A 288,358-nucleotide genomic window follows, 5' to 3' on the forward strand; every position below is an offset into this window, starting at 1 on the left:
ATCAGCTCTCCTATGCAGCCGAAACAACCAAGAGATTTATTGGTACAGCAATGGACAATTTTCAGCAAATAACACCTACGTTACGCATCAGTAGGATGAATGCACCAGTTACCGACCATTAACCAGTTACCGACCATTTGGAAAATAATTTGTGATTTTAAGAGATTCTAATTGAAATTCGCATATTTTTAATTTTTTCCTATCTCTTTAGGGTTTTTAAAAGAATTTGAAAATGCCTCCCGAATTTTCCCACCAGTTTTGTAGCCGCAGAATGTTTTTGTAGTTGGTACTACTGGCAAGATGGCTACTGAGCGGTGAAAGGATTTAGGAGCGTGGAAGGTAAGCAGCTCTTTCATTCTACCATAAATCTGTTATTTCTAATAATTTTACGGCGTGGTAACGTTTTTACATTGAGAAAAACAAGGGCTTTCAATTGGCATTACAAGTTTCAATTTATTTGCATATTTAATGAAAAAAATGACATGGTCGGCTACTGGAACCATAATGTTGGGGGTTTGCCAGTTACCGACCAACTGGTCGGGTATTGGGTATGACTGTACTTCTTTCTCTGTTGCTGTTATTGTACTGTATTTGATATAGAAAACATATTGGTTCCATTATGGCTTTATTATATAGCTTGGTTCCAATATCCGACCACTGGTTGGTTATTGGTACAAGATGCTGGTCGGGTACTGGTTCATTCAATCTATTATCAAAATATTATTGTTTTCAGATGCCCAAAAAATATACTCGTGATGATGTTGCAAATGCCATCAATGAGATACGGAATGGTGCCAGAATTCGAGAGACAGAAAGAAAATATAACATACCCCACGCAACCATGATGGATAAATTGAAAGAAAGGAGTTCATTGGATGCTAGAGCATCCAGCTAGCAAGTAACTTTGGGGATCAAAACGCTTTACACCGCAAATTCGAGGCAAATAATAATTCAATACATGTAAAAATAGTTTGAATATTGATTTTAAAATCAAGAAACTAGAACAAAAGTTTTATAAAATAGCATTATAGTAACCTTTTTTTGAAAAGTTTTAAATATAAAATAACAAATTAAAACAACTAGTTTCGATGTTTCACATCATCTTCAGGTTTCAAAAATAAATTTCAAATAAACGTTTTAATAAAATATTTAAAAGAATGTGAATAAGACATGTTCAAAATAAACGTTTTTTTTTAATTGAAAATAAAAAAAAACTATTAGTAAAACGTTCATTTTTAAAGACCTAAAGATGATGTGGTTTCAAAACAAGATGTTTTAATTTGTTATTTTATATAAAAAAACTTTACAAAAAAGGGTACTATAATGTTATTTTATAAATAAAAATAAGTAGCCCTGAATACATACAGTTTCAGAATAAAAGTATAATTCAAAGGTTTGAAAAGGGCTCTGGGCGCAAAAAATTAAATTGACATATCATATTGGAATGAAATTGTAAAGTGTTGAAATATGCTGTAAATTAACATACAAAAGTGTGTAAATGGACATATCACAATATAGGAAAATACATAGTTCGTTTTGTTTTCTCATGATTAAAGAAAGTAGCATAAAAACAAAACCTAAGAATGGAATGAATGGAATGTTTAAAAATGCTTGTTTCCAAGAATTTGTACATCGCTTTGAGGGCTAGTTTGTTTGGAAACCGCCAACTAACAATCAGCCCCAAATCAGCTCTCCTATGCAGCCGAAACAACCAAGAGATTTATTGGTACAGCAATGGACAATTTTCAGCAAATAACACCTACGTTACGCATCAGTAGGCTACAATGTCAAGTGACGTAAATTCCAGCAACTCAGACATATCTCATGTAGATGGAAAGAGATTTTTCAAATTAATTTAGTTTCACTACTGATATCACATTCAACTATTGATTTAGTTTTATATACATTGAATTGCATCTTCGCACTATTAAAAATACACTGTGTTTTGTATCTTTAACTCTATCTGAGTTTTTCTGGAGTTCCTTAGTTACACATCCTACTTATTTTTAATATGACCTAGTAATAGCTATTATGGCTTTTTGAAATATACGGTATTATAACTTACCTGCTGTATTTATTTCCTAGTACTTATGCACCAATTTAAGACATCTAACCTCTTAAACATGTTAGAAGAATTATAGTACCCTATTGTTTTTATAATAATAATTAACATATATGTCTAAAATAATAATAAAAAATAAATTTATTTTTATAACCTGACGATGGTAAACTAGTAGTTACGTTACAATTTGTATTCTTGTTTTATTATTTTATTAATTTTAAAGGGTACTATAATTCTACGAGAAAGCAGTCCTGAATTCATACATTTTAAAAAGGTTTAAAGAAATTTTGAATAACTAGACTATGGCTTACCTTAATGTCAAAAGATGATATATTGCCTGACTCAGATGACATAATCCTTGTTTGTTCAAAGTTGGATGAAAGCTATTGCAATTTAATTGAAAAACTAAAATTCAACCCCACTCCAAGGAATTATGAAGTTTTGGCTAAAAGTGTAATAGCTCATATTATCATTCTGAACAGACATCGACCTGGTGAGGTGGTTCGAGCAAAAACCGCCCACTATGAGAAGATTTATGGTAATGAGTCAATGAAATCTTTGAGCAATGTTGTTCTCAGGACTGAAGAATGTGAGAGTGCCGGGCAGCTAATGCTGTTCCATGTGCCAGGAAAAAATTTAGAAACGTACCCTGCCTCATAACAAAGATAATGAAGAAAGCAATTGATTGTTTGCTGGAAAATAGAGGTAGGATTTGGTATCTCAGATACCGACTTCTTATTTCCAACTCATTCATTTTTCTCAAGAAATGGGACAACACCAACATTTGATGGAACAAAAATCATAGATGAAGTAAAGCATCGACATTACCTGAAAAACCCCAAAGATTTCACAGCAACAGGACTGAGACATCATTGTGCTTCAATGTCACAAATTTTGGGCGTAAATGATAGGTACGTAAACAATCTAGCAAATTTCATGGGGCATGATAGAAATATTCATGAATCGAACTATGCCATACCGCTACAAATTATCCAGAAAGGCCAGATAGGCCACAAACTGCTACAAATGACACAGACTACTTCCTATTCAAATGCTAGTTGTGGAAACAGTGAAAAAACAGATTCATTGATGAATGTGGAACCAGAAGCAGAATCATTAGAATCATTATAATGGGGGAAATTTCCCCCATTTCTAATGTAAGTTTTCAAGTGTTTTCAATCTATTTATATCGTGTCTCCGGTTTTAATTTATATAATATATATATACCGTCAAACGGGGTGACTTTGTGACTTACGGTTGAGATTGTGCCAGGATCTCCTTTTTCAACTTTTTCGAATCTACCGCCTTTACTGAGTAACAGACATCGTTGTTGGATACATGGTTGAAATCACCGGATGTATTAGTACTCTATTCGCCTTAGTCACCTTACTTCTGCTGGACTTCAACCAATCAGATGTTGTTTTTCCAAGTTGTTGCTTTCGTGAATTTTCAGGTTAGTTCGAAAACTTTGACTTGCACAGAATAAGCTGCTGAATTTGTGACAAATTTGGTAAGTTTTCCTAATACTATATAATGTTGTGATCATATTTATATAAATACATGTTAATTTTTTTTTAAATAAGTTGATACGAAATGTTGATTGTTTTTCGGCAACATCAGGGGGTGACTTTAGGACACTTTCTTGAGTGTCACAAACTCACCTCTTGAATGTATTTCATAGAACGTCGATATATTTTTGGCAATTTGTAAACTTGAATTGTATTAAAAATCTTGTAATCATAAGCGTAATATATTAATATAGTACTATTCATGTATTTCTAATTGAAATTAACTTGGTCTGCAATGTTATGTCATAAAATTATTATGACCAGTAAAATTTTAGAGGTTATAATCCTGAACTTATTTGTTCTTTTTACAGATACAACTCATCAGAGAAATGCCTTGGGTTTATGTACGAAAAAGAGGTGCTCGATCCTACATGAATTACACTGACGAAGTGTTGCAGACGGCCCTCAGCGAAATCAAGGACAAAAAAATAAGCATTCGAGGAGCAGCAGAAAAGTAAGTTCAGCTTTTCACATTTTTAGCTAGATAAACCTACGTTCCTATATTTCGACCTTTTCTACTGTGTTATGCCAGTACCTGGTTAAGAGTATTTGAGTTTATTAGCAAAAGTATTTTCTTACTCAGGTATTTTCTTTTTCAGGATGCCATACACAGAAACACTCTGCTGTCCAAGATCCATGACAAGCACAAGAAGAAACCTGGCGGTCAAACTGTGTTCACAAAGGAGGAGGAGCATTCGTTTGTGGCCCATATTATCGTCTTGTCTACATATGGCTTCCCAATTACAGGACTAGACTTAAGATATACAATAAAAAGTTACCTAGATAAACAAGGCAGGCGTGTAGAGAAATTCAAAAACAATGTTCCAGGCATTGAGTGGTGCAACTCATTTATCAGTAAGACATAAATCCATTTTAAGCAACAGGTATGCTAGGAATATAACCCATGCAAGGGCAAGCATTGATAAAGACATAGTAGATGGTTTTTTGAGAACATTGAGAGGGAGCTTAGGGGGGTACCAGCTTCTAACATTTGGAATTTCGATGAAAACAAATTTAGTGGACGATCCGGGGACAAAAAAAGTTTTGGTAAAGAGGGGTACAAAGTATCCAGAAAAAATTCGAAATTCAACTAAAGCCTGTACTTCAGTCATGCTATGTGGTAGTGCCGAAGGTATAATGGCTCCTATCTATGTGGTCTATAAGGCTGAAAATCTTTGGCACTCATGGACTGAAGGAGGGCCTGCAAATGCCAGATTCAATCGTACAAAATCAGGCTGGTTTGATGCACAATGTTTTGAGGATTGGTTTGCATATTTAATGCTACCAATATTAAAAAAAACAGGCAGGGAAAAAGATTTTGATAGGTGACAACTTGAGCTCTCATTTAAATTTAGAGGTTGTTCGCTTATGTAATGAGAATAATATTGCTTTCATTGCTCTTCCCCCAAACACAACACACTTATTGCAACCACTCGACGTTGCATACTTTAGGTCCATGAAAAGAGAGTGGCGGAAAGTGCTAGACCAGTGCAAAGATACTCCTTATGGGAGTAAATGTAGTTCAATCCCCAAAGATCAATTTCCAAGACTCATAAAAACACTTCTAGACAATTTAGCTGAGAATGATTGTAACAACTTGAAAGCAGGATTTAGGAAATGTGGTCTGGTGCCATTGAACGGTACCATAGTTCATGAACGCTTATGTGACAATGTAATGGATTCCATCATTGATAATAATGTTGGGATGGTAGATAGTATCAGTGACAACTTTCTACAAGAACTGAGAAATAAAAGACAAGACGAAGTTGGCTCCAAGAGACAAAGAAAGAGAAAAATAAACGTGACACCAGGTAGAGGAATCACTCAAGAAGATTTGCTGGAGAATCCAGAACTTCTCAACAGGAATACCACTAATTGTGAACCTGTACCAATAGCAGGAACAAGTAGTACCGGTACTAGTAAACATACTGGTAATAAAAAGAAACAAAGACAGACTGATATGAGTTAATCAGAGAGTGAGATTGAGATAGAGGAGAGCTTGGAAGAGTCTGTTGAAGGTAGTTTACATGTTAGCAATGATGATGAGAACCAAGAGGACAACCAACAAGGTCAAGTTGACAATTAGTTATTTGTATATCTAGAGTGAAAGGTACGACTTTTTCTACCCGTGGGAAAAAGGTTGAAGCCGGATGCAAAGCCGAGGGCAACAATTTTCCTGAGGGAGAAAAAGTATTTTTCGCTCGTGATGTACACAACATTTTTCCTCCATCTACTTTTTTCATAGAAACTGCAAATAAAATCATTTTAATAACTTACGTATTGGTGACAATGTTTCCTAACAACATAACCTAACATCTAAAACCTAAAAACCGGTCGGCTGATTGGCACTGCCGATTGCGCTATCTATCGGCTAAAGTTGTAACAATTATATCAGCTGAGCGGCTATCAAAAATGGCTGACTCCAGATACCGCGTTTCAGATTTGAATTGCAGATCAAAAATATTTGTTGGCTGGTATTTTGAATAGAATAAAATATTTGAAAAATTGTATAAATTTTTATCGTTTACTAATATTAAGAATATAAAATCATAGGCCTACAAACATATATTTCATGAGTTGATCAAATTTCTTGTTGTGGTATTGAATTCAGTTGACTCAATGACATACACCTCTATTATGCTTTCTCATCTGAGCTTAGACCTTCTAACCTATTGCAATGTGAGTTTTTGAAATAGAGATGCTTCCCATGTTATTTAAATGGAGTCAATTTTCCTCCCTAGGGAGTTTTTCTGTTTTTTACTACCGAGGGCGAAAAAGTGACACTTTAGTATCAGCCATCAGATATATATACGAGTATATATATTAAATGTTCAATAAAATGAAAAATAAATTTCATTCAAGTTCAATTCTACAATTACTTTCTCCAATTTCAGTCTAATTCTTTTTTGATTTCTAATTTTAAATCTTCTCTTTTCTATCAATTCATAAGCTACACCTTTCCTTATTCATTCATAACTCACTCAAATCTTAAATATCCCGTTTGTAACCGCCCCCTAAATACCCCATAATGTCCCCTGAATCGGTATCCTTTTTCTCTCCATCCGTCTGCACCGCGTGATCTGTGGTCTCTGCTGCTAAAATTGAGTCTCCGTGCGTACTCTGTGGATTCACACCGTTGGATTCAAAACTGCAGTCTGTGCTCGGTTGAGAAAGGAGACTCAGTCTCCGAAAATTTCCCCCATTTCTAATGTAAGTTTTCAAGTGTTTTCAATCTATTTATATCGTGTCCCTTGTTTTAATTTATATTACAAACTTTAAAGTGTCTTCTGTTATGTGCTATATATATATATATATATATATATAATATATATATATATTATATATATATATATATATTGTATGGATACAGTGGCATAGACAAACAATAATAGAAAGAGATGAAGACAATTAAACAATTCATTCAAGTATTTTCAAGTTTTTGAGCCAGAGTATGGCCTCGTCATCTGCTACATGCAATTTCTGTAGCCCTCCCTGGAAACTTGACAAAGAACACTCCGTAATGATGTGGTTCATGCTTTGTTCCTCACCACATTCACAGAGAGGGGTGTCTGATATGCCCCATCGATGCAAAAAGATTCCTCCTGTGGGTGGGGGTTCGAGTCAACAAGACGGACTCAAATCTTGAATGGAATTAATAACTAGAATGACACCCACAGTATCCCCTGCTTGATATCGTAAGAGGCGACTAAAAGGGGCACACCATAGCGGACAGGCAACAACATCAGCCATTCAGGACTTGAAGTCCTGAAAGTTGTTCATGCGGGGTAACAGTGAGGGTTGGATATTGGCAATGATCGGGCTGAATCTATTGGTAATTTGAACTGTGCAAGGTTTCAACAGGCAAAGCTGCTCGCGGTGTGTCTCTGACAAACGTGCTCTCTAATAGAAATGAGCAGCAATATGGTGCCGAACGCCGTTTTACGGCCTCCCGGCAGTAGCAGTGGCTACAGACAGAGAAAAAAAGATGTCAGGTATGATAACATTGGACACTGGCCACAATATCATCAGAAGCAGGGATGCTGCAGAGTTTGTCCAAATGGTTATGCACATGTGATGTGTGGTAAATGTAATGTGAGACTGTGCTTGACAAAAGAAGGGAATTGTTTCACATTTTTCCACACAAAACAGTAGGCTTATATTTTTCGTCGGTAGTCTACTTCATCATGTAAAAGTGTAAGTAATATTATAAGGATTAATCTACACACAAGTGGTTTACATAATATAATGCTTCAGCCTTTATTCCATTCATCCATATGTGTTAATATTCTACATATTATATCAGACCTACTGTATAAACAATCTGTTATTGAAAACTGAGGATTATATAATAATAGTAATAAGAAAACGGACACCATGAAAAGTAGAAGATTGTATCCATACACTACAAGCAACTACATCATCAAGGCACTACTAACAAGGACTATCAAGAACTAATGAATTATGTGAGTGACATTTTTTATTTCACATTATAATTTGTTAAGCTACATACCGATTATATAGATATTGATAACTAATATTTTTTATTATTTATTAAGCCTATTACTTATATCCTATCAGTAATTTGAGTAAATATTTGTATGCAAGCTACTAAATTGAAATTCTGGTATGAAAGGGTGGTGGTGTGTCATTTGGGTTGACAGTTTTTGGTGGTTTCATGTCTGCTTCATTTGTGGTGATACAAAGTCGTCTCTTTGATAAAGGTAAATACTTGAAAAGGTTAAGGTTGTAATAGACATAGTAATTATTATGACAGCAATGTTTCATTTCAATTTAGGAAATACATACTTTAACATATGCATGTACAACCAATTATTATTTAAAAACTATTCAAAATAAAAATATCCATCTGGCTACGTTGCCTGCTCAGTTATTGGTCCAATTCTCTTGACGTTATAAAGAGGTTTCATAATTTACCCACCTTGAATCAGAGTTTTTCACAATATTACTGATAGTTTGGCGGGACCTATAAATAAATGACATTATGCCCAAGAAATTATAACACCCAAGAACGCACAATCAAAATATTAAATGAAAACAACAATCATCTTCACAGAGAAATTCAAGACTTGGAAATTATGAAGAATTATGATAGAATAAACGATTTACTGAAGGAGATTGATTGATTGATTAAAAAATACTGTATTTAGTCTCAACACTCAGATCAAAGAAATGAATACAAACCCAAGCTTACGATTAATGAACTCTGACCATGGACGCTCTGTATCATATTTTTCCTCTAATAATTGAGACTCGATACTAGCAATACCCGGTATCATTAAAATATTATTCGCTGACAGCCACGGTAGAGGTATAGGAGAGAGTGTTTCCAATAAAGCTAATTGTTGCGTATTTAGTATTATCAAGCCAGGAGCTAACTTCGACACGGTTACATCACAATGTCTGAGTGAATGTGAAAATCTTTCTCGCAATGACATGGTGGTTTTGATGGGTGCTACTAATGACATTAACAAAATAATAATCTGTTGAGATCAATAGAAAAGCTATTAACGGAGCTGACTGGTGTTAGAGTGCTGTTATCAACTATTCTACATAGGTACGACCTTTCTACCAGATAACATATCAACAAAATTATAACAGAGACCAATTACAGGATCAAACAGATGACCAAACAATTCAACAATGTAGAAGTGTGGCAAATGGATAATTTAGGAAGAAGATTCCATACTCAGTACGGCCTACATCTGAACCAATAAGGAAGCGCGTTGTTGACCATAGAATCGTCGGTCATATTCGAAAACTCAAAAAATTACAGCAGCCTGGCGACGTCACTACTCAGCAACAGAACTGTTTAACCCAGCGGGCCCAGTGGACCCCAGCTAAAATGTTTTCTTTGTATCTCTGTTTGAGCGTGTGACAGGGAATTTTCTCGCCAATGTAAATTCAGTTGGCATCACTGTCAACATTCTTCTACACTGTCAAGGTCAGCTGACGTCTGACAATAGAGCAGTGAGTAACTTTGTAGCAGTTGGGGTCCGCTGAGCCCCATGAGTTCTGATTAAGTCGAAATTTCCACGATCGCAATGAGTTTAACACCAGCCGAAATAGTGAAATTACTTCATGAGGACAGTAGTGATGGTGATGATTATTCTTAGACGACAATGATGATCATGACTATGAAGCTGAAGTGGAATCAGAAGTATCTGACACCAACGATGTAGCTGAAGAAGATGTGCAAGAAGAACAAGTTCACAATCAATATAATGTACAACAAATGGGTAGTGAGTTGGATGATAATCAGAGACCTACAAGAGTAAGACCTACCTCATTACTAAGAGGGAAAAATGGGTATATATGTAGTACAAAAGAGACGAGGACGACCGCAAAGAAGGAATTTCATTACCCATATGCCAGGACCAAAGGGAGCAGCAACAGATATTAGAACACCAATTGAAAGCTGGAAATTGTTGTTTCATGGTATAATTTTAGAAGAAATAACCAAACGAACAAATTAAGAAATACTTAGAAAGAGAATTGAAGAAGAAACACTGAATGTTGAAATAAAGTTTTACCATTGCGAAACTACTATTGAAGAAATTTCAGCATTCATAGAATTGTTGTTCATGGCTGGAGTTTTGAAGAATGGGGTTAGAAAATATTGAAGAACTTTGGTCAGTTTATATTGGTAATTCATTCATCAGAGCTACAATGTATATCAATCGATTCAAATTTTTGATGTGTTGTTGTCGTTTTGATGATAAAGTAGCTAGGGAAGAGAGAAGACTAAATGACAAGTTAGCACCTATCACATTTATATGAGACAAATTCATAGATAACTGCAAAAACAGGTACACTTCTTTTGTAGTAAGTAGTACTACCTATACTTACTATTAAAAAAATGTATGATCTATATATCTTGTGGTGTAGCGAAACCAAGAGCCTCCTGTGAAAGAGAAAAAGTACTACAACGTATTCTCGACGAATTTCAATCTGCATTTCAAACCCCCACTCAAAGATACCTGTCAGAAGTGTGACAGTTTCCAAAATAGACTTTTGGTGGCAAACAATTAAGATAGGAAAGAAATAGAAACAGAGAAGGAGCTCCATCTAAGAAAAGCTCAAAGGGCTAGAGAAAGTATAAAAGAAGACCAAGGTAGATGTTCTGATGATTTCTATGTGTTAACTTTCGATCTCCAGAAAGCATTGGCTTTCCCAAAGTTGTCAACATCCATAGCCTATTACAAACGTAATTTATATGTTTATAATTTAGGTGTTCACGTTTTCAACAACACTAATGCTTGCATGTACGTTTGGCCTGAAACAGAAGGTTCAAGAGGCACCCAAGAAATCAGCTCTTGTCTAATAAAACAATTGACTGACCATGGAAATAATGCAAATCACATTGTTATGTTCTCCAATTCATGTGGTGGCCAGAACCGCAACATCAAAATTGTTCTCTCTCTTATGAAATACCTACAAAATAAGAATGGGAGAACCGAGACTATCGACTTGCAGTACCTTGTACCAGGACACAGCTACCTCCCAAACACTCAAATTTCTCCTTCATTGAAAAAAAATCAGAGACTAGTAGCAATATCTTTTCTCCAAGAGACTGGTACGATATCATTCTATATTTGCTCACAGAAATGAGGCACGAAGACTTCTTCCTTCGAAAGAGAACTTGGAAAAATCTATTACTAACATAAAGAAAAACGTCCAAGGTGAACCAATTAACTGGCTAACAATGAGATGGATCAGAATTGATAAGACTGAACCGTTTGCAATCAAATACAAAACTACTTTCGCATCAGACATAGGCCTACTTTTTGCAAAAATTAATATCCGAAAGAAGAATTAAAACAGACGCCCTTAGGAAAGCCTTGCCAATCTATAGTTTGTTATAATAGCATAAGTTTGTGTTTCTTCAATGGTTCCAAAATTCCTTAAATAACTAATTATTATTCGTTACAAGTGGTAATTGAGTGGAATATTTATATAATTTATTAATTCAAGCCATCTAAATTCAAAATTTCTAGTTTTCATGTTTATTTTGGACTAAAATTCTTTAAAAATTGTACGCGTGAAATTCTAACCTTATCTTAGACTTTGTCACCTATAAATTTGGAAGAAAAATAGCACAAGGACTACCTTATTATTTTATCTACCAATGTTATTACATTAGTGTCAATTGCATTGTAAATAAATAAAATAAATAAATAAAACAAGATCCTTTCTTTCGACATATGTCGAAAAAAGGAATCGTGCTAAGGAGGCAGTGAAGAAGGCCAAAGCTGAAACATGGGAGGAATTTGGCAAGGAATTGGAAGAAAACTTTCGGTACAATAACAGGATATTTTGGAGTACTATTAGAGGGTTGAGACGAAAAGCTGGGAAAAAGATACGGAATATTGCTAATGAAGAAGGAAGGATAATATCTGATCCTCAGGAAATACTAGCAACATGGAGACGTCACTATGAGGAGAAATTTGGAGGTGGAGAGGAAGAGGACATGGAGGGACTGGCTGAGAGGAAGAGCAAAGCGCATTCAGAAGGGATAGGCAGACTCAAGACCACATTTGTGCCGTGAGAAGGGTGATAGAAATGTATTTCTAAATGCAAATGTAAATGTCAAATGGGACGTCCATGTTAACTTCCTATGTAAGAGACTAAAATACCTATCTTATAAATTTTATAAATTGAAAAATGTGCTATCTTTCTCAGAATGCAAACAGGTATATACGGCACTAGTAGAATCCCTAATGCGATATGGTTTAATAGTTTGGGGTGGGACTTTCGATACCCATATTAAAAACCTTTTTCTAATACAAAAATTCATCATAAAGACAATTTTAAAGAAACCTAGAACTTATGATAGTAAGATTTTGTTCAGTGAATTTGATGTTAAAACTATACGACAGTTATATCTTAGTTGCATAACAAATTACAGTTTTAAATACGAGCATAATTTCCCTCTAGCCGATGACATAAATTATAATCTTAGACCTAATACAATAAGAAAATATGAAATATATAACACCGACTCAGCTCTTCTTAGAAGGCAACTTTACTACATTAGCAGTAAATTCATAAATATACTAGAAAGTGAATTTCCACTTAATAATTTCCGAAATAATAAACACAGAAAAAGAGCCATAGAGGCATGGCTAAACTTGAATTATTTCCAATCGTTGACTTTTATACAATAATCAACTTCATATTATAAATTATATTTTCGAACACTTCATACGCTAGATTCAAGTTTATATATTACATCTCTGATTAAGCTGATTTACGACTCACACTGGCGCACAAGGAATCTTCCTTTTGCTGGTGTTTTTGCCTCACCTACTGTACTTATGCATGTGATCATAAATTGAATCTTCATTTTAAAACTATTGTTTGTAATGTAAAGGATATCATTTCGTTATTATATCTAATTAAATAAATGTATGTATCTTGGTTTAAGTGCAGTAGCATATACTTATATTTATTTTTTGTAAAGCTTTTTTGTATTTTGTTTTTGGCAAATAAAATTCATTCATTCATTTGGAAGAAGGAAAAGAATTGTATTCGGCATTTATTGACCTCAAGGCCGCATTCGACTCAGTGCCCAGGAAAGAAATATGGAGTGCCATGAGGGAGATGGAAGTGAGTGATAGACTGATTCAAGCTGTACAGGCACTATATAAAAAGACCGTTGGAGTAGTAAGGCTAGATGGAGACCTTTATCAAGAGTTCAATATGAAGAAAGGGATGAAACAAGGGGATAGCCTGAGCCCACTGCTTTTCATAATATTTATGAATAGCATTCTCAAATATTGTAAAAGAAACACTCCAAAAATGAAGGTTGGATATAAAAACCTCAGACCAGTGTATGTGCAGGCCTTGGTATTTGCGGACGACATCGTGCTAATGGAGGATAGTGAGAGTAAACTTCAAAAGGCAGTGGATGTATGGGAGAAGGTTATGGCAAGAAGAGGTATGGAGGTCAATGCAGGGAAGAGCAAGGTTATGAAGATAGCGGGGGGTCAAAGAAATACTCTGGCAATTACATGTAGAGGACAGGCCCTAGAAGAGGTTGATCAATATGAATATCTTGGTACAGTGATCAGCAATGATGGGAAACTGGACAAAGAAATCAGAAACAGAGTGAAGAAAGCCATGCATGTATACTTACAACTAAACAACACATTAGTAGGAAAAAGAGAGCTGTCTATGGAGACAAAGAAAAGAGTCTTCAATTGTGTATTTGCTCCTACTCTCATGTATGGAAGTAAGAGCTGGGTTACCCTCAAAAGCCATTGGAGTAGGATAACTGCCACCGAAATGAGATTCTTGAGAAAATTGGTGGGCAAAACGAGAAGAGATAGATGGAGAAATGAAAGGGTAAGACAAGAGGTAGGGAGGAAGGCGCTAAGTGAGGACGTAAAAGAAAAGCAGCTCAAATGGTTTGGACATGTCACCAGGATGGAGGAATGTAGAGGAGTAAAGCAAGTGGTGGAGGCCAGCAGAGAGGGAAAAAGAAGGAAAGGTAGACCGAGAATGAATTGGGAGAGTTATCTTGAAAGTCTGGGTCGCGAGAGAGGGAGTTCCATGAGGGAAATGAGGAGAATGGCTGAGGACCGGGAGGTGTGGAAGAGGTGGACCGAGGCTGGGACCCCTACGCTGTAGCGGCAGAAGGGGAAAAGAAAAAGAAGAAGAAGTGTGGCTTCTGAACGCCTCACAGTTACAATACTTTAAATCGTCCGAATGCAAATTTGAATAGTCTCACAAATGAATAAAGTCTCAAATTCTGCAGAAGTATTGCAATACATTGAATTTCAGAAAAATCATCGAAGATTTGAATTGTATTTTTAAAAGAATTGCAGAATATTTATCTATATCACGTGGCTAATTAAAATATCTCACATTGTAATCAAATCGCGTCGAAAAATGCTTCCAAGGTGGCTTTGTCAAAATGTTGAAATAATGAATGTAATAAGTGAGGGGTCAGAGGAAAGAGAAATAGAACAAAAACAAATCAATCAAGAGTGTAAATTTAAACATTAAAACCCTACTAACCTTCATTACTTGGTCGCAATACTACTCATTGCTCTAAACTCGGGACATGGCTTGTTTTAACGCTTGTAAACAGCACAATATTTTAGCTTATATCAATAGCTACAAGATGGTATTAAAATCCAGTTTTTGAAAATTTGTGACATTCCTTTTTTCCAATTATTACCCCTCAAATACAAAAAATAGATTGAATGAAATAGTTATTAGTGCAACTAGTATTAAACATGGATTTTTTCCTACAGTTACCATGTAATATGAAAAGTGACTAATTAGAGGTAAGAATGTCCAGAGATTCGCAAAATTTTGTCTATAATTTTTCAATTAATAATTAAGTTTAAATCAATTTAAAATTTATAATCAACAATTTATTCTGATTAATGATGTAATTACTGTAATTCAATAAATGTGAAAATTTTATTGATTTGAATTTCTAAATAATTTATTAACCAATTAATTGATCAATCTAAAAAAATTATTCATTAATCAATAATTCAACTAATCAATGTTTATTGATTTATAGTAACCATTAAATAATTTTAAATATCTATTTTATCATAATTACATGGATAATAATCTTAATTATTATCAGAAGTTGAAAAGTCTCAGCAAAAAAGAAGACTATGGATGGAATCGAACCCCCAACAACGTCAACCTTATCAAACTTGCGTTTACTAGTCCAGTAGGCTTCCAACTGAGCTACTGAGCCACTCTTCGATGATAGGATGTTTGATGGAGATTTTATCTTGTGTAAACATTGGAATGATTATTACAGTCAGTATTGTCACGTAATTTCGGGTTTCCCGCACTGATCCTCAACCTATTAACTATTTTGTGTTGTCATGTTGCAAATCTGGAGCACGCAAAGCAGCACTTTGCGCACTAGTGCGGAAAAGTGATTCTTTGCGTTCTGTAATCAGTGCAGGAATGGTCACTTTTCGAGGTAACTGTAGGAAAAGGTTATAACGTGTGACATGACTGATTCAATCATGAATCTATGTGTTACATCATTATACAATTTTCAACTTTCGGAAATTAATCTAGATAGTAGATCCCAGAAAATGATAATTTTCTCTGCAACATCCTGATGTAGAACATGTTGTAAGATAGATGTTACCGTTTAGAAGCCATCCTTTCCATGTCGAGTAGTTTTCACAGTAGTGTGAAGTGTTGAAGAAACTTTCTTCTTACTTTTCAGTGTATCTGTGATGTCACCGAAAGATGTATCCTCTGATGTCATCAACCAAATGGATCCATGACGTCACTTGAAGATGGTTCGTATGAAGTAATGAATCTAAATTCAATGAAGCCACCAATCCACTGGCAGTTACATCTCTGCAAGAAATAAACAATATTTCATCTTTCATCATGAAATATTATAAGAAATACATTGAACTTAACAGAGAACGGGAATACTATCAGTAGAAAACCTTACAAGTGACAAAATTTTAACTTTTACCGGAGATGAGAAATATTTTGACATTCATAAGTTGCATTATTACAATGTAGGCCTATATGACTTATGGGTGACAAATACTTTTCATTTTTGTAAACGTTGTAGAATAATTATTTTTTCAATTTTATAGTAGGTTACGTAAGTAGTTCAAATGGTTTTTGGAACTTGTGCTGTCTCATATTATTATATAACTAAATTGTAACATGGAATATTTTCAAATAGTTTTTCCCCATTTTCACACTTAGCTTAAATTCATGCAAAAAATTAAAGCGTCAATATAATAAGTAGATAAAATATTAGAAATAAAATAAAGTATAATATGTACATAGATTGATATTTACACATAGCTTAGACTTAATTTTTGCATAGTCAAAGATTTTATTGACAGTGAAATACAGAGTGTTTCTAAACTCCCTACCAATATTCTAGGGCATTGTTCCTGGGCACGAAACATATTCGAATATCATTTTTGAACGTTCTTAGCTACTCACACAGCCGCCATTTAGTTTTTTTCATTTACTATTTTTTTACTCAACAATGACTATAAGACAGAGCTACAAAAAAAATGACAATTTTTCAAATTCATAAAACAAAATGGCAGCCGTTAAAAATGTTATTTATTTATGACTATAAGACAGAGCTACAAAAAAATTATGACAATTTTTCAAATTCATAAAACAGCCGAGAAAATATTTCTTGAACAACCAAAAACCTGTTGATTTTACAAAAAAATCACCTGGACATGGGGATCCAACATGGATGAATTTGGCATCCAGCATCCGATGAAGGAAACCATCAATGCCATTCAACAATTGCATCGTTCTTCTTTTGTGCGACTTCACTCACGTCACCCTCCCACACATGAATTATGTGGTACTAGCATTTCGAGATCGCCTCCTCTGGTAATCACTGGAAGTGAACATTTTCATAACTATCATCTGAAGAGTATAGCAGAAAATAACAACTTTATCCGCTTTAGTAGATATTCCTATTGAATGCTTAATATTCACATTTCCAGAAAGTTGTGATGATTCTTTTCAAACTATAGCATGAAATGAGATGTGAATCTTGAAGCAGAGATTAGTGCACACAATTCCATTTTGTGCAATGACTTGGCTAGGAAACTGTCATTGAAATCGCCAACTTTGATGGTCCTTTTGAATTATTGTTGAAATACAGGGACTGTAAGGAGGATGTGGCAACGTTACCCTCTACTGTTTGGCCAACTGCTCGGTGACGAGCAGGCAGTTGTGCGACGGAGCATTGTCGTGATGGAGGATCCACGAATCGGCAATCCCCGGACGGACTCGATGAACCCGGGCGGTTAGTCGACGGAGCACCTCTCTGTAGTAGTAGACAGTAGTTAACTGTACTCGTTTACAGTTTGGCCGGATGGCACAAACTCTCTGTGAACGGCCAGTACTACAGAGAGGTGCTCCGTCGACTAACCGCCCGGGTTCATCGAGTCCGTCCGGGGATTGCCGATTCGTGGATCCTCCATCACGACAATGCTCCGTCGCACAACTGCCTGCTCGTCACCGAGCAGTTGGCCAAACAGTCGGGAGTAACGTTGCGACATCCTCCTTACAGCCCGGATACGGCACCACCGGACTTCTTTTTGTTCCCCAAGATCAAGAGACAACTTAAGGGGACGCGGTTCGGGACTCTGGAAAACGTTCAACGTGCTACGACGAGGGCTCCAGACAGCATAGAGGTTGCCGACTTCCAGGGAGCGTTCATGGATTGGAAAATCCAGTATCAGCGTGTTATCGACTCCAATGGGGACTATATTGTAGATTTCTAAAGAAAAATTGTACATATTTTGCCAATAAAAAATTTCCTGAGGTCAGTCCGGTTACTTACTATACAGACCCTGTAGGTTAACGTATCTTTCTAAATCAGTGAGAAACTGAATAAGATATCCTCCGAGTGGTTTGTTGACACAGAGGGTTTAAAAAGAATTTATTTTTATTTTTCAATCGAGATATCATGGAATTCAGCAGTAAATTGATTCTATATATTACAAATAAGTCATTATTGCATATCGATATCGTTACAGCTAATGCTAGTAAGTAAAATGTAGTATTCTTATCAACGTGACATTGCAAATGAAAATTAAAATGCAAAACCATGAATACAACATAGAACAGATGTAGATGATACCACTCTGCTTAGCTCCAATATAACTCCTAATATTAATTCCATAATAATGAACTATATGAGAGAAAGATCTGATATCTGGTTCTCTGCAAACCAGTTCAATGAGAGCACAACTGAAACCATAACGTGTAGCTCTAGTGTGAAGTGTCAACTAAAGTCTGTTAAACTTCTGGGAATAAACCTTGATTCGAAACTTACTTCGAAAAGTCATACTGATGGACTTTGTACTCGATTATCCAGAGGTGTATTTCTATTAAGGAAGTTTAAATCTTGTACTAGCATTAGTCTCACCCTAAACGCATATTTCGCACAGTTCCACTCTCACCTTCAATATGATACATTGCTGTGGGAAAATTCTAGTGGCGCAAAAGAGGTGTTTCTGTGTCAAAAAAGAGCTATGTGTGCTATATTTAATCTTGGCATGAGGGAGTCCTGTAAGCTTTTTTTCTTAGACAGTGGTATATTGCCACTTACATGTATTTACATTATGGATTGTTTTATATTTGTAAAGCAAAACTCTAATCTTTTCAATTCGAGGGGAAGCATTCATGAGCATAACACTCGGTCAGGTAGTCAGATTGATCTGGGGCGTGCTAGGCTTACCAATGTACTGCTATTATAGGAGTGAAAATTTTCAACAGGTTATCACTGGAAGTATGGAATTATGATCTTGATAGTTTTAAGAGAGCAATAAAAGGATGGTTGAAGAATAAAGCATTTTATTCAATCAAGGAGATGCTGGTCTGTAACTGTTATCCATAGATAAAATATTCAAGTAGCCTATTTTTATTTCAATTTGTAATATTATAATATATAACGTGTACTTGTATACAAAGTAACAATGTTACTGTATCCTTATGAAGTGACTTTTGTCAATGCAATTATTCTGTTTGTAACAATAAAACATTCTTTTCTAACATTCTAACATAAGAGATTTTTTCTACTCAAACACAAGCAATCGGCGACTGAGCAATCCACTCCATAATCGAATTTCAATCAATCAAACCAAAGCTTACCACTAGATAGCACCACAATAAAGAGTATCATACACCGGGAATAAACCATAGATTCGAACAACAAATGGCCACAACTACTTAATTTAATATAATTCGTATGCAAGTAGGAGAAAATACAAACTGATAATATTGTATGTATAATCAAGCGAATGGATAATTGCAATATCTATTTATTGAAAAACACAGTTTTATTTTTGTCACATCCACATTTATTGGAGTTGTATACAGAACTGCATTTTCGTGTTGATACCAACACATCTTCAGCTGTAGTGATGTGTAGTACAGCTGAAGGTGTGTTGGTTTCAACGCAAAACTGCAGTCAAATAAATGTGCATGTGACAAAAATAAAACTGTGTTTTTTCAATTATGGGAAAATTGCACAATATCAGTTCTCATTCAACAAATTTTATATTTATTTATATTTTAATCCACGTACCAAATACAACAAAAATAAGTCTACGCACATTAGCATTGGAAATAGTATTGAAATAGATGAAATAATGTATTAATGAATGAATTTTATGAAATAAAAGTATAAAACAATACAGAGGAAAAAAACAGAAAGATGAAGAGAAAATAAATTGCAGAGCTGTATTGAATGTGGATTGGCCATACAAGAGGAGCATCCAGTGAGCCATTTACTGACACTACAATGCAAACTTATTCATGTATTTTAAGAACAAGAATATTTAATTTTGAATAAGAGAAGAATTACATGGTTGTAATGGAGATGAAATACTAACCTTCGCACATAGCAAGTTCTTCATAATTAACATAATTTTTGTTCTTCTCCTTCTCCTTGATTACTTCATGCAATTCTACTTTTTCTTCTTCATGTTCCTCTTTCATAATTGCTTCAATAATGAGGTCTGATTCACCGTACATCTAACAATATGAAATATACTGTATTTAGAATTGGAAACAAACCACTCTTCACTCTCAATCTGCTGCAAGACAAACAGAATGTGAATGATTGATAATAATGGAATATCAGAATAAATTTAATTTGCATATTTATTCAGTAATTTCTGACCAATTATCATCTTACAAGGTTTCAACTTTAGACTTTTAGAATAAATAAATGAGCTGAATTTTGAATCATCAGCGCTCAATTGGATGCTGACTGACAACTAACAGATTAGTTTCTGCTTTAAATAAAGAAATAAATGAGCTGAATGTTGAATCATCAGCACTCAATTATATGTTGACAGGCAACTAAGAGATTAGTTTCTGCTTTTAATCACTGGTTCGAACGTCACTTGAAGTTGAATACTATGTCTCTGCAGCATTCATTGATAAATATCGTACAAACATCAATTCAATTGCATAGATTTCAAATGCAATGATTCTTAACCTTAAAGATTTATTAAAATACTATACAAATTGAAAAAAAATTGGTACAAGTGCTGAAGTTCACAAGACAATTCCAATGTAAAAACAAAATTCAGCATATTATTACCGAGTCAAGAACAACTATGAGGTGTGAAGGCCTGAGTATAATTCTATCATAAGAAAGATAACCTCAAAATTTGGAATCCATTACGATTCACGGTCATGTGTACTAGGTAATGATATAACGCTGATCACGTTGTGTACTGGAAATTCAAAATAAACATAAGAAAAACGAAGAAACATTAATGGTGTAATATGAGCTAACATTACAATAAATTGTATTTACATTAGTTGTTCAAATTATAATCGTTTCAAACAACATTTCATTGTTCGCCAGAATATAAAACTCATTTACCACTCATAGAACCTAATTGGCTGGCCGCTTTCTCTAAAATCAAGAAGAATTAGAGTATCTAATTCTTTCCTCATTTATGTAAAAAATAATCATTCACTTCAAAGAACGTCATCGAAGTAGCTTGATGACCATTCAAGTTACTAACTCAAATAAAAAAACATGCTCAATTGTTTTGGTTAAGCTCAAGTTGGCTTAAATATCATATATTTGAATATACTAAATATCTGTCACAGAGGTTCATCAATGTCAATTCAATCTTGATGTTATTCTACTATGTCACAAATTATATTGATCCGTTTATTTTCCTATTGAAAAATAATAATAAGAATCTGAAACGTGAAATCATTCACTCCACGTTGATGACTTTTTAATAGAAAATACACGGATCAATGTCAACTTCATAGGCCTACAGCACAATTGAATTCAAGGAACTTAATTCAGCACTGTATTCAACACAATGTTGAATCACAATAATCACCAAGTAATTCAAACAACATCCCAATCAAATAAAGCATTGCTAAAAAACAATTTGATAAAATCAACATCGAATTCACTGTCAATTATTCAAAACTATGAGATTTCAATACTGACAATTGTAAACATAGTGTTACAAGTGGGCCTCGTTCATAGAATAGAATAAAATTTACACTATCTGAGATTTCTGAGATACTCATTTATATATTACCTGTTGTAAGAGCAGTTGACCATGTTGAAGGGTGATTACAATATCATTATAGTATGGAAGAAAGACTGAAATTATTATACAGAGTTTGTCCCCAAGAGAATCATTTTTATAGCCTTTCAGTCGCAGGCTGCATACTTAATAATTGGAGTAATAAAATCGTCACACTTTAAACTGAAAATGAAAAAAAAATGAATAGAAACAAAGAGGGATGCAGACTATACATTACAGACAACTATACACAGTTGATAACTTTCAAAATTTGGTGCAATGAATTCGACAAACTATTCCGACTAAAGCCATAAAAACTTGAACAGCAATAACAATTATCTATTAAAGTTGACAAACCGCACTTCATTGTTGCTGGATTTTTATCAAATTCACAATAACTTGACTAGTGAGTCCCTGGCTGGAGATCTCGCTCTAAATGCATTTGATGTTCTGTGAGTTGATCTATTAAAATTTAGTTTATCTACTAAAAGCTGTGGTAACTAAGTCAAGAAAAGTTGTATTGAGTTATTAATTGCAAGCAATTGATAATCCAGCTGACAGCTCATTTCCGATTTGTAATGATATTCTTCTTATGTTATCCTGCTACTTCCTAAAAAAAAACAAAGTAGTCAGTCGACTTTTTAGGCCAAAGAACTCAATCTGTATAATGATTCAAATATTATGTGATGAAAATTCAAAGTTGATTTGTAAAAGGAATCAAAATTTATCGTCGATCTTACAAACTAACAAACCCAAAGACGGATAGACTCGAACCTCCAGATAAAAGTAGGAGCTTGCTAAACTCGTTCAGTAAATGCACTTTTGCAAAATTGAACTACAAATGACAGCAAAATCAAATTCATTTTGCAAACGCGACTGAAAAGATTCATGATGTATAGTTATTATTAAACGAAAATCCTAATTAAATGCTGTAAATCACCGCGAAGAATTCTGCTACTGCAAATATTGACAACAGGGTTAACAGCTAGCTAGATGGAAATTCGATGACAGCCACTGTCCAAAAACTATTTGCCAGTCCGGGAATCGAAACCGGTACTCGGTTTGAGCAAATGCAATTTCTAATCTATTTTCATCTGTATTCATGATGTACCGGTACGAGTTCATCACTTGATTTACAGATGATAAACATCTATAAACTGCTATTCCGTAGCGACGACGACTTTAGCCGCACGGCTGGGGCACAATTAACCTCGCGCACTGTCGTGGTTGGAATCAATTGACAATATTTCATATATGCCTCTGGTATCTGGTATTTTTTTTCTATTGAGTCTATCGATAGCATACACAATACATATTATGAGCATATAATAATTTTTGTCTGAACAAGGACGAATGAGTTAGTGGATTTTGATGTCAAACGAACATTATCGTTCTTCGAAAAAGGTTCGAAGAATAGGCTATATGTTCAAAATTGAAAGCTGATTGATCGAATCGTTTAAAAGTTATTATAAAATTTACAAACCAACAAACAGACAAAAGTAAGAACTCGCTAACACTCGTTTAATAAAGTTTCAGCGAAATTTGAATCTAATCGTCAGTCCGACTATCCTAAAATAAGAAATCCAGAATCAAATAGAATAAGAATCGGTAACACTGTTCTCCTACCTTTCTCCAGTGACATTATAACGTGGACTCCACTATATAACCAAAATAAATTCATTAAATATATGAAGAGTGAAAGTAATAAAGTAGCCAACACTTTCAGTTCATCTGCCACCATAACTTATATACATTATACAGCATAAAAAAACAATGGATTTGTAGGTTATGTCATCTAGCCGAAAGGTGACTCGTTTCGTTCAACTGAACGAAATACTTTTATTGGAATTGATTATTCTATTAACTCGAATAATTTACGAATGTTGATCAAATCAATGTAATTCAAGACGCCGACTCAAACCTATCTAAACAGGCAAAGGTAGGCACACTGTAACCTGTTGCAGACCGATAAAATGTTTTGAAAGTTTGAACACTGTCATGTAATGTTTTTAGAAACAGAATAAAAAAATTGTAATTGAGAATTATATAATATTAAATTTTAACTGGATAATTATTCATGGAAAACAAGAGCTGTAAAAATATTATCAGAAGTTATTGTAGTCTAGAAGAGTCATAAAGGACAAAAATTTAAGGACTTCTTCAAAAGCTGAATTTTTGCTAGGCTAATACGGTTACAACTACCATAAGAATTAATATTGAACAATAACGAAAATTGAGACTCACCAGTAGAACTAATTTGTTCTTTATGGAATAACGCCGGGAACAATAAAATAATAAAGGCGAGCAAGACAAGAAAACGCTTCTCAAGCTCAAGACATGAGATAGAAATGAGACATAGACAATAAGAGTATGAGACCCGGGCCACAGAATAGATACAGAGTGGAAACTTGTAATCAAACGCCTATCTTACCAATGTTTTTTACATGGCCACATTACTAAACACGTCACGTGACCTTGGAAAGTTCCAATCCTGGTATCTGATTGGCTCGTGGCAGTGAACGAGATCAATTGATCCGGATCATTGAAGTGATCCGAACCTACCATCAATACTATTACCATTGATATATATAGTATTGATATTCTCTATATCAATGACTATTACAATGCGGCGCTTCCTAACAAGATGGCGGATTTTGGCGTCAGGGTATAGCCAAGTTTCCGTACTGTATGTATACTGTGCCCGGGCCGGGTTTGCACGTTTGCGGGTTACCCGGCCTCAGATTTTGTTAGTTGCTCTTAATTCTCAAAAAACAAAAGTCATATCATGCTTTATCAAAAATTAACTGTTGTGAAGTATACTTTTGTGTGGAATAGACATTTTTTGAATGATTTATGAAACATGAAATTATTCGATTTAATAATTTGTTAGGAGCTTCCCTCAATGCATTGTAACTAGACGCAACTCGAGTAACTGAAAAATTCTCAGTCTTTGAATTCGACTGTTTTATAATGTTTTTGAAAGTACATATTTACAGAGCTATTTAGACAAGTAATATATCAACTAGAGAAAGTAAGTGCCGGGTTGATAGTTCGAATCCCGCCAGAGGCATAGTCATTGAATCATATCATCCAATAACCAAGATTTGCAAACCACAATAAACATAATTATTCCATGACAAAACCTTTCCTGATTTTAAAATTTGTCTTTGATTTTGTAGGTTAAGTTGAGTTTGAAAGGTTGAGGGTTCAGTAAAGGTTTGTGAAGTGGGAGTTTCTTGTCAATATTTGAAAGATTGGCACCTGAAGATAGGTTTTAACGTTATGGTTAGGTCAGGTTGAATTTTAAAGGTTGGAGTTCAGGGCAAATTAGGGTTGAGTTGAGTCAAAGTTAGGGTAAGCCAATTATTGGAATTGCTTTCAGGATGAAGTTTGTAAAATTTCAGTTGGAGATTTGTCAGTGGAAATGACATGCAAAGCATGCGCCATTCAAATACCGGAATTGAATATTTTTGATGTATCTGTTTATAGGCCATGTAGTGTTTTAACGAGCAATTTTAGAAAATTCCTAGAGGTGCTTATAATGAAATTTTGAGTTATTTGTTCAATTTTATTTGCAATGTTATATTAGGAGCTGATTTTAATGTAGATTTTAATGTTGAATCAGAAAGCAGAGACGAACTATGTACTGTTGGCTAGTTTTAATATGTCTATTACAACTAAGGAAATAACCAGACCAAATATTATTAATATTAATTCTCATGGATAGTGTATGAACAACATTGCCACTGATATACATTTCAGCCGATGGGAGACTAAAGTATTGCATACTATTTTCTCGGATCATTATGACTTGAGTCTATATGAAACAATATAAAATAGCAATAAAAAAAGCCAAGCTTGAATATAACAGTAAACTAATTTCAGATAGTAAAAACAAAACTACAGCGGCTTGGGAAATAGTTAACAGACATGTTTGTAAGAATAGTAAATCTTCAAAAATTGAAAGTAATATGCCAATTTAATTGATGACAAAAATAGATTTTTTATAGATAGAGTAGACAAGCATATGAAAACTATTTCCAAGAGCAATTTTGATTCCAGGTATTATGTCAAGAAAATACCAAAACCAGTTACAAAGTTTAGCTTCAATCATGTTAAGGTTGAAGAGGTATTTGCTACTATAAATGGAATGAAAAACAGTAACTGCTTAGATGTCTATGGCTTAAACTCTTTTATTTTGAAATTAGCTGCTACTAAGGTCTCTGAAGAACTGACACATATATTTAATAGATGTATAAACTTGGGTATATTCCCTGATGACCTCAAAAAAGTTAAGATGATACCTGCCCATAAGAAAGGTGACAAGTCAGAAATAGAAAACTACAGACCCATTTGTATTGTACAGATATTTTCCAATATTTTTGAAAAGCTCCTCCACAAGTAACTAGCTGAATACTTCGAAAATAACGAATTACGGTACTATCGAGAGATCAGTACAGATTTGGAAAAGACTTTAGTACATGTGACAATGTGTTAAATGTAGTTCAGGATATTATAAGCTGCTTGGAACAGAAGAGAAAAGTTAATCTAAGGTCCTTCGATCTGTCACTAGCATTTGATACAGTGGAGCATGTAAAACTATATGTGATAAATTATCATTTTATGGTCTTCACAAGGCAGCAGTGAATCTCATTGGCTCTTACCTCAGCAACAGGGAACAGGTTACAATATGTAATTGAAAATGGTAAAGTAATAAGTTTTGGGGTTCCATAGGGATCAATACTGGGGCCACTTCTATTTATAAATAATGACTTGCCAAATTTCATCAATGAATGCTGCAAAGATAGTCAACAATACCTTTTTGCAGATGACTTAGGATTAAGAATTAGTGGCGGTATTGATGAAAGTTTTATTGACACTAGGCTACAACTGAGAGTTGTACAAAAGAGATTGAAGATTGGTGTGCTGCCAACACTCTTTGCCTGAACAAGCTTAAAACTAAAGACCTACAATTCACTTTTAACAGAAAATCAGAAAAATTCAGTTCCTTTAAATTTCTAGGGCTAACACTTGACAACAATCTTAAATGGAATGCTCATATCCTTGATGTATGTGGCAAGCTTGTCAAGGGTATTTTTATGTTACATAGGCTAAGAAATAATATTGTTGAGCATGAGGTGATAATAAATGTTATTCTCATATTTATAGTTATTTAGCGTACGGTATTCAATTAATAATAATAATAATAATTTCTCTGGATGTTGGACGACACATCCAGAGGAGTTTATTCATAAATTCATACATACATTACATTATATTACATATTTTTTAATATAACAATATTCAGGGTTTAGAAAATGATACCTCACTATATAATATATGTGTCGAGGTTATCATCAAATTAATACTAATTTATGCTACAACAGATAATACAAAAAATCTAAAACTATATCTATTACCCTAAGCATCACCTAGTACAAAGATACTAAACCGAGGTACTATTTTCTACCTATAAATTACCTTATTTAAAAAGAATACTACTTAAATCTAAATCCTACTTACTATTAGTTCCTCACTACTTTGTATCCCAATACTGAATAACCAATGTCTAATTTTTCTTTTGAAGCTATTTAAATTTTCCTCTCCTTTGATTTCTAATGGTATTCTATTAGATATTGTAGGCCCTAAATATCCTAGTGATCTTTGCCCAAATGCTGTATTCATCCTTGGTACTTCTTGGCTGTAACGTTCTCTTATTCTAGTATTATGGCTATGATTTATGATATGGTTCCTATTTTGATATTTTTTCATATACCCTAATAACAACAATATATATAATTGCCTAACGCTGAGTACTCTATTTTCTATAAATAATTCTACAGTTGGAACCCGGATTTCCCTGTTTCCCATTATTTTCAAGATGCGTTTTTGAGTTTTAAATAATGGATCTATAAAACTGAAGTTAGCTATTAACTGAATTGTGGGGTAATTGTAGTGGCTCAATGTCACCTACACTCTTCAAGCTTCAGAAGAAAGCAGTAAGAATGATTTGTCATGCACCACCACTGGCAACTTCTGAGCCACTCTTCTTGAACTTGAAACTATTGACTCTTCCTTCTCTCTACATATTTACATGTTCGTTATATATGAGGAAGCACGCGCACAAATGTACTCTTACTGCCAACATTCACGATTGGTGAAAGCTCCTGTACACTACCTATTTGTGTAATTGTTTATTTTTATTATTTGTATCCTATTATTAATTATGCTCTGTTGTAATTTTTCAGCTACTGACGTTGTTATAACATTGTTCAATGTTTTCGGCAATAAAGATTTTGATTTGAAAATTTTTGATAGCCTACACTGAGCTGTCAGAAAAACCAGTTTCTTAACATTCTTCCTATTGTCATCTTGTCGGTGATTATCGTATAATATGATATGTTATATTTCTTATTCGACAACCTGAGCTTTTTACAATCCGCAATTGGTTGAGGGACTTGTAAACATGTGAAACCAACAAAAGAACTCAATCTAATTGTTTAACAAACATTAATACAATACTCTTTTGATGGTAAACTTTCATTTACACAGTACTGAGTAGTTTCAAGTATTCAATAGTTATGTTCAAGAAGTATAAACTCTCTTTTGTATAAATAGCATAGTTTGAAGTTTAATACTTTATATTATTCAGTATTCACCAATATTCAACTGGTTATAATATTATTGTGAAAGAAAGTATAATATATACAATACATTTTTTATAAGTTTCCCAGGTTTTTTTAACTCCGATTATCTGATTATCGGAATAGGGTCTGGTCCCAATTGATTACAATAATATTGGAGTTATACTATTGAATTGAATTTATTTATTTGCCAAAAACAAAATACAAAAAAGCTTTACAAAAAAAAATAAATATAAGCTACTGCACTTAACTAAAATACATACATACAAATTGAGGAACTGTTAATTTACTCAATTAATTATTATTATTAGAAATAATAAAGAAATGATATCCTTATTCATAATATTATAGATAATCAAGCTATTCCTTATCCAATGCCAATCCTCTATTTGCATTCTTTTAAACTTCCCTTCATGACAACCTCCCTTCATGGAGGATAGAACACAAACCATTACCATTAATAATAAAACCGATACACGGGGCTTGACTAAGTTAGGTTTACTTCAAGGAACAGTCCTTTCTCCCTTATTATTTCTGATATATTTTAAGATCTTTTAAAATTGAATATGCCAAATCACACAAAAATAACATTTGCTGATGATACCGCATTGATTTTCACAGGATTGTCATGGAGGGAAGTTTATAATAATGCAAATAGAGGATTGGCATTGGCTAAGGAATGGTTTGATGAGCATATGCTCACTTTAAGTCTCAACTCTCACTTACGAGAATCAGGTCGAGAAGAGACTCGACTCTAGTCGAGAGCATGTGTTTCCAAATGGTGACAGTCGCGGAGACTAGAATCGACTGGTCTGAGTGACACAATCTGGAAACACATGCTCTCGACTAGATTCGAATCTCTTCTCGACCGCGTAAGTGTGAGTTGAGTTTTAATCTGATTAAAACTTAATACATTGCTCTTTCTTCAACAAGGACGGGTGAGCCACCATCTGATCTGAACATAACGATGCATATTCAGACTCCCTTACATGCACAGATATGTGCCAAGCAATAGAAAAAGTAGAATCTATAAAATACTTGGGGATATTAGTTGATAGCCACTTGAAATGGAATTTTCATGTGGACTACCTAATATGAAAATTAAAATACCTACCACTTGTATTTATAAGATAAATTCAATAAATGACATAAATATCATAAGAACAATCTATCATGCTTATGCACATTCTCTATTCCAGTATGGTATAGAAATTTGGGGAGGCACTTTTGACATTCACTTCAATAGAATATTTGTTTTGCAAAAGCATATAATCAGGGCAGCCCTTGGGAGACCTAGATTGTATCCCAGAAGGAATTTGTTTATTGAGTTTGGAGTATTAACAATATGGCAAGAGTTTGTCAAGAGCATAATTTTTCATATCAATAAAAATAGAGAAAGCCTTACTTTTAATACTAACCCACACAATTTACGCCCAACAGTTAACAACTTATATAATAGATTATTTTTTATATTGACATTCAATAAACATCAGCTTCAGTATTTTCTGGAATTCTTTGCAAATAAAATCCCAATTAATTTTATTACCAGTCCTTTCTAAAAAAAAACTGAAAAATGAAATGAGTGTGTATGGGCCAAGCCATTTGAATCGACCGCGCTCACCCACGGCCATCTAGCGTGCCACTGCCATCAGCCGCTCTAAGATCGCTTAGTTCTATATGTAGTTGGCACTGTTCTCCCTGTTTTCCCCCGCCTTTTTTGCTTACCAGCTCTCTTCCGATTTGTAACTGCTTGAGGAAGCTTGGTGCCCTGACGCTTCACGGTTGTTTCTCTTTTTAAAGAAGTCATAAATGTATTACCGCTTCGCTTGTTTGAATTTAAACTACTACCGTGACTAGTTAGGGAAAGTTATTGTTAGAGTACTCCACTAAATATCTAGATTTGGATCTTCTTTGTGTAATCTCTTCACTGCGACATGGGCCCATGTATTCATCATCGCCAGTGCAAGTGAATCCTGATTATCTGAACGTGTTACTGCCTACCAGAACGAGGAGACCGCTCTTACAGTCCACTGTGAACCTGCCATACCCGAACGAGACGCCTTTAAAGGTAACAATTTTATTTTCTGAGCTACTAAGTAACATGTTTAGAAGTCCACCTCATTGGCTCTAACACGAAACCTGGTCCACCGCGGCCACATATTGGAGGAAAAGCGACCTATGAACAGTGAAAACGCTCATTTCAATTTATTCTGAGATTTCTTTGTGAGTTTTCTTGGAAAATTGTAAATTTTCGATTTGGACGCTTTCGACCACCATCTTGTATCGAAATCTGAAAACATCGATTAGTGACTTATGATATCGACTATCGAGCTGTTAACTATCAAACTTTTACACCCGGTTCGACATAACCTAAAAAGTTTTGTTTTGATTTTGAACTTCAGTGCCTAACAGTCAGCTACAAACTTTTACCGCTAACGGTGTGTTTTCTTACCACTAAACGTAGTGAATTACCGCCTATCTTTTTTTAATTGTGAATAATGATCTACAAACTATTGATTTTGAACATTTATCTTGAACTATTTCTTGTTAAATATGAACTTTTTCGGCCATTAACTTAAACTGTTCTGACCGCTAATCTGAACTTTTTCGATTGTAAATTTCAATCTGGTAACCTATTTTTCTATTTCTGTATGACTATTCATAACAACCATGGCGTCGAATTTTCCATTATTGAACAAGCTAAGAAGATTGCACCAATCGATATCTTCTCTAGCTGATAAGTACAATGAACAAGTACCTATGACTTGTAGTGAATTTTATTTAGGTCTGGATAAAAAATTTGATAAATTAATATGTGAATATGAGGCAACAGATAAAGAGTCACTATCTGAGGAAGTTATCTTGGAGTTTGCTGAACTGCAAATCCAATTCCAAACCAGATTTGATAGTATCAAGCTGGTTGATACCATTCCTAAACCTGCTGTTACCGCTAATGAACTGCCAATTAATAATTTTGTGAAACCTCAGTTGCAGATACCTACATTTTCAGGCGAACCTCATGAATGGAATGTTTTCAAAAATGTTTTTGATGCTGCTGTTCACACCAGTAAAGACTATTCCAGTGAGGCCAAATACCATCTTCTAACTTCATATTTAAGTGGTGATGCTTTGACCTTGGTTCAAAATTACGCCAACACCGCTGAATGCTACAAAGCTGCCTATGACAGCTTGCACAAACAATACAACAATATCCGGTATCAAGCATATAGTTTATATAATAAATTCGATACCTTTGTTCCTTCTACTACTCTGGCTGAAACTTTGAAAAAATTTTCTATCGAGCTCAACTCAGCCAAACGATTGCTATTTAACATGAACCTGAACCAAGCTGATTTTTTGATTACCATGATGTGCATTCGCAAATTACCGCTTTCTGTCCGCACCAAATTTGAAGAATCTATACCAGATGATCAAGTTCCCACCTTTGACCGTTTATTGAGTTTTGTGGCTAGTCAAGAAAAATCTCTGGAAGTGACCACACTAACCCGCAAATATGAACAAGTAATTAGCGCCAGCATTGAATATGTAGATCCCGTTTCTGTTAAAGCTGAACCTAGCACAAGTAATTATCAACAGAGAAAGCAGCCCTTCTCTTCAACTAAAACTGGGTATCCAATCAGTGGTGGTATTTGTGTTCTTTGTTCAGAAGGACATCAATTGTATAGATGCGACATTTTCAAAAGAGAATCAGTATCCAAACGCAATCAAATTGTAAAGCAACACAAAAGGTGCTTTGTTTGCCTAGGGTCTCACCTGAAAGCAAATTGCAACTCAAAGATTTGCTGCAAGAACTGTCGCTCTAATCACCATCATACGCTTCTGTGCAATAATGCTAACAATCTTCAATCATTACTTTTTAAAGAACAACACTCTGAACATCGGTTTGCTGAGCTGCACCAAGCACCAAATCAATATGGATGCCCGCATACCGGTACTAGCCAAAACGCAGCACACCATGCACCTCCTCCTGGTTTCAGCCCACTACCTGCGCCAACTTTTGCCACTGCCCCACCGCAACCGCCAGTAAGCTCTTATCATGTACCTTCTAGCAGCGCACCAAACCTGGCTATCAGCTCTAATCTGCCTCCTAGTTCGCCGACAGTCAACAGTTGTGCATCTCCACCCATAAGTTCAAGCCCTGCCTCCAGTGCACAATATGTAACAAACAGTTCTCTATCCTCTATACCACACACTTTTAGTGGCTGCACTCAGGTGAAGGCCGTACATGCTTCTGCTTTACTTGGAACTGCTGTCGTTACAGTCTTGAACCAATACAATCAACCCTTCTTGTTGCATGCTGTGTTGGACTCTGGTTCCATGCGCTCCATTATCACCACTTGAGCCGCCACCGCAATGGGTTTAGTTGTTGTGCCCGCTCAAATCAAACTGAATGGAATCTCTGAAAAAAGGACATCTGTCAAAGGCATCGTGCAGTTAAGAATATTGTCCGAACCTCAATTTGATATTGCTCTTTCTACCGAAGCTCTTGTATTAGATCAAATTGCTGGCAATCTTCCTGTCTTTCCGCTTCACCCCACACTAAAGAATTCGTTTGCGCATCTGAACCTTGCTGATCCTAATTTTGATGAGCCTGATGAAATCGACCTACTGATTGGTGCCGATTTATACTCCAACATCTTTATATCCGCAGAAAATTCCATTATTCCTGGTAACCCTGCCGCCTTTGCCACAATCTTTGGTTACGTTTTAAGTGGTAGATTGAATATTGAGGACTTGCCCGCACTGCTCAACGAAATGCAGCTCATTTGCACTATGTTTGCACAGGAAGCACAGCTCAACACCATCATGAACAAATTTTGGGAAACCGAAGAGGCCATCCCCGTTCGAAAAGAGACATCGCCCGAAGACGAGTTGTGTGAGAAACTGTACCAATCCACTACTTATCACACCTCTGAAGGAAGGTATGTTGTGGCACTGCCTTTCAAACCTGGCGCTCCCGCTCTGTGCAATAACCGCAGTAAGGCATACCGCAATCAGTTAGGACTACTGAAAAAACTGAGTCAATCTGATGAACTTGAAACCAAATACTCTGACTTCATGCATGAGTATCGTGACTTAGGTCACTTGAAAATCGCTGATTCCGCTGTAGATTACATCATCCCACATCACGCAATATTCAAGAAAAACGACAACACTCAAAAAATTCGAGTTGTTTTCAACGCATCTAGCAAAGACGCCAATGGGCTCTCACTTAACGATGTGTTGCTGCCTGGAGCTAAACTTCAAACAAACATAGTCCAAGTGTTAACCCGCTTTCGTTCATACCGCTTTGTCATCCTTGCAGACTGCAAACAAATGTACAGACAAATCTTGCTGAGACCTGAAGACCGCCAGCATCAACATATATTTTGGAAACCCACCCACCAAGAAAAAATTCAAGAATTTGAACTGTTAACAGTGACTTATGGAGTATCTTCTAGCGCGTATCTTGCTCAGCGTACTCTGCAACAATTAGTGGAGGACGAAGGTGAAGCTTTCCCACTCGCCAGTCAAGTACTGAAGTCGCAAACTTATGTCGACGACATACTTGGCAGAAGCAATGACCTGAATACCGCACATTCACTTATCAAAGAACTCAATGAGTTATTGTCACTCGCCTCCTTTGAATTGAGGAAATGGAATTCCAACACACCTGAGTTGATTGAGCATATGTCACCCGAATATTTGAGCAATCAGGAATGCCTGTTTGATGATACTGCAACCGCCAAAGTCCTTGGTATTGTGTATAGTCCGCTTGCCGATGATTTCTGATATTTCATCTCTGCCTTTTCTGAAAAAAGCACGAAAAGAACAATACTCGCCTTCATTGCATGAATTTATGACCCACTGGGATGGCTATCACCGCTTATTCTACTGTTTAAGTTATTCATGTGCACTCTGTGGTCTGAACGCCTTGGATGGGATGATGAAATTCCTGCACCACTATTAACTCATTGGAAATCCTTGGTTACCGCTATCAACCAGTTACACCAGATTCGCATACCAAGACTGTTAGCTAGCTCCCATTCCTCAATTAGACTGTTGGGATTTGCCAATGCTTCAGAGAAAGGATATGCCGCCTGCTTGTACCTTCATGAAGAAGTTGAAAACCGCTTTATTGATTGTCGTTTTATTGCCACCAAGAGTCATGTTGCGCCCCTCAAAACCCTAACAATCCCTCAATTGGAATTGAAAGGCTGTCTCTTGTTAGCACAACTTGTATCTGTCATTTTACCAACTCTATCAGAATACAACCTGCTGGAAATTCGTCTCTACACTGATTCCAAAACCGCCTTGGACTGGATCAATACACCTACTTACAAACTGCAGATTTTTGTTGCTAATCGTGTACAACAAATCACTCAATTAGTGAAACCCGAACTATTCAATCATGTGTCCTCGCTTAACAACTGTGCTGATATTGCTTCTCGTGGACTACTGCCAACCGAACTCGTTTCCTGCCATACTTGGTGGCATGCTTCTGCCGCATTTCAATGCCTCGCTGTTGATTTTCCTGTGTCTAATCACATTGTCAGTGAAACAATACCTGAGATGAAGTCAAACCCGCTGTATATTCTTGCAACCACCCAAGATGAACCACTAGCAAACCCGCTATACGCCGCTTGTGAACGTGTATCCAAATTTGGAAAATTATGCCGAATTTTTGTGTATATACTACACTTCATCAACAGAATCAAGATCGCCCGCCGTGACTATAGTAACAAATTAATTCAAAAATTTTGTGACTGTGAACCGCATCCTGCTACTATTGATGTTGTTGCCTCTGAAACGGAGATTGCTAGAAGGCTCATTATACAAGTCGTGCAAAAGGTCAAATTTCAGAAGGAAATAAATGAGTTAAACTCGGGAAAATGCCCCAAACATTTATTGACTCTGCAGCCTTATATTGATCATGAGAATTTGATCCGCCTATCTGGTCGTCTGGAGAATGCGCCTATTTCCAGTGAAACTAAAAATCTGTTATTGTTACCAAAAAATGAACATGTTTCTACTCTCATTATTAGACAACAGCATCTCATGAGCTGTCATGCTGGTCCCCGCACCACCCAATCCGCAGTATGCCAACAATATTGGATATTATCAGCTCGTAATCAGGTACGTCGTGTCATACACCAATGCATCATCTGCAACCGATTTCGCCGCTCAAATTTGCAACAACACATGGCCCCGCTACCAGCCGAACAGGTCACCATCAACAAACCATTCAATGTGACTGGCTTGGACTTTGCTGGACCTTTTATTTGCAAGACATCTCTGCTAAAACGTGCGCAAACTACAAAAGGATATTTGTGCATATTTGTGTGTTTTGCCACAAAAGCCACTCATCTTGAATTTCTGTCTTCTATGTCGGTCAACCACTTTATCGCCGCACTACAACGATTCATTGCCCGACGAGGTACGCCTCATACGCTATGCTCTGACAATGCCAAAACTTTTGTATCCGCCGCTAGAAAAATGCATGAATTGGCCAAGCTTTTGGAATCACTACCCTCTGATGTCACTTGTTTTCTGTCCAACCATGGCATAAATTGGAAATTCATCCCTCCTTACGCACCCCACCATGGAGGCCTGTGGGAAGCTGCCGTCAAATCCGCTAAAACACTGTTGTATCGCTGTATTGGAGACAAGGCTCTCACATATGAAGAATTTGACACAATATTCACCCGCATAGAAAGCATTTTGAACAGCCGACCAGTAACTGAACTGTCTTCACAGCCCGCAGAAGCCGCTTCTGTTCTAACACCTGGCAATTTCCTAGTAGGTGGACCCCTGACCGCACCACCACAACCGATAGAGACTAAAGAAATACTATCAACTCGCCGTTGGAGACATTGCAACCAAACGATGCAATTCTTCTGGAGCCAATGGTCAAAAGAATATCTATGCACACTAATGAACCGCACAAAATGGAAGGTTACTGAAAGAAACTTACAGATTGACGATTTGGTTGTAGTCAAATCAATCAACACCTCGCCGCTAAGCTGGCCGCTAGGCAGAATTGTAGTGCTGCACCCTGGCAAAGATGGACTTGTCAGAATAGCGACAATCAAATGCACCTCTGGTAATATTGTGAGAGACCTAAGTAAAATTCACTGCCTCATTTAGAACAATCTCTAACTATGTTATTGTAAATAGTTTGGTTTTACCCGCACAACCTGTGACTGTCTGCGTCGCTTCGTTATCGCCGCCTTGTGTTATCCACTCTGCCGCAACATCCTGATGACCGCACCGCTGTTTGCTGCTTTGCTCCACTTAGCTGTTTTGATGACCGCACCTCTGTTGACGCTTCGCTCCATCTCTATGACCGCAGCACAGTTCATGTCTACGCGCATTCCACAACTTGTGCTGTGCCGCCCCGCTTGTCTTCACATCACACTCCCGTGTTCACACCACATCGCTCTGGACTTCTCCGCTCACTGTATTCAAGACCGCAGACCCATCGCCATCTAGTTACTGCCACAATGTACAGTGTTTGTTGCTGCTTCACCCGATTTAAAAACTGTTCGTTTTTGGGGGGGAGTATGTATGGGCCAAGCCATTTGAATCGACCACACTCACCCACGGCCATCTAGCGTGCCACTGCCATCAGCCGCTCTAAGATCGCTTAGTTCTATATGTAGTTGGCACTGTTCTCCCTGTTTTCCCCCGCCTTTTTCGCTTACCAGCTCTCTTCCGATTTGTAACTGCTTGAGGAAGCTTGGTGCCCTGACGCTTCACGGTTGTTTCTCTTTTTAAAGAAGTCATAAATGTGTTACCGCTTTGCTTGTTTGAATTTAAACTACTACCGCGACTAGTTAGGGAAAGTTATTGTTAGAGTACTCCGCTAAATATCTAGATTTGGATCTTCTTTGTGTAATCTCTTTGCTGCGACATGGGCCCATGTATTCATCATCGCCAGTGCAAGTGAATCCTGATTATCTGAACGTGTTACCGCCTACCAGAACGAGGAGACCGCTCTTACAGTCCACTGTGAACCCGCCATACCCGATCAAGACGCCTTTAAAGGTAACAATTTTATTTTCTGAGCTACTAAATAACGTGTTTAGAAGTCCACCTCATTGGCTCTAACAGAGTGAGAGCAAATATCTATTTCAATATAACTTGATTAGGTACTTTGTTGTCTTTCTATTCTTCAATTTTTATTCTATTTTTGTTAATTTTGTTTAATAACTACTCAACTCTTTCAACTTGTACTCTTTTTCTTGTACTTGTACATAATATTATAAAATTACTTTTTAATTGAACTCACTACAGGCGCTCAAGTGTTACTTTTGCCAGTACAACCAAAATTTTATTATTACTTTGCTTAATATTACCACATAATCTTGTTAATTATATTATACTGTATACCTCTGAAATTATGTACTTTTGTCAACTTTATTACTTATGTCCGTAAAATTATTTGGCAAATAAAAAATGAAGTGGCAATCCCCTCATTAAGATTTTATATGTTAATACAAGAGTGGCTGTAAGAACTTTTACCTACTAACTAGGCCTACTTTCGTTCCATAATACCACTTCATATGTACCATGTATATGGATATTCTATTTTTAAAAGCTGTACTTCATTTCTATTCAATAAACAAAATATTAAAAGTGAAAAATTCACAGAAGGCACAGAGACAAGGAAATTCAAAACTCGTCACCAGTTGAGACCTGTGTACTCAGGGCTATCTAGCCGCCAGTTCTGGAACTATCAGCAGCTTTCTTCAAAATTGACTTATCAAATCTGGAAACACTAGTTATTTCTATAATTTCAATACTATTCAACAATTTTCTAATATTTTTATCAGAAAACTTGTCGATGAAATACAGGTTTCATCATTTGGAACAATTCAAATTTATATAAATATTGAGGTTTTGATGAAATTCGGGTTCATTTTCGAGTGATTTTGTAAACACTCGTTCGGGTTTGGTGTGTTTCAGAATGATAGTAGCTTCTATCTCATACTTCAAGTATATATAAGAACACATATAGAAGAAGACTTGAATTTATTGTTATCATCAATTTTATTTTCTTATTACTATTCGTCGTCTTTATTTGTTCTTAAATAATTTTAAAGCTATTCGACTTTTCTTCTGTATGTGTTCTTATATGTCTAAAAATATTTCATCATAGGCACTGCGGTGCCGACTCCAGAAGGCCTGGATGGGCTCTGGGCTTTTGGATGTCTAGCCCAAATCTGGGCACTTGGTTACTCAGTCTCAGAGCCCATCATAATATTAGGGCTGGAGCTCACCGTGAGTAAATTTAAGTTGTACGGAGCCTACCCAAAATTTTTTTCATCCAAAGTTTATCTAATCCGACACGTTTTTTACTTGGCTGATTTCATAACAAGTCTCTTACTTGAACTTTGAGCAAAAAAGGTCGAGAACCTCTACTATAAAGTATAAATCATACCAATACTTATAGTTAAACCGATATTGTAACAATATAACTTATAATGAGAGATTGTTGCCCTTGAAGTCGATCAATTCAATAATTACTCTTATGGTTAAAACCAATATTTTCACAATTTGAAAAAAAATTAATTATTTATTAAAAGTTAAATTCATATAGGCCTAGAAGTTTGTCAATAATAAGAGGCTAATTGGAACTCCTAATTCAATTGCGATTTCCATCTCTTTGACTGTACGACATGAATATCGGCTAGCGCACTTTTTTTTTTAATTATGCTAGTTGAGTCACTATACAGTGGGAAAAAATGTATTTTACTTTTGCAAATATGTAATCTATATAATAAGAGAGAGTAGGGTTGTGTTTGTTCATTTGTTTGCATCAAAACATGTCAACTTGTGGATTGCATACCAGAAAAACGGAAATGATTTAGATCTCCAAATTTTGCACATAGATTCTAAAAATATCAATCTCATGCACCTGGAAGCCCATATTTCGATTTTCCTTCTAGATTTTTCAGAATTAATGTTCAAATTTCATTAATGGTACATACCATTTCATAACAAAATAAAAAAATCAACCATAAAAAATTGTCGAAATTAAAAAAGAAACATCTCTTTCTGATGTCATGAACCACAAGGTTTGACATACCCCCAAACATCAGTTCCTTCTTTGAGAAGAGAAATAATTTTTTTCCAACTTTAAAAACTAAAAGCTGATCAGACAGTTTTGGCTGACAGACTAAAAACGCTGAGGAGAGGTAGAAGTGGGGCTAGCACAAGGCGAATAGAGAAAGGTTCTCTATTTAAAGGTTCTTTCTCTATTCGCCTTGGGGCTAGCATTCTAGTCTCCCCTCCAGCTAGCTAGTGGAAAAAGCTTTCCATTTTCCATCTGAATAATTTCACACACTTTTTGATCGCCTACCTCCTGAGACAGACCGAGCTGCCCCGTGGCTGGACATCCCCATGGCAACTTAGGATGGACATCAACTGTATAACGGTATCGTTCCACATTCAATTTATTTTTTCTATATTGTTTTGATTTTAGAAATTCCAAATTAATTATAAATGAATAATGTTTTTTGAACTGTCAAATAACTTGTTTAAATAAAAAACACAATAATCTGTCCAACACAATTCTGTCTAACGTTTTGAAAAATCATTGGCAACAAGTTAATGTTTAATTTTTTTTAAATTGATTAAATGCTCAAAATTTCATAACCCTCCTTAATTGTTCTGTATTAGAATAGTTGTAGCATAACTAATTTTATAAAACCAAAATATGTTAAAATTCACCTTTAAATCAAACAGAAATTTCTTCTTTTAAATAAAATAAATCTGACTCCTGAAAAAAAATGTTTTTCTTTCAAATTCCAAAAAACATCTAGTTGATAAAAAAAACCAACTGCTTTTGCTCTACCATCAAATGCTACGCAACAACAATTTACAGTGTTCCCGTCTGGGAACTGGTGGATCGCCCCCTTTTATTACTCTTACCAAACAGGTCACCAATCATTTATTACAAATGATGGATACCACTGTTCAATCAATTTAATGTTACAAATTGGTTCCCCGGCGGGGAATCGAACCCCGGTCTCCCGCGTGACATTAAATTCTTTTTGAATTTTTGAAAATTTGAAATTTTTTTTCAGAAAGTCCAGTTTCTGTCGCGTATTCAGTTTACACGGAAAAAGATATTAGAATACAGCCTGCCGAATCATATCCTATTCCCTTGCTATTGTCTAATTTTCCAACAGACAATGAATTTAGGATTTTCAATCCTCAGCATAAAACCTTGTGCAAAGATAGCGACGTTTGTTTCCAAGTAAGAACAATCGCGAAGCAAGATCATCAAATTGACGTTTTCAACACGCCAGGTAAAACTTTGATTTTTTCCAGTGGGCATTCACTCGGCACTCTCAGCGAGACAGCTTATACAGCGCAATTTTCGCCCATTGTTATTTGTTAAATGTTAATAATAATTATTCTTTTTATTCCATGAGAATAGCTGAAAAGTCCAAACACATCACAGCCTTTAATACACCTCTAGGACTTTTTAGTTTCGAATGTGCTCCTATGGGGTTGAATTTATCCCCAAACTCATTCATGAGAGGAATGACACACTTATTTTCAGACATATTGTACAAATCCGTTCTTATTTACATTGACGATATCTATATCATGTCTTCTACACTTGATGACCACAAGAAACATCTGGAAGAAGTTTTTAGAAGACTGAGAGCAGCAAATCTGAAATTAAACCCCGAAAAATCCAAAATTTGCTATAAATCGTTGAAAATTCTTGGGCACATGGTATCAGACCAGGGAATTTCGCCACTTCCGGAAAATGTAGAGGCTATAAAAAATATGCCCAAACCTACCAATGTAACTGAAGTTAAAAGATTTCTTGGAGCTACATCGTTTTATAGGAAATTCTTTCCCTGTCTCTCCAAAAGAGCATACCCTCTTACACAATTGACTCATAAAGACGCCAAATTTGAATGGCACGAGAGCCACCAAAAAGCGTTTGATGACTTGAAAAATTGTTTAATGACACAGCCAATGCTATCCCACTTATGTGATAACAAAGATACGTATGCTATTACGGATGCATGTTCCATAGGGATTGCTGCCTGCTTAGCACAGAAAGATACGGATGGTATAATAAAACCAGTAGCTTACGTATCTCACAGACTTACTAACAATGAACAAAACTGGCCGCCACTCAAAAACAGGATCCTTTCCTGAGTAAGATTTACAATGCTCAATTTGATCTAGATAAAGCAGATAAAATAATTGCGCAAAAATCACGCAACTATACCCTACGCGATGATATTCTCTTTTATAAAGAGCAAACTAAAACAGGGCTGCAATACCTCTTGGCAGTACCAGGTAGTGCTATTCAGAAAATACTAAAGCAATATCATGATGATATAAATTATGGTTCTCACCTTGGGATTGATAAGACCTTGTCGAAAATAAAATACAAGTACTACTGGCCATCCATGCGCCAAGATGTAATAGACTATGTTAATCTTGCCCAACTTGTCAAATCTCCAAAACGAGCAGAGAAAAGCCAGTAGGGCTACTCCCAATAGCAATCACGGATCAACCCCTAAGCACCGTCTGTATTGATGCGGTAGGGCCCTTATCGCTATCGGGTGGCAGATATAAATATATTTTTGTGGCACTAGACCGCACAACACGGTTTGCGTATTGCGAACCAACTACTGCGATAGACGCTAAACATACAGTAACTTTCATTTTGAATTTCGCCTCTTTGTATGGTCTACCCAGAACTATTCATACCGACAATGGTACAAATTTCAAAGCCGAACTTATCAAAGAGATGTGTTTATCACTTGGAGTTTCCCAAAAATTGGATCAAGTTACATGCCCACAACTCAGGGAGTAACAGAACGTTATAATGCCACGCTTGTTACAATGCTTAGGTGTTATTCGAACATTAAACAAAATAACTGGCATTCCAATATTCGTCACGTCTGTTTTGCTTATAATATTTCAAAGCAAAGTTCTCTGGGTTATTCTCCTTTCTAGCTACTCCACGGTTTCCATCCACTAAGCCCATTAGACATAGCCTTCCTGCCGAGTGCAATCAAGCAAGACAGGATGCATGTCCTCAATGAGCTAGTGGCAATCAGAAAAAGTTTGCCTGAAATTATGAGTAAGGTTCAGGAGAAACAGAAAGAAACCCATGACAAGAAATACAGAGACTTGAGTATCCAACCAGGAACAAATGTTCTAGTTGCCTACCCTCAAGCACAACCAGACTCCTGTAAAAAATTGAATCACCCTTACCGTGGACCTTTCAAAGTCACCAAAAGATTGTCTCCTCAGAACTTCGAAATAATTAACTCGAGGCTCGAGGCGTGGACAACCGTTCCACGAAATTGTACATATCAACAGGTTGAAGCCCTACTATGAGAGAGACAACTTTGATAGAAATGAAGATTAAAATGTTTAATAATTATGTGATATTCCGTTGTACATTTTATTGAAGAATAAAATTAGATCTAAATAATAATATATTGTAAATTTCGTCAACAGATTAAGAACTTTTCTACTAAGCAGTAACGGGGCGCCAACCTGCTGCAACAGATAAGCGACTACACTGCGCCTCCTTCCCAAACTGCAGATCGAGTAGGACTTGGATTACGAGACCAAGCCACTACAGAATCACGGATCGGCGACTACGTGAACGACAAGTCGCCAGAGAGCCGGCGATCGAGTAGCACTTGGACTACGAAACTAAGCGACTTCAAAAATCACACGGATCAGCGACTACGTGAACGACGACGAATCGCCTGAGCTGACGAACGAATAGGACTTGGACAGTGAAACCAAGCTACTCCAAACCCGAGAGACCCATGCGATCAGCGACTATGCGAACGACGAGCCGGTGAACGAGCGGTCAACGCAACAATCACACAAGTAAATTTAGTATAAGTATGTTTAAGTATTAATTTATTTCATTTTTATCTTTTTTTAGTTTTATCTTAGCCTAATATTGTAAGTTAATTTTATTAAGTTATATTTAATTGTTTTAAACATTGAATGGTATATTCATGATATTCATAGTATAGTATATTCATGATTATTTTGTATATCATAATATATATATATATATATATATATATATATATATATATATATATTGGTCTGGCCAGAGAATTGGAACTGTAGCGCCAAAATCCCAGACTGCAGTTCTGCCAATAGCAGGCTTGTGTTTGCGCCAGCGCAGACCGTCCAGCTGTTTTGGCCTTGTTGATGTTAAAGCCCAGTCTGTCTTGTCTCGTTCCCGTCTTGTTGCAAGACCAAATTTGTATTTTGTCATGTAATTTTGATCGGAAATTTCTTGTAAATAATTGTTTGAGTGTCGTGTGTGTGAATTATGAATATAACAGCGTAAATAGTGTTGAATTGAATTATTTTTGAATCAGATTTGAATTTATAAAGAATCCAGTTTGAGCTTTGCTCGAAACACAGTGCATAGCCTGCAAGTTGAACGCAAAAAGACAGCCCGGAAACCAGAACCTGTCTTATTCCCAGATTTCATCCCACCCTGAACCTGATCAAAACACCTAATAAAGGCTTCGAAGGGCAAGTAATCAAGATTGGATTAAATCTGGTGAGTTTTTGCTCTTTTTTATTGTTCATTAATGCAGAGTTTAACTGTACAAATAACCTGGCTCAAATTGAAAATTAAATTTTGCCCCTTGTTTGTATTGATTATTCAAATAGTAAATTACAGTCCTCTGGTAGCTCTAGCCTGAGCTTTGTTCAGAACATATATATATATATAATATATATATTATATATATATATATATTATATATATATATATATATATGCATATGCATACATAGGCCAAAATTAGAAGAAAAACATAATTTTACACTTAATATTTCAAATACCAATAGAATTTAGAATGTTCTGGAGCCACTGACACGCATCTTCTCCAGCATCATGGAGGGCCGACAGCCCTCCATGATAGGAGTGTTGTGGACACTCAGATATTAGGTGGTTCATTGATTGGATTTGTCCACATTGGCACAGAGGATCAGATGAGTATCCCCATGCTGTCATCAGCTCAGCACACCTTCCCACCTGCGTCCTGAACCGGTTAAGGCCACACCACTCTCTACGTCTCAGCTGGGTGCCAGAAACAATGTCATTAGGGTCATCCACAAGGCCTTTGTTTCTGACCTCTCTCTGCAACCATCTCAGTCTCCATAACTCCCTTGCACTTCTAAAATTTCCTCCTGCTCGTCAAGTCTCAAGTATCTTCTTGACTTGAGGCGCCTTGGTGGAGGGTTAGCCAAATCTCTAGAGACTGGGAGATCCTCATGAATGTGCTGCAACTGGGAAATTAGGTAACTTGTTCTTCTTCTCCAACCTTCTGAAATCTGGAGGCATGATGTTACTAAGCACAGGCAACCACTCAGTCTCTGTTGGTCTCAATGTCCCACTAATATTCCTCATAGTTTCATTGAAAACTGTATCAATTTTCTCAACATGTCTGCTGCGAGCCCAGACATAAGAGCAGTACTCTCCTGTACTGTACAGAAGTGCAAGACTTGATGTTCGAAGGGCATTCCCAGGTTGTTCCCGCAAGTTTGCTGATGATATTTAGCCTTGTCTTCAGTTTATCTCTCAACCCCTGCAGATGTTGTCGATATGTGATGGATCTATCAAGTCTGACTCCTAGGTAACGGGGAGCTTCCTGATGAGATATTATATAAATATTCTTCTTATTATTATTATATTATATAAATATTCTTTTGCCACATAACCTGAGATCAATTGTCTTTTTTGCATGCTGGTTACTGAGATGGAATATTGTTGAGACAGTTTTGGACGGGTTTGGCTTCAAGAACCACTGCTGGAAGTATTCTGCCATTAACTCTAAGTCCTCATTCAACACAATTTGGAGCTGATCAAAATTTCGACCTTGAGTAACAAGCCCAATGTCATCGGCATAAATAAACTTGCGTGATTGAGTAACAGGCAGGTCTGCAGTGTAAACATTGAACAAAATTGGTGAAAGAACCGATCCTTGAGGTAAACCATTTTGTAATCTTCTTATAGTGCTGAGTTTACCATAAAGAGACACTCTGCATGTACGGTCTCTCAAAATAGCTCCAAAGAGATTGACGGTTGCCTTGCATTTCAGGATCCTTGCTAACTTCAGAAGAAGACCAGATCTCCACACTGTGTCATATGCTGCACTAAGGTCCAGAAGTACGGCTCCTGATTTGAGGTTTTTCTCAAACCCATGCTCAATGTAAGTTGTGAGCCCCATACTTGTTCCTCACAACTCCTACCCTCCTGAAACCAGCCTGCTCCTCTGGCAAACACTCATCCATTCTGCTCCCGACTCTTGTCAGCAGGACTCGTTCAAAAAGTTTGTACACAACTGACAACAGGGCTATTGGTCTATAGCTTTTTGGGTCTTTTTGATCTTTTCCCGGCTTCAATACTGCTATGACCTTTGTTTGTTTCCAGGATTTGGGGAGCTCAGCTCTAGCCATTACTTCAGAAAAATACTTTGAGAGCCACATTATAGCTTTTGGTCCCAAATTCTTGATAAACTCAGGCAGAACTGAGTTAATATCATAATTATTATTATTTATGCAAGTAATAATGAGTGAATAATCATTAATATATGAATGTATTGATGAGTGATAGTGAATTTCACTATTGGAATTAGCTAGCGTATGTTACATTAGAATCTTTCCAGGAAGAAATTAATTTTAGAAACCCAACAAATAGGACAAATTTTAAATTAGAAAAAAAAATATTATGGCTGTATATATGTTTCAAATTACAGTGGCGAATCTTCAATAACAATAATACATTAATTAAATTGAATTAAAAATAAATAGTAATTCTAGATGCAGAACAAATAATCAATATAAACTTATCATAAACAGCTTATTATCAACTTTGAGAAGCCAGACCCTATCGCTCAGTCATGTTTCCTCATAGCCTTTCCCTAATGTCTTTGATAATATTGTTCATGGAAACGGCAGCTGTCAAGGTGTTTTCAGGAGTTATTCTCCAACCAATCCCTCATGTACACGTTTATCAAGCTACTGTGCCACTCAGCTACAAAATTAACTTTCCAACGGCGCAGATGACTCTACTTCAAGCGGATAAAGTCTTTCTACCGAAATGTTTATACGCTGATTGCTCTATCGCAAATATTATAGAGCAATTATATATAATTCAACAAATGACATCATCAAACATGAGCACCTGGACTACACTCTCTACACCAATAAACCACAGACATTATCAACTACACAATCTAATCGTTCTACAAGGTCCATTGATGCAATAGGAAACTTCTTGCACTTTTGCTGCGGTACCGCAACAGACGGGGAGCTTCATGGACTTGAATTCAACGAACAGCACCTGACAGACCACCTCAACGCATTCAAAAGTATTGTGAAAGAGGACCACCAAGATTTAATCAAAGTGACGGCGGAATTGAACTCCTTCACTAAAGACATCTCCAACCAGTTCCACACAGCATATCTTCAACTCCAAAACAAAATGAGTTCCAAATTAGAAGCAGATGAATCACTCTGCAATCTAATAATCGGCTGCCCTTTCCACTTCTACTCCGAATTATATATCCTGACTCGAAGAAATTTCATCACATCAATTAAAGAGAGGTGTCAACAGAAATTACTCCCTTCAAACGTCATCAAACCTGAATTGTTGAAGAAAGACCTCTTACAATTACAAAGGAATATGGATTCAACAAATCAACGTATAGCAGTTAACATAGAAGATTATCATCAGTTCTACCACCTACCAATAACGACATGTAAAATAACAGAGGAGGATGTGACAATCACACTGAAAGTTCCATTCATCACAAAAACATCTAACTTCACATTATTTAAATACATTCCAACCCCGCTATTCTGGAAAAATCAATCATGTTGGCTACCCAGAGATGAAATGATAATAGCGAAAAGCGAAGACACAATTCAAGTTCTAACTGGGAAGCAATTGGAGCTTTGTCCAGTACAAACAACAACGCTCTGCTATCTACCTAGACAACAACATTCGGGAAAATTATCATCAAAGTGTACAGAACATTTAGTAGCGTCATCAACTCTTCAGCAGCTACAACAGTTTTGTGTGTTCTCCTGCACAAGCAGCACAGATGTGAGATTACAGAAGTATCGCCGCCGGAGTTCTATGTAACAAACAACCAGCCAGGAACCACAATCAAATGTGAAGAAGGGGAAGATCACATATTATCTACAAATCTTCCAGGAACTCTACATTATATCCATCCCGTGCAGCTGTGAGCTACAGTACAAAAATAAGACATTAATTAGAACAACCTTTCCTTGTGACTCCCGTGCACCAATCATTCCAAAATCCAACATTTTTTACCTCTTCACTGGCTAAATATTAAATCACTAAAAATAGATTCCTTCCAGTCCCATAACAATCCGCATTTTGATAATTTCTCAGATATTTTAAAAGATGACTGGAATGTTACTGTACCAATTCTGTTTATTCATAATAATATATAGCTCCAGATTTATTCGAAAAAGTAACACTACCAAACAGTTGGCATGCTATTTTTAATTCCACTTCCATGGCATTCTATTTTATTTATGCTTGCTTAGGAATAATCACTTTGGCATTATTATACTTGTTACTGAAGATTCACATGCTACTGATTATCCAAAAATCTCAACAGAAGCCCGCCATTCAAATGGTGGAGTTGAAGGATTGAAATTATGTATAGTTTTCACAATCAACACCACAAGATTGATTAATTAAAATAAAATCGCTTTTTTCATTTTAATAAAAATTGGAAGGATTTTTGTCTCATTTTATTTGATTGATTTATTACATAATTATTCGTACTAGGCTATAAATGTGTACTTATATCTATATTAGACTATTCTTGTTTTTTTATGTACACACAATACATTGCCATGTTTATTTATACGTATTTCTCTACAAAGAGGATTCCTTTCAATCAAGAATAAATATTTTTTAGGAACATTTATTATATAATTATGTAATGAAGTTTAATTTAAAGTTGTATTATCGAATATTATTCTATACATAATTGATCAAATATCATTTACTGACACATATTTTTCATTTTTTATCATAAAATGTATTTACTCAATAATTATCTGATAGGAAGATTGTAATTAAGGATAAATATTTCGTGTAAAATATGATTGAATTTCCATTATTAATATAGTTGAATTATTATCAATCGATATTATTGATTACTATATTATAATTAAAAAAGTATTATTATTGAATTATAATAATTAATGAAACTTATTAGTATATTATCAACACTGCATTAATCATGAATTCTAATTGAATTTATTAGTACCTATAGAATCATTTTTCAATTTATTATTGTAAATAACCAAAGATTAGATATGTAATCTTTTCGACTACCAAGATGAATATGGAAATTAAATTCTCTTTATCATGTAGTCAATTGTTATTACAAGAACTATTACTACATAGGTTATGGGAAATGTATAATAAGTTTACTCAATTGGTATCAATGTTATATATTTTAGGAAGTTCTACTCTGAATATTTAATAATTATCTTTTATTACTGAAAATGTCGATTGTTGCATACAACGTCATTTATTAAAAATAAGTGACTTTATGTTACAGTTTTAATAAGGGTAAATGGATAAAATGATTTCATAGGGGAATTGAGTAGATAGACCTATTAGGGGAACTTAAAGAAAGGTTAGAGTTTTGGGATTACTAGACAAATTTTCTTGGATTAATAGGAGATTAAAAAAGTTCTGGATACTTAAAAATATTATTGTATGATTCTTGACTATGTGTCACTTATCAGAGCTATTAGACTTAGGGATCATGGAAATTTGTTTTTAATCATTTAATATATTATAAAATGAATTACACTGTATAAGGTTAACATAATTATGTGTTTAAGGATATTTCTACTATATATACTGTATATTATAGGAAATAATTTTAAACCATACTTGATAATTATTGTCTTTGTCACAGTTCCTGAAGGAAACCTCAAAGAGTTTGATAATTATTTTTTAAAGTAAAAACATTTTGTAGCAAGCCCATTGAGTTAAGAATGGACAGCCAGGGTCTGCTGTCACAGTGGAGGAGGGGGAGATGTCATGAACCACAAGGTTTGACATACCCCCAAACATCAGTTCCTTCTTTAAGAAGAGAAATAATTTTTTTCCAACTTTAAAAACTAAAAGCTGATCAGACAGTTTTGGCTGACAGAGTAAAAACGCTAAGGAGAGGTAGAAGTGGGGCTAGCATTCTAGTCTCCCCTCCAGCCAGCTAGTGGAAAAAGCTTTCCACTTTTCATCTGAATAATTTCACACACTTTTTGATCGCCTACCTCCTGAGACAGACCGAGCTGCCCCGTGGCTGGACATCCCCATGGCAACTTAGGATGGACATCAACTGTATAACGGTATCGTTCCACATTCAATTTATTTTTTCTATATTGTTTTGATTTTAGAAATTCCAAATTAATTGTAAATGAATAATGTTTTTTGAACTGTCAAATAACTTGTTTAAATAAAAAACACAATAATCTTTCCAACACAATTCTGCCTAACGTTTTGAAAAATCATTGGCAACAAGTTAATTTTCAATTTTTTTTAAATTGATTAAATGCTCAAAATTTCATAACCCTCCTTAATTGTTCTGTATTAGAATAGTTGTAGCATAACTAATTTTATAAAACCAAAATATGTTAAAATTCACCTTTAAATCAAACAGATATTTCTTATTTTAAATAAAATAAATCTGACTCCTGAAAAAAAATGTTTTTCTTTCAAATTCCAAAGAACATCTAGTTGATAATATAAAAAAACCAACTGCTTTTGTTCCACCATCAAATGCTACGCGGCAACAATTTACAGTGTTCCCTTCTGGGAACTTGTGGATCACCCCCTTTTATTACTCTTAAAAACAGGTCACCAATCATTTATTACAAATGATGGATACCACGTACTGTTCAATAAATTTAATGTTACACTATTATTGCTTTCTACCTGATACCACTTAACCTCAATAATATTGTTTTGATATTTGATAAATATTTATAATAATAATGATAATATTTTTATTATAGATATAATAATAGTATTGTTTTGATAATTAATAAATATTTTCATTTCCACAAACTCTGTATAATAATGTGGTGAATGTGAAGTGAAACAGCTACATCAAAGAAATTATCTCAAAAACTATGTTTAGGAAAACATAGTTTTGAAACTTCGTTTTCCTGATGCAATGTTTAGGCCTACGTGTGGGATGGATTATTAATTTTTCAGCTAGAACAGTTTTTTGAGACAAAGCGCTAAATAAACGTCTACAGTTTCATCAATGCTGTATCGGCAATATAAAAACGCATGCAGTTAATATGTCTTTGAATAGAGGTGTTGTTATTTACATAAGGAAATTATTCTTTTCCATTTTTATTTAATTAAAATTTCAAAATTATTCGAGCCCTGATAGAATGACTGACTCACTGTACAGTCAGACGAAAATTTTAGCCTAATATTAGAATGAGGGGTATTTTGGCAAGCCGAGCAAAAAATAAGGTCATATGCACCTTTTCGTTATATCTTCAAATGAAAAATGAGTTTTGTGGGTTGTCAAAACTCCCTCTGAAAGGGAAACTATTCAACTTATTGTATCTTTTAGTAAAATAACAATGATCATTCAATTATTTGTCATGTTTCCAGTTGTTGTATGGAAACAGCAGAACATTTCTCTTAAAAGGGAGATTAGAAGATTGGGGAACCTTTTCGATAGTAAGTAAGCAGGAGAACATTTCTCTTAAAAGGGAAATTAGAAGATAGGTATTAGATTGGGGATCCTTTTCGAATGATAAAAACAGGTTTTCCGTCGCACCCAAATTTTTTCCGCCATTTTGAATCCAACTTCTTTTTTTTAATTGAAAGGTGGTCATATGATACATGATTCCGATTCAGGATTTCCAGAGAAAAGGTATTGTGAAAACCGCACATCGATATCTAAAACCTTTCAAAATTTATTCTCATTAATTTCCTTTATTATAGTGTAGAAGATGATAGATAGATGGATATATCATCCATATATCTATCATATTCTATGGTGTAATAAAGGAAAGAACTTGCTTAAACACGTATACACGTGTAAAGGATAGGAAAATTGTGTTTGACGCATCATCACGTCTGAAACTCCTGGACTGATTTACTTGAAATGCTGCATATAAATTCTTAATCAACCGAGGATTCTCATAGACCTATTTTCAATTCTTCTAGATTTCATTACGTCAAGTTTTCAGTTTGTCAAGTTATAAAATAGACCCTTGCGAAGCACGGGTTTACCTGCTAGTTGTATAATATACAATCATTTCAATCTAAAAGTTGAGTATTTCCAGGAGCAATGAAATTGATTATTGGTAGAGGCAATTTTGTGACTTTGGATTTCATGACCTGATCTCAAGCTGGCTAACCTGACATTTCTCAACACCTGCCTTGCATTTTATCCTATAAGCTATGATCTAAAATATTTGTGAGATAATAACTTAAATGTACTAATGTCCTAGGGAAATAATACTAATACAATTGTTCAGTATGATTGATTTATTCCAATTGAAAAATATACTTTACAACTAACAATGAGCTATTGCTTCACATATTATCACAGCAGCATTGAATAGATAACTAATGTTCAAAATACAGTGCGTCATATTTTGCACTTTTGTTGACTGCATTAGTATTCTCTTTCATTGTTATTGGCTGCGGATTCTCACTGCTGAAGTTTGACATATTTATTAATTTTTCGAACTGATTCAAGAGTCAGCGGTATTGAATAGATAACTAATGTTCAAAATACGGTACAATATATAATTTAACATAAGACATCTATTGAAATATCTATTGTATTGAGGAATACTATACGGTAAATTTAAACTTTATATACTAATTAATACAAAACTACCAATACATTTGAACATCAAAATAATACGCTAAATCATGACAACATATACACATTTTTAGTTTGTGTTAGTAGCAAACGAAGCAATTATAAAATAACAAACAGGATTTCATATTATTTGAAACACCCAATCAAATTTTTACTTCACATAGAATACATTTTCAATATGGGAATTAAAAATTGAATGTCAATGGAATCATTGAATTTGAGTCAATATATTTTATTAAAATTTTAGATGGAAACTAGAAACCAAAGGATAAAAACACTAATTTCACGGATTTCTTCCAAGTTTTTGTGAAACTGCACAGACTTCTCAAAGATTGAGTTTTATTCGAATTTTAGGGGGGAACTAGGAAGTCCCAAAGGTTGAAAACACTAATTTCACGGATTTCTACCAAGTTTTTGTGAAACTATACAGATTTCTAAAAGAAAACGTATGAAAAACTCAATCTTCAATAAGTCTGAACAGTTTCACAAGAACTTGGAAAATATCCGTTAGTTTAGTGTTTTCAAAGATGATAATGATTGCTCAACTACCTCATAGCTGTACTAAGCTTAGCTCAACTGTTTGGTATAAGTTACACAGAGAATTTCAATATTTTTTCAGAGTGCAATTGATATGAACATTTAAAATGAGAAAACTGCAGTATCCACCCTGTTCCGGTCGAGAAACGCCTTAATCAAATTAACTATCAATTATTTGACGAGGATGATACTCCCCTTATGCAATCAATGCAAATATTAGTAATACCAAAAAATTCTCAATCGATCGCATTTATTTAGAGAATCGAACTATAAAATGTATAGTACTACCACAATTTAATTTATAGTAACTTGAATACTTTCATTTTTCAAAAAATTGAATTTGAAGTTTGTGAAAATATTTTTTATGAATACGAACTATTCATTATTACGTTCTAAATAATCATATGAGACTAGATATTCAATACCACCTTATATATTTATAATCTTAGTGAAACTCAGTAAATCTCAGTGAAACTGATCAGACAAATTTGTATGTTGAAGAGAGAAGAGAATTGCAAAGTGATTGTATTCCCAAATGGATCATCAGTTTATAATGGTACAGGAAATGATTCTTGGATAATTGTTGATAATGATGAAGAAGAACTACAAACTTTTCTAAACTTAAATCCTTTTTTCAAAAAATTAAATTTGAAGTTTGTGAAAATATATTTTTATGAATACCAACTATTCATTATTACGTTCTAAATAATCATATGAGACTAGATCAATCGTATTGCTCTATATTTCTAAATTAAATTTTGTAATGAATACTGTTAAGAACTTTTCTACTTGAACAAAAACGATTAAACATTATATTTTGAGATCTATTAAATATCCTATTCATTTTTTTCAAATATAAACAATCTTAAATTTAATTAATTCTATTCCGTTGAAACAGATTGATTGATACCAAATTCACCAGACGAAGAAGCTCTCGGTGCGCAGATATGTCACTCGTCGGGTTTCTTATAATTCAGCTCATTTCTTATCAATCCACACCTTTTTCACAAGCCACGATTTACCACACGGACAGCGACTTCTATGGATGGAAAAAATAAAAAATGAAAATGTCAATAGAATTTAAAAAATAAATCAATTAGAAATGATAGTGAGATCATGAAATAAAAATTAAAAATAAGGAAAAAAGAGTACTTATGATGATTGCCTTATAAGAGAATAAGAGTTATGGGATTGTACAATATTAGAAATAATAAATAGTGTCAGATTTTTCAGGTCGCAATTGGATCAATTTCAGGGCCTCTGACATGACCTAACTGCTTTTCAGGCAGCCGGGACCGACTGCTTAACGTGTCCATCCAAAACACGGTAGTGGCCCGACATAAATCAATGTAAAACGTAAGAAGTCCAAATGTATAGTCTATCTAATGAAACACTTGGAGGTGCTATCTGCTCTTATTGGCTATTTAGCTAATCTGTTAAAATACAGGTCCTGAGTTGGCTTTTTGCCTAATTATTGTAATTGATTGACTATCATTCTATTAATTCAGAATAAGTAAGTTTTCGAGTGGAGTTTTAATTAATAGTAATTTGCTTTGAAGTTACTTGAGCTACATCCCCTGCAAGTGTTCCTGTTAGGTTGGAAACATAGTGGAACGGTGAAGGTAGAGTTTATCAGAAAAGGTAGATGAGAGTGTTCAAGTAATGTATGTGTATCTAAATGTCTCATCTTCCTCCCACTTTCTACTCCACAGTCGCCACTCCACTATGTTCGGACACATTTGAATACATGCATTATTTCCAACTCTCCCAGCTACCTTCTCTGATACACTGCACTTTGTTTTGACCCTCATGAATTCTTTGGTTTAATGAGGTAATATGAAACAATCAATGCATCTTCAAAGTTATTTATTTATTCATTTATTTATCATTTTCAATCAACTTAAGGACAAAGAAACAGACTACAGTCCAAAACTTCTTTTCATCCCAATTTCATCAAATTAAATTGTCCAAATAAAGGTTATGTGCGACTTTCCAGAAATGAAAAAAATCTTTATTATCTTTGCATCTTTAAAGTTATGAATAAGATAAGATTGTTATCTATGATAGAGATGATGCAGGTGAGATAGAAGAGGAGAAATATTTTCTGGATGAAGAAGAGAACTCGTAAAAATATGAAGGATGTGAACTATAACAGAACTCAGGACTAGAATCTACTAACAGGGACAGACACAAATAGCAATTTAATTAAATGAAGAAAAAAATAATCGAATCTGTAAACGATTCATCAGCTGGACAAAATTGTGATTCACTTGCTTAGAGCTGAGGAAGAAGCTATAAAAGCAAAGATCACACTACGATACATATTTTTAATATGTCTGTTGATGACATAATATGGCTATTCTCCATCATTCATCTGATCTCTTCCCAAGCAGAGTAATCTTTCCAGAATCAAAAATACTTACTTTAAGGCAAACTTACATTAAAAGTATCCTCTATATCCTCTACATCAATAAGAATAAAACTCCAATTACCACTCATACGAGTTCCTACAATATACGATCACATCATACAAATAGATACAACGTAGAGCTCACTACATGCTGGCATCAATTCCTATACTTCTGTAATGATTTCATCAATAGAATCCCAACCAATTTCGTAACAAAGTTATAGGTACTTGACACAAATTGTTCGAAGAATGGAATGATTGTAATTTTCATTTCATATTAAATTTATTTCAAAATAATATATTATGCACGTTGTATTATTATAGACTACTTTTGATATTTTGTTATATATTATTGACGTATATGGAGGAGACCTTAAATTGAGGTATCCAATAGCATTGTTTGTATGCACTCAAGGAATAAAAATCATTCTTATTGACCTAACATAATTAAATTGTAATTTTATTTTACGTACTCTTGCAAATATCATTATAACAAGATTAGTAACTCAATAGTCCCGTCTCCGAAATTGTTGCACTGCTGAGTACCGTTGGTTTGTATGTTTTTGGACGATCTATCCCCATTGCTGCTTTCTGAGTTTTGTTTACATTGAACAGTGCTGTTTTCATTTTGGAGGTTTCCTTTCTTTGTTGCTGTCTGTATTTTGAAACCAGGGTTCATATTGTGAGAAGAGAGTGTTATCCTGCGACTTACAGCCAACGCACAAGGCAGAGCACTTATGCTGGCAGAGCAGGAGGAAAATCAATTTATTCGTTTTATATGTATTTTTTCCTACAGCATTTCTACTTTTATAATTTTGTATCTTACAATTTATTTTATTTACACTGTGTTAATGATACTAACTGTAAATTGTTTTCTTTTGCAATAAATGAATTTCAATTTCTTGTCACCGGTTCACCCTTGCCTCACCCAATCACAATCTCTCCTCTATCTCTGATGTCAAAGTTGTGCTATATCATACACTAAAGTTTTGTTCGACAAGCATAATTCTATAATATATGCAACTTTTACTATCAAGTACATCGTTTTGCGGTTTATTAGAAGGTATCAAAAGCAATCAGAATCACTTGAATTATTTAGTTGTGCGATTTTTAATTTCCTTGCACTCTAAGTAAAATGCAGGAAAGAACCATTTCAGGTACGATACCTAGTACGTAATATGTGCTTTTTGGGGTAACTTTGGGGGAATTATACTGATTTATTTTTCAATATAAGTTTTCATTGAAGCTGTATAAAAAGTTTTTACCCATCAAAAGTTATGCTTTCTGAAATTCTCTTATTGTAACTTAAATTTTAAAATGTCTTGGGGAAATGAAATAATTCTATTGTATGATTAACTTTATTTCATTTTTTTACAAAACGATACAAATATTAATATACCATCGATTCGTACATTATCACAACGGCAGTAGATAGATAACTAATGCCCAAAATAATGTAAGAGAACTACAATATATCATTCAACGTAATACACATATATAGGTAGTAGTTTGGGAACATCGATTATAATGAGAAATACTATCTATACATTTAAACTATAAAATATACTAACTCATGATAAAATGCAAAACGTATAACATTTAGTTTGTAGCAAACAAAACAAGTATAAAATAATACTCAAGATTTCAACATGCAATATTTGAAAACCCCAATAATATTTTGTACTTATACAGAAATTCTAGGGCCTCTATTAATTTCAATATGGAAGTTAACGATTCTTTAATAATTGACTAGTAGTCAATAGTTTTGATCAGAATTTTCATCAAAGATAAAAATTAAATACATAGCTACTGTTCAGAGCTAACTAAGAAACTATAATGAAGTAATTCGAGACCTTTATTAATTTCTGTTTGCTATTTCAATTTTAAGTCACTATAATCTGATGTTCAAGAAGATAAATAATTTTTCCATTGATAATTTAGCTTTATTTCATGTTAGTGAAATGCATGAATGGGTTGTTTACAAAATAAAAAAAAACAAATTAGGATTTGGATATGGAGACAAAAAACCTAGGAATAAACAAAAAAGCTTGAAAAATACATTCTCTGATTAATAAGAAAATATGTATTTGTTATTATTAATTAAGAGGAAAAATATGTATACTTTTGAACTTCAAAAATAGAATACTAGTCGTTTAATAAAATATATAACTTATATTTTGAAAATAACTAGTAAAGATTGTAAATGAATACAATTACCAAGCTCATTCAAAGCGTTTTGCTATTGTTTGATGAAAATCAGAATTATTAAAATTGAATCAGAAGTCAGATTGAGTTAATTTCATATAGCATAACATTACTAATAGAAATGTTGAATGTTTAGTTGAAATTGAAATCAACCGTTGAAAATTTAAGATAATCAATCTATTGTAAAAATTGAGAATAATTCAGTACTCTAAAGGAAGTACTTCGTGAAAATCAATATTTCGTTGATTGTAATGGTTTTAAAAATACCATTATTATTGATTTCATAAACATTAGGCCTTTACGGGTAATTAACATGATTTTATGATATTTTGTATAGAATTTCAAGTTTCATCAAACAGGAATTAACGACGTTCTCGAATTAAAAAATGTGATTTTTCAAATAACTGAGCAATGCAAAACTAATTTGGATAAATCAGATAAAAATATAAAATCAAATAATATTCCGCTACAAATGTGAACCAAATATGGATTACTCATTAGTACGAAGAAAATATTGATAATCTCCTCTTACTCAATCACATTTTGCACATGCCGTACAATTATTAATTTTTCATTCAAACATAGTTGAAGCAACAACAAACGATCATATATATTTATAATTCAATATTTTCTTAAGATGTAGATATCACACATTTTGAATGGTATTTACACATTTTGTTGTATTAATTTTCAAGATGGGACATATGAATTCATCATTCAAAATTATTTCAAACTTCCAAACATGAATGTTCATCAAGTATGTAGGATGAGCAGAAAAATTACTTCAACTTGTTTTGTTTTACAGTTCAAAAAGAGCTGGAATAACTACACCACTCACACATGCACACATTTATTTATTTTCATAGATATATATACTGTATGTAGTAAATGGCTGGGGAAAAATTAAAATATAAAGATGTAGATTTCATATATTGATTGGTTCACACACACTGAATAAATGTTGGAAGCAGAATAATATATAAACAAAGAATATGCTATATCGCCTTCATAGGTCTAAATACTATAACTTCCAAATACTAAACATGATAGACGATGTAATCAATGAAACGGGTAGAAATGAAGAACAATTAATTGAACGGTAGTTCAAGTCAATTGGATATTCTAAAAAATAAGCATCAAAAGCTTCATTTAGAAGACTGTTTCACTAAACAGATGGGCAACTATAAGATACTTATTTCAAATATACACAAAATTGTTTGAAAAAGTAAAATGAAACAAAAGACGATCAGTCTTGAATGAATCTGAAGACGTTTTCTGGAAAACATCAAATTCCATAAATCATCGGTGTTTCACGATTAATTATCAATTACCAATGCATGATATATTATTAATAACATCAACGCTTATATAAATATTTTATACAAAATCTTCAGAATAGATTAAGATGATAATTAGTTTTGCGAATTTGTCAGGCATCAAGAAAGCTGGCTGCAAATAAAGCAGTATGGGCGTCGAAGGCACATCAATGGACAACTGAGCACGGGGCAAAGCTAGACAATTCTAACACCAATTAAGTGAATTCTCTATTCTAATATGAACCAAGTCTTGACTTTAGCTTGGCCCTGAGTTTAGTTGCCAGATCCATTGACGTGTATTCACCCACAGCATCAACTTTCGAAGGCAATATTGCTTTGCATCAACATCCTTGATACCTTGCAGAGTAAAACACATTACATTAATTATACATTCACAATCTATACCATCAACATTTTCAAGCAATAGGAATTGTCTTGAAAATCATCTATAGGCTAAATTTTATATTATAATGAACAAACATAATTGATTAAAATGAAAATTCCAATCATTTCTTTCAGAATAGATATAATAATCAAAACAAGAAGCAAAAAACTGACAATATTAAAATAAAGAATATTCATAAAGCCAACCGGCATGATATTAAAGAAATATTTTACATACTTTTCTTACACATGAATCAGTCCCCGTTGAAATAATAAAAAAATGATTTTGAATTGTAACATGCGATCATAAATTTAACTGTTACATTTTTTTTTGAGCACAACTCTTGAACCAATCTTTCAATACAGACGAACCTCTATGTAAGGAACCTCTGAATAACGAAATCCTCTACATAACGAGTTTTGTCACATAATATTTAATGGTTTTTCATATCTATTCAACGAGTACCTCTCAACAACGATTTGTTTCTCAGGATAATCAATCAACTGCTTTACACAGAGGTTCAACTGTAATAACAATATGGTACAGTTGTTATAAAATAGTTTGATCATAAATTAATTTGAAAACGTGTTTTCACATAATTTTATATGATACTGGATAATTGACATGTATTTTTCCTACAGATACCTTGAAAAGTGACCATTTCTGTACTGATTGCAGGCCGCAAAGAATCACTTTTCCGCACTAGTGCGCACTTTGCGTAATCCAGATTTGCAGCATGGCAATGAAAAATACGAGTAGTTATTAGGTTATATAGAGGACCAGTGCAGGAAAATCGAAATTAAGTTGGTAACACTGACTGTGGTATTCAACTCAATGCTTACATACGATAAACCCCCTTCAAGCTTTCAATCATCTGAGAGTGGCACAGTAGATATATATAATATTGAAAAGGATGATGAGATTGGGGGTTCGAATCCATTCACAGTCTCCATTTTTGGCTGAGAATTTTCAACTTCAATGGTAAATTATCCATGTAATTTTGACAAAATCAATATTTAAAACTAATTAATAAAATAATAAAAATTTTTAAATTTAAGATTTAAATATTGAAAACTAAAACTTCAAAAATTTGGTAATTAAAAAATTTGAAACAAAAATTTGAAAATTCTAAAATTTGAAAATAAAAAAATACTAAAATATGAAAATCAAAAAATTGAAAATTTTAAGATATAAAGAATTTTTTATTTAGAAATAAAACATTTTTTATTAAATTATCAATTTTACAATTAATTAAATTTGTTATTAATTACAAAATCATACAGACAAACATTTGATGGATTTCCAGACATTCTACCCATAATTACTCACTTTTCATATTTAATGGTAACTGCAGGAAAAATTTAATGTGAAATAGGTGCTTAAAGTTCCTTTGCTGAACTCAAGAAACCATTCAGCTTTCTTTCGTAAACGTTTCTTTCAGTGCAGCAAAGTGTCACTTTGCGCACTAGTTGCACAAATTACTATTTTTAATTGAATCAAGCTAAAAAATTGATTATAACTATCACGAAAGTTGTGAATAAGAAAATTTTCACATTATATGAAATCATTATGTCTTCGCCAATTCCTTTGATTCTTGCTTGTTCAACTATCTTTTAATATAACTGAGCATATTTAAAATTCATTCTCAATTTAATCAAAGGAGATTCAGAAAAAATAACCAAATTACGGCCTGCAGAGTAAGTTCATTAATTTTTGGCAATTTTCATTTCAAATTTGAAATGAATGGAAATTATCAAAGATCGGTGATACTGCGTATTCGAAAAGTGTAAACTAGAGAACAAAATGGGTTATAACAAAACCACAACAAAATGGTTTATAAATTAGAGTAGAAGTATTTCGTTCTCTAACAAACCAGATCTTCTCTTGGACTTGGTAACAATAAATTTAAATTTTATAAAACTCTCAGCCAATTTTCTCTAGCGTGTGATCCACCGCATCACATTCACATAATAAAAAATAATGAGATCGTGAAAAATATTCTCATTCATTTTTCTGCAGATAATTAGAAATGACCAGTAAAAACAGCTCTATAAATTTATATACATACTATACTTGCAAATAAGACATCCATTCTCACACGCGCATTCACTTTAACCTCAGGTGCGAGTTCCATGTTGATAAAATACGTTTGGCTAACCAATCGAATATAATTTTGAAATGTTAAGCATTCATTCATCAAAGAACTCGTGGAAATAATAATTTCCATCCTTCAACTTTCTAATTGAGACATATTATAAAAATGATGGTAAAGCAATATAATTAGGAGGAATTTAAATATTCTTAGTAATAAATGGGTAATATTGGTATAGACTCACCAATAAGATCAAAACATTGGGCTTACGACTCAAAGAAAAACGATAGTAATTAAAATAAAAATCAATCACCCCATCAAGCATTAAAACCAGTTTGGCACTTGGAAAAATCGTAACAAAAACGTTATCGAGTGAATAACTTCTTCACTCAGGGACCAGAATCAATTAAAATTATTTCTATTCTACTAACTACGCTATCATTAATAACATAATAATTATAACAGAAAATCAATAATGAAACAATCACTCAGTAAAATCTTGACCCCAATTGAAGCAAACCAAGAAATTGAGTAACTGAATCAACATATAAAACAGAATGCTCGTGAAAATAGCCTCAATAATCCGAGTATAAATATATGAAATGAATATAATCTTTGTTCGAAAAGAGGAGTTACTGATATAGGAATAATTAGCTATACCAGGCAGTATTAGCGAGTGCTGGTAGCAATATCTATGGACATCGAGATTCATAAATTTATTGTCCACCTGACAATATTTCAAAATGGCAGATAATTATGCATTGGCCTTGAGTTCAATGAAAGAGATCACCAGATTACACCTGGCAACTAAGATGGGTTTCATGTCTAAGCCTGAACTGCATAACAACCTGCATGCTGAGCCAAAGTACAATATTGTTTTTCATCTCCTTGCATAATAGGAGTGATAGGATTCAGTAACAAATTGATGTAATTAAAAATGATACAGAAGAGATCACATTGACACACAATGATTGGATTATATGGTCTTATCATTTACCAAGAATAGCGTTGTAACATTACATCTAATTAAATTACTGATTTATATCGTTCCTCAATTAGACCAACCGCAAAGCAATTTCTTTCCGATTAAAATAGTATTTTAATAACTATTATACTCATGCATTCCTAAATCTTGTACAAAAGGTGCAGATTCTATTCAAATAGAAACATACAAATTGATCCAGATATTTTATAAAGTCAAATAACAATTATTCAAACTATTCTATTTGTATTGTAAACGTTGATTCCTACTATATGGTGCTCTATGCTTAAATAATTAACTTTACAACAGACACTGAAAATAGAAAATTAAAAATCGACACCAAATAACGGCAATTGTATGAATATAATATTATATATATAATACTATTATAAATATATAATTATATAGATTGATGTTCAATTATATAACTATATATAATATTATATATAAAATAAATTGAAGTAAGAAATATGACATCTAGAAGTAATTGATAATACACATACAGTATTTATTTTTTTCGTTTCATCATACACTGAATAAGAAACATCTTTTCTATTCCCTACAATAGAAAATGTACCACTATAACACTGCAACGAAATCATTTTTCAACTTCATACTTCGATGATTGGAAACTTGTCTAATACATCAATGATTAGTGAAGTTATAAAAAGGTCTACACTGACTGCACATTGACAAGGGGTGGTGAATATTCAGCTGCAATCATTTTCTTATCAAATTTCAAGAATTATTACATATAGATTATATAGATTTAGATGTTTAAAAAACTTCATTTCTGAATATTTTCATCATATAAATTACGTTGAAAAATAAAAAATAACTTCCAATAATTGAAAACATGTATAGATTGAAAACAGGTCAATCAAATAAAATATCCTGACGAATTAGAAATATTTGTAATTTGAGGTGATATCTTCAATACTTGCCTTGTAAATGAAGACACAATGCAACTGTCCAATATTCAATATTGGCGTTTGAGATGCAAATTTAATTAAAACTAAATATTCACCAGTACCAGACTGTTCATTCTGTTTTGTAAATAAAGCTTTTATAAGCATCTACTTTCGCCTGATTTTTTTCTCAAATCGATAGAGAAAAGAAAAAATACATAAGAAATAACACTTGCCATATTATTTTGGCTAACGTAAAATTAAAAAAATGAAGTTTCTCAAACTCTTCTCAGAAATTTAAAACAAAAAAAAAACTTGGTAGTAGGAAACACCCACGCTTACCCAAGTTATAAAATATTTCATCTACAAATAATAAAACAAAAAATATGCATTACATATGCGTGACGACTGCTTGTAAACGAACAAACGTATACAACAGACCAAGAGCATATGAAACCTTAAAGCTTACGTCCATCGAGAAAATAATCTTTTATCATTCCGCAACCAATATCACAGTAAACAAGTCTCTGACAAACTCATCAATTCCAACTCCATAACATGTTTCAATTTGCTTCAGTTTGACTGTATCACTAGTCACTAGTAGTGAGTGTTGTTGATGTTGCCATCACTAGTAATTGATGTTGCCATCACTGGTAGTTGATGTTGCCATCACTAGTAGTGAGTGTTGTTGATGTTGCCCAGGTTGATGTAGCCGAGCAGGGGAGGGACGGTGACGCTGTTGTTGTTGCTGTTGTCATTTTGGTCGGTGGAGGTTGAGATTGGATTGGGAGGTGCGAACACCGGAAATGCCAAGTTTGTGGTCAACGAGTCATTGTGCTCCTCCAGAGAGTTCTGCGCGTAATGGATGACCAGAGCTTTGAGCGACTCGTATATGTTGTAAGGCTCTGCAAACCCGTAACCGCGCTTTGTTTTGTAGATGATGCAGTGATTTGTAATTCCATTGCATCTGTGAAAACCATAACAGGTTTAAATTTTTGTTCAACACTAGCGGGCAGATTATTTACACTCGACAACAGTGGCATACAGTAAGTAAATCATGACAACACTGAACAAGAAGTCATAAACACTTGACAAAAGAGGCGGAGGAGATCACATTGTAGGTGATAGGTTTCGGAAAGAGGAGAGGAACGCCGACAACAATGAAGATATGACATCAGGATATAAAACGATGAATCTGATATGAATAAATAACAAAATCAGTGCCAAATCAGAGTGGGGTTTGAGGAGACGAAGGAAGCCAATGACTGGATAACTTATAAAGATTACAGGGATATGTAAAGCTTTGTGCAGACTTACGCACCACCAAAAACACCGTCAGCTTATAAATCTGTAGGTATTTTATGTATCTGTATAAAGTAGCATACAGATATAATAAGCATAGCATCAGCTGATGAAAAGCGTAAGGTGTTTTCGTGGCGCGTAAATCTGTACACAGCTCAACATTTGAGATAGGTAAAAACCAAATCAGTCAATTTGAGGAACGGAAGACCATCACTAAGGAAGCCAATAGTTGGATAATTCATAAAAATGGTGGGGATAGGTAACGCATGAGAATAGGGTGTTCAGTCTGTGCTAAGGTTTGGAGAGAGATTTTGAGAAAGGGAAAACAAACATTGAGGAAGTTATAAGATCTGTGTCTTGTGGTAATGAACAACAAATTATTAGGTATAGGGATTGCCAAGTGGAACACAAGGATTATGAACAAAGCGCAGATAAAAACGATCAAGAACCCTGGAAACTGAAATCAATTCACACAAGAATTAGTTAATCTGTAACTGTTGATAAATATATTTTTCTCTAATGAATAAAATTGATAAGAATTAAATTCATAGTAGAAAAAACACTCACATTTGTAAGCAAGTTTTGAACTGTCAAGGGTACATTATCGAGACTGAACACATGAGTAGATAATGTGCACATAAAAGAATGAAACAATATGTCGCCTACCAATATTTCAGGGTTATTTTGAACTTTGAAGTTATTTTAATCCATTGGATATAGCATAAAGTGCTTGCTCATCATATTATGCTTTCAGTAGCTTTAATCTTCAAAGTTTGTTCTAATCCATCGGATACATCGAACATTATTACCAGGTTATTCAGTCTGGACTTGGACAGGTTTATCACTAGCCTGAAGATAAGTTATATTCATTAATTATAAAAAAACCAATATTCTAATAGCTCTTATTGTTGGTGAAACTCTCTACGAGAAACAATATGATTTAGTATCATTATTTCAGTTTACAACTTCAGTAATGGTATTATTATTACAGTTTATTAGTAATGGTTTTTGGTATTATTATTATCATTCATATATATAAATAGATATATTATACTTATTATTATTTTATTATAGGCTACTTCTTGTACTGTTACTCATTCCCCACACACAGATCCGTCTATGTGGGGAAAATATTCACAAATTTGTTTTTAGATATGTTGTCTATGTAAATGTATCTTGTGCTTTGTATTGTGAATTGTGAATTCAATTTGGTTTGTAAAAAAATCTAAATTAGATGAGTAATGAAAACTGTAATGGCGGATTCCCACATATCAGTATCAGAGTCAGTGACTGGTACAGTGGTCAGTGAGTATATAATTGCCATGACTGTTCTGGCCGAGCTAGTATGAATAGTGCCATTAGAACTTATGGGAATAATATTCTCACTGTACATGACACGTTCTCTGATGCTGATATGTGTGAATTAGCCTCTACATTAGACATTTAAATACATATTAAAATACCTATTCATGACCCATTATCTCAAAAACCATTCCGTATAACTCAGTCAAATTTTACAGTTATTCCCATAACTACGTAACTGATCCTTGGTAGTGAAATTATTGTCATAATTATATACTGTATATCAATTATTTCCTGAAATAGGAAATTTCTTAGTTAAGTGAGCCAATTTATTTTGATTCTAGTTTTTCCCAGTTTTTATTCCAAAAACTATCTGAGGTATTTAGTTCATTTCATTAAAGGAGCTGCATAAGTATAATATGAATGTGCTGCAAAAATTGTAACAATATCTATAACTTGATAATACGTTTTTTTTAAAAAGTTGGTTATTTGTAAGAAAATTACGTTTGTAGTAAACACCACTCAAAGTTTTTGGTAGGAGCACCAAAGTTCTTGTTGATATATTTTCTAAAAATCATAGAAAACCTAATATTCCATATACAAGAACAAAGTTTTTTTACCATAAAAATCAGAAAATATTAAAAAATACATGTGTACCAAAATTCAAATTTTATTAAATTTTCCAGTCACAGGTAAAGTGACTGGGCAAATCAAAGATTGAAGGAGAGGAGATTTACTCACGCAATAGACAGAGCATATTGGCCCGAACTGCTGGGACGAACAAGGAACGTTCCATCTTTTTTACCAGCCAGGTACTGCTCAGCATCAGTGCGGGAACACTCGTTGAGGAGCCAAGTGAGTTCATCCTGATGAGGCAAGTCCTCTACCCCCAGCACCAGAGCCCTTACACCGCCGCCGGACTGGAGCAACTGCATGAGTCGGTTCTGCTTGACACCGCGAGACACCAACCAGGCCACATGCTTCTCCTTCTGGCGGAACAACTGAATCACCTCTGGTTTCAGAGCTTGCATCTCCCGTTCAATGGCACGACTGAACGCCACCTGCTGATTCAAGCTGTCTTCCAACGTTTTTCTGCTTTCGTTCATTGATTTCAGGCGCAATTTCAGGATCTCAGAGTTCTCCATCAGACTGAAAACGCAACGAGACCATGAATTTACATTTTCCACGTTGAATTCTTTACAGATATTAAACCTATTCAAATGTTAATGAGAAAATACAATAATTATCAATAAAATGAAAATCCAAATTGATCAAAATAATAATCCTAACTCGGATAGAGGCTCTCATCGTAATTCCTACTAGCTGTTTATTTATTCATTTGATACAAACATAGGAAGGCTCACAGGCTAAATTCAGTACGAGCCTTAATGAAATATTTGATAGCACAACACTACAATGAATAGGGAAAAACAAAAGAACTTTCTATTTCGCACTTTATTAAATATCTACAATGATTCAGCATAACTGATAAGATTAAAAGAAACGATATCAGGGTTAGATTCAGGAAAGTTAATGTAGGGGAACAGTAAGAAAATATATTTAAAAATCAAGAGGAAGACAACAATGGAAATATCACCCCATTCTGCCTGTTGTTAATATTATTATTTGCAATACCAGTCTTCGGGGTAGTTGATAGCAATAATTGATTTGGATTTTTGTTCAATAATAATTATTATATTTTCCATGTAATATTCTTTACTCAACACAACTAACTAAACTCGAGTTGGTTTTTGTTTCTATTTTATTATATTTATACTACTAATAATTTATGAGGAAGCGTTTGGCTTCTTTGTTGCTCAAATAAGGCACTTGCTACCTTTGTTGGATGGGTTATCACTACTTGAGGAGCCGACATCGATAGAAATAATTTATGAAGGTAGAAATGAATAGACTGACGTGGAATAAGGCTGGAATGGATAAAATAATGAATATACAGGCGTGGAATGTGATTTTTTCATTTTCACCCCTACATGGTGAAGTTTCGCAATATATTGGTTTGAACTGTAGAAATAATTAATAAGTTTAAAGAACATAGCTTTCCGGAATCCATCTCCAGTTGGAGGTCAACTCATCTTATCCCATCCTCTTCATTACCCACAGACAAGCCTAGAGGTTTAGAGGTTATATGTGCATGATCATCAGAAAATTAAAAACAAATATCACAATTAAAATTAAATAGTTGGTTCCCTTTCAAGAATCAGCGAAAATTATTTCACCGGAATTGTCCAAGTATTGACAAAATAAATTGGATCAAGTTCAGAAATAAAATTCAAGAACGTTCTAAAGCTTGGAGCTTGATTGAATCACCACTAACCTTTTAACCTCATGAGGTTGAGCTTCCTTCTGGAAGCGCTCCTGCAGTTTGATTTGATCTTCGAACATGATGACGGTTTCAATGAACGCATCCAGAGCTTGACGCTTCAAATTGATCTCTTTGTTGATGTTCTCGAATTCTTCGGAGTACTCATCATACTGCTTGGTTTTGGCCACATAGGTATCATGTATCTCCAACAGTTTTGTAGCAACCTTTTCGATGTCACTGGAGCTGGCAATTTCTTCCTCCTAAAAATATAAAATTATTCATACGTTGTTGATAAAAATGTAAAAGTTGGATGAATTACAAAAGTTTTGACATTACTGCAGTTTTTCTCATTTTGTGAAAAGTTTTAGTTTTTATGTTTTTTTCGAAAAATAAATTAGAAAGCACAAGGGTGACTACAAGCATGATGAGATACAATGCATAATATAGTTTGATATAATAAAATTATTGTAATTTATTTTCAACTCATCAATGGGAAAATATTGACTATTCGTTTCCATCGGAAAATATGTCAGTAGAGGCGGTGAGATATATCATGAACCTTAGACTCCACCGCATGGGACTCTACTCTGATTATTTATTAAGGTGGGGGTAAAAGTTTGGTCATTTTGTTCTCGGCAGCCGGTATCCTCACTTCCAAGAATCTGTACACTGGCTTTATGAATGCAGAGTAAGAGGGGGAGATGCTTGAGAGAGAAATTCTCATCCCTACATCACTACCACGCCAGCTACTCTCCACCGTTTGAGGGGTTGCGGCTCATGCTATAACTCATGGCCTATAATAATGTTAGGTTCCTCATTAAAGCAGTGCTGTAAAACAGTAGTTAAAGTAAAGTCATCAAATTCATAATAATCTAACTCACCTGTTGAAAACGTGACACAGGATACAGCAGCTTGATGTCAAGCGTGGCGTTGTATTGCGCCAGCGATACATTCCGATAGAAATTGACTAGTTCAACAACTGTGTTGAACTTGAATGGCTCAGAAAATCCGTACTTGCCACTGCGATGAGAAATTTTGATCAATTTGTTTGAGCCACCTTTGCGCAGGGTGAGAGTGTATTCCCCAGATTTGGTTGATGCGTTTCGTACGAGGAAAGTACCGTCTGGAGTATCCATCAACTTTTCATTCACTTCATCACTGTACAAAAGCAATATAATGGATGCATGTTAACTAACATTGCTAAATAGCTCGAATGATAAAAATATAATTCTAACAATGCGACTGGAGCTGAAACTTGTTTAAAAAATTTCAAATATTAATACATGAAAAAAATTAAATTTGAAAGTGAAAATCTCCAACAAATTAATCCACTTTGTTGTCAATTTTATCAACTCCAGAAAAAACCCACTGAACACTTTAATGTCTGCAAGAAAATTATTTAAAGAAAGTGTCTGAAACAGTGAAATACCTTGTGAGTTCTTTCGTTATTTCAGAAAGATATTAAAGATACTGAATGATGAAATTTTCAGACAGTTGCCGGGCTCTAATCAAAAAAAAAAAAAAAAAATAAATAAATAAAAAAAATATGATCTAATTATTCAATGTCAAGATTTAATTAAATTATGTAGAACAGTAAGCCTATAACATTCACTGTTGAAACAAACTAGTCAAGTTAACCCAAGCTTAAATTTTTTTTACTTATTTTACTTACAAAACTAGGCTTTACCCTTCAACTAACTTCTCCCTAATCCCGAACTATAGTTGAACCTTCCGACTTGGAGAGATATGCAGAGCAGAGAAAAGCAGGGATAAAGAGGCGGCGATGTTGCCGTGCTAGAGCGGAAGGCATTCTGTAGTCTTTAGTGAGTGATCAACACCTCATGATACGCGAACCTAGTTTCCTCTATGAAAGCACTACATCTACCGAGAGTAAAACTTGGAAACAGCGTTTGTCTCTAAGACTGTTCATAACAATTGACTGAACAGGTTCCATCTCTCTACTCAGCATATCCTTCAAAGTCGGAAGTTGATTTTAATTGAATTGAGATTTTAATCAAACTATGATGTGCAACGGTGTACTTGAGTGCAACGGAAACTTATTAATTTATTTTTTCTTATGGCTTTTATCGGCAGAGAGATCCTTTTGGATGCTTTGTCTTGCCGCATTAGCCAATGTCATTTCCTATTAACAATCAAGTTTATAGGTTATGTATTGGGTTCTTCATGTTTTCTCACTAAAACATTGCACTTTGACTTCCTGAGTTTTCATTTTATAAAGTTTAAAATCCAGAAAACTTATTTCCAAACACATAATCACATTTAAAAAGCAAACAAATATAAAATGTTGATAATATTGAACTGAAAATTTCACATTAACGTAAACTTGATGCCGTAAAACTCAATGACTCAACTTCCAATTTCTTTCAGCATAGACTGTTTAAATAGGTACTTCACGGAATGATTTACTATCTTAGAAATGTATCTTTGCAATCAGGTAGTGGAAATACATTATTATACTCCTCCAAAACAATCAAATACATAAATATTAAACGTACCGAGTGATATCGCCCCAGTACCACTCGGCATCGCTCAGTTTGTTGCTGTGCATCTCGTCGGGTGCAGGGGGGTCCATTTCAGTGAGCATCTGAATGGCGCAGGCCGGAGCGAGACGCGACAACTTTCGAGGGGGCAGCGCAGGTGCGGATGCAAATTCGGGTAACTTCTCGCCCCAGTCGCCATGAAGCAGCAGCAACTCCATGATTCTGATGTGTGATTCGGTGTTGTACACCACTTGGCTGCAACACAAAACATTCATCATTATAGACCATTATTTAGTTCAAATAAGTGGTGAGTATCTAAGTATATGAGTTAAGTTAATTTTCAATAACTTAACAGTATTATTATTATTAATTAGCGTATAGCACATATAGACGCACACAAATACATAGGTAGTCAAAGAAAAATCTGGTCATGGGGCCGTTGTAAGGTTAATAAAATACTGTAAAAATATTAAATGTTGATGTCGAGAAGCTTAACAGTATCTATAGTGAGGTCTATGTTATAATGGCAGTGGAAAAAGATAGGAGAACAACGTTGCCGATTCCCTGCCTTGCCACTTTTGTGATTTATTACTTTTTTCAAACAAAGTGATCATTCACTTTCTCAATATAGGGCTACTGAAATTATTGAAACTCAATAATCTGGCTTGCCACTGCCTTATACAGAAGATAACTGATACCGGTATATTTGATGTAATATAACCTGTTCATTCTTGTTAAAAATAATAAATTATATTTTATTTGAAAAGAACATATATTTTTCAATGATTTAAAAATAAATTTTCATAATTGAGATTAAATATTTTGTTAATTAGATATATTTCTACATTGTTGAAAAACGATCTGGTAACATTAAGGAGCAAGAGAATAATAGACAAGGATAGCAATACCAATGTTAATCAAATACTAACATTAAAACGTGGACCTCATTATAGTAATAAGTGAATTTTCTTGGAACAAGATCGGCAAGTTACAAATTTCTAGGTCCTTCACAGTTGTTTGCAGTAGATAGAAATTTGTTTTATTCAATATTTTCAATATTATTCTGTATTCGGGGGAGTTGAATCTCACTAGGCGTCAAATCTGTAAAACCGTAGAAACCAATCAGAAAAAAAACTAAATAATATACATGATCGAATGCTAAATACATAAGGGCGAGACCACATTAGGCGTTTTTAGATGAGTCGACAAGGCAGGAAGCTCTCAGTTTGGATGATTTTCAGCTGATTCCCGAAAGCCAACCTAATTAGCCAATCGGAGAGCTTCATGTCCTGCCTCCTCGTCTGAAAACGCCTGAAAACCCCTTAATGTTGTCTCGACTTTATTTTTGCTGTATTGATACAAATTAAGAACCTCCAATTATTTCCAATTACATCTGTAGATAGCCTGTCTGTTCCTACCATACCAATCCACTTATGTAAGATTATTCAAGACACCTAAGACATATGCATCAAAGGTAAGCAATATTTAATCAACTTCCACTAGGAATAAGACATTTGCATATAAAACGCTCTAGCCAGTAATCAATAATTGGTTAAGAAAGTCCCATTCAAGCCTTCTCCAATACATCAAGAGTTCATAGACTGTGAAATTACTACTCTATAGTTTGTGAAAACATTAGATTACTGCATTGCTCTTATGGGGTACAGTGCTGCCAGATTTCAAATCCAGAAATCCTGTGAGTTAATTGTAAGAGAGAAAGAGCGGAAAAGAGAGCGTAGGTCATTGTGATAGGATTAGCATAACAACTATAATATCGTAAGAAATCGTATTCTTTCAAGAAATAACTCAAGCCATAAGGCCTTGTACTGCAAGGTTTGAACGGACTATAGCATTGTAACTTGAAATTAATTTAATGTTTGCCATTGAGTTAATTGACGAAACATATAATCTATAGAGGAGGTCGATGATGAGCTAAGTTTCAATGATAATATCAGTTGAACATGTGCCCATCACCAACGAAATAACATTTATAAAAATGATTGAATGATAAAGTCAAGTTATAGTGAAAAGATAGGGCGAATATGTGACCATCATCTCTAACAAATCACTATTTATAAAAATGATCAAATAATTCAAAATCACTCACATGATTCTTTCCCAAGGAGGCCGCAAGAAAATATGGCAGAGAACTTGAATGAGGATTGTGGGCGCTTCCTTGATTCCGCGACTGTACTGCATCTGACAAATGCGGCAAAGATGAGCCATCAGGTAGGTGAGAGTTGATTTGTGCTGTTCAGGCAGTTCTTGGACTAGTTGCATCAGGCACACACTGCACTGCTCATCATCATTGCAAACTCCTGTAGAAGGCATTAATATTACACAAGTGAAATACAGACAATGGGATTCTGGGTATTGATGGAGGTAATATCCATATTATGTACAGTAGAGCACCGATTATCCGGACGTCCGACGGCTGATATAAAAAAATTGAAATCCCTAAAAACTTAACCTATTTTGTATTTCAAGCGGCTAATTGGTCCGCCGCAATCAAGGTGGAGTATAATATTTTATTTATATTCAATAAAAGATTGGAGTTACTGTACCTTATTAAATAACACAAGTGTTGTCTATTTTGACTAGAATGTGAATGAAAGATAAGTGTATCAAGATATATTATGTACAAGTGATATTACATACGACACATACTACCAAGTATGTACTATAGGCCAGAATTTGAAGTTTAATTACGTCTACACTCAAGAGCTCGGGTAAAATCGAGTTGAAATCGATTATCCGGATTATCAGTTATCTGGACACAGTCAGGATGCATCATGGAATCGCTGCTCTACTGTATATCAATATTAAATGATAAAACTAAATTTTGTATGTTGTGATATAAACTAATGGTGATTGATGTAAATACATATTACTAAAATACATACTACATACATTACTAAATACATATTGTTATATATATTCAGATTGAATGAAAAGATTTAAAATTATTAGAAGTTAATCTATTGAAGAAGTTTATACCACTATATTCCATGCAGAAAATAGTTATCTAGCTTTAATTGAAAAAGTGATGACAATGTAATCGTACAAAATATTATTAACGGAAATTGTGACAATTTACTCACTTGAAGCCTCTAGGAATCTGTCATACCACTGCACAGGAATGACAGGATCAGGAAGTTCTCTGAGATATTTGTTGAGGATGTTGGTGATGCAGTTAGGCTCGTATGCTGACAGATCTAACGCAGTAATATCTATGGAAAAAAATTTCACAATAGTTTAAAAATACAGCATTCAAATAATCCGAATAATCCGATTATAATAAGTCGATCATTTCTCAAATCATAGCAAATAGCATTAATACAAATCGCACTTAATTATAATCACCATTATTAACGAATTGCACATTTTATTATTGAATTATTTTTTCAAATAAAAAAAATCCTGTTAGGATTTAGGAATTAAAACTTTATTTTGTAGGCTAATTGTAATTGAAATCAATTTCATTGTTTTTGAGAACAGCTTTTGTCAATTATCATTTTTAAGAGAATGATGTGGAGTATAATACAGGCATTGCTACTCGTTAAATTCTCTTCATTATAACTTCTTTAGATTCTCCCATTTTCTTTGCCGATGGAAAATCCTTTTGTCGATTATTATTGGAACCTGAAGAATACCACAATTGTTACACGTAACATTTTATCACTTACACCATTCTACCTATTTTTGTCTTCTAAATAAATTAATAGAACGTTTTAAAATAATCATTTAAAAGCGAAAGAAAGAGGCTCATTAAATTTGCCTTCATCATACTTTCGGACATTCTCTCAAGTTATAGACCAGTATTTGTGAATAAATTCTTGTTTTGAAACAAATTTTCTATATATTAAATATATTCCATACATATTTTTCAATATATTAATTACCTTCAGCCTCGTTGAATTTGGTGCGGAGTTCATCAACTTTATCGGGGGGTGGTGATGAGCGATACATCTTGTAGAGGTCGAGACTGGGAAGTGACTTGGCTCTGGCCTCGATTTCTTCAGCACAGCGGATCACAAGGTAGGGAGCCGGCTGATCTTTGGTGTTGAATTGGCCGCACAGACCCAGGCCAAATACTAAACACAATAACATCAATTATATTAAAATTGAATTTCAATTATTTCAGCAGCACTGATACAATCAATCAATGACTACTACTACCACCAATGAAATGTTGTATACTGGACAACTCACTATTGCCACACATTTCAAATTCATCTAGCATATTGAGCTGAATGTAAAGTTATTCAGAATATCTATTGAAACTATACATATCACGTTGGTCTTTGAATGGGTTTTTCAGAGTTACAAATAAGTGATGTGAACTACCATTCATGTGGACACTTGTTTGCGAACAGTATAATAACCTCGATATTTTTTACACAAATTTACATTCTCATTTGTTTCATCTAAGCAATATTGACTATGGTGAGTTTCAATTCATGTGAATTTATCTAAATTTATGTATATTTTCATATATGAATAATATCATGTTCAAATAACTTTTGTCGATGTAATCAATGTTTATGACAATGATAAAAATTTGATTTGATTTCAATTCATGTTTCATTTACAACAAATGAATGAATTGGAATGATTGTTTATAAGCTGGAGTTAGGTCTACAGTCTTTTCTACCACTCAACCTCCAAATCAAATACATTATTTCTCTTTAATTCATTAAAAGTAAATAATTTATACAGCATGACAAAAAATAACATTCCCAATTAAAATGGTAGCAACAATTTATGCCATTTTACCATTAATGGTAGCAACAATGGTGGGAACCATTTTTCCAGTATACCATTTTACTATTACTAGTACTATTACCATTTTACAGTTTTACTATTATTTTATTACTATACCATTTTACCATTACTATTATTTATCAGCAGACATCAAAACTTCTACTATACAATCTGCATACTATTGGCACGTCAAAGAGGCAGATTCGCCTTCTCAACAATGTTCAAATGAATACCTTGTCAAATGTGCAATTTTTGTATCGCCCCCAGAACCACAGCAAATTCTTTCACACTTTCATTTATTTCATATTTTTTTCAGAATACGATACAGCAGGTGGGAAATGTATTTCCTGCGGTAGTCTACTCAGCACAAAACAAGAGATATGGAAAAAATTGTAGAATCAAAACATTGGAATTGAAATGAAGGTTAGTGGCTTACCGGAACAGAATGGGCTTCTAGCATGGCGCTCAGCTCCAATGCCAGGAGGCAAGCAAGATGGCAGTCCAGTTGCCGAGCAAGTGCGGTGAGCCACTAGTCCGCAATCTGACAAAAATAAACGAATATTCCACGCTATAATAATATATAATCAAATATTTCACAATAACAATGAATACTTCTACATAAAAAATACTTCATGATACAGTTAATGAATAATAATAATAATAATACTATTTTAGGATAATAAACCGATCAAGACTTTAAATGAATATATTATGCCATTTTGCCATTAATTGAATTGAATTGAATTGAATGACTGCCTTTATTTTCGTAGAGAGCGAAGTTAGGGCCAGCGAAGTTAATGGTAGCAACAATGGTGGGAACCATTTTTCCAGTATACCATTTTACTATTACTAGTACTATTACCATTTTACAGTTTTATTATTATTTTATTACTATACCATTTTACCATTACTATTATTCAGTTTATATAGTAATTTAGTGAGAAGATATACAATTATTTACAAGGAGGAATATTTAGCGATATAATCATAAAAAAAATTTGACCATTTTATAAATATTGGGATACTGATTTTGGATCAATGCCTATTGTATCTTTCCTTATTGTAACCATATTTGTATGATATGAATACAAATGGGAATATCATATGATACATAAAATAAATGTCTGTCTACAAAGCGTGGATTGCATAATTCAAAATAATTCAATTGCTTGCTAAATACTTTTTTCGAAATGGATTCATTCTCCTTAATGGAGCTAAGGCTTGTTTGTTTTATTATATTAGGTTTTGATGTCATTTTACATTGATTAAGCAACTACAGAAATTTACTTCAAACTTATTAACAAAAATTACTTTACACTCTAGATGCAGTAGGAAGTACAGCAAAAACACTACAGTTTTTAGTTAGCTGACTGTTTTAAAAACTGAAATGCAACAGTGATAATTTATGCAGTTATAAAAATGTGAACTTACACTTGGAAACGAGAATAAATTTCCAACCAAACTGTTAGTTTCATTTGTTTTTGGCGGTACAGGAGTTCTTACAGCTCACAATAAGAGATTTAATCTTAAATTATTAAACATGAGTGAATTATTATGGTTTATTGTTAATTATTAAATGAGCATTAGTATTGTTTATTATTGTGGTTTATATTATTTCATGAAATACATGGAATCATAGTTGAAATTAAATTTATCATGAAACAACCTCAACTTCAAGTATAAAATATTTGAGTTCACTAGACCAATAATACTATGGTTGTGTGGTTTCAGCGACACCAACTCAGGTCTGAAAACCCAGACTGAGCTTCACAGGAGAATGCACATTATATTGCTGATCAAGCACTAAGCTCAGACATTCCAACAGATAACGAGCAAGCGAGAAACGGAGAAACAATAATTAATTCACCTTGACAGATGTAACCCTGATGTGATAAACCTCTCAGGTATTTGTGGCACTTGTCACAGCGTTCCAGAGTCGAGAAACTATGCTTTCTGAGGTAATGATCAGATGCGGCTGCGCTGTTTTCCATGCTAGACTCATTCTGCATGTCACTTCCTTTGCGGCATAACTCGTCAATGCACACCAGAATGGCTTTCAGATGAAACTCATCTTTGATGCCCATGTTCTGCAAAAAATAAAATAATAAATTAAATCAAATAATCAAGTGCAGAAAAACAAAACAAACTGAGTTCATCAACTACAGAAATTTACTATTAAAATAATTTTACATTGATTAAGCAACTACAGAAATTTACTTCAAACTTATTAACAAAAATTACTTTACACTCTAGATGCTATTATGAATGATAATATTTTATCTTATTAAAGAGAAATAAGAAAATTGCAGAAGAAACAAAACAAATCTAGTCGAACATAAAATTTAGTTTGTGGACTGATAGGATTATTTCAATATGTTCTTTTAGGATTGATTGATTGATTGATTGATTGAGTACTTTATTTATGTAGATTACAATATATACTGGCTTATACACTTATATACAATAGCTTACAATACAGCAAAATTATAGATGAATTTACATAATATAGACTAAGAAAATAATTATTGAACTGTATATGATATGAAAAAGCAGTTTGTAATATAATAACTATAGATAATAATCATATTGTTATGCATCTACATAAATTGGCGGAGCTTTGGACATATCAATGTCCATTCTTCGGAAAGAATATTAAAAATATCCTCCCCACTAACTCTCTACCAAAATAAGGGTAAAAATAGGATAAGATAGAACATAATCTGTAGGAACATATCTGCTCAGTTTGAGAATGTGATGAAAACATGAAGCATTTAATTAAAGTAAAAATTAGATAGTATACATGAGGGGTGGCCAACTTGTTTCGCATCTGTTGTTTTAAATGAGGGCAAGTGTCGCGCAACTAATTCCAGGAAATACACTTCATATGGATCAGTAAAGTTATAGCAAAACACCGTGATTTTAGTGAAATGATAAGATAACTATGGTTTAAAAACAAACAAAAAAATCAATTTTATACACATTGATTCTGAGACACGCACTATGAATTCAAGAACTGAGCAATGAAATAGTATACGTTAATAATTTATAGTAGTATGCAGAATATTAAACAAGAATACTGCCACTTCATGAACCAGGTATAATGACCCTCAAGTTATGTAAAATTCAATTATTGAATTTCAGTGATCACGGCTGTAAAATAAATGATTAATTACATTATTTCTTGAGACAAATCTGTTCTAAGCATTCAAGTTGAACAGCATCAATTTGAAAATATATAAAACTCAAGATATAGTGGAAGGATTTCAAATAGAATTTTAAAAATATGTACTTTGATACATTCTGATTTGAGAACTCAATAATGATTTACCAGTTATTAACCCAAGAATCAATAAAATTGAAATTATCCAATTTTCAGCATAGCATTGGAGTACATTTAATTTTTTTGAAATGTGATACTATAATGTATGATTAAATTTACCATGTTCAATGTTATTCCATGTATACTAATTCTTCAATGATAACGGATCATAAGTTTCAATATTGATATACTGGCCCACATTCGATTTATATTTTCACATTTCAATTCAGTGCAATTTATCTGTTGCATTTTATAATTAAAATTCAATGAAGAGGTTTGTTTTGTTTATAGGGTGATAATTTAATGAGGATACATGGAGATGTGACGAAACATGTGACAGGAAACTTATTAGAAGTCAAACAGGAACTAAGTTTGGTTGAAGTGAGGACAAACATAGAAACATGGTGTGATCAGTTTCACTTAACACTAGGAATAATTTTGGTTACCCTGACCTAATTCTGTCATCTGAGGAGTAGGGCGTAGGGGCTTGACCCCTCCCTTCCCCATAACAGTCCTCATTTAGAAAATGTTACCAGCGATGGTTTTTATAATCGAATACTTTAATGCGAGTCCGATCATTTGGATTCGTCCAAAACTGCTAAACGCACATTTTAAAACTCTTCAGCTTTTGAATCAATGCTTGTAATTCATTAGCCGTCTAAAACAGTAGACCCACTTGACATTCCAATCACCCAATGCTTTAAGATTCAATTCACGATACGTCTCTATAGAGACGGAATACTAATATGCCTACTGACATCTGAACTACCAATGGCGGGCGTAGAAAGAAGCCATGTCAATTTGATCACAAACACTCCACCAACGTTTGATTGGAAATTTACAACGTTTTCGCATGTGAACAGGGAACAACTCGGAACAAAAGATACAGCTATTGTTGATCTAGAATAGAATGCATTTTAAAATTTTCAAAAGTTTTGATACATTCAAACAATTTGGGCATCATGATTTTTTGGTTGATCAAGACGCCTGTTTTAATCAATAATATACATGATAAGTAAGTTTTGAAATTAAGTATTCTATGCATCCAGTGAGTATATTTCTTCGTTTAGCTGAGTAACTTATCTGCAATATATATATATAATATATATATATATATATATATATAAATATCCGAAGGGCATGGTAGAAATTATGAGCAAATTTCAAAGATTTCTCTATGAGAAAAGGGAGAAGTTGGACCTATTCAAGAACTATGAACATTTTTTGAGATAACTATAATAATAGGAAATTGAATGAAAACTACTTGATATTCTCAAACCAGTGTTTCATTAAAACAATTTGAGATACTATTTTCGGTTGTTACACCATTATCAATCTCTCATGCGAACCGCATGGCCATATTTGGAATACTTGGGCGTGGCTAGTCTAGGCCAATGACAGTAGACCTTCATTGGTCAACAGTTAATGAATAATTGTCGGGCTTTACACACACTATTATACTGTGTAGCTCAGTTCTGAGTTTATTAGAGATATTGATAATGATGTAACAACCGAAAATAGTATCTCAAATTGTTTTATGAAAACTAGTAAAATGTTTTCATATTCGTCACATTTTGCGAAGACATGGTAGATTAAATTAATTTAAACAATATGAAGCCCATACCAATAACAATTATTGACAATCAAATAGTACCAAGCATATACTAATGATGTCTAGTACATCACTTGAAATTAAATTTGCATTGGAACGTCCATGTCAGGGGCAAGAGCTTGTATTCAAATAAAAGAGAATTTTCCGACTGTTTTCGAAGAAATTCAACCCTTTTAATCCCAAACAAAGAAATCCTGTAAAAACAGTTACCAGAACCAGTATTGACAAATGGTATAAAGCTTTAGGCAATGTCTTCTTTTAGGGCCACTTTTGAATAAAAATAAAAATATGAATCTGAGTACCCTTTTTAAAATTATTCAATCACATGTTTCGGCTATATAGCTTTAATGAAGACATGTTTCGGCTATATTGCCGACTTGATAATGACATTATGCAGCCGAAACATGTCGTGATTAAATGAAATTTTAAAAAGGGTACTCAGATTTATATTTTTATTTATAACTTTAGGCATATCTGGCATCCATAGCTGTTATGTAAGATGAAATTGAGATAACATAACCTTATCAGAAATACTATTATTAATAATAATTAGTAATTATTACTCTAATGAAAACTATCTAGGTCAGAGTATGATAGTATGCTCACTAGTCTCAAGACTATCTAGACTATTAAGTCTATCGTTATTAAAGAGTTTCCACCACATTTTTTAATTATTATTGATTTAAAAATCCAGAAATCATACATTGATATGATGATGCAGAGAACATTCCAACTCTTATCGAGTACTAAGATATTGAAAACTACAATAAAAAATTGAAGTTCGTGATTTTAACTCATTTAATTTTCAAGTTTCGAAAAATACATTCAATCTCAAAGCATCTCTATAGTTGTATTGTTTCTATATGCATGATAAGAGAAACTTGACAAAATAGCTAATAGGATACTTTTATCAATGAATTAATGAAACGAGAAATTAAATTACCCTGTTTCCAAACTGCAACATTTAAAAATATTCGAATATAGAATAACCTGTACAGTAGTATTAATTCTAAATAATATGCAATTCTTAAGAATAAGGTAACAGTTCATCCGATCCAATTCGGTAATCCAATAACAAAAATATGGAAATTTCCATCACCTTGAAAAATTATTCACTGCGATCAGTAATTAAATCAAAATTCACTTTTTTACTGTAGTTTTTTCATTGCTGTGAACAGGTTTGAGTGTTTATTAATAGTAGAAGAACTAAAATTGGAAATTGCAATACAAAATGCAGCTGAGAGGTTGAGAAGCCAAAATGATGAGGCATACTAAAGTTGAACTGAAGGAAAATGAGCAAAGCTTGCCAGTAGTGGCGGTCACTCAACCCACGACAGAAGGTAGCAAGTAGCAAGTAGCAAGCAATATGCGTTTCAGCTTCAGTCGCAATCCGTCACTAATCCTCCGTCTCAACTTCTATTTCTATTTTATTTGCACTCTGAATACCTCAATATATTTGCACGTTGTATATCTCTGCCGGCTGTATAATATTTACAGTGATTTCATCCATCGACAATACATGGTCACACATGGAGGAAAACGAGACAAGAAAGATATCTGCAGCCTGCAGCAATATCACAGAGACAGTTTGATCGATAATATGTGCTGACAAGATGAACGATATCGTGTTGGTACATAAGACATAGGCGAAATTTCCAACGCCATCTTTGCTTCATTTCGATTTGTCAACGTATAAATTTGAAAAGCGATTTCAATAGTAAAAACGTTTCGCTAGTGACGCACTCGCTTCTTTTTGTTCGGTTTTTGAAGATAAAAATCGTGGGGAGTGACACTCGACAAATTCATGCAGTGAGTTGGAGTAGAAAATCTGCATTTTCGTAGAATAAAAGACGAAATGATAAAATACTACCGATCAAAAATACAATGGAATCGTATGGGATCAATTTTTTATCTGCTTGAGTTTACGCAATGAAAAGCTCACTGAGTCACTAAGGTTGGATTTTCTTCTCGAAATAGTTACTGGGAATTGTTATCATACCAAATGAATTGTTTGCTATTGAGATCGAACTACTGCTACATATGGTAGAAATGGAACAGGAAAAACATGTAGCATTTAAAACAATCGTATTCAGTAACAAATTGTATGAATACTTCTATAATCAGACTTATAAAAATGACTTAATGACAGATTTTTAGAAAATCTAAATGTTATATTTCATGCATAATATATAATGATTGCCATAACCTGCTGAAGGAACAAAAGGACACTTTGTGGCTCCTAACTGTGGCTGCTAACCACCAATCGATTCAATAATTGTAAGTTTTCACAATTTAAAAACATTGAAACTTGAAAGGTACCAACATTTTGTTCAAATCAAGAAAAACTATAACTCTTGTTATTTCATAAATAATGATGAGGTGCCATAGCCAGAAGGAGCGCAATTATATAAAATACTTCCACGAAAAGTTCACATTTGTTAGATGATAAGGCAAGCAAAACGGCTGGTGTTATCAGCTATTTAATTAGAAATAAAATTTTCCTTTCCTCGGCGTTATTGTCTAGACTTTCAAGGAGAACGAAGTGAGCCTGCTACTCTGTCATATTTGTTAAAATTGAAACAAAAATCAATAAAACGAAAAACAGCTTTGCATTTCCTGTTATTAGATGTGACATTGCTTGCAAAACATAAGACGTGTTATTGTGATTGTTCACGTTCAGTCTGTTGTCTAGACATTTTTATCTTCAGATAAGTTGACATATTATTAGAAGTGATAAAGTCATGTTGTCATCGAGATTAAATTAAAAAAAATAAGGATACAAGTGAACTCATTTTGATATATTAAACCATGTTCCTAGAATTATTGCAATATTATTAAATAAACGCAAATAGAGTGATTCACTCATTCATCATTGAATCTAAAAATTTACCGAACCAAATACTTATATTGAAATTTGATGGTCACATTCAGTTGGTTCTCTAGACGCGTGAACAGTTTTCAATACTTTTCGAATTAAAAAGCATATGCCCTAAATCAAGCGATTTCCTTGCAAACATGTGTGCATTTTTTCATGAGATTTGGCCTTTCCTAGATATTTTGAGAGAATTTAGTACTCAGGTTCAGTTAGTCTATAGAGAATGCACAGAAATTTCATAGTACTCAATTTACAACCATAGCCCAAGTTTTTATTCATTTTTCGAGGCTTTTATAAGCTTTCTCAGATTTTCAAGAACGACCCTGTCAATTAAGTTTCAATTTAATGAATCAGTTCAACCAGAGTATCAGTTTGACTGACACTCCTAAATCAGTTGGACTGAGGGAGGTATTTTGAGTTTTATAATAACCGGAATTTACCCGAGTGTCCGGAATTTACCTATACATGAGGGTCCAATGCGTTTTTCTGGCTCTTATATGAATGTATTTTTGTCAAAAGTGTAGAAATTTGGTTCACAATTCTAAATTTCACACGATAATATATTAGGACGATGAACCAATGATTGGACATAGTATGCACTGGATATTAAATTTACATCATCTATTATAATATATGCATTACTATGAATTTGGAAAGAATTTGAGAGAGAAGAAGAGATAAACTTCTTAGGAAGCCTACAAAAACCAAATAACATCAGTTTTTACTTGAATCGAAATCCACTTTGAGGCACAGAAAACGCCATCACATTATTCTCTCGCAGAGAGAACTGATTTTTTTGGAATAATTCATGAAATTTTGAATTTTCAAACTAGAATTTGATATTTAGATTGACTCACCATCAGTTTGTCACGGTCCAAATTCAGAAGATCTGATCCTTTGATGTCTTTGGATTTGAATACATCCGCGTAGCGGTATAGGTTGAGAGCGGCCATCCACTCAACCACATTGGCAGATGTCCACTCTGTTATCGGCTAGAAAAAACACAAAAATTCAATTTATTTTAAAATGTTCACATTGATTAAAATTTTAATATTGAAGTCAACATTAAATACAGTCAAAATAACATTACATCGTAAAAAAGCATCCAGATTGAGTTGGGGGTTGTATTAGAGAGAGGTGAACTTTATACCGATATATAAGTGTTATAATATTATATTCATTCATTTGTATCTGTTAATTACATAACAATTTTATATTTGAAAAATTTGCGATAACGACGATTATTATATTTTTTAAATAATGTAATGATGAATACGGATTAAGCGTTGTTAAGCATGTAAAGTCCATCACCAGATTCAATAAATAGATTTAACGAAAAACGTCCCATGATTAAGATTTTTGGAAAAACAACAGCTTACGTCTCATAATATTGCTTTTAGAACTCCTCAAACGATCCAAGTGTCGAGAGCCTGAAAAGATTCTATCGTAGGTTGATTGCATTTACGGGGAAATAAAAACCTAGAATATATAGACTATCCTATATACTATCCTTGAATAAAAACTACAAAAAAGATCACTTGCCGAAACGTTTAGTGTTGAACTTCCATGAAGATTTAAAATGGTTGACTCACAAATTACTATCATGAACTATAATGGACGGAGTTCGTGCTAATAGCCGATATTCAATTACTCAAGTTGAACTTCCGTTTCAGACCTTCCTCAACACATAGTAAAATCAACTTTACGCAAGTTTTAATTGATTTCCTAGTTCAATGCACCGCAGACCGTACCGTATCAAGAATAGATTGTCGTAAATTTAGTTTGAAGTGACTAAATGTAGGTTCGGTTAAATTTATCGATTACAAAACTGATAGCTACAAATAGGAAATTGAACTGTATAAAATTGCAAATAAATACCAGTATTATTAACGAATTTCAAGATAAATGAACATTTAAAGTTCATGAATAGGCATCTAGTTATAACAATGAGGGTCACTACCTTGATAATTGAGAAGATTATTCATATTTTAATGAAATAGCGTCTTTTAAAGTTTTTAATGAACAATTCATAAAGAACGAACACGAAAGATGCAACTTCTTTGCAAAGGAATTTGAAGGATAAAATTCAGATTACAAAACTATTGTAGTTAATCCAGAACCACAATAATTCCAGAAGGGATTATTCAGAGAAGGGGAATCCACAAGAAGCAGAAAGGAGTTGGGCTATTGAGACTGGAACTATTGAGACTTCAATATTAGAATCAATCATAAATGGAGATTTTGAATGCACTATTAATAGTTTGTGGAAGGTGGATATTGAAAAACCTATAGCTTATTGTTGGGCAAATTATTACTGGGTAATAGAATAACACAAGGCTTAAAACAATAATTGTTGTCGAAGAAAGGTTTCTATAATCAGTTACTCCCTATTTTAAATGACGACAGAAGTGATAACCGATAAGAACGGTAACAATGAGTAATGAGTTAGAGTGAATCGAAGTAAGAGTGAAACAAACCACCAATAATAATTAATCACTTATCATAAATGCCGTTGTGTTGAAACAAAGATAAAATTCGTATAAAAAGCACATAAAATGCGTTGATAACTGGTGCTCAACCCAAAGTTACTGAATTGTTAAAATATCGACGTTTTAAGATAAAGTTGAGTTGATCTGAGTTCCAACTTGATATGTTAAAAAACCAAGATCTCCAGGCCCCCCCCCCCCCCGATAACCTAGCAGTTTTTGAAACCCTGAACTGATCTTAACATCTGACTACGGTATCGTTTCTTGGTCCGTAACAATGAATTCATAAAGTCAACCTATCAATTCTTATTTCCCGTAACAAAGAAAACAAAGCTTCAACACTATTCCTAAAAAAATCCGAAGTTTAATAACAATTATCAAAATGTTTATACCCCAGTAGCTGTTGAATTGCAAATATTATAAATGACGAGAAGATTGTCGTAAATAGTTTGATTGATTGATTGATTGATTGATTGAGTACTTTATTTATGTAGATTACAATATATACTGGCTTATACACTTATATACAATAGCTTACAATACAGCAAAATTATAGATGAATTTACATAATATAGACTAAGAAAATAATTATTGAACTGTATATGATATGAAAAAGTAATTTGTAATATAATAACTATAGATAATTATATTGTTATGAATCTACATAAATTGGCGGAGCTTTGGACATATCAATATCCATTCTTCGGAAAGAATATTAAAAATATCCTCCCCACTAACTCTCTACCAAAAGTTAGAGAGATTATTTGTTTATTATCAAAATGATAGTCATCATTATGAACCTATTCAGCTGGAACTACCAACTTCTATAATTTCATGAAGACTTCATACTTATTTCAATTACATAAGATTTCCAAAGAAGTATACAAAAACTGATCGAAAAAAAGTCAAGAAGGTGCAAATAAATGTCATGATGATAGAGACCGCACAAAAAATTAGCTGTATTGTCAGAAATACATTTTAGGGTAATTGGTCCAATAATTTACTATTTTTTTGGTAAAGTTCAGAAAACTCTTATATTTATTTAAAAAACAATAGCAATATTTCAATTTGAAAAACATTATATTTTGGAAGTATCCTGTTTGGAAAGTATAGACTATTAAATTGAAAATACAAAAAGTATTTGACTGTACAGTTTCAAACAAATAAATTGAAGTTTACAATATAACGAACTATATTAATAGTAAAAAACTGTTAGTGAAGAAGAACCGTTCAGTGAAGAGTTTACTGAGGTCAACGTAAATTGGAAACAACAATGCACTAAGAAGGACTTCAAAGATGGGTTGAAATTTCGCGCCTTTATTGGAGATTAAAAAAAGAGAAAGAGAGAAAAAAATAGAGAACAATAACTATAAGAATAAAGGAGATGAAAAAGATGGATTCAAAAAGTTTGAGGGCGAAAGAGAGAGAGAGAAAATTATGGCCCTATTAATTGTAGAAACGCAATTAGGCCCCGGTTGTGAAGGACATGAGGCATGAGCTAGAACCAAAGGGCTGCTATGCCCAATCGATAAGGTTTTGGCAAACGGTCGCTAGGTGGCAGCACCAATTCTGCTCCCGGGTTTGCTCAAACCTGCTCACACTCCTCACATTCTCTCGCACATGTCTCTCCGCGTTCACTTACTCACTCACACACATTTTATCACTCAATCACTCTCTCTCTCTCACTCACTCACTCTCTGCCGCCACAATCTAAAATCCACTTCTACATCAACTTTCATATTCTTAATTTTCGAATTCAAGTGGGAAGAAAGTACTGTAACTTCCTGATAATTGATAATGCATAATGAAAATACAAATTTGTAATTATCGAAGAAAATGCATTACTACACAATTAAGTAAATTCAAGTCTGTATATAAATTCAAAGTAAAGAAGTAGTTGAATTGAAAAAATAGTGAATTTCATGATTTGAAAGTGTAAAAAACACTGAAGCTATTTATTTTTAAATTGTTCAACTCACTGGAAAGCCAGAATTTTCAAAAGTCTCAGATATTTCAATTTTTTTTTTATATTTTGGATTGAATGGCTCGTAGAATAGAACATCTGTAGTAATGGAAGAATCTCGATTATTCTAGAGTATTAGAATTTAATATTTTTTACATCATAACTTCAAACAAAATTCAAATATTTAGCAATGAGCATTATATTTTTAGTTGATTTTATAGACCTACTATCCTTAGTATTTACTCACTGAGAGATTCAAATAAATATTTTTTCTACTGGCTTTCCGAGAATTTAATTTTTATGAATACTATTAATTCAAAATCCAATATTGCATTTTTTCTGAGAGATTGGAAGATCACAATAATGCTAAATTGAGAAATATGGAACAATGCTGAAAACTGTGATTCATTGCTTTGATTCGATAATGTTTGTTGAAAAAATAGGGCAAAAACCTAGAACAATCATCGACAAATCTTCAGTTTGTGTCACTTGACACTTAAGCATAATGATGTCATTGAATCGAATGAAATTTAACATTTTTCGAACGTTCCCACGAGAAGTCGAATCTTAGCAATGATCAAATTGGAACGTTGAAACAAAGCTTCAAGAAAAGGCGGACAGTGAGAAGTTAATGGTGTAACATTTTAAAAGAAGTGAGCGTATGGAAGGAAACTAATATCATAAGTGTTAACTTAACAAGTGGATGAAGTCCATTAAGTTGAATATAGATTGAATTATAGGTAGTTGAAATGTATGTTGGTATAAGTAGCACACTTACATGATGTAATCATCATGCAGAAAAGGTTTCTCAGAGTAAATAGTTCAATGACCTAGTCAAACGCGACCTCAGAATCTATTTAGGAGGGAGGGACAGTCCCCAAAAAGCCTCACAGCTATAATTTCTTGTGTGCATGGTACAACGCAAGGAGGGGGAACATAATCACCTTCATGTCTTTGACTACACTACACCCTAGTAACTGATCTGAATGCGATTGGAGTTTGATATTGCAATCATGCTGACTGATTTTTCATAATCAGTATCATAATTTATATAGTTTATAATATATTACTATAGTAAAAACACTTCAATTCACATGAGCTACTTTTTTAATTAATAAAAACAATATAAAAAGCTTGGAGCACCCTTTATTTTAAAAAAATAGTTCAACTTTAAAATATTTCAACAACTAGTTTCGGTGATCACACCATCGTCAGGTTATAAAATAAAATAAATTTCAAATAAATATTTACTAATAGTTTTACTAACTTTTTATTAATTACTATAGTAATTAATAGTAATTAATATAATAATTATTAATAATAATAGTAATTAATATAGTTACTATAGTAGTACATTAGAGATAAGAATGTTGTTGGTCGATTTGAGTAGGTAAAAGTAATGAAGAAAATACCTCAACACAAAAAAGTAATAGACTGCTCTTGTGATTGAGTAGGGCGCAACTACCGGAAGGTTAGATTATCTTGCATGACAAGGACTGATTACCGAAAAATCTCGGATGAACTGTAAGACTACACTTTAATAATTTGATGAGAAATGGAGAGATGATACCTTCAAAGAACTTCTATCACCGAATAATTTTTGATGATTTTATTACCATCTAATCAATTGAATATAATAGAACACATACAGTGATAAATAATAAATCTTACACTGAAATATTATGGAAAAATCTCGGATTATGATAATAATATTTCAATTTGAGAACTTTTATGGCAAATACAGGGTTGATGAACTTCTTTATAATCACCAAATATGTACAAAATAACCTAAATACCACCTAATAATTGAAATAATGTAACTGATTACGGGAACATTTTGAATAGACGTTGACTACTTGATTTTTTAAGAATGTAATAAATGTTGAGTTGATCGAGTTGAATGTTAATTGAGGTTATTGCTAACAAACTCTAATGATTGACCTTCTAATCAATGGTACTGTGTTGAACTGTTATCAGTAGCAATCAAGTTTGATTGATTGGCATGCACCCGAAATGAAACAACATGAAAATGAGTCATACATTGTACAGTTCAACAGTTGACTACTCAATTGCTTTCTGTGGAGTTTATGTAAACAGCAGTTTTCGGATCTAGGCTGACTGGGCTAGTCAATGGTATTCTAATGTAATGGTCTTTTAATGTAAACACAGTTTCAAGCACGGAAGTATAGGCAATTAATGAACAGTACTTGAGTCACTATGTTGGCAACGTTGTTTCAAGTGTGAATCAAGAACAGAAATGTTTATGCTATGCCATCCAGATCGCAACGTTCTTTTAGTGAATGAGTGAAAAGAACTAGGTTTACCATTATCAACACTTTGTTTTCAATAAATTCGACATTTCCCACGATAACCATCGTTGCCTTGATCATTCATTTTATTTACACAAGAACACTTGGGCTAAAAACACGGATGTTTCTACTATTATTATATGTTCTAAAAGCTTGAGAATCCTCAACATAGTGAAACCAAATGTGTAAAACCATTTGACACTGACCAAAATTAACAGTACATCAATCTTAGATAACTCCCCTACTGCCCTATCATATATCTCTCCAGTATCATTACATCGGAAATGAATTTACCGATCAAATAATTTACTAATGGTGACATTGATGTGTTTAATTATAATGCAATTGGGTAAGCACTATCAATACTACACTAAAAGCAGGGATAATTTTGAAACGTAGGAATTGTACTACAAATAAATGGACAGTACAACGATTGAAGATGTTCCTGCTTAAACCAGTGGAGTTTTAAGAATTTTTATTCAAATTGCCGATTGCTGATTTTCGGTTGATGAGGGTGATGCTCACATAAGCTCAAGGCTTGGATAGGATGATGAAGAAAACCAACGATTATATGAGAACTTGGTTTCGAATCAACGACCAGGAAGCGTTTTTGATACTTATGAATAAAATTCAAAGATTTTACAAACTTGATTCTCTGTAATTCAATTGCATGTAATATTAATTGTAAAACCATCAACAGCTGTATTAGTTCTGATTAATACTGTATTTAGGCAGATGTGTTAAGCAATAAAGTGTTGCTTCGATAGTCTTGTCACCTTTATAAACTATAACTATGCAATGAGTTTCATTTAATACGTAATTGATAGATGATAGGTATTATAGGCCCATCCCCCAACTGGTCTAGTTCAGATCTACAAATAAACTCTCGATAGATGAATAAATCTCTAAAATGAATGACGGACAGGCTCCCAACGTTTGAAAATACCTGAAGCAAAATATTGGTATGGATACATTTTCCAGTTGCAAAATTAACATTGAATATTCCTGATTGAATTTCATGAACATCCCAGATTTAAAACTCATTTAACGCAAAAACGTATACAGTAAAGTCTCGCTAGTCCGGACTCGACAGGAAAGGAACCCCTGAAGGATCATGAAATTCATAACATTTCAGGTTTCAAGAGGGGAAAATTATTGGAATTAGCACTTTGGTAATCCAACAGAAAGCGGTAAATAAAAGCATACAACGTATTTCTCAACCTATTTAGCAAGAAGTGATTGTGGCTGAGCTGGTTCAAGAATAAATATTAAAACACCTCTGTTTCATCAATAAATTTGAGACACTGGAATGATGAGTGAAGATGGTCACACTTTGAATTTTATAAAAAACAATCTTATACGGCAAAGTTTAATGGAATCATTTCCAATCATATTTGCAGTAGCAGAAGTCTACGGGGTGAATTACAGCATTTAATTTTGATTTTCATTTAATAATAGTTATTAATTCATTAGCATTTGAATAATTTCAATATCTCAGTAATTTCCATCTCTAGACTGGAATCGTTTCCATTGGCTTAACAATTGGGTTTAAATATTTTCAAACCACCAAAGGATTTTTAGTATCCCAGTTCAAATAGAACTCAGTTTCTGTAACAACCCATTCATTTCGTAACATGCGCCGCCGCATAATCTTCTCGACAAACTGTTCCTAAACTCGAAAAGAAGCTAATAAAAGACGAACCGCGACAGGCTGCATAAGAAATAAGTTGTAATGGAAACGGGGTTAGAGTACTAAAAACCACGATTCTAGAATGAGTTCAAAAATGAAGAGAAATATACAGAGTGAGGTAGTGCGAAGTGGAGTGAGAAAGTGAACGTTAAAATGACAGAGATATGCAATTTGAAATGTCCCTAAATGAGAGAGCAAGAAAGAGGAAAGATGGAAAGAATATTTATTGAAATTTTTACAGCAAGAGCGAAAACGACAAGATGACAGAAGACGTATCTGAGCGAGAGAGAAGCAGAAAGAGTGAGTGGTATAGAGAGGGAGAGACAGAGAAAGAGAGTGGAATAAATTGTTTAAAAATGAAAGAAATATTAATATTTTTGAACAGCAAGAGAGAAAACCTTACATGAGAGAAGATATTCGACTTTATATTTATTTTCTACACCGAGAGAGAGAGATATCCTGTTTTGAAAAGTGAGAGATATGTTAGAGAGAGATGAAGCGAGAAAAAGAAACTAGAAAAAAAGAGAGAGAAACTTGAGGAGAGCTATTCGTGAGTATGAGAGGTAGACTGTGAGAGTGATCAAGAGGAGAACAGAAAGGGAGAAACAGAGAAATAGCAAGATAACGTTGAATGAGAAAGAGCCAGTCCAAAAACGATAGAAAAATGGAAGAGAAATCAAAAGTGAGTAGGCGACGTCGCGGTTGCTGAAATTCGGCGTTTTTTCAACAACTCGCTCAAACACATGGTTAGAAACGAACCAACGAACAAACGCCGTCTGATAAAACGCGGCTCTAGAGGAGCGAGTTCAACTTCAACTCAGCATGCAAGAAGTAGGTGGAAAAGAGGAGGCGCAAATAAATGAAGATGAAGAGAGAAAAAAGAGCAAGTGAAGCAGCAACCGGCAACACATGAGGTGAGAGAGAGAAAGGGTGGGGGCATCCATGTGTCTATGTGCCTTGGCGCGGCGCGGCGGGCTCTATAGGTCAAATGTACCGCAATGTTGCCAGTTCAGTCCGCGGCCCAAGGACACTACGCTCTGCTGCTAGGCCTTTATTACAATAGTAACCATCATCATCATCACCGAAATCAATTAGAGCCTCACTTTTAAATCTCCAATTTACAACGTGCTCAGTATCCACCACAAAAGAGTTACTTAAAAAATTAGTCAACTGTCTATTAATTTGTCACATAGGTGATAATAAGGCAGCATTTCGATTCCTCATCTCTGGGGAACTGCGAATGAGTTGAGGAAGTACTCCAAAATGAACCGCAGTTATTCGTTAACTTGATTTATTCAATGAACTCAAAAAACAAGTCTATTACAACTATCCAAAGCAAAAATGAAAGCTCGCTTTCAAAATTCAACTAAAGGGTCTTCTAGTCGAAAATTGCAAAATCATAACATTGTTATATTCTGAAGAAACCTATCGCCTCTCAAATTTTTCAGTAATACTCCCAAATCAAGTAAAGCATTTGCAATTACCGTACAGTATTAATTTCTAATTTTTAGAGTGAATACGTATTTAATTTCTCCAAGGATTAATTCTCCAGGACAAGGATTAATGCATTATGATATGACATTACCAAGAAAAAAAAAACAAACACCAAAAAGTACTGTCTTCAGTGTTCAAGTGGAAAGTGGGATCAAATCAAAATTTACTTCTCAAGTACTATACAACATTATTATTATTTTCTATCGTGGACTGGTATGAGTGAAATATTTCAGACCAAACGATCAGTTCAGTTAGTTGACGCAGAATGTGCTGGACTCGCAGAATGTAAATCATGAATAACAACATAATATGTTTATTATCTATAATATGATAAAGAGAGGAGCTGGCTTATACATGTAGGGGATAGGAAATACACTAATGACCATGACGCATCATCACCTCTCAATTGATCAACTCGAAATTTCGCATATATGTTCTTAATTAACCGAGGATGGTTATAGGCCTATTTTCAGTTCTTCAAGATCTCAGTATGTCAAGTTTTCAATTGGTCATACTTCCAGTTTGTTATACTTTGCTTGAGAGTGGTCATATATCGGTTTTCTATTGTAAATTATTACAGTTGTTAATACTTTCAATATCAGAAAGGAACTATAAAACTAAACTCAATTTACTTGTGCTCCAAACAGACCCTTGCGGAGCACGGGTCACCTGATAGTACGGAATATGAAATATTATTAGATCACATCAGAGCTACATCATACAATTTTTAAATCAAAATAGCATGTTGCATAGCGAATTCACTAATTGCAATTACATCCACAGAATAAAACTGTAATTGAAAAATAATAACCTCAACGAATTATTCTATGATAAAATAAAGAAACATGAGTAGGTTTTATGAAGTGAATCGCCAGCAGAAATTGATCGAGATCAAGCATTGCAATAATATTAAATCGAACCAATGCATTAGTACGTGGATCAGCAGCATTATTTCCAAGGAATTCCCGCTCAAGAATAATATTTACTGCGTAGTACTTGATTATTAATAAGAATCTTGACCAATGCTGAGTAGACTGAGCTATCTTCATTGCAATAATTATTTCTATTATAGCAATAATAGTTGGCTCAGCAACACTAGTCTACGTGATACACTACATATGGTGTCATGGTGTAGGTTATTACTGCCATACTTTCAAGTGCACAACGGCTTCAATTTCAACAAGTTGCAGCTGCTCACTATTCTGACAGCACAATATTAATTGGTTTTGAGATTCATCTTCATTTTTATTGCAGCTCTATACTAACGAATCTGCTGCATTTCTAACTGTAGAACATTTATGACAACGATATAAATTTTAATTTAGTAGATTTGGAGCAGTTCAACGGTCCGCAGAATAGTGTGTGTGTAGCAGAAAGATAACAGGTGAACCGCGATACCTTCAAAATGAAGATATAAATAGTGGAGGTCAGTTTATTTAGTTTCAAATTCATAATACTACGGCAAAAGCCGTATGCGTAATGCATACATACGTAATAATACATCACTACATAGTAGAAATAGTTTTCGTTATCAAGTGCTCAATCAATAACCCACAATACCTACTACCATACTCATCGAAACTATTATTGATAATAAAAAAATTGAAAGTAGAAAAATACAAGGTAAAGATGAATGGGGAATAGAGAAGCAAGCGAAGAATGAAATAGTCTACTATTATATTATTACTTTTTCTCTCAAACAAAATTTCTCAGATGTTCAGATTGTAAAATCATTCAAACTCGTCCCATTCATTTCCACCCACTCATTTTCTCTTCTACTTTTTTCAGCAATACTTTTGCCTTTCAGGACACAAATTTCTGAGATCGACAATGCCTTATCATTTTCTTTGGAGTATTGACTTTTCAATTCCTTCACATTCAACGGTTAAAATATTCAGTTGTAGGATCCAACTTGATTTTCTAGGGCTACTCATGAAATGGTAGTAGTTGATTTGTTTGAAAATAAAGGTGATATAAATACAGTGTATTTGGTCTCTGATAGGGATTTTGATGATGATTTTTATGTATTACAAGATTTCCATATCTTTTGCTAGAACTCTTAAATAGCTTACACAGGAGGCTAAGCATGTATCAAATTAATATTCCTATAATGTTTATCAAGTTTCACTGTTCACTGTAATATGAAAAGATCAGCTCGATACCTGAGCTTTGATTAGATTAGATACCTATAAAAAAATATAAACTCAGTCATATTTGTATTTACTCAGCTAAACTCTCCTCTAATATAACCTCATTTCATTTCAACCTTTATCGCTCGATAAGGTTGAGCTTGTGAGGAAATCATGGTCTAATCTGGCGAGAAGTATACGAAATCCAATATAGAAACGCTGACATGGTACTAAATGAAAATACAAGTGAAATAAACAACATTCCCACATAATATCAAGTTCTATGATAGACCCTCGACATAATCATGATTCAACATAACAGGCAGTGAGAATATTGATAAGTATAATATGAGTAGAACATTCATTGTCTATGTCAATGAAGAGAGGGAAAACATTTTTTTTTCGAGAATGGGAATTGAACCAAGGAAATCAATTGTACAATGATTATTTCTTCATGAAATCACTACAAAATTGAATGACATCCCAAACGATTATTAACATACATAGCTTTTCTGTACAATAATAATTGAACGAGCGTTAGCGAGCCCTGACTTTTGACTCGAGGCGAAATCGTTGCCTGTCTGTGTGTATGTTCTGCAATACCTTTGAAGGATTTGATCAATCAGCTTCAAATTTTGAGCACACATTGTTCAACCTTTTTACAGATCAAGTTCGTTAAACAGCAAACTTTAGCGACACCTTCGTCCTTTCTCAGACAAAAAAAGGATAGGCCCCCAATATAATTACTATGCATAAGGTACGAGAGGAAAAATCATTGAAAAGTATTATGGAATATTGTGAATCGATTTCAATAGAACAACTGATAGAATATCAGCGGCATCTCAGATAATGATTATGCCAGATTTCCTCAGACAAGAAAATAATAACTTTTCATGAAAAACCTGATAAAAGGCGGCAATTTTCATCTTTTTGAGAACTTAACGTCCATTGGTTATCAACGTACTATTGACCAATCGAAGGGACCCATACTATATACATTCTACTGCTTCTTGAAGCCTTCAGTTTACTACTAGAGATTGATAATGGTGTAAGATCCGAAACTAGAATCTCAAATTGTTTTAATAAAATAGTGGCTTCGACAATATCAAGATGTTTTCATCTAATAAAATTATCTCTGAGTAATTAATGGAAACTGAAAATGTTTGGTCAAGATAACAGACTTCAAAACACTACTGTCAAAAATGAAGTTCTAACTAAACTAAATGAAGCTGAAAAACTAAAACAAAAGTAGTTACATGAAGTTCAATCGGTAATCTAAGATTATCTACAAAGTGAAGATTAAAGAACTGAAGAAGTGACACCACAATTATTATGAGGATCTCCGAACTGTAGATTAAGCAACCGAAAAACTGACACTACAGTAGTGTGCATTTCAATAGATAATCTAAGGATAACTTCAAACTGAAGATTGATGAACTAAGGTTACTGTTATTTATTTATTTGATACAGCAAACAATTCAATAGTCGGAAAAGAAAAAACAGGCTATTGCCTAAAACGCATCCTATTTCCTAATTTTTTTGTAATGTGAAGTTCATAGGATAATCTAAGGATATCTTCAAACGGAAGATTAAAGAACTAACACTAGTTATGTAGAGAGTTCAATTTCTGATATTAGGAAATTTTTGCATAAACTTCAAACTGAAGAGTAAAGAACACAGGAACTGATTTTTTATGAACTGAGTCATCAAGTAAAACACGGTACTAGAATTGCAGACTAGATTCACGACACTACAGTTATGTGGAGTTGAATGCAACAATGCAGCTGCATATCCGTAACAAGGGCCTGGCCACTTCCTTCATGAGACGACCGACGGACCGACCTTTTTGAACTTAGCACGAGATATCGGTCAGGGGTGGGGAAGGGTAAGTAGGAGGAGGCGGAGGAGGAGGAGGAATGGTTGTTAGAATTTGGAAACTGCGCAGCGCAGTTGAGGAGGAGTTGTGAGGAGGTGAGGAGACTGGATGAACAAACCGGTAGGCAAGGTTTTCTAGGTCGGTTTCACAGTGAAATTCTTCTGATTTAGAGGAAACACTGGAACAGTATATATGCAACTCAGATCACACATCGTATAGTATAGTCTATGAATCGTCGAGTAATAGTACAGAAGTATAATAATAGTCTAACCAATGTAACATCTATCAATTTACTAAGAGAAAATGTTATTAATCCATGAAATTTCTAAATTATATATTATGTATTGATTATTTATTTATTGATGCATGCATTCATGTTTAGTGAATCCGATGTAATTTGCATCAAATAACAAAGAGAAAGAAAATGTTATTATTCTTCAAGACCTGCTTCTCAATGAATCTCAGCTCTGCAGGTCATAAAGAGAATAAAGTGGATTTTTTGACAATTTCTGAAGTCTCTTCAGTAAAGAGATTACTCAGTGGATGTTATGGGAGTTTTCATAGATTGGCAGAATCAAAATGTTTGAACAATCCAATAAGAACCAATGGTAATCAATTTCTATTCAGAAGAGCAGACATGATGCCAGGAGCATCGAAACTCAAGTTTTGTGAAAATGAAACTATTCTAGTTGAAAAGTTTGTTTCCATTTCATTATGGAACAACTTCTATCATTTCTTAATTTTTAAGAATGAGAAATGTAAATTCATTTTTCAAGTCTCTTATATTGAGTATTATGTGGGAGTACGTTCAAGGGAATCTGGAATTCAGAATGAATACGTTATAACGAGGTAAGCGTCACATTGAGGTTCTCTAGCAACAGAGTTGGAGTAGGCAAGATCAAACATTATTTTTATTTACTGATTTTCAGTGAATAAATAAATCATCAGTCCGAATCGAAAAACTATTTAATAATCTTGGGTCTGTATTGTAAAGTGAAACAATCTGAGATGTTAGAGATGATATTATTTTAGCCAACTATTTTGCAACCCTTTTTTTCAACTTGTTTTGTAACCGTTTTCAAACTGAATTCATTTACTTATAATAAGGGATAGAAAAGTGAGTACTGGTACCGGGCTGAATTTAAGACCTCTGAATGATAATTCTAAACAATAATTAATTATACATCCATCGACTGTTGTAAGCACGCAAGAGCTCGCAGCGTAATTTTAACGAAAAAAAAAAACACGAAACTCTTGAAACCTCAACACAGGGTGGGGCTTGTGTAGTTTTCGTGTGGAAGATTAAGAAAATTTTGGGCATTAAATAGGAGGAAAATTAGGGCTCTAGCACTGAAAGCTCCAAGTAGCTACAAATGCAATCCTCATTTCAGGAATAACCGTAACAGTCATAATAATTGCTTTTCAATGCTAGATTATTGAGAGCGAATTTGAAGTCTCCCTATTTCTAATCTATACAAATGTAGTTATTCCATTGATAAGTAGTGAATAGATGTTCAGTACTCCTGAGAATTAGCTACTAAAATGGTTGCTGGAAAATTATATTGTAATTTTATATTTAACTTATACAATATTATATTGTCAACTATTCATAATACAATTTCTAGCAAAATTATTAAGCTTCGAAATTTATTTCCTGAAGTTCTGAAATTATTCGACTGTTACTGAAGAATAACTGGTAGTTCAGTACTTCCCAAAATAGAAATCATGAAATTTGGGTACGGTACCTCAATTTTTTTGGAAACAATTGACTACTCCAAGGAAAGAAATATTATTAAATGATGTAAAAAAATAACCGACTTTCTGGTACCTCAATTTTTTTGGAAACAATTGACTACTCCAAGGAAAGAAATATTATTAAATGATGTAAAAAAATAACCGACTTTCTATTATAAGTACTAGCAAAATTTAACTACAAAATTTAAATTCTGAATGTTATAACTAAAAATTACTAATAGGTAATGGTGTTGAACTGCTGAAAAAAGCAGCTATTCATATCATAAGTGCTAACAAAATAATTGAGCTCCAAAATTAATTTCCTAAAAATAATGAATGTTACTGAAGAATAACTAAACTATTCATGTTATCAGTACCAACTAGCTATAGCCGAAGTCGCAAGTCTCTGCTCTGCTGACTGGATGGACCGGTTCGACTCCTTCGACCTTGGCTATTTCTCCCCCTCCTACCCCCCAACCATCCACTTGCCAATCAACCATCCCCACCCCACCGCTCCAAGCCTTCATTTACAATCTCAACGTCACTAACATACAGCCATAGACACAACCTGCAACGTTTCCGTGTAAAATTATCGGCTAGGAGCATGCGACAGATCGGAAGTAAAGTGATTAATTACCCAAGCAATAAATGAAAACAGGGGAATAATGTGTCGATTCATGTGTTTGAGGAAGGAATCTCCCTCCACCATCATCATGATGTGTAAACTAGCTAGTGAAGAGATGATTATTAAATCAGTGTAGAATATAATGATAGTCTGGAACACATGGTGTGCTGAACCATAAAGCATTTTTAAAAATATTGATAGTTGTTCAACAACAAATTAGTGATTACTCTCCAATTGTATAGTTGATATTATGGTAGATCCCAAATTTTCATCAAATAGGATTGTTTGGTAGATACTGAACCCTATTGATTATAATGATTAAAATCCATAACGAATACCTAATCCTTTATATACACCAAGAGAAAAATATTAATTTAGTTACCTTCAGCACTAATACTATTTAGATCAATTATTGACAAAATTATGAATTGGATATTTGTTAATGGGATGAATAGCCGAAATCGGTCTATACATAAGGTATCAACTACCAATTATATAAAGTGATTCAAGTATATAATAGTGAGTCGATTATTTAATGAAACTATCTAGTACCTCTACAGAAGTAAATGGAAAGTTGACTACAGTATTTCATCGTTACAAGATTGAAAGTTGAACTGCGTCTAATTTTTAATCAACTGATAATTTTGTAGATAAATCAGCAATTAGGGCGGACTGAGAAATTGATAAAGATTAGTGAAGGAACCATCAAAATTAAAACTGAATTCACCTTCTACAAGACGGATTATTAATTTCAGGTGGTGACTGGATGATTGGCAGAAGCCTGAATCTTATTGCTACATTATAATATCAGGAACAAAATGCTGATGGAAAAATATATCTCTGTGATCCTACTTGAATGTGGAGAAGTTTGAATGGAAAACGACTGAAAGGAATAAAATGAGGGACTAAAATGGAAAGGGGAATAAATCACTTGAGAATCGTTCTTAAATAGATGATGATGATAATTATTTCATTGAAACTGAATTGAGTAGAGAACGGCATAGAATCGGCTGTGTTCAGAATGAGAAATCAAGAAACAGGTTCCATGAAAAATCGAAGACGCAGTGCATAAGAGGGAAAACTATGGTCATCATTGATTTTTCAATTAAATCACGATCCACTGTTTTTGAAAAGATGGTTTATGATTTCCCAAGAAAATCAAGGAACGGTAAATAGTTTAAATATAAAAATCGTGTTTGGCTTCTTATTCGAAAGCATACAAACGATCAAGGAAAGGTTGAAGAAAAATTACATATGTAGTATTTTATAATATGGACTTGTTACCCATTCCACAAACAAGTTATCCCAGAGTGCTTTATTATTGAATGACTAGTTATTATTGTTATTAGATAGAATACTACGATGTTGAGTTTTCTTACTACCAGAGAGTGTAGAATGTATACATTATATATACTCTCTTATTACAACAGATTTGTATTTAAATATTCTATTCATAGATCACATTCATATCCAATATATACTAAATGGCGTATGTGTTTCATGTTCTAAAAACATAATTCAACCTTGTCTATAGTAAACTGGAAAGATGAAAAGAATAAATATTACTTCTTCAATTGCCTGAATGTTGAACGCTATTCATATGCCGTGCTTATCGAGGTGAGATTAAATTGCTTAGCGAACTAGTTTCATTGTTTCAAAATTATGGCACATTTCCAAAAATGTTTACGTCTACACAGATAAACTTTTCCTATAATGAACAACACTGTAACATTGAATTGTTCTTGTGCAGTTTCTAATCAGGTCGAATCACATATGGTTCCTAAGTCCAATGAAATGTATTCATCAGTTTCCCGGTGTTCCACAGAGTTATGTTGGTGCGTTTCAAAAGACTTGACCGCTGCAGGTCAGTAGAAAATCGCAATTTTATAACTGATCACGTGAAAAAGATACATAGAATTTCTTCAATGGTTATTGTACGTATGATACTCTAAAATCGAGTACTTCTTAACATAAAAAATAGGATTCGGCCTGTTAGAAGTTTACAAGACTCATTTAGACTTAGTATGCATAATTGTAATCAAATACCGGAGCACATCACTGTAATTTTAGTGAATACCAAATAAACAGAAGAAAATGAACTAATCCAAGAAGAGTATAATAATAATAATGGTTAGTATGATAGCATTAACAATATCAATTCAAGTAGAGAAGCATCAAGAAACAAATAGGGACAGACAGATAGGTCAAATTAATAAGATGAAAATGAAGTTAAAATCAACTAATACTCTATTTGATTAATAAAAAAAGATCATCACAAATGAATTTGAATTAGGTTTCTTTTTATAAATTCAGTAAGAATGTTACGTTCGTGATCAAGTCCAATTCGATTTACGAAATTAGTATAAGTAAAATAATGCGCATATAATAATCAATTAATATAGAATCAAAATATAGCTGATTCGAATTCAATACAAGTTTGTAATAAGAGGGAAGGAATTGTTTATATTCCTAACAATAAAATCGATGCTGAAAGTGTAGCATGTGTGCTGTATTATTGATGGGTTTTGAACAGACAAAAAGCAATACTGAAACAATGACCAATTACTGTTACCTTGAAAAGTACGTAGGCCAGTTCCAGCTGTAGCTGTTGTAGCGAAAAACTAATAGGAGGCGACATTTTTGATTAGCATGAAAAAGAATAAATTTTGAGTTGAGACTGAATGAGTCGACACAAGCGTCTCGGAGAAGCACTATGACCGGACTGAACGACTGACTGGCGAAATAGAGAGGGCAAAACGAAAAGTTATTCAGATAACGCAGGCTATCAACACGAAATTACTACGATTGTTACAGAAAAAGTGTACTATCTAATCTGCGGCTATCATTAAAATTTCACAAGTCAATTAGAATGAAACCAGGATTCATCTCCAATTAGCTAGTAGCGACTATGGCACAAGCTAACGACAATTTATCTTTCTTCAGACGGTCGAATTATTTCTAGTTTCATTCTTGATTCAAATCGTACAAAACCATATTTTTCACAGTAGATTTGCATCCGTATACAGAAAGAAATTACTGCCATTTCACAATGAATAACTATATCGCTTCAAATACTGACCTATAGTCTATTCATCGAAAGAGAGACAAAAGATAAAGTTTGCGCTTCTGTAGGTCTAGTTTAACACACATACCGTTCCTTACGATGATTTATAAAAAAATATGAGATTAGTTCTTTCATTTCAATTCAAGGTATTTGTTCAAAAGGTTCTTCGGAAATAAAATCTGAATTAGGATTCCCTTCCTTCTGAATGAATATGTTTCAAACTAGACTCAGTAAGGCTTAAATGAAGGAAGCTTGCTCGTACACGCTTGAAAGCGAAGAGAACTCGGTGGTTTGCGGCCTGTTTCCTATAATCGCTAATGCACTCTCAAGTTGAGTGGAGTGAAAACTCAAGTTTCAAAGCTACTTTTCTAAAACTGAATTTAATTTTTGAAGTGATGCCGCTTCTAAAAGCCAGAATGGGGAACATTAAACAAATTATAATCCCTAACTTGTAACAACCCTCGCCAACCCTTGCCTTGAGAGCGGTGGGCTCCATCTCGAAAATAATACTCGTTCAAGGTTTGTTTAGGCCACACTGAATAAGCCAAAGTACCTGCTCACCAGTCTGCTATTAACAATGACGAATAAAGATAGAGTGTTTGCAACAACATTCAGATTTTGCATTAACGTTTTAAATAATATTCTCGGTATGTGTCACTGTCGTTTAATTAGGCACAGTATTTAAAAATGGTCAAGTTTTCAGTGCAGTACGAAAAGTGAATGGAATTATTTATTTTCCCAAACAGGTAATATACCTTTGGGCGTTATTGTTTCTGGAGGATAATATAATTATTTTGTAAATTTTTCATGTTATGTAAACTTATGGGACAATAAAGAAGTTTCAAAATCAAATTCAATCAACTTGATTACCTACTAATGTCGATTTGTCAGTCACAACTCATAATTCATGGGGATGGATTAATTTTACAGTACAGTACAAGTATATAAAATTTATCGAGTTTTAGGAATTTATCTTCTAAATTTTTCCAACACAATAAAGTATGTGGATTGACTAATCAATAACAAATGATTATTTCTAAGAAAAATATTGAACTTCTATTAAAAAATCAAAAGAAAAGTTGTGCATCGAACATCTATCATCTATCTGCTACTACTGGTTATAACTGAATCACTTGTTTTTCATCGAAATTATTAATCGACGATATCTTATAAATTCCTCATAGGAAATTGAAACTAAAAATACTTTAGAGTAGTTATTTATCTGTACATTACAATTAAAATCTCTTTGCTAAATCTCAGCACAGGAATGAGAAAATGAGAGTAAAATTAGTTTGGGGGCATGTAAAAGAAATACAGTATAATATATCATTTCGATCAAGGTGGTTCTTATGATTGAATGAAGTACATTAAACATGATGGAAGGCTTTTAAAGAATACATTGAATGCAGTAGAGAAACGTGAACTAAAGCTAATCTAAAAATGGAGAGTTGTTATAATATACTGTAATTTGGTTACTAGGCATCTAGTACAGATTGTGTCTGTACTGCATGGCGTATGATGATGGCATCTAGTACATCTGTACTTTCTGTAGAGATATGATAGTGGTATGCTAATGAAATGCTGTATATAATTTTTGAATTAATATAACCTTATTAAGATAGAAATATGATGTACCTGTTGAAACTTCTTGACCGATGCGTCCATAAAACGTCATTAGTTCACGGTATTGCAATTCAATTTCTACGATAATTTTACGCCATCTTAGAAGGACCTTGTCCAAGTCATCAATAGTCAATAAGAATGAAAACAGCAAAACAGAAAACTAGAGAGTCCAACGTTTCAGCCAAGTAACTACTGAGCTAAGAAAACCAGCTAGCAGACGCTATAAATGTCACGGAGTACGACAATAATGTTGCGCCTATATTCACTTCTTAAAATCATCACACATGAGCAGCCAAGCCAAAGTACTCCAAGAGTATTTCCGCATCATAACCAGAGCTTGCTCATCGACAATACTGCAAATGGTCATGACAATCACTATTTAAAACTATACAAGCTACTACGTGAATCTAAAATAGGTACTGTTTTTATAGTCCAGTCAATATAGACATAAAAAAGGGGGTGTGCTTGCAATTTATATAGTTCTGATTTTTTAATATATTATTTGGGTACATAAGCAAAGTCCAGAACCAATTTCTTCATGCAAAATTTCCTTGTGCTAGATACAGAGTGGCCCAAAACCTCGTATTTTCGACTCATTTTCCAGTTTTCAGCTATTTCGTAATCAAGCCAAATCTCGTAATCGGACAGAAAAGTTTGCTCACGCCTTCTTTCTAGAATATAAAATTCTGAATAAAATGAGATCATTCGGAACTCTCCATCTCCAATGATTACTGAGTTATGATTTTTCAAAAATGAGTGAAATTTGAAGAAAAATCAATTTTGATTAATTTTAGTTTTAAATCAACAATATTTTCCGATTGTTACCATTTAGATGTATAATTCAGAATCCCTCTGGGCGTATTTTTGTGCTCCACAATCTGAGATCAGGTAGAGCGCTCTATCTCATATAGATTTCCAGGTACACCTGACAACAATGCTCCTTGTATTGTGAAAAACACCTAATTTTCAGCTTCAACCATCATCACCAACTACATAGTCTTCACATTGATAATTCGCACAATGAGATAAGTTCATAAGATTATGTTCTATAAGAATCATCCGATAAATGCACTTCATTTCAGTATTTCCTAGGGGAGAGGCGCGCTTATGGACACCTCAAGGATCAAAATTTCAAACACTTATAACTTGTGACACAATTTTCAGATTCCATCGTGCTACACTTCATTCTTCTCGGCTCGTCAAGGCGGTCCAAAATCATTCATCATAAGTCAAATACGGTCGAAAAGTGGAAAATTTATTATTGCGTGTACTCAAGACCATATTCCAATACAGCACAAAAAAATGACCAATTTCTATATTCAAAGCTATGTATCTCCGTAACCCCTTATTATAAGAATTATTACTTGATCTTGAAATGTACAATATAATTTCCTCTTTCACCTGCTGTAAACGATTCATGGAAAAATATTTCCGTAGTGAGATTTGATTGTTGAAAAAAATCCGGAAATTGTAGATATTTTTATCATATTAACGGTTTTGGCAGTACTATGATAGGGAAAAGTGATTCAAGATGGATTTTAGACAACTGAGCTCTTAGAGGATGAATTTATCTACAAATTGGAATCAATCGAGAGTTTCTATGATGTTTTGTCTAAGAGTTTCATACTCGTTTTAGAAACTCTTGATCAACAGTGAAATCACGAAAAAAATGAAAACTGAAATCGCCATTCTTAAAATCTTCTGTAACTTTCGAATGGTATTATTTATTGGAGTGGGTAGAGGGGGACAATTCCCACATCCTCACTAGATTTGGAAATTTTTTCAGAAGTATTTCAAAAGACATGCAGCTTTGAATATAGAAATTGGGCTCAAGTACACTCAACAATAAATCTTCCACTTTTCGACCGAATATGACTTATGATGCATGATTTTGGACCGCCTTGACGAGCCCAAGAATGAAGTGTAGTACGATGAAATCTGAACATTGTGTCAAAAGTTATAAGTGTTTGAAATTTTGATCCTTGAGGTGTCCTTAAGCGCGCCTCACCATTAGGAAGAAATACTGAAATGAAGTGCATCTAACGGGTGATTCTCATAGAACATAATATCATGAACTTATGTCATTGTGCGAAATATCAATGTGAGGACAATGTAGTTGGTGATGATGGTTGAAGCTGAAAATTAGGTGTTTTTCACAATACAAGGAGCATTGTTGTCAGGTGTACCTGGAAATCTATATGAGATAGAGGGCTCTACCTGATCTCAGATTGTAGAGCACAATCGCCCAGAGGGATTTTGAATCATACATCTAAATGGTAACAATCGGAAGATATTGTTGATTTAAAACTAAAATTAATCAAAATTGATTTTTTCTTCAAATTTCACTCATTTTTGAAAAATCATAACTCAGTACTCATTGGAGATACAGAGTTCCGAACGATCTCATTTTATTCATAAATTTATCATCTAAAAAAAGGCAAGAGCAAATTTTTCTGAAGTGGTAAAATCGTTTGTGTATACATCGTAGTTCGGAATGGTTCTATAATTCATAATATTTTTATAACTTGACACCGTATTTATAACTTGACACCGTTAGTTTTAATTTAGGTGTTTTTTTCCTATAGCCATCTCTGTAATAAAGCACTCCTTTTGTTTATTATTTATTTTTATTTCCTTTTTATTTTTTTCAATATTGATATATCGATTAAATGGTTTATTAATTTTGTAAGTTAAGATTTCTAAGATTGATACTCGTTGCAGCACACAAACCTCTCGTTTTGCTGGCAACGCCGATAAGCTAATTTTGAGAATAATTATTATTTATTTCATGTTAATGTTTAAATTAAGTTTTAATGGTGTTTTTGTTTTGAAAAAATTGTATTGTATTATGGCAAATAAAGAATTTTAATTTGAATAAGTTGAACATTTCCCATTAAAAAGGACTTATCTTATTTATTACTATGATTCTAAAAAAAACATAGAATCATAATAGTGGAACTGTGAAACAGTCACGGTTCTTTCTTAAAAATATACTATATTCATATTCATGTTCTAGAGATCTAGAGAGCATTTTCGCGAATGGATATAGGTCTATATGGAGCGAATCATCTATTTCCCTATACATACACACAAAACCGGAACACTATGAAGCCTAATGAAATCCTGATAATTGACGCAGAAAAGTCTCTTAAAAAATATAAAAAATTATATTTTACGGTCTGCCTTTTGCAATAACATGAAAAACTCAGATCAGAAAATGAAATGGAAATATTAAAACCCCCAAAAAATAGAACTATGAATCTCACATTCACACCAGTAATCCTTTATATTTCACTCGCTTTTTACGATCTTTTCCCTCAGATTTCAGGTATCATGGAAAATATTAATCTGATTGTCAGCTCTGATTCCTCCTGCTGTTACTTGTATTGTAACACGCGCCACGTATGAGTGAGCCTTTTTACATGCATGTCGATAGAGAATGAACAATCAACAGCCCAATTTCCAATTCGGTTCAATAGTCATGAAAACTCAAATCGGATTTTGTTATAATATTTTGCAATAAGCCTACAGCTCTTTTTAAGGCTGGAATATGTTCGATTATTTTACGCTAGAAGTGTCCCTCAAAGTTCAAATGTTAAAAGGTCATTCTTATGCAATGAAAGGCTTTTCCAAAACTGATGGATGGAAGTCACTTGGACCATAATATTGGGTCGTAAAAAAAATGTGGTTTCCATCAAATCAAAGTTAGAGTTTCTATTTGTGTAGGTATTGAGAAAGCATAATATAGAAAGCTTACGCTAGCACTCCTGTAATGCTTATTCTACGAAATTATGTATTTTCAAAAAAAGCACATTGATTGGGTGAAGAGTAAAATCAGTGGGGAAGTGGGAAGGCATCTCTTGGCGTTTTGACAGAACAGCTTGGGCCAAAGTGCTACATAAAGTATTAAAAGGCTTTATTAAAAATTTAAACAAAGCATGCGGTGCTTTGCGCTATACGGATAGAGCTTAGTATATTATATCAAAACAACTTAGCGCACGCAGTGGATCTATATGCTCATGTGGATGAAAATTTTACGTGATAAGGTTGATTTTCCATTAGCCTTTATTCTTCTATTGAAATCATTTGTCCTAAATAATATTCTACCAATCAATTGAACAATTAAACAGTCGAAACATAAAGAAGACTGGTTTTCCGGTACAGCTTTCTTATTTGATTCATTAATGCATTAATTTCCTTCTATTTTTCCTCCCTCTCAGATTTTAGTTCATAGTTCAGGAACGTGCATGTATCAAGTCAAGCAAACATTGCAAGTACTGTGTGAAAGCTAAAAGAGTCTAATTGATGCACAGTCCAATGATAAAGACCAATTTAATAAAATATTTTCAGATTAAATCACAGAATAAACCAATAATGGGCAGCAGTAATAATAGCGCAGCAGTGGAAATATGTGCAAAGTTGGTGATTCATTTCATTGCGATTGCTCCGATAACGAACGGCAGACAAATTATCAATCTCAATCACTTTTCGTATAATTGGAATTAATTTCTGTTATGATAACAAACATCGGGAGTAATCAATTCCATTACAAGCCAATTTCAATTTCCTCTCAAAAGGACAACATGCAAGGAAAATCGCAAAGTTTACATTGCAATTGAGTTTAATTTCCTTGCAACGGCTTCTAAAATCAACATCAATCGTTTGATTTACGCCAATTTTGCAATTTCCCCAGCAAACACCTTAAATACACATTAATATTGGTCCTTCACTGTATTACAGGAAAAATCGCTGCCGATGTGAATAGGAGAGAAACATGTTTGTGTGTGTGTGTGACTTGACGCTCGTCTATCGCAAATCACACTTTGCTTCTCTGCTGTTATTATTAAACATCAAACATCAAGTGAAGTTTACACGGTAAAATTACTTAGAAATAAAATTGAAACTTATGATATACAATGAATAGTTCTATAAAAGATTTCACCTTATTGAGCTTCACCTATTCATTCACCCGTGAATTCTATTTAAAAAAATGTTCTTCTCTTCCACAATTGGCTGAAGGGGATATTAAACAAAAGTTTAAAGGAGTCCAGGTGAAGGATAAAAATATTTATTACTCTAGCACAGAGAATCAACGAGAATGTTATTTAAGGTTAAGAGAGATGTGATGGAGCGCGAATATCAAGTCTTCAAGAGTATTTTAACTATCTCTGGTTCACTTCAAATGGTTTTATTAGTACTGTAAATGAATAACGATTAGCATATCGATGGAAAAATTGTGAATTGAAAAAAAAGTAATTATAATATATGAGAAGATGTAAAGTTTATGAAACTAAATTTTCTTCAAGCAGAAGGAGAAGGTAAGTAGATAGAATAGAATAAGATACTTGAAAAAATAATGATTAAAAAATGAAATTAAGATGAATGAATTTCTCGAGACAAGCTTGGTCTAAAAATATAATGATCCAAGCCTGTCAACAAGAGAGGTGGTGAATGAAGAATAAAGAAAGGGATAAAATAATTGCGGGAAAATGGATAAGTTCAAGTTGGATTTTATACAAAGGAACATCGGAACAGATTAGATCGTTGGTAAAGGCAAAATTAAAGAAAATTAAGCTGATAGTAGGATGAATTTATCGATGGAAAATATAAGAATATGAAAAGTTGTAAAAATTGTTTCGTATGAATAATGATTACGAAAGAGAGTTAGGGAATGAAAATCACGGTAGATTAGCAATTTTCTATAGATTGGAACTATTTAGAAAAAGTTAATAAGTAAAAAAACGTTGAATTTAGTTCAAAGGTGTTTACAATAATTCAAGAATTCATCTATTGAATTGAATCCCTATTCAATTGATTGACAAATAGCTAATCCCAAAGATTGTATCCAGTAATATTTCAATATACAGTACTGTATTTAGAACACGATTTCGTTATTTTCTGTACACGTGGAACTCGATCACATCTGTTAATTAAACCACTATTCAAGTCGGGAGCAGTAATTAGCCAAATTACCTAGGGTAAGAGACGAGTCGGGTTACCATCCTGAGATCAATTAGCGGAAAATCTAGAACCTCAACTTAATTGGGGTGAATGGTACCTGATACTCCATTTAGTGCAAGTGGAGGGTATTTGATACTTCAAACAATGGCTCTACCAAGAACTCTGGCTTAATTTAACCATTTATCCCTTGTAATCTTATCCAGAACGCACTCTCTATTCCCAAGTATATCACATAAAGTAACCCTATATTTCCCGAAAACATTTCCATCCATAGCAAAACCAAAGGCCATTATTTAATTATGCTTATTTTAAAAATAGTCAACATCACTTACAATACCAATAAATAATCAACGTTCAAATAGAAAGTATGATCAAGTACAAAAAAGATCATCAGTGAAGCAATAAATTGATCTACAACATGCATATCTATGGTTAAATGACGATTATGAATAAAGAACACATGAACATGCGTACCAACATCCAAAGCAGTAAGCAAGCAAAACGGAAAAACCAGCTCAAAATATTCATTGATCATTTTCAAGCTATGAAAATCCTTTTTATTACTAAAATATCAGTGATCTACTCGTTTATAATCTTCAGTTGTGTAAGGTATTTATTTTCTCTTGTTAAATACCCAAGAAGAATTGAAATTGGAAAATGCAATCATAATCAATAGCATTTCAATTAATAGTAAATGCAGCTGTACCAAAGATAGCGTCTCTCATGGATGATTATGATCATAGTAAGTTCAGTTTTGTCATAGTTCTAAGAGATTGAACGCAACTTATTTCCTCAAGAGGATTATTGAATTGAAATTGAAAACGTACATGAACACTAGATGACAATCAAGTTCAGTTTCTATGTTATAAATCGTAGAACCAGAATTCCCCCAATCAAACACAGTATTGTGATTGAGATCGATTTCCCTATATCAATGGATATCATATCAAAATGGGAAATCGTGGACTAGGAAATCTTCTTTCAATTGAAAATGAGAATGAAGGCAACTAGGAAGTTTCATGTTTATCCAAAATTTGATTTCCAATTTCTTCAATCAACCCCAGTATTATGATTGAAATAGATTTTACTATATCAATTGATTCGAATAGGAATCCTATTTATAAGAAAATACATCATAAGGTTTTCAATAATATCGGGAGACATAGTGAATATTTTCTTCAGAAAAATGATACATGAGAAAATAACTAGAAAATGCTGCCTCTCGGTAAAGTGTTTTTGATCTTGTTTACGATATGAATCAGACGACATGTGGAGTTGCATGAATGGTTACACAGATTTGCAGTCATGGAAACGAGTCGCTAAGCAACCAATAATTCAATAAGGAGCATTGGAAAAGCAACAGGGAAACTCGTGGTGAAAAGAAAATAAGCAACCTCATCAATAGAAGTTACAAGCAACTTGTTCGTCAGCTCTAGCTCTGCCTCCTCATCAATAGGTTACGACCTATACGACCCACGCTGGCTTATCGTCTATCGTCTGAGGCTTTCAGCTTTTAATAATATTCATAACGATTAATAGTTTTAAATAGCGCAGTAAATATGCGTCCAATCGATATCTTCGATGATTAATGAACGCTACATTGTAAGCTATCTATGCTTTTGAATATCATTCACGAAGACAAGACATTTGCACGATCATTTTTCAATTTCATTGAGTCTCTTTAGTGTGATGTCGCTTGTAAATGGTGCCACTTGAAGTAGATAGCAAATATGATTTCTGTGCATCCAGGTACTAAGGTGCATATCTTTAAAACAATTTTCCTGAGGAAGGAAAGGTACCTACTTCAGTTCCACAATGCCAAATATTTTCAACTATGCCAAGTATTAATGCCAGTTCTAAGTATTTTTCATGTTTTTAAACTTCATTATCAAGTTTTTCCAATGTTAAAAAGACTATGTGTGTGATTTCCGATTTCATCTTGAATGGTTTATGAGTTTCGAAGATGAATAATCATTATTTACATAACAATTTACTGAATATTATTTCATTCAGTTAATTACACGAGGCCTAATGAAGGATAACAATTAGAATGAAATATCGAAGTGCGCAGTTTATTTTTACGTAAAAAAAATATAAATATTGCGTAAAGAGAAGTACATTTTTACATCTATAAAACTTCATTCAATCTTCATCGATAATGACTATGGCAAATAGGCTAAAAGCATCTAAATTGAAAGAATAAGAAAAATAGTAAGACTTTTAATTAATATTTTCAGGGTCTTCGTTCTGAACCAACTAGCAGACTCTTCGAAAGAGGGCACTAAGTCCATCTGGTTTGTCTTACTTGAAACTAAATAGAATTGAGAAATACAAAGTTGAAAAATTGAGAAATAAAAAGTTGAGAAATACAAATCGATGCAATCCGCGCACAATATGACTGGGCGAATTTGAACCAAGAATAAGACTAAATCTAAATAGTTTAAAAAGTAACGATTGTTGGTCACAATTGCGTTCAGATTGCACCGATATCTGGCAACTTCGTATTTCTCAAATCTATTTAGATTAAAGTGACAAATGCACCCTTCCCATTCAAGTGGGCATCAATTGAAAGATAGATATAGCTCTTAACCTATTGAACGGCATCTGACTATCTAAAAAGTCATGAATTGTCAATCGGAGCAGGCATCTGCGATTGATTGAGATCTCTGAAAAGTTAATTATTTCGGTTTCGCCATCCGGGCATGAACTTTTGTTTATGATTGCACATCACCGTACCGAACTCAATAGTCTTCTAAAAATGAATTGAGCGATTTTTCAATCAAGTGGCCTACTGTATTTCATCAACATTCTCTCCAATAAAAAAATGAGAAACTGCAATCTATCTCAAATTGACGTTGAACTTGAAACAAGAGTAGGCTGACTTATTCATTTTTTAAAAACCTGCAATCTATAAAAATTAACTAATGAATAGTGAGTAGATTTTTTATTTTGTATTCAAATTTTTCAAATAAGTGCAATATTTCTTGAGTTTATAATTGATAGTGATTCATTTAGAGTATAAAATCAACCTTAAAAATTTAAAATTTCCAAATCATTATTCCTGGACCGAAAATCAAGTGACGAAAGAGTATTTGATTACATAACCTTGACTTTTGGACAACATTAACATTTTATCAAAAATTTTGGAGAGAAATAGTACTACAGGCTCAGCTTAGTTTTTCCTCCAATGTCATAATTATATTATGATTACAGTGTTTTATACAATAAATAAATGAATTATCGTCTCATAATACTGGTTAAATTCCATTTTTGTAGACTTTATTCATATATTGAGTACATCATTATATTGAGTGAAAATGTATATATATTTTTGTGGGACTTACAGGAGCAATATGTGTGCTAGAAGTCCATTGATGAGAAACTAAATTTAATCAAGACATGAATCAAAATTTTCCGAACTAGATTATTGTAATATAAATAGAAATAGATACATTTGAAAATAAGAGAAAAGTGTATGATTAACAGGAAGAGTGGAGATGACTACAAATAGTAGTTTTATCCACGTATATGGAGTGAGGGATGCAGAAATAGAGGATTATTTATAAATTCTCAGAATAAAAACTATCTAATACGTTTTACAGAGATATGAATTTCAGAGGTAGGGTGATCACGTAGCCGGTCCCTGAGAGTGAAATACGAGATGATAGAAAAGTAAACAAAGTCCTATAAAAGTAAATAGAGGTTTTTAAAAGCGATTATTGAATCCTCCATTCAATTACATCAAATATCCTATCACAAAGTAAGTAACCGTTAATTGTGCAATTATTCAATTGGGAGGAATAAGAAAATTACAGTGTTCAGTACAATGAGAGGTTGCGGCAACAATCCATAATTTATTGAGTATTCAAGTAAGAAACCGAACCTAGTCAACCTTGTAACACAGTTCACAGTACTTCGGTTTTAGGCCATTGAACTTTCATTCCATAAACCATTACAGTAATTTATAATTTACTGTACTAGTATTTATTTTAGAATGATAATTCATGATGAGTGTATTTCTACATTTATTCAAGATTACGATTAATAAATACACTGTACTGCACGTTTTACTGAAATTTGAATTTTAGAAATTGCCAAATTCTCTCAGTGACAATTTCTGAGACACATTCAGTTTGAAGACTTTGAATATTTTGGCATTTTAGCATAATAGATAAATACTAATTAAGGCTGTGCAAAGGCTATAAAAATAAACTTTTACTCATGATATTTGTCAAAGTTTTTTGATTTATATTACAAATATATAAAATGAAAAAGTTTTCTCAGGAAAAACATTTTTTTTCTGATCATTACTTTTTTAGATATGAGCGCCTAAAGTTTAAAGTTTTGGGACAAAACATTACAAATTCGGTAAGAGATAAATCCATGAGATTTAGAGGATAGATTGGTATTGTTGATCTAGTAAAACATAAATTTTCTAAAAATATTAACTTTTAGGATAGTTATTCAATTTACTAAAAATAACCAAAAATAACTTTTAGTTGAGTTATTTTTGGTAAATTGAATAGCTTTTCCAAAAATTGAAAATTTTTGTTTTACTCGATCAACATCATGAAGAACATCATCCTCTGAATCTCATGGATTTATATCGTACCGAATTTTAAATGTTCTGTCCCAAAAATTCAAACTTCAGTCACTCATATCTCAAAAAGTAATGATCGGAAAAAATGTTTTCCTGAGAAAACGTTTTCATATTGATAGCTTGATGATATACAAAGATGATATACAAGATGATATACAAATCGAAAAACTTGGAAAAATATCACGAGTAGAAAGTTTATTTTCAGCCTTTGTACAGCCTTAAGCAATCAGACCTTAGAATTTTAATATACTTCAGATTTATTGTGCATGGAGATGTCCAAGTAAGCCTTAAGCTTGTACAATGTACATGTGTAATTGGGAAGATTATGAAAATGGAAGGATAGACCAATAGTTTTAGGTAAGTTTCCAAAGTCACCGAGAAGTGTGGAAATGAAACTTATAGCACAACTGACTATATCAGCAGAACTGGCCTAACGAACCAACGATTAGGCTATACAGACTATAGGTTATCTAATCAGAGATAAGATAAATAGAAAGAGCACGCTAACCTCATGGGAAATCGCTTCCCCTAACTTCTAGAAATTTATTAATAAAAAGGAAGTATTTTGATGGAATGAAGTGGACAAAATTAACTCAAGGTAGTTTAATATTGTTAGGGTTAATGGGCACCTTTTTCTATCTAGCTCTATTAGTAGCAGCAACAGAAATATGCAAAACGAATAATTGGAGAAATCTGTATTTTTTTCCAAAACGATTTTCGGATGAAAAGAAATGATATAATTGGAAATATGAAATGAAATGGAGCAAAGATACATCATAATAAGCATGTCGATGATACATACCAAGTACATAAAAACTTTTAGTATTGTTTATTGTTCTAAACTGAAGCTGATTTGTTTAATTAGGCGAACAAGCAGAGCATTTACGGCGAGATTTATTACAGTCTCGACCTGAATATTCTAAAAGCGTTTTAAACGCGCACCATAATGATCAGAAATAGAAATATAAAAATGACAAATTGTCCCATAAAATCTAACTGAAGCTACTGGAGTCAACGCTAACAGCTAGAGCCTCAATAAAAACCATCAATCATGATTAACTTTCCAATTTAGATTTTAACGAACTCCAGACTCATGAATTTCTGCATCGTGCATCCTTCATCGATCGACAATCTGACGATTAGGGATTGCTAAACTATCAGTTCCTTCTTCCTTCAAGTAATCACCGTTTATCAAGTAGTAATCATGCATGATCATTAACAAGTGATGTATTGAGTGAACAAAATAAAGCACAAATGATTTACAGCGACTGGATTGATGGAGTAATAGCCCATTCTCTAAACAATAATTCTAGTCTCTCCTCTCGAGACCATAGATCCATATGACCACATCATAATAAGAATCAATATTTCCAATGCTAACTGAATGCTCGTTGTTAGCGCACAAACTTTGTTTTGCTGGCAAACGCCAATATTATATAATAGATTATTATTTAGTTTCAATGAAAGCTTTTGTAATTTGGTTAGTAAATTTCTAATGTATGAAACTGAATTTTGTTTTCCATGTATTTGTGAATTATTCATATGAATTTGGAAATTAATTTGATTTGAATCAATCTTCTCCACACATTTTCTCTATTACCACAATTGGAGTACATTACTAGAAACATGTTTAAAGTATAGAAAAACTACATTTTTAGGTCCACTCAATTTAATGAAATTCTCAACAAAATAAGTTAGATTCAAAAACTTAGAAAACGCTTCTTATAAAAATAGCATCACCATAAAACTTCATGAAATTTGGCAGTAGAGAAAAATAAGGAAGGATGTTGGATGTAAATATTGTAAGCGAGCAATTACCGTGAATACTATATACTCCCACAGAAATATAACTGAAGAATTATATGCGATTATACTGAAGATGAAAATGATATAAGAAAGAGGGGAAAACTTGAACACCTTGCAAGGGTAAAGTGAAGAAACGATGTTGGTGTTGAAAAATCTGAGAAAAGTTCCAAGTATAAATGTTAAGATTTTACCAAGAAGTTTTACTTAATTTGGATTATTTTTGGAATTAATGTACAGAAACTATGTTCTAAGTACATATTATAGAGAGTTTTTGTACAGCGAACAAGCAAATAGTACAAGTTGTCCAAGGTGATAGCAGTGTGATATACAGTGTGATAGCATGAGGAAATTAGAAAATTCTTATATGAAAAAAAAACAAATAGTTTTTCGAGAAAAAAGTTTCATAAGGTGAAAGTAAAACAATCAGTTGCGAAGAAAAGTTGAACAGAAGACAGCTACCAGAACTTTTCTATATCTTTGCGGGGCAATATTATAACTGAGCAGCAAATATAGCTTACACGGTATTGGTATTGAATATCGGTTCCTAGTCAAAGTTTACAGTTCTTGGCTGCTCTGGACTGCAATAAGGAGTGACATATTTCTCCACGAGCTTATCAGAAAGAACAACAGATTGAAATACGTGTTCAATAATTCGAAAATATTGATCTACAATTGATTAGTTCAATAATTAATTGATCCCCCTTCATGGATGATGTAAACCCTCATCAACCCCTCCCCAACCGGTCACAAAGTTATTGCGTAATGAGCACTACCAAAATCTCTATTCACACTTTTATCAATAGTTTAGGCCAAAAACGCAAGTTGTTATGGTTGTGAATATGAAAACCCTCGCCTCATGTAAAAGGCCAGAGCTTCGAAACATTGTACAACAATGCAGTCAACCAAAATAGATCCTACAATAAAATTCGAAAATAATAATAAACTTTGAAAAAAAACATAATCAGAAGAATAATAGAATAATATTACTACTATAATGAGGTCCACATTATAATGGCAGTGAAGAAAGATAGCAGAACAACGTTGCCGATTCTCTGTCTTGCCAATGCCTTCTATAGACGGTAGCTGATACAGGTTTATTGATGTAATATTAACTGTTCATTCTCGTTTAAAATAATTATATTTTATTAAGCAAGAAATTACATTTTTCAATAATTTCACAATGAATTTTCATAATTAAGATGAAATACTTTGTTAATTAATTATTAATTCTACATTGTTAAAAGACGATCTGGCAACAAAGCAAAGTGAGAAAGAGAATAGCGCTATCCGCTTTGTTAGATGATAGACAAGGATACCAATACCATTGCTAATTAAAAACTGCCAGAAAAAAACTTGGACCAGACTATATAACATTGAACTTCAATCAGATTGCATTCTGGAACCTATTTACTCAAATTTTAATAATGATGAGAACATCTTAAGTATCGGTTTTGAAAGCGAGGGAGAAATATGATCAGAGCAAATGAACTGATTCAATGAATGACGAGTAACTGAGATGTCCTCAATCTTTCAACCACCCCAACTGAGTACCCAGTAAACAGCGACGGAGCATTAAAAATAATGAGTGATTGAAACGAAACCAACAAATGCAAATTGAAGTTGAAAGCTTTTCAATTACCGTTCAGCATTTGCAGGTTTCATTTTATGAGTGAACTCTATTGGAGGACAGATCTCTTTAGTCTGGGGAGCCGCTTTTATGGTGGTGACACCCTACTCAATAGACCTTCACAAATTAATACTCCATTCTCAGTTTTCCTATTTACCGTGACATTATTCAATTGGTACGTTTATTTTGCAATGTCGTTCCCGGAAGGAATGAAAATAAAATCTGGATCAAAAAAGTTTGAACTAGAAACGGAAAATATAAATTCCATTGAGGAAAATAGTTGCCATTACCGGTAATTTAATTATCCTGCATAAATCGGTGGGAATGTGCAAGTTGTGTTGAAGCGGTTGCAATCTTCATCATAGAGTTAAAATCCAGTTGAAAAGCTTGAGTGAATAATAAATAAATTATTGAAGTGAACTTTCTGATTTGAAGTGATTCGAGGGTGATTCATCTGCATGTTGATAAAGCTCTATGAAATTTCAACTAAAAGAGAGGTTGAAGAAAAAGAGAGTGAAGGATTGAGGGAAGATATAACTATGTGAGCCATTAGAAATCAATGGAACTCTGAAGTAAAAGTTTCGATTGAACGTTCTTAGCAACCCTATAGGCAGAAATATCAATCAATGTACATGATTAGGCTAAAGAAACTAGAAAATACGATAGGGATTTTCTGGAAAATTGTCAAAATAACAAACAAAATATAAATTTTCACTTCAATGAGGTCCATGATCATTTTTTTTTTAAAGTAAAACACGTCGAGAAACATCAGGTATATTTGAGTAAATTTGATGAAACCGAGTTAAAACCGATCAAGCTTCAATAACCTTAAAAAAGCTTAACCAGAGAATTCAAACTGAAGTGTTGAGTTAGGTGAGACGTGAGCCTATGATTTGCTTGGAGAAGACAACAGAACAACTCTACTCAGCAAATCAAAATTACTATACAACAGTACAACAACACAGGAAACAATTAACTGGAATCCTCCTACAAGACTGTTCGCTTGCGAGTGAGGGTAAATGGGGGTCACTGTTTATAAAAGGTACACCAATAACTTGAAAAAGGGATGAAATTCCAACTTCACTTCATAATAAAAAAGCTTGGATAACAGTTTAAAAAACCTGAAAACTCTTTTACAACTACGATGTTGTATCTGGTACTGGATTAAAAGAATCTTTCAAATAGAAAGAAAATCAATCTAGAAGAATATTATGATCATAGATTTATTCAAATTCAACTTTAACTGCATGCTGTTAAAAAGTACAAATTAAAATAAAATCTTGACCTCAGATTGAACTAGATCGAAGAAAATGTGAAGAACTGTTATAAAAAAGTGAAGATATACTAAAGTTTTCATTATAAGTCCGAAAATATTTTATTACACGTTTAGTAATATCAGATTCAACCGAGAATTGAACGCATAATAGACCTACCATTTTCAATCGTGGAAGAGAATTGGTTTAAAAATGTTTGATCACAAGATTTTTAATCATAGAATAAGCCGTAGAAGTGAAGGCACAGTAGAATGTTCATAATATTTGGGAAAGAATTGTAAGCTTGAAAATATTGTATTATACTATCATAGAATCAACCGGAAATTGCAATTAGAATGTTGTAAACACAAACGGTTATGAACAAATTCCATAAATGAATCAGAACCGGAAATAGATAAACAAAATAAAATCAAAGTGGTTTTCTGATAATTTGAAGTTTTTAAGAAATAAAAAGTTATTAAACTTAAATTGGTATTTACTTGAAATATGATATTGATATTGAGTTGAATATATAATAAAAGTATTTAAACTCACTTTTTGATCCATTGCTGAGTGAAGTATGGCGGAAGGTGCTAACCAAATGACGGATGCAAAGGAACTGAATAAGTAGTAAGTACGGTATCGAGTATCGAGAGTAGTCGATTGCTTATAAGAGTGGGGGACACCTTACAGTACAAACCCTCCCAAACCCCCCCCCCACCAGACCTAACAAAAAAATTATTGCGCATCTCGAAAAATAGTTTCTTATCATAAGTGGCAATCTCCAATAGTTCGACGAACTATTCCATAAAGAAATAAAACAAATAGTCCTCCAACTTATCACAATGCAATCAATTAATTATTGGACATTTTTAACTTCGTTATCTACGTTTCAACACATAATGACACCATGTTATGATTATAGGTCCCTGAATAAATAGATAATAATATAGTAAAAACTGTTTTCCTGGAAGGTTTTCATGAATCAACATGCAAGCTCACTGGAATTTCTTTTGTTCTGTTAGGCCACCCAGCAAAATCGTTCCGTTTTTTTTTATTACATGTCTACTATAAATCCTCTGAATAAGTCAATTCTGTTTTGATTATTTCTATTTACATGGATTTTCATCAACAACAATCCTAATTTTTCTCCTCCTTTCTTTTCTCCTCCTTTCTTTTCTCTCTCCCAACATTCCACTATATTCTTCACGTTGGCATTACTGGACTATACGTTTTCTATTTCGAAAAAGGAAAACAGTTGCACTGTTTTTTATTCTCCAGATTGTTGGCTTAGCTATGTCATATTATCTCAATGGAGGAACATTCCAGCAAGACATGTACACAAAGCATTCTTTACCCTTCACAATTATTATCAAAAATTTCCACATTACTAAATAATACAATGATAGATAACAGCATATTACTTTCTTCAGTCTGAAACTGAAATCTGATACTCTACAAGAGAAAGGAAACGAATCGACAGAACAAAAATCAGTGTTCAGCAAAAAAAAAGTAAAACGGAAGCAATGTGAATTAATTATGATTCCACTCTAAATAGAAAGAATAAATTTTACACTGATGTCGATTGAAATTTATTGATTGAACCACTACAGTATGATGATGGCCTCTGAACAGTCTAGAAATGTTGGATGTCAACTCATCAAATTGGTGATTAGAGGGGAGGGTGAATGTCTGGTGGCATACTTTCGAATTCTTGGACCCTCGAAAAAATTTGGCAAACCTAATGTCTACCAGTAACGCTGATTACACTAAATTGACTCGAAACATTCGAGGGAACCAGGAATATTAACCCAGACAGTACTGAAGCAGCGAAAATAACTAACTCGCAGTTGAAACTCCGATCTATTTCAGTTTGAACTCTAGAAACTTGAACTTGCTGTAATGTAAGCCTACCTCAATGTATATATGACTATGCCTACGTCACCACCACGTCCACATAAATAAATTCAATAAAATGTCTCTAAATAATGCACATAGGAATGCATAACAAAAGACCATTACCCACGCATCAAGTCTCAGACCTCTGTGGTCATCACGTTAAAAATGAAAATATACCAATGCTTATTCTCCATTATTATTCCAATCTGAAGTTTAGTTGCTTATATTTCGTACAGAAATAACGCCAACGTTTTAAATATACTTGGGGAACCATTAAAAATAAGAATAGACCAAAGTATATTCTCCATTACAAATACTAATTTGAAGTTTAGTATCTAACTGAACAATTTTAAATCGTAAATATTCGCAGCAGAAAATGTATTTTATCAATTTCAAGGGGTTTTGTTATTGTACTGCGTACACTCCATTTACAAACAACTACACTAGTAACTCAAATATTATCCCTCTTAGACACAATAACATACACCTTAAATATAGATTGAAAGTTACAGTTCTAAACACACAAATCAATAAATGAAATGTACTTCAGATCAGATTTCACATGGTATTTGAAAACATAATTATATATAAATACTGTAGAACATGATTATATGATACAAAAATTCTCAAATTTTGACTTGCTCAAAATATACTGTAATATCTAGTGTTTGTTGTACTCCGTAGTGGTGTAAAGATCATCAAAATAATTTAAACCAACCAAAGCTAAGAATTGATATTTTTCTGATATTGAATGTATTTCAATTACACTAACTGTGGTTCCCACTGAGTCATGGACTTGTGCATGGGTAACGTTAAGGTTTAGATGATGATCATGATGAACATGGAAGAATCTATAGATTTTATTCGGTTCAATTCTTCTCTGTACTATTATCATTATTAAAAAAGTAATATTTTCATGTACAATTGGGGAGAAATCAAATGACTGGAGATATTGAATATCAAATTTCAACACTGTACTGCATACATTGTACGCACAATAGGATGGAATTTAATATCTTCGTGTACTGAGAAACTCAGAACGAAATAAAAATGAGGAAATGTTTTACGAGAAAAATTTAATATTTGTACCTTCAGTACTTTGTGATATTGAAAATATCGCAATATAACGAGATATCAATAATATGCACGATTTTCACGCACAATTGGACGGGAGTTACATTTTTGAATGGAGAAGCATCGTGTATAGACGATCAATAGAATAGGGAAAAGCAGGAGCAAATTCAACATTTTGAGTGAAGCAGCAGCAGCAAGCAGCAAATACCGGGCTCGAATAGAATAAGTTGTCATGACAATGGAGAGCTAAATCTGGGACATCGCTTGTGCTCTCGCACTTCAATTGCATTACAAATATGAACATAAATCTCGTTTCTTTTCTGGTCAAAATCACGTAGAAATTGTTGTCATAGTAACAGCAGACATCAATAGTCTGCACAATATCCACAGATTAGAGAGTACACATCAGATTCATTCTTTTATTTGGTACATTTATTATACCCACAACTGTGAGCTGTATTTTCCAATAATCCAATTGAATCCCAGGACATGATCTGAAATTGTTCTTAATCCAACGTCAAAAGCTATAAAAAGGATCGAATGTATCAAGTTTGATTGCGTTAATTCATATATTTAGCAAAGACAGAAGGGATAGAGCACAACTTGAAACAGTAGACTGGATCTAATACTCTAAATATTCATCATTTTTCTGATTACTCTAATAACAAAATGTACATATGTCAAATTAATTACATTTTTTCGTGTTCTTTTATTTAGCGATGAGTATAAGAGTAATGATTTGGAGCTAGATGATCAAATTAACTAAATTATCAACGAGCTAATGAACTCCGATCAAAAAGTAAGATCAATTTTTTGAGTTCCAATGCATTTATTTAGCAATAAGAAAACTAGCTGTTTTGAAACCCAAATCAAAAAACCCAAGGCACGATCTCAAATATTGATGATTTTGAATGCTATCCATCATGCTAAAAACTATGTATATTCAGATCAAATTTAGTTATTGTGATTGGATTATTATTTATAAGCACCAGCCGCATCGGAGGGACTGCCTCTAATCGCACAGCTCAAACTCAAATATTGCTCATTGTTGATACAGATTGATGCTCAATTGTTGCTCCAGACTTGATAAAAGATTAAAAGATTAAATGCAAACATGGATAAAAATTCATGAATATAGTCTACTGTCGTGGATTATTCCTACATACGATGCTGGAGATTGTCACGAACGATGAATATGTGTGATCATATTCTCCTATTCTATATAAATTCATACGCTTTTCCGGGACAATCGTTAAAATAATTGAGATAGGTCAATCACGAATAGGGGATCACCTATTCATGATTATTCAAAACACCTAGTGGGAAGTGAACCCAGCATATCCTCCTGACGAGAAAATCTTGTCTCAAATATGTAAGATGCTTCAAAATAACCTACTTTTTCAAGAATTCAATGAAAATTCGGGAAAGGAACGGGTTTGATCTGTATTGGTAGTTACTTTCCCAATAATTCCCTAATAAACCCACCTAAAACTGTACGTCTACTCATCTTATCATCCGTAATCATCCGCCTCAAACCCACGCCCGTGTGGGCTTCAGCTTCATAAAAACAACTTAATGATTTGTGTATTATTTATGATTTATTTAATGATTGTATGAATAATTCGAAGCGGTAATTTTCAGTTTTTGTAACGTTTCTAGAGAAACACAATCAACGAAGTTGAACTGAATTGAATAATACAGTATACGAGTACAATGAACCAACGAATCTTTATCCAACATTTTATAATCTCATGAAATTTCCACCCAGATCTCAACGAAGGAAATTTTCCTACGAAAAGCGTTACTGAAAAGATGAAGATGGTGGTTGAGTATTTTCCCACAGTCATTTATTTGATATTGATGAGCCAAACCAGATTGCACTAGTTCAACTTGAGCAGTCGCCCATTATCGTAAATAAACTCAATTGCTTTCACCTGCCCGGTATTATCTGATAAAATTAAAGCTCACTAAGTTTATACCGTTCAAAGTTAATCTGAGTGCGCTTGATGAGCCAAACAGAAATTATAACAAGTTAAAAATCTAACGTGATTGGAAAAGACTGAGCCTTCCAACAAAATGGTTGAATTTCATGTACATTGAAAATTAGTTACAGGGCTTCATTTTTTATCCATATCTAAATGAATGAATTAATTGACTATGCATAGCGAATGCAGTTTGATTAGAGTGTGGGGTTGATAAAAAATCTCCCTAATAGATTGTACTTATAATGAATGGAAAAATAATTAATTATGATAATTCCGAATTTTGTAGTAAATGGAATTATTCGGAACTTGATAAATATGATGAATTTATTCTGAGGAAAATAGTAAAATTTATATTTAGAACGAAATATTCATCATCAGCTTAATTGAACACTACTGTAAATTAATAACAATGTGTTTCATATTTTAGAGAAAGTTACCTGCAAGGACTAATCGGAACGATTTTATACAAATTAACGATAAACCTAACTGACCCCTAGTTGGAATTTTACGAATTTACGTGAAATGATCAAGAGCTCCTCAAATTTTAATGAGAAATATTGAGTGAAAATTAGACTATAGAGCGGAGGAAACCATCCAAAGTGTTAATTGTTCACATAAATATATATATTACATAAATGGTTCACATAAAGTCGCGCATAACGCTCTTAATACATAAATAGCTATTTCCTATTACCTCAGAAATGTATGACTTGCTGAAACGCTGAGTTTCCAGTAACAAGCTCTTAACATTTAGATCTGGAGAACATGTCCGATGTTGCTTTGACACCCATGTCATATTACTTTGACACCTCTCATGTCATACTATGCTTGGACATCCTTGCAAAAAAGTTGTCTGCAACTGTAACCGATACTAATGAAAAGGTATTGTGCTAGGACACAAAATGGACTTGCACAAAGACACTTGAAACAGTAGAACATATGACAGGTATCATGTGCTGCATCTATTAGATATTGGATGGAGGATGATAATAGGTTCTTTAACTTGCGGTTCAGGTAGCTTTTAGAAAGGGTCTACTTTCACCATTAATGTTGGGCTCGACTTCTGATAACAAGAACACAACTTGATGGAACAAGCTTTTACACGCTCATATCACCACAATAAGGAAAAATGTCAGAAAATTTCCTTGAAACGGAAAATTGTCAGGAAATCAGAGCAAGGAATGGATCTAGTTACATTACTTGGCTGATGTTAATTAAGGGTAAACTGGAGTCCTATTAAAAGTAGTTTTTACTTTTTTACACAGGTTTAGTCATCGAAGAGTCGAACAAAGTAAAATAAAAGTACATGATACTGAGATGAATAGGTCTTGTGAAAGAAAGTTTTTTAAGGTTAAATATATTTCACCGAAACATAATATCATACTAAAAATCATTGGGATCAAATTCAATGAAAATTGCAAATACTTTACAAATTATTATGAAGAAATATCTTACTCCATTATCTATAAGTACATGTTATTTGGAAATCTTCTCTATTCAAGTTTTGTGAAAAATGGTTTTAGATAAGTCAGGATTAACCCTCAATCTAAAACGTCACCTCAAGCTTCCACTTTAATTAATTGATGATCATCATTATCACAATACTAAAAAAGCCGAATGAACTCAAAATCGTATTTCAGGTACAATGTCCTATAAAAAACAGAGGAAGCAAAACTGTAGCCTTGTCCAAGTAAAACACTAAATAAACAGCTTTTATGTAGAATCGCTAATATAGGTATGTAGGATCGGTAATAGAAGAAATTGTAATTATGGGAAGGTAGCTGTGATAAATGACAATTTCTAACCAACTATAATTACGGTATATTTTCAGAAATTCAGATGAAAATATAGTTATAGTAATAATATGCTACTTCAGTTGCAAAGAACTGTTCTAACAAATTATTCGACAGTGCATGTAAGTTGATTTCCTGAGCTCCAGTTTAGTTTTTTCGAATCCGTAAATCCGCAACAAGGTTTTTTTTAAAAAACTTAAAAAAACATACTGGCATGTTTATTCTTAGAAAAATATATTTGCTGCTTTCAGTTTACAGCTTGACCGATGATTCATTTATATAAATGCTACGCTTCATTTATCATGTGAATGCTACGCTTCATTTAGCATGTGCCTCATGAATAGGTAATTACAGATAACACACAATAAGACTACGTTTGATAAGCAAGCTGTCTGTTAATTCTTATTATGGGATATTATCCGTCATGTTGACTGAGTTATTCATTCTAAACTAGAACTCATCAGAAAAAATACTAATTTCATCCCACTTCCTCAATTAAATGTTCTGGATATCGAAAAATTCCTTTCTAGGAACCGAGATCTATTTGTTTGTTGACTATGGAAACAAAATCGAGTTTAATATTTTTTACAAATGGATCATTCATTTTTTACATCGGTCATGCTATAAACTAAAAACAGCAATGATATTTTACTAAGATTAAACTGATAAAATAGACCTTTATAAATAGTTCTTTTAAGTAGGAAAAATACTAACAGAGAAACAAAAAATACATATTTTCGCTAAACATTTTTGTTACCTGGCATATCTGAGCTCGGCAAGCAATTTCCATTTACCAAGAGGTCAATTTGAAAACCCTACTATGAAATTATGGTGATTTATTTTACAATAAATGTTTGAAAAACCTTTGAAATATCATTTGAACTTTCGAGATTAAGTTGGTAACTAATAAAACATTTAATTATTAATCGCTGATTACATAGTATACGTCAGTGATTACATTCTTCAATGAACCACTGATTTTATTCTATTTATTCTGATCTCATTGTTTAATGTGATAGTAATATTTATTCAAGCCATTTTTGAATCGAATAAGAATGTCATAATATTCGTGACCGAATAATTCTATTCATTCCGGATTCCGCAAATTATAAATCGAAGCAAATAAATTTAAGGTTTTACTCAACCTATTCCAAACTTCAACAATCCGTATCTATTAGTAATACACGTTTTCCGTTTCCATTGAAAAAACTCAGCAAATGGAAAATTTACTCAATAATCTCTTTAGACTTTTGGCAATTTACAGCACTATTTTCATAGATCCATTTCAAAATCTAAAAATGTTGCAAAAACGACATTTTTATCATGACAACGATCGAAAGCACAGCTAGGTAGGTAGCTAGGTCAAAGTCCAGGACTCCCTATGAAAATACACATCAGGATGGGAATTGAGTATGAAATCATAATCCATTACTTTATATTATTTTAAAAATTCATTTATCAATTTGAGCTGTAACAGCTCACTTGGAAAATAGTGATAATCGTCTTGTGACCTGAATAACATCGGAAATCAAAATGAATTCAGCAGAGTTTCCCATTGAAACTGGAGAACCACTAGAAAATCACGTGACAATTCATCAAACCTGTTTTTATCTGTTCTCTGTAGGAGTACCGGGGTGTACACGTCTGTAGTATTCTTCCAATGAGAACTTATTCATCTGTGATTAGTAATCAAGTGAAATGTTTACCAACTCTTAGCTCAGATCTTAGGAAAATGGAAGGAAAAGATTCAAACTTGACCCTCGTTTCTACCCAGGCTGTCATAATTCAACAAAAAAAAAAAACAGTTAATTCTGCATTTATACCTGTGCCCCGTCTACATTCTTCGGTAAAAGAAAATTCAGAGCACAAGTTAACCATTAGTTCTGTATTTGGGCAGTTCAATTCATCTAGGTAGCGCGGAAACCCTGTGCTTTTCCTACTATCCTCTCCCAATGAAAACTCAGTTGTCTGTGCCACTGGGAGAGTGAGAGAGAAAGCGCGCACAGATCTGAAATTCAGATGCGACGCAAATAGCGATCACCTTATCGGTACTTTATGATAAAATCGATTAGAATTGGAGAGCAAAGTAAATGGTTTGAATGACTAGTAGCCGCCTCCGAACTTTGTGAAACTGTTCTGTAATAGAATAATTTTATGTGATGCGATAGGATGGACCGGGGCTCGGGGCATCATAGGCCTCGACTAGTAGAGTGGCGAGAGAGAGAGAGAGAGAACGGAGAGGAGTGAAGCCGAGTCCGGCAACCGTGCGATTGCGCTGTTGCCAAACTTCTATTGCCGAACGTGCACTGGCTAAGCGCTGCGCTAAGGCAGGCCAGGTAGCCCAATGCAATGCAATGGAAATGTCATCCGACTACCACCGCTACTCTTTAGACAAGCGCCCTCGTTTAGGCAAGGTAATTACCGCGAGCGCGAGAAAAACTTCAGGAAGCATAATCGATCGGCAAGCATTTGATTGAGTGTGTGTACTATACGCAAACACCATTACCCTGTCACACATCTCTCATGCAAACGATCGATGAACATTTTTGCAAAATTCATGGGGAAATTGGTGGAAATATTTTCGCTGTACAGGTTTGAATAAAAATGAGAAAACATTGAATTGTAATCATTGAATGAGAAACATTGAACAATGCCTATCTTCTCTACATAAAAAATGAAAAAATCTACACCAAAACAAGTTAAAACGAGAATAGATAAATGAATTATTATTAGCACTTTATAAGATTAAAAGTGACGTGGACGAAGTTGAGGGCAATAAAGAGCCCCTTTTCCACTAAACCCAAAATAGGTGTCTTTACTAAATGAAATGTTTGTCTTAGAAGAAGTTCGAATGAAAATCAGTACCTCTACTAGAAGTAAAATTTGATAAAAGTTTCCTCAGAAAAAATACAACTGGAAAAATTTATATTTTCTGAATGAGAAATGGGAAAATAGTAATTGTCTCGCAAGACAAGTTCAAATAATGGAAATCAGTATCTACTGCAAATTTTTCCCAGATCAGGTTCAAATGAAAATGAAAATCTTGAATGAGTTAAATATGTAAGAGAGATTTTCTCAGAACAAGCTCAAATGGAAATTGAATAAAGAATTTACGAAAAGTTTCTCGAACAAGGTTCACATGAAAGAAGAAGAAAATTAGCTCATCTTTACTACATGGAAAATAGAACATTTTTTGTCACAGAAACAAGTTCAAATTGAAATGAAATTGAGAATTTAATACAAACTTAACTCACAACAAGTTCGAATGAAAATGAGTTTCTATACAAGAGTGAAAATTTTCTACATATTTCTCTCGGAATATGATGGAATAGAAGTGGGAAAAAGTTTCGCTCAGAACAAGATGAAATCAAATTAAGTTTATGATACGTTCATGATCATGAAATTGCGGGACGAGTGAGATAGCTTTCTGTTTTCAAAAGACATGAGCATCAACTAAGAAGTGGAAAGGAACATTTTGCCTCATAGTCCAGTCAAATGGTCGTTTTTCAGGAAACAGCCCCGAAAGAATTTTTCTCGACGGGTTCTATATGTATTTTGGGGCGCTGAATTCGAATCTGAAATTTGCTGACACGCCAGAGGGCGGCTTCACCCCCAAAACCCCTAGATGAAAAACCACACATCACGTGAAAGAAGAATTCATTATGAACAGGATTCCTTAGGAATTTTGGAATTTAGTAGTGGGGGGAGGGGGAGTACACAAAAAAATAGAAAATCATGTCCTACAGCCAAAATACAAATTTGAGTTTCCTTGAGAAAACCTTGAATTTCTCAAGAAAAATCATTCACAACAAAATCAAAGAAAATAGAATTTCCAATAAATTAAATGGTCGCGCAGGACTCTACCGGTTTTGGTTCCGGAGCTACGAATTTTCAAAAAGGGGTATTTTTCAAGGGTTTTTCAAAATTATGCAAACTCACCACTTTCACCCTATACAACTTGGATATTTCACTAGTAATGATGAAAAAGCACACATCACGTGAAAGACCAATTAATACTGAACAGGATTACTTGGGAATTTTCAAATTTAGTAGTGGGGGGAGGGGGGACACCCAAAAATAGAAAACAAATCATTCAGTAAAAATACAAATTTTTCATTATAATACCTTACCAAGGCCTTTCTAACAAAAAAGACAGAAATCATTTAGTCGAAATATGTATTTTTTGTTAGGAAGGCCTTGAAAAGGTATTATAATGGAAATTTTGAATTTTGGCTGTAGGACATGATTTTCTATTTTTGGGCGTATTCCCCCTCCCCCCCACTACTAAATTCGTAAATTCCTAAGGAATCCTGTTCATAATGAATTGTTCTTTCACGTGATGTGTGGTTTTTTATCTATACTAGAAAAATATCCAAGTTGTATAGGGTAGTAGTGGTAGGTTTGCATAATTTTGAAAACCCCTCAAAAAATACCCCTTTTTCAAAATTCGTAGCTCCTGAACCAATAATGGTAGAATCCTGAACGACCACTTAATTTATTGGAAATTTTATTTTCTTTAATTTTGTCGAGAATGATTTTTCTTGAAAAACTCAAGGTTTACGAGATAAAATGGAACAATTGAAAAAAGTTCGAAATTTTGGGGGTTTTGGGGGTGAAGCCGCCCTCTGGCGTGTCAGCAAATTTCAGATTCGAATTCAACGCCCCAAAATACATATAGAACCGTCGAGAAAAATTCTTTCGGGGCTTTTTCCTGAAAAACGACCATTTGACTGGACTATCAGGATTAGTTCGATGTTTCCTCCCAAGAGAACTGTTATACTGAGAACTGAATACCTGATATCTCTAGTAAAATGTTGACAAGTTACATATAAACGGTTGGAAATCCGGGAAAACCCAATAAAATGTTGACAAGTTACATATAAACGGTTGGAAATCCAGGAAAACCCAATAGAATTAAAACTATATCTTGGAATGAGATGATCTCGTGGGAAAAGTACCATATAAAAAAGGGAGGAATGGGAAAAATCGTCCATAGATTGCGCGAATAATTTTCAAATGAAGTTACAGTATATAAAAAAAGGGTAAACTTGGAATCTTCAACAACTGAAGTATCTGAAAATGGAAATAGGGAAGTCAAATCAAATCAAATTTATTTCCTCAAAAAATACAAAAAAAATATCAGCATGTAAAATTGGTACATTATTAATTTAAAAATTTCACAAAATTATATTAAAATAAAACAAACCCTGTAATCAATTTGACTTAATAATATATAACTTAAAACAATGCTATGTTTATGAGTTGATAATAAGTTGATGTAATAATAAATTAATATAATAAAGGGAGAAGCTCACATAGGCAACATATTGCCTGTGCGTAAGCTAGAGTTGAGTTTATATTAAGAGACTTGTAGGAAAATACTTCCCAGAAAATACTTGTAGGAAGTATCCCATAAGAAAAGTGACAAACGAGAGAATGGAAAGCTAGGAAAAACCGGATTGTAAGCCCAGAATCCAGAATTCAAAAATATTGAGTGCAAAGATAAATGATTTTTCCCTTACTTTTCAGAAATTTCTTCTCACTACATTGATAAATTGATAATTTGTTCATTGGAAAGTGGGGAATAATTTGAGCTCTATAATTTCTATACTTTACAGCTCTTAGTCAAAAGCTCTACACTTTCAGAAGACAATAATTAAGTATCTAATTGAATGGTGAAGAAAGACTTTTGACGCTAAACAAATGGTATGGAATATCAAAATCATCTAAATTTTGAAATAGAATGTTAATGAATTAAGAGTGGAGATAATCTTAAAAAAGAAGCTACAAAAGGGAATTCCGATCTCTATAATCTAGAGAGAGAGTAGGGAGCTAGGGAAACTCATCTTCATATATTATCAAGATGAAAAGCGCTGGAAAAATATCTTCATAAAGAAAAACTTACTAAACTACAAAGAAATTGCATGACAGTTGTTTACATCTTTTAAATCAGTATTAGGAAATGAAGATAGAATATGGGAGAAATGATATGAATGACTTAGTATTCGAACATGTTTGGAAATTTGTTTACAGCTCAAAATCAATTTAAAAAAAAATCAGATTTTGACCAAACTTGCTTGTGGAGTTCGTTTCGGTTTGGCCTACCAGTTAATTACTATTGGGATGCGTAAATACTCTTATCACTCCAGTATTTACTCTGGCTTCGTCTCGATCCCAGCACAAGTTTATAATAAACGGTGATAATTATTGTCAAGTGACAAGGAGATCATAAAAGAATGACATTTAACGGTTAAAATGTTGACAAGAAACTGTTCATTTTACACGAGTAGCACTCATTAAAAAACTACGTCAATGTAACACAAACTGTCACAAAGTTTATTTACAAATCGGGTGATTTATTTCCATACTGACATTTTCTCGTAGATTCTAGTTTCTTCGTACTTCAAAGTATTGGAGTAAAGTACTGTAAATTATAACATACATATTATGGGATATTATGTCACATATATTATTATACTAGTCATATTGTGACTAATGAAATACATAACCCTACTAGATGCGAGATTTATTCCTGTGGATTTGCTGATTGCTAATCAATCACTGGATGTTCAGTATAATCAACAGTCAAACTCAACGTGAGAGGAGAGGAACAGGACCTGAAGATTTCCACTGACAAAAGAAAATAGAGAATACAAAATGTATGCACTTTCAACTCTGTGGCTACTCTATGGAGATTAGAAAACATCGATTTTCCGATCATTTCCCAGTTTTCTCTAATTTTTCAAACATAATATCTTTTTAAACTAGTAACACAGTTATTGATAACGGATAAAAGGTAATGCTGCATTCTTAATGGAGCAGGACTAGAATTATTACTCTGTGAACTTCATAAACTAAGATAATGGAGTTCAGAACTATTGAGGGATAATAATTCAAGAAAAATTCAATGATAAGAAAATTTCAAAAGCCTATTCTAATCGCAAAATGGCTTTTCCAAACCTGAAATCTTGAATTTACTTTCTCAATAGGTTGTATTAAAATTGAATACGATCGAGGAAATGTTCATCAATTTTTATTTCTGTTTGTGATTTCAATTATTTCCTTTATTTTATGGGCCAATTAATATTGGATGGTTTGTTACATACTGACGACACCTTACACTTCAGCCACGATACATAATTTACGTTTTAAATTACTGTGAAACTCTTATTCATTTTATGCATTTTTCCGGAGCGATTAATTTAGCTGAAGAATAATTCCAAATTTTGTGTTTCAGAGCTCACTGTGGTTTACACATGCACATACTGGATTACATAAATGCGGGTTCTGCAGTTGAAACCCTAAAATTGTGTTTACGAAATCTGTAACGTTGTAACCCTAGAATTATTCCCCGAATACAGTTTGATGATTTTGTGACACATTTGACTGATAATTAGTTTCAAAGTGATACATCTTTATATAAAAAGAAGCACTGAAAGAGTTGAGATGTTACCATGTTTGTGGCATTATATGAAATGATCTAAATATCTGGTTAGGATTTGAATGATTTTGATTTGTGGCATGCATTTCATGAACAAAAGAATAAAATTGTTGAGGTTTTGAATCAACTGTTCAACATTTCAATAGTCAATATTAGTAAGCTGATCAATTCAATTAATCATTTTTTTTCAGATTCATGGATCGATGGACATTAAACAGGTGAGGAGTCGAAAACAATAATAATAGTTGAATCGTTGCTTCAGCGTTTCCAACAATGAACGCTGAATTGACAGAAACACAAGTTGGACATTATCATAATGAAATTTTCTTGTAATACCGTTTTTGATCTTCAAGTGAATTTGAATGTAGATTGTAGAGTAAAACAATTTGGAAGATACTAATAAGATAATAGACACATTGAATTAATAAATTAATAAGTTTTAAACAAATTCAACAAAAATATCAACTTGAATAATATAGAATCCCGGTTGAACAAGTTCCTCGATACGACGTAATTATTATCGTATTCTTACTACTTTATACCTTATACTTATTACTTTATACCTCTTACTAATAAAAATACTCAATGTAAAAGCAATCCTGTTGTTGAGAGTACTATAATACAAGTATATTTTCTCTTGGTTCGTTACAAGATACGTTTCAGCAACTTCTTCAGTAATCCTACATAAAGTTAGAGAAAAACACGACATTTGATGATTGATAGATTTCAGTACAATAACTATTACAAGAAAAAGAAACGATTTTCCCTTAACTCAATTATTCTGAAGCGAAACCTACCACTGATACTTGGAATTTCCCTTCTGAAAGCAATTCAGAGAAATGGGGGAGCCGGCGAGTGGTTCATTCCACTCTTCCAAACGCACTATTGATAAAGTAGGTTAAGCTCAACAGCGAGATAACGAGAATATTGTTACAGAGCAGTAATAGGCCTATTCTTTTCCAACTCAATCACCAAGTCACAGCTTCTAGTAATTGAATCGTTAAATGCAAGAAAAAGTTGAATTCTCAAAGTCAATTTATCAGATTTCCAATGCAATACGGTTCGGAACATTCGTTGATTAGCAAAGCAACCGAATATAATAGCAGCTATCACAGCTGTCGTAATATATCTATAATTCTATCTTAAAAGGGCGAAATGATCATGTTGATAAGAATTAGTCACATTATAAAATATTGATCATCAGTTCATCACCAGGAATATTTCTTGTTTCTAGGTAGAGTTTATTCATACAAAATAGCATGCAAAGACAGTAAATACAACATGATCAAAATTTGCTCAATTGGAGAGACAGTTTGTGTCAATTGCTAAAAATATTCAATAGTTCAAAGAATAGTGATTGTAATTGAGCGATATTTGAGCTAATTATAAGCTACAACTTGAAAAAATACTAATTCAGCAGCACGAAGTTCAGTAACAGAAATGTGAATGTGAAAATATTAGAAAAGCTGCAAGCAAAATAGGTTATAGTGCGATTCAAACACGAATAATCGATCTTAGCCAAGGTAATATTAACCTCAGCGCAAAATGCAATCAAGTAACAGAAATCTCAATCCAAAATATGAATGAAAATAGATTCTAATGATATTCATGTGCGAATGATCAAGATGCGAATGTATTCTTGAAGATTTTTTGTACTCTTGAAGCTAATTTCTAACAAATTACAGAAGTTTCAATTTTCTAAAACTGTATGTCAATATCGCAAATTGATCTTATAATAATAAATCAATGTAAACTACCATAGTCAATCTGAAATAAGTGAAAAATATAATGAAAATCGGTTGTTGTTCGATTTCGTGATCAAGTTTTAGGTTAAATTAGGTCAAACTGATTTAAGCAAGCTAGCAGCATGGCACAAGAAAAATACAATAAATGGCAAATGGCACTAACCTTTTCCTTGGTGAGTGTGACTGGAGGCAGTAGGTGTGCGTTCCTCTGGCAGACGTGTTCGCCGGCGAACCGCACGCAGGTGGAGTGCAGACACGCGTGGCAATCTGCAGACAAGAGATAGTTACACATGCAGCAACAGGATGCAGTGCAAGTACAGAACAGGGTGTGAAAAGACAGGGCTCTGGCACAAGAGGGCACACGAGCCAGCGAGTTGACACTCTCGGTCACGCAGAACAGATCGAGGTCGGCGGCAGGCTGCAGTTTGGTCTCGCCGCCCCTCAGCATATAGTTGTCAGCGTCAATGTTGAGAGCCGGAGGCGGCAACAGAGAAGGCGGCATTTTGGATGATTCGTAGCCGATTTTCGGATCAGAGTCCGAGTCGAGGTTGCCGTTGTCCACAGCCACGTTGGAGGTGTCACCTTCCACTGCCACTGTCCCGACCACGGGGATGTTGCACACGGCTGCCCCCATTACTAAGCCTTGAACCGCCCCCGGCTGCTGCTTCACTCGCAGCATAACAGAGTTCACCGACACCTGCGTCGGCACCTGAACCAACTCCACATCACCGAGCTGCTCGACGTTCCTCCTAGCATACCACTCACACGCCACACCAGCTGCTCCCTGCTTCTAGTCCAGACTGTTCCTAACCTTATCGACACCAGACTGGCTACTGGCAAAAGCGGCCGGCTTTTGTTACAACCAACTACAAGCAGCGCGCATGCGCCGACAACGCAAAGGAAAGCTCCGAATCACCTCACGGTAGCTACTGTTCACTGGTATCACAAAGCTTTCCCGTGCGGTGAATTATCAAAAGAAATGTCATTTTTCTCCACTAATATGAACGAAAAAGAGAAGATTTTCTCCAATTCAGAATAAATGAGTGATTGCATTTTAATTTTCGTATAAAAATTTCCTTTGTTTTGGTAGATATTTAAATCGGAATTTTTAAAAAGTTGTTAAAAGTTCAACAGTGAATGAGAAAAACTGAGTATGAGATGGATTCCCAAGCAATATGTTACTACATTTTCTTAATTATAAGAACGGAAAACTATGTCACTTCTTGAATTATAGAAGGAAACTTTCCTTTCATTGGATTCCCAAAAAAGTTATCAAACAGAAATCTTTCTTACCGGTAGGGCAAACGAATTCCTAATATTCCTTATTTAATTTTAAAATTATTAGTATCGATAAACTGTTTTTCACTGATTAAACAAATGAAAAAGAAAATTATGCTCGAGGTGAATCTCCAAAATTTCCAAACAGACTGTATGAACTGTAAAAGCTGTAATGTTCGAAATCGATATCCTACATGAATCCATAGGACGAACAAATGAAGTTTTGACAGTTTCTTGAAGTTTTCAACACCATTTGAAATGAAAATACTGTTCTTCACTGTCCTGAATGAAATTTTATTTGTGATGGATTAACATGATTTCCAATAAATAACTGTTTATTGAAAAACTCTTCTTCACGCATATGAATCGAAACATAGGGAAACGAGAACTACTAAAATATGCCAAGAAAAAAGGAAGACATCAATAACCTTTTGTGACGATTATAGGACAGAACTGATGGAAACGTTTTCGATGAAAATATTCCTTGGACTAGAACTTCTACAAGATAATGATGACAATGATTGGAAATGATCGCTCACTGTCAACCTTCCGCAACTCAGTACATTAGAGAATGAAATATTGAATGAATTCAATCAGATAAAAATGGAGATATAGATAAGCCTAGATATAGATTGAACCATGCTTCCAGTAGAACAGATCATCTAGGATAGAACAACATAATTCCCAAAGATGAATTAGTTAATTGGAAGGATAAAAATGAACTGTGGAGAGAACTCTATTATGAAGTCAATCATTTATTGTTCAAGTGACAAATTGGAAACTACATTTTTCTCTAAATTACATGTTTTTATAACAGTATCTGTATGTTTATATCTGTACATTCTGTGAATACATTTCGAAGTGTAGAAGTAGTAGCATATGGTATATGAGACAAAAATATAGTAAAATTACGAACATCCATGATAAGATAAATCAATCACTTGTGATAAAATTATGGTTCTATGTACGGTTCTAAAAGTGACATTTATATACCAAATTTCATGTTCCATAGTAATAGATTGTTAATGTTCATATTAGGTACAGAATTGTTACTGTTTATACTAGGTACAGAACACAGGAGCCAACATATACAACTTGGAAGCCCATTAAGTTTTTTCAGTCCTGGTCACTATGGAATCTCTGGTGGATGAAGTCAGTAAACTTGAAGTAATAATTTATTGTCTTAATGTAAAACATATGTGACGTCTTCACCAATCAATATCGGAAATGCTACTATGATACAGATTCGAACACTTGAAACTCGTACTGACACATTTGATCAATGATAGAACAAAATTGATAAAAAGATAGAATAATGAATGAATGAGATCGTGGAAGAATGAAAAAGTTTTAGAATTCTAGATAATGGTAACAGATGCCGAGAGTATGCAAGTGAAGATACTACAATAATCAACTGAAATGATACAGTAATAAAAATTGATACAAATTAAATTTGGAAAAAAATGAATTTGACGTACCGTCATATCAACAAGATAATAACAATGACCGCGAGACGGTCGAAAATACTACAGTCAAAGATTTTGATTATTTACTTAAATATTTGACCATGTCGTGTGAAATACATAGAAAAAAGTGTGTTAATACATTGCAGCTCGTAATGGATCAAGAAACCATCACCAGGATAATAACATTATTTCTCTATACAGAACTTACATTAATTTATTCTCCAACTATCGTTAAGGAAGGTTCTGCTAATATTCTAATATAAATCAATTCAAATTGATTCATTTACTTCAGTCGATATTATTTTTCTAGATTGTCTTCTAAAAACAAAGGGTTTGTTTTCGTAAAAAGGATAACCAATTCACATAAAATAAATTGACCTGGAACGCATTTAATGAATTTGTAATACCCTGTTCAAGACCTTGGAAATTTGATTTTGAATTTGGTGATTCATCAAATATATGCTACATTATGAATATGGATTTTTATATTTATTAGGTCATAACAGTCAATTCTATAGAAGGAAGAAATGGACAACTAAAAACTTGCCTTCTTCCATTTGAAAGATTGTAAAAATAAAAGGTTTAAACAAGATCTTCACCCATCAAATATAATTAGTTGATAACTTTGAACATCATCAATTCGAAAATGGATAGAAATCCAAAAACTCGAAGAATGAAAAAGATTTGATAATATCAAACTCCACTTGGAAGTTTCCAGCCCGAAATTTTCCATTATCTATCAAACCTTTCCAAAATAAATTATAATTGAATTCATGGTTATATCGCATCTATTTATTAGATGAAGGAGTTAGAAACAATGAGTACTGCAAGATTAAAATTTAAGGATATGATCCAGTGAGCTAAATAAACTCATGAAGTTTATAAAAATTAGTAACAGTCAATCAATCATACAATTTTCATGTTTTACATTAAGTGGCTTGTAAATAATGAATTCAGGGATGATTCTCCTTCATCATGACCCGCAGTGCTCATAACTTCATTTGCATACGTATCGTGCAACAGATGCCGCTCGTGCAACAGTATCTCTGGGAGTTTCCTCAGAACAAGTATGACTAAAAGACAAAGAGTAAGCTGTATATGTGCGAAAGGGATCGATAACTTTTCATATAAAAAAAAGCAAAAACGTATCGCGAAGCATGTATGCAACCCTGATAAGGGTGAATCAGCTGTTTTCAGGAGGGTTGCACGAAAAAACGCCAAATTTTAGGAAAGTTGGCACTTATCAATTTTTGCAATTTTCCAAATTATAATATTCATGTCACGGAGTGACCCAACTGAACAAAGTTTGACACCAGTAGAGAAATTAAAAGTGTTTTTATAGAAGATGGTAAAATAATTGATTAGGGCCACTATAAAACACATAAATAAGTTTCTTTCCCTCCCCCTCAAAAATAACGTGATTAGCTACGAATACGGTATTCTAAAGTGATATCATTTGAAGAGAAAATTATTTTACACTCCAATATTCTTTGACAAACATTACTTGAAAGTTCTTAAGAGTACCTTAGTACTATTCAGTGTTAAAGAAATAATATATTATCATTTATTTATTTGTGGATACAATATTATTACAGCTCATATGAATATGATCGGGAACGAACAACAGGCTTGGCCCAAAACTATGATATTCCCAAATTTTTACAATGAATAACAAGTCCAAAAAAATAAGTTATGCTTGAAAGTTCGAATTCATGGTTCAGAAGTTAGAAGTAGGTTAATTCATTTCAATAAAAAACCTTTGATACAATATTATTATTACAATATGCTAAGGAATTTATAATATTGGTCAAATTTATCTCAGCACTACAAGTAGTATGAGTATGAATTGCCAAATAGTAGAATAACATTAACTGAATCTCTTTATAATGGTATCAGAGCTTTAATAATTATTACTGTACTCCTATTGGCTGGTTTCATTAAATTCCATGGGCTCAGCATGATACAGCAGGAACTGTATGGAAGTGTTTTCATGATAGATTCGATTTTTTAAATAAATTCTACATGAAAGATGAATAATAAATATGAGGTATGGAAAACCACTTATAAAATACGAAGATGACGAGGAAAAAAGAATTCCAGAAAATGGAGAAAATTGAAAAGAGGAGGAAGAAAAAATGGAATAATTTCAATGTGGTTTAGTGAATTCCACACATGTCATTGTTACAACATGACACTTCAACTTAATCGAGCAAAAACAGGCATGTGCTTAACTAATAAATTTGATTTTCCATCTGAGTTTGAACATTTCGTATAATGAATTCTATCATTTTAATCGAGAATAAGTGAGCTGCAAAAGAGCTCGTAGGTCTGTAGCAGGCATCCAGTTTCAATGATCCCTACTCTTGAGTTTATCCGTTGAGTTTTTAATCAACCTACCCTTGAGTTAAATCGCTTCCGCAGCTCCCCGTCACCTATTGTATAAGTGCACTATGTATATAATTGCGCTATATGTATATATAGGCGATTGCGGCCGTGAGTGACTCTTCAGACCTCAACAATTGAATGCATTTCGCTCGAAAGGGCGGGCGGCCTACTGCACACAGCAGCGAGGAGTGAGGTAGGTCGCTATCACTCCTGGTGAAATAATGATATCAGAGTTCCACTGATAGTGGAAGTGGCTCCATTGAAATGAGACTGGAGCTGAACACCAAGCCACCCTTCAGTATGGTCAATTATTGAGTAAGCAGCATGTGCAGTGCACTTCTATGCAACCCTCAAGTTCGATGTTGTTCCTTTGTTTGAAGAGACGTTTGCAAAACCTCAAGTTTTATTGATCTACTTCATATTAATTCAATGTTTTCTGTTTCTGGGAAGAAGAATGACTACAGATCGCAATGAAGCTGCATATCTATATCATACATAAGAGATTTTAACTCTACGGCACAGAAGATTGTATCTTGAAAGATTGAATGGCGGTAGAATGATATGAGAACCAATCAGAGAAACGGACGACGTCGTTAATCAGCAACCACAGTTAAAATTTAACAGACTTTTGTAAAACCAGGCCTATGACTTGAAAATTGCTGAATCAGTGGTTCCTAATCTTTCATTGTTATAAAGTGGGAACCAAAATTTGGATGTTCATTCATTTTCGCGACCCCCTCCGCAACCCATCTACTAGTCAATGCATGTACTAGCCCGGTGATTTGCTATGTATTCAATTTCAATCAACTTTACTGTTAATTAGTGATAGGGAACCAATAACCTTCATGGTATCTTACAGTTGTAAGACCTCTTTTCATTTCAGGCGTAACTTAAGGGCATTTGCAGAACCCTTCTAACATCACTCCCTCATACAGCTGAATCTGCATAATGAATTGAAAACAGTTTTTTGTAGAGACGTTCACGAGTCAAAGGAAGATAGATTGATAAAATATAAAACATTAATGGAATATAAAATTCACAAACAGAGCACAGAATTAGAATAAAGAGCATTAAAAAACGAACAATATTAAGATTGGAACCACGCCTTCAGCCCAACCCTCAATCTCCTACTGCACACTCCTGATTGGCCATAATTTTGTAGCTCCTCCTGCTCTTCTCTGATTGGTCGACAATTAATCGTCACGTAGTTTGAAATTCTACCACCAGATGGTAGCCGTTACTGGGTCGTGTACAACTGCACGTATCGTAAGTATGAGATTCCGTCTACATCCTCCTAATTGGCCAGAAAAATTATTCGAGAACTAGCTCCGACGTCTTGCCGGTAGATGTCAGTAATAACTGGGTTATAAACAATTTTACGAATTCACGCCTTCTTTCTCATGATTGGTCAAAAATTAATCACAACGAAGTTCGAAATTCTGCCACTACATGGCAGTAGTAGACTAACTGGGTTACTGGAAATAGCCAGTCACAAATTACTGGAAAAAGCCAATTTTTGGGAAGATTTAGGGATATTTTCAAACATCTCTGAACTAGGCTTAGCTGAATCTGTGAATCGAATTTGAAATTCTCTGTCTAGATCATTCTCGTAGAAGATTGAAAAAACTACGAAATTGTAGGATTTTATAATTTGTTATAACCTTTGATAGGATCATTCTGATAATTTGATAAGATAACAACCGATAACCTATTCCTAGTCCCTAACTGAATATACACACCGTATTTAAACATATTTGTGAGTCATTCACGGAAAATCTAACGAAACGCATTGATAACTGTAGGCATAGATGGAAACTTATTATATTTATGGAAAAATTTGGGAACATTTCAAAAATCTTACAAAATACGTCAATTGTAGACATAGTATTTGAGGATTTTAAATCAATTCTTAGAAAACGTCTAGAGGTAACTACACCTGAACGTGCCCGCAAATTCTAATATTTTTGGCTGATTCTAATATGTTTGGCTGATTTTTGGATCTGGCGATGAATGAATTGATGACACTTTAAGCCCTAATATCATAATAGATCCCTAATATTTTTCATAAATCATAATCGATTTGTATAATATGTATAGAAAAGCTGAAAAATAAAAATGGAAAAGAAGGAAATTGAATGGACCTGCAGTTCAAAACCACTGCGTAAGTAAACAAATAAAGATCATCCATTTTCAACCACCGGTCACCTATCCAACAGCAGAGCCAAATGCACGTGACTTGACCTATGGACCACTCTCACCGTGCGGCTAATCACACCCATAAAACGTAATAATTACTCCAGTCCCTAGGTACATAACCCCATTTAGATAACATGGAATAGTTAAAACCTCAATAGGAACATGAGAAATGCAGTTGCATTTTCAAATGTCATCTCTACCAATCTCAGGTCTACTCTGCACTACGGGGGCATGTCATATCTTTATAGCATGGAAACCTGTTATGTTAAGCGTATTTTCTTGGATTTAAAAATGAAATAAATGTACGCTGAAGTTAAATATAAATGTTGAAGGTATTAATATAGGTTGTGGGTGAAAAAAGAACGGTGCATGGATCACGGGACTGAACTACTATTTTTTCTCCCACAGGAAATTTGTCGCCTTTCAGTGCACGCATGCGATAACTAGTTCCACAAAAAGATGCAAAAACCCATACACTAGTCCCTACAAATTATTATTATGCGTACTCAATCCCATTCTTAAATAACGAAAATTTTTATGAAAACTCCGATAATGCGAGCGAGGAAAATGACTATTATTTGTAATATTCATATTCCACAACAATAAAAAGTTGCGAAACTGGAACTTTAATCTATTTTTTGGAATAGTTACCGTCAACTTATCGAATACTCTTTTACTACTGCTAGTAAAGCACTCCTTTACGTACTGAAACGTTTCTACTGTTGATCAAGTGAGAATAAAGTAAATATTTTCGAAAATTGTAATGTTTTCAACCTAACAAATGAATTAGAATGAATTGGAGGTTCAATGATTACGAATCATTCGAAGGTTTAGAAATCTTAGATCTTCAAAGCCTAACATAAAACAGGGAGCCACTGCATTAGATTTATCAATCAAGTGTGCGTAAATAATAATTATTATATAAGTTACTGTCATATGGAATGAACCAGAATTGGTGTAGAATCGTTGTATGTATTATTGAATGGGCTACAATGAAACAGGCCGAATTGATTCAGTAAGTGTGTGTGCTCAGTATCGACACTTCAACAAGTGAACTAATGAGCGGAACATAGCAGAGAACCAGGGAGCAGTTCATTGAATTCGTGTCAATCCTACGCAGCCAAGTCAACTAATCGGTTGTCGCCATTCGCCATACGCCGATGGATAGAAATCGAAATGGAAATAGGCTTGAAATTGAGTAGAAGCAGAGCTGAGTGCCGAACACTCACTACGCGCCTCTTTACAGCAGACTTCGGATAAAATTGGTTGCAACAGCACCGCTCTCAAAATATTTCAAGGACTTCGGCAAGAATAAAAAACCTCGCACACACAACAACTGCACTGTTATAAACAGAAAACACGCTGGCTCACACTGTCCTTAGGGCTGAATGGAAATTGAATCCACATTGCGGATCAGCTCTGTTGTTGAAACAAGATTGGCGTTCAATTTCGTTCACATTAATGATTCAACATGTGGATTAGTAACATTGTACTAACACAACACATCTCAAATATAGAAAAGACATTCAGCTAAGAGTTCAGCTGTGTTTGCATCAGGGCAGAGCCGATTGACGAGATTGGAAGGGTTATAAGTAATGAACTGTTCAACTTTCTAAAAATTCTTTAATGGTTTCAATTCAGTTTGAAATGTAGTTTTTATTGTTAATTTTTGAAAATTATATCAGTTAATTGGCGGCCGTCAGCAGCAATACACTGATGTAGCGTGTTTTTGAAGTTTTAAAACGCATTTTGGCACACTGCGATTGGTAAGGCCTGGGTCTCCTCTCTCTGATTCGCTCCATTAGTTCTTCCAAGGTGTGTGGGCGATGATTGAAAACTTAATTTTTGAATTAACCTCATAGAAAAATATCGCATAAGCTTAAATCGGGTGAGCGTGCTAGCCATAGTTCTTTGAGAATGGCAACATTACCGTCAATGTCACCTCCCAGCGTTATGTGACAACGTTACAAACATTTCTGCGTCCTAAATTGGAAGAACTTGCTGAGGAACATGACTTGGGAGAAATATGGTTTTAGCAGGATGAAGCTACAGCCCAGACAGGGTGCATTTCAATGAAAGTGTTAAGACAAATTTTCCAGGGCGGTTAATCTCGATTTAAGCATATGCGATTTTTTTCTATGGGTTTACCTTAAAAAAAGTTTTCAAAGATCGTTCACACACTTTGGAAGAACTAAAGGAGCGAATCAGAGAAGAGATCCAGGCCTTACCAATTGCAGTGTGCCAAAATGCGTTTTAAAACTTCAAAAATACGCTACATCAGTGTATTGCTACTGATGGCCGCCATCTTACTGATATAATTTTCAAAAATTAACAATAAAAACTACATTTCAAACTTAATTGAACCCATTAAAGAATTTTTAGAAAGTTGAACAGTTCATTACTTATAACCCTTCCAATCTCGTCAATCGGCTCTGCCCTGATGCAAACACAGCTGAACTCTTAGCTGAATGTCTTTTCTATATTTGAGATGTGTTGTGTTAGTACAATGTTACTAATCCACATGTTGAATCATTAATGTGAACGAAATTGAACGCCAATCTTGTTTCAACAACAGAGCTGATCCGCAAAAGTAATAGGGTTAAAGTAATACCCTACCAAACTCGTCAATCGGCTCTGCCCCACTATGTACTTCAGTTAGTTGCTTGCTGAGGATGATGTCCACATGAGCCCTAGGCTTTTACTTGGGTGATAGGTTATAAGGGACGATTGTAAGCCTTGTTTTGGACAATTTATGTAGCTTGATTCGGGATGATTCCTAACTAAATTAAGGTAACTATACTTTATGATTCATTTCTACCTCTAATAGAATCAAAAAGTTCAGTTATTTACCAATAGTTCAAGTTTCGATGAATAGCTTAAATGATACCTGTTTTCTCTTATCAGTTTGAAATCTTTGTTCCAAAAGAATGATGATGATTGAAGCTGGATTCCCACATTATCTTTTAAGATTTTATCTTTTTTTTATTTGGGAGCAATCTTTGGGATTTTCCCGTATGGGATGCTCCCATATTGTTGTAAATAAATGAATAAATATCGCACATTTAGTATGAAAAGTACCATTAGAACTCATGGAAAGAATATTTTTACTGAAACGGACACTGATATTGATAAGTGGGAATCCACCTTAATGGGCCTACAGTTTTAGGGTTCCGAGCTTTAGCAACGAGATTTAATAGCTCATAATAATTATGATTGTCGGTTATCGAAACTGGCCCCAAGCAGCCACGGGAGCACCGCGGGAGGAAAACCAACTTCCTAAGTTAGAGGGAATAATAATTTCTCTGAATGCCAATTATTTGCACCCTGAGGAGTTTTATTTACAAATATAGATTTACACAATTATAATGCACATATGAAATTCAATAGGTTGCTAATAATAATAATTTTAATCCTTATTATGATCATAATATTCTAATCTAAAACATGAACAAATGAACGATGAACATCATTATAAATTTATGAATCAAATTGATGTAGTGACTTAGCATTCTACGCATTGTTAGTCATTTTTGAGGGTTAAATTTCAGTTCGGTTCTAAACCATCCAGGGAGTGACCATAAAGCGGATTAGACATAATTGTATATTAATAATTATTATTAAACGAAAATCCCAATTGAATTCTGTAAATCACCCCGAAGACTTCTGCTACTGCAAATATTTATAATTTCATATAATATTTTATAATCAGTAATTTCCATATGTATAATTGTAATTCAAGATTCATGTTATTAACCATCAGGCTACAACAAGAGCAATAGGTAAGTCATAATTTTAAAAGTACACACAATTGGATAAAAAATCATACATGAAAAAGCATATTTACATTACATTCAAGTTAGGTATTCAGATATTCTTCAAGTGAGTAAAAGACAATATTTGTCAGATAACAGTATATAATGTGCATGTGAATTTGATTGTTAAAAAGTGACTGTTTTCGTTTTCGTTTAATTATCATTCCTAGAACTAAGCTTTTACCAAAGTTGGAGAAATGAATAGGTCCACTCATTACATTTGAATATTGCAATTTAGGTTGATTTATGTAAATTGCGGTGAACATAGTCATTCTGTGCTTCTAAAAATGTGTGCGTGATTCTGAACGGTGTAGGAAATATCTTAATAACATGAGAACTCCAAACAAAAATGGACTGAAAAACGCACACTACCATCTACCATCATGTTTATGACTGTGTGTACGTGTGACGAGTTCAGTTTTGGACATGAGTCTAACCAGACATTGAACATGTTCTTAAAAACCATCCGCACTTCAACCGATTCGATGGAAGTTTTGTATCCAGTAAAGCGTGTTTAATAGCAAGCTGCAATTTCGAAACAAAGTTGTCATCAATTCAGAGAATTCGTTGGGCAACAATGTTCGACGTGAAACAAAACTCATTTCCACGTCTCCACCCCAAACTCTCTCTTAGCAAATAAGTTGTTTGTGACTATTAGTCTAATTTTCCAGGAGTATAAAGCTCTCTAACTTGACGTGGCTGATTTTGGAGGAATAAAATTGACTAGACGTCTAGACCAGTAGTGTTCAGGGGTGGTTAACACCATCTGAATAGTTTCTTCATCTTCTATACGTGACAAAAGCTGGAATTTTTAAATTAAATGTTGTTTGTTCCGCGAAGTTGAAACTTACAGAAGTTGATTGGAAATTTCGACCAATTGATTTACGTATGACACGTGCTTGTTGTGCTATGACCTCGTGGAGTTACGACTTCCATTACTCTACTCAAATACGATTATAACTGTGACCTATTCTGTATTGTGTAATATACCCATTGAGTATTCTTCATTCTACACAACTAAACTGTGACAAGGATATCGAAAATTCAATAGAAAAGTCTGATTATCTTCTGAGTTTTATTTTATAGTCTTATATCCTCAACTTCAAGATCTTCAAAAGATTCGATTGACAGAAGATACGTATGATCGATCCATCAATCTATCTGCTTGGACATTATACTCAATCTATAAATAGAACACATGTATAAAAGTCCATTGAAATTCGACAGAATTATAAACTCAAATAAGTAGAAAATTGTTCAAAATGATAAAAAAAACCCTAAAACATATCGGTAAATACACAATACTCCAATAAGTGGGATTAGCCCCGCAGTTGATGTGCCCTCCAATATTTCAGATTAGATAAGCGACCGTTATTGTCAATCAATGAGCTCCACACAGATGCCCACTGCTGTCGGATGCCCTCGCAGGGCCTGATCTGCTAATCTTCGATAATCACTGAGGTTCAAAAAAATTTCTAGTGGTTCGGAGCCCACCTAAAACTGCAGATTCATTCATTTGCCTGTCTGATTTATTTTGACATTACTCACAGCAAAATAGCACGTCTATAGTGAGACTCACATTCAAAACTCAGCAGGAGATTAACATTGGTTTACTATCCTTGTCTGTCTGTATAGATAATTCCATCCTTTTCCAACTCCACAACGTTACTAGGAATTTTCGTAGACTATGTAGAAATATAATGAACTGCCAGAATATTTAATACCAATTATACATCGTGGAAATATAGTTTTTCTTAATGAATAATAGTAGTTTATACAACGTTTTTATAATAAGGGTCTTCAAAACACGAGTTAAGAGTGCTTTAAAGACCTCATAAAAATGTTGTATACACTATTTTATTTAAGAACGCTCAAGCAAAGTATCCCATTGCTTATTGTTGTAAGGTTAGAGATCAATCAACTATCCTGAATGGTAAAACGATTGAAATACCAATAGGTGAAAAGGTACTCAGTGAGAGTGAACAATAAACTGAAAACATGACGTACTGAAAACTTGATAAACTGGTAACTTGATGAACTGAAAACTTGACAAACTGAAAATTCGACAATTGAAAACATGACATACTGAAAACTTGATAATCTGGTAACTTGATGAACTGAAAACTTATAAATTGAAAATTTGACAAACTGTAAACTTGACAAAATGAGAACTGAACAGAGAACGGAGATCTTAACGAATTGATAACTCGACTTACTAAAAACTTCATAAACTTAAAAATTGACTAATTGAAAATTTGACGCTGGAAACTTGACCAATCGAAATTTTGTCTAACTGAATACTTGACTTTGTGAAAACTTGACCAATTGAAATTTTGTTAAACTGGATACTTGACATCGGAAACGGTGTTTTAATGTTGATGCCACCAGCATCGAAAACCATGTTAAAGACCCCAGTTATAGGATTGATTGTGATGCTGTAATGTTTACATTAACACGGTCGTAGATAAAATATATTTTATATGAATTTAAACACCATCAACAAGAATAAAAAATTAGGGCCGGTTTCCGAGCTCGGGATTTAGCTAAGTTCTAGACTTTAACTGGCTTTAAACTCTGGAGTCAGAAAATTGGCTTTCCGAGTCAGAGCGTTAACGTAGTCGAGGACTTTAATAGACTCTGGAGTTTAGAGATCACGTTAGACCCTGGAGTTTATAATTTCGCTTTCTGAGTGAAGGGCTTATGAGTCCAGGACTTCAATTAGATTCTCGCCTCTTTCCGAGTCGAGGATTCATCAAAAATCGTACAGTCCAGGACTTAAAAAAGCGTGATTTTAAGCCCTCGACTGGGGTAGGGTTTAAATTCAAGTTCTAGACTTGAACGAGCAAACACAATTCAGTTATTGTTTTGGAGTAGATGGATAGCCAAATAAATGTCATGGAATACCTAAATTATTCGAATTAGCCCATCTGAATTCATAATTTATAGTTTGCAAGTTTATTTTGGAATAAAGTTCTTCATAATATTATGCGTAAAAAAACTAACCTCATTTTATGACTGTGACATAACCTAGAAATGTTCAAGGATTCCTTGGAATTTTATCTCCCAATGTGAATATTATAAATCGATGTCATATTCAACATATTATTAATAATAATATAACAATAATAAATTATTATTATTACAGTTAAAAAAATACATTTTCAAACTCAATAGGTAGCATACTAAAATGTTTATTCCAAAATAAATGGCAAGGATCAATGATAAATAATAGCATAACGTAAAATGAAATGTTTATTTTTTTATTTCAAAAGGTTAGGTTTTGCTTTGAATTTATAGACCTACACCATACAAAGAAATCAAAACGTATTTTCACAAAATAATTGTTACAAAATAGTTTGGAGAGCATTTGAATTATCCCGCTGCAATCAGCTGTTCTCGTTTTGCTGTAATGCCAACAATACAACAGCAAAATATTGTGAATTTCCCTCATGTTTTCTACGTTTAAGTCCTGGACTTAAATAAGTCGAGAACTCAATAGACACCGGGGTTTAGAACATATACCAGTGACTCAGAAAGTTGATTTAGACCCGAGAGCTTATTTTAGTCCTGGACTCTGCAAGTCCAGAACTTATAGATCCCGAGCTCTGAAAACGGCCCTAAATATTGAATCAGATACACCGGGATGACTTGAATCACAACTATTTCTACTTGAGACCACCTTTATTTACTTTTTTACTTTCCTTGTCCTATTACCATAGGTAAGGAAAGTATTGCTTTCAAGGTACCCTAATTTCAAGTTGTCTATGCGTTTCAAGGTCCCCTGAGTGCAAAAACATGATTTTTGGATGTGGGTTTGTGTGTATGTCTGTGAACACGATTATTCCATTCCTAATTAACCGATTGACTTGAAATTTTTAACTTAAGGTCCTTATACCATGAGGACCCGATAAGAAATTCAATAAAATTCAAGATGGTGGAAAAGTGGCGGATAATTACTAAAAAAACCATGTTTTTCACAGTTTTATCGAAAACGGCTCTAACGATTTTCTTCAAATTTATACCATCGACATCTATAAGTCCCATCAACTGACATGAGTTTCATTTCTGGGAAAATTGCAGGAGCTCCGTAATATTCTCAAGATAAATGGCGGATAATTACTAAAACAACATGTTTTTCACGATTTTCTCAAAAATGACGACCGATTTTTTTCAAATTCATACCCTGTATAGTTATTTATCAGCTTTATCAACTGGCATGAGTCTCCTTCCTGGGAAACTAATGGGGGGTCCACCCCATCCTTGAGAAATGGACTTTGTAACCTCCTTCTCGTGCATGAGGGTAGGTAGGTAGAGCAGTTTATAAAAAGAACGATATATTTCATCTGTAGAACAGCTGTTTTGACGAATTTTAATATAGTCATCGAATTTCACAATTTACACAAAGGAAAAAGTACTCTGAAAACAATTATATATACACATATACAGTAGTCTGATAGTAGTTTCAAATATGTTGCCTTCAATTGTCATTACGTTACTCCCATAAATTACTCTCGAATGAGGCTTACAGTTCAATCAGCAAGGAAAGTTGTGTGAGTGTACCACACCAGATTTTTTATTATTTGAATTTAAATTTGGGAGGTACAAAAGGAACCATGACAACGGCCCTATGAAATCCACTTTTCAATTATCACCGAATACTTCTTACTAACTAGCACGTAACCCTTGCTTCGCAAGGGTCAGTTAAAAGCACATATAAATTGATTGAAAGTATCAACAACTGTAATAGTTTACAATAGAAAAACTATTTGATCTCACAAACTGAACTCTGTATTACAAACATTTGAACTTTGTATTAAAAATTGAGTTAATTTGTTCCAATTATTAAAATTATAATTAATTCATCAACAAAGATGTAAATAGGCCTATAACCATCCTCGGGAAATAAAGAATATTTATGCAAAATTTCATGTTCATCAGTTAATTGAAAAAATACAGTTTTGTTTTTGTCACATCCACATTTATTATACAGGAATTCAGTTTCGTGTTGAAACCAGTTTTCATTCAAAAATATCAGTTCAGTTTTCAGTAGTTCTGACTTGTATTTCGTATCCCGTACGATGTATGTTTAAGCCATTTTCTTCCTTTATAATATTATTAGTCCAGTCAAATGGTCGTTTTTCAGGAAACAGCCCCGAAAGAATTTTTCTCGAAGGTTCTATATGTATTTTGGGGCGCTGAATTCGAATCTGAAATTTGTTGACACGCCAGAGGGCGGCTTCACCCCAAAAACCCCCAAAATTTCGAACTTTTTTCAATTTTTCCACGTAAACCTCGAGTTTCTCAAGAAAAATCATTCTCGACAAAATTAAAGAAAATAAAATTTCTAATAAATTAAGTGGTCGCTCAGGATTCTACCATTTTTGGTTCCGGAGCTACGAATTTTCAAAAAAGGGGTATTTTTGAGGGGTTTTCAAAATTTCTACCCAAAATTTCACTTCTTCCCTATAGAACTTGGATATTTTTCTAGTATAGATAAAAAAACCACACATCACGTGAAAGAACAATTCATTATAAACAGGATTCCTTGGGAATTTTCGAATTTAGTAGTGGTGGGAGGGGGAATACACCCAAAAATAGAAAATCATGTCCTACAGCCAAAATACTAAATTTTCATTATAATACCTTTTCAAGGCCTTCCTAACAAAAAAGAAAAAAAAACATATATTTCGGCTGAAATCATCTCACGAGGGTTATTTTCTATCAGAATCACCCGTTAGAAACATTCAATTTCAGTATTTCCTAGTGGGGGGGTATGTCATAAGGATACGTCAAGGATCAAAACTTTAAACACTTATAACTTTTGACAGAATGATCAGATCTCCTCGAACTACGTCTATGATTCAGAATTAATTGCTCTTTCACGTGATGTGTGGTTTTTCATCATTACTAGTGAAATATCCAAGTTGTATAGGGTGAAAGTGGTGAGTTTGCATAATTTTGAAAAACCCTTAAAAAATACCCCTTTTTTGAAAATTCGTAGCTCCGGAACCAAAAACGGTAGAGTCCTGCGCGACCACTCAATTTATTGGAAATTCTATTTTCTTTAATTCTGTCGAGAATGATTTTTCTTGAGAAACTCAAGGTTTACGTGGAAAAATTGAAAAAAGTCCAAAATTTTGGGGGTTTTTGGGGTGAAGCCGCCCTCTGGCGTGTCAGCAAATTTCAGATTCGAATTCAGCGCCCCCAAAATACATATAGAACCGTCGAGAAAAATTCTTTCGAGGTGGTTTCCTGAAAAACGACCATTTGACTGGACTATATAGTATAGATATAGAAGATGAATAGATATAGATGGAAGAAGAATAAGATAAAACCTTTGAATACGCTATTTTATCTGTGACCAATTTCAAACAATGGAAGTAAACTAGGAATTCATTCAAAACTGAAAGGAGTTCCAAAAAGCGATTGGAAAACAGGATATACCACAGAAGTGGAATTGGATCCAACAATTCCCAGAGGAGACTCAGAGCTCTTCCAGTGATACGACAGGAAGAGGTGAAAGAGGATGGAATAGGGAGGACCAGAAGGAAAAGAGAAGAAGAAAAGAGGAATTTTGGCAACTGAGAGAACAACAGCAGACGAAAGTTGATAAACAACAGCCACAACCAACATTGATTCTGTCTGTAGAACCCAATCGCCAATAACATTGTCAATAATACAAAATTCTATACGTAGTTATGAAAATTGTACTGACTGATGAATGTTTTTTCTAGAACCAATATCATTATTAAAGCATGAGATCATACAACAAATCCCAACTGCTATCATTGTCTCGGATTTATTACTGTTTACTGTTTATCTTAATCATTTTCAGGCTCGAGCTGAATGAAGTAACATGAAAAATTGGAAGAACTCGGAACTAAAGTAGAACATCTATTTTTCACTCTACTAGGACTGAGATTTTGGTCATGATCAAACACATTTTTATAATGCTATTTCATTCAGCTTGAGCCACATCAGTGTTACATTGGAGACTGCAGGATGTGGTAGGTGAATTAAAAATGGAAGGGCTTTTCATTTGAATAATTTTTAATAAAAGCAAATTGAAAAATATATTTTATCAATTCAAACAGAATGCATGTTTGATTGATTAAATATTACTATAAATTTATTTCAATTGGATTTGGATTGGAATTAACAATACTTATTTGATTTTTAAAAGAATAAAAAATATTATGTAGAGGATGAAGATACAAATACCTCCATTGGATGTGTCAAGATTACAATCAAGATTAACTTTTTTCCTTTTTTAAGTCAAATAAAAGGTCAAAAGCATTTATTTTTACTCTACTAGGACTGAGATTTGCTTCATGATCAATCACATTTTCATAATGTTACTTCATTCAGTTTGAGCCACATCAGAGTTACATTGTAGACTGCAGGATGTGGTAGGTGAATTAAAAGTGGAAGAGGATTTTTTAAAAGTATATAAAGGATCCTGAAAGGGGTCTCTCAGGTCCTGATTATGTCTCCAACTTTCATGGTTATAGTTATATTATAGAAAATCATATTATTATAATGGTTATAGTCACAACTGACTTATAGTATAAGGAAAGGAGGTTTGACACCACAATAATGAAGATCTCACAAATGAAAAAATGAAACTAGAACAAGATTATGGGAATACTACAGTAAAACAGTTGTGCAAAATTCAAAAATTAGATCAGGAATAAGGGCCCGACCACACAGAGAGCGATCTGCGATCCAATGAGTTCCTAAGATATGCGATCACAGATTTCGTTGTGTGACCGAGCCCTAGAAATACTGACCAAAACATTTCATCACAAAAGTATGTACCTTTATAAGGTACAGTGAAAAATCATACATAGTTAAATCACAACACAATATCTAGAGATAGATGATATAACACAGTGAATATCAAACAAAGTATAGATCAATAAAAGCTTGGAGTTGATTGAGAAGTTTTAATAAAAGCAAATTGGAAAATATATTTTTGAAATTGATTGTATGTTTGATTAAATAATACTATTAATTTAGAATTAACCATTCTTATTTTATTTAAAAAAATACAATATATTATGTAGAGGATGAAGATCAAAATACCTCCATTCGTTGTGACAAAATTACAACGAAGAAGTATTTTCCTTTTAAGTCAAATAATTATAATGTTAAAGGTCAATTGCTAATGTTTTGATGAAATAGAACTAGACTGGGTAGTATCCACTAAGTGATAAAATAATTGTGAGTCGACAAGTTGAGTTAATTTCTATAATAACTAATTTTGGAACGAAATTCAAATTAACTTATCATAGATGGTTACGACGCAGCACAAATCGATTAGTCAATTAGTCCTTATTTCAATAATATTTAATGTCTCAGTTTACACTTATCTTATCGTGAGCGATTAGCATTAAAAAAATTCTAGATTTTTGAGTATGTTAGTTTCTCTAATATCCATTAGTTTGATAGAATATGTGGAATTAGAAAGAATAGACATGAGCGTATTGAAGGAATGATTCATGACCAGCAGTATATTTTTGAACGAATATTTGGGGGATTCATAAGTATAGTGTTACTAGATAATGGAAATATCTGAAGTGCGTTCTTAAAATAATCCAAATTACAATGGGCGATTACAATACTAAGCGACTACCGCTAAGGTTAGGTGGGCAGATTAATGTATTCAGTTATCGATAAATTATTTCTTATAAGGAAAACAATAAACTTGTAATAGAACTTTCACTCCTACCACTGTATTAATCCGTCTGAACACAATAAATCATACATTTAATTTCACACACTACTTACCGCGTACAAAGAGAACCAAGTTCAGAAATAAACCACAGTAAGTTGATGGGTTGTAAATAACAGTGAGCTCAATGATGTGAGAAGGGAAGCTGGTTTATAACCACAAGTGTTACTGAGACATAGCAATAATAAAACATGTTGGCAACCATTTTAAGAGGAAGGGAGTGTTTGTTGTAATAATTTAATGGTAAATTGCGATCTGGAATTCAATTTAGATTTGAGACGACTGCATGGGAATATAACGTATGTTGAGGTAACATAAAGCCCAGGAGAACGAGATAATCAAGCAAGTTTAGTGCCATAGAATAATCAGATTATTTTGATAAACAGCTAATAAGAATCTCATCTTTTACTTATGTTTCAAAAATTAATTCCCGCACTTCATATTTAGTCGCCGTAAAGTAATGTCATCTAACGGAATCAATGCCAGAGCCAACGAACTAATCTGATAATGAGATGACGTAATTTCACGGCAGCAGAATTTTCAACAAACATACGCGCAACTAAGCCTAATAATCTTGTCTTATTTTCGTGTTTGAAAATCTTAAGAGAAATGACATAACCAATTTAATAATCTTTCCATGCAAATAATTACATTGTAAACAATATATAATAATGTATTAGATTTATTAAAACAGTTGATATGACTACATAAAGGCAATTGTGAAAAAGTATCTCACATCAAGGAAGTCTTTCAACCAAGTAAGCATAGAAGATGAAAAGTTGATAAAGTAAAAATGAAATTCATGTCAAAATCATCTCGCTCAAGTAGCTGATATATTTTTATTACTTATAGAGGCTATTGCAGTGTCCTTGATTCTATAATTTTATTTATATCACCGAGTTCAAAGATACAATTTTTTATAGCCATATGACAATACTTCAATGAAAGGGATACGTTGGCCTATATTTAGGATATAATATAGGGAGCATTCTTTTGCAAAATCTCAATTCAGTCAGAGCTATGTAAAACTTTACAACTAGAAAGGTTTAACATATAATAAGTCTGAATAATATTATTTTCAAACAAACATTTTTCTCTCAAATACCATTTACAACATCAACAGTGGTACGATTTGATTCCATCATTCATAACTTCATTATTTTTTTCAAGATTGACTAGACTGATAAATATCTAAAATTGGATTTAAGTTTTAAAATTTGTTTATTTTATTAGGCTATATAAAATAAGTTAATATTTATAATTGGTCATTAATGAAGTTCGAACTGAATCCTTAACGATAAAAAAGTTTAATTTAAGTGCAATAATTTTTACTTACTCTCGCATCGCACTCCAACTTTTCCAGTTCCCCATATGTAATCATTACCTGTTATAAAACAAGATATGCATTAGACTTTCCATGAAGCGAAACAGATTTTAAAGATTTCGTAGAGAAAATTACAGTGAGAAAGTTTGATAGGATAGGTTAAACGCATTTATGAAATGAGATGGATGAAGTAATTAAATTTAAGTCTTACCTTTCAGATATGTGTATGAAGCCATATCATGATAAAATTAGTAACAAACGCAGTAAAATACAATCAACGGATTGATAATTTTTACTGCTAGATATACAAATCAGTAATAACTGAACAGAATGGTTTTTGTGCGTGACCATAAAAAAGCAACGAGCTCTAGAGTTACGAGTTCGAAAACAAGAACTTTTTGTACGTAAGCCTAACAACAGTATTCATAAAACCATACTTATCAAGTATAGTATATATTTTTAAATATATGTATTTAATATACATAAGCTGTGCATACAGCTTATGTTGTACAAAAGAAAGCAAACACTCTGGTACAATTGTTGAAAAATAATTTTAAAATATCTATTATAATCAATATTATATTGATTGAATAAAATTAGAAATCGCATTTCTTCGAATGCTAATTAATGAATAATTATTATTAAACGAAAATCCTAATTAATTTTTCAATAGTAGATCTCATTGAATTTTCATCTAGCTGTTAACCCTGTTGTCAGTATTTGCAGTAGTAGAAGTCTTCGTGGTGGTTTACAGAATTTAATTAGGAATTGCGTTTATTAATAATTATTAATTAATATTATATTGTTTTAAACTCTTAATTCAGTCTCAAATTTTCAAATAATATTTCAAACTTGAATTTTATTATATTAATCTTCATATTTCATTACATAAATCTACTTCTTCATATATATATATATAATATATATATATATATATATATATATATATATATATATATATATATATATATAAAAACAGGATACACACGACACGGATAGATTAAAAACACTTGAAAACTTACATTTAAACGAGAATTTTCGGGGGCTGGGCCCCCAAAGTGCATACATACATATATATATATATTATATATATATATATATTTGTAGCACTTAACAGAAACAGTTTGAAATCCAAACGGTCATGTGACCACAGAGTCCGTGCATACTCTGTGGTCACACGACCATTGGATTTCAAACTGCAGTCTGCTCAGTTGAGGAAGGGAACTCAATTCCCGAAAATTTCCCCCATTTCTAATGTAAGTTTTTAAGTGTTTTCAATCTATTTTGTCTTATGTCTCCTGTTTTAATTCATATTACAAACTTTAAAGTGTCTTCTGTTATGTGAAAATTCTCGTTTAAATGTGAGTTTTTAAGTGTTTTTAATCTATCCGTGTCGTGTGTATCCTGTTTATATTTATATTATAAAACTTTAAAGTGTTTTCTATATATATATATTCTTATATCAGTCTACTGTTATATGTTGAACGTTGATTTTACATTTGTGGATCAATAAACTTAAGTTTTCCATAAATTGAAATCTTGAATGTTGGTTGAACAATTATCAATCTCTAAATAATTAGATGATTCAACTTTGAAAAAGTTTGATAAATTGAATACAGATAACAGTTAAAACAAGAAACGGTTAGAACCGTTTTCAACACATTTGCAGTTGCCTGATATAAAAATAGATTTGGTATGTACAGTAATACCTTTCAAGAGATCAGTAATAAAGTTCGGAGATTTGATATTAAATTTGTGGAACAGATAGTAAAAGTCATTTCTTCCACTTAATGCATCAATAGAGTATCAGTGCCACGGATTTATTGGTAAATGCATCCACTTCAACGAAAACATTAATCAACTTTGAGATGAATTTTTTCAACTTACTGATAAATCAAACACTAATCTCTATCGTACATCGTTGTGATCGAGTCTATTGTATAATATAGTTCATCATGATTAATAACATTTGAAAATTTTGCTAAAATTTCATGCAAATATACAATCAATTGAATAATAGTACAGGAAACGTACATTAGTCTATGAATTAAATAATAATTCAATACAGCAATCCTAAATACAAATTAAATCAAACTAGCCCTCTATAAACATCTATGTGATGCAGAAATTAATGACTAAAGTAATATTTGAAACTTAACTTATCGATATCTATTTCAACTCATTAAGCTTATCCAGTGATATTATTGCAACCAATGTGAAACGATAATTCAATTTAATTTAAATTTGATTCAATATTTTATTCAATTGGAAAGTAATTATCGTTGTTTAGAGAAGTAATTGAAGGCTTCAGAACTTGAAGTGAACAAGTTGAAAAAAATAAGTTTTCTATTTGGATGACTATCTGAATTTATTGTAATAATGATTGCTGAATTTCCAACACATGCTAATATTTCATTTATACTGACTGATGTGAAGAATTGATCTGTTTAGTATTAGCTGATAATTTTCTACGCATTGTACTTTAGTCGATTCAATTTGAAGACCCTAGTGACGAGTATGAGAAAAGTCGGATCAATAATGCCACTGGGGGAAGGATTACAGTTCTACAAACTGTTTTGAATATTCTACTAAATTGTTTTTTTTTTGCAAAATGTTCATCAATATATCTAGTATTGTAGTGAACTTTTCCTTGTAAATATTTTTAACAGCTGCACAGTAGAGTGCTAGATCTGTATACGGACAATAATGTGTTTAATCTTCCCTAATATCAAGTCATATTGCAATGCAACAGAAAATTTCCAATTTCGCTGCGTTTCATACCCGGAGGGATGAAACCCCCAAATGTAGACCTCAAAGTGGACTGACTAATCATGTTTGTGAAGACAAACAAACGTTTTGGAGTTTCAGTGCAAGTCCTGTTTGATGCTCACCAACAGCCGATCAAATAATTTGACAAATTCGGCCTGACAAGCATACGCCACATTCGACCGTCATTATTTGAAGGAAAATCTGTTCAGCGCTCTTGTTTGATGATTCTGTCAATCAATTTAGATCTTTGTTTAGCAAAGGCTAGATTTGTTATGAGAGGCTCGGGGCATTTCATATTCCACAAGCGAATTCCGTTTTAGTAATCAAACATGATCCAGCAAAATGCCTTTGCTAATGTTAGTTATACATTTTGATACGCAGCCATCCTAGAAGATAACGAGTCAAGTTGTCGTGAAAGGCATTGAATTCACATCAATATTCGGACAGACCTAGAGGCAAGTAATGTATCTGAACATTCTCACAAAGCCGAAAGACAAAGCCTACATTATAATATTCGGTGGTTGACAGATTGATTGATTAACTAGCTATTCAACCATCTTTGTTGAGGAGGGCAAAATGATAACTTCAGTCATCTCTTTGACTAAACCCAGCGATCACTTCGTATAAGTATATTTCAATAACTGGTGGGCTGACTGAGTCCTTTACACAATACAATAAGCGGTATAAGCCTAAGGCCAATTCAACGATTCATGGATATCTGGAGTAGAACTACAACTGACAACATTGATCATAGAGTGATTGATGCATCAAATGGAGGTAATATGATGGCTAGGTACTGTTGATAATAATCGAAAAAATTGAGTGATCAAATAAGCCTTCTATTAATTTGGGACATATGGCTAACAATAATGGATTGTCTTTGATGATTTATGTTCGAGTTTCGAGATAAAGGGCTACTAACTATGGCTGTAATATATATTTAGCTGTAGGCCATATAACATTTAAGCGAGAATTAGACACAGAACAGGGTGAACTATGAAGAAATTAAGACACATGCTAAATATAAGAAATTAAATCTATAAATGTTTTACATGCGGATAACAAATACAATCACATAGGTGGAGTGTGATCTATCTAAGATCATGTCAAACGTATTTTTAGACATAGAAAATAATATTGTTTCGGACACTATTTCTCAACCAATTATTGAAAAATTGAACCAAATTGTTCAGAAAGAACCAAATAATAGCTACTGTGTCAGAGTCTGAAGGTCTCAATTTTAATTTCTTTAATGATAGTAGGAGAACGAAATTCCCAAAAATTTGGTCATGCCATTGGACATGCCAAATCGATATTTGAAAGCACCTCAAACATTTTTAGATAATTCCGAACAATTTTCATGCTTATTGGTGTTCAAACATCCCAAATATCAACTCCTCCTTCCCGCGCACCGTTAAAGTCTTACTAATTGCTTGCAATCAAGCTTCAGGCTCTAAGGAAATTATCATATTGATCAATAGGATAACGATCATTAAAGTAATCGTCTACTGCTATGACATTTAATCAATGTGAAAAAATATTGTTTTGACTGGACTGTAAAATTGTCCACTAAAAACTGTACTAACAATATTTTAAAATTGTTTTGACGTGACTAAAACTGCAGATAAACTTCAACACTTGAACTTTGACTAGAATTGTTGAACAAATAGAAAAATTGCATTTTAACATAAGGATGTACAACTTGAAAGCAAATTTGCGCACAATAGCATTTCGTAGCTAAGTAGAGCATACTACTACGCGTAACTTGCCAATAAGTTGTAAACATAGTAAGTTATAATAACTTGAGTTCACGACTTTACGGCCAGAAGTTTACTGGAGCAATGATTGCAATCTTGTCTGGTGCTAAATTTGAAATTGAATAGTATTGTGATGCAGTTTTGAATGCAATTCTTAGTATGCAACTAGAGCAAAAATTTCAAGAAAAATTCTGAAGTCTGATAAAGACTGTAAGATGAAAAGAAAAACGTAATATTTCTCTTATCCGTTGATCTGCGAGATAAATAATTCAAGTAGTTCACTTAAATATTGGAAATTGTTCATTTTTTAGATATCTTTGTGAAAATGAAGTAAAACTGGTGGTTAGATAACAATACTATGAATTCAAAAGTTACTGGTACGCTACAGGGAAACTTCACAGCCCCATATCAATTTACATACATGTAAATATGATTTTATGTTTCCTATTTAAAAATGTCGGAGGTCAGACAATAGGTACACGTGCAGCCTCTTTGCGAGGGAAACAGAATTTAAACAACATCACATTATTCTTTCTCAATACACATGCAGTACACCTTTGTTAACTAACAAATTTACACAGGAAACTCCAGGTCCTACTTTAGTTTCATTGCGAATTCATTTCAGTAGAGAACATCAGGCGAGTAGTGACGTAAACACTTGTAAATTCATTCTAGTCACTTTCCTCACCCCTTTGACAAATTTTTAAGCAGAGAGAAACCCATTAATAAACAAGCACTGATGATGCAACAATTGTGAATTCACATAACTACTTTCCTCCCTTTGATGAATTTCTAAAGCTTACACACATTTACATATTTGCGAAAATTGGAATACATCATTTCGAAAGAGAAGACTAAGGGCCGGATTCCGAGCTCCGAATTTAGCCTAGTTCTAGACTTTAAACAGCTGGAGACAGAAAATTGGCTTCCCGAAACGGGGCGTAGTCGTAGTCCACGTTTAAATTAAATTTCGAAAAACTAGAAAATTGAACACAAAATAAAATAAAGAGAAAATAGTGTAAAGTTTCAGCTATTTTGAATTATTTAGGATTGTTTCATTTCATCAAGGAAAACGTCTCCAATTACAGAAATGAGAAAATAAAGATTATCATAAAAACTGCGACTACACCCCGTTTCGGAAAGCAAGTTTTCTGACTCCAGCTGTTTTAAGTCTAGAGCTTGGCGAAACCGGCCCTAAGTGTTAGATAGGACACAAACAATAACAATTTTCCCCAAATACTCCAAAATAAAGATGCATTGTATACTCTCTGAATAAAGCTGCCATGGATTGGAGTACATGGAAAAATATTTATAAGTTGAACTGATACGAAGTGGCGAATTATTATTATATGAGATTTTTTGATTATGGGAAATTATGACGAGTCCTATGGTGAAGTCCACGTTATAATAACAGTGGATGGAGATAGGAGAACAGCGTTGCCGATTCTCTGCGTTGCCAATACCTTCTACAGAAAGTAACTGATACCGGTATATCTGATGTAATATTAGCTGTTCATTCTTGTTAAAAATAATCAATTATATTTTATTCGTAAAGGAAATATATTTTTCAATTATTTAATAATAAATTTTCATTAATGAGATAGATATTCTGTTAATTAATTCTATTTCTCATTGTTAAAAATTGATCTGGCAACGTTGCGAAGCTAGAGAAGGATAACGCTATCTTCAAATGATAGACAAGGATACCAAGTAAATTATAATCAAACACTACCATTATAACGTGAACCTTACTATAGTTTAGTGTGTGATTAATGGAAAAGAATATGATCATTTGAATCATTTTATTCTTTGAAAAATAACCAGCTGTACGTGAATTCCGAACCAGTAAGAAGTGATTTTGGAGTTTTGGAGATAATAACTGTAGATGATGGATTTGATCAAAAAGCGGACACTTGTCCAACGGGAGTGCAGAGCACTCGTCACTGAGCTGACGATCTACTTCTGAAAAACTACTTTTTATTTCTATTTCCAATTCCTATATTGCAAGTAGAAATACATTCTACTTGAAATTGATTTTGAGTTAAATATTTCTTGTCATGTATTTAAATATTTAAACTTGTCACAAATTTTTAGACCTACCATTTGATATAATAGCTATTTGTGCAACGAGTCTGCTAAAACCATTCAAGATACCGACTGCGGAGCGAGACATTTTACTTTTAACTGATATGAGCTTCATCATGACTATTCAAGTGGTTGAAGAAGTTAATGCTTCCGTGAATGGTATTTCAATTAGCAACTTCATTTTTCATGAGCTACTTGAGAATCCTGAGAATAATGAAATATTTTTTATCAGAAATACTATCTTTAAATATTCGTGGCAGACGAAAATGATTAGTTTAAAATAAATCGTTACCAAAGAAGATATTCAATCCTGAATGTATCGTTGCAATCGAAAGGTGATTAAGTGATTAATTCTAAAATGAATCATTGCTGATTTATTTACCATCTATTTCAATAATATTTAAATAACAGTGACTTTTATATTTGTAAGTCTGAACGACGGGAAAAAATTTGCAACACATCAGAGTAACTTCATGTGCTACAGCCCAGTCAATTAAGACCAAAAACAGGGTTTAGCGCAAAAAATTAGGGGAAAGCAAAATTTTTGCAGGGTGTTAATAATTATTATACATAGTACATAGCCGGAACCAAAGAGTCCCCATCGATACCCCCCTGGACCCCTGGGGAGTCGACGGAATTTGGAATCGAACTTATGATTGGTGCAGCATAAGTTCACTGAATTTGCAAAGCCCCACAACACTAGGCTAAGCCAGCTCGCCAAATTCAGCTTTTAACACGTTTATCATTTTCATAAGTAGAATATTTTTGTAAGATAATCTCATAATTTGATATAAAAAATACGAAAATGTTAAATTGGACCTACAGAGCTACAGATCGTGTGATATTTCATGAGGAGACATTACCGAAGTCATGTTCAATTATTAAAAATTAGAATTTGATTCCTCCATTTACAAGAGCCGATTTCAATATTTTCTTCGCAAATCACGGTTTTTGTAAAATGGGCAGTGGCAAACATATTGCCACCAATCGAATTGGAGAAAAATTAAAAAAGTTTTTCATTTTACTCAAATCTGTAATATAAGCTTTGAAAGATGATTTCAAAATTTGAGGTGTAGCCTAGTCTGTCTTATAAAGGGATGATTGAGTAGAACCTTCTGAAAAGGATACATCGGGAAAAAAAGACACACGTCACATGAAGAATTCTCAGAACAGCTTGACCGTCGGTAGAATTTTGATATCCTTTAGAAAAAAAACGATTCTCGCAGGATGAACTCTGAGATTTGACTTTGAACCAGAGAATCAAACGAACTGTCAAAGTATAATGCAAGATATCTGCGTCTTTCACTTTTTCTTTGAATACATGAATTGCAAAATATCTTGTTTCATATGGGGAGGACAAATCGGATATATCATACATCCATCAAGCGACTATTGAGCATCATCATACTATTCATCACATGACACATTTCAAAATCACTCGATATAAAATCGAACGGAAACCATTGTGCGACTGTTTGTTCGGACAGAGCCAGAGACGAGAATGAGAGAGAAAGAAAGTGAGAGAGTAGGATCCAACCCGCCATCTTTCTACGGTTTTTTGCCTATGATAATTGCCATGAAACATAAAGAAAAACAATCAAAATAGAAGTATCACTAAAACCAATTATTTGATAAGAGAAGTGCGAAACTCATGGGATTATAATCCCAGATAGCATTTCGAAATACAGTAAATTAATTAAACAATGGCAATGAAGAAAGATGAACAAATTATGTTTCTTTATGAAACAAATGAAAAAGCCAATAACTCTTTGAAGATTACTAGAGAGTTAGGAATCCGAGTTAAATAACTATTCACTTTATACTACAGTATAACACAATAACATATTTTATTCTGAATCGAGAAATTTCTTGTTTCACACATAATAGAAAACTGATCTACTTCAACTGTGATCACAAAAAAAAACGATTTCTTCAATGATTTATTTTAATTCTACGAGTCTAGTAAGTCCCTGACTGGGGTGGAGAACTCGCTCAAAATGCCTCTGATATTCTGTCAGCTGTTCTATTGAAAGTCAAAAAAGTTTTATTGAGTTATTAATTGCATGCAATTGATAATCAAGCTGATAGCTCATTTGCGATTTGTAATATTATATTCTTTTTATGCACTTTAAATGTTATCCTGTTATTTCCTACAAAAACACAAAGGAGTAAGTCAATTTTGTTGGCCAAGGAACTCAATCTGTATAATGGCTAGAGCCGGGCGGCGGCTAGAGTCGTCGCTGTGGAATTACACCTTCAAGGTAATTTCATACCTAGACTATGCGTATGCCAATGCCTTCTGCACAAAGTAGCTGATGCCGGTATATCTTATGTAATATTAACTGTTCATTCTTGTTAAAAATAATCAATTATATTTTATTCATCAATAAAATATTTTTCAATGTTTAAATCATAAATTTTCATAATTGAGATTATTATTCATAGTCCGGGCGCAAATGTCATTCCGTGGTCATTTTTCAGTAACAACCGTGGGAGATGAAAAAACGTTTTTTTCCACTGGAAACTTTTCTCTCTTTTTCCGATGACGCTCCAGCCGTGGTAAATGGACTTACAGCATTCAATTTGATGTCATTTAGAAGCTTCAGAAATATTGTACAATACCGTTTGGATAATATTAGTGTATGTCAACTGCAATTAGCCTATACATTTACACGGTGGAAAGTGAAATTTTGATCCCGACAAAAGTATGTTTCAAGCTTTTGAAGTTATATTAATCATGAGAAGAGTACTGAAAATGAGCCGATTATCTCATTATTATAGTTTGGGTAATTCCAAACACTCTGGTGGTAGAATCAATCCGATATCTCTCACTATAACTGAATAGCAATTGATATAAAAAATATCAGATTGAAGAGATTGTGACCATTCGCAAGTCTTTATCATGAAATTGTGACATCTTCCACGGCTGTTACTCAAAAAGGACCACGGAGTGCCTTATTCATGACATTTGCGCCCGGACTAATATTTTTACTTTCCTTGCCCTATTACCATAGGTAAGGAAAGTATTGCTTTCCAAAAAAATTAAGGTACCCTAATTTCATGTTTTCTATACGTTTCAAGGTCCCCTGAGTCCAAAAGCATAATTTTTGGGTGTTGGTGTGTGTGTGTGTGTGTGTGTTGTGTGTGTGTGTGTGTGTGTGTGTGTGTGTGTGTGTGTGGTGTGTGTGTGTGTGTGTGTGTGTGTGTGTGTGGTGTGTGTGTGTGTGTGTGTGTGTGGTGTGTGTGTTGTGTGTGTGTGGTGTTGTGTGTGTGTGTGTGTGTGGTGTGTGTGTGTGTGTGTGTGTGTGTGTGTGTGTGTGTGGTGTGTGTGTGTGTGTGTGTGTGTGTGTGTGTGTGGTGTGTGTGTGTGTGTGAACACGATTACTCCATTCCTAATTGACTTGAATTTTTAAACTTAAGGTCCTTATACCATGAGGATCCGACAATAAGAAATTCAATAAAATTCAATTCAAAATAGCGGAAAAAATGGCGGATAATGGCTAAAAAACCATGTTTTTCACGGTTTTCTCGAAAACGGCTCTAACGATTTTCTTCAAATTTATACCCTAGATAGCTATTTATAAGCCCTATCAACTGACATGTGTCTTATTTCTGGGAAAATTGCAGGAGCTCCGTAATATTCCTGAGAATGAATTTTGTTAAATTTCTATCACGATTTTCTCAAAAATAACTTGACCGATTTTTTTCAAATTCATAACCTGTATAGTTATTTATCAGCTTTATCAACTGGCATGAGTCTCCTTGCTGGTAAACTAATGGGGGGTCCACCCCATCCTTGAGAAATTTACTTTGTAACCTCCTTCTCGTGCGTGAGGTAGATAGGTAGAGCAGTTTATTCAAAAGAACACACATGTCGATATTTTATTTGTAGAACAGCTGTTTTGACAACTTTTAAAAAATCCTCAAATTTCATAATTCAAACAAGGGAAAATGTACTCTAAACACAATAACAATAGTATAATCGTAGTTTTAATTATTTAGCCGCCAATCGGCATATTGTTATTCCCCTAAATTATCCTAAATTTGGATAAGGTTACAAATAGACCGAAATAGGCTAACTCTTGTAGTTCTTCACTTTCACTTCACAAAATTTTCAGTCCTAAATGTTTTCACAAAGCAGATTTTCAAATTTAGATGCTTCAAAACCACACATAGAAGAAATATTACACATTATTTTCATTATTAAAAAAGGAAATATTCACAAATTGAAGAAATGATTTTGAAGAAACCGAAAAAAACAAACTCAATTCATTAAATATTTCTACATTATTAAAAAACGATGTGGTAACGCTGTAGAGTTAGAAAAGGATAACGCTATCCGCTTTGTCGAATGATGAACAAGGATAGCAGCACCAATGTTATCAGGTACTGCCATTATAACGTTGCTATCCACTATAGGTACGCTGGTGTGACTTGGATAGATTGAAAATACATTGGCTACGTCTTCCCAAGACGTATTTTAAACTTTACTATGCTAGGTGCAACACCTTAGGAACTATTAATAATTTACCAAAATATTTTTTTCCAAGCATAAGAAAATTAAAAGCCAGAATAATTTCTATAATCAGCTGATCATAACTTTATATCATTTGCCTTGTTAAGCATGTCTCCTCAAGTTATAGTTTCTTAATTATGTTTTTCTCATCATCACACTTTTCACAATGTGATGATTGCTAGAAATTTCAATTATTTTTCCTTTATTTTGAAGAAATTTTCCCCAAAAAGGCAAAAAATTGCCGCCTTCTATCAGCTGTAGTTCATTTATGAGAAATTATTTTCTTGACTGAGAAAATCTCGACTAATGATTTTCAAAAATACAGCTGTTATTCTATCAGCTGTTTCTATTTAAATCTCTGGTTGAAATCAATATTTACAATATTCCGTATGACTTTTGTATGATTCTTATTTTCGTGATTATTGAGTCTATCTATAGCAAATACAATCGACAATACATAGTTATATTGGGAGCCTATCCTTTTTTTGTCTGAAAAGGACTAATGAGTCGTTAAATTTTGTTGTCCAACCGAACTTGATCTGTAAAAAGATTCCTAGAATATGAGCTCAAAATTTGAAGCTGACTGATATAAACTTTAAAAATTTCATCAAACCTATCAAACCTTTCAAAAGATATCTTAGAACATACACGGATGAACAGACACAGAATTTTGGTCTTGCGTCAACAGTAAGAACTCGCTAACACTCGTTAAATGATTAAATTTAAGTGGGAAAATTTCGAAGGAGCACTAAGAAATACGTCGAGGTTTTTCAATGTACAATAATTTCTCTTAAGATATGTCAATTTTCATCAACTACAAATTTCATGGTGGAATGAATCAACAGTTTTGGCGTCACATTTCTCTTCCTAATGAAGCTTTGAAAACCTTAGTCATAAATTTTTCATGATTTTTATTGACGGATAAACCTTGCACGAATTATGAGATCCCTTGTGGGACTCATGCTGAAATAATGATAACGGAGCACGATTGTATTATTAGAGTAATTTTGTAAATTGATGCTGTCAGTTGAAAGCATACTCCAGTTCGATTGCAAATGGGTCCAAAGGCCTGATGTTGTTATGATGTTAATTGCAAGCTCACTAAACACGGGCCATAACCTTTTCATTCCCATTACTGGAATGAATTTTACGTTTCCTGAGGCATTAAAACCAGAGCATGAAAATAAAAAGAAATAAAGGTTTGCGAGTAAAAGGTTTTTAGCATCCAGACACGTTCGTTTCTTAATTGATTTTTTTAGAAATCACTCTCGCCTTTTCTTCATAACTTAAAACAGATTTATTTCGAAAAATAAAGTATGGAGATATAATTTCATTACTAAATATATTGTTCGAATTATTATGAGATTCCAAGTAATAAAATATTCTTGTTAGTCTTGAAAATTTCTAAAAGCTATTCAGTTTTGTTTTACGAGTGAATTAAAAAAATCAAGCAGCTTTGTGCTTCACAGGGTCAGTCTAGAATAAAATTGAAGTATTGAATTGATATACAATAGATATACAATATCAAGTGACATAGGCAACACACTAAAAACTTAACTTGAACAATGAATTTTCAAAACGATGTTGCTTCATTGATAAGCAGACTTTATGAATCCATAACTCGGTTTGCAATATCCAACTATCAATGCAATTAACTAATTGAAATAATAAAAGAGTAGCATTTCGATTATGAGGCTTTCCAATCTTGAATATCCTACAGAACAGTATAAATTGATGACTTGAGATGCAGTGAACACGTATCAACAATTAAGATTAGATAATGCTGTTTGAGTATTCTTTCAAGCTTTTTCAATGCTGTTAGTCTGAAAAAGTTTTGTAACAAGGGCGTCTGAGTAATAAAGTTATTTTATTATAAGAAAATATACAATACATCGTTGTTCAAAATTGAAATTATCTGCCTAATGAAAAAATCAAACGAATCAACTAGTATAACATTTACTAAAGATAGTATACAACAGTAAATTTTTATAAAATATATTATAATTCCATGTTTATTGATAAATAAATGTCATACATAATATATTATGGTTTTTATACATTGAATTTCGATGTAAATTTTGAAATAGTTAATTACTCGATACAGAATTGAACATCTACTTGAATAAAAATCTGGTGTGGTACACTCACACAACTTTCCTTGCTCATTGAACTGTAAGCCTCATTCTTAAACGAGATTCGAGATAAATCAGGGGAATAACATAATGACGATTGGCGGCAACATATTTGAAACTACGATCAGACTACTGTTTATGTGTACATATAATTGTTTTCAGAGTACTTTTTCCTTTGTGTAAATTGTGAAATTAGATAATCTTTAAAAGTCGTCAAAACAGCTGGTCTACAGATGAAATATCTCGACTATGTGTTCTTTTTATAAACTGCTCTACCTACCTACCTCAAGCACGAGAGGGAGGTTACAAAGTCCATTTCTCAAAGATGGGGTGGACCCCCCATTAGTTTCCCAGGAAGGAGACTCATTCCAGTTGATAGAGCTGATTAATAACTATACAGGGTATGAATTTGAAAAAAATCGTTAGAGCCGTTTTCGAGAAAACCTTGAAAAACGTGTTTTTTTAGTAATTATCCGCTTTTTTTCTCAAGAATATTACGGAGCTCCTGTAATTTTCCCAGAAATGAGACTCATGTCAGTTGATAGGGCTTATAAATAGCTATCCATGGTATAAATTTGAAGAAAATCGTTAGAGCCGTTTTCGAGAAAACCGTGAAAAACATGGTTTTTTAGTAATTATCCGCCATTTTTTCCGCCATCCTGAATTGAATTTTATTGAATTTCTTAATGTCGGATACTCATGGTATAAGGACCTTAAGTTTAAAATTTCAAGTCAATTAGGAATGGAGTAATCGTGTTCACAGACATAGACACATACACACACAGACCAACACCCAAAAATCATGTTTTTGGACTCAGGGGACCTTGAAACGTATAGAAAACTTGAAATTAGGGTACCTTAATTTTCTGTGGAAAGCAATACTTTCCTTACCTATGGTAATAGGGCAAGGAAAGTAAAAATGTGTATACAATATTAATTTACCTAAGCTAATCATAGTTAGAATCTAACGACGTATTACTACAACACATGACCAGGTGAATTGATGCAATGTTATAGTACTGTTGAAAAGTCCTCAGCTTGTAATAGAATAAATCATTAAATTATTGTAACAATATACAGTAAGACCTCAATTATTGGATTTTTCAATTATTTGGAACTAGGAATATAGTTATATAGTTAGGAACTATCTGCATAGTGGAACCAATCTTATATAGTTGAAATATTATTTGAAACTAAAAAGCGGGGATTACTTTATTCAAGTTTTCTTATTTAAAGAATACTTGAAACATTACAAAGCAGACATTTAAATCCACCATACCAATGTGAGTCCATCTTCAAGTTTTGTTCATTGAAAACTTGAATCATCAAGTTTTCTTTATTCAAGTAGATGTTGAACATGTTTGACTTTTGCATTCAACTTGAAGGTACAATATATCCAACAAATTGCAAAATGGTATCGAAAACAACAAATCCAAGATCCAACTAAATCGAAAAAGTAAAGTAAGTGAAGCAGGTGAAGAAGAAAACTTCAAGATTAATTAGATTTTAAAACATGTTTCACTTATTATGAAAACTTTTAAGGTTATGAAAACTTGACTCCAAGCTTGAAAAATCGGTTATTTTTACTAAAACTAGTGTAAACGCTCCTTCAAGTTTACTAGAATTCAAGAAACCTTTAATGTAAACCTCGCTTGGTGCTTGTAAGCACCAAGGAGTAGCCTGTACCAGGGTTACCCACAGTAATTCTGTTACCTTTATATCACAATTTTATTTAATGATTCCCGCACATATTAAGGAGAAGATAATACACAGATAAGATAGATAATGTTAATGTTTTGAAGGGACGGATACAAAGATCCAAAGGTTCAAAGAACCTCACACGTCAACCGAAGCTTATTGCGTGTCCCAAGAAAGAATGATAACTTCAAATCATTAATTAAAATAAACTCTCTTAACTTCTGTTACAATTGAAGTAGCATGGATAACCCTTGTAATGCAGCATGGTTAAGATTTTTGTCAACGTTCTTTTTGCTGAGAATTACATAAAAATGTATTGGGAGCTGAACGGCAGAACCATTATTGTATTGACAAACGTAATGCAATAACAAAATTTTGTCATCTATAACTAGAAAGAAGATAATAGGTTTAAACAAACATATCTATTAAACAAGTACCATATACATAGCAGATTATCAAGTGTTACAAATAATATAACAACATAAAACAGATAAGGTCATATCTAGATACTGGAGAGCCTGTTTTATGGAAAAGTTAAAAAACATAGACAACTGATATTATAACAGTATTGTATCAGCAGTTGTGAGATTGATCTGATTATTAATTATGTGAAATCATTAAAATTTAACATAATTTTCGACAAAAAATGTGTGAATTAGAACTGTATAAGTTCTTGATTTTTTTGATTTGATAATATTGATTTCAGACTTGCATAACAAATATTTCAAATTCAAAATTTGTTTGTATAATTTCAAATTTCAGTGATTTTTAAATTGATCTGAAATAATAAGGCTCATAAACTACGATTCGAACGTTTATAATAATTTAGAAAAATAGCAGACTTGAGCAGATGCCTTTTCTGCTTATCTAATAGTGTCACTGCACATTCTTCAATAAAACGTAGGAACTATAACAAAATATATATGTTCTTAAAACTATATATTTCTAATAAACTATCTGCGTAGTATTGAAGATGAGATTGGAGTTGATACAACCACATTGACACATGAAAAAAAATTAATATTTGTGACAATAATTTCAAGTCTTACTAGCTTCATATTAATGAACAATGGCTGTGACAACATTACATCACCAATACAACTTGATCTCTCGAAGAGTTCGTCTTCATTAACCTCACAAATAGGATACATGAAAAAAAAATTGACCATAATTGTCTAAACTTATGTCAAGATTTTTATTTATCTATGATTTTGTCGTTTTTTGTGGATTTTTTTGATTTTGAAACTTTTTTACTGTCCTATAAGTTTGCATAACCTGAAAAATTTACAAAATAATTATAAAATATCCTTCAGAAACAATGAAGCCCAAAGGTATATTACCTGTTGGGAATTTCATACCTGTATAACCAATAACTCAAATTCGAAATTTGTTTTAGAGCGATTTGTAAATTAGTGAATCTGAAATAACATGGAAGATGATAGCTTATAATTTGAATGTTTGCATGCTTAATTGGGACAGTAGCAGAATTGGGCAAAAACCTGTTGTGCTTTTATTTGAGCGTCATAATACATGATCAACTAAAAAAATGGAAACAAATTTCAAATCTGAATAAATTGGGGTATTTTCATAAAGGGTAGGAAAATTGAGATAAAGTTAAAGAGCTATAATCATCTGAATCTTTCATTATTAATCAACTTGAATTCTCCACTGTATTTCAATATTCTCAGATATATAATAATAGGAGATGTAAAACGGAGTGAGTGATACTACAATCGTCGTCCAAGCTCGTGTTGATACCTTGAGCAGAATACGCAGGAAAACCGAAGGAAGGATAAATCACCTCAGAATCTATCTAAGAGTTATCGACCAGACATGAGGCTATTTACACCATGAGGTCAGCAATCTGAAATTCTCCAATATCGATTCGGATTTCAGTGAAGACTTATGGAATTTTTAACCGATTGAAAACGTAAGAGATGAGTTGTGGGCATGTGAACGAACAAATTTGAAATTCAGATCGCCGCCGACAGTTCACAGCACTGTCGATGATATCCACCAACTTTGTCCAGCGCTTAAATTTAATCCGAAAATAAAATGGAAAAATTGTGAGGCGACAAAGAGCGTGCTTTTGAAAAGTATTCAAATGATATTCAGAAGGACAGATCGATACGAAGTTTTACATAAGAAGAAGAGCAGCACACTCATAAAGCCTTGAAAGCTGCATATAATTTACAACCCATGTTGCATCCATTATTTTCAGAGTTCACATTGAGACAGACACTGTCCTTGTAACTAGAATAATCTCAATACATTTATATGATCTTTTATACAACTGATAGCAGAAAAATTGTCATCAATCAATCGATAGTTCAATATATCACACATCCATTGTCATCTTATGGTCACTACATTTCAAATAAACATTGCTTAGTATAAACCTTCATTTCGCTGACGTTATACATCATACATAATAGGTCTACGACAAATCTTTATTTAAGAAACATATATTTTTATAGTGAAACTTAATACTTTTTTCAATGAATGAACTACTACACTTTTTTATTGAGAATATTGCTCTGGTGAGCTTTTAGCTTGTGTGTGGGTAATAGGAAGTGCGTGGGTGATTTCATGAGATGATCAAACGTCCATGCCAACAGCGGGATTCGAGCCCACGACCAGGTAGCGCTAGCAGACTGAAGGGTGCAACGCCTTAGTCTCTTGTCCGGCAGGTTTGTTCTGTATTACTCTATTCGTTCGTTCTTACTCTATTTTTATTTGCTTGCAAAAAACAATCTACAATTCACACAATAAAACATTAAAAACAAATTCACAGATTTCATGTGAGATTATTTCAACTCTGAATGATGTAGTGAGCTTTACTTTTGACATGAAATGGGAACAATCAGAGGAATCAAGAGCGGTTTTTGAACATAAAATTTGTAGTGCTGTTATGCATACTATATACAAGTTTTTATATCATAGAATGTAATGCACTACTTTTGAAACGTTAAAGAAGAAGTTATCTACTCACTGCTTATTAGTGACAATCATTTCACTATGGTGTATTACGATCATCAGACTGACTGTAAAAGTGAACTGTCTTAAGTCCTGCACACACACATCGGTTTTTGTTCGTACGATATTTTGCCGCCCTTACGAATTCTCTCAGATTAAACGGAACTTGACAAACATCATCTGTTTGAAATCATCTAATTAATCTAATAGAATTTATAAGTACGGCAAAATATCGTACGAACAAAAATCTATGTGTGTGTAGCTAGCCTAAGAAGGTAGGGAGGGATATCAACCTGAGATTAACCATCAGTTCATACCTTCTAGAGAGTTTACCTTATGCATTCATACGAAAAATATGCTAACACACCATGGTGAAACGATAGTCACTACTAACCAGTGACTCGATAATATTCTAATTTCAAGTAGTATAATTTGTTTCACATGTTAAACCAAAACAGATAAACGCCTGCAGATGTTGTGATCATCTACTAGAAAAAGTCTCAAATAAAGAATAGGAAGATTTATTTATACAAATCTGTTGCTTATAGATCGTATAATAGTTTATGAAGCAATATTATTATTATTTATTATTAGTATTATTTTGAAGCAATCAGATTGTGTAAGGTTAGCCGATACAGCTTGTAACAAAATTTGATAGATTTTTTTCAAAAATCGACTATCCGTGTATGACCGTAAAGTGCATGAGTTTAGATGTGGTAACGCTCCAAGTTTACAAAATGGAACTATACCTGATGAATACATTTTTTAAATTATGATGTGCCAAATAATTTCATACAAAGATAATAAGAATTCTTTGTGGTATCAACTAATAATATATTTTCTGTATAATATTTAGTTATGTAACCAAGTTTTAATTTGAAACGAACAATTTTCTATTTAGCTATAATGTTAAACAAGAAAAAATAATTCTTTGTAATCTTGACTAATATTATTTCAACAATATTTATAATATTACCTAATTATTGTTATTCTATTTTCAAAGTTGAACAATACAAACATCTACAATTAGATTAATATTGGAATATTTTGAACTATTGATAATAATGTATAACATTTCATGTGTCCTGTATCAATAGTTAATTAACACATATAGATGACAGTTGACAAGTTTGTTTGACACAATGAAAAAAAAGATTAGTTTGACTATTAGATTTATGAATTGCTATTCATATGAATTATCACTATTTGAATAATTGAATTTTAAATAAATGTTTTAATACTCTAAATTTAAATATTTGAACTAACAATAGATGTTTAATATTTACTGTAATATTTAAACTCACAATTAACATTTAATATTTACTGAAGTCTAATGAAACCAAGATTGGGATTCAAATTCAAAAGATACACGACTTCAAATCAATGGCTTGGCATAATCGTTTTCAATTGATGTCCTGGTTGCGTTCTGGTCCATTAAACCCAGTCTGGCACTAACCACATCAATAAAAACGATAAGTAAGAGGGTGAGGCCGTATTTAGGCACGTTTCTTGATTATAATAATTTATGGTAAGTGACACGTCTAGTCTGGACCAGAAGGATTGCATGAAATCAATCGGACAATGACCTGTCGAGAAACTAATCCATCTTGAAGCTGATAGGCGCCAGGGAAATAAAATTTTGTGTAAGTACAGTACTGAAATTACAATCTCTGGGTACTTCGGGTTTTCCATTCTCACTTGAACTAGGGACTAAGCTTGTAAGGTGTTTCTAGATATTTGATTAATAAACAACTTGAAATTTCACAACCACTAATTTATTAAACAATTGATAATATAGCTACGGATGCTACATTATTAATTTCTAGTAACCCCTACTAATAAACAGTTCACTAGAAATTGACAATAATATTACTACAAAGTTGATTTCCAACTAGTAGGCCTAACACTAAGGACTGTGTAACACTGGAGACTGATAATGATGAATTAATCAAAATCGGTTCTCAATTTTCCAATAAAAAAGTGGATATGGCAATTTCAACTCAGTTTATTCATTCAATTCAATATGATTTTCTCAGTATTGGAAACTAATTTATATTCCTGAACTGGGATTTTTTGTTTGAATAAAAAATATAAACCTTATTTTGGCATACATACCCTAATTTTACAATTCACCCTAGTTATATACTACAGTTTTTCAATCCTGTTATTACGAAGAGTAATTATAAAAGTTGAATAATGTTATCTTGGAGTGGAGGATTCAGCCAAGATTCACTCGTAACTTATTGTGAGTTGTGAGGCGAAGATGGGACGAAATATTTTCAATGTTTCGGATGATTTTCTAGCGATAAAAATCGAAACGGCACATACCAAATTGTCCTTAAAACTTTAACCTTAAAAGGGTAACCATGATTGTAACCATTTAATTTGTTTTTGGGAGAAAACTGGAAGGTGAGTGAAATTTACTCATGGTTACCCTTGAGCGCCTATTTTGGAAGGTTACCTTTCTAGTGTTGAATTATGAATGTAGATGGATTAAATATAAAATGATACAAATATAATTAACTAGGTTCAACACCTTCTCAGCTCTACGAGAAAAGTTTCTTTTTGTTGATACTGTAAGATTTAATGGAAGTATTCTTTCTTAGTTGATATTTTAATTAGGAAGCCTACTTTTGAATATGTGATATTGATTTGAGAGTAATATTTATTTATTAAAAATATTTATTTTATAAAAAATTATTATTTATTTTTAATAATTTTTCTCATTTAATTTATTACAACCAAAGGATTACACGAATTTGAAATATTTTACAATCCTCAAATGCAAAAACAATTGAAAATTATTTTTAAACAGTCAAAGAGTTGTAGGCTTGAAATATATTTCAATATTTAGAGATGATCCTCTCTTACTGAATATTTTATAGCCTGCCTATTTTGAATCCAGTGCAATACATTTTTAATAAGTTTATGTTATCACTTTAAACCAAAAAATTCCTACCCAAGAATATGGATAAGTTATAACAACTAATGTTTGAAGGGACGGATTCAAATATCCAAAGGTTGATTGATTGATTGAGTACTTTATTTATGTAGATTACAACAATATATACTGGCTTATACACTTATATAAAATAGCTTACAATACAGCAAAATTATAGATGAATTTACATAATATAGACTAAGAAAATAATTATTGAACTGTATATGATACGAAAAAATCAATTTGTAATAAATAAAGATAATATTGTTATGCATCTACATAAATTGGCGGAGATTTGGACAAATCAATGTCCATTCTTCGGAAAGAATATTCAAAATATCCTTCCCACTAACTCTCTACCAAAAAGGTTCAGAGAACCTCACACGTCAACCGAAGCTTATTGTGTGTATAACAACTAAGAATATCATATGGAATAGAATGAATATGTAGCTCTTGAAGATGAAAAGAGCATTGCATCTTTGGCATGGTATCAGTGTAATATTTGATTTTGATGATAAGTTTACTGCCATTAAACCAAACGATCTTTGATATTTTTAAGGCTGTGCAAAGGCTAAAAATAAAATTTCTACTGGTTATATTTTTCAAAGTTTTTTGATTTGTCAAGCTATCAAAATAAAAACGTTTTGTAAGGAAAACTTTTTTTTCGATCATTATTTTTCGAGATATGAGCGCCTAAAGTTTCAATATTTGGGACAGAACATTTCAAATTCGGTAAGAGATAAATCCATGAGATTCTGAAGATAAATTCTTAATGCTATTGTTGATCGAATAAAACAAAAACTATCTGAAAATATCAATTTTTAAGAAAGTTATTAAATTTACTAAAAATTACCAAAAATAATTTTTAGTTACTGTTTACTTATTTTTGGTCATTTTTGGTGAATTGAATATAACTTTCTCAAAAATTGATATTTTTAAAAGATTTTTGTTTTATTCAATCAACAATAGCATGAAGAAATTAATCCTCTAAATCTCATGAATTTACCGAATTTTGAAATGTTCTGTCCCAAAAATGTAAACTTAAGGCGCTCATATCTCGAAAAGTAATGATCGGAAAAAATGTTTTCCTGACAAAACTTTTTCATTTCGATAGCTTGATGATATACAAATCGAAAAACTTTGAAAAATATCACCAGTAGAAAGTTTATTTTTAGCCTTTGCACAGCCTTAAAGGCATGCATCTATTTGTACTGCCCCCTGCCCCCGGAGACCAGTGCAATAGAGCAATGCTGAAATTTCAAGATCTAAAAAGGCAAAAGATAAAACCAGGAGGAAATTTAAGAGATCCCGTGTTGAAGAATGGATTTAAGATTGAGGGTATCTTCACAAGCAGCATTATTTGGTGTTTGAATTTTTGCCCTTATGAGCTTAATAATCAATTTCTATTCTCGCTAAATCTTGTAACCAAAAACGATATAGACATAGCACCAGATCAACTAGAGATAGATATAAAATTTGATCAACTAATAAAACAGTTCTAACAATTATTTCAGACTAGACCTAACGAAGAAATTGAGACATCTTCCACGGCTGTTACCACGGAATGACATTTGCGCCCGGACTACTTGCTTCATATGGTAAGCCGAGCAAATTTTCAAATTGTACACATGATCAACCGTTTGAAATTGATAGCCTACGCATGATCAGCTGTTTGAAATTGATGGAATTCAACAATGACGTTACAGCCAAGTTTAGGTTGGGTGTGTGGTATGGACAAATTATTAAATAATATTGGATCTTGGAAAAAATATAAATTTTAATGCATTTCTGCAAACTTACTCATCATCCTCTCCAATTATAATATTGGGTCTTAGAAAAAACATAAATTTTAATGCATTTCTGCAAACTTACTCATCATCCTCTCCAATTACACTTAAAGATTGGCTCAGTGTTAAACTGTGCATTAACTATATAGATGAGTCCTCCTAATTTCCCATACAAGATAAATTTCCAGTAACATCTCATCGATTACTATAAAATAAATGTTGACAATATTCTCAACACCTTCGACATTCTGAATTTCATATAGTAGAGTCGGCAGTTGTTTGAAATTTTGCAAAATTGATGTGGACGCATTGCCATTTAGAAATCCACCATTGGTGTGGAACGTGCAATAGCTGTGAGAAAATTTGAAAAAATTGTTATATTGGCCCACTATAGAATATTTTGACAGTATTACCAGCTTGGTACGTCATGAACGTGACACTGTGAGTTATATCTTGAAGGCAAGGTGCATCATGAACTGAAGAACATTTAAACGAAATCACTGCCATTCCCCGAGATTTGCTACATTGTCATTCCAAAATTTTCATAACAGGCTGTGAACATTGAATGGGAGGACGTGTTTCCAATGTTATCTTGAAAAGTAGAGGCAGTATTCGAAAATTGAATTACAGAAACATAAATAGCATGCTGAATGCTGACAACAACCACTCCAGGTTTTACTTATTCTCAAAATTCCTTTCCGGTGCCCGCCCAAATTATATTAGTCATAAAGTATTTTAATAGGCTACTTGAATGTTTAACTATAGAAAATTACTAGAGCCCTTGTAATAATTTTCAATAAAACATTTATATTTATTTGATCACTAGCTGGCCCGGCGAACTTCGTACCGCCAAATAGTCAATGCATCTCATGACAAACTTTAGCAGTATGCACACCTGAGGAGGCGCGATTCGGCATTTTGCATCCAGAAGCTTCTTGCTTATTGGTTTGAATGGAAGAACTCACACACACTAAATCGGGCATGGCGTGGAACGATGTGATAAGGCAATCTTCATAGATCAACACTTTGTATCACCAAGCCGCGCCTCCTCAGATGTGCTTTGCCTTAGCTTAATCTGATGCACTATATTTTTATGATAATTATCCAACAATCAAAATTTACATTTATATCTCAATATGGACTTCCTATTAGTTAGTTGTGCAGCAGTTAGTATTTTTAGTTATAGTTGAATGCAGATTGCTGGGAATTGAATGGTATATATCCTTGCTGCTGGTTTTCCCGTGCATATTCTAAATTTACAGCATTTCGAGTTCTACGACTCAAGTTTGGACGTCGTTCCTACCGCGTCATTATTAAGAATTAAAATTTTGTCAATCAGTAGAAAGAAAATTGAAAAACAGAACCACCGACGGCTGTTGGATGACGCAATGATTATAAAAGCTGATTTTTATTTCTGTGTGTGGCCAGCTCATAATCTTCTCTCACAAGGATTACATGCAAACTTTGAAGGACCATGGAAAGAGTTCTGAAGTCGGATTATAAATTTGATAGGCCATAAACCTGGTTCTGAACATAACGAACAAAACTAAAAAAAATCATCAAATTCATTGCACACATAAAAAAGTTATTGAATGTCAAAATTTGAGGCTCGATTTTTATTTATATAGATTCAGAATTACACAACTTTTAAAAGAGTACCACAGGCTTACGCCCAAAACGGTTCCAATTCTAATGTATACAACAGTCCAAATGTAGCTAGGTTATGATTATAATTATGTCACTTCATATTAGTATTGGAGTATCGTTCTTATAAATTAAAATAATGAACGATATCAGAGCTGTCATAGATGGAAAAAGGTGAATTGCTTGCTCAATTTGCTACAGTAAAGCCTTCAACAATACTAACATACTGACATACTTTTGCACAAAGACAGTCTTTGTAAACGTTATAAATCACTTGATTCAAATACAAACTAGCTACCCTTTATGTGTTGATGTTTTGTATTTTTATGGTAAATTTCAACAAAGCAAGCGGTGCTTTGCTAAGTGGATTGCTTGGTATCAATCATAAAACACATGGGTAATTCTAACAATGTATCTTTTTTATGTACAATAAATAACCAGAGGTGTATCTCCCTTGGCGTAATAAGGTCTCAGTTGATAGACTCAAATGTATAATGTAAATAGGGGCGTGCAGTAGAACCAATTAAGTAGTTTGTTTAGATTGTCACATCAGCTGTGATAAGAGTTGAACATTTGAACGTGGTCGATTTTTATTCACCGCCATTTGAGTAGTCAACATGATTTGGACCGGGGCTCATCGTGGTTTTTCCGTTCGCGATTATTTACAATATAAATCTGTGTTCGCTACACAACGAGCTTTCCGTCTACAGTTCAACATCCCCGTTCCATGCAACACAATTCGGTCTTGGGTTGGGTAGTGAGAGAGCTTGGGTTAGTTTAGTCTAAACTAACAACAGACAAACAAAGTCGCCACAAATTTATTTGAACACCAGCAAACGTGCAGACGTTAAGAATATCAGTCCAAAGACCACCGGAACGTTTTGCTTTTCGACATTCTATTGCATTGAGGATTTCAGACTGCAGTTTAAGAAGCATTTTGCTTTGAAGTTTCATCCTTTTAAAATAGTGAATGCTCAAAAGTTAAGATCAGCAACCAGAACTACTGCTCACACAGCCCTAATTTACGTGAAGTTTTTGAGATAAATTTTTTTCTGGACACCTAACCTCTTCAATTGGCTATTTTGGGTGGACTGCGCGGTCACCAGATCTTTTCATTTGCCACTTCTCTCTTTGTGATATCTGGAGTGAACTGGTTACATAGGCCAACCTCAAACGTTAGCAATGGTGAAGCAGAGGATTATTAACAAAGTGAATGCCATACCCAGCGATATGTGTACAAGAACTGCTCAGCACTTCAGAAATAGTAATTAACAATTAATTGATACTAACCACCGCCATTTTCAGGGTTTTATTTTCTAAACCTAATCAATATACGAGGGTAATTTTCTTCAACCTACGATCACATATCATAAGACAAGGGGTAGGGGGCGATTTTCACAGAGCTGGAGAGCTTCTCATCTGCACCAAACGCCCTGTGATCGGTGCGGTCAGATCGTCAATTGTTGTCAAGTTATAGACCCACAAACATGGCCACCTTGAGTCTCCCGCCAAGTACTGGTTGCGTAGCGTTATAAGTTCTTGCAAGGGAAATGCAATAGTTCAGCATAAATCTACAGAAGAATGATTCAAGTTTACGCAGGAAATGTTATGAGTCATGATGTACGTGAATGGTGTTGGTGAATTATAAACGTCAGTTGAAATGACTTCTGGTATCGTTGTCATCTATGACAACTCGGCCTTATACCCGCCATACAAACCTGACTTGGCCACTAGCAACTTATACATTTTCCCTACACTCAGACGAAAGCAAGGAGTGATTCCAGCTCTTCATTAAATGAAAACACGGATATCCAAAGCATTCCCAATCGAATCATCAATCGTAATGCCAGAAATTTAAAAAATAGACAATTTAACAACATCAAAAAATGGATGAATTAGAGAAAATGAAGGAAGAAAATTCTCAATTTCTCTTATTTGAGATGAAAATGAATTGAATATTATCATTCCCATATAAAACGGGTCACTCTTCAGCAGACTAAGTCTTTGAGGTGGGTAAACCAAACCTCTAAATCTTGTATTATGGGGATGACTCACCTGGTTCTCCTCATAAATCTGTCTATTTTTGAAAACGAAGATTGCTAAATCTAATATAGCTAAATATAGCTAAATCTAATATAATATATATAGCCGTCAGCAATCCCTTTTCTGCAAGAACACCTTGTAGCAGGTTAAAGCAAAAGCACAGAAAAGAGAAACTATTGCTAATGTGTTATGTGTGAAGCACGGAGGAGTTCCTTAGATCTGTCATTTCTCAAATGATCTAGTGTATAAAATTAGATGAACGAAAACACGGATATCCAAAGCATTCTCAATCGAATTAACAATCGACTAGAGTTGAAGGCAGAAATTAACCAAAAAATAAATAAAAATAGAAAATTAAACAACATCCATTACCGGCATCACTGAGGAGATGAAGCAGTACAAAAGTGTATGAATTGGAGAAAATAAATGAAGAAAAGGATAGAATCACTGGAGAAAAGAATACTTGATTTAGAAAATCATTCGCTAGAGAAGAATATTGAAATTGTGGGCGTCAAGAAATTACCAAATAAGAATCTCAATAGTATATTTGATGCAATCACAAAAAAAAACCGAAAATTCTAAATATATCGTACAGTCACATAGAATCCATCTGCAGGCTACCAGTGAAGCATGATAAAACGAAGGATACAAACATCATAATGAAAATGAAAAATTAAAGGCACATCATAGGAAAATGGAAATCACCATCGAAATATCCTAGGTATCACATATCATAGGTACAGTCACATAGAATCCATCTGCAGGCTACCAGTGAAGCATGATAAAACGAAGGATACAAACATCATAATGAAAATGAAAATGAAAAATTAAAGGCACATCATAGGAAAATGGAAATCACCATCGAAATATCCTAGGTATCAACAACAAAGATATAAGCTACCTGGCGGAAATAAATCAAGGGAATTCAAAAAAACTGTTCTGGGAAATAAAACAAGATGCCAACAACAAGGGCACCAATGCATATGGAACAAAAATGAAAGAATATTCATCATGAAATCGACAAACGATAATAAGATACGTGTGCAATCAAAGGACAATATCTCTTAACAGCAAGTGTAAAATCAGTAGTAAATAAAAAGAGAATACAATACTTACATATAAAAAATACAATATCATAACCAAGATGAATATTCGAGGTGTGAGAGGCAAGGGATAGGTATTATTGTGAATCATGATTTATTTATTATTTTTATCTTTCAACTAATATAAAATAATCTAAGTTGTGTGCACTGTTTTGTAGATTGACTGAATTCCCAAAATTAAATTAATCAGAGAATTAATAGATAGGTAACCAGAATAGTTAATAGGTTGAACTTGTAAGATAAACTAAACAAATTAACTGTAATTTCAATAAAATCACTTCAATATGAAATTATTACATGCGCAACAAAAATATTAAGCATTCAATCAATAACAGCATATTTCAATATCAGGCACACAACTTTATGGATAAATTAACGTTGTTTACAGAATGATGAAATGAATTAAACCAACAGAAACGCAACGAATGCTCCCTCCGCAATAAAGATAAAACTTCCTTATCAATAACGATACGGCCAGGAAGATCCTTTCTCTGTTGTTGATACCTGAGATATCTTCGATGGTGATCGAAAAACCTCCCCATTGGTCGAAACGCTTACGTCCCCTCTTGGGTGCTCCTTGGTGGACGTGCAGACACCTACCTTGGAGACATATACAATTTGCTGGTACGATATTTTGCCATCCTTATAAATTCTATCGGATTGAACGAAACTTGACAAACATCATCTGTTTAATCTAATAGAATTTATAAGGAGGCAAAATACTGTAAGAACAAAAATCGATGTGTGTGTGCGTTAGGACTTTAATCGGCCCACGTAGCACCAGAACTGTTGCAGTGCCCACGCCTGGCGCCTGGGAAGACTAGACGTTTCTGTGGGTGGTTCCACTGCAACGCAGGCTCAACTCCTCTGTGATACTTGCCTACCGACTTGACAGTGGTGTTGGATAGTGTAATGAAGACAAGTCTTACAACCAACAACCAATATCAATCTTTTTAAATAATTGTACAAACTAATATCTATAAGTGTTGTTAAGGCAACCACGTCAGGTTACACAACAGATAGTACCGCGCGCCCCGTGTCTTATGGGATACGTAGTACAAGTGTCCACCTAGAGGTACGGAATAACGTGTAGTTCGCAGCTAGAACCAATGTAAAATTGTAGATTTCGACAAGACGGTGCAATGAGCTAGACAGAGCACTAACCAATCGACAAACTGGATAAGCGATTTCCGGGCATAGTTATCCCGCACAAAGCGATGTCGACTGGCCAGCCATATCGTGTGATTTGACTTAGCCTGTGGTACTTTTCTGCAAGTTGTGTAATTCTGAATGGTTAAATAATAAATAATAATAATAAATAAATATGCCAACCTTTTCTTGACGGTTTATTTTAAGTGATTCCAAACAGTCGTGAATCATCAATGCCCTAAAAGTCAACATTATCAAACAATAAAAGTGATTCAACACTATTTGTGCACCAGGGCAACGGGTAATTGCATCTTTCCGATCTCCGCCATCAGGCGAAGGCGAAGAGGCCATTTCATCGATATCATATCTAATTCTCGCAATATCACACACACACAATTTGCTTTATTCAATTTTGAAGATAGAAAATGCTTTACGAAAACCCCTTTAAATAGTTATCCATTATTTTAAATAACCGGTGGTTATTCTTACATAAAAGAGCAACACAACAAATAAGTTTGTTAACACCAATGGGATGTGCGCACTTTTTCTTTGGCCCAATCTACAAATAGCAAACTATGATTGGCTACTTTTAATATCAATAAAAATATTTAACTGAGTACCCTTATAAATTATTTTGTCACTACATGACAAAACAATAGTAGCCGAAACATGTAGTGACAAAATAATTTATAAGAGTACTCAGATGAATATTTTTATTTAGCAAACTATGATGTTTCAGTACAGTATTTCTCCATAACCATGATGCATAAAACAAAAAAAAAATCATTGAAAAATGATGAAAATTAGATAAAATTCTATCCAAAACTTGTCAGTTTAGTCAGTATTATTGTTGCTACAAGTGATCTCTAAAATTTCCCTTTAAATTTCCAATTTAAAAGGTGCACCTTTTTCTAAACTCGGAGAGGTCAACTGGTAAAGAAGATACGAAAAACAATCATTGATGATACCCCAAAAATAGAAATCACTTTTTAAAGCTACTTTAGGACGGTTGATCATGGGAATCATTCATATCAACCTGACCAATGAAAGATAGGCCCAGCTGCACATACATCTAGTTAATTAAACTGCCGTAAAATGACGTCCTCTAATGGAATCACTGAACAAATAGTGTGCGATGACGTAATTTTAAGGTGGTTGAATTTAATAGACGAATATGCAACCAGGTCTTTACTGGATATTTGCGGATTGAAGACATTGCGCGCACATTCTTACTGGTGATAACAAACAAAACTGTTTCAATACTCTTTCATTTTGATATTATGATTTATAAGTTTAGCTTCAAAGTGTACTAATATGGCTATTACTACGTTGCTTCTTGAGTAGGTTGAAGCACAAGCACAAAAAAGAAAAACTATTGTTAATCTGTTATGTGTGAAGCATGGGGGAGTTCCTCAGTTCTCAAATTGTCTAGTGTATAAAATTAGATGAACATCACCAAAAAGATTCTGTTTAATTATGTTTTAAAGGTAAAAGGAAAGTGGTTTAGGCTTTTAAATGATAATATATTATTCGAAATGTTTTGATAATTTTACATAACAAAGACAAATAAAGGTAGTTGACATATTCGCTTTACTCAATACTATGATACTGTATCGACAAGGCGACGGGAACCAGACAAACTGGAATTTGGCATATCTGAGATATGATAAATATGAATGACACCCGCCAAGTGTTCCAGCAAGTCAGGGGGCATTAGTTCTTATTGCGCTCATTACACTCGGGTTGCCAGCCCGGCCACCATTCTTGATGTATAACTGGTGTCCCAACTCGCTTTACACACGCAACCACTGATGGCCTCTGCTCTACCACTGGCCACCTAGCCTGGAGGCTAATGTAATACGAGCCTATATATAGTTGAAACCCTGGCTTTCATTTAAAACAAAACTTAATTTTATTCATTACAGTTATGGTAGTTCAACTCAGACCAAGTTGTATTTACCTGGAGACAATAAGGAATTGAACTTTTAAAATAATTGGGTGGCTGGTTAGAGTAAGTGATAACGCGCCGGTCTAATAATCAAGAGAACCCGAGTTCGAAGCTCGACCGTGGCAAAAGTTTTTGACCACAGCACAATCACATAGATACGGCCACCACGTCTTTCGAAGGAAACGATAAGCCGTCGGTCCCGTCTACCTAAAAAGTTGTCGTCATCTCTCATCATCATCCCTCTCATTCATTACCCACGCACAAGCCTAAGAGCTTATGTGTGCATCACCCTCAGTATTAATATTATTATTATTATTCATTGAACAGTACTCGTAAGTTACATATCCAACCTATTCACTTCATAGGAATGTTTGCATAGAGAAGATCTGAATTAAATCGGCACAGCTTCTACAATCTACTTCAAACTCAAAATTAATCACATTCTTGAAAATGTCACTATAGCTTTATTTAATCCGCCTGTTATTCACAATAATTAATTTGAATAGAAACAGCTGGTAGCTTGTCGGTTAAGATAGCCAAGACGACTATTTTTTCAGGTTTAAGCTGAATTTCATTTTACATTGTATAATTTTTGTGTTATGAGAGCAATAATGGGGTATCCCTGGTACTCTCACATATTTCAACTTTCCAATAAATAAATACTGTAACTTTAATCAGCTGTTCTGTTCAGTTTTTCTAATGATTACATCAATAAACATGAAGGATTCGCCACTTATGTCGAGTGTCTCGGCGTGGATGCTGTAAGTTTAACATTCATAAATTTTTCGGTTTTCCGAAAAATGTATGAATCTCCTTGTCTCTTTTATCTTTTCTCTTTTTCTTCTCTCTACTCTCTTCTCTATTTTCCCTTTACTCTTTCTATACCATACGGTACTTAATTTTCACCAATATTATCTCTGAATATCATCTTTGGAGGGTTTATAATAATTTATTATTATTTTGTCAGTGTTCAACTTGATTTATCATTTTTAACCTATTTCGGACTATGTGTAATCTTATCCAAATTTGGGAGAGGAATAGCACAAGGTTACCTTATTTTTTCTCTCCCTATGATTTTGGTGATGGAATTATTGTATGAATAATGCCGATATCTGAAACTACTTAAACATACTGATTGAATGAAATACTACCATATTGTAGGGAATCCACTTTAATAACTTGTCTTCATTTTTTACACATGTTTTTATCACGTAAATCGCTATTCATATACCCTTAAATCACCTTTCCTACCATATGTAACAAGTTTGTAACAATTCAAACATGTACAATGAGAGTTGGCTGTACAAGTGGTTCTATTACAAAAGCGAGAAAATTGGATCTTCTTTGTAAAATCAGTGATACAGCATCTCATCCAACAAGCTCAGCTTTTTAAACATTTTTTGAGATGAGTATAATGAAGCTTGTCTGAGGGCTACTAAAGACCTTTTTGGTATCGCTTTCAAAGCGATAAGGCTTTTTAAAAGCGGTAAGGCCTTTTGAAAAGTTTTATGAACACAAATGTATTCTCAATGTTGACGAAACAAAGCATTCATCAATGAATTTCAAAATGAACAGTGTCCCAGAGCGGTAGATCCACAGGCTTCACTCATGTTACATTACTAAGTCTATAACTTGTAAGTGTAGGGTATGCAGTTGGTATCTGTATGTTCTTGAACATACTAATCTGGGCTTGACAGATAGCATTTCTCAAGCAACAAGTGAAAAATGTAATATACATCTTCAGACAGCTCTATTAGCGCATCACGGGAACAGACCTCGCTGAAAAGTGGACAGAGAAATCATGTGGGACACTGGTAGCATTGCTTGCAATAATACTCCCTGAAAGTACCGATAATCCCACTGTACATCAATAACAAATTACTATTTTACAGAATTTTGGTTGTTGCGCATGTGCACTATTTTTCCCCTAACGTATCCAACAATCTAGGGAAATGCCATGGATAATCTTGTGATTTGCCGACAATAAGGGCGAAAACATACAGGAGCAGCGAAGGTAGCTTCAAACTTGAAGGAGTTAAAAAGAATACATGTATTTGAATGAGTCAAAACATATGGCTCCACAATGTAACCACCATTTAGACATATGCATTCTTTTCAATACCATCAAGCTTGAAGCTACCTTCGCAGCTCCATTATGTTTTCACCTCAAATGAGGTTCAATCTGTTCATCAACTGAGAGTGGCTTATTTTTCCTATAAATTCAATCTGTCCTTTTATGGAAAATTCTTGCAATGAGACGAGCTGCCTCAGACTTTATACGAGTAGTAGTGTCACAATGAGAAGCAATCAAAACCTGCCTTAGTCAAGAGTATTATCCTATCTAATTCATCAAGTATTTCTAGTTTTCAACCTTGGACAGCTTCAAATACGAGTTTTAATGACTCATATCCTAGATTATCATACTTCAACACTAGTTTTATCATACTAAACACTAGTTTTGAATTAGTGTTTTGAATTATTTTGTTCAGTTCATCACATAAGTATATAACTTTCAAGTTCAATGTTACGCCTATACTGTCCAATATAAACGTTTGTAATACATATTAATAATGAACTGATTCTCCACACACTGACTCCTGGCGTTATGGGGTATAATCTATATAATAAGAGAGAGTAGGGTTGTGTTTGTTCGTGTGTTCGTTTGTTCGCATCAAAACATGTCAACTTGTGGATTTCATACCGGAAAAGCAGTAATGATTTAGATCTCCAAATTTTGCACATAGATTCTAAAAATATCAAAATCGTGCACCTCGAAGCCCAAATTTCAATTTTCTTCCTAGATTTTTCAGAATTCATGTTTAAATTTGATTCATGGAACATCATACGGCATACCTACATTGTTGTAGATGTGTTTGTATAAAGGAAGCTCATAGATAAATTGATACGCTGGTAATAATGTGTTGCATTATGTGTTTCGATACAGGAAGCTCATGTTTCGATACCGGATTTTTTATACAAATGCTGGCAGCTTATAGCGATTGTGATAATATTATATTATTGTGAGTTGTTAAGTTTTGAACAACAACATTTTATTGATTCTCAATCTTTCAAATTTTCGAAAAGCTGTTTTTGTCATCTTTAAATACGATATTATTAAATACTAAAAATCATCTACCATACAACACTACCGCCGCCGGTACGAGAGGTGAGTTTAATTATGTAAGAGTTTTGATTTTAAATGAAATCAATACAATAATATAGCCAACATACTATATTGTTCCGCTGACAAATTCCTAAATCGGTGAAATATTGACAACTTTTTCTTAACATAAGAGATGTATTTCAAGTATGATGAAGGTTAGGTACGGTACCGTATGTAGCCTACTGAAATCCGTGTATCAGAAACGAAAATTTGTTGAACCCAATTGAAGAGCTATATTATTCAGCTTTTTGAACAAACATTTTAAATAATACGTGTCGGATTATTTTGAACAAAGTAATCATTTTCTAGCTATTTTGGGGGCGAATTCAATCGCAGTCCAAAATTTAACAGCATCTTTGAATATTGCCGGCATTTTCTGCAATATATTTGTATCACTTCATAAATAGATGCAAAAATTAATGGATATCGTTATGAATTATCAGACAGAAACGAATTGAATCTTTTTTAAATGAAATATGCCATATTTATTTTTATTCTACTACTGAATAGATAGGTAGGCTACGGGATGACACAAACTGTTCGAGTCAGAGTAACGATAATGTAATGGAGGTTATAACGTTGTTACAAGACAATCCATTCCAACAGTGGTTGTGGAGTAATGCGCTCTGTGGTAAAGCGCTCGGCGGCTTCAAAGTGAAAGATTCTCGGTTCGAGCCCCGAAGAAGTTTCAATTTTTTTGTTCTCAATTTTTTCCCTCGAAACATATCATTATAAATTATTTTTTGAAGGAAGTTGTTTTCATTACGATTGAACTTGGATGTTATCAAATAATTATTTAATGTAAAATTCTGCAATCAAGTTAATTAATTATTAATAGGTATGGTAGTTAATATTTCAAAAAAAAATCTTTAGTATTGTCTCATGGATTGTCATTGTTCATAATTATGTAGTAGGCTTGCTATAGTTCCTTCCATTTTTCTACTATCTTTTCATAAACTGATATTTTGTAATCAGCATTATTACATTTTCAGTAAGTTATTTATATTTACAGCTCAACATACGGTATTATCTCTAGCGCATTTACAGGTTTTGTTTCTATTGAAGATTAGAACATGAACAGTAGGTACGGTACCCAAAAAGAAATTAATAACGAGAAAGACCCGAATTTAGATAGAAGTCAATACGATTTCAGTTAAATTGAACAGAGGAAATTTTTATTATCATTCTTCAATGGTGATGAAAATCTAAAAATGAGACAATAATTAGTAGAGGAATAAGGAAACGACAAAGAACAAAATTTAGATTTATAATATTGCAGGAAATGCCATTATAATTATAGCATCACAATAATCCAACCTCGGCTATCTAACCATGTGGACTATGTTTATTTTCAATTTTCACTCACATTTCTGAATTTTTCAATTGTAACAAGTAGATAGAAAAACATTATTTCAATGTGTTATTTTTATATTTTTTATTATGCATGTATAGGGTACATACCTCAATTAACAGTGGGCTACAATATTTGGCATGATACATTGTTAAACTATTATTATAAATTATTTTTTGAAGGAATTTGTTTTCATTTCAATTGAACAGTTTCCCAACAGTCTCCTAAATGATCATAGTTATTTGTGCAACTAGTGCGCAAAGTGACAGTTTGCTGCACCGAAAGAAACGTTTACGCCCGAGCCGTAGGTGAGGAATGGTTTCTTGAGTGCAGCAGAGGAACTTTGCGCTTATATTTCACATCAAGTTTTTCCTACAGTTACCATTGAATATGAAAAGTGGGTAATTATGACAAGAATGACATAAATGTCGAAACATGTGGTAAGTAAACAATTTTTTTTTTAAATTGTACTTGGATTTTTATTTCTTTCTATTTAAGAGTAGCCCTAACGAAAAAAGGCAAAAAAATATATATTTGCAGTAATTATTCAACTATTTGTGAATGAAAACTGATCTGAATTGGAGCATCCATTCAGTAACGCCATACTAATTTCCACACATTCAGTGAAGTATAAAATTAAGTTTGAGATGAAAATTACAACTAACCATTGTGATTTCCCTATATTGTAGAGAAAAGGGGTTGTCGAATAGGCGTTACAACTCTGACCGGTTGTTCGTAAGTATATCGAATTCAACCGTCGTGAACTATCGTCATTGCATTCTCATCAAATCACAAGAGTATCTACATTAATAGGTGACTGTTCGGTGGACTAAACCGCAATAGCTGATGAATTAAACTCAAGATGTATAAAAGTTTACTGAATGCAATCGTAGCTCGATTTTATACACCATCTGTTCAGATTTGATTGAAACTTACACTGTGCTCTTCTCCTATAGTGTCTAGTACTGTAGACTAGTGTGTAATGTACTGGGTAGGCTACTAATAATTATTCTATTAGTATCATTTTTATATCAGAATTATCAATATAAATAATTACTAATAAACGGGTTAAGAAATACAGGATGGGCATAAATTATTGAATACATTTCATAGGTGAATAAAAAAATAACGAATAAGTGTACTTACATGGATGTTGATTTATTGAAAAGCCAATTTCAAATAGTTTTATCTACAAGTTCGACAAATTTCTACGTGAGCACTTTTGTTGCGCATAAAATAAGACGATATTCAATTTCACGCCATACATTGTCAATCTGGAGTGATGTCCTGAATTACGGATTCAATTCTTCGTTTTAGTTCATCAATATTACATAACTTTCTTGCATACAACTTATTTTCACGGCCATACTCTAATTAAAAAACGTCTTTGAACGGTAATAACCGATTATCTGCTTTCGTGAAACCACAGAACGCACATAGATTTCTCCTGACGCTCTGTCATCCTACACCATTGAGCCGACTGTGTCACAAATAAGAGTCTTCTTATGAGTCTTCTTAATTTGAGTCTTCACAAATCACAAATAATAGAAGCTACACACAAAAATAGGAGCGCTACTAATTTTTTTTTTATTCACCTATGAAATGTGTTCAATAATTGATGCTCAACCTGTATACGTTCATCATTTATTTAATGTGAAGTAGGCTACTTACAGTGCTTGCACAAAATTGGAGTAAGAAAGTAGACATGAGACATGGAGTGGTTTCCGGCACCTTTTCCGGCACCATTGTCTATACTCTCACGGGCTGAAAAATGGAAAATCGACAATAAATAGAAGTCTAATAAATTTTGAAAAACAGCAGCTTGTGCAAGAATATTAGATACTATTCAAGCTAGTAGTTATTTTCCAATGCTTTCTAGATTTCACTGCAAAGTTCATAGCAGAGAATTTCGTTAGAAAGCATGGCCAACAAAATTAAAATCATATACACAATCAGTTGAACGAAAAATTGTTTAAAGAACAATTGATAATATTACTTGAGTATGATACGACTTGTAAGATTCTTGTTCAATTATTTTTCATGTAAAATTCGTATTTATTTGCGTTTGTTCTAGACACGGTCTGATTGAAAATGTTAACAATTTCAATTCTATATTTAATGAAAATTGGTTGAAATAACCTTAAGGGTTAATGCCATAGAGATTTAGACCGCGCGCATGGTGGATAGTTTTACTGAATACTTTTGAAATGTAATGACTGTTCAACTTCAAGCTTATTATGACACCTGACTTTGTATTTTGATTTCTTGACTTGCTAATTGCATTTAATTATAATCTATGGAACGACAAATGCCACAAGATGCCAGCAAGCTGGAATTTGGTTGGACGTGAACATGCGACCAAGTCGTACGCTGTGTGAGCACACTCATTCATTTCCATGCGTTCAAGCGACATCATCTGTCAAGCGACACAGATCACATGTAAACGCATCCAATGTTGAGCGCATATAGAAGAAAACGTCTGTGATCTGCATACTAGGTTCATAGACAACTGATTAAATTGTATGACAATAATAAATTATATTACTATAATATAATAATAAAATATGTGAGTAGTCACATTCTACAAAGAAATTTGAGAAAAAATTAAAAATAATGATGGAGACTCTAGTAAGTTAACTATAATAAAAGGATTCGAAAGAAATAAAATTCTTGATCCATTACAGCTTAAATGTTAACATCATGTGATTTCCACTTGAAATGCTTTCTCAACTGTTATTAAGTTTTTTCAACAGTAAATAATAGTTTTTCATCAACTGTGGGGCAAATTCGATTCTGATCGAATTGAAATGCGTTCACTAATGATAAAAACGTAGGATAAAAAATGATAAAAAACATCTCACTTTTCAACATTGCAATTCATGATTGGTCAAGAAATTCATATCTGCAACCCTATTTGAAATGTTTATAAATCATATTCATCTATTTCACTAACCATGACGAACTGTTAGATAATAATTCGTTTTGAACTATTTTTGACGACACTACAGTCTAATTTTTAAAATAATAGTTATTAAAAACCAGTACTCACTTGTGGAGCGCTTTCGGATTTTTAAAAATCCATTTTTAACTCTCAACACAGTAAACACAAAAAATGTTACACAGTGTTGAAAATGGATTTTTTTAAATCCGAAAGGTCTCCACACCTGAGTACTAGTTTTTAAAAACTATAATAAAAAAATTAGACTGTCATCAAAAATAGTTCAAAACTAATTTATAAATCAATTGTGCATGTGTCAAGTTAAAATTCGTTCAGAGTTCAAATAACCCATGTTTCTGCAGTAAATTATTAATTTTAAACACATTATTCAAGCAATTCCTCCATTGAATTCAACTCTGCAATTATTTGAGCGAAAATTCCATTTCACTCTCAAATTGAAGCTACTTCGGCTCTCTTAAGAACTCAAAAGTGCATAAATTCTAATCGATAAGAAAGTATAAATATGCAAAAGTTAGAACATGCATTGGAAATTGAATATTCACTTATTCAAAACAGGACTATCACTGTTATTGAAATAAAATAATAATCTCATCAATTACCAGTAAACGTTTATATTATTTTATAATTTATTAGTGCATTAGATAGTTCTCATCAGTTGAAACATACAATGCACTGATAAAATATAAACTACGATGATATTTATATTTTATTTCAATAATATAACAAAATATGAGTGCTTCCTATAGACATAACTGAATACAAAAACAATATAAGAACAATTCTGTAACACAAGTTATTCTAAGCTCAAAATTGTTTAAAATATATACAAAATTTAATAGCATAAAAAACAATAGTGTATTACTTGTTATTACCAAAATCTTGTGGTAAATCAAAATAACGGTAAAAAGTACTAGGAGCATGACAGAATCAACTTTTGGTATTGGCTTGCTAAGTATGTGCTTCAAAGAGTTTCTCTACTTGTTGCGTTGCAAGGAGACAATAAATTACCTAATAAAGCAACACAGAACTTTTCAATATCTAAAACGTGCCATGAATATCAATTCAGAAACGTTGATAAAGAGTCGCTCAAAGTGGCTCGCTATTGACGTATCAGTTCATTTATGGTTGTTTAAGCATATCGGAAACTAAATCTCCTCGCACACAAACGAAGATATTTTATCATATTGAATTACTTGAAATTCTCAACACTGCTTATTTAAAAAAAAAAAACAAGAAACTAGTTCAAGTTGTAACATTAGAAATCTCTGATAAACTGTGAAGTTTACATCGGAAATGGTTTAGCAGACTAAACTAAATTTACGTTATTGTAATGATTGAATGACTGTGACAGTTTGAAGTAGTTTTTTATAATGTACTTTCAATACTACACAGTAAATATTTAATTATGTTTGGGCTGCAATGAATAATGATTTAAAATATTATTTCTACGAGTAGTTTGGAGTAGTTATTAATATAACTAGATTAATACAATAATTCGAACATTATGAAGAATTATTATCAAATCTAGCTATTCTAGAGAACATGACTTTCACTAGTTCACTGACATATTAAGCACTATTAGATCGTGTTTCAAATTGGTTGATTTTGAAAATAAATTTATAAATGAAAATAACGGAAAAAATAATAAAAATATCGACACTCACATATCATAGATGTCCTTCTATATAATATACCTTGTTTGGTTGGTGTTTTATTATTGCTGGAGTCGTAACTCCGTTCAGATTCTGATCTCCTCCAGGGATTTACTCTTAATTTCAAAGTAGAAACTGAAAATAATGAAATAATTATGAATTAGATACAATAAAATGAAGCAGTGCAGTAATATGCAAAGAATAAAAAAATTAAGAAGCCGTATATAGAAATAGGAAGAAAAGAGAAGGATAGTAGATCATCAATGAACTATCTCATTTTAATGAAATAAGTAATATCATTTTTCCCAACCCAATTCGAAATGAAAACATAACATTGTCTTATTTTACTTGAAAAGCTTCATTTACACAACACTCAATGCTCGTGGCATCTTCGTCAATTGGTCTCATGAAGCCATTGGCATTGAAACTTGATTTGCAGAAATTAAACTACCTAAAAAAATATATGTTGTGTTTTATTTCATCATTGAACAAGGCATCTCAGAAAGCAGTGTTTAATTCATACATTATTTCACTATACATTGAAGTAATACATTTAGATAATTATACTTTTCCGAGCTGCTATTTTAATTTCGCCCCAAAATATATAGTATAGTAATTTGAACATCAACAAATTTTAAATTTTGAAGTATTCAATTCGAAGAGAGATATCATTCGCAATATGTCTATTGGTCTACAATTTCTATTGCTTTAGAATCAAGAGCATGTGATATGTTATATGGCTCATATAATTATTTATTAGAGATTTGTTCTAACTTTCCCATAAGAGAACACGAGCAGATTGATCGAAAAGTCGCAAAATCAAAACCTGAAAAGTGAAATAATTTCAATTCCGTGACTTTTTGATCACTCTTCAAATCTTCATAGGAAATGGAACGTGACTTCAGCACACTACATCATACTACGATCAGCTTGATAGATCAGATAGAAAGATAAAGTGTTCAACCCTTTACAAATGATTTAATTACGATCGTCTAACCTCTAATGAATAAAACTTCAGATTGCCCTGAGGAAGACAGAGCGAATACCCAGTACTCTATTACCCCTTAGGCCGCTGCAACTTCATTTTTTTCTAGTGAATGAACTATCTACAACTACAGAGAGATTCAGGTTCTAAAGTCAGTATCTGATCAAAATTTGCTATCCTTGTCTGTTATTGGGCAAAGCAGAAGGTAGCTGTATCCTTTTCCAACTCCGCACTATTGGCAAATCTTTTGTAGGGCATGAAGAAATATAATGAACTACCAGAATATACAATTTAAATTGTGGAAATATATTATTAAATCACGAAAAGGTGTATTTCCTTGGTGAATATTATCTATTTGAGATGTTATTGATTATTATTAACAAGAATCAACAACAATTAATATTAGTCTGTATAAGTTATAAAGGGATGACTTGAGTTACAGCTATCATTCATTCAATCTTTATTCATTCATACAATAAGTACATCATCAAAACTATGGGGAGAGGAAAAATAAGACAATTTTTTGCTATTCCTCTCCCAAATTTAGATAACGTTACACATAGTCCGAAATAGATTGAAGCCTATCTAGTGTAGAAGGCGGTGGAAAAAGAAAAGTGGCAACACTATACCATCCTGTAATTTCCACTGACTTTACAACATGAATATCTCTAAAGCCTGGTTTTCATTAGTAGAGTTAATGGTAGAGCAGCGAGCCTGCAGCGTGTTTTAGCTTCAAGCCCAATTGGCCTCTTGGGAACTCTTAGGTCACCAGGGGGACAATATACCACTGGAATTGATGGAAGTCTCAAACTTCTTCTTGAGACTCACTTTCCAGATTGTACCTACGAGAGTGATTAATCAGGCATGTCTGGCAACAGCGAAATGAGCTCATGGCCAAGAGCTGATAGTGGAAGCTGGACTTTAGCCAGGCGAATTGTCACACTCTCCAAAGTTAAATGGGCCATATCCAAGTTTGGCCCCTTCAAATCCCCTGGGGGGGGGGATGGCATAATACCAGCTATGCTGCAGCAAGGACCAGAAGCTCTACTAGTTCTCATGTGTGAACTTTTTAGATCAAGTCTGGCCTATGGGTACATCCCTCAAGCCTGGTGCCTCAGTAGAGTGGTCTTCATTCCAAAGAGAGGAAGAGCAGACTACTCAACTGCAAAATCATTTCGTCCCATCAATCTCACATCGTTTCTCTTGAAGACGCTGGAAAGACTGGTGGAAAGACATCTAAGGAAGGGAGTGCTTTCAGACACTCCCCTCCACAGGAATCAGCATGCTTATCAGCCTGGCAAGTCCTGTGAAACAGCCCTGCATCAGCTTGTGAGCAGGGTGGAGGACAGCCTTGCTGCCAGGGAGATTGCCCTGTGTGCCTTCATGGACATTGAGGGCGCATTTGACAATGTCACTTACAAGGCCATGGTCCGAGCGGTCCGGGGGCGTGGTCTTGAGCCTGCCATATGTAGTTGGGTTGAGGCCATGCTCTGCTCCAGGCGGATCATGGCTTATCTTCAAGGTGAGTCGATGGTGATTGCGCCCGCGAGGGGCTGTCCGCAGGGAGGTGTGCTTTCATCTCTTCTGTGGAACCGTGTGGTCGATGGTCTCCTTAATGAACTCACAAGTAAAGGTGTCTTTGTACAGGGCTATGCTGATGACATAGTCCTCATGGTACAGGGAAAGTTCACCAACATTGTTGCTGACGTCATGAACGTCAACCTCAAAACCGTTAATGACTGGTGTCTTGGAGAGGGACTAAGTATAAATCCCTCGAAGACTGCAGTCATTCCATTTACAAGGAAAAAGAACCTGGAGTCTCTCTCCAGGTAGAAACTTGGATTTACACGGCTTGAAGTATTAAGTACAGTCAAATATTCAGGGCTGACCATTGACTCAAAGCTGACTTGGAATAATCATTTAAACAATACACTGCATAAAGCTAAATGGGCGCTTATGACTCCCATAAGATTTGCAGGCTCCATGTGGGGGATGTGGCCTCACATAGCTCTGTGTCTGTACAAGGCAGTAATAAGGCGTCAGGTAACTTATGGATCACTAGTCTGGTGGACAAAGATGAACCAGGCTACAGCTACAGCCAAACTCACAAGTCTACAAAGGATGCAAACACTTCTAGTCACTGCAGCTTTCAGGAGCAGGCTGCTGTCAGCAACTCTTGATGTTGCTCTTGGCTTACTGCCATTGAACATTTTTATTATGGCAGAGGCACGGAAATCAGCCTATCGACTGAAAGTTGCAGGCCAATGGAGAGAAGGCCTGTCTGGAACAGGCCACTGCACAATCGCCAAAGCTGTTGCTCACAGCCCTGTGCTTGAGAAGACGTCAGATGTCATGAGCACGGAGTTGGTTTTTACTAAACCTTTCTCTGTTAAATTCTGCTCTAGAGAGGAGTGGAAATCTGAGGAAGGGCCCTATCCCAAAAGAGGCAGCCTTGTCTGGTACACAGACGGTTCTCTCATTGAAGGGAAATCTGGCTACGGGGTGTACAGTGATTCACCTAGAACACAAGTCTATGCAAGTCTGGGACAACACTGCACCATCTTTCTGGCAGAGATTTGAGGCATCATGGCCTGTGCCAACATAGGCATTACCAGGCGCTACTGCAATAAGCATATAGTAATCCTGTCAGACTGTCAGGCAGCCCTCAATGCTCTTGACTCCAATGAAATCAAGTCCAAATTGGTGTGGGAGTGCCACAAAACGCTCAGCAGGCTTGCAACGCTCAACTCTATGCATCTTAGTTGGGTACCTGGCCATGTAGGCATAGGAGGTAATGAGCGTGCAGATGAGCTTGCTAAGCGGGGTTCTAGTATGCCATTCTTTGGCCCAGAGCCGGGCTGTGGCATAAGTAAAACAACTGCCTTCCACACAATAAATAAATGGTCCAGGGACTTACACCACCAGCAATGGCAGGGTCACCGTGGTCAAGCACTTGGCAAAAGACTGCTGGCAGACGCAAGCCCTCGCTTCACCAGGTGGCTGGTGAGTCTGGGAAGAGGTCAGGTCAAGCAGGAGATTGCCCTGATAACTGGACATGGCCACTTCATGAAACATCTCCATACAATTGGACTCAGAAATGAAAGCCAGATGTGTAGGCTCTGTAATCAGTCTGAAGAGACTGCTAAGCATATCATACTGGATTGCGAAAGTCTTGGATCTAGAAGAAGAGCTCTGTTTGGCTGTAAGCAACCAGGTGAGGAATGGGATGTTGGTATAGGGAAGAAACTCCTGGATGTCGTAAAGGACACGGGAGTTGGTTTGCCTAACTAACATACTTTTGGGACACACAATAAGCTTCGGTTGACGTGTGAGGTTCTTTGAACCTTTGGGTCTTTGAATCCGTCCCTTGAAAACATAAACATAAACATAGTGGTAGAGTTCCCTGGGAAAGTACTAACTATATTATGAACTCTCCCAATGAAAACGTTCATGGTAGAGTAGAGTAATGGTAAGGTACCAGTTTTTAGTAGAGTAGAGTGGGATAGCACCGTGGGATAGTACTCTACCACTTGCCTTCCCCCACCACCGCTTCTCACTCTACTCTACCACTTCTATGCTAATAAAAACAGTCTCGAAATAGAAGAGTAGAGTAGAGTTCCTTATTGACATTTTAAAGTTGGTTCTGTTCACTAGACGACACACTTTACCTACTATTCTTAATTGTAGTGAAAAGTTACTCGACCAAGTAAGTAGAGTAGAGTTAGTATGCCAGTTACTCGACCACTAACTCTACTAGTGAAAACCAGGCTTAAAGGTACCTTCTACAAGATAACTTACTTGGAACATATCCAGTGCAACCGGTGCGTCTGTTGTAGACATGATAGAATCCAGGAGGCGACTGGCCCTTCTGGTCGAGAACATCCTCTGGTTCGACACTGATCTCGCCAGATGAGAGAGAGGTGGGAGTAAACGAGCTGACAGCTCTGTACTGAACCGGGGAGACGAACTTGGTGACTGTAAGTTGCGGGGAACTGCAACTGGTTTTCCTCACAGTACTTGAACTCAACTCATTACTTAGGCACTTCATACTCCATCCTCACCATACAGCCACCCGACAAGAAAGTTATCTGCAAATAGATCAGATAGAAATTAGTTAATAGAAAACATTTTATCTATGGATGAGAAATAAATTCATTACATTTTCCTGCTAGAGGATGACCACCAAAGTGTTTGGCCCGTGCAAGGGTAATTTAGAAATATAGAATAGTTTTGTATAAAATACAGTACTGTATACAATACAATATTGCAAATGTATAATTTACGTAAAGATACAATACAATTATTGTATACAGATTGTATACAACACAATCATATTCTTTTCAGTTCCTGAGATTTTACATTCGTTTTCTGAATATTCCTTATAGATAATATTAAAGAAGAAGATAAAGGAAAAATATTAATTGATTGAAAATCTGTACAAACAATGAAAATACGAGAAAGATTAATAGAGAGAAGATTCAATATTACAATAGTTGATGCCCATGAGGAATATTCAGAGCCCGAATGAAAAAATTATACGAAACTGAGAAGAATATGACAAACTCTATGACTATATCCTCTATAACTCTATATCAATATCAAGTGTTCACTTTCCTGTTTGAAGTTCGAAACATGTTGTGTAAAAAAATGTTAAGAGGGTACTTTGATTTTCAATTTTCATGTCAATATCAAATCCTACGAATTAGTTATACTGTAAAATTGAGGTTTCTCAATGACACATTGTATAAAGTTTTTCTTTTTTTAAATTATAGTATTTTGAGTTTGTAAAATTGAACCAAAATGGATATACAGTATTATTATCATGTGTTGCTTCCAATAATAATGTTATGTAAAAAAAATTAAGAGATAAGAATTAAGAGATAAGACTTGGTGGGATTCGAACCTATGACTGGTCCAGTGGACAGTTGATAACGACATATCCAACTAAGCTATCGCAGTCCGCTTGAGTTTACTGTAATTTCAAATTTATCAAATACATCAAACTTATCAAAAATCAACGAAGTAATCAGTTGAGAATATTAATTCGGTTTCGAAAGCATTATATAGGCTACAGTACAATAGTAATTACGGTGGAAAGATATCCTGCGAATGATAGAAATTATGTCATCACTCAGACTAGCCTGGGAGTTGATATGCCAGACTATTATACATTAAATGACAAATGAAATATAACAAACATATCAGAGCAGAATTTTATTGCTTCATGAAAAGGGTACAGCTGGAGAGTTGATATCAATAGTAACTCACAATAAAGAGCATTCAATATACTATCCTTATCTGTCAATGCAATAGCTCTAAATAACCGTAAATGATCGATCAATCACGTAGTATAGTTGAAAGTTCTGCATAGCTCAACTAGCATGTGGCATTGAAGACTAATAGCGAATTTCAAGAATTAAACAGTCGTCGGATTTTTAAGAGGACTGTTGTAGTGACTCTTGAAGCTTGTGATTACACTTGAAGTTGAAAAGAACTTTGAAACTAAACTATGAAAATGAATCATTGAAAATGAGGGACAACACATGAAATGTGTTTTGTTCCAAACAAGCTGAAATGAGCATTCTATAATATCGCCATTAGTAACGTTAAAACTTGATGAAACGTCGTAGTTCTTGATGAATAAAGAACTCATTGGAATTAGAAAATTCAAGCTGTACTCTTTTCATGTAACAATCATTATCACCTTCCTTATTACTATACTTCCCATTACCCACGCACAAGCCTGGAGTAGTTTATGTGGGAATCATCCTCAGCAAAAACCACATTTCCAACATTTTTCATTAATTACTATTTTGTCAAAGTTACTTATACCTCTCCGAACTGTATATCATAGGAGCCAACGGCTCAACAATGAATCCAAGATTTAAAATAACAAATGTCCTACGGTATCCCACACATATACGGCATGTAAAAAGCAAAATAGTATATTATAGAACAGTTTTATAGTAAGGGTGTTTCCAGCACGAGTTACTCCTCAGTTGTACAAGTGGATAAACCTGAGAAAAGCTTTCTTGGAGTACCTCCAACTTTCTTGGAGTCCCTCCATCCTCCAGTCACCAACACCAAGTGTCCTCACATGGCGCACCACATCATCTGCCCGCCTATTCTTCGTCTACCCTTTCTTCTTCTATTGTATAACCCTCCTACCATTTACATTTGGCTCTTCTTTCATGCCCCATGCTCAACATATTATGTCCAATGCCTCTGATTCAAGTCTTCAAAATAATTGATAGCACTATAGTGAGAATAAATATGAGAATAATATAATGCAAGCATCTGATTAACATTAGCTTGCAATCATTGTCTGTCATTAGACTAAGTTCTATCCTTTTCCAACTCCACACCGTTGCCAAATCGTTTGTGACCTATGAAGAAATTAAATGAACTACCAGAATATTAAATCCCAATTATAAAAATGTATTTACTTATAAATTTATTATCAAATCATTAATAGGTATATTTTATTGGTGAATATAGTTTACTTACAAAATAATAGATCAACAATTAATAGATATTAACAAGGATCAAAAATTAATATTACCCTATCACTTATACCGGAATGAAAGGAATCACAGCTATGCACTATAGGAGACTATGCCGTCCTATTATTTTCACTAACTTTATTTATAACTTGAATCTCACTATAGGAATAGTATAATTTGATTAATTTCAATATACAGTATCCTACTTAATTATTAGATGTTGTTGTTTACTGATTGAATATGCACCTCCTTACTCACCATAAATAAAATAATGAATGTTTATGAGGTCATAAAAACGTTTTTCCATCATTATTCATTAATTATTGTATGGCGTGAATGAAAGAGCATTATTGATCCATCGAGTCTGTATCAGGCACTAATGTGGTATTTTTTCGTCTTTCGAGTAGCTTCTTGTGAGAGAATGTTTTTTTAGATAGGAATACAACAAATAGAAAATCAATGAATAAGTTGTTTATTGTTTTTTTTGAACTATTCAAAGACTTATGCAGATTAAATTTCAGTCCCTATGTTTAGGAAATGCATTGAAACCTAATTTTTGGTAAAATGCGGAATAAGGACATTTACAATGCCTTGGTTGATCAAAACATGTTAGCAATCAGCGTCTGAAAGTGAACGGAATCTGTAAAATTTTAATTTTGTTAATTCTCCAAAACCAAAAAATAAACCATACAAATTTTCTACTAAATGCATGTAAAGATGTACCCTTCCTCTAATATTACACACATAAATGCTAACCAACCAATCAACATTTAAGATATTAATTTATGATGATAGCTAATGATTCACAATTGGAATGGTATTATTCATCTATAGTGAGATTTACATAGGCCTATAAAGATAGTGGAAATGATAGGAAGGCATTGTAGCTACATTTCCGTTTCCACCACATACATGGCTGTAATTTCAGTTATTCCGGAAAATCTGATTTATTTTTGATTCTTGATTAGTTTATGATTCTTCTTCATAATTATCAATTCTATCTTAAGTACGGTATATAATAATCGTTGAAAAAATATTTTTTTCCAACATTCAATAATAAATATTCATGGTTGGAATGAAATATTTTGGTATATAATCATTTTTATACATTGTCTAAAAACTATTTAGCACCGTTGTGAAGTTAGAAAAGGGTAGAGCTAACTGCTTTGTCAAATTACAGATAAGAATAGAAAATCAATAATAATCGGTGCTGACGTTATAAGGTGAATTTCACGAGGCCAGGTAAGTTTTGAAGATAGCCCATAGCAGAGTAAACAAGGATACCATTCAAATAAAAATATACAATTCATAAACATAACCTTAACACCAACAACTTCAAATTTATAAATATAATTTAATTTACGTTGAACAATTTACATTGACACTGTCCAAATCTTTATAATTTCACAGTAGAATGATTGAATTCAAAGTAATAATGTTGATAAAATCATCCTGTTAACTTGTGAAACTACGTTATAAAGTTGGAAATCAACTTACAGCATTCAAATGCTCGTTAAATAAATTATACAAAAGTTATTTAAATAATAAAACAAAAAGCATTAAGAGGGAGTACTGTAATGAATTAGTACTAGTGACATACGCCACAATATAACGATAAATCATCAACAATCAACAATATTTTCAAAAAAATGGAAGTTTATAAGATGAATTACCGATGATTACAAGTAGTAGAAATTAGACTGTAAAACATTATAACTGAGTGCGACAGTTCGATTAAAATGTTACAGAAGAATATATATATATATAATTATCAATATAATAGATTATTACAAGTATGATTGTTAATCAACAATTTAAAAAAATTACGTCCTTAGTGAGTGACAAGGAAGCGTCAATGTTAGGTTAGCCAATTACTAGACAGATAATGTAAGGTAAATAATCTATTGCAATGGATTTACACTTAATTTTATCATGCTCATAACTAATTTAGTGGACGTTTCTATACTACTTACCAATTATATGAATAACAAAACAAATATTGAGGTATTTAGTCAAGAAAAATGAATACAATAACACCAAGAACCAACCAGGGTTTTGTGATGTGATGTGTGATTGCAAGTGCAAGGTTAGTAGAGCAATGAACACATAGATGGCAACTAGGAAGTAGATAATATAGAGTGCCAAGCATTCATTGTCATTGTTTCGCTTTCGTAAAACATATATCAAACTGTAATTTGATCAAGAGTTTGGATGATATACTATTGATAAAATTCAATTTTTCTAGTTTTCACTCGAAAATAGCTTTTACTCAAGGACAAAATATAATATGACAGTGTATAGCTAGCACCATCTATCGAGAAAGGCTGGCATTTTTAGTATATAAAGAGTGTACTTATGAGCGTTTGCCTCGAGCGAGGCATGTGGCTATGAGTGTGTATTCGTCCGTCAATACGATGAGCCTAGACCCTTCTGGTATTTTATTTGTCGTGATCAAAGGTGCCTCTGGTGAGGCTGGCTGCCTGGCGCGCACGTCAGGGCGTTTTTCGCCGTGCGGTTGAGCACAGCAGACGCCATTAATTGATTCTAATTATTTTCTGTATTGAAGATTGAAGATGACATTCATAATAGTCTACCATTGATAATTATGTATTATGATTGATTGTTATTCAATGATTATTGTGATAACCTTGTTTTGTTTATTGATTGCTATCAATTTACAAATGGTGGTATTTTTAATATAATAACTGAAAATAATATTCTCTCAGATACAGTGTTTACAGAATTACATGAGTTATAAAATGAAAGAATAGTTCAATTCTTCTTGTATTCATTTGAGTTCTATATTTTCTATTCAACATAGCCAAATTCATTCAGGAGGCCTATTCATTGATCAAGATATTTGTAATTTCTATGTTCATAGGTCATAGCTATTATTATAGGCTATGTTCATTTGATAAACTGCATTTTTGTATACAATCATCGTGTACTGTCTGTATTATTTATCTTTTTTGAAGTGTAATGGATTGTAGCCTACAGCAAATAAGAGGCTGCTTCAATTTTCTCAATTTCAGGGATATAACTTCCCAAGCTATTGCAGCCTATCCTGGTTTCGAAGTACCAATAACTGAATCAAACTAGATTATTAACATCTTCTTTTTCTGTTATTCTGATGAAACAGGAGTAATCTGACATCATAAATAAGCCTATTCCCTTGTTCCATGCAATTCTCTTATCTATTTCTGTATTATTATTCTGCCATACTCTGGTATTGCAGAATATTATCTCTAGAGTTTTATAACTACAGTAATATTATTTCTCTCTCTATTATCCTTTTTTTATTCTCACAGCATTCTTATATCCTTCTCTCTAACATTCTTATTCCATAAAATATCTTACTCTATCTGACTGTGTGTAAAAGGCATTCTTAACATCCAATATAACAAGCAGGACTATTGGTCTTGTTGGATGTGTGTCTCTGGGCAGACTTAAATACTATAATCACTGTGGAGTATTCCTTCCGGAAGCCATGTTGTTGAGCTGAGAGTCTTCCAGCTCTATCTATTTTCTGGTTCAGAAGTGGCTTCAGCAGTCTTTCACTCCCATATCCAACATGCATTATGGTTGGAAAGATGAAGGAGAGGGTGTATCTGATTTACCCTTGCTCAATAGAAAGAGTCTAGCAACCTTCCATTGTTTGGGGGGGAGATCCATTTCTCAGGCATAAATTGTACACTCTGAGCACATTCTGAGGTTCTGTATGTATTGCTATTTACATTGCCTCAGTGAGGATTCCATTTGGTCCTGGAGCTTTGCCATTCTTCATTGAGACTGCCGCATTCTTCAAGTCCTCCTCTGTGCATGTGGGAATGAGCTCAGAATTGACCATAGCCCAGAGAAATTATTGAGTTTTTTTTTTAAATTAAAATATGTTGTTATTATCTGAGATATTTGATAATTTTATGAAATAATCACAGAGATTGGAACTGATCCAAAAAAAAACAAGTATAGTTTCATGCCAGTGCCACACCCTTGCTGAGTGCGTACAAATGACAGCGAGCACGAGAAAGTCTATTGCTACTATGCCGCCTCTCGTCTTCATTTCCAATTTTTATTCATCTGAGACAAGCGAAGGCGAGGTGCTCCCTACCTCTGATCTTGATAAGGCGCTTATCCTCTGGTCACATTTCAGTGTGGATGGAAGGCAAGACCAACGCCGCGAGCCATTCATGTTGGCAAGACACTTGGCAAGAGTAGTGTGGCCTACTGCTTACCTCAGTGAGGCCTTGCTGGACTCATGCTTACAACTTTTGCCAACATACAGTGCTGTCGGCAGCACGAGTAGTCACGTAGCCTAAGTTTAAAAATGTCATTTAAAATTTTTATAAATAGGTGAAGGAAAAATAATGTTGTGTCGCCTACATCATGGGTGAGAAGTGCTTTTTCTCCCTCAGGAAAATTGTTGTCCTTTTGGCCTCACTCGTTTCTTCGTTTCTCCTAAGGGAGAAAAACTTTACACCCTGATGTAATAATAACTAATTTTCTTCTTCATAATTCAAGTATCGTCTAAAAACGCATGATACCTGTTAACCTCAATCATAGGCTGGCTGAAAATAAACATATATCAGACAAATGTTATTTTCAATTTTTTATATAATATTTTTCTGTTATTTACAACTAACAGGCTCTGTCACTCTCAAGCCTGGAATGGCTGGAATGAAAAAACATTCATATTATCAGCTAAATGTTATTAATTCTAAACTGTTTATATTGGTGTTTTTAGTCTTTAGTCTTTATTGGTGTTTTTACCCCTGATGATTGTATTTCAAACATATATTTTAACATGCATAAAAACTGACATTGAAGTTCATTATTGATCAAGAATATAAAAAATGACTGAATTCTTTAATAAAATAAGTAATTTCCATAAGTTATAGAGCCAATTTTTTATCAAAATGAATTTTTCTGAGAGCCAGAATGAATTTTTATTTGCCCACAAGTATGGGCGCACATGGGTGCATAATATTCTGTAATTTCAAATCTCTCAGACAATAATATTTCACAAGCAAAAGAGTGAGTTAGAAAAGAAATGAAGGTACTATGATTTGTAATGCTTTGAGTTGAATAAAAGTTTGTATAAAATAAATGAAATTTGGTTTTCAATAAATAATTATCACATACATGCTGTTTTTCCTTATAGCTTCTATATTGAGCCAAAAATTATTTAATTAGTCTCTAATTGTAGTGGAGTAGCTGACCCTCCCTCCTTTTCTATGAGGGTCAGCTGAACTTCCTGACCAACGGGTTCCACCTCCAATGGGCCAAAGAACTATATTTTTATTATAGACAAAAATTATAGGTAAAGGGATTATTCACCATAGTTTCTCTATAAAACTACAGTATCTTCTCTCCTTAGTGGCACCACTACAAAGTAAAAAGGATCTTCTTTCCTCTTCGGCTCTTACACTTCTCTGTGGTGGCAATAAACTCAAACTGAACGCACAACGCATTCTTCAGGATGAACTTTGACAATCAACTAGTTCCTCAATTCACCAATAGATAGCCTTCACTCAGAGTTTTGTGGAACAGAAGTATAACCAAACCAATAGGACATGATGAAGATGACTTGAACGATTGAAGATCATACAAACATATTCTGTTTTGGAAGATGAGCATGGTACCGTTGTCCAACTTCGCGGTACTATTATATGCTCATCATTATTAGCCTACTAATAATTTTAGTAGCCGTCGAGCTCCCGAAGTGGAGCGGCAAGCGAAGCTACCTACATATTTATATTCTACTACGGTATATTTTTTGTAATTCTATGATTGGGAAGCCTCATGATAAATAATTTAAGACGTCCTGTTAAACACTTTTGAATGTTCCTCAACTACTTTTTTTGTAATCTATAACCTTTTCATTTAATCTTATTGGACCGATAATTTTTCTTATTATTTTCCTTTCCTCCTTCTTAATTTTTTTTAAATCGGCTTTCTTAGCTGGATGATACCCACTAAGCTTTTGTTTGTGTGTGAGTAATATGATGAGATGATCCTATGCCCGGGCGGGACTCGAAATAAAATTGAATAGTGTCGTCCTTCCAGCGACCGTGAAAATTCAATCCAGAGTTCACCTAGCGACTGCTACTTAACACTTTAACCGTATTATGTTTCTTCCAACCACCGGTCTCTCAGACCGGAGATTCAATTTTATGGTGAAACATGGTTTTTGTGATTTTATACTCTTATACATTTATATGTATAATTTGTTTAAAGGAGCATGAGAATAACGAAAAACAAACATATCTTACAAAACACTTTATTCTTTACATATCTGGTAGGCCTACTGATAATTCAAAATCAAGTTGAGAGTAAGTTAATCATTTTGATACTATTTCTATAATAGAGATTGGTCTTTTACTGGTATAACTGATTGTATACAGATCGGTCTTACTGGTATTGGTATACTTTTCAATGTTAGCCTTATCACCCTTCTTAAAAGGTGTGCAAAGGATAAAAATAAACTTTCTACTGGTGATATTTTTCAAAGTTTTTCGATTTGTATACTATCAAGCTATCAAAATGAAAAATATCATTACTTTTTGAGATATGAGCGCCCAAAGTTTAAATTTTTGGGACAACATTTCATGTTCGGTAAAAGATAAATCCATGGTATTCAGAGGATAGATTCTTCATAGTATTGTTGATCTAATGAAACAAAACTTTTCTGAAAATATCAATTTTTGAGAAAGTTATTCAATTTACCAAAAATGATCGAAAATAATTCAACTAAAAGTTATTCAACGGGTACCATTTTTACTCTCTTCAGTTTTTCAGGAAAAATACCTGTAGGTAGGCACTCATTAAATGAATGGGTTAGAACTTCTGAGATATATGGAGCTGCTATTTTTAATATTGAGGAGTTAAGTCCATTCATGTCCAAGCAATTGCTGGGGTTAATTTTATGAATTGTGTCAAAAACCTCCTCAACAGTGAATTCCTGAAAACTAAACCTCACTTCTGGTTTAGGCATTGATGATTTATAGTGATTGGAGTCAAAACTACTCTTAGGAATATCTTTGTTTTATGTAGGCTAATTACTTTTTCCAAGAAAAAACTTGTTTATTTGATCTGCAGACAACTTGCAGGCATCGTCCAGATGTGAATCATTTTTGTTCCTAGATGCTTTTTCATTACTTCCCAGGCTGCTTTATTTTTGTTTTTATACTTTCATGGATGAATTTACTGTTGTAATTGAGCTAAGCCAATTTGATTTTAGCCCTATAATGCTTTCTAAGTTTGTTATATAATTCAACTTGACTGCTGTTGAACCAAAAACGCTATATATACATTAAATAATTGTTCACATTTAGCTTTCAAACATTTAGCTTGTAAACAGCTATCCAGATTATTGTTTTCATACATGCTGAAAATATACTAGTTATACTTGATCCAATCTTTTTTTAAATAATTAAACTAGGTATTATTCTCTTTTTTGTCAAAGGATTTATTATCAATTTTTACTTTTAGGGTTGAAAGTGATCGGTATATTTCGTATATGAAATTGTACTTTTCCAACGAGTATGATGGATATCAGTGACGATATTGTCTAGCAGGAACCTACTACATACAAATTTATTTTTAATTTTAGTCTGGGTCTTGTAATCTCTTGTAGTGATGTTTAGATTGAAACCGATCAACAAATTACAAAGATTATCTCTGAAACTACTCTCCAAGTTAAGTCCACATTGAAATTTCCACCCAGTACAACACAACAGGAACAGTTAAAAGCAGATAAATAATTATTCAATATTTTATTCAAGGTGTCCAGGAATTCACAAAATGTACTTTATAAAGCGCCGCTAGGACTGTAAATGGCAACAACTATTAGGCTCAATGAAGGCAACCTAATCGCACAAGCCTCGTAAACCATTTTAACAGACTTATCTTCCACTCTGTGCGTTTCTTTGAATTCCATTAAATCATTCAAGAATAAAGTTGAATCACCATGAATTATATTGGATCTACTGAAATAAGAACCTGATTTGAAATAATTTATATTTACATAATTCAAATCATCATTCCTCAACCAATTATTCTCTGTTATCATCATAATATGGATTTTATTATCATATTCAATAGTTTCAATATAATCAATTTTATTGCGTAACCCTTGAACACTCCACGTCAAGAAAATCAACTCAGTGGACTAATGACCCTCTATATCCCTGAAAGTACCAGAGGCCGAGCAATACTACCATTATAATAATATTACTATTAACCTCATGATTAGTGTGATTAGATTAAATAGTTGGTTGAATTTATTTTCTCTTAGATGAAAAGAGAAAAATATTAGACTTGAATTGAAATTGTTAGTCTTGCAACAAGGCTTTGGATTCTGAAGGATTAAATACTAACAGACTCCTAAAAATTTTATTCAATTTGTAACAACAATGAATTCAATTACATTAGTCAGTCAGTTAATTTATTCAAATGGAAAAAAACAAAGTAAAAATTCAAATCAATACAAAATATGAACTCAATATAACGATATGATAATGAAAAGTAACAAATTATTGGAGTACAATTGTTTGTTGTTAAGTTTTTGGCAAAGAACAACATAGGCTCTTTGTTACCTGACAGAAACAATAATTATGAAACTACTAATAGTGGCATATAATATAATGATTTCAACTGAGAGAGTCCAATGTGAGAACTAAAATTAACACAAAATATGAGTTCAGCATAACAGAGTTGATGAAAAGTAACAAATTACTTGAAGCAGATTTGTTTTTTATTCTCTTCCTGGCAAAGAACAACATAGGCCTACCGTAACTATTGCTTTTTAAACTGTCAGAAACAAAACAAACAATCCAAACGATGAAGAAACAAATCCAAAAAATAAGTTATTATAAGTTACTATAAGTATCATAAGTAATAATTTATGTCACCGAGTTATGAAATAATAAATTAAAATTGTTAGAGCAAAAGTGAACTGCTATAATATATCATGTTCTAATTGTCTGTGTCCCTTCACTTTCCACACTCTTATTCATTTAACTATGCTATCCCACATCACTTATTATTTAGCGCTTTTCATCCTGCAATGCAATTTTCTGTTCTAACTAATTCATTAATAGCCAAAGTACCATTCACAATATTTTCCTTCCAATCCCTTGATTCACATAATCTCATCTGCTCACTTGCTCTTCTCGATCCTAATTAAAGCAGTCACCATGTTCAACCTGTAATACATAAAATTATAAAAATTATACATTTATCAAGTAAAAATAATAATGTAAATTTATTTGTAATTTATTCAATGTTATTAGCATTGGTTACCAATAAAGGTATAGAATAAATTTCTTTACCAATAAAGAAATTTAGAATAAAGGCCCGAATAAATATTTTTTTTTATTTCAGTTACATTCATACAAGTCCATGCACTACATAATTGTAAGAGAACTTGTGATTGGATCGAGTCTGCTGATTCAATTTTTGGAGGTCCAGTAGGGGCTGGCGGAGCGTTCTGGCAAGCCGGATAAGGCGAGCAAGTGAGACTGCCGGCTAGTAGGGTATAAATTATTATGCTAAAACTGAAATTTTGTGTATTATCGTAAATTATATTTTTTTTTCATCTATAAGAGTATTAAGGAGAAATATTTCAATTAAAAAAAATGTTCATAAACTCCTGATAGATATCCATTTTTGTGAAATTATAAGAATTGGTTCCATACTTTCACTCGGTTTGGATCATCAACTTTCTAAATTCGGCAGAGAAACAGTTTTGGATTAATTCTGTTGTTTCTCTCCCAATCATTGTTTTGATTTTGTACATGTGTAAATGTGCAAGAAGAAAGCAAAGCTCTGATGGTCTTTGAGAGGAAGATAGTTAGGAGGATATATGGCCCAGTGTATGAGAATGGTGCGTGTGGAGACTGAGGAAGAACCGAGAAATAGAAACAATTCTGCAAGGCAAGAATATTCTTCGTTTCATCAAGGCTAGAAGGATAAGCTGGCTGGGACACGTGGCAAGAATGACTGAGAATAGGATGCAAAAAGTCATGTTAAATGAAAATTTAGATGCAGTCAGAAGAAGAGGAAGGCCAAGAGTGCGATGGAAGCAGGATGTAGAGAGGGACCTGAGAGCGTTGGGTGTCAGGGGCTGGAGAAGGAAGGCGGAAGACAGAGATAGTTGGAGGATGATTATGGAGGAGGCCAAAGCCCACATCGGGCTGTACCGCCAGGATAAGTAAGTAAAGCATGTGTAAATGAAATAAATAGATACATCACTGTCATGAGATTTGAACAAATTTAATACTGTAGTTGATTGAGTAATTTTAAGAGTTTAGTGGAAATGACATTAATTTTGCAATAATGAGAATTTATTGAGATTACTCTTTGATCTAATTAACATCCTATATTATTTTATAATAATGTAATTGATGAAAGAGAATTTAAACCCCAAACAACGACAGTGCAATGAGAAATTGAATCAAATCAATAAATTCATGACGAATATTTCTCCTGTCTTATTTGGCCAGCCAAACGTTGAAAAGATAAAAAAAATATAAAAAGTCAAAGTGTGTCATTGGAATTATAATGAATGAACTATACCTGAATGATTTAATACGTCAATCATTGAATCATTCATCTAAATGATGAATGCTTACCTAATGAACTAATAAATGATTTTCAATAGAAATTTAGAATAAAGGAACTCGCATAAACATTGTGAAATTATAAAACTTACATTTTACTTGGCCTACACTGACTCTGGAATAGCAATAGTCTGCCAATCGACTTCTGCGGCGTCGTGTGCGGCTGAAAACAACATAATAAAATAATGTATATTTCATAGTCATAGAACTCATTCAATAATAGACTCAAGACAATAATGATTCAAATTTGTCAAAATTTATAACATTTCTTAGCTTTAAAAAAGAAGATTATTGATTTCAGGTTTAAAAAATATTTCCCAATTATTAGAAAAATAATAATATTTTTAATGAAAATTATTTCATTAATCCTGCGAGAATACATCTTTGAAATCTGTGTTGATTTCTCATTGAGCATCTCAACTGGAATATAGTAGGATATTTCATTCCGAATTCTCCTAATTATTCATCCCCAGTCATTGATTCGCAACTCGATCAATAACTGATAAAATTAACAATATACCGGTTGAGGTGTTGCAGAGATTAATGAGGAATTTACAGATTCCAAGAATTTATTCGTGCATAAGGAAGCCATCTTAAGGAAATAATAAATTCAAGAAAGTTTCAAGAAGTTCAAGAAGTTTCTTGAATGGCAAGTTTTGTATTTTCAATCATTATAACTAACATTTATCTTCCCTCTTCCCACTTTCATTTCATTATGTTTTCCAATTCCCGTTATTTTGCGTCACATTTGTACAACTAGGAAAATTTATACTAATTTAAGTGAAGGTGGGTTGTGATTAAGCTTACTATAAAAATCATATTTCATAGAAATACATATAATTCATATTTTGATAGAAATAATGTTGTCGAAGGCATTACCAAATTCTATTATAAAGCGGTTTACATGCGCGTTATACATTATAATAATATAGACTGTGTTTTAATTGAAATAACTAGAACCCATTTTTATGTTAAAAAACATAAAAAAAATATTTTTTACGTTCCATTTTTTAAGACACAATCGGTTTTGATAAATTCTGAAGTGTCACTCTTTAAAAAAAGACTACTACTTGTTTCACTAAAAAAACTATCAATAATGGACCTTTAAAAATAAATTATCTTGAACATCGTGGGCTATAGTTTATTATGGTAGAAATGTTGCTACTGCGTATGATAATATTTCTATAGTTACATGTAAAAGAATGTACCGTATTTGTTTCTGTGAGCAATTTTTATTTTTAGAAATGACAATGACATTGGTAATACTGCAGCAGTTGAATTTATATTGATCTAATAGGCTAACGATGATAATTAATTAGTATAGTAAGTGGATCGATTAGCGTATCTTATATGAATCTTCATGTCTCGTATCACCTACAATATTACATCTTGAAATAAATAAGTTGAATAATAATAATCATCTTTAAATAAACTAGAAAATTAAAAATCAAAGAACTTTTTTTAACATATATTTTTATCATTCTCAGCATGTTTCAGCTTTTCAAAGCCATTTTCAAGTCACTATATCTCTTATTGATAATTCTTCATTTTCAATTTCTAAGTAAATACAAGGAACCCTAAACAGGGAAGTGAGCATTAAATGAATTATGCATGTTGTGTTATCCAAGTTGTTGAGAAGAATTCAATATGGATGTCAATAATTGATGTTTCACTACTATATACTGATAAAATATCATAAAAAGAGATTACTTTTCTCAGGAAAAATTCAATAATGAAAAATATAATTGTATGACTTACGTGGTCTTGTGATTCTACGTTTCTCCATATAGTCTCTGACAGCATCTGTCAAGTCGGCAGACGGAAGGGGCTCAGCAGAAAAAGATGCCGATTGAAGCACTTGGCTCGCCGTGGCTCTTTCAGAAGGCTCCACTTTCATCAGTCTCTCAATTAAATCTCTTTCAGATTGAGTGTGCGACATCATCAGTCTTTCCAGTGTGTTTGCGAAAAAGCTTGTATCGTAATGTTTGGCCCATTCATAGTACTTTCTGTATGAATTCAAACTTGAGACAAACGGTCCAGTAATACAGCCGAACAGGTATGTAATTGCTCTCAATTCAGATTCAGAATCAGGTTTAGAATCTTCACTGATGAGGCATTTACTGTTGTTTGTGAAAATTTTGAACAAAATTAAGCCGGCGGACCACAAATCCATAGTGGTGTTCACATAAATCGGATCGCTAGTTAATAGAAATTCGGGTGGGGTGTACCCAACGGTGCGTATTCTGTAAAATGGCTTGTGGACGTTATTTTCAAGCATCGATTCAAAGTCCGTAATCTTCAATATGCCGTCAAAAGTCATCAGGAGATTTGCCATTTTAATATCTCCGTGCACCATATTTTTGGCATGAATTGCTTCTACGCCTCGCAAAAACTGGCGTGCAAGGTTTTTCTGTTCTGGCTGATTGATCCGATGGTATTGAAGGAATTCTTGCAAGTTGCACATGCATAGCTCCAACACAATTGTACGGAAATTATCGCATATATCGAAAATCTTCAGAATTTGGTCGCAATTTTGGAGTTTTTGGTAGCCTCTGATTTCGGTCAAACGGGATCTACCAAAATTTTGTTTCATCACAACTGTGGCAGGATCGGGGCTGTTTTTCAACTTTCCTTTATTAATCACAGAGAATGTTCCTGAGTAAATCAGTGACATTTTATCATACTTTTCCCAAGAATCCGACAGCGTCGAAGCAGCCGAAGAAGCCATGTCACTACCTGAAAATAAAAAATAGATAGATTGGCCAAAGAAGATACGTCAATTCTAATGAAATAATAATTTGAAAATTCTCAGTACTCAGAGTTTTTCAAGTACTGTATTATTCTTTCTGGTCTTCTGATTTCAGAACAGATTCAAATTTTACTTTATTAAGTATTCAAATTGGCATATTTTGTAAATGATCACATTCTAATCGGATCCATTCTCTGACTGGAAATTTTTATAAAAAATCAAGTTATTGTATGCGCTCAGAAGATGGAGTAGAATAGGCCTAGCACAGTGCTTTTGAAGAGGAAAAACAGGCAATTATTAAAACCTATTAATAGAGCTGCGCAGGCTGAACCCAGCCTGGGTAGTCTACTCCATCATGAGATTGGTGGTATTGATTATAGGAGTGTTCGCTGGCATGAGACCCTCGTTTTTGGCTAACCTTAAAACCTTTCCAGCCTGCGAAAGAGCTGCTACTGTGATTGCAGGTCAAATGCAGAAAGCTGTCATCCTTGGACCATTACGTCTACTCACAGAGAACAATTTAATGGTACTGGACCCAGTTTTATTGTTTACCATATAGGCATGTGGAGCAGTCACTCTGGTAGAATCGCTTATTGTCACTCTCATGTGGGTATTATCAATTATCATGTGCTTGTCACTTTCAATTGGTATTAAGGTATCCAATTCCTCAAGGACACAGAAAAAAAGGAAAACCACCTTAGGAAGAGAGACTATCTCGGCAGGTTGACATTCTGAGAGAAAGAATAGGTCAACTCACTCAGTACATTCATGGCAATTGGTCGAAAATAGTAATTATTAAAGCATATCAGAGATTGGAGAGAGAAGCTTCTCATCATATCAACAGAGACCCGCTGAATAGAATTCCCCAAGAGATGATGGATACTCTCACTTAAAAGCTGTCAGTCAAGGTTAATAGACTAAGGACCTACAGGCTATCATTGATGAGAAAGGAAGATAATTATTACCTCAACTTCTGCCCTCAGCTTCTGAGAAGCTGTTCTACAGAAGCTTGATCAAGGAAGAGTTATACAACCTCAGCTGAGTGAAGTAGAGGAGTATTGGGGAGGGCTGTGGGCAGTAATGACAATCAGCAAGCCCCATGGATACAGAATGAGAGAGATACTATAGGCTGGTGGCAGCACCACAAATGCCAAATATGGTCATTGGAGCAATCAGGCTACCACTCAATCTCTGCTAGAATCCAACGTAGGCCTACGTTGGTTGCTATGTATATGGATGGAAAACTGGTAGCCACTTCAGCCAAAAATTGTGCAGCTTGTCTGGCCCAGGTGAGGACCAGTTGCTTGTTCTTGTCACTGCATTCTTCACCTCAGCTAGAATTTAGCTCAACTATGAAACCTACAGTTATGCTACTATAAAATAGAAGATCAACAATTCTAGAATCTAGATCATAAATAAATCACTATTGGGATTGCTTCTTTTATCAGATCAGTGGCATTATTCCGATAAATTAGAATAATGCTTCCAAAAAATCAATTTTCAATATTCCTAAATAATGTAAACAGTCTTAGAAGCTAATAACTACACTTGGGTGTGACTACCAGTTGTGTGGGACAGTACAGATAAACAAAACGCACATTTCTCTGGGGAGAGTTACAAAATTAGTTGATTCTAAAGCGATTGTGTTCGATGAAAGGATGAAATTCCAGAAATGTTCATGAACAAACTAAAAGATGGAGGACACATTTGATTTTCAGTTTAAAACATTTTCTTGCGTATCTGTCATCTCTTTATTAGTAATAATAATAATTCAGGTAATGTGAAAAAATTTGGAAAACGAGGCAAGTGATGTTATCTATCGGCAGCTGAATGAAATATCAGTTTTCAGATTTTCCTAATTTCCAGATTTTCCAGGGGGGGGGGGATTTCGCTACTTTTCCGTTTCGAAATCAATAGATATTCGCGCTTAATTTGAATCATTGAAGATGGAGAAGAAGATGAAAAAAATATAAAAAGAATCAAGAAGAAGAGGATGAAAAAAATCATAAAAAGAATCAAGAAGAAGAAGAAGAAGAAGAAGAAGAAGAGAAGAAGAAGAAGAAGAAGAGAAGAAGAAGAAGAAGAAGAAGAAGAAGAAGAAGAAGAAGAAGAAGAGAAGAAAGAGAAGAAAAGAAGTGAAAGAGGAACTTCGCCTGTTTTGCCATTTCTGGGGGATGGGCATCTTTGATGATGATTATTGCACAGATGCCAGATCGGAAGATGATAATAACCAAGGTTTATGGAAAGAGGGCTCTATAGATCTTGCTCATAGCCAATAAGCCAGTACTGCATATTAATTATTTTAATTTATATAAACTAGTGAGGCCCCGCCATCAGGGGCTGGAGAACTCGCTCATGAACTGTTGTACTGATTTTGAACTCTGCAACTGGTAATTATATGTCGATATGGTATATGTATACTGTTTATGGCGAATATGAATCAATGTAACTCTATAGTTCACTGCGTATGGGTGAATAATTCGGAATCAAAATATTCTAGACAGCTGAAATTAAGTGACTTCGCATAATGTACATACAGTCTGTGTGATAAGTTCCAAAACATAAATCAATAGTCATCTGGATGATAATTCACTAGAGAGTTTTTCTTATGAATTCTTAATGTTTTCATATTATATCCTCAAAGAGGACGAAGCAGGAGGCATTGGGCCAACGAGCTTGATCTGCATTATGGTTCAAAGAAGTGTAGAAAATTTGAAGTTGAAACGAATTAAAAGTGATTATTGAACAAACAAACAAACCCACAAATGGACATCGACTCGAGGTTCTAGTCATCAGTAAGAACTCGTTACGCTCGTTTAAAAAATATCCAAGTAAATTATACACATCATAATCACATACACATCATTTTGATGTTATTCAATCTTCCTCACCAGTTTCCACACACTGAGTGCCGGTTGCACAAAAGCCTATTAAATTTTAACCCTGATCAATTCCACGAGAACCATTCAGAGAAGCTGTCCTTTCAAAAACACCTCTAATTGGTTCTCGTGGAATTAATCACGGTTAAAATTTAACCGGCTTTTGAGCAACCGGGCCTGAATCTATTATCTCATATTCTCTAGTGCGCTCTCTCCTGCTTTCTAAGTCTCTCTCTCTCTATCCAGTCATGTGCTGATGGGAAGGATATTATTTCATATCTTTTCAGAGAGTCAACAATTAACAATTCATTGTTGAAACACTGCCGATGTATTCAGTTACATTACAATATTTTATTATTGCTATTTAAATTGAATTCAATGTTCATTCTGTTAAATTACTTATTATAATTTGTAAAACTTGTTAAATGCTTATGGTACAGCTTTACTGTAATTTATTGTTAATTAGTTATTATCATTTGGTTATCTTCTGTAGTAGATATCTGTGATTCAAGTTATCCCGGCCAATCTTATGTGATGTTAATTGTTGATTATAATGTTGATAATGGCCGATTAATTGTCAGTCCCGGCTGAAATATGACAGTCGTAAGGCCCATTGACGGCTTGAATGATATATTCAGGCGGTGGGACCTGTGAGGAATGAGGATAGAATGTAACATTCATACTCTCTGGGTGGGACCTTCCCGCAAGGGACTCCCCACCAACAAAAGCCATACGAATTTACTTAAATGGCCGATTCTACCTCAAATATATTTAATTCGTGTCAAAATAATACTTTTATGATTAAATGATGAATTTTCATAATTTACATGACATTTTTTTATAGTTCATTATATTTCTTCATAGCAAAAATGATTTGGCAGCGGTACGGAGTTGAAAAAAGATAGAGAGATAGATCAGATAGCAGATGCTTTGTCTAATGAAAGACAAGGATAAGAAAGCAATATGTTATCAGATACTGACTGTATATAACGTGAATCTCACTAAAGATGAGATCATCCAATCATAATGAGTAATTCACTTCTCCAATTAAAACTACGTGCATATTTTTACAGCTATGTGGGACGAGAGTCCAAAATACCTTTATTCCAAATAAACCATGAGATGCTTTGGTTAAGATTTCAGCTTAAAGAGGGTGATATAATTAAAAACCAAAAACGGAATGGAAAACAAGCTCTAATCTTCTATTAGGATGAATTTATTATAGATGAATGGATAAATACAACTAATTTAATTTCATTTAATTTTTATGGTAATGTATCTTGTGGGGTACACTACCTTGTTACTGGGAAATTAAGTTCAGATTATTAACAAATTTCAATTATTTGTTATTGATTTTTTAGTCCATGGTAATTTCCTAGTAATTTCCCATGGTGAACCCCCAGGGGGGAGATGAGAGGGATATATCCCCCCTCCCAAAATATTAAGATTGACTCCCCTCTCAAAGAGCTCGTTTGAAAATACGTTTTTAGGCTTTAAATTCCAAATTTTTCCGGGGGGAGGGACTCCGGTCCTCCTTTATTCTGGCGGTATTCCATAGCCCAGACCCCCCAGACCCCGATGGTCATGAAAAAAATTAGATGATAATTCAGTCTTAATAAACATCTCAACCAAAATAACAATATTCATAAATGAGAAATGAGTCATTGTTATCAATGACTCATTACCGTAGTACTGGACAACTCTGTGACTCAGTTTTCTGTGAACCTGGCAGTGTGCACTAGGGGACAATTCACAGTTTTAGAAGCCTTCAACTGCATTTTTACAATCAATCGAAAACTTATAATTTCTACATAATGTGATGCCTTTCACATTTAAAACAACATTTCATAGAAATAATTTTCATTCAGTTGGTAAAAAATCCATCAAGAACATTTTTCTAACTCTGGTCACTGGAAATTTCTTCCATACGGAATCCATATATGTTTGCAGTGTAATTCGAAAAGTATACCTATTTATAATTATGTCATTTCTAACCCAAGCAACCACTTCAACATATCACGATGCTGTATATATGTTACAGTTGAGGTTGGAATCAAATAAGCCGCTCAAATTAATTTTCGACATTCAAAAATAGCTAATAAAAGTGACTGCCAAGTTAAGGGATCCCGTGTTCTCGACACATTTTGATAAAATAAGCATAGAAACGGTACCTACAAAATGTTGTGAAAGATTTCAAGAAAAATATTTGTTGAACTGCGAAACTCTATTTTCGTAACTGTATAATGACTATAAAAATTCTGATAAACATGTACCTGATTTTTATTTTTCGAAATTATAAGGAATGCTAAACTTGTAAAATTTGAATAGGTAGCATGCTCATAACGGGCTTGTGATTCCAAAAGTAAAACAGCAACTACGATCGATCATACAAAATTCTACGATTGGAAAAACTACATTGAAGCCATTTTTCAAAGGTAAAATGAGGTAACAAACAGTGAAACCAAATTTCAAAGATAATTTCAAATTTTTACGAGATTTTTTATTTGCTGTAAAATTTTGTAACTTGCTTTTTATTATGAAAGAATTATGGCTTAGAAAAGTCATTTTTACTGAAGCAAAAAGTTTAAAAATGAAGGTTATATTTTTATTGTAAAATATCATTCTTACTGAACCGAGAAGTTAAAAAGATAGTTTTTCTAAACTAAATATAACTCAGCCTACCTTTGTAGCGAATAAAATGGATTTCAGATGAAATTTTTAATAAGATGAACACTAATTAAGTTGAATTTCTTCCACTTTTTCCGAATAAATAACTTTTGTGTAAGAAACAATAGACACCGCTAAGCAAAGATGAGAAATTATTGGAGTGCTTTTTTACGAATTTAAATAAAAGTGCTGGTTTGAGTGTGGTAGTAGTATTGGCTCTATACATTTAATCAAATATCATAAACATTTTAAAATTGGTGATAATCAATGAACTATGAATAAATAAATCCAGAAAGATTTAAAAAATATTTTATAGCTGTAAAAACTCAGTGAAGGAAAAATATCAGACAAAAAAATGAATTTTATACAGCGATTTGAGCGCTCTCTGTGTTCAGTTCTATTTGGACGAACTACCTACTAACCTATAGTTCACACAAAAGGGTTGTATTGTAACCGGTTCACCGATCTGCATGTTCACCGTCTTGCATAAGACGAGAGCAACAAGTAACATTATTTTACTTTATACTTTATAGGTACATTATAAATCCAGTTTTATATCATGTGAATCATGAAGATTATAATAAAACACAATTAAAGCCGATTAGTAAAGGTTTTCAACTCAAAATAAGGTAACTATAATCTTTCTCCAGGTAACTATAATTTTGAGAAGATCTTAGTGTTCTCAACTGTTTTATCTTATTTTTCTCATCTAAGTTTTCAAAATGTGAAAATAATAATATATAATATTATGCAAAATTTGGGCGTAACTGTACTCTACAGGCCACTTGTATTTCTTATTAAAGTCAATCTGGGATGAATCTGATACCAAATCAACTTGAAATTATACGTCAATAACCTGCGGTTAACCTTTGAAAAACAACATGGGTTACCTACGTGTAATCCCAGACCATTACATTTTCTGTTGTTACCTTGGCTGCTGTAAACTTGCAGATCTGGGATTTTTTGTATTCTATAACTATCTATCAACTTCCTGCACACGTAATTTAGAATCTGTAAGTCGGTCAGAAGTGGGTGCAAAAAATCCCTTGTGGTTACGCATATAATTCCTGTTATCTTGAGTGTACAGTTGATTCTTGGGTTTCGCTAGAAAATTTTTCTTATTTTATGTAGACGATCCCAATTATATATTTCTAGTTAGAGATATGTTCAAACTCGATGATAACACAATCAACAGGTGGTTTCAGGAAAAATATAATCGAATAGTGCTCTTCTCTGTTCTCAAATCTCAATACCTCGGGAGCCCTTGATGATAGAAAATTGAATTTTGTCTCAAATTGTGGACCAGGATTCTTCCTTTCACATGCATTGGATTAAATTAAGGATTAATCGTTTTTAAATTAGTTACATGAGTTTGTTTATTGTTTTTTAAGGGACGGATACAAGGATCCAAAGGTTCAAAGAACCCCACACGTCAACCGAAGCTTATTGTGTTCCCAAGTAGTATGTTAGTCAGGTAAACCAATACCTGTGTCCTTTAAAAGAACCAGGAGTTTTCCCAATACTAACATCCCATTCATCACCTGGTTGCTTGTCGCAATCCAGTGTGATATGTTTGGTAGTCTCTTCAGACTGATTAGTCCTTGTGACCTACATGAGTTCCACTCACGTTCTTTGAAGGTCCTTCCGCTGTGGAAGGGGTGGCCAAGCTGCCTCTAGGGCGCCCGGCCACCCCTGACTCAGCCTCTTGACCCACATTTGTGCCAGGAGTTTCACCCATCTCTGGTCTCTTTCTTTTTTTTGCCCCTCCGAAACTTTGCAGGGTCAAAAACCTCACCTCTCCCAAGAATTTTTGCCTAAATGGCCGCACTTCTTTGAGCAGTGGAGAGTTTTGGCTTCTTCACCCACAAACTCGTGACCTAAGTGAGTTCCACTCCTGGCTTTTTTGTAGGTCCTTCCACTGAGGAGGGGTCGCCAAATTGCCTCTAGGGCACCTGGTCACCCTCGACTCAGCCTCTTGACCTACATTTGTGCCTTCATCTCTGGTCTCTTGGGTTTTTCTTTTTGCTCCTCCGAAACTGCCCTGACGGGGCAGATCCCGTGGGTTTGAAGGCAAGGCAACTTCTGGAGTGGCCTTGAGATCCATTTTAGTCGCCTCCTACGACAAGCAGGGATACTGTGGGTGAATTCTGGTTTTCAACACATTCTTGAGTGCAATGTTCGACTCAAAGCTACCCCAACCCACAAGGGGCTACATAAGTGTAAAGAAGTCAAATATTTAAATAAATGTATCCTCTCTCCAGATTTCAAGCCATTTTTCAATCAAGCGGAGTGAATGAAGACAAATTTGAGTCAACAGGGCTTAATGAGAATAAACAGGAATAACATGGAGAGCTTAACAAACTTCCATATCCAACCCTATCAAGTATGAATCTGCTTGAAAGATGTAGAAAAATGCTTTGAAACTCAATGAAAAACTTGAGAAAAGAAACCCTCTAAAAATGCTGGAGGAAAAAATGCTTGGAAAACGCTGTAAAAGCGCCCAATTTTATTTTGGTCGTATCTTTGGCGTAATTTTGTGCTCTCAAGACAAAATTTCTGGACACTAGCAGAACTTCTCTGTACCAAATCTGAACATGATTAGTTCTTGAGGCGTAGAAAACGCTCAAAAACTGCGGAACTTGGGCGCTATTCCTAGACCCTCCAAATACCAAATTTTTATACCTCAGCTGAGCCTATTAACGAAATGTGAACATTTTCTTTCAATTAGTTTATGCAAAATGTGAGAAAACTAAAACAAAAACACTAGAAAACTGGGAAAGTTTATCAAAAAATCATCAATCATGAATATGCTTGTAGAAGAATGAAAAATGAATAACCCAATGAATAAATTGAGAGAAAATAAATCTTTTAAAAACATTGAGTATCGTATTTCTGTAAAAACGACTATATTGGGCGTATATTTGGCGTAATTTGAAGTCCTCTCAAGACAAAATTCTAGACCCTTGCTGAACTCTTGTACAAAATTTGAACATGATCTGCCAATTAGTTCCTGAGAATGCCTAGAAAACGCTGAAAACCCGCCGATATTGGGCGGAACTTGGTCGTATTAACTTTGGGCGGAACTTAACTTCCAATTTAATATTTTTACTCCTCGGCTGAGCCTGTATACCAAGTTTGAACATTTTTGCCAATTAGTTATTTTTATCAAAAATCATCTGATTACTTAGCTCCAAAAATGTGGAATATAATTAAACCAACTGAGGAAAATTTGAGGTCAAAACATTTATTGGAAAAGTATATATCAGACAATTTTTGATGAGCATAGTTGATATTGAGAATTGGATTAGATCAGTGGGTTAATGGCACTTTATGTTTTTATTTTTTCAAGATTTATTTTTATGTTATTTTTTTTTAAAAGGAAATGTGTTTGTGATTAAGTGAGTATCGGGCTTGACTCACTCTTATTTTTGTTAAAATAAGTTTGGTAACTACAACACAATTTTCATTACAGGGGTACCACATATTATTGTTTCTTGTACCATACAGTATGGTAGGCTAATTATGTAGTAATATAATTGTTGAACATAGAAGTATACTACATTATGTATTGTTTCGTTTTTTAAAAGAAATATGAATTTTTAATATTCGTTTTTTTAGCATTAAGTAGCTGGAAAATGTGGCTTATGACTTTTGGTTATATTATTATGACTGCATATGGCGATGTTTAAATGTATCTTTGTATTCTTACATTGTTATATTTTTGAGCCAAAGCATTTGATAAATTTGGCTAATAACTTAATATCTTTGTTTTGTTTTTTCTTGTAATATTGTACTGTTGTTTATGAGAAACAATAAATTCTATTCTATTCTATAATCAATAATAATAATAATAAAACTGCACTGTCACATTTTCGTGATAAAAACATTCTACTTCTCCAATATTTACAGTTAACAAATATTTTGACGTTTTTCAAAGCCAATGAATGAGTTACAATAGTTCAGAAATAAGTAATATAAAGTTATTAAAATTTACTTAATTGTTTTATTCATTATATTTATTTGAGAAAACTTTATGAATATTACAGCATAGTTTTTGTAATGAAAATACAGTATAATACAGTATAGAACTATCTGATCCAAATTTAGCTAAATTTTCGATTAAAATGCGGAAGCTGAACAGTAATTGGACATGTTGGATTTTTCACAAATTACCCTCCAATACTTCACTTGCAGATGCTTGACTTGTGAGTTCCTTCGTGTAAAGATTTTGTCCAATATAAAACGCAGTTTTTATCAACTGGAAAAATGAAATTGATTTATTTTAATTCAAATAATAATTGTTAGAATATAAATTTTGTACATGAATTCAACTATTCTTATCAGTTCTTGACAAGCTGAATGTGAAAAATTAAATCAAACCTCTTCTAATTAAAGAGTAATAATTACCATAGAAACATTTTTTCTTCAATACACTAAACTAATATTTGAAATGTTTCCTGTCAAACTACAGCTTCAACTACTACAGGGAACTTTCAAGTCAGGTACCTATAATAATTCATTCAACCAGTCAAATTAATTATAATCATATTATTATGTTTTAGAATCACTAGTAACTTTTTATTTTCTTTGACGAGTATTTCCTTTTATTTTTTAAGGTAACAGTAATTCTCTAAAATGAAACTATAAAGTAGCCCTTTTGAAATAAATGGTGAATATTATGATAATAGAGAATATTGTAACTAATATGCTTCATTATCAAATTAGTCCATCCATCACAATCATGAAGAAATTTCGGCGTGTCTGCAATAAAATAGTGAATGTGCAGCATAATATAGTTGACCTGTCTCCGGTAATTCAATTCAATATAAATAGGGAGATTTTAATTTGAAACTATCATTTCAGTCCAGCCTCGATCAATCCAGTTCAGTTGAGTGGAAAATCATAATTTTACAGTGAGCCTTTCTGACCAATTTCAATATCGATAAAGTACAGTAATTTACAGATATCAATGAAAAATGGTAGTATGAAGGAACAAAGAACAATATTTTAATATGATTAGTCTTGAGGTAAATTATGTACTCCAACCGTTTTCATGGAATCTTACAAATTAGGAATATAAATTACAATAATTAACAATATTATTTAAAAATCATTAATTCTATATTGAATTAAAAAAAAGAATAAAAATTATAATAACGATAGTAGAAAGTGGGATAAGTATTTTGGAACTAACTGATAGCAATTTATCCTAATTATATTACAATGATTGGTAAAATATATAAGATTGGCTATAATGAGAAAGTTTGTAGAATTTTCAAGTTAAGTTCAACATTTTCCAAGGTTCAAATTTCTGGAATATTTTCAAGGGTCCGTTGTTGTTTATTGCTTCTATCTAGGCCTATCTTTCCAAATTCATAATATAAAATTAACTCTCCGTTACACTTTTTGAGTGAAAATCGTGGACTAAAATTAGACTAAATTTTGAACAGAGGAGTTTTTGGCTGATGTCTGTTACTTAATCCTCAAACTCTTATGTTTCAGAATTTCCTTAATTTCATACTTTATACAAAAAAAGTTGAATGAATAAAATGCATCTCTTGTAAAAAGTGTGTGCGTATCAAATTATTAAATAATATGCTCATTTCTAAGACATATTATGAGAGTTGCTCTTATATTGGTACCAATCTATTGTTTAAAGTATGTGGCAGAAAATAAATTTTATAATTGATATTATGTTAATGTTCAAAATTAGTCTCTTTAGACAATAAGGTACGTGTACTTACATCTTTGAATGACAAGTAGCTAAGAGAGAAAATACCGTGCGGCCTCATCTATCTACATTCAGCTCGTTTCATCATAATATGCAGAGTTTTCCTGAACCAATCGGGTGAGTTGGTCCATGGGAGCGAGGCTACAGATTGCCGCAATACCTCATTCTGAAATAAATTCAAATAAAATATTACTACTCAATACAGTTCCATGACAAAAATTTACAGATAATCATTGCATCACGAATTTCAAAACTTTGTCTTATATTATTATCGCCACTTTCTGTGTAGTTGAGAAGTAGATATTGTGGTAATTATTCATATTGAATAAAAAGACTAAGAAATTGTCAAAACCACAGATTTTATTAAAAGTAGAAAGACCGGTTTCGGTCTTATACCATTATCAATCTCTACCAGATATATAAATCTCTGTGGTTTCAGATTTAATAAAATCGGTGGTTTTGACATTTTTTAGTTTTTTTTTTGTTTAATATTATTATCGCCCATCAGATTATCACAACACAAAATGCCTATTTTGTATTGAGACGGCGATTAGGGCTTTAGACGCTCTCTTATCAAATGTTCGCCTGAACGATCTCTTGCCAATAGGAGATCCTAGGTCTTGAGTCAGCGCAGTAGACACTCTCAACCCTACTTGACTCTCTGCTGAAGCTAGAGCAGTCTAGTATATCCCGGGCGGTTGAACGAGTTAGGTGAGGATAGTCACCTCTGCTAGTACCGTTATTGCAGATAGTGGTCACAGACGCGTCGGTGCAGGTAAATAGGTCGGGTTAATGGTTGCCTGAATCTGTGGCTTTTACGGAATCTCTTAGGCGTGGAAGTCGTGGGTCCTGGAACTACTGGAGTAGTGAAACGTGATTCGTATTGAAAGGAGATTTGCCTTGTAAGGTCCGAAAGACGTGGGCTCAACCAGTTGGAACTAGTTGGGGCATGTTCGCGACTTAGGTTAACGCGCTGCAAGGCCGCGATCATATACGCAGCTATTAGGCGCGTGCGGAGTTGTATCGTATACGGTAACTCGGGTCTACTGCTTAGACAGGGACGGCCGACTTTGTCGTGGTTAACTGGACGAATCCCAGTTACCACGTACACGAGGGTGCGAGACGCACTCTGTATAGCCGCGCGGTGGGCATGCACAGTGCCAACGGGTACCGCGGCTATTCAAGCAAGTAAGTACATTCCTTCTATCATCATTCTCTACCCTCTATCACCCTTATTTCCTCTCTTATTTGCCCGGTATACTATTTTGTGTTATCCTCCCTTTATCCTTACCCCACCCGTCTTTTTACCACACACCTCCCCGGTCTTAGCAAGTTCTCGCCTTCAGGTGCGGAACAACTAAGCCGAAACCCATACCTTCCTATCTGTCTTCCGACAGGATAGACCGACTCTATCCTTCCCGAAGCGGGGAAGTCTGCGACCTCTTAAGCTCGACTTCATCCCCCGCTTCTGTAAACACCTGAACTTTGGGAACTCCTTCGGGGGGCCTACGTGACCTCCGAACCCTAGAGTGGAGTAGCGCGCTGGCGTCACTCCTGTGTGGGAACCCCGCACGCTTGACGACGGCGTTATTCTGCTAATTCCTCCCTTTGTTCTATATCCTTTCCCCTCACACCTATAGCAAGACCTACGATCTGGCTGAAATCCGGCATAGCTTGGCTATTTACGCCCGCGCAGAGTGGGGTGCCTGCTTTCTGTCCTCTCCAAATAACCCTTCCCCGGGACGGCACCCACTGCCGCGTTATACGCAGCGTGACCACAGCCCCATTCTTACTCTCTGTTATCGGGCATACCCATCCCAGAGCCGGATTTTCCCTCTCAGCTTCTTTTCCTTTTCCCCATCCTAGAGCGGCAGGAGTCACCAGCTTCACGACTCGAAGCAGGGTCGAACTCTTCAGCCACTCACTTCCTTAAACAACACGTTACATCACAGGCTAGGGTGTTTCAGCCATTGGCTAGGGTGTTTCAGCGGCGCGCGGTCACCTCAGAGTTACTTGCTTGCTCACCTCATTTCCCTTCTGAGTCAAACCGGCCTGGAATAACACCAGGAGATCTTCAAGATCGAGTTGTGGGCCAAAGTCTTGTCAGAAGTTAATGATGTAGGAATTAGATATTTATAAAATACAATACAGAGTGACACAGAATGACGGGATCTTCTGCTAAAACATTAGTTGGAAGGGCAAAAATAATATTTCAATATTGTTGATGTTGTTTTCGATGACAAAGCACTTGATAATAACTTTGTTGTTTTATAACTACTTTACTGGTTTAACTTACTTTTTCCTAAAATTAAACGTAAAATTGCAATTTTTGCACTGAATAACATGCCTAAAATGGTCTATTCCTAATAATGAACACGTTACTATACTATAAAATTTCTAGAGCATATAATCCAGATAGAACATGATTAGTATAATATATTCAGTAATTTTAGCACTAGCAATATAATATTCCTTGTGTGTTGGAAGTGAGATGCAGTTGACTTATTATGTTTCAGTTCTAGTCAAGTACAGAATATAGAATACAATTCAAATTTATTAATGCTCAAGAAAAGAATTTCACCTTTTAGGCAAAAATCGCTAAGGATCAAAATAAAATAAAACTTGAGAATACTACATGATATATGATAACAGTGACAATACAAATTTTTAAAGTGATGTCTTTGAGAATGACAATAGCATAAGAAGCTATTAAGAACAATCAACTGCATAAGGAAATGTCTTTTAGGACATAGCGAAGTCTTGAAGAAATAGTTACATTTAAAAAATACCTATTTGATAATATCTTCATGGCATGCAATTGATAAAAACATCACATCCTGTTTTATGGATGATCTGGCTGATCACAAGTTCATACTTACAAAAATGTTTTTTTAACGGTTCATACGTAGTAATTTACCAAATAAAAATTATATTATAATTCATTTTTTATGGATACAGTTTATTGTATCTTTTATCTTCTACCACATCTACCTATCTCATTTTTCTACCACAAAACTCTCAAAAGAAATTCAATAAAAATGTTTCATGTAACGGTTACAGAGACCTGATCTAAGAATATTATATTTCATATAATTCGTATTTTATCATTTTTATAGACTATTAATTATTAAGATTTAACATAGTGAGCAGGTGTTTCTAAGTTCATTGATTTATTCATTCAGCATTCTTAAATTTGCAGTGATAATCGAATTTGAAGATCTACTTTATCTGATTGAAATGCGCTGGCCATTGTGATGCACAAAGAACACAGTTAGGTTTACAAAAATTAACATCGTGCCATAGACTATTATCCTATTATCTTCTCTGTTTCATCAGCTTGTGGAAGATTCAAAAATCACGAAATGATATGACTAATTAGTAGACTAAAATAATATTTGCTTTCTCAATACATCTGAGTGCCCTTTTTTGAATGTTGAAGACTATTCAAATTTTGTTTAAATGAATTACCCCACACTACAATTGCATACCTTATATGGGATAGTATGAGGCCATGGTAAGCAGTTAGCATTATTTTTTTATTAACCAGCATTATTTATTATTTAACCTAGAAAGCTGCCGTAAAACATTATCCCTTATGAGATTTTACATACATATCCTACATAAATAACCATAAACATAAACAATCATGCCATTTTAAATTCCTATGCAATAAAACACCCAAGAATGGTGTTGTTTCTTCTTGATCAATTTGATTTTCTCCTATATAAACGTGTATAGCTCTTTCCTCAATTGGATTTATATTTACTTTTTAACTGCACATATTGGCATCTCTTACTATTTATTGTTAACCGTCTCTGATTTAGGAATTGGACTACCGACTGTACTCCATTAAAAGTGTTTATTTCTAAAGTATTCAAAGAGGAATTGCTTATGAAAGAGGAGAGCGATGTGTAATCAGCAAAAATAAATCTGTTATTACTTGACTCTTTTGGAATTACTCAACTTTTTTGATATACAATAAAAACAGTAATGTACCCTAAATTGAACCCTGAGGTACACCAGCCTGGACCTTCGATCTCTGGGATTTAATTTTAACCATTTCATTCTCCTTCACTTCAGTAAGTTCTACACACTGATCTCAAGATATGATTGAAACCATATTTTTATTCATTCTGCCTCTGATCTCCATTCTAGATGCTGAGGTTTATACCATGATCAGCTCTTCAATATTCAGATTTTTGTCAGTTCTGTTGAATTTCGGCACCCTTTCTTTCTGTTTTGTACATTGTTAAGTCTTCCACCGAGTTCTTAATATGGCAATCTATATATTCGAATGACAAGATTAAATTTACAATCTACAAGCCATTTTTGTAGACTACTAACTTTGATTATTAGTTGACAATAATTATGAAAGATAATGCTTTATAGTTCATAGAATATGTGAGACTTCATATAATAATCTACTGAGAAGTGATATAGGTAACACTACAATCTTCTGAAATAATATTTCAAAATACCCGCTAACATACACAGAGTATCAAACAAATTTTTGTAACATTATATTCAACGTACACTAAAAAAGAGTGCCATGGGCTTTGGTTTTCAACTTGAAAATATTGATAACCTGTATAATATTGGTTTTTGATACAGTGCTGAAATATACATTTATAATGAATTGATTGTATATCAAATTGAGATTCATTGTTACTTCAAAATGGTTTTCAATTCAAATACAGTAATTCATATTATTATATTTTTCAGTTGAGTAACATCACATATATGTCAAACTGGAGGAAGATATGGATGCTGCAAGAGAAAACTACATGAGACTTGAAGAGGGACTTGACAGTTCCAATAGAGGGAATATGTTACACTAAAAGCCCAAGTAAGGGCTTTGGAGACTGAGCTTGAGCTGAGCTGACTTGAGCTGATTGAACCCACTTTTCATGAAAAACATCATTAGCAACCTTCTGTCATTGTCACCAACAAACCCATCTTATTTAGAATCATTTTCCGTCTCACCATTGTCTGTGAGACGATTCATCGTTTAAATTGCCTACTGCATATTCCATTTTTCCGTCAGTTGACCAATTAATTATTAGAAAAGTTATAATATATGTTAATATTGTAAATATGGAGACAATATAAAGGTACCTCCTTGATAAGTCCGGTATCTCTGGAAACAGTGTCTCTAACACTTTCAATGGAGAAATAATAGATGACATTGCTAAATCGTCACAATATACTGTACTTACTGTACTGGCCCTTCTCATTAGATTGAATGTTGTAATCATGAGCGAGGTCTACTGTTCGCAGAACTACTAGTACTTTTGATCGCATTGTCACATTCTCTGACTGAAGTTAACAATCAGGAAAAATTCCCTGTTCTAGTGAGGTGTTGATAAGATGAATCAATGGATCCAATTCTCACATTCTTTCAATACTTTAGTTGAGACACCATCTAATCCGACACTTTTTTATTATTTAGGTTTTAATTATGCTTGACAACTCGTCACTTGATACCAGATGGAATTTAAATACATTTTCTACTGTCTCAGTATTTACAGTATTTTTGCTCTATTTCCTCTTTCTAAACCAATTGTTATTTTTTATATGTTTTTTAAAATAATATACAAAATTTGTCAGCTTTTCCACTATTTATATAATTGTCATGGTTCGTCTCCCTCCAGAAATCCAAAACTTTTATCTATGTGCTGGTGTGTATAATCTCATCATAATATGAACCTTCAACTGATTTTTATTTTTACATAGTGTAAATTTGTTATGCAACTGGCTAGGTTAAATAATAAATAATGCTGGTTTATAAAAAAAATAATGCTAACTGCTTACCATGGCCTCATACTATCCCATATAAGGTATGCAATTGTAGTGTGGGGTAATTCATCTAAACAAAATTTGAATAGAGTCTTCAACATTCAAAAAAGGGCACTCAGATGTATTGAGAAAGCAAATATTATTTTAGTCTACTAATTAGTCATATCATTTCGTGATTTTTGAATCTTCCACAAACTGATGAAACAGAGAAGATAATAGGATAATAGTCTATGGCACGATGTTAATTTTTGTAAACCTAACTGTGTTCTTTGTGCATCACAATGGCCAGCGCATTTCAACCAGATAAATTAGATCTTCAAATTCGATTATCACTGCAAATTTAAGAATGCCGAATGAATAAATCAATGAACTTAGAAACACCTGCTCACTATGTTAAATCTTAATAAATAATAGTCTATAAAAATGATAATATACGAATTATATGAATTATAATATTCTTAGATCAGGTCTCTGTAACCGTTACATGAAACATTTTTATTGAATTTCTTTTAAGAGTTTTGTGGTAGAAAAATGAGATAGGTAGATGTGGTAGAAGATAAAAAATACAATAAACTGTATCCATAAAAAATGAATTATTATATAATTTTTTTTTGGTAAATTTCTACGTATGAACCGTTAAAAAAACATTTTTGTAAGTATGAACTTGTGATCAGCCAGATCATCCATAAAACAGGATGTGATGTTTTTATCAATTGCATGCCATGAAGATATTATCAAATAGGTATTTTTTAAAATAATGTAACTATTTCTTCAAGACTTCGCTATGTCCTAAAAGACAGTTCCTTATGCAGTTGATTGTTCTTAATAGCTTCTTATGCTATTGTCATTCTCAAAGACATCACTTTAAAAGTTTGTATTGTCACTGTTATCATATATCATGTAGTATTCTCAAGTTTTATTTTATTTTGATCCTTAGCGATTTTTGCATAAAAGGTGAAATTCTTTTCTTGAGCATTACTAAATTTGAATTGTATTCTATATTGTACTTGACTAGAACTGAAACATAATAAGTCAACTGTAACTCACTTCCAACACACAAGGAATATTATATTGCTAGTGCTAAAATTACTGAATATATTATACTAATCATGTTCTATCTGGATTATATGCTCTAGAAATTTTATAGTATAGTAACGTGTTCATTATTAGGAATAGACCATTTTAGGCATGTTATTCAGTGCAAAAATTGCAATTTTACGTTTAATTTTAGGAAAAAGTAAGTTAAACCAGTAAAGTAGTTATAAAACAACAAAGTTATTATCAAGTGCTTTGTCATCGAAAACAACATCAACAATATTGAAATATTATTTATTTTCAAGTAATTTATTGAGTTTCTATTAGATGCATAAAATCTCACCAATTATAATTTTTGCTAATTCAATTATTATTATCATCTTTACAAATAATATGAGAAAGAGTTATAAAATATTGAGTACAGGTATGTCTTAAATTGATTGGGTTTGAAAAAATATGTTCATACAGAGTGACACAGAATAACGGAAACTTTTGAAAACGCCATAAAACATTAGTGGTAAGGGCAAAAATGATTTTATTCGAACTAATGTAAAGTTCAAGACTTGTCATTTGATAAATAATAATTAATAATATTTAAATAAAAATATTATATAAATTTTTATAATAAAATTTAAATTAATAATTAATAGCATCAATCACTTTTTGACAATTACTTCTTTAAGATGGCTTCCTCCTGAACGAATACACTCTTGAAATCTGTGTTGGCGATTCCTCATTGATCGCTGCATCATCTCATCTGGGATGTAGCGAATTTCATTTTGAATAAAATAATGTTTTAATTTTTATTCAATTCAAAATAATTATTGATGAAATTGTGAGCGAAATTTAACGACAGGACAAGTGTGTTGAATATGCTTGTTTATTTAAATAATTATAAATTTTAATATAATATACAATTATTATTATTAATTACAAGTGGATTTTAAAATTTCTATGCAATAAAACACCCAAGAATGGTGTTGCTTCTTCCTGATCAAGTTGATTTTCTCCTATATAAACGTTTGTAGCTCTTTCCTCAATTGGATTTATATTTACTTTTTAACTGCACATATTGGCATCTCTTACTATTTATTGTTAACCGTCTCTGATTTAGGAATTGGACTACCGACTGTACTCCATTAAAAGTGTTTATTTCTAAAGTATTCAAAGAGGAATTGCTTAAGATGAGCGATGTGTAATCAGCAAAAATAAATCTGTTATTACTTGACTCTTTTGGAATTACTCAACTTTTTTGATATACAATAAAAACAGTAATGTACCCTAAATTGAACCCTGAGGTACACCAGCCTGGACCTTCGATCTCTGGGATTTAATTTTAACCATTTCATTCTCCTTCACTTCAGTAAGTTCTACACACTGATCTCAAGATATGATTGAAACCATATTTTTATTCATTCTGCCTCTGATCTCCATTCTAGATGCTGAGGTTTATACCATGATCAGCTCTTCAATATTCAGATTTTGTCAGTTCTGTTGAATTTCGGCACCCTTTCTTTCTGTTTTGTACATTGTTAAGTCTTCCACCGAGTTCTTAATATGGCAATCTATATATTCGAATGACAAGATTAAATTTAATATCTACAAGCCATTTTTGTAGACTACTAACTTTGATTATTAGTTGACAATAATTATGAAAGATAATGCTTTATAGTTCATAGAATATGTGAGACTTCATATAATAATCTACTGAGAAGTGATATAGGTAACACTACAATTTTCTAAAATAATATTTCAAAATACCCGCTAACATACACAGAGTATCGAAACAAATTTTTGTAACATTATATTCAACGTACACTAAAAAAGAGTGCCATGGGCTTTGGTTTTCAACTTGAAAATATTGATAACCTGTATAATATTGGTTTTTGATACAGTGCTGAAATATACATTTATAATGAATTGATAGTATATCAAATTGAGATTCATTGTTACTTCAAAATGGTTTTCAATTCAAATACAGTAATTCATATTATTATCTTTTTCAGTTGAGTAACATCACATATATGTCAAACTGAAAGAAGATATGGATGCTGCAAGAGAAAACTACATGAGACTTGAAGAAGAGCTTGACAGTTCCAATAGAGGGAATATGCTACACTAAAAACCCAAGTAAGGGCTTTGGAGACTGAGCTTGAGAAGCGCGAAGCTCATCTCTAGCAGGCAAGGCATTCATCGATTTGTAACTGAGAGATGGGTCAACAGTCATCCTGGGAAACTCACAACAGGGGAGAGTTGAATGAAAAAGAAAAGTCCAGTGATGGTCGCTCAGACATAATTATATGTATGTAGAACTCAGTTATTTTATGTAATACAGTTTCATTTTACATACATAGGTACTGTTCACTGTACCAGCAAGACAGCTATGCTGTGCTTGTTATTGAATTCAAATAAATTAGGTTGATTGTCAACATTGAAGATATATGATTATCATAATGATATTATGAAAAGGTATGATTACATGATGTTTGATATCCATTCACAGTTTTCTTTCTCTTATGTTCACTTTCCTTATTAAAATAGGTTATAAAATAAGATTTATCATTCAAGAAAATTTCACTGGAAAACCGATGTCTTATCTGTTAGAGAACAGGATACAAGTTATGGCCCGATTGCCCCTGGCAATTATATCACCGTAACACTTCAATTTATAACTATGACTAAACGTGATGGCAGATGACCCAGGTAAGAAAAAAGTTATTTGTCGGAGACGGTGCAAGTACCCTGAACGTATCATGAATTCCAAAAAATCTAAAGTGTAATGTTCTGCGGTAATGCCAATGGTGACTCATTGCCTCCTTATATTATGTATAAATTAAGAGCATTTGCGGACCACATGGACTGGAAATGGTCCAGTAAGGGCCCCATACAATAGGACAAAGCAAGGATGGATTGACAGTGCGACTTTTGAAGATTGGTTACAGCTCATGTGCTTCCTGTCCTAAAAAACAAAGGGAAAAATGTGGTGATTGGTGACAATCTTAGTTCACATATAAGTGTGAATGTTCTTAGACTTCGTAAAGAGAACAACATCCAGGAGTCGATATTTTGGAAATCAATCATATAGCCTTTTTTAGAACTTTATAACGCCAATTTATAATACTTCCATCCCACTTACACCTAATATTTTTAGAATTTCTTATAAAATTCTATGGCTCACACAATCAAAAGCTTTGGATAAATCAGTAATAGCAGCTGCTTTATCTCCTGAATCCATAATATTTATTAACCTTTCAAGGGATACTATTGCAGTTTTTGTTGATTTTCCTTTTTAGAGGCCATGATGTTCATCACATGTGAAATTAATTTGTTGTAGGTACATCAGCAACCTATTCAAGATGACTCTTTCAAAAATTATACTTATCACGTTTAGGTGACTGGTCTATTGACTCTTTCAGGGTCACCACTCTTGAATATTGGAAAAATGTATCATTATTTTAATTGACTGAAGCGAAGCTGAGGTCTCAGTTTCGACTCGATCGGCTTTTGTCTGTTTGTTTGTTTGTACCGCAGTTACAGTCGCAGTTATTGTCGGATTTGGATGAAATTTGGTATGCAAGCTCTTTGAATGAAGGCGCAGAAACTTATGTGTAACGATTTTTGATAAGACCTCCGGGTTTTTTGTAATTTAAAAAACCCCGGACCAACCTCAATCCCGAAAGTACTTTTTTGTATCTAGCGTCTTTGAAGATACAGCAATTCATGTTCCTATTTTTTTGCCATCAGTAACAACAACTCACGGTAGTGTAGAGAGCTGGAGCGTTGGATCTCGCACTGTGGGACCCAGGTTTCAATCTCGTTTCGACCAGATTTTTCTTGCAAATGATACTTTGTTTTATCTTATTCTAATAATATGAATCATTATAAAATAAATTATTATGATAATATATTTAAAAAACTCTTCATTGTATTGGATTCCAATACTGCAGTTGTAGAAAAAATGTGTATGTGATTCCAGCGATAAAGTCGAGTTTTACGCTCTCAATACATAAATAACTATTATTGTCTATGTTACAGATAAGTCAACTATTTTAGTTGTGGACTATTTTTATCATCATAAACATTTCTTCAATCTCCAACTTCTTTTATTCATAACTATCAGTTATTATTTTAGTTATTTTTAACTGAATTTTCAGTTTATCAGGTACATTGTATTGTATGCATTTTTGTGTCGCTCTACAGTGTCAATTTTTTGTTTTCCTTTTGGTATGAGATCGGAAACTGATTTGTGAGCATTAACATTTTACACAGGCATAACAAGCCATAACATTGAATCAGGACCTCCTTAATATTTAGTATTTAGGAGGTCCTGATTGAACCCACTTTTCATGAAAAACATCATTAGCAACCTTCTGTCATTGTCACCAACAAACCCATCTTATTTAGAATCATTTTCCGTCTCACCATTGTCTGTGAGACGATTCATCGTTTAAATTGCCTACTGCATATTCCATTTTTCCATTTTTTTTTCAGTTGACCAATTAATTATTAGAAAAGTTATAATATATGTTAATATTGTAAATATGGAGACGATATAAAGGTACCTCCTTGATAAGTCCGGTATCTCTGGAAACAGTGTCTCTAGCATTTTCAATGGAGAAATAATAGATGACATTGCTAAATCGTCACAATATACTGTACTTACTGTACTAGCCCTTCTCATTAGATTGGAAGTTGTATTCATGAGCGAGGTCTACTGTTCGCAGAACTACTAGTACTTTTGATCGCGTTGTCACATTCTCTGACTGAAGTTAACAATCAGGAAAAATTCCCTGTTCTAGTGAGGTGTTGATAAGATGAATCAATGGATCCAATTCTCACATTCTTTCAATACTTTAGTTGAGACACCATCTAATCCGACACTTTTTTATCATTTAGGTTTTAATTATGCTTGACAACTCGTCACTTGATACCGGATGGAATTTAAATACATTTTCTTCTGTCTCAGTATTTACAGTATTTTTGCTCTATTTCCTCTTTCTAAACCAATTGTTATTTTTTATATATTTTTTTAAATGATATACAAAATTTGTCAGCTCTTCCACTATTCATAGAATTGTCAAGGTTCGTCTCCCTCCAGCAATCCAAAAGTTTTATCTATTTGCTGGTGTGTATAATCTCATCATAATATGAACCTTCAACTGATTTTTACTTTTACATAGTGTAAATTTGTTATGCACTTGTAATTAATAATAATAATTGTATATTATATTTAATTTATAATTATTTAAATAAACATGCATATTCAACACACTTGTCCTGTCGTTATATTTCCAATTGGCCACCCTTATTAGACTAGCATCATGTCGTAACGTCAAGCTCGGCTTTCATTTGAATTTCCCGCTGAATATTTCTATAATTTTTTTCATTTTTCAGCCTCAGGATCATGATCAGGTTTTTAAGATCCTACTAAAAAAATATCCAGTATTAAAATATAACAAGTATTTTTTCTAATATATGGTAACCAGAGTTATAATTACCAACTTTCTCACACCACTGAATTTTATGATACATCCACCTACAGCGCATGCTACCTTTGTCGACTGTGTAAAGATCCAGCAAAGCAAAACGTCGTGTTCCCGTGTTCACAGTACCGTACTTCACATTTAGCATGCCTCGAGACTTGCCATTATTGATTTCTTCTGCTCTAGAGTGCTCCTCTATATGCTTTTATATCTAAGCGAAATCTCAGTGAAATCAAATCAAAATCAAAACTTCAAGCAACATCAACAAAACATTGAAGGCCAGTGTTTGTTTTTATTGTTTGTGTATACTATCTTCTGTTTTCTCGCCCAAATTTCAAGTTGATCATCAGTTTGGTCTATCGTAAGTTATTTGATGTACTTTTATTAAAAATCTGGCACTTAATGACAATCTTATTACAAATTCAGATGGGGCCCAGTAACTTATGTCTTGTATTGTCAGTAAACAGGTGTCGATGGTATTATTAGTAACACGGATTGTATAAATTATTGTCATTGTTTATATCATTTTTGGAATAAATCACACACTATGAGTGAAAGAATGAGAATGCTGAGAGCACAAGATGGCATTTTGTGAAGTAGGTACTTAAGCTTACTTGAAATTATCACAATTATGTATTATAACTTATTTTTATTCTTTTTGAGTTGAATGATTTCTTCAAAAATGTGAGAAGTCTGTAAACTCTGATAGCTATTCTACTTTTCATAGCATTCTGTGGATAATAGCAGACACATAGCATATTCATGGAAATTCATGGTCAAGGGTGCTCACCCTTGCTAATAATTATCCTCCCAAGCTCTGATTAAACCCAGACGACCAGAACCGCAAAAAAGTCAAAAGTCGACCAGCAATATTTGTTTGTTTGGAAGACCCACTTCCCTGTGGGCAATAAACGAACCATATCAAAGTTAGCACCTCTATGTTTTTATGGAGTCCCCCATGTTAAAAACTCTGATTTTATCAACTTTGTCCACCTCCAACGTTTTTTGAATCCCTCCCAATTTAAGTGGAGCAATCTGCATCATAGCGGCTCCTGTGAGTGCCCCTGACTAACCTTAATACTCATGCATCTATAGTGAGGTCCATGTTATAATGACAGTATTTGATCAACTTTGGTTTTGATATCCTTGTCTATCATTCGACAAAGACGGTGGTACTATCCTTTTCTAGGTCCACAACGATGACAATTATGTTTTTTACAGTGTAGAAATATAATTAGTTAATGCAGAGAATCGGCATCGCTATTCTATCTTCATTCACTGCCATTATAACGTGGACCACACTATAGGGTCCTATAGTGAGGTCCACGTTATAATGGCAGTGGAGGAAGATAGGAGAACATCGTTGCCGATTCTCTGCCTTTTGTAGAGGATAGTTGATACCGGTATATCTGATGAAATATTAACTGTTTATTCTTGTTAAAAATGATCAATTATATTTCATTCGTCAAGAATATATACTTTTCAATGATTTAGTAATTAATTTTCATAATTTAGATTAAACATCATCCAAACAGCCCTTTTCCTTTGCCATGTCAAGTGATACCTAGTTCCATAAGCATCCCTTGGCAGCATTCTCTGAACCTTTCATTGCAATAATGCCTTCAACAGAATCAAAATCACTATGAATCACTTTGAAGATGAACCTAAAATACAAAATTATTCATTGATTTTCACTTCAGCCTGAATTAAGAATAAGCTGTCCCTCTAAAATTCGTAGGTGAATATGTAACTTGCGACTTTTATGAAACTGGCCCCATCCACCGGAGATCATACTCCACTTCACCCCTCCATCGGTTGCGGGGCCTCCCCTGTCGTCTTCTACCCTCCATCTTGGCCTTATAAATTGCTTTGGCATTCGATGATCTGCCATTTTGGGTGGCTCGTTGGAGTAAGTGATTACGCGCGTTCAAATCTCGACCGGGCCAAACCGTTTTTGACCACTGCACAATCATATAGATACGGCCTACCCCGTCTTTCGGAGGAGACGATAAGCCGTCGGTCCCGACAACCTAAAAAGTAGTCGTCATCATCCCTTGCACTCATTACCCACGCACAAGCCTAAGTGCTTATGTGGGCATCACCCTCAGTATTATTATTATTTCTCAACATGACCAGCCCAGCGTAATCTTTGTGATCTGATGAAACGTTCCACATCCTCACATTTTAGAATTTTATTTGGACAGTTTGTTATTTGAATTGAATTTGTTGATAGCTATCTGCTTGTTCATAATCGATTATCATCTATCTTTATCGGACACACTCGGATTCTTACAGTGCTGGAACCTGTTATACTCTAGAGTCTACATGGTGTTACAGATAGATCATAAAAATGAACTAATCTTGTCGCTTGTTTACACCATAGATTACTGATAGAAGAAATAGATTTAGAATTGAAGGAAGGGGAGAAATAGTACTACAATTAATCTCTCTCAACTATAAAGTGCAATTTCTGAATTGAATAATATTGTATGATTAATGCGTGTATTTTTTAATTGCGTGAAAAGAAAATCAATGAATAATTTTGTATTTTAGGTTCATCTTCAAAGTGATTCTGTTGAAGGCATTGCAATGAAAGGTTCAGAGAAGGCTGCCAAGCATTCATAAGGGATACTTATGGAACTAGGTATCACTTGACATGGCAAAGGAAAAGGGCTGCTCGGATGATGTAATAATGAATGTACAGGTTAGTTACTTCTAGTTTTAAAATAAAAACTGTTCAATTTTTCTTGTTTAGTAATTAGTATAGAATTTTATTTGTTAAGTAGAATGAATTACAGTGATGCTTACTGACGCAGTAAATTTTTTTACCATTATCATTAAGTAGTTGTCACAATGATATCTAAAGAAACTAATTCATTCAAGTTATTTACTCTAGGAATTCTTTTTAGAACCTCAAAATAACTTTCTGGTTGGTTGGAACCCATCTCAAATCGTAAAATAGAATGGTAGTGCAGATACAAGTTCATGATAGTCATCATATAATAAGCAATAATTATTCTATGAAGTTTGATCATATGGTATTAAAATGTTTGAATTTTGAACATATTTCAGCCATAAAAATTACAGCGTTACTGCAATCGTCCAACAGATGGGAGATCGCAGTTTAAATCTAACCTGCCAGTATTCTAACTCTATCTTTTCTTAATAATAACTAATTTAAGAAATGAAAATAGCTAAATTATCGTAGTAAAAGATCAAATGTTTTTCAAATCAAAATCGTAATATGGAATTTAAATAGGAATTCATGTTTATTGATGGTTCAGTAAAATACTAATTCTATAGATTAAAATATATTTTCCTCCATACAGATTAATAGTTCTTTTGGAAGTGTACTGAAGTTTTGTGAATTTTTATTTCACTTGATAAACAAAGAATTTTGAAATATAATGTATCCTGAATTCCAATTGAGAATCATTTCTATTTGAAAATAAATATTTGTTGTACTGAAATGTATAAAGGCCATTCTTTGAAGAATATTCTATATATTTCATAATATCAGGAATGTTACTTTGAGAATTCTGTAAAAGTTATGTAATGTGAGGTTAGCACTTGAAAACTTGATGAAGAATAGACTTTTAGTCCAACTAATGAATAATCAAAAAGAAGTCATAGAAAACATAAAATATGCAACAATTATCGTTCCATGGGTTGATTTATAAAGACAATATCTGAAAATAGTCTGCTGCAATACCACTGCCACTCTATAGTGAGGTCCACGTTATAATGACAGTATTTGATCAACTTTGGTTTTGCTATCCTTGTCTATCATTCGACAAAGCGGGTGGTACTATCCTTTTCTAGGTCCACAACGATGCCAATTATGTTTTTGCCAGTGTAGAAATATAATTAATTAATGCAGAGAATTGGCATCGCTATTCTTCTATCTTCATCCACTGCCATTATAACGTGGACCTCACTACTTATATATACTTATATATATATATATATATATATATATATATATATATATATATATATATATATATATATATATGCAAATGTCACTGCTACCATTACAAACACCAACTAAATTATCCTTTCTGTAGACGTGTAGACAACTCATTTAATTGGCCACCTGATTCTTCTTTCGCCTTACACCCTATATAGGTAACATTACGTAACCTAAAAGCAATTATACCAATTCAACTATCAGCATTTATATACTTATAATATATACCCTCAGTGAATGAGAATGAATTATAATGTATTCTGAATACATATCAATATTCTTTGGAAGTGTACTGAATTTTTATTTCACTTGAAAAACAAAGAATTTTGAAATATAATGTATCCTAAATTCCAGCTGAGCTTCATTTTACTTGGAAAAAATGATTTTTGTATTGGAATGTCATTCTTGTCATTTTGTTGTAAAAGCGGAATTTCCATAACTACATTAACTTTTAGATTATTTTAAACTTACAATTCAAGAAAGATGTAGGATAAACAAAATGTCTGAAGGAATAATATTGAAACTCAATCTATATTAAAAACTAAAAATTCAAGGAGGATTTAGGATAAATCAAACTTCCGAGGGAAAAATGTTGAAACTCAATCTTTCTCTGTTTCCAGGATTTAGCGATTACTGTGACGAAGGGCTCCGAGGATGGATCATTGTCTTCTGAAAAATTTGTCAGAAAATTCAAAGCGTGTCTCACAGCTGAGGATAGGTTAGTTATTGGCTGAATTTAATCCAAATCATACTATGGGAGAGTGGTTCTGTTACAAGATACCGTAATAAGTCCACATTTGTTGAGTACGGTACTTTTTATGGATATCAAACGTATCACAATAAACTGCCTTATTAGCCGCTGACACAATAATCAATAATTACAAAGTAGAGGAAACTAAGTAAAAAATGAACCAATATTATTCCTCTTACATTATCTAAAGCTAGAAACACACAAGGTGTTTTTACTTTCCTTGCCCTACTACCATAGGTAAGGAAAGTATTGCTTTCCAAAAAAAATTAAGGTACCCCAATTTCAAGTTTTCTATACGTTTCAAGGTCCCCTGAGTCCAAAAACATGATTTTTGGGTGTTGGTCTGTGTGTGTGTGTGTGTGTGTGTGTATGTGTGTATGTGTGTATGTGTGTATGTCTGTGAACACGATAACTCCATTCCTAATTAACCGATTGACTTGAAATTTTAAACTTAAGGTCCTTATACCATGAGGACCCGACAATAAGAAATTCAATAAAATTCAATTCAAGATGGCGGAAAAAATGGCGGATAATTACTAAAAAACCATGTTTTTCACGATTTTCTCAAAAACGGCTCTAACGATTTTCTTTAAATTTATACCATGGATAGCTATTTATGAGCCCTATCAACTGACGTGAGTCTCGTTTCTGGGAAAATTGCAGGAGCTCCGTAATATTTTTGAGAAAAATGGCGGATAATCCCTAAAAAACCATGTTTTTCACGGTTTTCTCGAAAACGGCTCTAACGATTTTCTTCAAATTTATACCATGAATAGCTATTTATAAGCCCTATCAACTGACATGAGTCTCATTTCTGAGAAAATTGCAGGAGTTCCGTAATATTTTTGAGAAAAATGGCGGATAATCACTAAAAAACCATGTTTTTCACGGTTTTCTCGAAAACGGCTCTAACGATTTTCTTCAAATTTATACCATGGGTAGCTATTTATAAGCCCTATCAACTGCCATGAGTCTCATCTCTGAGAAACTAATGGGGGGTCCACCCCATCCTTGAGAAATGGACTTGGTAACCTCCTTCTCGTGCATGAGGTAGGTAGGTAGCGCAGTTCATAAAAATAACACATAGTCGAGATATTTCATCTGTAGAACAGCTGTTTTGACGACTTTAAAAAAATTACGACTAAAAAAATAATCGAATTTCACAATTTACACTAAGGAAAAAGTACTCTGAAAACAATAATTATATATACACATATACAGAAGTTTGATCGTAGTTTCAAATATAAGCAAGGAAAGTTGTGTGAGTGTACCACACCAGATTTTTTCAGACGAGACGGTAGAGGACGGGCAAACGGAGCTTCCTGTCCTGTCGTGCCGATTGAGAAAACGCCTCGTGTTGCTTTGCCCTTATTCATTATGGTTTCTGTTATTGAAGTTTGTATTGGTGTAATTTAAGAATTAAGTGTAAGAGACCGGTCCAAAACTCATATACAAATTTCGCTCTCCTAGGAAAATAGGTTAATGCTGTTCTGCCCTATTCCAGCAATATCTTCATTATGTAAAATCAATAAACGGGAAAAGTAAGACATGGAATATTGTATTACATTGATTTTCACTTCAGCCTGAATTAAGAATAAGCTGTCCCTCTAAAATTCGTAGGTGAATATGTAACTTGCGACTTTTATGAAACTGGCCCCATCCACCGGAGATCATACTCCACTTCACCCCTCCATCGGTTGCGGGGCCTCCCCTGTCGTCTTCTACCCTCCATCTTGGCCTTATAAATTGCTTTGGCATTCGATGATCTGCCATTTTGGGTGGCTCGTTGGAGTAAGTGATTACGCGCGTTCAAATCTCGACCGGGCCAAACCGTTTTTGACCACTGCACAATCATATAGATACGGCCTACCCCGTCTTTCGGAGGAGACGATAAGCCGTCGGTCCCGACAACCTAAAAAGTAGTCGTCATCATCCCTTGCACTCATTACCCACGCACAAGCCTAAGTGCTTATGTGGGCATCACCCTCAGTATTATTATTATTTCTCAACATGACCAGCCCAGCGTAATCTTTGTGATCTGATGAAACGTTCCACATCCTCACATTTTAGAATTTTATTTGGACAGTTTGTTATTTGAATTGAATTTGTTGATAGCTATCTGCTTGTTCATAATCGATTATCATCTATCTTTATCGGACACACTCGGATTCTTACAGTGCTGGAACCTGTTATACTCTAGAGTCTACATGGTGTTACAGATAGATCATAAAAATGAACTAATCTTGTCGCTTGTTTACACCATAGATTACTGATAGAAGAAATAGATTTAGAATTGAAGGAAGGGGAGAAATAGTACTACAATTAATCTCTCTCAACTATAAAGTGCAATTTCTGAATTGAATAATATTGTATGATTAATGCGTGTATTTTTTAATTGCGTGAAAAGAAAATCAATGAATAATTTTGTATTTTAGGTTCATCTTCAAAGTGATTCTGTTGAAGGCATTGCAATGAAAGGTTCAGAGAAGGCTGCCAAGCATTCATAAGGGATACTTATGGAACTAGGTATCACTTGACATGGCAAAGGAAAAGGGCTGCTCGGATGATGTAATAATGAATGTACAGGTTAGTTACTTCTAGTTTTAAAATAAAAACTGTTCAATTTTTCTTGTTTAGTAATTAGTATAGAATTTTATTTGTTAAGTAGAATGAATTACAGTGATGCTTACTGACGCAGTAAATTTTTTTACCATTATCATTAAGTAGTTGTCACAATGATATCTAAAGAAACTAATTCATTCAAGTTATTTACTCTAGGAATTCTTTTTAGAACCTCAAAATAACTTTCTGGTTGGTTGGAACCCATCTCAAATCGTAAAATAGAATGGTAGTGCAGATACAAGTTCATGATAGTCATCATATAATAAGCAATAATTATTCTATGAAGTTTGATCATATGGTATTAAAATGTTTGAATTTTGAACATATTTCAGCCATAAAAATTACAGCGTTACTGCAATCGTCCAACAGATGGGAGATCGCAGTTTAAATCTAACCTGCCAGTATTCTAACTCTATCTTTTCTTAATAATAACTAATTTAAGAAATGAAAATAGCTAAATTATCGTAGTAAAAGATCAAATGTTTTTCAAATCAAAATCGTAATATGGAATTTAAATAGGAATTCATGTTTATTGATGGTTCAGTAAAATACTAATTCTATAGATTAAAATATATTTTCCTCCATACAGATTAATAGTTCTTTGGAAGTGTACTGAAGTTTTGTGAATTTTTATTTCACTTGATAAACAAAGAATTTTGAAATATAATGTATCCTGAATTCCAATTGAGAATCATTTCTATTTGAAAATAAATATTTCTTCTACTGATGAATCTTGCTTTGAATTTCGGTTCATTTTCTTCAGCCAAACTGGTCCTGGGCTCATTAGCCAAGATGGTAGTGACTGTCCATTTGTTGAGGATCTCATGTGTAGGAACATTCGTTCATGAGGGGTGCAATTTGTTGTAGTACACAAAAGAGATCGAATAGAGTGAAGTGCATCAGGCAACACTTCCTCCCATCGATTTGAATCAAGTCCTCGTGATCTTAGAGCTAGTGTTATTGCTTTCCATATAATTCCATTATATCGCTCTACTTGACCATTCCCTCTCGGATTGTAAGGCGTTGATCTACTAGTTGCTATCCCTTTTGAGCCAAGAAAGCTCTTCAACTCAGTTGACATGAAGGATGTTCCTCTGTCTGTGTGAATATAGCTTGGAAGGCCAAACATTGATATTAATGAGACCAGGCAATTTATGACTGTTCTCGCAGTCATGTCTGGACAAGGAAATACAAAAGGGAATCTTGAGTACTCATCAACCATCACCAGTAGGTATTTATTTCTTGTTTTTGAAGTCCATATTAATTCGTTCAAAAGGTTTTGTTGCCTTTATGAGATTTCCTTTTGTCTTCATATACTGTGGTTTTATTTCAGAGCAAATTGCACAATTGGAGCAAATTTTCCTTACATCATCTACAGTATAGGGGAGATTTTTCATTCTGAGCCAGTGGTAGAAACGAGTTACACCAGGGTGACAAAGTTCATCATGGTATTTTGCCAAAGCTGAGTTCAATGTTGAACAACCAGCTGTAATACATATACGAGAGAGTGCATCAGCTGGTGCATTTTCTTTTCCAGGTCTGTAGACTATGTTGAATTTGTATTCAGATAATTCTAGGCGCCACCTTTGTATCTTTTCATTTTTTATTTTTCTATTGTGTTGAGTGCCAAACATGAATGTGACTGATTTTTGGTCAGTGATCAAAGTGAATTGTTTTCGTAGTAAATAGTGTCTCCATTTTCTTATAGACTCCACAATGGCATAGGCTTCTTTCTCAACAGCTGAATGCCTGGTTTCACTTTGGGACAAAGTTCGTGAGAAAAAGGCTACTGGTCGAGAATTTTGTGTTAATGTTGCACCAATTGCAAAATCTGATGCATCTGTCTCAATTATGAATGGTACATTTTCATCAACAAAGAGCAGTACCGCGGAAGCAATTTCATTTTTCAACAATTCCAAAGTTTCCATCTGATCTTGAGATAGAGGGAATTTCTGTATGTGGACAAGGGGGTGAATCTTTTGAGAAAAGTTTTTAATCCATCGGGAGTAATGAGCCAGTAATCCCATGAGTCGTTTCATTTCTTTAGCATTTCTTGGGGGTGGAAAGTTCATGAGTGGTGCAAGGCGTTCTGGGTCAGGTTTAATTTCTCCATGTTTTATCTCATACCCAAGGAACTTCAATGATTTTTTTGAAAATTTACATTTTTCTTCATTTATAGTCAAGCCATACAATTCAATTACTTGTTGAAATTTCTTAAGATTTCTGTCATGTTCTTCTTGATCTGAACCGCAAATGACAACATCATCCAAATAGGCAAAGCAGTCGTTCAAATTCTCTCTTTCTATAAGTCCGTTTATTGTACGTTGGAAGGCAGCTACTCCATTGGTTACTCCGAATGGTATTCGTTTGAACTGATAAAGTTTTCGGCCTACTTCAAAGGCAGTGTAATGTCGTTCATTCTCAAGAATCGGTATTTGATGGTAAGCTGACTTGAAATCTACAGTACTAAAATGTTGTACTTGGCAATTGTGTTTACAAGATCTTCGATCAATGGGAGAGGGTATGCGTCTAAATTTGTGAATTTATTAATAGTCTGTGAATAGTCTATGACCATTCGTTTCTTCTGTCCATTGGTTACAATGAAAGGCTGGGCACGCCAACTGGACTGGCTTTCCTCAATTATTCCTTCTGTAAGGAGGCGATTGACCTCATTCTTCATGAATTCATAGTCATCTTGTGGGTGTCTTCTGGATCGGGTAGTTATTGGGTGGCAATCGGGAGTCAAGTCATTGAAAAGGGAACATGGTTTTATCATGGCCTCCACCAAGAGGCAATCTTTCAAGGGTGGTGTGGTTGTAGAATTATTATCTATTACAAGAGGCTGTTTATTACCATTGAATGCTAAACTTATTGTAGAGTGATTCATCAAAAAATCGTGACCAAGTATCACATTGCAACAGCATTCTTTTAATACCAAGAGTTTAATATTGTTGTATTCATTTCCTTTGTACACAATATTGCTATAAACACATGCTTTTGTAGCGGTGTTATGTTGAACAGATGCAAATCTTATAAAACAAGAATCTGATGCAGTTTTAAATTTATTTGTTTTTGCAAATTTTTCATCAATAAAACTGGCAACACTTCCGGTATCAATAAGAGCTGGTGTATTTATTCCATTCACCGAAACAATAATTGTAGCTTTAGAAAGATTACTGGCTATACCAGCTGCAGTAATAGTTGACGTAGTTAGTTTTTCTTTGAGCGTTTTACTTTTACACACATGGGAAAAGTGTCCAATTCGGGAACATTTATGACAAGTCCTATTGCAGGACATTCTTGAGAATTTGAGTGTTTTTTATATCCGCAACGTTGGCATTGAACGGATTTCTCTACAATTGCCTGTCGATTTTGGGTTACAGCATTAACATCTGAGAAAGATTCACTCAAGCTTATGTTTTTATTTTCTTCAACAGAGTTTGTATAACAAGTACTTTTAAAGGAGTCGGCATATGTTTTTGCGGATTCAAGAACACGTGCTTGGGAAACGGTTTCTTGTAGACTCAAATCTCCTTGTTGAAAAAGTTTCTCTTTAATTTCAATAGAACATAACCCTGAAACAAGAGCATCTCTAATATGCTCGTTTTTGTTTTCTTCGGCTGACACTCTAGTGAAGTTACATGATAAGCTTAATCTTTTTAGTTCAGAATAGTAGTGATCAATGGACTCACCTATTTGTTGTTTTGCATTAGCAAGGCAGTATCGTGCATAAATTTCGTTCTTTGGTTTAACGAACATATCTTCCAACATGGATATAGTTTCTTCATATGAAGTATAGCTTTCCACAATTTCGTATAAAGCAGGTGATAAGAAGTTTACCAATATTTTCATTTTGTCTTTGGTTGTCGTTCCTTCTAAGAAATTTTCGAACGTCTTTTTCCAATGTTTCCACTCTCTCTCTGCCGTAGGCGAATCTGGGTCGATAGATAATTCCTTTGGCTTGAGAAACTTGTCAATATGTGATTCCATCTTATCTTCTTCGTAGTTACGGTTTTCAATCGTTTTTGTCTTTTTCTTTGTCGGCATTTTATTTGATTAAATTGAAATAAGTAAACTCTTCATTTGTAGAGCTTTAATCAAATAAAATTGAACATGACTTTCTACTAGTAACGGATCAACAACATTTGATATTTATGAATGAATCAATGACAACGAAAACATATGGTTTATCATATCACTGCCAAAGAATGATATTGTACTTGAGGGTTTGGTAGAGCTTGGTATTATCATAAGATATTGTAGAGGATTGAGAATCAGTGAAATCATTTATCATTCAATTTTATTTTTCATGTTATGCATCGTATATAATACAATATTAACGCAAGTCATAAAAATTCCAGGTTTTCTATAATAGAATACGTATCAGCCGATGATGAACTAACCGATGTTTTCAAAAGCGATATGCCCATCGATATTCTGGGTGAACTGATAGAGGCATTGCTCTGTTTTCATGGAACCACGCAATCGATCGTCACTGTCTACAGGTTCTTAGAGCATATCTCCAAAGTTCAACGGTAAGTTACTGTCTCAAAACCATTAATATTACTATCCCACCTGGACCATCATAACGTATTCATGTGATTTCAGCCTATTAATTTATTATTATCACACTTACATCACAATGCAACATTATGAAAAGTTTATAACAAGACAAGAAAGGAATGCTGATACAAGATCGAAAAAGTTTTGTTGTATTGTAAAAACATATTTAGCACAATGTGATGATAGAATACTAATAATTATTCTTAAATAGTTATGAACTATCGTAGCGAGATCCTACTTTAACTTGAGGCTCAATCGTTCGTTTGTGGGAAGTGCATAAGAACAAAATTTGTAGTAATTTATCATTTTACAAATCACAAACAAGTTGTAAGCTGAATTATTAATTGCAGTGGAAATAGGAACGCCTGGCTACATCCTCACCCTTCCGCATCCATAGACGTTGCCAATTCGTCAGGCGTATTACTCAAATATTAATTAATTCTCATTTACAATCAGCGTCCACAGCTGATCAACTTTTATTTGACAACGTTGCACTCCTCTGTATCAATAGGACTATTTTCGTGCGGTTGACTAGAGTATTTGTCGTTTATATGAAATTATTGCATAGTTATTTGCTGATAATTCATCTATGCCACAATTTTTTAGGTTCAACCTGAGTCTAGAATTCTTGAGCCGTGTGGAAAAAGAAGATCTCAAGAAACTTTTTGACAAGGTGTTGGCATCTATGCAAGGATGCCAGCAAGATCTCGCAGAGGATGGTATTACCGAGTGGGAAATCAATTCTTTAAGAAAGTTGTATAAAGTATGATTTATAGAGTATTTAATTCATTTTTTTTTTAGATTTTGTCATAAAAAATATAAAACTTTATATGGTGTTCATGATTATTAAACAGTCCTTGTTTGTTAAACACTGGCAGTGAATGAGTTGAGTTTTTAATTCAGCATATGATTCTGTAGGAAATGTGACTATATATTATAATCTATAGCATAACACTTTGTTCTTATAATTCTCATGTTCTCATGACCGAAAACTACACAACATCTCAAAGAATTTGGAAATATACAGTGTATATCTAGGCATTTGAGTCTGATGAGCTATATATTTGCTGTGTATCTGCCATACGCTACATAAAAAAATGAATAATTACACTTTGTATAATTTGTGATTCTTATCACTTCTATGTATTATACTTCATATAATCTGTATTAAAATGTCCTTTATTTTTCTCCAGAGAATACAAGACAACATTTATATGTGACAAAAACAAAATGCATATGCGTATGCAACCAAACTTGATCAATTCCATTGGTGTTTGATGATACTGAATTATTGTAGTAATCTATCATTCTTAAATCATTATAATCATTTTTCACTCGTATTGCTGAAGTTATTTTCAAATATTTAGGGGCGCCTGAAATTCCAATCGAGTTATTTAAATTAAATTCTATTCAACTTGTATCATAACTTGGATTGCGACATTTTTATTAGAAAAAATTAAAATTGAGAATGTGATATTACTTGATAACTTGTTTGAATTTGTCTTGAGTTAGTAACCGTATAAGTTCAATCAAAATCATATTCGCTAACACTAGAGTATTTTTACAATCATTCCATAGAAACAGAGAAATAATATCCATTTCATCATTGCTCTTCATACTAGAAACCCACGCATGTGTCACGGGCTACTATCAACTAAACTAGGCAACAGAGTCAGAGGCAATCATGACGACGGGTTGCCAAAAGCAAAAAGAATAGGATTACAATATATTTCCCCATTCTCTCTGCCGGAAGGAACAACAATTTATTACAATTTTCCTGGTAACCGTGATCAATTAATTAAATAAGGACCCTTCAGCTTTAAGGCTTTAGGTCTCTAAAAATATATAACATCATTTTTATAAAGCTCCAACTAGTAATTTCAATTCATGAATACACAAAGTACATTTTTGAATGATAAAATTATATCCTTATGCCGCATATACATATTTATTTACTTATTTGTGGATTCAATCTCAAATCATATAAATATGATTGGGAAGGAACAACAGGCTTGGCCCAAAATTATTCCATTCCCAAATTTTGATAATTAATAACATGTCCAGTAAAATAGGTTATGTTTCGACTGTAAAAAAAATCAAGTTAAATTTTCGTCCAAAAATATATATAAGCTAGAAATTTTGAATTTAAAAGAATTGACCCAACGAAAGCCAACGTCGGCCAGCGCCAATGTGTGGATGGAAGGTTTTCCAGCACTGGTCTTCATTGGCCATCGCTCCGATTTTTTCCGAGCGGAGGCCAGCTCAGCATAGGCCAGTGAAAACCAGCACTGACAAAGCACTCATCCACACTTGTCAACCAATGCGTTCTGTTTTCTGTGTATGCATAATTTAGTAGTTACAGGCCTAATTGTCATAAATTATTATTAAGTTACTTTTATGTTGGTTTTTATTGTGTTCATTTTAGTTGATATTTTCAATTTCTATCATGGATATGTTGCTGGCCTTGATTTGGCACGCAGTGTGAGTGGATGGAAAGACCAACGCAGCCAAGCTTTGATGGCCGACTTGGCGAGATGGCAAGTCGCAGGCTACAGGCTGGGCCAGCGACTGGGCTAAGCATGTTTATCATGCACACTCACACTCACACTCATGTTCATCATGCTTTTTTTATCAACGAGAGTCATCTAACAATAAATAAACCACTGGTAAATTACAAATTATACTGATAGCAAAATAATTTAACATCAAACAGATCAGCGGAGAAAAAATAAACAACATAAAATCGGAGATACAGAAACCTAACTTCGAAAAATTTTGCTCAAAGCCTTTCACTGTGGTGACGCAACAATGTGTATGACAACATTTGTGTATCATGCATGTCCTATACCGGTAGAGTTTAGTGTGTCTATGGGTCGGTTTCCGAGCTCGGGATTTAACTAAGTTCTAGACTTTAACTGGCTTTAAACTCTGGAGTCAGAAAATTGGCTTTCCGAGTCAGAGCGTTAACGTAGTCGAGGACTTGAATAGACTCTGGAGTTTAGAGATCACGTTAGACCCTGGAGTTTATAATTTCGCTTTCTGAGTGAACGGCTAATTATAAGTCCAAGACTTGAATTAGGTTCTCGTCTCTTTCCGAGTCGAGGACTTATAAAAAATCGTCAAGTCCAGAACTTAAAACAGCGTGATTTTAAACCCTCGACTGGGGTAGGGTTTAAATTCAGGGTAATATTTCTACTTAGACGTCTAAAGCCTCTTATTTCAAGGAAGCATCTTGTTGAAGTCTACTTTGCCTTATTCCACAGCCATATTATCTACGGAATGCAGATGTGGGGACATGCGCCCGGATGTAATGATGTGCTTCTTCAACAGAAAAAGGCATTAAGAATTTTGGACTCAGCCGGATACCTTGATCACTGTCGGCCGATCTTCATCAGACTGGGTATCTATACGGTGTTCAACCAGTATATTCTGCTCTCCTTGCTACACATAAAAAGTCATTATCACTCAATGACAAGAAGAGCCGATAAGCATTCGTATAATACCAGAAGGAAAGCAAAAATTGATGTACCCTTCTGCAAATTGAACAAGAAAAGAGACTGTTTCCCTGTACTGGCACAGAAGATGTTCAACGCGCTGCTAGATATGGTGAGGGATCTGGATGACAGAAGTTTTGATGAAAGGATTAGAGCCTGGCTGCGTGGGATGCCATTCTACTCTGTGGCTGAATACTTTCACTTTGAGGCCAACAAGTCTTTAATTTGATTCAAGTGATTTAGATTCCGACCGACCATCTCGATCTATTTTTAAGCTTTAAAAACATTAATGTTTGACAAGTTTTGTAAAAAAATTTATAATCAACGACGACCAAATTAGGTCTGAATATAAAATGACGCCGTCCATCCAGGAAGCTGGTCAATGACGAAGGACAAGTATGAAGTAGGCTAAGTAAGTATGAAGTATTCAAGTTCTAGACTTAACTGAGCAAACACAATTCAGTTATTGTTTTGAAGTAGATGAAAAGCCAAATAGATGTCATGTAATACCTAAATTATTTGGATTAGTCCATCTAAATTCATAATTCATAGTTTGCAAGTTTATTTTGAAATAAAATTGTATCAGAATTACATGTAAAAAACTAACCTTATTTTACGACTGACATAACGTAAAAATGTTCGAGAAAAATATTAAATAATACAAAGATTGCCTTGGAATATATATTCCAATCTGAATATTAATCAATGTCATATTCAACATAATAATAATAATATAACAATAATAAATAATTATTACATTTTTTCAAAACAAATACGTTCTCAAACTCAATAGCCTAATGAAATTTTTATTTCAAAATCATTGGTTAGGATCAATGATCAATAATAGCATAACTTGAAATGAAATGTTTATTCATTCATGTTTCAAAAGGTTAGGTTTTGCTTTGAATAGGCCTACAAAGAAATCAAAACGTATTTTTACAAAATAATTTGGAGAGCATGCTCATTTGAATTATCCCGCTGCAATCAGCTGTTTTCGTTTTGCTATAATGCCAACAATACAACAGCAAAATATTGTGAATTTCCTATTTTATGTTTATTGCGTTAAAGTCCTGGACTCAAATAAGTCGAGAACTCAATAGACCCCGGAGTTTAGAAGATAGAATCGTGACTCAGAAAGTCGATTTAGACCCGAGGTCCCGAGCGCTTATTTAAGTCATGGACTCTGTAAGTCCAGAACTTAGAGATCCCGAGCTCGAAAACCGGCCCTAAATCCCTAAAAGTACAACGTGCAACTCCTTAAGGTGCGTACAGATACGCGCCGCGAACATGAGCAATTCACTTTTAATCAGCTGTCCATTTCTGTATTTTTACAGAAACGGTATAAGATATAGATATATAAAGCTTGTCATCAGCTGATTAAAAGTAAATTGCTCATGTTCGCGGCGCGTAAATCTGTAGGCATCTTAAGAGTCGACTCAAGTCGCGCGGCTAGAGCACATAACCTATAAATTCATAAGATTTGATATTTAATTGGATTTTAATGTTGTATGAACATCATGGCTGCATATAAACTGGAAGTTTTGGCTACTATATAAATTGCTTTTACTATTCATATAATAATAATAAATTCATAGAATCTAATGAATTTATACGTTATGTGCTCCAACCGCTGTGGCTTGAGTCGTCGCTAAGAAATTATTGGGGTCAAAATGATACGGTACTTGCGAAAAAAAATTCAACGGAAAATCCGCTATTAAGAAAAAATATTTTTAAAAGTTGGAAATTTGGGGACTTGAACTTATATTGGAATTTATTTAAGAATTTCAAAAAATACACGTTTTTCGAGCTTTTCTTGCGGTCTATGGGTTTTTTCGAGAACTAATGGGTAGAAAATTGTTACACAAGTCAAGGAAAACAGAAATACGTATTCAATACTGAACTCAATTTTGTAAGGTCAAGTGAGCAGTATTTTTCTTTGAACTTTTTGAATTTGGCGCTTCTCAATATTATCGACTTGGGAGACTATCGCAAGAGTAGACAAATCGAAAACTGAATTCCTCATCAATGTACTAAAAAAAATATTTCTATCCTGATCCAGGTCATAAAATAACATTATAATTATTTTGTTCAAAACAATTTCACTGAAAAAATTTCTTTTGAATTTAATGCCCTTTCAAACTTTCAAGGTCGCCGCCTCGTGTCGCTACTGTCCAGCTGCTCAGCTCGTGATTATCGAGAAAAAATCGTCTGCCTTTCTTTGCGGTTGTACGGTATCTCAGGTTAGTAGACAAATTTAGTTTATAAAATGTTCATTTATTCATAATTTTCACTGATTATGCACATCATAAACTATTTATTTTCTATTTTGGCCATGGGAGAATTGTTGTATCTGATTTAATGCATATAGTCACTTGACTTTCATCAAGGTCCAATTTCAGCTTCACTTTGCGTGAAATATCAACTTGAAACATCCACTTTCAGTTCAAAGTTAATTTTAGAATCCGAATCGCTCAAATTTCAAGTAATTTTAGTTATTTCAGACATGCAATTTTTCAATGTTCATTGATTACTCAGATTGAACCACTATTTTTAGCTCCCAAGATTTAATGGATGATGATGACCATTCCACATCTTAACCATAATAGTAATAGTAATTTGGCCTATTGTTGCTTTATCGAGATTAAAGAGATCAATAATATCAAAATACTAGTAGTTCTAGTCTTGTATGAATACAACTCTCAATCTAATAAGAAGGGCCAGTAAGTACAGTATATTAATGTGAAGATTTAGCCATGTCATCTATTATTTTCTCCATTGAAAGTGCTAGAGACACTGTTTGCAGGGACACCGGACTTATCAAGGAGGTACCTTTATATCGTCTCCATATTTATAATATAAACATATATTACAACTTTTCTAATAATTAATTATAATAAATCGGTCAACTGACGGAAAAATGGAATATGCGGTAGGCAATTTAGAGGATGAATCGTCTCACAGACGATGATGAGATGGGAAATGATTCTAAATAAGATGAGTTTGTTGGTGACAATGACATTAGGTTGCTAATGATGTTTTTCATGAAAAGTGGATTCAATGTTATGGCTTGTTATGCCTATGCAGAATGTTAATGCTCACAAATCGGTTTCCGATCTCATACAGTACCTAAAGGAAAACAAAAGACTTGACACAGTAGAGCGACACAAAAATGCATAGAATAAAATAATCATTGTACCTGATAAACTGAAAATTCAGTTAAATAATAACTGATAGTTATGAATAAAAGAAGTTGGAGGTTAAAGAAATGTTTATGATGTTGAATATTGTCTACAACTAAAATAGTTGAGTTATCTGTAACATAGATAATAATAGTTAGGCCTATTTATGTATTGATATTAATATAGTCATGTATTGATATAGTTAGCTCTTGTTTTCGCTTTAGTATGTGATCGGAAACCGACTTGTGAGCATAAACATTCTGCATAGGCATAACAGGCATAGACATTGAATCCACTTTTCATGAAAATCATTATTAGCAACCTCCTGTAATTGTCACCAACAAACCCATCTTATTTAGAATCATTTTCCGTCTCACTATCGTCTGTGAGACGATTCATGGTCTACATTGCCTACTGCATATTCCATTTTTCTGTCAGTTGACCGATTTCTTATCATTAATTGTTGAAAAAAATTGTAATATTGTAAATATGTGGACGATTTGAAGGTACCTCCTTGAGAGACATTTATAAGTCCGGTGTCCCTGGAAAAACTTTCCACTTTCATTGGAGAAAATAATAGATGACATGGATAAATCTTCACAATATACTGTACTTTCTTAATGGCCCTTCTCATTAGTTTGAAAGTTGTAGGCTATTCATGAGCGAGGTCTACTGTTCGCAGAACTACTAGTAATAAGATGTTTCAATTTAATTATTCTATATAGTAATAATAATAATTTTATAATGATATATTATTAGAATAAGATCTGCAAAAAAAATCTGGTCGGAACGAGATTTGAACTTGGGTCACACAGTGTATCTAACTACGCTCCAACCGTCTTGGACACCATGCCCTAGTAACAGTGAATGCGAAAAAGTAGGAACATGAATTCCTGCATCTTCAGTTAGTTAGTTTACGGTTTTTTAAATATTACAAAAAACCCGGAGGTCTTACCAAAAATGTCACACCTTGGTTACACATACGTTTCTGCGCCTTGTTTCAAAGAACTTGCATACCAAATTTCATCCAAATCGGACAATAACTGCGGTACAAACAGACAAACGCCGATCGAGTCGAAACTAAGACCTCAGCTTCGCTTCGGTCAATTATTGTCAAATCAGCTGAAATAATATCAGTAAATTCACTCAATTCTAAAGTACAGTAATGTGATGCGTCAAAGCTAACCTATATCTTTATTTCCACTGTTGGACTTTTGATCAGAATGAATATTTAATATTACATCAGATATACCGGTATCAGCTATCCTCTATAGAAAGCAGAGAATCTGCAACGCTATCTCCTATCTTTCTTCTCTGCCATTATAACGTGGACCACACTATAGTCGTCCCTTAGGAATTGGACCTTTAACATTCAATGTCTGCAGCATATACCATTGGTTGCAGCTTGCCTCATTTGATAAGATATGAACTTTGGTTTGTATAAACTGCCATGAAACAAATTAAGATTTCTGTTTGAGAGACTTGAAGATGTAAATGTGAATCTTCTTCATACTGAGATAAAATGTAATGAAGTTTGGCGAGTCGCCGTATCCTAGTAAACGCAACTTCAGTCTGCTATTGCAGTCTTGCACTTATGTGGGCATCAGCATACTTATGCTTTGTTATTTGTTACAAAAACCAGCATAAACTTTGGGATCAAATTTATCACATTGACCATTCTGACCTGGGTCCTAGTTGCCCAGATTAGACCCAAGTGAATAGGAATACTCAAAATGTTTTATATACAGAATGGTGTATGTAACCCGGCTTTAGTGCTATTAAATATCTATCTGTTTACATATTAGTCTTTATTTTATGTTATTGATACAATAAGTAGTATACATCATAAAAATGATAGGGAGAGAAAAAATAAGGTAACCTTGTGCTATTCCTCTCCCAAATTTAGATAAGGTTACACATAGTCCGAAATAGGTTAATAGTCTATTATTTTAAATAGTCTCTTCCACTTGCTGTACAGGCCTGGCTGTGAGAAAATTTTCTGTACAATAGCTCTCACATTCAGTTCACTAGCTCATCCATATGGAATATCCACCACTGGATAGAAAAAGTTAGAATGAAAATTCACGTAATGAAAATTATCTTCTCATTGTTTTACTCCATCTGGCTCCGTTGCATGATAAAATACAAACTAATGTATACTATTTATAATGGAAGGAGTTGGCATATACATGTACTGGATACGCAATACATGTTTGACGCATCATCACGCCTGAACTACTGAACTGATTAACTTTAAATTTTTCATAAAGATCCTTAATTTACCGTGGATGGTTAAAGGCCTATTTTCATTTTTATTAATCAATTTATTATAATTTTAATCATTTAAACAAATTATTCATTCTATGATACAAAGTTTATGTAAGATAAAAGCCCAATCGAATAATTTTTATGTTGTAAATTATCACAATTTTTATAATTGATTTCATATCAACATGGAATTATAATAGTAAATTAAATCTTTTTGCAATGTAACAGACCATGCTAATTTGTGGAGCATGGATAGCACCTGCTTATAGTTGATAATAATAACCATGAATTAAAAAAAAAAAAAACACTTATGGAGTGAAAATGCATTTACATTGGTAGTGACGATCGTTTCGACCTGTTGTCGAATTATAATTATTATCATACCAGCAACAACAGGTCAAAACGATCGTCACTACCAATGTAAGTGCATTTTTTCACTCCATAAGTTTTTTCTTAAGCCCGGTCCAGACGCTCAAGTTTAGCTTCAGTCTTTTGCTCAAGCAAAAGTCAGTACATGTAAGTCGTTGCGTCTGGACGGTAAAACTGATGTGTGTTCAAGCTTATAAGTCGTCAAACTTAAAATGTATCGGCCTGGAATCTTTTTCCATCAAACCGTCCGTCTTTTGCCTATCCACAAAAATCTAAATCGCTTAAAAATGGAGATAGAGAAATTGTGATTTCAGATTCGGATTCAGCGCCCTCAAATTAATAAAATGCCTCGCGAGTATTTGAAAATAAGCAAGTTTTTTTATCGACTGTGTCTCGAGATGTGACATGTAAACAAAGCCATTCAGCGATTAACAGTAATATTCTTGTCATTATGTTGTTAAATATAGCATTATCCAGTTGAATCAGCGAAAAAATACGATATAAATTATTATTCATCTACCGGATATATGTCAACCATATACAATTCAGACTCAATGAGCCATATCAAGCCCAATTTCCATCGGTCATTAACAGAAGTCAAACATCATTGTCATGGCGATGGCAGGCATATCAAACATGAAATTATGAAAATCATTTCACTCAATACCCTTGTATTGTATAAGTACAATACCCTTAGCTTGTTGGCAATGTTTAATTAAAGGACATGCGCAGGACATACAGTAGCCTACTTCACTTGGTTTCTATTGCAGATTGCAGTATTCATTAACTTCTCAATAAGTGATTGTAGGCTATATTGAGCTGTCAAGTGTCCGGGCTATTATCATAAACAATTGTATGTGGTGAATCAGCATTAATATATTTTCAGTATTTATATATCAGTCTTATTATTAGTTATTTCATGTTATTTATCAGTTAGTTGGTTTATATAGTTATTCGTATTATATCAGATTTGCGCACATACCCACGCGAATTCATTATTGAATTAATTGAACTCTACAAAGCACACCCATGTCTTTGGATAATAAAATGTAAAGAGTATAGTGATGGAGATAAAAAGAGAAACGCTTATGATAATATTATACTAGTGAATAAATGTCAAGGAGCATAGATTGACTCCACTGCTACACTGCTACTAGGCACTGCTAGTAGCAACAAAAATAAACTCTATGCTTGTATAATCGATCGAAAAGAATTGATGAAAATTGTGAAATATGAACGCAGTGGAGCTGCGGTAAATAGGAAAACGGACCACATAAGACGGATGCGTGTGCACGCAATTTTTTTCTTGAACCAAACGATCCGTGTTTTGCTTGAGCAAAAAGACTGATGGTAAGACTGATGGTTGAGCGTCTGGACCCGGCTTTGAAATTCAAGTTTAATAGTAATAGTGAAAAATTATGGATATGCAACAGATTAATAATAACCAGCTGACTACTGATATTATTAGTTTGCATTTTAACATAAAATAGGCACAGCAATCGGCTCCTGTCAGTTCAATGTTTCAAATAACTCATATGAGTAGATAAATTTAATCCTAAGTTTTGTGTTGTTTTCTAAAAAAATATAAATTCACCAACTTTCACTGTAATCTATGTTTTCGATCACAGTTAATTCATCAATAGTGTCAGCAGTCAATTACAATAACGCATCTACCCAGCATCTTACTGGTAGGAATGAAGTTTAGAGCTGAAATTTATCGCTCTATGTTGAATTGAGAATCACAAGACTTCGAGATTCATTAAAAAGTATGTACTTTAAAAAGGATTTGTTTGGAGCGATTCTTAATACACCAATAATTACCGGTATTATTAATTTTAAAATCATTGTTTTCATTAGGTTGTGGCTTGTAACTTTTATTTTAATGTTTTTGACATAATACATAATTTGAGAGGTGTTGACTAGGTACTAGGCAAAATACTAATCATACATGCGAATAAAAAAACCTAAATACCAAGTAAATTATTTTTAACTGACAGAAGTAACGATGCTATTATTATTTCATATTATATTCGTCCAAATTACCACTCACGGAAGGGGCATTTGTGTGAAACTGTGTCAAACCAGTGCTTGTGACCTTTTGAAGTATTTCATTATATGTTTGCAAAATTGAACATACTTGTGTTTGTAAACATTTCCAAACCCAGAATTAATTATCGCATTTTACACAGTATCTATTATTTAAAGCAGAATCTCTTGTATAATTATGTTATTTTTTAAACATAATTAAAGACTTATTTCAACCTGTTTTTAATAATCTATTATTTGTTATGTTTGCTTAGGAAGATGCTGTCTAGTCAAGTAATTAAGAGTGGTCTAAAGGCTGCTCTGAGCACCAAAAAACCAGTGGCCGGTGCCATGATTGCCCGCAGTGCGCACCATGGTGTTGTAGACTATGAACTAGAGAAGATCGGCAAACGAGAGGTCGTCGGTTATGGAATGAATGGAGATCCCAACTACGTTGATAGATTCGACTTTCCATTCCCAGCTATCAGATTTAAGCCCGACGACGCAATTCAAGTAAGTAGATAGTTTGTAAGATTCCAATTTTTTATAACAGTTCTTTCATGTTACAAGGACGTCTATTAACTAACAGTATTTAGAGCAGTGGAAGATAACACACCAAGCTGGACACGATACAATCGGAAAAAAGCTCTGTGTATATAAAGTATATGGGAATGCGTCTGGTGTGACATGGTCTCTTCTATTCCAATGCTAAAGTATTCCCACTCGGTCATTTGGCCGGCTGAGTGTGATATCATCCTTAGAGGCCAAAATAGAGAGCATTCTATGTTACTGGTTAATAAATAGATTACATTTTTTGAACTAATTATTCTGCACCCTTCTAGTTCTAAGACACTACATGTTTCGGCTATGATGCCATTATAAAGAAATAGCACAGAAATATTTATTGGTAGAAATGGCACAGATTAATGTATTGTATAAAAATTCATTTGTATTATAAAATATTAAATTTAGAATTTAGACTGAATGCATCCCGACACATAGACTCTATAGTGGGATGCTACACGATAGTTTAAGGAAATTAATCCAAGTATGTAAAGGACTTTTTTCAATATTGTAAATGTTTTTTCCATGTTTAATAAATACCTCTGACATGGGTTACATGACAGAGAGAAATAATAAAATAATAATAATAATAAAGATTACAATATGTCTAGTTAGATTTCTATAATTTACAATAAGTTATATGAAGTTGGATAGTCTGAAATACTTCATTCTAATTTCGTTTCGATTAAGAATGACAAAGCCTATTGTACAGATTTGTATTCAATGGCGAATGAAAATAGAATATCCTAATCGTACTGGGATTACCTTGATACTTTGTAAGCACATGTAATTACATTGCAGTGTAAATTTTAAAATTGATAGATATTTTATAGCTGAAAAAACATCGGAATAATATTACTTACATATAATTTGTTCTGTAGATGGGGTAATATAGGTAGTTATATTGAAGCTTTAAAAACTGTAGGAAAGATTGAAGTAATAGTTTTGTGTTTAATGTTTCCTTTGAATAGTGTGGCATTACACCGGCTAACACTTGTCAATGTGAGACTTTATTGAAAACTTTGAAACTCACATTTTCATATAGGTTTAAGTACTGTAAACTTTACATCGTTCACACTATATGTAACTTGTGAACATGATGGTGACTCCTGATTCAATCGATTACTAGCATATACAGATAGTGGAGGAAATTATGAGCGATTGCAATATTATTAACTTAGTGGTTAGCGTGATATCTTATCAGTGTGCTTGAAGTCCCACTAACTGATGGTTCAGAAACTACTCAATGAAGATCCACTTACTTGTCATAATTATCATAATCATCTTCACACCCATCACCCACGCACAAGCCTGGGGCTCTTGTGGGCATCATTCTCAGAAAAAATTGTATGAGTTTTAAAATCATTAGTAAGATTAGAACTGTACAGTTGTTTTCGGCATAAGATTTTTCTATTCAAATACATTTTTTGTTTGCATGTATTCATCAGTTATCAACTTAGTTATGTATAGTTAGTTATGCAATTCTGTTGTTTGTAGGCTTTGAAAGAGAAAGAGAAGGGTGACTGGAAGAAACTTACCAAAGAGGAGAAGAAAGCTCTATACAGAGCCTCTTTCTGTCAGACATTTGCTGAATTCCAAGCTCCCACCGGCCAGTGGAAATCCATCTTCGGATGCTCACTCATCTTTGTCTCTCTAGGAATTTGGTGTCTCTACTTCACCAAACAATTCGGTAAATAATTTGTTCAATATGATATCTATTTGTCTGTAAAGTACATGCTCAATCTTTATCTCCTTTTTCATGTAGATTTGAAACTTTTCGAGTTCAATTCCACCAATTTTATGCATTCTATAGGATGGATTTTCAGTTCTGGTAGACAAATTTTTTGCAGTTTGTCTCTAAGAAACATAAATTTGTATCTGATAGTGTAGTTCGGAGCCCTTTGCAACCGTACAGATTCAGTAGTTGACAAAAATAATAAGTTACGATCAGTTGAAGGAATTCAAATTCAACCACCTTAAAACGATTTCTCCTAATAATACAAGGTGGTGCAGAGGAAACGCATGTTTTTCGAACCGCTATTACTCGGTGACGGGAGGGGGTATTGCCCTTGAACGAATGTTGGCAGACGGCCCATTCTATGCCATTTCAGTCGCTATGGAGCGTTGGAACATACAACATCGTGTGTTCGCTGTCGGGCAGTTCTTTAGAAACAATGAATCTGTAGTCACAGTGCGACGCTTTTCCGTCAATATTTTAGAGTTGGACGTCGAGGTGCAGTGCCTGATCGAAATATTGTACTCCAATGGGTTTACAGTGTTTTGAAGTAGTGGCTCTGTGATGAAAAAGAAACCTCTTGGTCTTCCCCATTCAGTTCGTACTCCGGAAAGTGTAGACCGAGTCAGAACGGCAGTTGCTACTAGTCCTAGACGATCGACTATACGACATTTGATCTACATTTTCCGGAGTAACTTCTAAACGCTGCAACCCATCGGAGTAACAGTATTTCGATCAGCTGCTCCTTGACGTCCAACTCTAAAATATTGATGTAAAAGCGTTGCACTGTGGCTACAGATTCATTGTTTCTAAAGAACTGCCCGACAGCGAACACACTAGCGCCTGAAATGGCATAGTATGAGTCGTCTGCCAACATTCGTTCAAGGGCGATACCCCTTCCCGTCGCCGAGTACTAGCGGTTCAAAAAACATGCGTTTCCTCTGCACCACTTTGTATAACCATTGCAGCAAGAGCCAATTAAAGAATTTGACGCCAGTACAATGACGTTATTTTACGATTTTTTAATTCAGTTGGATTTTCGTGCAACGTGCAACTGACCCAAAATACCATGCACCCAAGAACAATGGTTTTGTTGGCCATTATCAATGACTTATGGCCTTTAAAGTCATTAATCAAATCTTGTAATGTTGGTCAAAATAGCAGGTGTATTTCCTCTTATCGTTATTCGTGTTTATTATCCAAAATTATCAAAGCATTTCGAATAATATCAACACATTGCATTTAAAAGAAAAAACCTAACCTCCTTAACCTTTTCTTTAACATTTAAAACATAATTCAAGAGAACCTTTTAGGCTATGTTCATCTAATTTTATAGGCAAGACAAATTGAAATATGACCGATCTGATGACCTACCAAAATATCCCATCATAACTCATAGCAAATTAAAAACATAAGTGTTACAATCTATTATTGTGGCTATCCGTGGAGGAATTATGACTATTGTTTCATAGGCAGAACAGACTATCCAGTTTGTTTCGATCGTCACATCACATAAGCTATATGATAGCGTTACAAATTTTCACATGGTCTATTTCTGTTTTCTAGTTAACCTCATTCTAGTGGTCAACATAATTATCGTGGTTTTCCCGTACGCGATTATTTTGAAAATAGTGAGCCTGTGTACGCTACACAACGAGGTTTCCGACGACAGAATTCAACTTTTCATGCAACTTCGCCTTTCATAATGCTATCACAATTCGATCCTAGGCTTGGTTGAAGGAAACTGGTAGTGCACTAAGAAAGGAGACACTTCATGGACATGGCAAACCCTTCAGAACGTCAGAAAATATGCTGAGTGTGAGAAACAGCAGTTCAACGTTCTGTTGCATTGAGCATTAATTTCAGACCGGCGTTTGAGTAGGATTTAGCATTTTGATTCGAAGTTCCATAATTTCGAAGGCTAGCAGACTACGCTACTGCTCACATAACTGCATATTCTCTTGACGTTTTGAGATAATGTTTTCGGGATACCAAGTTTCTTTGACATGTAATGTTGGTTGTTTTGTGCGGCCACCAGATCTGAGCATTTGCGATCTCTTTGTTTAGGAATATTTGAAGGGAATGGTTTTCAAAGGCCGCCCTCACGTTCTAGCAATGTTGAAACAGCAGACAAAGAGAATACCATACCCTGCGATTTGTGTGCAAAATTTCGGAAATTGTCTTCAACAAGTAGAATATTTATTTCGCCAAAATACATAAGACAAATTTAAATTATAATAGATATTAATTTTTGGCACTGCCAGCAAAGTCAGACTTGTGTGCTAGGTGTGAGTTCGTAAAGATAACATTTTTAAAACTTAATATAAAATGGTAATTAGATTCAAAAGATAGAAAGCATTTTCGTTATATACCCTGACCTAAGTAAGTTTTTATTGCTCCTTAAAATTGCTTACTTGGTTCTGCCGCACCTTGTATTATCTTTTTACCATTTATTTGAGACCATATAATCTTAGACTAATTACCCTGAACCCTATACCCTATAGTATTTAGTTCAATAGCAATTGTAATTAGAAATTGACTTCTAATTGGATTTTTTGTAAGCATACTTGTAATTAGAAATTGAAACATTAAATCTTGGAATAAGAAAGACGAATAAAAATAAACCCAGCATTATGCTTGTTTTTTTAGTTTACTCGAGAGTTTTAGTTTTTTGGATGAACAAAATTATAAAGAATAATTAAAAAAAAGAGAATTGGCTACTCCGGCCCTTGTAGAAAGTGCAGTCCAATCCAACAGATCTGATTTAAAGTCATTTTAGTTTATTATACTCTGCAACGACCTGCATGTGGCCAAGTGTTATGTATTGTGTTTTTAAATATTCTATTGTTGACTATGCTTATTGCGATCTTTTACAGCAAATAAAATTCTTGTTTCTTGAAGTGTTAGCTGTTCATTATCATATCTAGTCATTTTCTTTGAAATTGCGGCGTTCTTCAAATCCCTAGTTATATTAAGAGAGGCCAGTAGCAGTCGGCCATATTGTGTTGATATACCATAACATCAATGTAAAAAGTCAAATCATGCGGTCTTTTAGAACACATCACGTCTACAGTTCACATAGGATTTTCGCGAAAAAATACATTTCATGAAGTATTTAATGTAGCAGGACAATAGCTTTCTCAAATTTTAAATATTTATTCTAAAAGTATTTAAAAAATGTTTAAACCTTTTTGCTGGCATTAGATATAGATAGATAGATATATTTATTGATAATTGTTACTAGGCTGTTGCCTATGGTAAAATTTACAAAAATTGACAATAAAATTAAATCAAACTCAAGAGATAAATATTGTCATTGTCAGATTGATAACGAGTTATTTTTAGTTGAATAGTCTATGTGTTGATTGGAATCTTATTATGAATTTCTGCTTATCTATTATTTTTATGATTCATACATTGTATTGTTTTCAATTTGATGAATTAAATTTGAAGAGCTTGAAGAACTTTGAGTAGTTTATCTTCGCTTTAATCAATTATTTTAAAAATTATAAACGTAAAAACAATTATAATTATTGTCCTGAAGAATTAAATTCTCTTTCCAATGACATAATATAGAACGTGAATTTCTGTCCATAAATATAAGGGTGCTATGTATTCCAAAATATTACATTGATCTTATGAGACCTAATTCAATATGGCCGACTGTTAACGCACACTGTTGAAATGTTCTCTCCTTTTCCTACAGCGTCATCAGTGATGTCGAATGATACACTTACTTCTTGTTCACTCTCATCTCTCCTATTTTGCATTAACCTTCGATTAAAATGAATCAATCTTATTCCTCTTGATAACTCAATTTATATATTTTTTAGGTTTTGGACCTAAATTCCCAAGAAGTTTCCAAGAAGATGCTCGTACTGCGCAGTTGCAGCGTTTGCTGGATATGGAATACAATATCATCGAAGGTCTCGCTTCCGAATACGATTATGAGAAGGAGCAATGGAAAAAGTAGAAGTTATTCTACGGTAATCTGTATATAAAAGAGTCGCGCTATAAAAACTTATTGTACAACTTTTGAAGATGTACGATATTAGTCAGAATGGTTGGTTACAAAGCGGTCGTACTAGCTGTGTATTAACCTCTAAGATGGCGTACTTGATAGCGACAATTAATTCACTAATTATTATACTTTTGTGTAATATTTGGCTCATAGAACAAACATTTTTTATTTTTAATTTGAAAATAATTTCATGAAATGAAATCTATTCAGCTTTGTTAACTTGTAATTCCGGAACATTTATTAATGTTCTACGATTACCTTATTATGTCTAGCACGTCAGAGATACCGTGCCCAATCACTTAACAAATAATTAAGTTTGAAATTAAGTCTTGTGTATTGAAATTAACCGGTGCAATCTAATTTCTCATTTGGAGCTTGTGTAGTTACCAATGTTACCAAATAAAAGTCCATGTTGGGCTTGCTTTGGATTTAAAAATCTATATAGCTACGTGCAAAGATGAATGTTTGTTTGTCTTATGATCAATCAATCGTTGGAAATAAAACGTAGTCGAATAAAGTAGTTGTTTCTAATGGATTTTTATCATTTCCTGTAAATAGACTTGTAGTTGAAACTTTGGTAAGTAGGCCTAATAATGATCGAGTGGAAGTGAAAAATGAAATTAGAAAATGAATAGGTTGATGACATTAAAGTGGTTTACTATTTAGATCAGCATTATCTCAGTAGAACTTGTACTTGGAGATTTTTTAAAGTCAATCCTGATTAGAGTTCAAAGTTTTGCATGATTATATTTAATTCAACTTTCTTAACTAAAACAATCAATTCCTTCGCATCTAAAACCATTCAAATCAAAAATATTTTACTGTTAAAACATTTGAAAGTAATTACAAAATATAGAATAACAATCATAAATACATAAAATAAACAATTTTTAAAATCTCAATGTTTGAACATACAGTAACTTATTAAGTAATCAAGTAGGTATAAGTAGCTAAGCAGTTAAAAATAAAGTACAGCAGTTGAGAAGGTAAATATTCTAACAGCATATATAAAAAAGAACTATAGTACCATTTGAAATCAATAAAATAATAGAATAAAAATACAAATTATAACTACTAGTTTCGGTGATAATACAATCGTCAGGTTATAAAAATAAATTTCCAATAAATTTTTACTAATAGTTTTGTACAATAAATATAATAATTCATAAATTCTAACAGCAATTTATGATAGTGTAAGACCTCAAAATTTACCCAGGCTCTGTTACAGGCTCTCTTTAAACTCTATTGAAACCCTTATAAAAGGAAGTTTTGTCAGCCAGGACTTTGGGGTGCTTTTGAGTATTTTAACTGAAGTCTTTGACTCTTTTGTTAATGGCAATTGTCTCACACTCAGTTATAATTTATTGAAAAACTTTATTCCAGTCATTGAGAAACTCGTGCTGCATTATCAGCCGCACTCTTGGGACAAAAAAGTTGTGGTTCTATGGCTGTTGTGTTATGGATGTTGTTGGCCCATATATAGCAATGAAGACTAGGACTCTCTCTCACAGACAAAGGACTCTAATAGATGTAGAGATTATACACTGTCATTATCCTCTTTTCAACAAAGTGGCTTGCAGTGATCCAGTCAGCCAACAATTCTCACAGCTCTTGCAGCAACAAATCATTGTTCACACTTTTAGCATGACCCAACATATAATGCCATGGCAACATGACTGAAAAAATGTAAAGAAAACCTGTTGCATCAAAGGATCTTGTACGCAGTCAACCAGTCTCCTCAGCAGGAAGATAATTCGACTAAGCCTGCTGCAAAAGCTAGCATGCAAGCAATAAGTTAATAAGAACAATATGAAAACTTTTAGTAACCTTTATTATTTAAAATAATAATTATTTATTATTATTATTATATTATTAAATAATAATAATTATTTTAAATAATAAAGGGTACTACAAGTTTTCATATGATTGTTCATATCAATTTGTAAAAAAGTAGCCCATTCAAGTGACGTTTTTCATGATCAAAAAGTTATTTCAAATTAGACTTAACAATTATTATTCAATGCGCATTTATGCTGAATAAGATGACGGGCTCAAAGGTAAATACGCATCAACTTGACTATTATACTTACATGATTGGTAAATTTCAAGATTTTTGTTTTGCACACTGTAGATGCTGGCGAGTGTTTTGAAACGAGTCCGGACACCATGTAATTACTGTTGCAGAAGTGGTCTTTTTTTATTTATTTTATAATTTCACATAAAACCACATAGCAGAGGAGAGCTCCAGTGATGTATGAAATGTCACAACTATTCTAAATGGAATCAAAATATGAAAAAAAGAATGATAAATTATACCCTATAATACAAATAAATCACTAACAGTAAAATTACTGATATTAGCAAGCTGTAGATGAAATTTTCTTGAAAAACTCATCAACTTTATGGGGACATATGCTCACGAGAATAGCTTTCAATTTATTCTTAAATATACCAGGAGTAACAATCTCTTTGATAATCTGTGGTAGGGCGTAGAAACTTTTATGCCAATTCAATAAGGGCCTTTCTCCAGTAGAGTTGGTCTATGCTCTGTATAGCTGATCCCCCTGAATCGAGTGTTATATAATATTTGAGACTTGTCCCTCCCTAAAACAGTCTCTGTTTCTTAACACAAAAAGAGCCAGCTCTAATACATAAATAGCTGGCGCCATGAGAAAACAATGTTCCCTATATGGGTCTACAAGAACACCTATCTGTCAGGTCAAAGATTCGCCTCAAAACCTTCTTTTGAGCCCTGAAAATAGCTTCAAACTCAGTCGTCTTGCCCCAAAAAATAATGCCAGAGTGGAGATGGGATACAAAATGAGAATGATACATAAATTTAGGAAATTTAGTTTGTGGATTTCCTATGATAAAATAGGTTGAATAAAACTGGATGAACGATTAGATGTTTTAATTTAGAGATGAAAAAATTGAACTGAGAAAATATTGAATATACTGATACAATTAATAAACAAACTAATGCCAGTTGAAAACAGGTTGTTAATCACAGGTGGCAAATATCAGATGATTCGCCACATTACGCCCCCCCCCCCACCGGGCAGACGATTTGGCCATCCGAAATTTTGAAGCTCACTTTTTCTCCTGGAACAGGGTGGGAAGGCTGAGGTGAGTCGTCTTGAAGGATGTATGCTGGCTTCACCCGGTCAATGGAAACCTTAGTGGGTTTACCATTAATCCTTAATGTGAAGGTTTTATCGTCTCTGTCCACCACCTCATGGGGACCAGTGTAAGGTGGCTGAAGTGCCCTTAATGGTCCTTCTCGCAAAAAACGTGGCTACACGTGGACAGTTCTTAAAACACAAAGACGCCTGGCTGACCATGTCTTGTTGCTGGAATGGGGCGTAAATACGACATGAGAAACGGTCAAGGTTTCCCTGTAGATACATCACAGAGCACGGTAATTGGTGATCCGGGAATGGGTACATGTTCCAATGAGAGAGAAAAATTCTTTGGCGTTAGTTTCTTAAGCTTTTCATCAATTTCTTGAGATTTGACCAATAACTCATAATCAAGGGTTGTATTAATAGCTTCAATACGTGAAAGTGTATCAGCAACAATATTTTGGATGCCTTTGACATATTGTATATCTGTTGAAAACTCGGAGATGAATGATAATTGGTTTAGTTGAATTTGTAGAAGTTTTTTACGGTTCTGTTGAAAAGCATAGATTAAAGGCTTGTGGTCTGTGTAAATAGAGAAGGGATGTCCTTCTAAGCGGTGGCGAAAATGCTGTACCGCTACATAAACAGCAAGTAGCTTGCGATAGTATACTGGCCAGCAACTTTCTTTCAAAGATATTTTTTTTGAAAAGAAAGCAAGAGGTTGCCTACACCTTCAACCAGTTGTAAGCATTCTCCAACTGAGTGGTTAGAAGCATCAGTAAATAAACCAAGTGTTTCATCCTTGAATATTTACTCATCTCTACCATTCCAGAAGTACTGTCATTTATCCATGCTTCATCAAGAAATATTGCTCTCTCCCAGTCCAAATGTTTGGCGGTATTCAAAAAATGTTTTCTTTTTATTATGTTCACTACTTGATTCATGCTTCAGAAATGTAATTTTCATTTTTGTAGAAATTAAAACTTGCTATCCATCTTCAAAAAATGTTTAAAAACCAACTTGAAAGTGTTCAATGCAAAATTTCATGAATTGGTATTTGGAAACTTTTTATGGGTTAGCCTAATCAAAGTTTTAAAAATATTTTTTTTTTAGAATTTTAAATTCTCGGCAAAAGTTATCCAATTGATGCTGTGATTGTGAATTGTAAACTGTTCACGTCGAGCAGAAATTTGTTCTTCATCCATCGTAGAAGATAGCTTAATATTAACGTATCTAGGTAACTTTACTCACGAGAAATATCTGTAAAAATGCTTGCTGTCCATCACGTCGGGGTCACCAATATAGGAAATTTAGTTTGTGGATTTCCTATGTAAAATAGGTTAAGTAAAACTGGATGAATGATTAGATGTTTTAAATTAGAGATGACAAAATTGAACTGAGAAAATATTAAATAAACTGATGCAATTAATAAACAAACTAATGCAAGTTGAAAACAGGTTGTTAATCACAGGTGGAAAATATCAGATGATTCGCCACATACACAGTTGAAGCTGTTCTTGTATCAGCAACCCTGGTTGCTCTAATCAGCTTCTTCAAAAGTTTAGAAGAGTGTGATTTCCACTTCATATCGCTATCTAATAACCCCAGAAAAGTGGCTGCATCTGAGGGTTTCAAGGTGGTATCGGAATCAAGTTTTACATGGAAATTTCCCTGAGTCCTTCGAGCAAGAAAAGGCATTAACTTAGTTTTACTAGAGTTCAATCAATGACATACCATTATAACTGAACCACTTATTAAGCTCAGTCAAACAGGTTTCTGCTCCATTAATTAGAGAATCAAAATCATCACCTTTTATGAGTGCGATTCTATCATCAGCAAACAAAGTGAGGTCATAATTAACAAACATTGAGATATCATTTACATATATCAGATAAAGCATTGGTCCTTGTGGAATACCATGATTCATTGCCAGCCAAAAAGAGTTGTAAACCATGCCATCAGCATCAACTGAGACCCTTTCTACCGAGCAAAAAGATTGTAACCACAAAAATTCGACTCTCCTCACACCATTAGTGCCACAACTTACACAAGAGCAGATCATGATCTACGCAATCAAAGGCCTTAGATAAAATAAGAATTCAACTGAATATGAACTGTTCTCTCAAATATTTTTGAAACACAGTACACCGAGAAATAGGCCTGAATTTGGACATCTCCTATGTATCACCTTTTTTATACATTGGCTTTATTGATGAGAATTTTAGCAAATCAGAAAATTCACCCGTTCTAAATGAAAGATTAATAACATGTGAGAGTGTTTTTGAAATAAGAGAGCAGTTCGTTTCAGAACAAATTGTGGAATCTCGTCCCACTCTGATGACTTGCCATTTTTCAATCTATTGATAATAGTGAGTACTTCAACACATGTTATCTCTTTGAATTTGAAAAGTCAATATAGATCCATTATGAAGAGCATCAAAGACCCTTTCATATCTCCTTCTACCTGCAGAGTTCTTTGAAGACAAGCTTATATGCTCTTCAGCAGCTGTATTAAAATACTTATAAAATGAGTCTGCTACCTGCTGTGGATCAGAGATCATACTGGAGCCCATATTGAGCACAGGACATGAATTCGACCTTTTATTACCCAGAGTATTTTCAACAACCCTCCATGTTGTCTTTGTTACATTGCTGGGGGAAGTAATATGAGCTTGAAAACTTTTTTTTGCCAGTTTTTGAGTTTATATCTCTTGAAATATTCAACAATGGTAGTAGGACCAAGGTACTTTGATATCTTATTAGATTATTCACCAACAGTTCCAAGTCGATAAAGAATGTAATACTTACAGTACTTTTCTTCCGTAAAGTCATCTAGCTAGATCAGTAATTGCATTCTAAATTTGAAGATTGAATTATAATGTTTCATGTGAAACGATGTTAGTATAGATCTATAGTACCCGTATACGATATTAGCACTACGAGTGGAATGCAAACTACAATATTATGAATTAAAAATGACAAATTTACTTGAAAATATGGATAATTTACAGTAACGATGAATAATTATAATGCCGCTTCCACACGCTTGTCAAGTGCGAACAAATAAAGACGAGCATGACTGTTTGGATGGCTGCTGTGCCAGCGCAGCGCTCACCTCCACTTGCCTTCGCTGTTTGCCATTGTGTGGCCGTTTGGCTAGCGACTTGGCAAGTGTGGTGCTTGCATGAGAAATGCATACTTCTAGACTTGTATCAGCCTTGTTTGGGATGCGTCAACTTGTGATGGATAAAAAATGTTTACGCTTGTATTGCTGTAAAATTCTTCACCAACAAACTTTATTTGTTCAATAAATTCAACAGGAGATTTCAAGAAATCAGAAGAAATATAAACTGAATTTTGACACTGTATAATTAAAACTTGTGTGTTTACCATGCAGAAATAATTTGTCATTCAATACATTTTTACAAAATGAAGGAAAACATTCAAATTAATTTAATTTTAAATTGATATAATACAAGTGCTTTGTGGTAGATTCCCTCTTCGACGTAACTGGAACTGTAAATAACTTTTCCTATAAAATACACTATGAAGAAGTTGTATATTCATTTTTCAACTGTGAATCTGGTAACCATTACTTGAAACCTTAAAGTTCCTGCAATACAAGAATAAGCTGTCCAAACTAAAAAACTAATAATATCCACACACCAGACGTGCTTAGCGTAAAATAAGAATACGTCCAATGTGTAGGTATATTATAATATCTCAAGCACGTCAAACTTAATAAAACAGGCCTCGAAGGCTACTTCAACTTCGCTGCCCAACAATAGAACTTCATCAACAATAATAATAATATCGAGGAACCTGGCTGGCACAGGTCTGGTTTCAGCTTGCACCTGATCAATTTCAGGGCCTCTGACATGACCTAATGATTGTTTCTAGGCAACCGAGACTAACTGACTGACTTCAATATTAACATGGACTAACGTGTCCATACGAAAAAAGTATTCATTAAACTAGCGAATATTGAATTACCAAAAGAATTGAAAGAAATTAAAACAATATCGTCAAATAAGTTATAGAGCGAAGATAAATTTATTGTTAACCCTCGCATAGCACTCATAAATTTAGTTCTCAAATTTTCATCATTGTATTGTACAATCTATTTTATTCTCATAAATCAATATTTGAACTTGGAGAGAGGATGCAGGACACTTAGTCGTGCTTAATTCATGTGAGATAGAATAATAAAATGATTGAGTATTTTTCTAGCTAAGTGTAAGGCTCTTGTTTGTAATACGAGGTGAATCAACTGAGCCTAGAAACGCAAATTGGACTATACACAATTTTTATTTGAACTCAGCGTTACTATTCGACGCTGTTTTATATGTTTACTAGCCGTCAGGCTTGCTTCGCTCGCCATATTCATCTAGCCAGGGGGCTCCGCCCCCTGGACCCCCGACTGGATCGTCCAAAAATGAGATCAGCGGGCTCGCTTCGCTCGCCTGCATTTTTTCATTTAAGCATGCTTCATTCCTTCAGAAAGTCAAAGTACTGGGAAAACGCAGAAAAGCTGAGAAAACGCTGATTTTGGGCGTATCTTTAATGAAATATTAAAGTCACCTCATCAAAAAATTTTTAGACCCTAGCTAAACCTCTGTACCAAATTTGAAAATTTTCTGTCTATTACCTACTTTAAGAAAGAACTGAGAAAACGCAAAAAACCGCTAATTTTGGGCGTATCTTTGGCGTTATTTCAAATTCCTTCTAACACATCATTGTTACTGAGCTACTAGTACAGCTGAGCTTCTGTACTAAATTTGAACATTTTCTGTTCATTTGTACTCGATAAAGCTGAGAAAACGCTGGAAAACGCAGATTTTGTGCATATCTTTGAAAATTTTTCCAAATCCGTTCTTAGTGCGCCTCTAAAGGGCCAACTGAACATACCTACCAAATTTGAACGTTTTTGGTCCGGTAGATTTTTAGTTCGGCGAGTGAGTCAGTCAGTGAGTGAGTGCCATTTCACTTTTATATACATAGATGAATTTTCCAAGCTTTGAAAAGTAACCAGAAACTACACAGAATCAACACTTCGGTATGAAAACACCTCTTTATTTATGTATATTATACAACAATACATACAGAAAGAGCTCGACAAAAGAAAACAGAATAACTTTATCAAAATAGAATAATACATGAAAATAGAAACTAACCTCTAAGAATATTAGTACAAACATTACGTCTCAGAACTGAACAAAGTGTGTTGAAAAAGTGTTCTTGCACCATCCTTGATAAATGAAGAGCTTTTAGTTAATTTTCAAATTCTACTTTTACCCACGCACAAGAGCTTATATGGGCATCACCCTCAGAATAATCATTAAAAAATGCAGATATTAAGGAATGGCTAAGTTGACTTGAATAGAATACTTGGAAAATATGCAAAATGGAATGAATAGTTGAATGTTGAATCAGTAGAATACCAAAACCTTCTTATGGGTTGCGATCAAGTAACCTATATTATGGAATCAAAATAGTAGATGTTCATTTGTCTGTGTGAATTGGAAAAACTATTCCAAAAGTAATATTTAAGGGACACAGCTTCGTTGTTCTTAATTGCAGTAGTGAGCTTGTTTAGTCAGATCTAAGCACAAAATTGATTCAGTCTATTTCAATGTTTCTGAACATTTTGGTTAGGCTAGTATAAATTAATTATATTTATTCGTTGTGTAATCAAACAGCAAAAGTGAAATCAACAGTTTTCAGCAGAATGAGGCAGAATGAGTGAGTGAGATGATCAATGTCTGCTCGCTCATCTTCAAAGTACCGTGTAGCTCTTTTTATCATATATCTATGTACACTATAATAAATTCTGTTTTAATAACTTTTTTATAACTTCATGGTTAGTAAATACGTTTCCATACGAACAAAACCGATTTTGTGTGAGATTGAATACATTTTCAATCTACATCTTCCTGGGCTGCTGGATGTTGTGAGGTTTGGTAGCGCAGTGGATTGGCTTATTATCGACTGGCTTCTCATGGAAACTTTGGACGGCTTCAGGGGGGAAATCTGCATTTCCGCGAACTGGGGCCCCGGATATGCTCACAGTTTTCGGAGGACTGTCAACAAAACATTGTGGAAAATAAATTAATGTAAATCATTCAGCAAAAGCTCATCAAATACAAATGAATATCGACATGGGAAAAACAAAAGGATATCATAGATATAAAAAATAAAGCTTAAAGTACAAGATACCATTGAACATGAAGATTAATTCCGAAACTGAAAACCAACAGAAAAACTAGATAGATCTACTCTTTTAAGCTACAGACTACTCTGGCTACAAGGAGACTACACAGTTCCATTAAAAATTAGAAAAAAATTACATTGCTTTATATCGGTTGAGGTCTAATTCAATTGATAATATGGAATAATTATTGCCAAAATACTCTTCCAAGTGAAAATGTTTTCATAGAGCTGTAGTCGGTGTTGTTTTTTTGATAGTTTCTTTCTACCCCTGTGTAGTGGTTAAGAATCATGTTTTATTAATATTTTCATGCATAAAAAAATGTTTTAAAATGTTATTGTGGAAGAAAGTTATGAGTTCATGAATGAATTATATTGGGTCAATATAGCAACTAATTCTTGAAGCGGAAATTCTATAGTATTCTACTGTACAAGAACGAAAAGTAAGACAAGATTCACTAATTTGTGAGAAAGAAAAAATATTCTTATAAAATAGCATAATGGACATACTTATCCAGTCAATAAGACATCAATTACATAATATATACATCATGAACATAAGTTAATTCTTGTAATGTACTTTCAAAACTTCATGAAATTTCTACTACTATAACACAAAATAAATAAATGAATAAAATATCTTTTATGAGAAATGTGCAAGATTTTAATGATGTAGGTATCTGTAAACGAGCTGACGGGTACAATCGAATGATTGAATACAATGCAGCAGTGCATAAAATGTACAATAATTATGTGTGTATATAATAATTAGAAGTATTGGATGATAATAATTCAGTTTGTATTTTGTAATATTGAATTTTGTCAAGAGCACTTAAATTCAGCTGAAAATAAGTATGAGGACTTCAATCTCACTTACATTATTATCAATATTATTGTTTAATAAACTTTCAATCGGTTTATTATTTGTTATAGTCACAAATAAAAAAAGGACGCTTTTCATTTCCACCAGCTGAAAAAAATTGGTACACTTCATTCGAATTAACTAATTGATTAGAGAAAAAAACTGAAGTAAAAACTACCACCGACTACACATTTCTTTCAATGGAAAATTTAGTGGCAATTTTCAAGCGAATTAAATTTTCAAGGCTGTATGTGCTCATTAACTGCCAAATGATTACGAATAAATTATAGCTTATCTACAGAAATTTTCATTCTTAGTCGAGTTGATCAATGCCACGCACATGCGCTGACTTATAATTTATAATATCTCTAAAATGTTGATTTGGATAAAAATATTGATATTGATAAAAATTAGCATAGTCTTTTGAATTGCAGTTTGCAGTATTGAAATGGGTGGCAACATTCCCCTACATTGTCAAGGTCAGTTGATGTCTGACAACATATTCTTCTCGGATGGGGTCCCCAGACCCCTGATTAATTCCTGATTAATTTGATTAATTAGATGAATTAATTAATCCTGATTAAAGTCCTGATTAATTTGTAAATGTGAATTATTATTTTTCTCCATTTTGGAGTTGTAATTGTTCAATTATTACTTCAGGACAATAATAGTGATAGTGATATATTGTTCGGCAATGATTCAGAAGAGTCTGACATCAACGATATAGCTGAATAACACAATGAAGATGTCTATGTTGAAGACTATAATCAAAATGTACAACATAATTTGTCCCATAAATATGTAATGTTCGTTTGAGGGTTCAATATTGCTTGATAAGTCAAGCTATCATCAGAGATAAAACGATTCTATGTTAGTTTACATAAAAAACATCTCCTTTTGACACAATATAATAAGAAAACAGAGAACTGTATTAAAAAAACTGGAATTTAATATTAATAGACATATATTTTTGAACAAAAACTTTTAATCCTATTGGTTGATTTTTTCAAATGAAAAAAAAAGTTGAAAATACTATCTTAGGGACCACATTCTATTAATGAGATCTGCGATGATAATTTCATTTCGGTTTAAAACCCCCGCAACCAATTGTTTTATTGTTGATACCATGATAGATGTGTTACAAAGGAATATTGAAAAAAGAAATAATTATTCAAATGATAAGCTTTGTTTTTAATACAGCTATAAAGCTATAATAATCTTCAACTTGGGATCCGCTGGACCCCAGGAGTCCTGATTTGTTCTAAATATTTATGAGGTTCGTTTGAGGCTTAAGAGAGGTTACACTGTATTTTATTTTGTAGGTGCCTGGATGAATGAATATTCTTGAAATACTGGTGTAAGCATTTGTGAAAAAAATTATTAAAACTGTAGAAAACATACCATGTAGCAACATTAAGTCCAGCATTGTTGATCTCTCCCTCTTCAAATACAGGTTTTTCACCCGATTTTGGACTTTTGTGCTGCGTGATACGCATTCCACCTGCCTTCACTGAAAAATATTGGAACAAATATACAAAATCACTAGATAATAAATATGATAGAAAGAAAGATACATGAAAACAATGTTACTCAGTTACTGTACTCATTCGAAGTCAGTAGCACGCATTAGCAATAAACCAATAGTGGATGATGCGGGCTTTTGCTAAAAAATAAAAGGAAAAGGTGGAAAAGAAACGGCTTACTAAAAAACAGAAAATTTTCATTTAGGGAATGTAGTAGGCCTAATAAAAGGGAGGTGGGATATTTTTCAGCACTAATAGTTGAATTTATCCAATATTGCAAAAAGTGTAAACGACTTATTTTAATGAATAACAGTATACTGTAAAACTTTTCCAAATTACACGTGATAGTAATTATTTCTACTAGACGAAAAAATCTGCAAACAAATGAATATTTTTACAGTATGCATATTCTTACAGTAATATCATTTTGTATCCTGGAAGCTATCATTCTGGTTATTAATACAAACGTTTCTGCTACTAAGGACCTGGCTCCACAGTAAAAAAGTCAATTTGGAGTAGCGCGTTTGCCAAATATTCTACAATTTTTCGAACTTCCATCGTACCCTATTCAGAGTAGCCAGTATACATATGCCTAGTCTGACATGAAGTTTCAGCGCACTAGCAGCAAATTGAACCAATTACTCCATTGTTTTTATTGATTCTCCGAGTTTCATTGATTGTATGCAGGTTAGGGCAACTAATCACGGAAATAAGGTAATCGATGAAAGAATGAATCGATAGCAAGAAATAGTAGGTAGGTACTGCATAATTGCTCGGGAGAAATAAGTTTTGAAAGCATTTATTTCATTAGCAGTAACTGACATACGGTACCAGCAATGTCTCAGGCTCAAGGACCCAATTATAAGGGTAGAACAAACGCGACGGAATTTATATCGCGTATCCACCGCGTTTTTTTTCTCGTTTCATCGCTATGTTTCCTGTTAATGCATAATTTTTTGTTATCGAATGAAAAAATTCTGTCCCGTCCATTCCGCCTGTATAGTTGAGGCCTTAAAGGTGCAATTTCTTAGAGACGACCCGTCTCGAACGGCACATGTCGAGCTGCCTGTTTATAGGCTCTACAAACCTGCATAGCTGCGCGTCTCGACTCGCCTCTAAGGAATTGCACCTCAAGGTGCAATCTTTCAAATTATAGTAAGCAGAGATCCTTCCAGTTGAACACATATTCTCAGAAGATGGAATTGCTCGATCAAAGAGTTTGAGTTTTTGCACCTTAAGGTTCCATAGCAACGATTCGAGCGAGTACATGGGCGAGTACATGATATGATATAGTTTTGAATACTGTAGTTGATTTTTTGACAAGTAAATTTGTGCAAGACAGAAAGAAGTCATCAATCTGTCACTGGATGTGAGCGCAGCTATAGAACATGTCACCGCCACAGCTACTATAGCTTACATACCATGTCATTTTCTGGTTGCGGTGCAGGGTGTAGATTACAACTGGTGTTTTGGGTACCTAATAATCAAGTTGATAAGTGTGAAATACCTAGACGGAGGGTACTAGCAGGAATTCGTATATTTGAGGTCCTGGTAATAGTTGCATCATGTGTCTTAGACTATACAGTAACCTTTTTGACAAAAATCAAACGCTGGCGGAACTTAACAAATTCAAAATGATTTTTATGATCAGTATTAGAGTCCTAATAGTAGATGAACAGCTTATTTGAGGCACATTTCAGCAATGTGCGTTTACTGCAGTTGTATATATGTTATATATATATATATATTTATATAGTTGTATATAAATGTTGAGATAATACATAAAAAAATAATAGACTCTAATCGATGAGTCTATTTCAAATTCTTCTAAAAGATTTCAATTGACAAGAACCTATTATTATCAATAGAGTCCAGAACTATTTCTTCCCTCCAGAATATTAAATATGAAACATGTGACAATTTCAAAAAAAGATAAAATATGTTCTAAGAAAAATGTCAAAGTTACACCTACAACGCAGGATTCAAGTTCCCATGTAATATCAATGTAAACTAAAGTAATACAATCTTTCTCACCCGCTGGTGGATGTCCAGCTTTTAGTTCCTCTTTTCCTGGTGATGACATTGTTGCAAATGATGAAATTAAGACAATTTTAAAAGAATGAACCACGATGTTTATCTCCTCTGATGTGTTGGCAAACTTAGTTTCATCCTTCTCAGTCACGTAGGCCTCTACTTTTCATTTACAACCTAGATAGCAAAACATATGATTGCATTGACAGTGACAGGTTTTGTCATTTATTTTTCAATGATGGCAAGCCGAGATCCTTCCAGTTGAACACATATTCTCAGAAGATAAAATTGCTCGATCAGAGTTCGAGTTTTACTACTTCTTTGATAAGTGGTTTCAAGGGTCACTGCAGATAAACATGACGATTAGAACAGCTGTAGATGGTATATAGCTGTTGAATAAAGTGTAGTTTAATCAAAAATTCCAAATTAATATTATGAATGCTTGTGGTTGCTATTTCCAACTTCAACAGCCGATCTCAGACAGTACGATGGGGTTGGAAAGGCGAATCCGTTCCAAAAAGGAATTGTAAGACTTGAGAAAAGGACAGACCATAGTTCGATTTATGGGACTCAAAGAATCAGGTGGTTGGGTCACGTGGAAAGGATGACTGCAAGCAGAATCCCTAAAACTGTGATGCGGGAAAAGCTGCACAATATAGGACAAAGAGGGAGACCCAGAAAAAGATGGCTGGATGGGACATTGAATGATGTTAGGAGTTTGGGAGTGAAGGGATGGAGTGGCATCGTTAGAGATGCATGGAGATTGATAGTTGCGGCGGCCAAGGCTCACCATGGGCTTTAGAACCATACAAGAACAGCCAAACTTCTCTAAAAATAACATGATGAGTTTAAAAATAGTTCACCTGTGGTTGGAGCCTGAGCTTCAGGTCCACCCATCTCTCATCATCATCCTTCTCATGTATCATGAACATCACACTCGGTGAAAAAATCCTAACCTAAAACCTTGAATTCGACCTTTATAAAACTACCTAACATTTCATTACCCTAAAATTGTATTTCAATTATTTCCAAGTTTATATTAGTATATCTATTTTTTTGCTGAGGATGATGCCCACATAAGCTCTAGTCTTGTGCATGATAAATGATATAGATGATTGTAAGAGATGTGTGGACCTACAGCTTTAGGTGGGTTCCCAACCACCATGAAGTGATTTTTAAACTCATAAATGGTACTTTAGAGCAGTTCAGCTCTTAAAGTAGTCACCCTTACAATGGAAGTAGCAGGTACATGAAGCTTAAAATATCGTATCAGCGCAACAACAAAACCAAATCACTTCCCATTTTTATTCAAATAGTCTACTTGAGCTGGCCACTAACAGTAGAACATGCATGATACACATTTCATAATATATTGTTGTGTTATAACAGTGAAAGGCTTTCAAGCTAAATTTTTTGAGGTTCAATTTTTCTGTTCTTTATTTCTTTCCTGCCTTATTTGAGATTAAATTATTCTTAAAAATAACAATAAGCTGGCTTTTTATAATGTTTTTTGATAATTTTAGATATTGAAAACAAAAGAATTAGCTGGAACCAGAAATTTCAAATCTTGAATTTTTATATTGGAATTGAAAAACCACCCTCTTAAAGCCTTGAATGTTACCAGCACTTGCACATCACGGATGTTCAACTTCATCTTGACAGACACATCAACTTTGAACTTGGTTCATTTTTAAATCAATAGTGATTGACAGCTAATGTTTGTGATTAAAATAACATAATACATCGATTAAAACCGAAAATTTAGTGACAGGTATGGGGGCTCACAGTCTTTACTTACAGCTAACAACTGTGTGAACAATAATTTAGTTCAAACGGTTTCATAGAAATATTCCTTCATAGACTGATAAGTTTATGAATCAATATCAGTCTCCCACTAGACATTACTTTGCAAAGTGATGCAAAGAATGGTGTCGGCCTATTGTGTTTAAATTGAATTACAGTAAAAATTACAAAACTGCTTATGTGTTGTTACTTTATTAGAGCACCTTATTTCATTCCTCAAGGTGTGTTTTAAGTTTTGTATTTGGCAAGATGAACAATGTTTGAGCTCTGTCTGTAGTCCATATTGTATCATTTAATGCTTTTACAGAAAAAGTTCATTTTATGTAAGCCTACATTGAGTAGCCTAGACATGTACTTGAACAACATCAAGTAGGCTATTTATGTAAAATTTTAGGATTCAGAATAACTTAAACAAGTTATAATTTATTAGTACGTATTGATAATTTATAAGGGGATTGAGCTGTCTATAATAATTTTTTGTTATATCTATTTACACTCAAAGCTCACTCAGTCAAGACTTATGACTCACTTGAAAAAATACTTTCTTCAGAAAGATTTATACTTCTTAAATATATCTTAATAGTTTACTCTATGTATATTTATTTCAGTATAATATGAGGTACATTGATTCACTTCTCACAACAAAAGAGTGCTATAGGCACTATACCATAATTATGTTCTCTTAATACATTAATTGAAAAATCGAAAATCTGAATTAACTAGCTATTAGCTCTAACTAGTGAAAAAATTTAGTTGAATGATCAGGTTCCATAGTGAGGTCCACGTTCTAACGGCAGTGAAGAAAGATAGGATAACAATGTTGCCGATCCTCTGTCTTGTCAATGCCTTCTATAGACGGTAGCTGGTACAAGTTAATCAATGTAAAATTGATTAACTGTTCATTCTTGATTAAAATAATAAATTATATTTTATGGGAAGAAATTATATTTTTCAATAATTTAATAATGAATTTTCATAATTGAGATGAAATATTTTGTTAATTAATTATTCATTCTAAATTGTTAAAAGACGATCTGGCAACAGAACAAAGCGAGAAAGAGATAGCACTATCCGCTTTGTTGCATGACAGACAAGGATAGCAATACCATTGATAATCAAACACTGCCAGTGGACAGTGTAACGTGAACCTCACTTTAATGTATAGTGGACCTCACTATAATGTATAGTGAGGCCCACGTTATAATGGCAGTGTGTGATTTGCAATTAAGGAGGATAAAGTGTTTGCAATGGTGTTGCTATCGTTGTCTAGCGTTCAAGAAAACTGATGGCGCTATCTCTTTCACACATTGCTATGTTGCCATATCGTTTATCAACAATGTAGAAATTCAACTAATTGACAAGATATTTAATCTCAATCATGAAAATTTATTATTAAATCTTTAAAAAATATATTTTATTGATAGATAAAATATGATTATTTTCAACAATAATGAACAGTTAAATTAATCAGATAGACCAGTATCAGCTGTTTGGGTGACAAGGCTGAGATCTGGCAACCTTTTTCTCCTATCTTTGTACACTGCCATTATAACGTGGACCTCACTATAGAAGTAATGTTCTCGGAAAATTCTTAGGGTATGATTACATTGGATGCACATTTCATGTGCAATATTATTGGAACCAGAGATTTTTACTTTCCTTGCCCTATTACAATAGGTAAGGAAAGTATTGCTTTCCAAAAATAATTAAGGTACCCTTATTTCAAGTTTTCTATACGTATCAAGGTCCCCTGAGTCCAAAAACATGATTTTTGGGTGTTGGTCTGTGTGTGTGTGTGTGTGTGTGTGTGTGTGGTGTGTGTGTGTGTGTGTGTATCTGTGAACACGATAACTCCATTCCTAATCAACCGATTGACTTGAAATTTTAAACTTAAGGTCCTTATACCATGAGGATTTGTTTTTTCACTTGATGTTTTTCACAGTTTTCTCGAAAACGGCTTTAACGATTTTCTTCAAATTTATACCATGGATAGCTATTTATAAGCCCTATCAACTGACATGAATCTCATTTCTGGGAAAATTGCAGGAGTTTCATAATATTTTTGAGAAAAATGCCGGATAATCACTAAAAAACAATGTTTTTCACGGTTTTCTCGAAAACAGCTCTAACAATTTTCTTCAAATTTATACCATGGATATAGCCATCCATGAGCCCTATCAACTGACATAAGTCTCATTTCTGGGAAAATTGCAGGAGCTGTGTAATATTCTTAAGAAAAATGGCGGATAATTACTAAAAAAACATGTTTTTCACGATTTTCTCAAAAATGACTTGACCGATTTTTTCAAATTCATACCCTGTATAGTTATTTATCAGCTCTATCAACTGGCATGAGTCTTCTTTCTGGGAAACTAATGGGGGTTCACCCCATCCTTGAGAAATAGACTTTGTAACCTCCTTCTCATGCATGAGGTAGGTAGGTAGAGCAGTTCATAAAAAGAACACATAGACGAGATATTTCATCTGTAGAACAGCTGTTTTGACGACTTTTAAAAAAATAATCGAATTTCACAATTCACACAAAGGAAAAAGTATTCTGAAAACAATTATATATACACATAAATACAGAAGTCTGATCGTAGTTTCA

At 33.6% G+C, this 288,358-nt stretch overlaps 7 protein-coding genes and 2 long non-coding RNA genes across 16 annotated transcripts; 6 read left to right on the plus strand and 3 right to left on the minus strand.

The window, feature by feature from the left end:
* The first annotated feature begins 3,505 nt into the window (after positions 1-3,505).
* Positions 3,506-6,491, plus strand: LOC120354795. Its single transcript, XR_005573187.1, has 3 exons — positions 3,506-3,572; positions 3,942-4,084; positions 4,230-6,491. It is a non-coding gene; the product is annotated as an uncharacterized LOC120354795 (long non-coding RNA).
* Positions 6,492-32,734: 26,243 nt separating this feature from the next.
* Positions 32,735-34,153, plus strand: LOC120354514. Its single transcript, XM_039441837.1, has one exon. It carries the CDS (start codon positions 32,735-32,737, stop codon positions 34,151-34,153), a length of 1,419 nt encoding a protein of 472 aa, XP_039297771.1.
* Positions 34,154-35,389: 1,236 nt separating this feature from the next.
* Positions 35,390-53,999, plus strand: LOC120354796. 2 transcript variants are annotated; one of them, XM_039442507.1, is made up of 3 exons: positions 35,390-37,408; positions 42,869-43,252; positions 53,752-53,882. In XM_039442507.1, the coding sequence occupies exon 1, from the start codon at positions 35,420-35,422 to the stop codon at positions 36,506-36,508; it is 1,089 nt and encodes a 362-aa protein (XP_039298441.1). In that variant the 5' UTR covers positions 35,390-35,419; the 3' UTR covers positions 36,509-37,408; positions 42,869-43,252; positions 53,752-53,882. The 2 variants fall into 2 exon arrangements, 1 of the variants encoding a protein (XP_039298441.1); XR_005573188.1 differs by lacking the exons at positions 35,390-37,408; positions 42,869-43,252 and adding an exon at positions 48,761-49,806 and having other exon boundaries at positions 53,752-53,999.
* Positions 54,000-56,605: 2,606 nt separating this feature from the next.
* On the minus strand, positions 56,606-205,806 carry LOC111047698 (phosphatidylinositol 3-kinase regulatory subunit alpha). Of its 4 annotated transcripts, XM_039442506.1 has the most exons (18): positions 205,656-205,806; positions 200,978-201,267; positions 196,207-196,329; positions 193,255-193,347; positions 156,534-156,581; positions 135,490-135,593; positions 84,007-84,141; positions 77,211-77,430; positions 75,780-75,884; positions 74,482-74,673; positions 73,681-73,809; positions 72,687-72,897; positions 70,595-70,834; positions 68,960-69,236; positions 68,091-68,338; positions 66,497-66,904; positions 63,814-64,118; positions 56,606-63,769 (listed from the first exon to the last, which is right to left on the minus strand). In XM_039442506.1, the coding sequence occupies exons 2-17, from the start codon at positions 201,225-201,227 to the stop codon at positions 63,824-63,826; spliced, it is 3,078 nt and encodes a 1,025-aa protein (XP_039298440.1). In that variant the 5' UTR covers positions 201,228-201,267; positions 205,656-205,806; the 3' UTR covers positions 56,606-63,769; positions 63,814-63,823. The 4 variants fall into 4 exon arrangements, with proteins under 4 accessions (XP_039298440.1, XP_022189203.2, XP_022189201.2 ...); XM_022333511.2 differs by having other exon boundaries at positions 56,606-64,118; positions 196,237-196,329; XM_022333509.2 differs by having other exon boundaries at positions 56,606-64,118.
* Positions 205,807-212,058: 6,252 nt separating this feature from the next.
* LOC111047694 (cell division protein kinase 2 homolog CRK1-like) lies at positions 212,059-228,468 on the minus strand. Of its 2 annotated transcripts, none has more exons than XM_022333504.2 (4): positions 222,612-222,784; positions 216,060-217,037; positions 214,394-214,464; positions 212,059-212,885 (listed from the first exon to the last, which is right to left on the minus strand). In XM_022333504.2, exons 2-3 carry the CDS (start codon positions 217,027-217,029, stop codon positions 214,406-214,408), a joined length of 1,029 nt encoding a protein of 342 aa, XP_022189196.1. In that variant the 5' UTR covers positions 217,030-217,037; positions 222,612-222,784; the 3' UTR covers positions 212,059-212,885; positions 214,394-214,405. The 2 variants fall into 2 exon arrangements, with proteins under 2 accessions (XP_022189196.1, XP_039298443.1); XM_039442509.1 differs by lacking the exon at positions 222,612-222,784 and adding an exon at positions 228,341-228,468 and having other exon boundaries at positions 212,117-212,885.
* Positions 228,469-229,004: 536 nt separating this feature from the next.
* Positions 229,005-237,654, plus strand: LOC120354797. Its single transcript, XR_005573189.1, has 2 exons — positions 229,005-229,515; positions 237,165-237,654. It is a non-coding gene; the product is annotated as an uncharacterized LOC120354797 (long non-coding RNA).
* Positions 237,655-240,756: 3,102 nt separating this feature from the next.
* Positions 240,757-253,376, plus strand: LOC111047699. 3 transcript variants are annotated; one of them, XM_022333513.2, is made up of 5 exons: positions 240,757-241,002; positions 243,195-243,345; positions 245,232-245,329; positions 252,346-252,519; positions 253,154-253,376. In XM_022333513.2, the coding sequence occupies exons 2-5, from the start codon at positions 243,298-243,300 to the stop codon at positions 253,314-253,316; spliced, it is 483 nt and encodes a 160-aa protein (XP_022189205.2). In that variant the 5' UTR covers positions 240,757-241,002; positions 243,195-243,297; the 3' UTR covers positions 253,317-253,376. The 3 variants fall into 3 exon arrangements, with proteins under 3 accessions (XP_022189205.2, XP_022189208.2, XP_022189206.2); XM_022333514.2 differs by having other exon boundaries at positions 240,812-241,237; XM_022333516.2 differs by lacking the exon at positions 243,195-243,345 and having other exon boundaries at positions 240,805-241,237.
* Positions 253,377-258,128: 4,752 nt separating this feature from the next.
* LOC111047701 lies at positions 258,129-270,733 on the plus strand. Its single transcript, XM_022333517.2, has 4 exons — positions 258,129-258,281; positions 264,158-264,395; positions 265,944-266,136; positions 270,015-270,733. Exons 2-4 carry the CDS (start codon positions 264,162-264,164, stop codon positions 270,152-270,154), a joined length of 567 nt encoding a protein of 188 aa, XP_022189209.1. The 5' UTR covers positions 258,129-258,281; positions 264,158-264,161; the 3' UTR covers positions 270,155-270,733.
* A 7,643-nt stretch (positions 270,734-278,376) lies between these two features.
* Positions 278,377-284,182, minus strand: LOC111047702 (death-associated protein 1). Its single transcript, XM_022333519.2, has 3 exons — positions 283,951-284,182; positions 281,795-281,903; positions 278,377-279,404 (listed from the first exon to the last, which is right to left on the minus strand). Exons 1-3 carry the CDS (start codon positions 283,997-283,999, stop codon positions 279,248-279,250), a joined length of 315 nt encoding a protein of 104 aa, XP_022189211.1. The 5' UTR covers positions 284,000-284,182; the 3' UTR covers positions 278,377-279,247.
* Between the last annotated feature and the right edge of the window lie 4,176 nt (positions 284,183-288,358).

Source organism: Nilaparvata lugens, chromosome X (genome assembly GCF_014356525.2).
Source record: "Nilaparvata lugens isolate BPH chromosome X, ASM1435652v1, whole genome shotgun sequence".
Taxonomy (NCBI): Eukaryota; Metazoa; Arthropoda; class Insecta; order Hemiptera; family Delphacidae; genus Nilaparvata; species Nilaparvata lugens.

Excerpts from the sequence above, each read along its gene's own strand:
- LOC120354514 (XM_039441837.1), top strand. The coding sequence starts at position 32,735 with ATGGGTTTAGTTGTTGTGCCCGCTCAAATCAAACTGAATGGAATCTCT.
- LOC120354796 (XM_039442507.1), top strand. The coding sequence starts at position 35,420 with ATGAGCTGTCATGCTGGTCCCCGCACCACCCAATCCGCAGTATGCCAA.
- LOC111047698 (XM_039442506.1), bottom strand. The coding sequence starts at position 201,227 with ATGAAGTGCCTAAGTAATGAGTTGAGTTCAAGTACTGTGAGGAAAACC. Across the intron at positions 75,885-77,210 it reads TCAGGGTTACATCTGTCAAG|ATTGCGGACTAGTGGCTCAC; the intron begins GTGAATTAATTA and ends TATTTTTGTCAG. Across the intron at positions 66,905-68,090 it reads CAACCTCATGAGGTTAAAAG|TCTGATGGAGAACTCTGAGA; the intron begins GTTAGTGGTGAT and ends TTGCGTTTTCAG.
- LOC111047694 (XM_022333504.2), bottom strand. The coding sequence starts at position 217,029 with ATGGCTTCTTCGGCTGCTTCGACGCTGTCGGATTCTTGGGAAAAGTAT. Across the intron at positions 214,465-216,059 it reads ACGTAGAATCACAAGACCAC|CCGCACACGACGCCGCAGAA; the intron begins GTAAGTCATACA and ends TGTTGTTTTCAG.
- LOC111047699 (XM_022333513.2), top strand. The coding sequence starts at position 243,298 with ATGGCAAAGGAAAAGGGCTGCTCGGATGATGTAATAATGAATGTACAG. Across the intron at positions 245,330-252,345 it reads TGTCTCACAGCTGAGGATAG|GTTTTCTATAATAGAATACG; the intron begins GTTAGTTATTGG and ends TAAAAATTCCAG. Across the intron at positions 252,520-253,153 it reads CATATCTCCAAAGTTCAACG|GTTCAACCTGAGTCTAGAAT; the intron begins GTAAGTTACTGT and ends ACAATTTTTTAG.
- LOC111047701 (XM_022333517.2), top strand. The coding sequence starts at position 264,162 with ATGCTGTCTAGTCAAGTAATTAAGAGTGGTCTAAAGGCTGCTCTGAGC. Across the intron at positions 264,396-265,943 it reads AGCCCGACGACGCAATTCAA|GCTTTGAAAGAGAAAGAGAA; the intron begins GTAAGTAGATAG and ends TGTTGTTTGTAG. Across the intron at positions 266,137-270,014 it reads CTACTTCACCAAACAATTCG|GTTTTGGACCTAAATTCCCA; the intron begins GTAAATAATTTG and ends TATATTTTTTAG.
- LOC111047702 (XM_022333519.2), bottom strand. The coding sequence starts at position 283,999 with ATGTCATCACCAGGAAAAGAGGAACTAAAAGCTGGACATCCACCAGCG. Across the intron at positions 281,904-283,950 it reads AGCTGGACATCCACCAGCGG|TGAAGGCAGGTGGAATGCGT; the intron begins GTGAGAAAGATT and ends AATATTTTTCAG. Across the intron at positions 279,405-281,794 it reads GGACTTAATGTTGCTACATG|TCCTCCGAAAACTGTGAGCA; the intron begins GTATGTTTTCTA and ends TTTTGTTGACAG.